Source organism: Eumetopias jubatus, unplaced genomic scaffold (assembly GCF_037043125.1).
Source record: "Eumetopias jubatus isolate StellerSeaLion01/CBP00866 unplaced genomic scaffold, mEumJub1_p1.0 scaffold_12, whole genome shotgun sequence".
Classification (NCBI taxonomy): Eukaryota; Metazoa; Chordata; class Mammalia; order Carnivora; family Otariidae; genus Eumetopias; species Eumetopias jubatus.
Genome location: NW_028274818.1, coordinates 10028048 through 10316405, shown reverse-complemented (window position 1 = coordinate 10316405; position 288358 = coordinate 10028048). Strand labels below are relative to the sequence as shown.

Here is a 288358-nt window from a genome sequence, read left to right as displayed (position 1 = left end):
CAAACTCCCTACATCTGAAATGCAGGGTGTCCGCCTCCCTCATTGTTGGGCTGCCATTTCAGAGTCTTTGAATATCGTTGAAAATGGGAAATGTCATACTGGTTCCTGTTGTAATCTCCCAACAATAATTACTCTCCCACATCTAGTGCTTTCTCTTTTCCAGGAATTATTCTACATAATTTATTTATGTTACCTACCTCATCCTCACGACAATCCAGTTGACCAGGTCTGAATCTTATCCCCCATTTTACAGAGGAGGAAACCAAGGTCCCCCAAGGTCAAATGCTTTTTCAAAAGTTTAAGAGCCAGAATTCAAATCCAGACAAGATGGGCTGGCTGCAGAGCCCGCACAAACTCTAAGCCGTCGGTTTTTACCCTGCTGTGCTTTCCCGGCAGGTGGACTTTTTCCCCATTAGACTGATAGTTCCTCCAGTGTGGTGACCAAATTCCATTCATCTTGTATATACATGTGTGGGTATAAACACACACACACACACATACCCTAAGCACTATGCATGGCACATAATAAGTACTTAATAAATTTTTAATTTCTTCCATCAATTAACCCCACTCATTTTGCTCTTGTAATGTCTCATCTTATAGGCGAGAAGTTATGTATTATTTTGGTACCATTGTATAGGCAAGAGGTTACCTCATTTCTGCAAAGAGCTTCCAGAACTCATCAAAAAATAAAAAGCATGTTCCCTTGGAAAAAGATGTCAGAAGTTGTATCTGAGAAGAAGGTCTTCTGAACCCAACACTTCAAACCCTCAGGAGGAAGTTCGGGGAAAAAATTGGGGAAATCTATTTGAGACCACCTCCCCAGTGATCACCCACAAACTGCCTGCTGAAAGCCCAAGTCTAGGGAGATTCTCTCCTGCGAGGTTTTGACAAGAACTTGTTTCAATCCTAATGCCACTAGAACCACCTGGGAAACATTAAAAATACACGTGCCCAGGCCCCGTCCCTGACACTGATCCTGTCGGTCCAGGGAGGGCTCCAGCTCATCAGCATCTTTTCAAAGCTCCCAGGTGGTTCTAACACAGAGCCAGACCTGAGCCCCAATAAACTGTACTCAAAGCAGGAAGGATTTGTCAGTAGAGAGACTGAAAGAACATTCCCAATCCACAGCCCAAAGGACTGAGCCTCACCTGGGAATGGGGTGTCATGTTCTTATTAAGGCTCTCAGGGCGCCTTCACAAACAGAAGCTGTATCGGTGGGTGGCTGATGTCTGAGCCCTGAGAAGGTGGAGAGGTAAGTCCATGGCAGAGAGAAGGCAGCCTCAGATGAAGACCCCCCAGAAAATCACAGTTCACCAGCTGTGAGGTGATCCTGGCAGTCACGGGCCACCACATGGAAAGGGCTTCTGCTCCCAGCCCCTGTCTAGAGCACCTGGGAACAGCCCACAGCGGGAAGCGCAGGGCACACTCACAAGACAGCAACAATGTCTGCATCATCCATCACTGGACACCCAGTGCCTCCCTGGCACATTATAGGCTCTCAATGAACATTCGTCATTCGAGTAAAGACATTGGAAAGCCTATAGGCAAAGATGGTCAATTGGAAAGCCAATAGGAGAATAACTCAGATGCTGAGGCCGTGGATACTCCGAAAGCACTTGTACTTGTTTCAAACAGCAAGCATTTCATGAGAGCAACCGGGAGCTAACTGAGCTATGCATTTTATTCATGCGGACAAGGACTGTATATAATGGTTTTATGCGCAACCCAACCTAAGCTTCAGAGTAACCCTAAAAAGCAGAAGCTGGTGTTAATTTGAATTTGACAGATGAGGAGCCTGCAGTTTATAGAGCAATTCGGCCAAGGTCCAACAGCAAGTAAGTGATATGGCTGCTTGATACAGAGTCTGTGCACCCCCACTCCACTGCCCCCTGGATTCGCTGGATAAGAGACACACAGCCACAGAGAGAATTGGGAGAAAGAGAGCACAGACTAGAGCACGGACCAGATCTCTGCCCCCCAGGTACGGGGAGTTGCAGGCAACAACATGACCTTGTCGGGTTTGAGGGAGAGACTTGTAAATCCTAGCAGTCCTCCTAGATTTGGGAGACCAAGATGGGGTCATCGAGGTCATCCAGTTGATTCTCCTTCTCTAGGGAACCCCCAGCCATTCTGGGGATGTGGGAACCAAGCTCTAAACAAGGCTCTAGGGAGAAGGGTCTCAGCCACCTCTCCATCAGAGGAATCCACACCGCTGAGACCTTTTGACATTGGGTCCGTGGAGCACACCCTGTGAACTCCACTTGGAATAGGCCCAATCTGGCTCCACCCAAATCTTATGCAAATTTCAAGAAGGAACTCATTTCCCACTTTCTTCATAAACTTTCACTGACCACCCAGGTGTCTCTTCCTTGAGTGAACATTCCATCTCTTCTTCCTGGGCATTTGTGATACTTGATATTACTCATTAACCTCTGTCCGTGTCAGTCTTCCTCCGGTACTGTGCTGTAATTCCCCGAGGGCAGGAACCATGGCCCGCATGTGCTTGCGTTGCTCAAGGTTACCTAGGACAGTAGTACTTCCTGCAGAACAGATACTTAAATAAATATGTGTTGGTTAAAGCATAAACTTCAATAGTACACTGCGCTGGAAGGAACTCAGATTGGAGCTTTAAACCCAAGTACATTTGCAAGCTGCCTACATAGAAACAAGGTCATCTTTAAAGACATTTCTAAATCACGGCTAATTGCAGTGATACTATTTATATACATAAATCAATGTGTATAAAACACCCAATAAGTACCTGAAACATAGTGTTCCCTCAATAAATGTTAGTTCCCTTTCCGAAAGCACCCTACCTGAAACTGATGATACCTAATGTACCAGCAGATGAGGCCCAGGCAAAGTTGGCCAATTACTTCACACTGCAAAGCCCAGAGATCCTGGTCCAGGAGGCTCGACTCTTAGATGAAGTATGAAAGACAAGGTGATCTTTGGCTCTAAAGCGACCTGAAATGAGATTTGGGAGATGGTGAGATGCTAACCAACTGGAAATCAGAATTATCTCAAGAATCACTTCCAACCCAAAGGTTTGACCTCAGAAGGGTGCTGGAGACAGCTATCACTTCGTCACTGCTGGAAGGTGAGTGTTCAACGCTGAGGCATCACTGGCCCATACAGCCCTGGCTTAACATCCCGGGGCTAGGGGTCTGGCCTGTTCTAAACCAAATGGGAGCAGAAAGGGGCTCACTCTGTCGGGCCTGGACCAGCCGGCTCAAGTAACCCTTACATGTTGGCGAATTTCTTAACTGGCCATGAGGAGAGCTACCCTGCAGGACACCCAGTTGAGTCCATGGCTGTTTATAACACAATGAATGCGTGCAACTTGGGATAAAAATGAAGCTCTGCATCTATGGGAAAGAGGGTATGTGCGTGTGTATGTCCTTTGAAGTATCGTTAATGACTGAACAAGAACTCACAGCATATTCTTTCCAGAGCAGCTTCAGGACACTTTATAATCTGAGGAAAAAGGCAGAACCTCTGCTTCTCATATGGGGCAGTTGAGTTTTGTGCCCACCTGCTTTCTCCGACGGACCGGAATTAGCCTCCAGACTCTCCTGCCCACCTGTCAGAGGACTGTCCACAGGACTCACTGGCATCTCCTCGTGGGATGACACTTGCCTTGCAGGTGCTTGCACACATTGAACTGAGGGGATAACTCTACCTAAAGTCCTCACACGCTATGCCCACTGCTCCAACCGTGACAGCTACAGTTCCATTGTTAGAGGTCAAGAAACCCCAAAACCGGAGAATAAACTAACAATTTATCAAGCGTGGGTAGGGACCAAGGCTAGACAGCCACAAGCAAAAATGAAGAGCTGAAAGTGTCAAAAAGGGCATTTGCCCACGTCCATTCGAGGTCCCTCCTCTGGGTGTAACACTTCCTCCAGTGACACATGGGGCTCTCCGGCCCCTTTATTTGCAAGTCTTCCCAGTTTCCGACGGCTGTGAGCTCCTTTGGAGCAGGTCTTGCAAGCTTCCTGCCCATTTTATCCACCTTTTACAGATTACCTTTTCACCAAGGCTTGAGTGAAATGACATTTCTAAGGTCAAAGAGCTAGTTGGTGGCGGAGCTGGAACGCAGGGCTAGGGGGCCCCAAACAATCCTCTCAGGGCTGTTGTTCCGACCCTTCCTAAAGCGCAGCCAACCTGAGACTCCACGGAGAGGGCTACAAGAGTGTGGGCAGGTCAAGATGATTGTGAACTTGCGTCAGATCCAGGGAGTCCGAATCCCCCCACAGTGGAGTTAGACTGCCCGAGGAGACCACTCTGCCCTCCCCCAGCAGGTGGATGGCCCGTCACCATGACAACACTCAGATTGCGCCTCCCCCTTCTCACTGCCATCCACCGCCTCCTGTGATCGTCACTTGGCTTACCTTCTAACACAGGTCACGAACGTGATCCCCGTCCCAACTGGTGAACACGAAGGCCGGCAAAGGTGGCACCTAAGGCGGCCAGCCCTCTCCTCGTTGGGGAAGAGCCAACCAGACAATGAAAAGGGTCTCCACGTGACAATGCGCATTTACACAACGGTCATTAGGGAGGAACGTCGGTGCCAGATCCCAGACCTATCGGTTCTCATTCCCTTCTGAGGCCGGGCCTGCTGCGTGGTTTCATTTAATTGTGTATTTTTATCGTTTGATATCTGTAGCAAGATGCCTGTAGGCAGTTAATGCCCTTTTCCATCAGTTCAAGCAAGAAAATGTACCTGCTATGGCAGCATTTGCTTCACTGGGCTGCTGACTTATTTTAAGAACTAAATCTTTCTTGTTACTATATTTTTCACTCTGGGGTGTACGCGCTCCAACACCGACATTCGTAACGAGCGTCCAGGGGAGAGCTCGCCTCTGCCGTGAGAACGTAGCGCCACCTAGTGCCCGCGCGCTCCACTGCAGCCAAAGTCAATCACCGCGATAACCTTGACCGTTTCGTGCTCTTCGGGAGAATTTTTACACGCGTTCTTCCCTCCTCACGTAACAGAGCTTGCTTGGCAGTGTTCTACTTATCTTCTCTTTAAGATAAATAAGTTAAGACACAAGGCTCTGGCGAGAAAGCTGAGTAAGTTTTCCACTTGCCAACTCGGTGTCATACTTTCCAAGTTTGGTGGCTGTCATTTATAAATGATGAGCTCATGAAAGAGGAGAACTCATCCAAGTCCCAGGTGCCCAGAGCACAACCGTGGAGAAAGACAGCCCTCCCGTGGGACCTGATGCAATCGTCTCGGCGTTATTTAAGCCTTTCATACCAGCATCCCCAAGCTCTAGGTGCAGGATTATCCTCACAGCATCTCTCAGGGGTCTAAACACCAGTGTTATTACTACCTGCAGGTTACTACAGGGACTCATATGTCAAGAAGTAGAAAGTCCATCCTCCTTGGGGACTAAAAGTAGAGATGGAGCTGCTCACTGTCCCCTAAACTCACCGTCCCTCTGCCTCCTCGTCAGCACAAGAACCAAGAACTGTCAAATAAATAAATAATCTTAGAAAAAATTAAATGAAAAAAAAAAAAGAACCAAGAACTGTCCTCCTAATACCACCCAATACCTCTGGCCTTCAAAATCCCAACTCTTTTCAGATACCTACAGCAGGGTTTTTTATCCTTGGTACCACTAGGTTAGACAACTCTGGGGGAGATGGGGGGAGGGGAGAACCTGTCCTGCACACTGGAAATGTTTATAGCATCTCTGACCAGTACCCACTAAATGCCAGTAGCATCCCTCTCCCCACCCATTATGACAATCAACATACCTCTAGATGTTGCCAAGTGCTCCCTGGGGATGCAAAATCACCCTGCTTGAAAGCCACTATTCTAGAAGGCAAGTACACCGGAATATAACAATCATACTAATAAAAACAACTGCTATGACTGCTAGCACTTAAAAGGCACAAATTGTATGCTAAGAGCCTCATGACAATATTCTATTTAATCTTTGCAGTCAAGAAACCAATCTGTGTTGACTCTCTAAGGAAATATTTACATTGCAGATAAAGAAACTGAAGCTCAGAGAGGTTAAGTAAAGTGGCCAAGGTCACACAGATTAGGTAGCGGAAGAGTTACCATTTAAAACCAGGCTTTTGTGACTCCGAAACCTGAGCCTGTCACCATCTCCAGATCCTGGGACCATAGTTCACAGATGTTTCCAGAACAGTCTCCATTCTCAACAGTCCTTCTAGAGTATGCTAACACTGTTCGAATACTAGGTCCAGATTCACGTTTGAAGACATAAACATTTTAGCTATTCTCTCTAGGAACACCAATCCTGAGTGTTGGTGCTGAGGAGATGTTTCTACAGGCTAATGGAGAGAGCCCTGGGTCTGAGTTCAGACCCTGGGGCCAATAACTGACTGTAAGGTCTTTATTTGGGGTCAATTATTTAAGCTCTCAAAGTCCCCAATTATTCATCTACAAGACAAAAAGGATTGGTTTGATCAGGTTCTCGGCTGTGGCTACACACTGAAATCACGTGGGGAGCATTGAAAAAGGAATGCCTAGGCTTCACCCCAAGCCAATTAAACCAGAATTTCTGGGGCTTGGGTAATGACATTTTTTTAAGCCCCAAGATAACTAATGTGCAGCCAGAATTGAGACCCATGGGGCTGGATGAACTCTAAGACTCTCAAGTTCTGTCTTTCTGCCTTTGGGCCCAACTCCCCTTAGGCTGGATGCTTTCTTTTCTTCCTTCCCACCAGGATCATAGGACACATAAGAGCTCTTTGAGGGAGTTTCCTGGTCTCATAAGACTGCCCCGAAAGCCTTGGACAATTTCCTGAGAGGCTCTCAGTGTCTCAACTGCCATCCGGTCCCTGAATTAACCATCTCCAGTATCATTCTGCCCACCAAAACTATGGACCCCCACCCCACGGTCCTGTGGTAGCTGGGGATTGGAAACTCCTCCAAAGGACTGCAGTGGGGCAGGGAAAATAACAGAAAACAGCTGCATCATCTGAAAGATTATCCTCTTCCGGCCTCGTTGAGTGCTTGCCCTGTCTGACTCGAATAAGGTTAATTCTAATCCGTGGTCTTTCAAGAGGTGAGAGAATCTCCCCTTTCTGGACATGACTCACCAACTCCTATGTCAGCTCCCAAAGGAGAGTGACAACGTCTCACTCAGCCGGTGCCCAAGAGGAGCTCTGGCTACAGAACAGGGGCTTTGGGCCCTCTGAGGCCCATGCTCTTCATCCCTTCCTCCACCTCCTGCCACCCAGCCTTCTGTGAGTGACCCTCTCACGACAGGGGGGCTTCACACACTACTTCTAGGTACAACTGGTAATAAAAGCAATGTGTATCCATGAAGTACTCCCCAGATGCCAAGTTCATCTAGTTTCATCTATTTTTCCCAAGTACCCACATGAGAGGCTATTAGTGTTCACATTATTTTTATCGTCATCATCATCACCATCATCATCATCATCATCCCGTTTTACATGTGAGGAAGCCGAGCTGTCTGTATTCACTGCTCCGGTTCCCCGGCAGTGGTCTCTGTGACTGCACCAATTATCCGAATGACGGTGGCTTTCCCCCCAGGCCCATGAGCTCTGCAAGGGCAGAGACCACCTCTGGGTTGGCTCACCACTGCCTCCCAAACTGGCAGGAGACGCACCACCACTCCCACGCAGGAGGCTGGCCCCTGCGCACCCTTCCCCTTGCCCGAGGGGAGGGAGGGCTGCAAAGACAGCCGAGCCGCAGCTTCCTGGGGAGTGGGCAGACTCTCAGGAGTGTGGGCCATAAGGGACACAGAGGAGAGTCTTTAGGGAAGGGAAAGTGGTCAGTGGGAACAAAAGCTGCCAAGACACCAAGGTTTATCCACGCAGGACGTGGGGGGGGAGGGGAGGGTGTAGAAGACAGAGGACAAGTGGGGTGGGTGGGAGGTGAGGAACGAGGGAACCAGTGCAGACAACTCACTGGAGTGGAGGAGGGTTTTATGTCCTTTTCTTTCATCTGATGCTTTCTGTGGGAGAGACTGGAGCGTGTTAAAAGCTGATGGGAAGGGTCCAGTGGAGAGTGAGAGGCTGGATGTTCCAGGGACCAAGGGCAGAGAGCGGGCACGGCGGGGTTGCCGAAGAGGACAGAAGGGAGAGGAGGATGGCTTTTTCCGGAGCCAGGGACAGCTCCTCCGTCGCAACCGGAGGGAAGGCAAGAAAGCGGACGGGGCCGCGCACATCCAGGTGAGCAGTACCTGGAGGGGAGGCGGGGCCGCCCCGCTGACCGCCTTACAGCCGCATCCACCCTGGGCAGCACGACCCTTCAGCCCCTCGGCACCCGCGAAGAACCCGAGCCTTGAGAGCACAGTGACTCCGGTGCCGCCAGCAGGGGGCAGAGCTGGGCCGGGAACCAGGTCCCTCTGCCGCTCCTGCCCGAGCTCACCCCAGGGGCAGCCTGTCACCCTCTGCAGTTCAGCGGAAGGTGGCCGGGCCCCGGTGTCTCCGCGTGTCCCCGGATTCGAACTGAGGTCTACCAGACCCCAAAGCCCAAGATCTTTCCCCTGCCCGCCGGCCCCCTGCGTTTGATCTGGAAGGGAAGAGACGCAAGGCTGCGGGGGAGGCGGCGGGGGGGGGGGGCCCCACTAAATGGGACTTTGTCTGAACTAGTAAATTCGTCCTGCAAACCAGCTATCTTGGTGGTGGGGTTAGGATGCATTTTCTTCATCCTTCTCTTCGGTCCTCACCTCACCAGACTCCTCCCTCCCAGAACAACCTAAACACGACCGGTAGCCCCCGTCGTATTGCCAAGTGGCCGAGCCCCTGACCCAATGCCATCTCTGCACGGCTGGTGCACATCATCTCCAGACTCAAAATTGCAGTCCTTCCATGGAGTCCACCCAAAAGCCCAGCAATCTGATTAAAAACCTACCCAAGAGAAGGCTACTTGGTGTGGGATAGGATCAATATCCAGGAGATGAATTTGTTACAATGATTTTAATAAGTGAGTGCAATTCCATGGGGCCCCCGGAAGTCTGGCAGGCATTCACTATTGAGCTGCCCACCCACTTTGTGAGCTGTCTACCCTAAGACTTTTCCATGTGGGTTGGTGAGAAGGGCTGTGTGCCCTGAGTTATTGTGGAGGATGCTACAGCCCCTCCCACCAGGGATGCAGGCAAATGGGAGGAGAGGGTCAGCTGGGACCAGAGCCCCCGACCGCAGCATCCCAGGTTTACTAAAGCCCTCCTGTCTGTGCCCTGGGTTCCTGCTGGCCTCCCCATTCAACAAGGGGAAAGGGGCTTGGCGGGGAGTGGGGTGGAAGAGCTCAGACGCCTGGGCCAGGTGACCAGCTTCGTGTACATCTGTGTTGGGTTTATGAAGCAACATGAACAGCATCCTGCTTCCTGCCCCCTCTCCTTCTTTAGCTTTGTTCTTCCCTCCCTCTGGGTTTCTGCTGGCCCTGGGGGTCCTATCCCCCACCTTCCACCTCTAGCTGGGCTGTGGGTGGGTATAAGGAGGGACCAGACCAGAGGGAGGACCCTCCACCTTCTTCCCTCCTTCCCTGTCCTGACCCACCACCACCGCTACCACCACCAGCATCCCTGGGGTCTGCACTAAAGAGCCTACCTTTATCTTGAACAAATTCAGAAAGCCGCTTTGCCCTCTGTTTTGGGTGGTGGGCTGGTTGGCTAGGTTACATACGAGTTTGCGCTCAGTTTGTTTTGTCTTTTGTTTTGTTTTTTAACTTTCTTTGACCAACCTTCACAGTAGGAAACAAAAACCATGGGGAGTCTCAAACCCCACAACGGCAGTGTGCCTTCTGCAACCATTGTACTACACAATGCGGCAAGTCCCTTCCCCTCCTGGGCCAATGCTTCCCTGTCTTCAAAATGAACCGGGGCTAGATGAGCTTGGAAGTCCCTCCTGGCCCTGGCACCCTCATACCCTCTGACCTTGAGTTTGACTTTGGGGACAGAAGATGGCCTCCTCCCACGAGGAGAGGGCGTGGGACAGTGATTCCAAGGAGAGGGCGAGAGAGGGTGGGAGCCCCTGCCCCAAGCCAATGGGAGGAGCTATCCCTCCTGCTTACTCCAGCCCTATGGGCGGCCCTAGACTCCTCTGGAGAGAATGAGGACATGGCTGAGCAAAGGAAACTGTTACCTTAAAGCAAAAAGAACATAGAACAGCCAAGGGACGCTGCTGAGACTTCTATGTTCCATCTCGTCCTCTCCCTCCACCCAAACTGGACCCTAGGATGCCTTCCCTCCCTATCATGTTTGTTTCTGGCACTTCACAATTTCCTAGCACTTTCAAGTTCGCTGTTGGGTTGAATCCCCCAAACTGCTCTGGGATAGAGCCAAAATGATCACCTCCATTTCACAGGTGGTGAATGCGTACATGGGCTATAAAGCCCCATCAGGAGGGATGGGGAGAAGGAGGAGGGGGCATAAGCTTCAGTGGAAAGCCCTCCCAGACTTTTTCTTCTAAGACCATGCTACACAAAAGCAGACTGAAGTCTTTATAGGATGTCCGCCCTCCTTAGCTTTCCTTCACCTTGTCCTTTCATCTTTATCCTACAGATCACAAGTTAGAACCGCGATAAGGAGAGGCTCTATTTTTCTATCCCATCTCTCCTGCTGGGACGTGCTCGGGCTTCATCATTTGGTCTGGGGAAGAGGTGGGGGGAAAGCAAGTGAAAATCGCTGGTGCGGTCTGCTAACCAGAGGCAGACAGGGTCAAAGGAATGAAGGAGGCCTTGCTTCTGCCTTAACTGAAAGCCCGGCTGCATTTGTTACTGAGAAATTGTGTCCCCTCAAAATTCTTGGGTGCAAGCCCTAACCCCCAGTACCTCGGAGTGTGACCGATGTGAAGACAGAGTCTTCCCAGAGGTGATCAAGTTAAAGCGAGGTGGGCCTTAATCCAATAGGACTGGTGTCCTTATAAAGAGGGGGAATTTGAAATGACACGCACAGAGGGAAGAGAATGCTAAGAAACGCAGGGAGAAGCCCATCTACAAGTGCCATGGAGAGAGGCTGCGATGGGTCCTTCCCTCAGAGCCCTCCAAAGGAAACAACCCTGCCCATGTCTTGAAGTGGACCCGTAGCCTCCAGAACCATGAGACAATGCAAAGGGTGTAAACAAAATTCCAGCTTGGATGGAGAGGCAGTGGAAGTGGAATTGAGATGAGAAACCTTCTCCCCAAGCACCTCCCCGATTTCTCCTGGCTTACAGAATGAACATAGATGTCAGTCATTCCGCATTTACTGAGCACCTACTGTGTGCTACGCACAAAACTCTTAGGGCTCAAAGAGCTGACACTCTTAACAGGGAGAAACAAAAACAAGAACAATAAAGCACATTAATAGGAAAGAAGGTTCGCATAGTATGAGGTAAAAGGGACCAGATAAGGACTATGGTGCAGTTTCAAATAGAGGGTCAGGAAAGGTTTTGTTGAGCAAGTGAACGTGAGCAGACAGTGGTAGGAGGTAAGGGAAAGAGGCCCGCAGACCACTGGGCAGCATGACCTTCATTCCGTCCTTCCTGCGGGAACGGGTCATGCTGTGACCATAACTTCATTCCCTCGATAAACAGTTCTTTAGCAAAAAAGAATGAGGCATAGTTTCATGATCCCAGTCATTAAAGAGCAGGGACAGAGCTTTACTTATCCACCCTATCTCCAAAGTCTAGAGCAATGCGAGTATTCAAAAAATACTGTTAAATCAATTAACTCATCCATAATCGATAGCTTATTTAATGTATGAGAAGCAGGGACACTCCCCCATAACTTCCCAGTAAGTACTAAACTTGATACAATGTGTCATATAAACAATGGCTCGGAGGCTTTTTTCACCTGTCAAAGAACCACTCAGAATACGATCAGAACATGATTTCAGTTTTGCATTTTCCCTTGCAGCCCCATCTGTACGCATAACTTATGCAGGTATGATTTAGTGCTTTGTAATCATAAACATAGGAGTTTGACATAAGGGGGCCTTTTTTAATGCTTGTCATATTGTAGGCATTTTTCTCTAACATTTCATAGTCTTTCCAATTATCACTGATAATGGATGCATGAGGTCAGTTTTCAAACTGCCAGCTAAAGCAATATTGCTTCCAATGTCCCTGAACTAAAGCAAACCAGGTAACGGGACGGCTCCATAGCTCAGTGGTTAGAGCACTGGTCTTGTAAACCAGGGGTCGCGAGTTCGATCCTCGCTGGGGCCTCTTGTTCTGGTTTTGTTTTTGTTTTTTAATCTTTCCCTTCACGGAATAGAAATTCCAAAATGAAAAAGCGATTTCTGGAAACGTTACTTCTGGCAGGAGTAAAAATTACTCCTCCTGAAATGCAAATGATGGGCGTCCTTCTAGTGAGTTAGAGATGACCCGGAAGAGAAAATCCTGGACCGACGCAAAGAGCAGGAAAAAGAAGAAAAGCCGTCCTCGGCGACCCCAGGGCTACGGGACGTGTGACGCGGTCCTCGACAAAGGAGACGCAGGGCGCGTTTTCAACGCACCGCAAGTCGAGCCCCAGCCCGGCATTAGGAGAAGCTCGGGGGCGTCGGCGGCGGGTTCCCCGGGCGGCGGGCGGGGCGGGCCTGGGGCGCTGCCGGGGGGCGGGGCCGGCGCTGCGCCTGCAGTGACGCGGCGCGGCCGGCGGGCGGCGCTGCCGCGCCGGCTCCCACTCGCCTCCCGAGGCCGGCGAGCGCGCGTCCCGCCGCCCGCCCTGCCTGGCCCCCGAGCGCTGCCAGCGTGGCCCGGGCGGAAGCCGCGTGGTGGCCGCCACGTGGCAGCCGCGCCCCCGCGCCCAGCCCCGCTCGTGGGGCCTGCCCCTGCAGAGGGAGGAGGAGCGGCTCCCGAAAGTAAACAGCCCCGGGCTGCTGGAAGGCCAGAGTGTGCAGCCGCTCTCCTTTCTCCGTGGTTCCCTGAATTCCAGAACGCCCCGGGACTGCCGCCACCGGAGTCTTTTCAGAATAGGCGGATTTTCCCCACCCTGGATTTCTTTTCCCATATTTCAGGGCCAGGGGCTGATAACGGACTATCTGCCAAGTAGCCGCTAGCCTCCGCGGCCACTGAGGGTCTGAAATGGGCTAATCAGGGTTGGGCTGTTTGCAAGTTACAATACACATCGGATCTAGAGAATATAGTACCAAACAAAAAGAGAACGTAAACTCTCCCCCATTAGTAATTTTTAATTGACCACGTGCTGAAATAGTAGCTATATTGGATTAAATAAAATATGTAATTACATTAATCTTACCTATTTTTTTAATGTGGCTACTGGAAAACTTAACATTACATCCATGGCTCCCCTTTGCAACACTCCTATTTCTGTTGGATAGTGTAGCTTTAGAGAACCTGAGTCCTGTGACCTTGAGTTCAAGTTAATTCTTAACTTAATTCTTCCTTTCTCTCTCTCTTTTTTTCTTTCTTTTAATTCTGATCTGAGTATAGTTCACAGTGTTGCATTCAGGTGTACAACACAGTGATTCAACTTTATGCAGTGCTCAGCACAAGTGTATCTACCGCTTGTCACCATACGACCCTATTACCATATCATTGACTATACTCCCTAAGCTGTGTCTTTTAGTCCCACGTGATTTATTCAGTAACCGGAAACCTGTACCTCCCACTCATCTTCACTCATTTTGCCCCTGCCCCCTCCACCCCTTTCTGGCAACCATCACTTTGTTCTCTGTATTTATAGGTCTGATTCTGCTTTTTGTTTATTCATTTGTTTTTTAGATTCCACATCTGAGTGGAATCATATGGTGTTTGTCTTAAGAGAATGCATTTCTTGAGTTAGCTTTGGGAACGTTCTCTCTTGGCTTGCAGGATGCTAGCTCTGGAAACGCACTGTCCTACTTTTGTTGGTTACTAGCCCTTCTGTGGTCAGGATAGCTGCCGCTAGGGATGCTGGGGAGGCGAAATGCTCAGAGTGCCCCGAGGAAATAGGCCCCACTGGTGCAAAAAACAAGATCCATAGTGATCACAGAAGGGTCAGCACTTCACAGACCCTGAATGCCTTTTTGCAAAACCATTTCAGATCCTCAAATACCATAATACCCAGACTGCTTGCTTCGAGTTACTTGGTCATCAAGTAACAGAGTTAGTAGGGAAAAGGTGCCTTTGAAGCATCCCACTTCTCTCCCTCTAGCATGACCTGTTCTTGCAGCCCCTCCCCTAGCCCTCTCCCCAGCAGGCTTCTAAAAAGAGCAAGCGCAAGCACGTGTGCCTTTTTCTGAACTTCTCAACACCTTAGCCTCTGAGGAAGCCAAAAACATCTAGGCTATGACCTAAATGATTGTCCTCTCAGTACTGGCCCCTTCGTGACGGCTCACAGGCCTTGCCAGCCGATTTCCAGAAAAGAAAGCCACTTTGCCAGAGGGGAATACGCCGCCTCCCCTACCCCCCAGCTTCCTGGCATTTCAGGGAGACCTGTTCAGTTCCCTTCCCTAGACCCGCCACCCTCCTACTCAAAACCCGTGTGCAGAAGCCTAGAACCTGAAGGACACGGTCCTTTGACGCATGAATTCTGAGCACCTTCCCCCCAGGGCTCAAAACATTTCCAGACCTGACCCTATTTGTGCCACATGTCTTAGAAGAAAGATTGTACAGGGGGCGCCTGGGTGGCTCAGTCGGTTAAGCGGCTGCTTTCAGCTCAGGTCATGATCCCAGGGTCCTGGGTCCGAGCGCCACGTTGGGGTCTTTGCTCAGCCTGCTTCTCCCTCTCCCTCTGCTTGCCACTCCACCACTTGTGCTCTCCCTATCAAATAAATAAATAAAATCCTTAAAAAAAAGAAAAGAAAGATTGTACAGAAAAAAAATGAGACAAGTGAGTTCAAATACTTGTTCAAGAGGTCAGTCCAATCTCCCCAAACTGACCTGGATGTCCAGCCATCTTTTGACAATGGATCCAGGGTAGAATTCCTCCCGCCTTTATGTTGGTGTCTTCATCTGAGAAGACACTACAAGTGTAAAATATCGGGGCTAGTTAGATCCTGAAGTTCATGCCTATCCTAGAGAGTGTTCATACGAGTTACAAAGGTAGGCAAAAGTAAAGAAAAACAAAAGCCATGAGATAGGACAAAGGAAACAGCTAAAAAAATTACCTAAAAATGATCTGCAGACAATGATGACCAGTGTTTTTTGCAGCACTCTTAAAGGCAGAACAAGAGAAAAAGAATCAAAAAGAGGCCTGATGTATTTAGATTAGGTTAGGTTAGCCTGCAAATAAAGATTGCTAAAGAAAAAAATGTTATCGGCTTCTTTGGAAAACTAAAAAAAAAATCTGTGCAGGGTATGGCCAACCGCATGGAAAGCAGGGATTACATGACCTCTGAAGGTCCTCAACAACCCTGGCATTTCATGTTTTTGTTCTTAAACCAAATTGCCTGCACCATTCTGGATGATTTGCAGGATTTGGAGAACTTCCTAAAGACGGGGACTGTTTCCTCTCTTAGCTCTTTTATTCCTCAAATACCTGGTTAAAAGCCACTGACCCTCACCGAGGGCCCTGAAGGGGGGCAGGTACACGGGACACCAACGGGGGCGTCGGTTCAAGTCCAGCTGTCCCCTCTCTGCTGCGGTCTAGGGCGCGAAGACTCACTTGCCTTCTCTTCAACAGAGGTTACTTGGCAACACATATAAGCAGCAAGGTTGTGAGGTTGCCGGTTATTTATATAATCTTGGCACATAAGAAGTACTCAAAATGTAGTTACGTCCATTATGCTATTGGCCACGGCAAGTTAGTGGGCACTAGAGTTACAGACCAGGACCTGCCTCTAGTCAGTCTGTGAGCTATAGCCTGGGGTAAAGGAGAGGACCATTTTTAGAGGGGCTTGCCTGGAAACATGTCCCTACGGGCCCCCTCCTGGACCTGGGATGAGGCAGGAGAGTGAAGTAGGGTTCTTGGGCAAACAGATGAAGCACACCAGATTTCTGAATGCCAGACAAACATCCAAGAGATCAAAGGGTACAGGACCGATTGAGCAAGTACTGATTTATTACTTTAGGTTGTAGGCATTTATGAAACAAGAGAGATGCGCAGTGGGTTTCCAAGGCTTACCACTGCACAAGGTTAGCCGGGCGCCCCGGCCACGTGGGCTCTGGTGTCTCCACGGAAGCAGAGAAGGAGCATCGGTCCATTCAGAGAGCAAGATTCCTGCAGAGAGGACGACCGCGCTGGCCCTAAGTCAGGTTGCCTCTGCCTGCCCCCACCTCCAGCTCTGGCTCCCATACAGCTGGAGCCCACGTTCGGCAGCGGCACGAGCAGCTTTCCGGCGGCGAGGTGGTTCTCCCCTGGCGCGTCCCCTGGTCAGCCACCTTGACAGAAGAGGCCGAGGGAGACTTCGGCCAGCTCACCTCGGGGGTGCTGACTGCCGGACCCTGCCCCTGGGGGGTTTTGGGCTCTGCTTCCTCTTGCCCTGGGGGCCTGGGGACAACACTCTGGCTCTCTTCTTCATACCAGGCCTTCGAAATGCCTTCCTGCTGCTTGTGGGAAAAGCTGGCTTCTTGGAGGGGCCTTTCTGAGATGAGGCCCTGTCAGGGCTGGAGGCTAAAGTTGCACTGGATAATTTTCTAGCCGCTTTTTCCGACTGCTCCTTTAGCAAGTCCAAGACTGTCTCTGGGAAACAAGTATTTATTTAGTGAGAAACAGAAATCCTGGAAAGTAACCCTAAGGGAAACACCACCCAGGATACCTACGACTACAGGAGGGTTAATATAAATTCTTTTCGGGGCGCCTGTCTGGCTCAGGGGTAGGGTATGGGACTCTTGATCTTGGGGTTATAAGCTCAAGCCTCGTGACTGGCCTTGATCTAAATATAATTACTTTTTTAAGAGGGTCACTCCAGTGACCCATGGCTCTGGAACAGTTAGTTTCCCTCCTCTATCAGCCCTTCCTGAATCCCCACCCTGCCTCTGCTCACTCTAGAGGCCCCTCGGTCCCCTGGGCATCCTTCTCTACCAGAGCCTCGGTGCTATATTTTTTTCTTCATTTGCCTGCACTACATCTGACTCTGAGCTCCTACAGGTCAGGTTCACTCCTATAGCCCCAGGGATTAGCACAGTGACCCCTGCAAACTCAGGGCTAAATGAACAGTGCTCAGTGAAGAACTGATGGATGGGCAGAGGACAACGGGTCTCTGCAGAAGTACATGTGCACACTCCGGTATACGGAGATGTACAGACCGAGCCACAGTTACAGTCCTCATCCAGAGCATAAGACTTCGGCAGGAAACAGAGCTCCCACCATGGGAGGACTGGAGCATGTCTGCAGAGGGCACCGTGCCAGCGCCTCGATGCCAGGGCCTGAGCCTGAACCCGAGACAGAGACAGACTCACGGGCGAGCGGCCTGAACTGGACCCGCTTGCTCTTGGTTTTCACCGACACTGGCTTGTACTTGCACTTGCCGGGGGGTGCTCGCCTAAAAATAGAGAGAAAAAGTGAGGACGCAAGATTCTGAGGATGGGACCAGGAAGTCAAGGTCACCCATTTGCAAGAATTGGATTCAGCTCTCCTTTATCCATGGGGACGAGAGAGATGGGAGTAGGAAATAGGAGGAGAAAGAACAGGGACACTACAGGCTCTTGGGACAGACTGTAGTGAGGGGGTCAGGGGCACGGGCGTGATGACAGAATTGGGTTCAAACTCTGGGGACCACGGGCAAGTAAACCTTGCTAAGCATCAATTTCCACATCGATAAAATAGAAAAAGTAATTGTACCCATGCTTGCAGGAATAAATAAGAGCTGTGAGGGGCGCCTGGCTGGCTCAGTCGGTTGAGTGGCCAACTCTTGATTTCAGCTCAGGTCATGATCTCAGGGTCCTAGGATCAAGCCCCACATCAGGCTCACTGCTCAGCGGGGAGTCTGCTCCAGGATTCTCTCGCTCCCTCTCCCTCTGCCCCTCCCCCCACACACAAGCATGCGCACTCTCTCTCTCTCAAATAAATGAATCTTTAAAAAAAATTAAGATAAAAATAAGGGCTGTGTACTTCGCATACCATAAGCGACTGATAAGTCACTTTTAAAATCATTTTTTAAGGAGATTTAACCTCGTTTTTCAGAGCAGACGTGGAACTTTCCAGCCAGTCCCCACTGCCTCCTTCTCTGTCTTCCTTGCTCCAGCTCTGTCTCTCCTTCCTATCGCCCTCATTCCAGGTGGAAAAAAAAGTAATTTTCTTTATTTAACAGACACCTTGTGCTTAGGCTCTGCACAAATGCTTCATAAATATAACTCACTGAAACCTCATCATAACCCCACGATCCCCATTTTACAGAGGGGAAACTGAGGCACACAAAGATTAAGACACAGATGCAAGGTCACACAGCTAGTCGGTAGCAAAGTCAAGTTTCAAACCCAGGCTCCAGGGTCTATAACTCTCAAGGAAGGGCAAGAAGAAAAGATGGAAGGAAGGAAAAAAAGAGAAAAAAGTCACACGGAAATAAATCATTTGCTGCTCAGAAAGTTGTCATAGGTGCAAGACAGGCTGACTAAGTAAGCAGAGCAGAATCTGGATCCACTGCTGGAGAAGCTTTGAAAGTCTGTCCAACTCCACATGGCGACGGCCGAAGTGAATGAGAGATGCTAAAATGACTCTGATCCTCGGTGTCCCTACCCGGGGCCCCGTCTTGCTAGCTGTCCCTTGGGCAAGGACGTTCACTTGGCCAAGCTCAGCTAGCTTCCTTGTAGAGTGACAGGTGTGAGCCTGTCTCCCTGGGATTCCGTCAGCACTAAATGAGAGCCCACCTGCTCAGCACCCAGCACAGTGCCTGGCCCACAGCAACAACTCAGTGAATGTCAACCTGAGAGACAGGTGAGCCAAGAGGGATGTATTCCATGTGGACAGGGTTTACAGTTGTTTTATGGCTGCTGTTATGATAGTGGGGAGCTTGATTATCCCCTAGCCAAACGAGGACACTGTCAAAGGAAAGACAAAGTGATTCACACAGGAAACCTCTGAGTGGAAAGAGCAGAACTCCAACCCAGCCATTATCTGCCACGTGAGGCACTCGAACTGGGTGCTGGGTTTGCTCCCCCCAAGCACGGGAAATATGCAGACCCAGCAGTGAAGCAGCCCACCACCTAATTCGGCCCTTAGCAATCCTGCAGGTGCCATTTGGAAAGCACTCCAGGCACAGCCTCAGGGACTGAGCTTCTTCCAGGAACTCCCGAGAACACAGAAACCGAGAGCCTGCTGCCAAATGGAGCCGCGCAGGGCCTGGTTCCTGAGCCCCAATCTACACACAGCTGCCGAATGTCGTCTGAGCACCATCCCACATAGGAGCAATGTAGCCTCACAGAGAAGTTTTCCTCTGCGGGTCTGTCTTCAAACTGATTTGTGGGGCAGACTAGCTTGCTTTGGGGCAGAATCCTATGATAAATCCATGCACTGCCCCAGGCCCTCAGGCTAGATACGTGGCATCACCTCCCAGGACGGTACAAACCACACGCTTGACACCCTCAGATGGGAGCTGTCCTGTGTCCTTTGGGCAGTTGGTTAGCCTCTGAAAGAGGTCAGCAAAAGAGCAGAAGTAAACAGTACAGAATCCACCCAGTGAATAAATATTGCCACTGAATTCCAGAAAGGGTCAGGTGGAGACACTAAGAAATCAGTTTAAGGGGCACCTGGGTGGCTCAGCTGGTTAAGCGACTGCCTTCCGCTTGGGTCGTGATCCTGGAGTCCTGGGATCGAGTCCCGCATTGGGCTCCCTACTCGGTGGGGAGTCTGCCTCTGACCTTCCCTCATCTTGTGCTCTCTCTCACTCTCTCTCTCTCAAACAACTAAAATTAAAAAATATATATATTTTTAAAAAAAAGAAATCGGTTTAAGATATTTACCTAGACCCTCTTACACTGTTGGTGGGAATGCAAGCTGGTGCAGGCACTCTGGAAAACAGTATGGAGGATCCTCAAGACGTTACCATATGATCCAGCAATTGCACTACTGGGTATTTACCCCAAAGATACAAATGTAGGGATCCGAAAGGGCACCTACACCCCGATGTTTATAGCAGCAATGTCCACAATAGCCGAACTATGGGTAGAGCCCAGATGTCCATCGACAGATGAATGGATAAAGAAGATGTGGTGTATATATACAGGAATATTACTCAGACATCAAAAAAAAAAAAAAATGAGATCTTGCCATTTGCAACGACGTGGATGGAACTAGAGGGTATTATGCTAAGCGAAATAAGTCAATCAGAGAAAGACAATTATCATATGATTTCACTCATGTGGAATCTAAGAAACAAAACAGGAGCATTGGGGAAGAGAGGGGAAAATAAAACAGGACGAAATCAGAGAGGAAGACAAACCTTAAGAGACTCTTAACTCTGGGAAACAAACCGAGGGATACTAGAGGTGAAGTGGGTGGGGGGATGGGGTAACTGAGTGATGGGCATTAAGGAGGGCACGTGATGTAATGAGCACTGGGTGTTATGTAAGACTGCTGAATCACTGAACTCCACCTCTGAAATTTATAATATATTATGTGTTAATTAATTGAATTTAAATTAAAAATGTTTTAAAAATTAAAAAATAAATAAATTGTCCCAGATTTGGCCAGTAGGAGCCCTTCAAAGGTAGCTCCTGCAGGAAAAAATCATCATCATCATCATAATAATATAAATAAATAAATAAGATATTTGCCTAGGACCTTGAGACCTCAACCAAACCCAGGGGAGATGGCAACAGTACTTACTCAGGTGGTCAGACTATATACCCATTGTCAGATGATCCCAGGCAGAAGTTTCCAGAAGCATAAAAAAATAAAACAGGAGCCACAAGTCTAGACTAGTCATCCAAGAAAGGCTCAAGAGCCTCATTTCCCACCACAGAGAGACCGGTTCCCAAATGTTTCGTAATTCCTAGACACATTGCCCTACATTTATTTGCCCCATCTGCTTTTTATCTAAAGCAAAGATTTGCTTCATTGATAATTTCTGGTAATTTCTGGGGAGTCAGGGCTGTTTTTATGATCTGCCATGAAGATAAGGGCTGATATGGATGCACCTAAGAAGAAAATGAGACCAAAACTCACCTTGATGGGTCAACAAATTTGTAAATTGATCCACGTGGTGCATAGGCGCTGGGGTAGGTGGTGGCCAGGAAATAGAGCTCCCCTGAGGAAACAGGGACAGGTGATCAATAGCACGGCTGAGACAGAGCTGGATGCACAGAAAACCCTCGACATGGGGTTAGAACCCTGAAATGCAGCGAGCCCCAGGAAGGGAACCCCAGGAAAGGAACCCTGGAACCCTGGCTGACAGCTTGGCCTTCACTGGACTGTGAGCTCATTAAGAAGAAAGCCCTTCCCTGACCCCCAAAGAATAGCTCAGAGTGCACCCCAACAGACGTGCGTTTCTATTTACATTCAATGAACCAAACCAGCTTCATCTCTCTGCTCTCAGAAACTTCGCCTTAACGATTTACCATGTCCTTCCCCACCTCTTTACTACTAATAAGAATTCTCTGAGAAACCCTGAAATAGCCATCTACCGGTTAAGGACAATTTCTCCATCACTTTTTTTTTTAAGATTTTATTTAATTATTTGAGAGAGAGAGAGAGAGAGCGAGCACGTGCTCGCACTCGAGCGGCGGGGAGAAGCAGAGGGAGAGGGAGAAGCAGACTCCCCCGCTGAGCGGGGAACCCGACGTGGGGCTCGATCCCAGGACGCTGGGATCGTGACCGGAGCTGAAGGCAGACGTTTAACAACGCCCTATCCGGCACTTTCTGTTGCCCCTTCTTGAGTCCACTGGCACCAATCCCCGCTGCCCCCACCTCACTTCTCCCTCCATTTGCACCTTCCTTCCTTGGTCCTTGGGTCCCTTGCTTTCCCTGGCCCTCCCACTCTTCAGGCTCTCCTCCTGGCCTTCTCCACACCTCCCAGAAACCACCTCTACCCACGGTCTCCTCCACCTCCTCCCACTTCCCCGTTTGAATGCTCTCTGCTCACGGTCACTACCTCATTCCACCTCTTCTCACGGTTACCTGTGAGAGACAGGACAGGAAGGGTTGACAAGCCCAACTTCGGACCTGGATCAGCTGACCTGGAATCCTGACAACACCAGTTGCAAGCTGTGTTGTCTCGGGCAACCTCTCAACCTGTGTAACCCTAACGTTATTTATTAATCATCTGTCAAATGGGACTCATAATACCTCACACGATTATTAGGGATTAAATTAGAAAGTGATGGGGCACCTGGGTGGCTCAGTCAGTTAAGTGTCCAACTCTTGGTTTCGGCTCAGGTCAGGATCTCGGGGTCCTGAGATCGAGCCCCGCGTCGGGCTCCACACTCAACGGCGAGTCTAATTAAGGATTCTCTCCCTCCCTCTCCCTCTGCTCCTCCCCCACATCTCTCAAATAAATAAATGTTTTGTTTCATTTTAAGATTTTATTTATTTATTTGATAGAGAGAGAGCAGGAGAGCACAAGCAGGGGGAGCGACCAACAGAGAGGGAGGAGAAGCAGGCTCCCCGCCGAGCAGGGAGCCCAACGTGGGGCTCAATCCCAGAACCCTGGGATCATGACCAACTGAGCCACCCAGTTGCCCCTAAATAAATGTTCAAAAAAATTAGAAAGTGATGATCAGCCATTACTCTTACCTTCTTATCTCTTTACACCTTCTAACATTTGTGCCACTGCACTGAACTGAGCTCGCTTGTTGTATGCTCTCTCTCAACCTCATGGAAGTAAATGTCTACTAAACTGCTAATCTAAAAAAGCCTAGAACTTCAGACAGCTCTGAGTTTTTTCCACAACCTTCTTCCTTGAATTCATGGAGGACAGTAACCAATGTTTGTCTCGTGCCGAATGTGAGGCCTCCGGTCTTCATGGAGCCCCCACGCACAGCCGCCTAATAAACTCTGGATTTTGTGTACTCAACAACTGTATTGTCATCTTGCCCTGTAAGGGGTCCGAGACATTAGGACGCACCCCACCCTAGAGCCAGTCTGCCTCCTCTGACTGGAAAGGCCAGGCACTGTCCGTTAGATAAAACGAGGGGTCCACCAAGTTTCTGCACGTACACGGGGTGCCATCATGCAGGAGCCCCTCTAGACCATGAAAATAATTCCCGCTCTAATTGAAAACCCCACATGTGGCATAGTCCCTACACAACACCAGTTTATGTATATTATACATCTTAAATATGCCATAGACTTCCCACTGTATTTTTAGGGGAAAACGATGCTAGAAGCAAATTTCATCTGTCATGCCCAACTGACAATTTTAAAAATATATTTTAGGACCAAAAAAGACTACCCAAAAAACTGTAATATGCCATGTAAAACAAAATGCATGCGATGTAAATTTTGTGCAAACATTAGTACTTTAACCAGCCCTCTAGAGAATGTGCCTGATTCAGAAATCCAACCCATCAGGACCCACCCAGCAATGGTAGCCCCACGCCCGCCCCTCCCCCCAAAGTCACTTATTTATGCCAGCTCTCAGCTAGAAAACCCTGGAAGTATACCACAGCAGTACTGGAGGTTCAACCAAAAATGATATGTCTACAGCTGATGACTGATAATAAAATAATGAAATACTCAGATTTAAAAATATGTCCATAAGTGGGAAAGGCTAAGATGTGAGCAGAAAATCCGAATCACTCCGTGCAAACACACAAGAGCAAACAACTCGGGAAGAAAATAACTTGCCTTGGGACGCCCGGGTGGCTCAGTCAGTTGAGCTTCTGCTTCAGCTCAGGTCATGATCCTGGGGTCCTGGGATGGAGCTTCTCCCTCTCCCACTCTCTCCCACTCCCCCTGCTTGTGCTCTCTGTCGCTGTCTCTCTCTCTCTCCCAAATAAATAAACAAAATCTTTAAAAAAGAAAGAAGGAAGGAAGGAAGAAAATAACTTGCCTTGAAACAGCTTTCCTGGCCTTAGGGCGATTTGGGGCAAAGTTTGGCTTGGGAACACCCTGGCAAGTCCACTCGATAAAATTTAGCCAAGGACACTTAGTTTTTGTTGGCCAGATGTACTGACTGGTATTTAAAAGCTGCCTGTTTTCTCCTCCGAGTAGCCTCACAGGCACGGCAAACCAAACCACCCAAGTCAGGGTTTCGGAGGCCTTCTGAGGAGCAAGCTGCAGAAGACAGAGCAGCCCAGGATCCCAGGGCAGACCCGCCTCTGGGGCTCCAGCCTTCGGGGAGAGCGAGCCCCAGCCCTGAGGACTCCAGCCTCCCTGGGGCACCAGCCTAGAGGGGCTCCGCCAGGGCAGAGACCCCACCAGGCCTGTGGCTTCCACATCATCCTCCTTCCATGGAGCATCATCCTGCCAGCCTGTGGTTTCTCTCCTTTTTTATACATTTGGCCTTCCAGTTTGGAACACACTTAGACTTTCTCTATTAAGAATGCTTGAATTCTCTAAAACAGCCTGTGAGCCTCTAAAATATTCATCTCAAACTATAAGCTAGGAAAAGGTCTAGGAGCTGACTCGATTTCTGTATGACTTGCTCAAGTGAAGGTCTGGCACGGCCACCCCATGACTCACAGCAGAAAGAAACCCAGTTTGAGGAAACTTTCAAGGCTCTGGTTCACACTCACAGAGAAGCCCAGGTCTGGAAGGGCCCTGAGAGTCCATTTTATTCCCTTCTGAGACTCCAAGCATGGCTAGATGCAGTGCCAAATACCAAAGAGATCACAGGCCCTGTCCTCCTCACAAAGTAAAATTCTATCTTTCAAAATGTAACATAACTTACGTAAAGCTGAAATTAAAACTCCATTTTCTGATTACAGAATTTGAGGCAATTTAGGGGCGCCTGGGTGGCTCAGATGGTTGAGCGTCTGCCTTCGGCTCAGGTCATGATCCCAGGGTCCTGGGATCGACTCCCGCATCGGGCTCTCTGCTCCTTGGAAGCCTGCTTCTCCCTCTGCCTCTCTCTCTCTCTCTCTCTTTCTCATGAATAAATAAATAAAATATTTAAAAAAAAGAATTTGAGGCAATTTAGTAGAGTGGAGTCTCTGTCTCTCTACGTGCACACATGCTTTGCTTTGCTGATGCCCTTAATAAATACCTCATCTGTCTAGCGAATAGCCTCCTACCGAGCTGTCTACCCTTTTACTAAGATCTGTCAGGAAGGAAATTCTCCCTGGATCACTCACAGCACTTACCTCACAGACTCCTCGTAGGCTCGGGAAGGAGAACAGGCCAGTCAGGGGCTGATCACCAGGGGTTCTCCCTCCCAGGCAGCACCAGGAGGATAAACACCAGCGTCCACCCACCACGTCTGCCCCACTACTGGCCCTGTCCACCTCCCTGTGATGGCAGATGAGAATCAAATCAGGGAGGAGGACATGAAATCTCCTTCGTGGTCAAAAGACCGAAAGACCAAAGTGTAAACCCTGATTTGCCCCCCACACAGTGAGGTGTGGGCCTCAACCAAGAAGAGGTAGGTTGGCATATTCGATCTGTTGCCTCACTGGCAATATAAGCATAATTATTACATCATGCGGGTGTTGTAATTATTAAATAACATAAAAAAATGTAAAGCGCTTAGAACAGTATCCAGTACATTATAAAAGTTGACTATGGGGCGCCTGGGTGGCTTAGTCAGTTAGGCGTCCGACTCTTGATTTTAGCTCAGGTCATGATCTCAGGGTCGTGGGACTGGACCCCGAGTTGAACTCCATGCTGAGTGCGGAGCCTGCTTAAGATTGTCTCTCTCTCTCCCCTCTCCCTCTACCCCTCCCCCCACTGCACATTTTCCCTCTCTCTCTCTAAAAAAAAAAAGAAAAGTTGACTAAATGGTAGCGAAAACAGAAGTGTAGTTTCTCTTTAAATAATAATAATAACAGTAGTAATAATGATTATAACAAATGTTTAGTTCATGATGCCTGCGATGATTTAAGTTCCAATAAGGAGAAACAGAATAACCCTGTATATTTGTCACCTGCTTCATCTTCAGCAAAAGAGATGATAAATTTGCTGTAGGTGCTGATCAGCCCTGGGAAGGCACAGAACGCAGTGTTGCCCAGGCAAATGTCCTGTTTCTTCCATTTCTTGGTTTTTCTATCTTCCTGCAAAGCCATAAGTCGACTAGATAAAAAATAAAACCTTTATTACAGGAATCCATATTTTCACCCTGCAGGATATTTTTCATCCTCCCTTAGGAGATCAGCACCTAGCCTCTCCCAGGAATCAAAAAGCTGCTTCAGAGATACCTCAGTCACCTGCTGGCCCTAGATGGAGAAGCTCATCTTCTATTATAGGAGGAGTCTGGTGCACTATGAAGGTTGCACCACTACAGAAGACTATTCTAGTTTCTATTAGTTTGTGACCTTTGGCTCAGTGCTTAACTGGCTACACCTCAGTTCCCTCATCTGTAAAATGAATTTACCATGGACAAAAGTTGCAAAGGTTAAGTAAGATAATATACATGAATAGCTCCCCGGTGTGCCTGGCACATATAGTAAGGGCTATACGTAGCTATTTTTGTTATAATTATGTCTATGTAGTAGCAGGTCGATGCTTCATAACCCTTTGTCATCTGTCTGACCTAAAAGCAGGTTTTTAAAACAAAAAGAAAAGGAAGATGGGTCAACTAGTGTGTCATATGAAATCTTTTTTTTCACGTGAAACATTTTATAGAAACAGAGATGCCCAATCCCAGTGATTTTGGTGCATGTGTTTTGACTAAGAATCACTGAATATCAACCAAGTGATATGTAAGGAGATGGAACTGTGGGTGGGAATTGTGGGAAAAACAAAGAACAATTAAATCCCAAAGATCTAACGAGTGATGATAAAGGAACTGACCAATTACTAGCTCTACCCTGTCTCTGAAACCAAGAATTGCAGTATGAAAATATTACTACCCTTTTTAACAAAAATGGGGTAATGGGAGCCAGATTTACCCACATACCTTAAACAGTCAAAAACCTAGACAAAATAGAATGATAATTTTTATTTTTTATTTTTTTAAAGGTTTTATGCAACTAATTTTTTTTTTAAGATTTTATTTATTTATTCATGAGAGACACAGAGAGAGAGAGAGCGAGAGAGAGGCAGAGGGAGAAGCAGGCTCCCAAGGAGCAGGGAGCCCGATGCGGGACTCGATCCCAGGACTCTGGGATCATGACCTGAGCCGAAGGCAGACGCTTAACCATCTGAGCCACCCAGGCGCCCAGAATGATAATTTTTAAAAGACACTGGAAATCAGACAATGAAGGACTACATTCCTTAAGAGATGGGAAACAAACAAGGTAAGCCCTAAAATTGTCCCAGCTTACTGCCTTGAGAAAGCTTCCAGCACGAGGAAGGAAAACACAGGCAGAGCCAGCAGACTCCTTAAGGTGAAAAGACAGAGATGAGAGTCAGGAAGACCTATGCAGAACAGTCTACAGGACAGATACTGGAGAGAAGAGGGGGTGCAGAGAATAGGCCCCAGAGATCAGCAACGTGTCTCCTTTGAATATCCATTAACAGCACATACATGTGAGGAAAACTTCCTAAATCAGAGGAAAGAATTAGAAAGAAAAGTACTTAGCACTTACTCAGGGTAAGGCGGAGTGTAAGTATAATTCACAGAGCATTAGGAAGAGTTTCTAGCAAAGTCCTACCTCAATACTGAGGAATCGATAGTCTAGAATAAGCACCACATTGGTCCTACATGACAAATATTAACAGCAAGACCTGAAAGAATCAAACTATTTCCAAGTAACTTATTTAGAGAGATACAACAATATTCAGCACCCACAGTGTTAAATTTACAATGTCTGGCATCCAGTAAAAAATTACAAGGCAGTAAAGAAGAAGGAAAATACAAACGAATATAGAGAGAAACAATAATAAAGAGAAAAATCAATCAAAACTGACAAAGAAATGAAGGATGTTCACTTCAGCAAAGAACATTAAAACAGTGACTTTTTACTGATTCCATATGTTCAAAAAGCTAAGTAGACACATGGGAAAGATACGAAAGACCCCAATAAGGTTTCTAGAGATGAAAAATACAGTGCTTGAGATTTAGAAACAAACACTAAATGGAATAAATGGCACATTAGACATTGCAGAAGAAAAGATTCATGAATTGAAGACATAGCAATAGGAACTACCCAAAATTTAAAACACAGAGAAATAAAACTTAAACACGAATAAATCATCAGTGAGCTGCAGGAAACTTTAAGCAGCCTAATACACACATAATTCAAGTATCCAAACGAGAAGAAAAAAGAAGGTGGGGAAACAAAAACTATTTGAAAAAAATTACAGCCAAAATTTTTCCAGATTTGATGTAAGCTATAAACTCACAAATCCAACTAATGCAACCAAATCCAAGCACAAGAAATATGAATAAAACTACACCAATATATATCATAATGAAATTGTACAAAACCAATGATAAAATCTCAAAAGCTGCCAGAGAAAACATGACATGTTAAATATGGAGGAACAAATATAAGGATGACAGATTTCTCATTGGAATTAAGGCCAAGCAGAAGATAATGGGCAACACTTTAAAGAATTAAAGAAAGAATATGTCAACATAGACTTCTACATTTAGCAAAAATATTTTTCAAAAAGGAAGGGGGAAAAAAGACAGCAAAAGCAGAAAGAATTCATCACCAATGGACCCATTTTTCAAAAAATGTTAAAGGAACTTCTTCAAGCATTAAAAAAATGACATCCCCAGGGCGCCTGGGTGGCTCAGTTGGTTAAGCAACTGCCTTCAGCTCAGGTCATGATCCCGGAGTCCCAGGATCGAGTCCCATATCGGGCTCCCTGCTCAGCGGGGAGTCTGCTTCTCCCTCTGACCCTCTTCCCTCTTGTGCTCTCTGTCTCTTATTCTCTCTCTCTCAAATAAATAAATAAAATCTTAAAAAAAAAAAAAATGACATCCCCAGAAGGAAATATGTACAAATTCATGAGGAGTATTGAAAATGGTAACTATATTTGTTTCTTACCACCACTGTAATACATCACCACAACCTGGTGGCTTAAAGCAACCCACACTTATTCTCTTACAGTTTTAGAGGCCAACATCCTGAAATGGATTCCACTGGGCCAAAATCAAGGTGTTGGCAGGGCTGTGCTCCCTTCAGAGGCTCTACAGGAAAATCAATTAGCTTGCCTTTTCCAGCTTCCAATGGCTGTCCTCAAATCTTGACTCATGGGCTCATCACACTGCTTCTGTTGTTACACTGACTTCTGTCTCTTCTGTCTTCAAATTTCCCTTTACCTCCTTCTTCCAATAATACATTTAGGACCCACCTAGATAATCCAGGGTAATCTTCCAAATCAAATACAGTCTCTTTGTGACCACAATCAAACTAAATTATAAATCAATAGCACAAAGACCTCAGGAAAACTTCAGATATTTGGAAATTAACATACTTCAAACTAACTTGTGAGAAGATAAGTCAAAGGGAAATTAGGAAATATTTTTAACTGAATGAAAATGAAAATGCAATATATCAAAATTGATGGGATGACATTAAAGCAGGACTTGAGGGGAAATTTAGAGCACTAAACATATGTATTAGAAAAAATGATAGTCTCAAGGCACCTGGATGGCTCAGTTGGTTGGGCATCCAATTCTTGCTTTCAGCTCAGGTCATGATCTTCTAAGTTGTGGGATCAAGGTCAGACTCCACAGGGAGTCTGCTTAAAAGATTCTCTTCCGCTGCCCCTCCCCCAACTCCCACTTGCTCACTCTCTCTAAAATAAATAAATAAATCTTTAAAAAAAAAAAGTAAAGAAAAAGTGACAGTCTCAACTCAGTGACCTCAGTTTCTATCCTGAAGTGGCATAATGTTATTTGAATGTGGACTCATTAGTTGTAAATGTATATTGCAAACTCTAGGCAACCACTGAAAAAGAAAAAAAAGTATGATTGATGTGCTAAGAAAGGGGAGAAAATGGAACTCTATAGAATGCTCAGTTAAATCCACAAAAGGCAGAAAAAGAGTCAAAGACAAAAACAGAACGAAGAGGGGCGCCTGGGTGGCTCAGTTGGTTAAGCGACTGCCTTCGGCTCAGGTCATGATCCTGGAGTCCCAGGATCGAGTCCCATATCGGGCTCCCTGCTCAGCGGGGAGTCTGCTTCTCCCTCTGACCCTCTTCCCTCTCGTGCTTTCTATCTCTCATTCTCTCTCTGAAATAAATAAATAAAATCTTAAAAAAAAAAACAGAACGAAGAACAAGAGCAACAAAGAGAAAGCAGTAATAAATATGGTAGATATTAATCCAACTGTGTCCATAACCACTTTGAATGTTAATGGTCTAAATGCACCAATTAGAAGCCAGAAGAAATAATGGGGGTGCCAGAGTGGCTCAGTTGGTTAAGCCTCGACTGGTCTCAGGTCATGATCTCAGAGTCCTGAGATCGAGCCCCACGTCGGCCTAAACACAGCATCGAGTCTGCTTGTCCCTCTCCTTCTTCTCCTTCCCCTGCTCTCTCACTCTCTCTCTCTCTAATAAATGAATAAATAAAATCCTTAACAAAAAAAGAAGACAGAAGAAATCGCCAGACAAGACACAACTATACGTTGTCTACAAGACAACTTTAAACCTGGATGGCTTCACCTGGAAGAAACTTATAAAGAAATAATACCTATTTTACACAAATTCTTTCGGACAATTGAAGAAAAGGAGATACTCTCCAACTCATTCTATTAAAGCCTGCATTATCCTAGGGGCACCTGGGTGGCTCAGATGGTTAAGCATCTGCCTTCCACTCAGGTCATGATCCCAGGATCCTAGGATCGAGCCCCGCATCAGGCTCCCTGCTTGGCGGGGAGCCTGCTTCTCCCTCTCCCTCTACTGTTCCCCCTACTTGTGCTCTCTTGCTCTGTCAAATAAATAAATAAAATCTTAAAAAAATAAAATAAAGCCTGCATTATCCTGATGCCAAAATCTGGCAAAGATATTCCAAGAAAGAAATCCCTTTCATGAACACAGATGCAAAATTTTCCAACAACATGTTAGCAGATCCAATCCAACAATATATTAAAGGGAAAATACATCATGACCAAGTGGTATTTATTCCAGAAATGCAAGATTGCTTCAATGATAAAAAAAATCAATATAATTGACTATATTAAAAACTAAAAATGAGAAAACCACATGTTTCTCTCACTAGATGCACAGATGCATTTGACAAAACATAACATCCATACTCAATACAAACTCTCAGTGAACCAGGAATGGAAGGAAAACTTCTTCACCTGATAGAGGGCATATACAAATATCTACAACTGACATCATACTCATTGGTGAAAATGGAAGCCTTCTATCCAACATTGTACTGACGTTTAACATGAAGCAATAAGTCAAGAGAATAACAATAAAAGCTTTGCAATTCAAGAAAAAGTAAATGTATCTATATTCACAGACAAAATGGTCTTCTACATAGAAAATCCAACAGAATCTACACACACACACACACACACACACACACACACACTTAAATATATATAACAAATATATAATAAATATGTAGTAAAAAACTGTAAATAGCCAAAACAGGAGAATACATGAATAATTGGTGTTATATTCAAACACTTGAATATTACAAAGCAGTAAAAGAGAAAAACTGACACATGTGACAACAGTGATGAATTTCACTAATGTTATTGAATGAAAGAAGCCATATATGTACAAAAAAAGAATACATATGTATGATTCCATTTATATTAAGTTCCAGAAGCAAAATCAATGTGATGGGAGTGGTTACCTCTGGCTGATGTGCAGGCGTGTGAGTGTGAGAGAGAAAGGGGTGGTATTGACAGGCTAATAGGCAAGAAGAAACCTTCCAGAGTGATGGAAATGTTCTGCATCTTAACATAGTTACAAGTGTATATATTGTAAAACTTTATCCAACTGTGCTCTTAGAGACTGTATCTCACCACATGTAATTTATAACTCAATAAAAATGCTGAAATTAAAAAAAAGGAGACATAATCCTTTCTTACCCACTCATGAAGTCCCCAAAGATGTAGAGGCCATTGAGATTTGGGGATTCACACCCACGGTAGACATATCCTCCAGTGACTGACTTCCCCACTGCATGGCCATAAGCATAGATTGGCAGAATGTCACCTGTCCAGGAACAAAGAGTGTCATAGCTAAAAACTGAGACCTTCAGGCGCCTGGGTGGCTCAGTTGGTTAAGCATCTGACTCTTGATTTAGGTTCAGGTTATGATCTCGGGGTTGTGAGATCAAGCCCCCTATCAGACTACACTGAGCACGGAGCCTATTTGGGATTCCTTCTCCCTCTCCTGCTGCCCTCCACACACACCGCCCCCCTCGACACTGCTCATGCATGCACACACACTTTCTCTCTCTCTTTAAAAAAAAAAAAAAAAATTGAGAGCTTCAAGAAGGAAGATGGGGACTTTAAAATGTAGTTGCCTAACTGAGCGGAGAACGCTTTCTCTCTTGATCCAAATTTGGTAGGGCAAGCAGCCAAAAGAATCAGGTTTATTTTTCTCAACAGACCAACTACAGTATTTGTGAGCTTCCTATTTGCCTGGTCTCTGCAAGTAGAAAGGAAGCCAAAAATTCCCCCACCTGTGAGGCAGTGACCTGGGAATCCATACACCTAAGTTTATCCCCTAGGCTGACATGGCAGATACTCAGGCTTAAGGATTTAAAAAACTTGTGAGGGTCTCTAAGACTCCTTTGTAACTTAGAGAACCCAAAAAGATTAAGCACCGGTGATAAGATATGCCTAAAAAGCACATCTTTTTTTTTTTAAGATTTTATTTATTTATTTGACAGAGAGAGACACAGCGAGAGAGGGAACACAAGCAGGGGGAGTGGGAGAGGGAGAAGCAGGCTTCCTGCCGAGCACGGAGCCCGATGCGGGGCTCGATCCCATGGCCAGAGCCAAAGGCAGACGCTTAATGACTGAGCCACCCAGGCGACCCAGAAAAGCACATCTTGATTATTGACATTTAGGGTTTGTATATGGAATGTACCACCCGACTGCATATGGAATGTCATTTCAGCGGGCTGTGCCAAATGGGAATAAATTAAAAACATAGAGCCACCAATTTTCCTCTACTAGTGGTTCTCAAAATAGCATGCCTTTAAAAATCATGTGGGTAATTTATCTAAAGGATAGATTCCTCAGTCAACCCCAGTCCCTGAATCCACCCAAGATTCAAATGCATCAGGTCAACAAGCACTGCCCAGCGTGTTTCTGGTGCCAGTGGCCAGAGGGCTAACCTGAGAACACAATCCCACAGCACATAGAGGAAGACCCCGGAGCCACCTGCAGGGCAGAACACTCTCAGGTCGTATCCCCCACCTCCACCTCCAACCCCCTCAATTCACTCAAGAAATCACCCAGAGAACTTCTGACTTACCCAAGGAGGCATTGTGACAAAGCTTTCTGTCATAACATTCAAACCCTTCCTTGGCCCTCCAGCCATAGTTCCCGCCTTTCACAATGATGTCGACTTCTTCAAACCTATTTTGTCCCACGTCCCCACAGAATATCCGGCCTCGGCCCCGGCGTGTGACAGGGTCCCCTCGGTCCACGGCACAGCGCCACATGTTTCTGACCCCATAGGCGTAGACCGCAGGATGGGCCCCTGGCTCAGCCACAAACGGATTGTCCGGGGGCACTCGGTACCGCTTGCCGTCTGAGCCTGCCCCGTTCACATCGATCCTTAACACTTTCCCCAGCAGGGAACTTCTGAAAGAAAGAGGGCCAGGAAACAGGCGCAGGATAAGTACCCAGAAATGGGACTGCCAGTTCATTGGCTAGTTTTATATGTTTTTAATGTTTTCGCAGCCTCTTCATACTGTTTTCCAGAGCGGCTGCACTATTTTGCATTCCCACCAACAGTGTACAAAGTTCTCTGCATCTTCAGCAACACTTGCTGTCTTTTGTGTTTGGTTCTTTTGGGGGTTGGGGGGAGGTAGAGAGCCATCCTAATAGATAGGAGGTGATATCTCATTGCGGTTTTGATTTGCATTTCCTGACGATGAGAGACACTGAGCATCTTTTCATACACCTGTTGGACATTTGTGTACAAGATGAGTAAGTTCTAGAGATCTGCTGTACATTTGTCCCTATCATTAACGATACCGTATTTACACTTAAAATTTTTTTTACACTTACAATTTTTTTAAGAGGGTAGATTTGGTGTTAAGTATTCAAATTTTAAAACTAAATAAAATAAAAACTAACTAAAACTAAATAGAAGATAAAATAAAATGGCACCAGACCAGAGATTGCCCAGGAGGACCTACTGATGGTCAATGTCAAACAACTACTAAGAATCACATGGGAAGACATGATTTTTTACAGATATATACATATGTACACAAGATATATACATAAAGTCATGTCTATATGATATAGATAGACAGATAGGTATATAGATCTATGCAAAATGTTAAGACTTGCCAAGTTTTGGCTCAAGGAGAACTAGTAGGCAAAAGTTTGATGCGGTCCTGGCCCATAAGACCCTGAGCAAGCCAGTTGCAGCTTCAATTTTTAAAAAAATGTTTTTGATGAGATGGTTTCTCCCAGGTTTGGTTTAACCCTATGAATTTTTTTTTTTGAATATGAAACACTTCATGAATGTGTGCAATACCCTTGCAGAGAGACCATGCTAATCTCTGTAGCGTTCTGGTTTTAGTAATATGTGCTGCTGAAGCGGGCACTAATACTATTTATTTTAAAATTTTAAAAGGAGTTGGCTTCTTCTTCCTCATAGAGCACTGTGGTCACAGAAAAAGATCAGAGCTTTTAGCGAGGCTCTGCCAGTGACTGTGGCCTCTGGGCCTCAGTTTCCTCATTTGTAAAGCAGGAGAGATAAACATTACCTCGATGTGTGGTTGTGGTTGCAAGGCTTAAGTGAGTTACCTTGCGTGTAGCAGGTGAAGCAATTCACAACAGTAGGCATTTGACAAATGTTAGCTCTTGACTATTTTTTTTTAAGATTTATTTATTTATGGGCCCCTGGGTGGCTCAGTCGGTTAAGCGTCTGCCTTCAGCTCAGGTCATAATCCCAGGGTCCTGGGATCGAGTCCCACACTGGGCTCCTTGCTCAGCAGGGGGAGTCTGCTCCTCCCTCTACCCTTTCCCCCCTGCTCGTGATCTCTCTCACACACTCTCTGTCTCTCAAATAAATAAATAAAATCTTTAAAAAAAAAAAGACTTCTTTGAGAGAGAGAGAGTGGAGGAAGGGGCAGAGGAAGAGAGACAAGCAGGCTCCCCACCTGAGCCAAAATCAAGAGTCGGCCACTTAACCTACTGAGCCACCCAAGCGCCCGTTCGCTCTTGATTATTATAACTTCAATATTTTAATACCAGGGATAATGGCATTCAAGTGCTTGCTGGTACAAAGGGCAGAAGGATCATATGACTTTTATCTAGGTCAGCCCAGCCCTCACTGAGCTCTTGCACCAGCTTGCTCCGAGTTTGAATTTTGGTTCTGCCACTTACTTGCTGTGTGGCCCTAGACAAGTTACTTTACTTCTCTGCCTCTATCTTCCCATCAGTGAAAGGACCATCATAATACCTACACTTCACAGGAGTCGTCCATTCCGTAAGTATTTCTGAAGTGACTCCTACGCCAGGCACTATTCAAGGTGTTGGGGATACATCAATTAACAAACGGATAAAAATTCCTGCCCTCATGCGATGTTAGAATTACATTCTTGGGGTACCTGGGTGGCCCAGTCAGTGAAGTGTCCAACTCTTGGTTTCAGCTCAGATAGTGAGATCGAGCCCCACATCAGGCTCTACGCTCAGCACTAAGTCTGCTGGAGTTTCTCTCTCCCTCTGCCCCTCCTGCTTGTGCTCTCTCTCTCTCCCTCCCTCTCAAATAAGTAAATAAATAAATAGAATTACATTCTTAAAGATACACAAGGTATTCAGAACGATACCTGACACACAGTAAGCATTCAATACATATCACTTATTAACTAACCTTCTCACATGTCTCCAGGGTCTAGCACAGTGCCTGAAGCACTGTGTTCAAAAATATCGCTGAGTTGAATTGAAATGGGTAAAATCTTGGTGTGGGCAATAATGTCCCCCTAATATATATTGAACACTGAATTCGTGTCTCCGTAGCACTCTGAGAGTTACACTGAGCATCCGCAGTATTACTTACCAAAATACACTGTGCCTAAAATTTATAGGACAGAAAACCAAATGTTCCTCCCACTTGCCTCAACAGAGGGGGCTACATCTTGCAGTAAGTGATTTGGGTTTGACCCTCCAAAGACTCCATCTCAGCAAAAACATACCAAGGACTCACCCTAAAGGGACAGGGGCCCAGATCCACCCTGCTTACTTGTTCTGAGCATTTCCAAACTGGCCAAAGGGATCCCCAGCCTGCCCTCCGTCCCCAGTGAATATGTACATGCAGCCATCCACACCAAAAAGAAGTTGTCCACCATTATGATTTGAGGCTGGTTCTTCTATCTCCAAGATGACTCTGGAAGGAAAAGAAACCATGCATTAGGCTTTGATATAAGCTAAAACTGCATCCTCTTCAGACACCCAGACATGACTGGTCCAAGCCAGCCAAGACCTGCTTCGGAGTTCCCAAGAATCACAAAGCTTGGAGTGCTAAGACACCCCTTATTTCCCAGTATGGCTCCTTCATGAACCATTTTTCTTTCTTACCATGATTTCATGAGCCATAGACACAGCCAGGGTAACAATCACTCTTTTCTTGACCTTACTCTCTGCTCTACCAGAATTCTTAATCCCTTCCTTTGGGCAAGCCAGCAGGGATAAATCTATCAGTTAGTTCTCCATGATCTGTTCAATCCCCCAACCTGGCTATTTGGGAAAAGAGAGACAAGGCAGAAAGAACAAGAAGGAAAAAAGACAGAATGGTGGAGTGGAAAGACCATGAGCTTGGAGTGACAGAATTAAGTCCTTCATCAGACCATGCATCCACAGCTCTATGGCCTTGTGTCACAGCCTCCTGTGAGGATCATTCCCTTGTTCGAGGCCAAGGGCCTGGAATCCAATGGCCACATAATCAGAGGGCACTACTATATTTAATATATTGATATTATCTATAATCATTTCTCAAACCCTTGTGGCTGCTGGCCATTGCTTGCATTCTATGAAAACAACCAAGCATGGCTCTGATTAGGTAACTATAAGGTGATGGCTATACCTCATGAAGAACACCGACTCAAAAGTCTTAACTTGTCTGTCCTCATTATTCAACGATGACTCCTTGGTCAGTATTATAAGCTAGTGGCTCTAAAACCAGAAACGTTTCCCTTTATCATCTCAGAGGATGGACTGACATTATTTTGGAGCACAGTACAGAGTTGAGCATGTCTCACCTTTCTGATCTGGGGTCAGCTTTGTTGGGATCAGCCCGAGAAACCTTCATCTCACTAATCCGGATCTTTTCTACCTTCTTCTTGCCCAGACATGAATAATAAATATAGAACTTGCGGTTGCGGTGGAATCTGGGATGAAAAGCCAACCCCAAGAAGCCTCTCTCATCCCCTACCCAGGGAGTAGTCAACACGATATTCTTGAGGTCCAAAAAGGGTTGTTCCAGGCGACTCCCATCAGGCAGATAGACCCATACCACCCCCACCTGCTCGGCCACAAAGAAGCGATGGGTGCCGTCCCCAGCGTGGACCATGGAGACAGGGTTCTTCAACCCATTGGCCACCTCGGTCAGGCAGAGCTGCAGACAGCCCTGGTGGTCCTCGGCCACCACACCCAGGTTGCGGTTGAGATGGTCATTCCTCAGGACATTAGGGAAGCAATAGTCCTTGTCGGGAAGGTTGAGGAGGTGGCAGAAATGGGCGCCACCCTTTTCATGTGACCCCTGGAGGCGACGGTCATTGGTCAGTAGGGAGATGGCAGAGTGGCAGTTAGAATGGAATGCAGAGCAGTAGTCAGAGCAGAGGCCAGGAAGATTCCGGAGGGGCGTCTGAGGGTTCTCAGCATCGTAGAGATGAGCTGCATAGGGCGAGCACTCCTAGGAAAGAAAGGGAAGCTTGATTGGTAGTCAGACTGGCCACAGTGGGGCTGGTTCCAATTTTTGAGCACGCAGAAGGAAAAATGGTCTAGGAAAGAATCACAATCTGGAGTTTCTATGACCAACTACTGGTAAAGCTCTTTTCTGGGACCCCAATTTTCTAGCCAGTTAACGCTCTTGGAAGGCAAAAAGGGTGAGAAATCTTTCATGTTCACTATACCTTCTTTAGCATTTTAACTTAGTTCTTAACACTTAAACGATGAATTTTTTTTAAAGAGTACTAATTTCGGGGCACCTGGGGGGCTCAGCCGGTTAAACATCTGCCTTGGGCTCAGGTCATGATCCCAGGGTCCTGGGATCCAGCCCCACATCCAGCTCCTTGCTCAGCGGGGAGCCTGCTTCTCCCTCTCCCCCTGCCCCCACCCCACCCCCGCTCATGTGCTCGCTCTCTCTCATATAAATAAATAAAATCTTTAAAGAAAAAAAGAGTACTAATTTTTCCACCTTTCCCTTTATTATAAATGCTGTTATCTGTAAGATTGTATTTCTTTATCCAAATCTGAAGCAAAGTGGCAAGTTTCACATTTGTTTAATCTGGGTAATGGATACATGGTGTTAATTACTGAATTTTCTGTGCTTTTTGTATGTTTGAAATAGTTTACGATTAAAAATAAAACTACCAAACTGGACATGCGATGTATCACTCCCAGAGATTAGGCATCTAGTCATTTCTTCACTTACTTATTAAAAATATTAAAGTGCTAGGCGCCTGGGTGGGTCAGTTGGTTAAGCAACTGCCTTCAGCTCAGGTCATGATTCTGGAGTCCTGGGATCGAGTCCCACATCAGGCTCCCCACTCAGCGGGGGGTCTGCTTCTCCCTCTGACCCTCCCCCCCTCTCATGCTCTCTCTCTCCCATTCTCTCTCTCAGATAAATAAATAAAATCTTTAAAAAAAAATATTTAGGTGCTTCATATATACAAAGCACCATGCTGGGAGTTACACAAATTTGAACTGTGGCTATGGGGCCACACTGCTCTTTACACAAACACACAAGACCTGCGTGCCAAGTACCTGCTACTCGGGGCTCCCTAAAATATAGCATTTTTTTAGGAGGAAAACAGAATATTGTGGGCAGACAACCAGCTCCCAAAAGTAATGAAAGGTAACTGGGAGTTAAGTAAGAAAGGCCAGTTTAAAGGGCGCACTTCGGGGCCTTGCACAGAGCCCACTGGCCCAAGAACCCCTTCTGATCACTGACTGCTCTCCCAGCAGCCACCGGGGCCAGACCATCCAAGTTCACCTGTGTTCCCCGCCACCTAACGAAGGGACAGCAGCATTTCTCAGATGTGCTTGACTTCCCCGTTCACTCTTATTTTTTTAAATTTTATTTTATTATGTTAATCACCATACATGACATCATTAGTTTTTGATGTAGTGTTCCACAATTCATTGTTTTCGTGTAACACCCAGTGCTCCGTGCAGAACATGTCCTCCTTAATACCCATCACCAGGCTAACCCATCCCCCCACCCCCTCCCCTCTAGAACCCTCTCAGTTTGTTTCTCAGAGTCTATAGTCTCTCATAGTTCGTCTCCCCCTCCAATTCCCCCCTTCATTTTTCCCTTCCTACTATCTTCTTTTTTTTTTTTAACATGTAATGTATTATTTGTTTCAGAGGTACAGGTCTGTGATTCAACAGTCTTACACAATTCACAGCGCTCACCATAGCACATACCTTCCCCAATGTCTATCACCCAGCCACCCCATCCCTCCCACCCCCCACCACTCCAGCAACCCTCAGTTTGTTTCCTGAGATTAAGAATTCCTCATATCAGTGAGGTCATATGATACATGTCTTTCTCTGATTGACTTATTTCACTCAGCATAATACCCTCCAGTTCCATCCACGTCGTTGCAAATGGCAAGATCTCATTCCTTTTGATGGCTGCATAATATTCCATTGTGTATATATATATACACCACATGTTCTTAATCCATTCATCTGTTGATGGACATCTTGGCTCTTTCCACAGTTTGGCTATTGTGGACATTGCTGCTATAAACATTGGGGTGCATGTACCCCTTCAGATCACTACATTTGTATCTTTGGGGTAAATACCCAGTAGTGCAATTGCTGGATCGTATGGTAGCTCTATTTTCAACTGTTTGAGGAACCTCCATACTGTTTTCCAGAGTGGCTTCACCAGTTTGCATTCCCACCAACAGTGTAGGAGGGTTCCCCTTTCTCCACATCCCCGCCAACGTCTGTCGTTTCCTGACTTGTTAATTTTAGCCATTCTGACTGGTGTGAGGTGGTATCTCATTGAGTTCCCCATTCACTCTTACTTCAACCCTGATGGCAGGTTGCAGAGCAAGCTCCTGGCTACTGGAAAGAGGAGAAGAAACAGTCCTTCCAAAAGATTCAGTGTCTCTCCTTGGGTGGTACGTTTCAGTTCAGGAAACCTGTCAGAGCTGCTGACAAGAAGCAAAAGGAACTGCTCTGAGTCTGACCCCACTGGCCTGTCCACTCTGGAAGAGTGGAAAGAAGAGGGGAGACAGAAATCGGGACGAGATACCAGGGACCAGAGGGGGCCATGGAAATATAACCATCATGGCACAATCTTAGGCAGAAACTTAAGAGTCTGCACAGTTGCTTCAACTCAATTATCTTAGGATATCATTTCTCTATCTAAGGAAAATAAGGCCCAAGAAGAGTCTCCCCTGTGGTGTCAGACTCTGTTCTCTGCACCAAGGACAGGGAGCAAGATGCACCAGGGCTCTGTTCTAATGGGACATACGCTTGGCCTGGGTCAGAAAACCACAAAGTAAATGGGTCAGTGCTGCTGGGACTCAGTCTTGGCGAGATATGATCAAAAGGGCAGAAGACTTGGAGCCTAAGCTTCTAGATTTGTGCCCCAGCACTGTCTGACCTTAGACAAGTTCTTTAAATCTCCTGACTCCTTGGGGTACCTGGGTGGCTCAGTCGTTAAGCGTCTGCCTTCAGCTCCATCATGATCCCAGGGTCCTGGGATCGAGCCCCACATCGGGCTCCCTGCTCTGCGGGAAGCCTGCTTCTCCCTCTCCCACTCCCCCTGTTTGTGTTCCCTCTCTCTCTGTCAAATAAATAAATAAAATATTTAAAATAAATAAATAAATAAATAAAACTCCTGACTCCTCATCAGTAAAATCAGGATCCTAATAACTTCCTGCACAATCACTGCTGGGAATACACTACGTGTGTGTGGAAAGAAAGAGGAGGGGCTTGAGACTTTTAATAAATAGACTCATGTAGCTTATAGCTTATTCTGATTCCTCAAATCCCTAAAACAGGAGAGCTGCCTAATTTGGCTTTCAGAAACTTCTCCCAATAGGGAAAGTGGGAGGGAGGGGAGAGGGAAGGTGGAGACATTTTTACCAGGGGGCATCTCGGAAATTCGTAGTCTTAGTGTTGCTCAGAAGAGCCCAGCTCTGCCCTACGTGGTTATCCCAGAGTTAATTCTCCTGTTAGCAGCTGAGGGGTGGTGCCTGAGGTAGGCGAGTACAGCCCCGGGGAGATGGCACCCAGGTGGCTGGCTGCTGTGTGGGGATCTGCGGTGTGCCCTGCAGACGGGGAGATGGGGCGTCCAGTGCGCTTGGGAACGGCGGCAGCCCAAGGGCCCGGGAGCTGCGCTGACATGCCCAGGAGGGTCTCAGATCATAGGTCTGCCTGGACCTCCTGCCTCCTCACCCCCACAACCTCATTAGAGAACCCCTCCGCTTGGCAGCCTCTCTCAGTGGCTCTCCTCCAATGCGACTCTCCCCTGCACCCTGAACACCTCTTCCCGGAGTCGGTGATGGGGGATGCCTGCCAGGGATGTGGATTTTGGCCCTTGGAGAGCCAGGAGAAGCAGAACCTCTGTGAGTCATTGCCACCCAGCAGCTTGAAGCCCTTTCAGCCCAGCTCCAGAATGCTGGGGAGAGCCCCACCCCCACCCCCGCCACCACCATCATCACACCAGAGACTCCCCCGGCACCAAGGACCAGAAGAGGATGGGCCCCAGCAGGTGCCGCCACTCCCCCCAAGCCCTCGGTAACCACCACAGCTGCGCACAGCAGGGGGACCCCGACAACGCTGCTCTGAGAGCTCCGTGGAGGACACCCATCTCTGCCTTCTGCCTGAGAAAGAACAAGGACCAGCAGACCCCAGGGGGAGACCTTTGGGTCTCCCAGTGGAAACCAAACTCAGCACCCCCTCGCCTCCGTGTGCCCGTCCAGAGACCAGAGCTCTAAGGTGAGACAGCTGCCAGGGGAGCTTCTAAAGGGCCGGGTGCCCAAGGAACCCCCCACCTCCCGCCCCAGGACCCACGCCACCAAGCCCAGCACCCCGCACTTTGCTAAGCCGGGTCCCTCACTGCCCTGCAGGGTTACGCTCAAGCCTACCTGGCAGAGGATGTCCTTAATGTAGCCCCCACACAGCTCATGGCCCCCGAGGTCAAAGTAATCCATGATGTCCCTGTACCGAGCAGCGAGGCGGCGGTCCCTGTGCTGGTCACAGCAGCCGAAGGACTCATAGGCTGAGCAAAACTCGAGGTGCAGCGGGGGCTGGAAGGGGGGCCCGTAATCCAGGCACTGGGGGTGTCCCTGCAGCAAGCCCACCTGGCCCAACCAGAATGTGAGGCAGAGGTGGAAAATGCCAGAAGAGGTAGGGAGTCTGGGGGCCCAGCAACTGAGACCACCCCGGGGAATGGATGTCCTCAGCATTTTGGGCTCGGAAAGACTCAGGCTGCTGTGTTTGCTCAGGTTGGCTCCCCTGCTGTGCACTAGGTTCCCTCCCCGCCCCCACCCCACACTCTCTACCCCCAGGGTGTTTTCTTCCTTCCCTCTGTCCCCGCCCCCACCAAGTTCCCTGAGGTGGTTTCTGAGCAGTGTCCCTTCTGCGGTCTGGGTAGTTAAGTGTCTCATATGAAAACAATGAGAGATGCTCCTGTCCCCTCCAATCCCATTTAAACGTGAAGCTGGTGCAAGTTCTGACCCCTACTGCTGAGTTATTGGGGTGCATGGCTGCTTAGGAAAAGGTACAATGGTGTCAATGGCAGGCCTGCTGTGATTCATTAAAACTGTCAAGAATTCCTGGGGCCTGGGGGGCAGGAAATTCACACTTTGTTTACCGTTTCTTCACAAGCCTGAGCTGCCCAGAGTCCGCCACAGAGAACTCTCGGGGAGAGAAGACCACATATTACATAGTCCCAGACACTGGAGTGTGCAAGGGCAAGATGCTGGCGTTCTTGTGGTGCTGAATGGCACCAATGGGACTCCGGGGCGGGGGAGGGGGGGGAGGAGGCAGGGGAAGGCAGGGGAAGGCAGGGGGCGCTGCATGGTCCCTGTGATCTGGAAGGTCTATCCTTGCAGTGGTAGGAAGAGAAGACAGGCCATGAATCTTGCCTCCACAGCAGGAGGAAGAAGAAAGGAGAGAGTGTGGCCTGGTGGAAACAAGGAGTCAGCAAAGGGCTATTGGAACAGTGTCATCAGGAAGCACAGAACATCTGGGGTCTTTGTTTTTGCCAAATCTGTACTTGCTTTCGGGGCACACCTCCTCACTTTGTATATGTTTCAACATTAGCATTTAAGAATGCGTTTCACTTTATACAGGTTCCTTGCACATAACAGGCCTTTGATAAATATTTCTTTAAAAAGGAGTGCCTGGGTGGCTCAGTCGCTTAAGCGTCGACTCCTGATTTTGGCCCAGGTCATGATCTCAGGGTTGTGAGATCTAGCCAGGCTTGGTGCTGGGCGTGGAGTCTGCGTGAGATTCTCCCTCCCCCTCTGCCCCCCACCCCCGGCCCCGCTCTCCAGTGTGTTCTCTTTCTCCCTCAAAAAATAAATTTTAAAAATGTATATATATATTTCTTGGGTAAGTGGATGAAGGACATGGAGTCCCAAACTCACGCAACCCCAAACCCAGACAGAGGCATGAACCTGGGCATAAGCCTGCAGAGGCATCAGGTACCTGAGTTCACTTTCCTTCTGGTACATTCCATGGTTCTACTCCACCCTGAAATTTCCTTACGGGCAAAAAGTGCCCTTTGAAATGCAGATGAAATCAAAGATTCTTCTCAGCCTGTAGGGGCTTCTATGGAGGGCTCCCGCTCACCACCCCAAATAGCCTTTCCAGGGTGTCATCAAGAGGGCACAAGGAGCCTCAGTCTAGTTAAGTGTGTGCTCACAATGCTGTGGATTATGAAGGCCCCACATGGCACTTAAATTACAAGCAAACAACATTCTTATAACTAAGGGAAAAGTCAGGAGGAGGGAGTAGTTAAGAATAATCGACAACACATCCCTACTTTCCTGTTTGTACTGTTCAATATCATCCCTAGTTGAATATTGCTTTTTTTTTTTTTTTTTTTTGAGAGAGAGACACACAACGAGAGAGGGAACACAAGCAGGGGAGCGGGAGAGGGAGAAGCAGGCTTCCCGCGGAGCAGGGAGCCCGATGGGGGACTCGATCCCAGAACCCTGGGACCACGACCTGAGCCGAAGGCAGATGCTTAACGACTGAGCCCCCCAGGCGCACCGAATATTGCTTTTGTAAAACAGTACAGCACCATGATTCACTGGTGACTGTGCTGTTTCCATGGGGTTGTTTGCTGAAAGTTAGATAATGTCATCGCTCTGGAAGCCTTGGGCGGGTGGAGTGAGAAACACGCGGACCAGCTGCAGCCCCCAGATTCACGCACCATGGCCTTCTCAGAAATGGGAGGTAACAGTCTGACCCCATAAGGCGTAAGAATGAGTGCATTCTCTCAATCCATGTGGGACCTGAAACTGCTTTTAGATCTTTGACATTTATGTCTCAGTTTTCCCTTTGCCACGAAAAATACTGAGTTCAAAAGGAATGCCTCCTTCTTGGAAAATAATTCTTAATGACTGTATTTAAAGAATTATAGCACAGGGGCGCCTGGGTGGCTCAGTCGGTTGAGCGCCCGACTCATGGTTTCAGCTCAGGTCATGATCTCCTGGGTCGTGGGATTGAGCCCCAAGTCCCCCGAGTCCTGTTCCCTGCTCCGCGGGGAATCTGCTTGTCTTCCTTTCTCCCTCTGCCCCTACCCCCACTCGTGTGCTCCCTCTCTCTCTCTCTCAAATAAATAAATTAAATTTAAAAAAAAACTGATCCTTTAAAAAAATTATAGCACAGTGCTAAAAAAAAAAAAGAAAGAAAGAAAAACAATAAGAACCTTGGACATAATAATTCCTATCCACCCAGGACATGTAAATTCAAATCAGACCTAACTGTTTTGGGCAGAGGGATTTCAAAATTAGCGGGAACAGATCAGCCAGCAGGTCCCATCAGACATAGTTACAGCGTAAATTTCTGATTATTAAAAGATGCAATATTTCAGGGGTGCCTGGGTGGCTCAGTTGTTAAGCGTCTGCCTTACGCTCAGGTCATGATCCCAGGGTCCTGGGATCTAGCCCGCATAGGGTTCCTGCTCAGCGGGAAGTCCGCTTCTCCCTCTCCCACTCCCCCTGCTTGTGTTCCCTCTCTTGCAGCGTCTGTCAAAATCTTTAAAAAAAAAAAAGATGCAATATTTCAGATGGGACTACATATTTTTGATGTAATTACACAATACACATGATTATATAATAATTATGCAGTCATTAATTTTATCATTATGCTATTGTCGTGCACAAAGCATTATGCTGAAAGAGGAATGTTTAACAGAAAACCGATGCACAAAGGAGTTTTTTTTTTTCCCCAAGGAGTTTATGTTCTGAGAAGAAAGGTTAAAATAAGAGTCCAAATAATACTAGGCAGATGATATTAAGGTAACAGTGAGGAACACACTTGCCACTAGGAATCCCCAGGAGGGAGAGAGGTCATCAGGCTAGGGTGGCTAAGAAAATCCTCATGAGGGTTGACCAGGGTGTTCAGACAAGGTAGAGGTGGAGAAGACCAGGAAACAAGTTTGACTGTTAGGTGAGCTTAGGAGGTAAGTCTGAATACGAACTGGGACCAACTGGGTATATGAAATCACCTGAGCTCCAACCTTTGAAGCAAACAGAGCATTTTTAAAAATATTGTATTAGTTTGCTAGGGCTGCTGTAACAAAGTATCACAAACTGCGCTGCTTAAACAGCAGGTGTCTCACACTTCTGAAGGCTAGAAGACAGAGGTCAAGTTGTCAGCAGGGTTGGTTCCTCTCAGGGCCAGGAAGAATCTGTTTGCGGGCAAACTTGTACATTCCTCAGCCAGAGGATACATCACCCCAACTTCTGTCTTTGTGTTCACATGGACTTCTCCGTGTGTCTGTCTGTGTCCAAATGTTCCCTTTTATGAGGACACCAGTCATTTTGGATTAGGCCCACCCTAATGACCTTACTTTAACTTACCTCTGTAAAGACCCTATTTCCAAACAAGGTCACTATTGTGAAAGACTGGGGCTTAGGACTTCACCATATCTTTTTGGGGATACACAATTCAACCCATAGCAGACACACACACACACACACTCTCTCTCTCTCTCTCTCTCTCTATTTCATACAGCAAGGGCCCTTTTCTTTTTTAGTAAGGTCTACACCCAACGTGCGGCTCAAACTCACAACCCCGAGATCAAGAGTTGCATGCTCTTCCAACTGAGCCAGCCAGGCACCCCTGGCAAGTGCCTTTCAAAAATAATGTTGAAGAGGTTCAGGTCTGGTGTTTATTCTAGCATCATGTCATGGAATAGAACAGAAAAAATAGAAAAAGAAATGTTCTAGCTCAGTCCCTTCCTGTATAGTTTATGATTTTCTCTCACAGTTTATCTGCCTTCTCACCATATGAAAATGAACAGGTGTGTTTGAGATTAGGGACTGTATTAATAACTTCATTTGTATTACAGTTTATAAAGTATTTTCTCATCTCATTTGATCTTCACAAAAATTCTCCAAGGTAAGCTATATTCCCAACATACAGACAAGTGAATTAAGTCTCAGAGTGGCTCCCTGAAATGCTTAGGGTCATGCTTTGGGTGAATGGGAAAAATGGCAATAAAATTTAGGTGTTCTGGGGTACCTAGGTGGCTCAGTCGGTTAAGCGTCCGACTCTTGACTTCAGCTAAGGTGTGGGATCGAGCCCCACAGCAGGCTCCACACTGAGCACAGGATCTGCTTCTCCCTCTCCCTCTGCTCCTCCCCTTGCTTGCATGCTCTCACTCTCTCTCTCTAAAATAAATAAAATCCTTAAAAAAATAAAAATTAAAAAATTAAATTTAGGTGTTCTGGATTATAGCCCAGATCCTGTTCATTCCATCACGATGTATCAAAACCTGAAAGTACAGCAATCACTTTTACTTGTTTATCTTCATTGATAAAAGGTGACAGATGCAGCCAGCCAACTGAAGAGTGTGTTGACTGAACGAAGATCCAGGATTATGTAAATTCTTGGTATCGGCCTAATGGGAGGTTTAAGCAGACAACTGGCAACTACCATTGCGGGGCTGACAGGACAGATATTCAAGATCTGCCTCTAATTCACTGAGTTCAAGACTACATCTGTATCTGCATAGAGGAGGTTCTTGGTAGGACTGAAGAGGAGTGGACTTTTATTTGGTGCCTGATTGTTTCTTTTGGGAGCATGGATCCTGGATGGAGGAAGAGTTTCAAACAAATTAATTTTTTAAACTTTTTTTTTCCGGGCGCCTTGGTGGCTCAGTCGGTTGAGCGACTGCCTTCGGCTCGGGTCGTGATCCTGGAGTCCCGGGATCGAGTCCCACATCGGGCTCCCTGCTCGGCGGGGAGTCTGCTTCTCCCTCTGACCCTCCACCCCTCTTGTGCTCTCTCTCTCTCTCTCTCTCTCTAATAAATAAATAAAATGTTTAAAAAATAAATAAATAAAAATAAACTTTTTTTCTTCTTAAGTCAACTCCACACCCAACATGGGGCTCAAACTCACAATCCTGAGATAGGGAGTCACATGCTCTACCGACTGAGCCAGCCAGGCACCCCAAATAGATTAATTTTTTTTTAAAAATTAACTTAGATTTTAGTCATAGGATTTGTAGCCTACATCCATCAAAGGTCTGCTTATTTCCTTTTGAAATATTTAGAATATATTCAATCCAGCAGAAAAAGCCTTTGTGCTATAAACATAGATAAATAGCTAGATCCAAAAAGGCCACACTTACTCTTTCATTAAAAAATGGTTGTGTTCAGGGCGCCTGGGTGGCTCGGTCGGTTAAGCGACTGCCTTCAGCTCAGGTCATGATCCTGGAGTCCTGGGATCGAATCCCACATCGGGCTCCCTGGTCAGTGGGGAGTCTGCTTCTCCCTCTTCCGCTCCCCCCTCTTGTGCTCTCTCTCTCTCTCTCATTCTCTCTCTCAAAATAAATAAAATCTTTAAGAAAAAAAAAAGAATGGTTGTGTTCATTTTTTTCTTTCCCTTTTTTTGGTTCATAATAATATTACCATTTATTGAGAAAAACAATACACCAAGACTCATGCTAAACATTTCTCAGATCACCCCATTTTACATAATAAACCTGAGGCTCAGTTCGGTGAGGTGCTCTGTTGAATCCAGAACTTTCTGACTCCATAAAGCTTAATTTTTTGGTTTTCTTTCTTTTTGCTAAGTGTCACTGATAAAATTCACACACCACATAATAAACTTGTTTACGGTGTACAATTACATGCTTTTTAGTATATTCAACAGAGTGAATTGTGCAACCATCACCCCAAATTGGGGATATTTTCATCACCCCCAAAGAAATCCTGTACCCTTTGACTATCACTCCCACCTCATCTTCCCATCCACTGCCCCTTCCCCTGCCCTAGGCAATCTCTAATCTTCCATTTCTGTAGACTTGCTTATTCTGGACATTTCGTATAAATGGAATCATATATTATATGGTCCTTTTCATTGTTTAAAATAACCTGTGCACAAAATGGGATAAATCACAATCCTTGGTGCATAATACACTATCAACATTAGTCCATGAAGAGCCTGACACTTAAAAAACTAGAGCATCGGGCGCCTGGGTGGCTCAGTTGGTTAAGCGACTGCCTTCGGCTCAGGTCATGATCCCAGGGTCCTGGAATCGAGTTCTGCGTCGGGCTCCCCCTGCTCTGCAGGGAGCCTGCTTCTCCCTCTGCCTCTGCCTGCCACTCCCCCTGCTTGTGCTCTGTCAAATAAATAAAATCTTTAAAAAAAAAAAAGTAAAAAACTATACCATTAATAGTAATTCACATCCCTTACTGTGCTTTTCCTCCATCCTATTGCTCTGCTTCTCCCATCCAGAGGTAACCACTTGTGTTTGCCCTTCTCTTGTGTTTTTATATGTAGTTTCATCACAATCTATATGCATTTACAAATATTTTAGTCATTAGTTTGAACTTTATAATAAAGTTTGAACTCCATGTAGTCATAGAGTAGTAAGTTGGGACTCATTTCTTTTACCCAGTATGTTACTGAGACCCACCTATGTTGGTGTATAAAGCTATGGCTTACTCATTTTTCTTTACATGACTCTACCACAATTTATCCAGTCTCATGCCAATGGGCATTTGTGGGGTTTTTTCTAGTTTTTCCGCTATTATGAACTGTGCTATATTGTCTCTTGGCTTACATGTACAAACATTTCTCAAGTAAACACTCGAGGATAGTCTTAGTAAATGGTAAAGCAACTGTTTCCTAAAATGACTGCAATATTTTACACCCCATCAGCTATGTGCAAGAGACCCTGTGGATCCACATCCTCTTCAACCTCAGTATCTTAATTTTTGCTAATTGAACGGGTCTGAACTGGTATTCCACTACACTCTTGTTTTGCATTTCCCTGACTTATGTGTTTATGGTCCATGTTTACCCTCTTCTGTGAAATACTTGTTCATGTGCTTGGCCCATTTTTTTCTATTGGGTTCTTTGTCCTGCTTACTGATTGGAATTTATTTTAATCTTTTGTCAGCTCATGTGTTGCAAATACATATACATATAAACATTTCAGTCATTAGTTAGAACTAATGACTAATGTATATGTTGAATGTATATGGTTATATGTTTTTCTCAGTAAGACTTTTTTTTTTTTTAAGACAACCCAGAGATCAAGAGTCGCATGCTCTACCAACTGAACCAGCCAGGTGCCCCACAAATACTTCTTTTAATAGACTGTATTTAATTTTCTTAAAGGTATCATTTGGTAGGTAAAGGCCCTAATTTAACTTCGTTAGTTTACACATTATTTAATCTAGATAAAATATGAGACAACTGTTTTCAAAATAGTGGGCAACAGACAACACAAGACTGGGATTACCGAAGTGAAACTCAAAGTAAGTTCTACAACAGTCTAACCTCTCTATCTCAGGACAACTTCTCACGAGCAGTGCATTGGGCCACAGTCCAAGCAAAGCACGGCAGTCCCACTAAGCTGATGAGCCAGAGATCAGAGACTGGGGCAGTTGAGCAAGGAGGAACTGTGTGGACTGAGTGATCTCAAGTGTGTGTGAAGCCCTCAAGTCCATGGTTGATGGCTGGATGGTACATAGCTTGAAAGATACGTGTATTTTAGTGGGAAGCGTAACTCAACTATTACACAATTTCTGTATTTCAGAGGTTTCTAGGAGAAAACAAGACTTTTTTAAAAAAGATTTTATTTATTTGAGAGAGTGAGAGCAGGAGAGGGGGAAGGGTCAGAGGGAGAAGCAGACTCCCTGCTGAGCAGGAAGCCCGATGCCATACAGATCCCGGGACTCCAGGATCATGACCTGAGCTGAAGGCAGTCGCTTAACCAACTGAGCCACCCAGGCGCCCCAAGAAAACAAGACTTTAAATTATCTTTATTTAGTGCCTGTTATTTAGTGTCTAAAACCATCATGATGGATGGTCACTTACTTAAGATATGTTAAGTATTATTATCCTAGGCATTCACTATATTTTTCATTTTTCATAGCAATCTGATGAGATAAATCCTCCTGTCTCTCATCTACAGGTAAAGGAACTATGAAAGCTCAGTAACCTGCCCAAGAAGTCACAGAACTACCTAATGATAAACCCAGAATTCAAGCCGAACAGTCTCCCGAGGCTGCACACTTGGCATAGGCACCCCAAGATATGACTCCCTATGGTACGGGCACACCAGCTCCGTAACTTTCACTAATTTCCATTCAGTTCTACTCAGTATTTAATGAGCTAGAAATTGTTAGGGGCTGACAACAGATTATTAAGCCCAAATAATATACCATCAAGAAAGACAGATGTGCAAAGACAATGTAACAATGCAGTGATTTGATAAGAGGCTGTGTAGGGAGGGACCAGTAAGGACACAGACAGGGAACCTACCAAGTAGCCTGGCAGAGAGGACAGGTTTTGCTGGAGCTGATAGGCCCTGGGTTATGAATCCCCTCTGTTCTTCGCCTTGCTACCTAGCTCAGTGCTCTGCAGGTTAGAAAGACTGACTAAACTGGGAGGCAGTATAGACAGGACAGAGTGTGATCTTTGGAACCACACTGGTCAGGTCAAGGTCCTGGTGCCAACACCTACCAGCTCTGACCTTGTGCAAGTCACTTAATCTGTGAGGCCCCATTTTTTTTTCTAGGTAAAACAGGGCTAAGTCTTAGGATTCTGGTGACAGTAAGATAAAATGTAAAGCCCAAAGTGCTTGATAAATTTTAGCCATAATAATTCATGAAACTGACTTTAGTGGACCTAAAAAAATTTCAGTTGATTCGCACTGCTCTTACTGCCTAATGTGATATGAATATTTGATATAAAAGCTCTAGGAAACTAAGCTTTGGGTGGAAACCAAGAACCGTATCTACTCATTTCTCTTTCATTCCCACCTCCATCTGCCAGAGATCATGAGAACTCATCAGTCCTGTTGAACAGCTTTGACTAAAGGTTTCAATTCAAGGAGCAGATGCCGTGACAATCCCAGCCTATGCCTTGAGCTTTTGTCTGTCATCCGGGGATTTCATTCCTATAGTGTTGCTCTTCTGCAGAATTCCTACACAACCCACTCACCAACTCCCGGAAGTAGAGCGGCTCTACTCATGTGGTAGCTTGAACTTGGTTCACATTGGTCTGTGGGGCACCTACTTGTTTCCTGTGTATATTATAAGGATGAGTAGTTATTTGTTGATAGTCATCTCACTAAGTATAAAATACTGAATCAAATTATTGACAAAGCATAATTTGTCCCCCCATTTTCTTGCAGATGTTTTTTTTTTTTTTTTAAGATTTTATTTATTTGAGAAAGAGAGAGCAGAGAGAGAGCAGGAGCAAGGGGGAGGGGCAGAGGGAGAGGGAGAAGCAGAGACTCTCCCCTGTGCAGGGAGCCTGATGCAGGGGTTGGATCCCTGGACCCCGAGATCATGACCCAAGCTGAGCCAAAGGCAGATGCTTAACCAACTGAGCCACCCAGGTGCCCCTCTTGCAGATGGTTTTAAATTAGTAGGAGCATAAGCCATGGGGAAAATGTGTGGTTTGCCATCTAAACACAGGACGTGCTCTAAAGTTAGTGGGTCTTCCTGGAACTCAAAAACAAGTTATCTGAACCATAAGGGTGTAAGAGCCGAGCCAGTCTGGAAGAAGCACTCGCTCTACTAGTTACCACAACATATTATAAAGCTCCAAATCCTGTTCCAGGAAAGCTGTTCCTGGCTTCTGCACCGCGCTTTCCCACTGGGCTGACTGGGTGACGCTGGGACACTATTTCACTGGCAGATTCTCTTCCACTGTCCAGCTGCCGACTGCCACATTCCAGGTTCCAAGAGAAAGGTGAGGGACAAAGGAGTTCCAGAGCATGTCTTAGATGATTGCTGTGCCCAGCAAAACAACAACAAACTAGAGCCCTCTGAAGTTAGGCCACCCCTCTACCCTCTCTGACCCAAATTAGTCTTCTAGAGTCAAAGGTAGCTCTATGTCAGACCAGTTAGCCCCAGACTGACATGTCTTAATATCAAAAAAGAAAGAGGATTCCTTTCCTAAATCCTTCTCTGTTTCCAAAATTCCTCAACAGACCTCATGACCAATATATTTTTTTTTAAAGATTTATTTATTTGAGAGAAAGAGAATGTGCACGCACGTGCTTCCAAGCACTTGGGAGCAGGAGAAGGGGCAGAGGGAGAGAAGCAGACGCCCCCGCTGAGTGCAGAGCCTGATAAGGGGCTTGATCTCATGACCCTGAGATCATGACCTGAGCCAAAATCAAAAGCTGGACACTCAAGCAACAGAGCTACCCAGGCGCCCCCCGCCAGTATATTCTTTATGATGGTAAACCTAACATGGATCATTGAGAATCTTAAAGAAGAATATAAATTCACTTAACAATACTACAAGTTATGCTTTATTATACAATAGTCAGAAGCAAATTATTTGCAAATGGCAATAACTGCTATACAACTGTATTCTCTGATTAAACAAATGTATTTCTTATGTGGAGGTTATTCCATAATAAATACTATATTTCGCAGTACAAAAAAGGAAAAATATGTATTTACAAAGAACAAAGGCAGTGAGGCTGTTTATTTAGCTATAATTATAATAAAAGAGAATATAAAAAAATATAAAAATAACTTTTTTGCAGCCTTACCTCCTAGAAACACCAAATGAATAATACATTCAATAATTACGCACCGAGCTAGTATTCTGCAGCTACTCATCTGAAATAACTGATATTCAATATCAGAGTCCTGGATTTACAATACTGTGTTTTTTCACTGACTTCTTTATCCGCTTAATTTTTTTCCTTAAGACTTCATCATCTTGTTTGGAGATAAATCGAAAATATCTGCAACCTAAAAAAACAAAATAAACAAAGAGTTTTAATACTTATCAATTCTTCAAGTATATTTCTACATTTCTAAAATTTTGCTTCAGCTCTGGCATACTAATGATTATGAAAATGGGGGGGATCTGTATGATGTATACCAGTATGAACACATTCTAAGGGCTGTTACCAATGAAATGTACACTTCCTACCTACGAAAACATTTCTGATCCGTCATAATCAGAGCAAGTACTTCAACTGGTTTCTCACCCTGCCTTCCAAGCCCTTGTTAAGGTGATACATGTATTATACACATATTCATATCTTAAACACGCCTTCTCCAAAAGCAAATTACAGCTTCCCTTTCAATGTTAGCTTGTGAAACAGCCCAAGAGGAATCTGTAACAATAAGAAAGTTCTCTGTAAGAAAACTCTCAGGTGAGGATTAGAATAAACAACTCACAGGTCAGAAGAGATCAGAACTTAGCTAGTCATTCCAGCACTTAGTGAGCAGCCGGACGGTGACTGTGCAGCTCTGAGAAAGGAGCCTCGTGCTCATGAGAAGTTCCTTCTACCTGCTTTTCATAGTCTTACAATGCTAGGCAGATCACTAGTTAAGTAATTCAGACATGAATCAAATTTCTTTAAAAAAAAAATGTAAGCGGGATATTACAAGAGATTTTTTTTTTTATATTTGATAAATGAGGAAGACCATAAATCACCTAAGAAAAACTAACTTCATTATAGTCTCAGCATGTACCTATCCATCCATCTGCTCTAGGAAACTGCTAGGATATATATTGTATCTACGGTAACCATTTTATTATCCCTGAAAACAGTCTGGCAGAATTACTAATATTTTATTAGCTGGGAAGCAGTGGTGTCTGTGGTGTTCATAAAATAACCTGTACTTCTAAACACACCTACCACTTTAGCAAAACCAAAATACTTTGTACACAGACCTCTGCTTCTATCTAGAATACAGAAAGATGGAGAATTTAGCTCCCACCCCAACACAGAGAAAAAGCCAAATAAACTACTAGCTCCTACCTCCTCATGAGCCACCGGACGTGGAGTCACGAGGGGAAAGGGCCTGGCTTGCCTTAGCAGAGCAGGGGAAGAAGGGCAGCCACCATACCCTACTCTAAGCATGAGGCGAAGGCAGACCATGACCAGAACTGAATCCTGTGATATAATGAGGGTCACCCGAGCACAGACCAAACCCAGTTCAACTCCTGAACAGATTGACTGAACCCCAACACTAAGGCCCGAAAGAAGAGATGGAACCCTTTTCAGGCATGATTATACCTAATATTCATAGAGTACTTCTCTGAATGTATAAAGCACTTCAATGTGATGCTCATTTGATGCTTACAACCATCCTGTAAGCAACGCGGACAGGTGTTAACAAAGCCAATCACAAAGAAGTCTCCCAAAGGTTAACTGTTGGACCTAAGTGACAGGGAAAGGTGACAAAATTGGAAAATCAGCCCAGGTTTTCAGACTTTGCTCAAACACAGACACCTTTCGGTAACTGTACCGGCTGCCTCTATGCTCATAAGCAGTAGAAAATCACAGTCTGAAGCACACTTCTGTTCCTTGACGTGTGTCTAGAAATCTTACAATTGCTTTCATATTTATTTGTCCCCTTCCTCTGAGAAACTGGCATTTTATTGACCTTAGTAACCATCTGAAACACTCACTGAGAATACTAATTCCAAAATAGTATCAACCGTATCTAAAACCAAGCTGAAGAAGCTCTTTAGGACACTCTGAATTCTCTAGCAACAGACTGCTTACCTTTGCTTCATCTCTTAACAGACCCAGCGGCGGTGGCACAAAGCAGAGTTTTCACAGCCAAGATAGTCCACAGAGAAAAACCCCTTTGTAATTTCAAAATCATCCAAAAGCTATGTCTAGATAAGAAGAAAACAAAACCTTGTACCTTTTCCTAACAATATTCCAGCTACCAAAGCTTTCTCACAAGCCAATGCTTTATCCTCTTTCCAGTCGCTTTTTGCCCAAAAGGAGCTGAAGTGAAAGCTTGGCCACCAGTTTTTCCTGGAGTTCCACTCTTCTTGAACCCAGGCAAGGTGATTCCTAGAAAAGAAAAATGTCAAAAGGGAAGGTCAGTGATGGAGGTGGACCTATACTGCCAGAATTTGAACTTAAGAAGAGTCTGTGGAGTCCCTTTTCAGGCAGCCAGGAAGATGGCAGATATTCAGACTGAGGCTGTCTACCAAAGCAGCCAACCATCTCTCAAAATGAAAAGAGGGTCCTGCTTGGAGGAACAGGCAAGGAGAAGCTCCTGCAATACTATAAAAACATCAGTCTGGGCTTCAAGATGCCCAAGGAGGCCACTGAGGGCACCTATACTGATAAGAAATGCCCCTTTACTGGTAACGTCTCCATCCACGGGCAGATTCTGTCTAGTGTGGTGACCAACCAAGATGAAGTTGCAGAGGACCACTGTCATCTGCTGAGACTACCTCCACTACACCCAAAAGTACAATTGCTTCAAGAAACGCCACAGGAACATGTCTGTGCACCTGTCCCCCCTGCTTCAGGGATGTCCAGATCGGTGACATGGTCACAGTGGGCAAGTACCAGTCCTCGAGCAAGACTGTGCTTCAACAGGGGCGCCTGGGTGGCTCAGTTGGTTAAGACTGTGCTTCAACATGCTCCAAGTCACAAAGGCCACTGGCACCAAGAAGCAATCCCAGAAATTCTGAGACATCTGTCCACACCCCCCACCCCAAATAGTTATTTTCCCAGTCGGGAAAAAAAAAAAAAAGTCTGTGGAAAGATGACAAGGAAGATGTTCTAATTTCTGAGTGTGGCCATCCATGGTATAGCACATGCATGAAAGCAAATCCTTTTTAGTTCTTTGATTTCTGCTTTCCATTTCATTAAATAGCCAGTTCGGTACACACAGCGGTTAACAGCACACACCCTGAACTCAAAATCCTGGATATGAAAATCAGATCTTCCATTTACTATCTATGTGATCCTGGGCAAGTTCCTTAACCTCTCTGAGCCTCAATCTCTGTTAAGCTATTAACAGTCCCCATCTCACAGCATTGTTATTAGATTAAACAGGCCCAGGAGTATAGTGGTCTCATATAAAGCTCTTTGCATGTTGTCTGGTACTTAGTAAATGTTCAATAAATGTTAGCTATGATGATTATCACTTAAAAATTACTTTAAAACCTTACTTTATATGCTACAAAGAATTACTACTCAAATTAAGATGCCATTATTATACAAATACGTGAACACACAGATTTGACAGTTGAACCCAGATAATGCTAAGTGTTTGTCAATAATTTAATTGAGCAAATACTTATTAGCACCCATGTGTCCCCGTGGCAGAACTTCTAGAGGTTTAAAAAACTGAGTAGTACATTTCTCTGCCTTCATGAATCTTGCAGTTAGTTGGGGTTTACATACTGCTGTAGATGTGGAAAGTGGTTTATAGTTATCACACCAAAACCATTTTATAATCAGCCCTCTTCCATCTCCAAGGTCAGGTCAGATCTGAAGCCTGACACAAGTTCCCATCGATGATGAAGCTTCTAACCAATTAAGATGGATAGGATAAATAAATGAAACAACTTTGTCACAAAGTTAATCCCTTCCTCTCACAAAGTAAAAATGACCAGGACCACTCCTGCTGTCACTCGAAATGTGGCACTAATGATATCATGATCACAGGTATAGTTTCAGATATAGCTCACAATGGACTTAACAAATATTTGCTACGATGATCCTGAGGCCCTCAAAGCCCCACTGAAAATTACTGAAAAACAGCTGGAAGAAAAGCTGCTTCCTATGTGATCTTACAAGATGATGACACACAGATTACCAAGAGCTCTACAAAGAGTCTAGCGAAGAGTGGGAATGACCACTTTTTGCCATTATTTCCAACTTGAAAACGTACAACTTCCCTAATACTGCAGTGGTAAGGCACAGTACTTATTTTGACAGCATAAAAATCTTAATAGAATTTTTGTATGTTTTACTTGGGACTGTATTTTCTTGCTTCTGATGTACTCAGAACAGCTGAGGACACAGTTCAAGAAATCAAAAAAAAAAAAAAAAACCATAAGCAAAGAACTTTGTTTAAACATTGAGAGATTATCAGCTAAAGTACTGGGAAATTTTACTGATGCTGATCCAGTAATAAACACTGTGTCTTTTACTTACCCCATTAAAGTCTGTCTCAGATATTTTGCCAAATATTTCCAAGCAGTTATATTTTTAGTGCATCCAGCAAAATCTAAGACTCCAAATAATACCTCCAACCCCAGTTTATGGTGGTCTTCTTTTTCTGCAATGGGCACAACAATTAGAGCTTACACAAAGTACTGAAGTGCACAGGGCTAAAAATATATATATTATTGATAAAATACTACTGAGTCATAAGCCTTCTAGTTTGGTTAACAGTTTAAAATAACTCATTATGCTTATACTCTCCTGTGATAAATCTGAAAAATTCAGTAATTTAGTCCTGGCTAATGAAGTCAGAGTGGTGGGTCTGATTTCTATTTTTTTTTTTAAAGATTTTATTTATTTATTTGACAGAGAGAGACACAGTGAGAGAGGGAACGCAAGCAGGGGGAATGGCAGAGGGAGAAGCAGGCTTCCCAGTGAGAAGGGAGCCCAATGCGGGGCTCGATCCTAAAACCCCGGATCACGACCTGAGCCGAAGTGTCTCAGTCATTACCCGTCTGCCTTCGGTGGGTCTGATTTCTAAATGGGCTACATTCTACTGAGGGAGGACATTACTTAAAGAACCTGCTCTCTCTTCTAACATGAGAAGACTGACGTAGCCCTAGTACCTACTGGACTTAAGCTGACTTCCTTCTATGAAGAACTATGTTCTTTTCTATACCGAGCTGAAATGCAGTAGAGATTAAAACGAGGTGAATTATACAAATTGAAACCATTTTGCTTGTGCTACTACCCAATATTCTATAGCAGAGGTCAGCAAACTTTTCCTATAAAGGGACACATAGTAAATAGTTAAGCTTTGTGAGCCATATGGTCTTTGTCACAACTACACAACTCTGCTGTTGTAGTGCAAAAGCCATAGACAACACAAAAATGCTCCAAGAGAACTTGATTTATAAAAACAGGTGAGGAGTGGATTTGGCCCATGGGCCATAGTTTGCTAGTCTATAGCTTGTCTGCACAAAGAGATACAAAACAAAAACTATTTACCTGATTTCCTCAGTAACCTATGGAATTCTAACATCAGTTTATGAGATGGTACAATCTGATACAAAATCTGGAAGAAAAAATAATCTTGTAATTTTTATACATTTCAAAGGCATTTCTCAAATTTAATTTTCCTTTTTTTTTAAGATTTTATTTATTTATTTCACGGAGAGACACAGTGAGAGAGGGAATACAAGCAGGGGGAGTGGGAGAGGGAGAAGCAGGCCTCCCGTTGGGCAGGGAACTCAACTTGGGGCTCGATCCCAGGACCCTGGGATCATGACCTGAGCCGAAGGCAGACACTTAACAACTGAGCCACCCAGGCGCCCCTAATTTTACTTTCAAATAAAGTTCTTACTGTCTAATAATCCCTCAGTAAATGAATCAAGGATTTAAAAGATACTTTGCTTTCATCCAGTTTCAATTTGGGTATAGAAAGGTGTCCTGTGTAAAGCTTCCTTTAAAAAAATCCCTGTTAGGGGTGCTGTGGCTCAGTTGGTTAAGTGTCTGCCTTCGCCTGGGGTCATGATCTCAGGGTCCTGGGATGGAGCCACAAGTTGGGCTCCATGCTCAGTGGGGAGTCTGCTTCTCCCTCTCCCTCTCTGATCTCTCTTGCTCTCTCTCTCAAATAAATAAATAAAATCTTTAAAAACAAAAATCCCTGTTAATAACAAGAAAGTCAGGGGGGAGGGTAGGGGAAATAGATAAGAACTTTTTATTTACTCCTTAAATATTTTTATATTGTTTACCACACTTAAAAATTTCTTTTCAGAAACCAGGAAAAAAAAAAAGCATCAAAATCACACACAAAAAAGACAATAAATATTTACTGATCACAAATATTTATATAAATCAAAAAGCCCAAAAGGGCAGGGGTGGCTATTTTGGAAGATTGTGTTCAGGGACACAGTACAGTAAGAGTATTCAAGAAAATATTTTTACCATTTTACACAATAGGGAGAAATTAAAGGTTTTTAATTCCTTCTTATTCATTTAAGAATAAGAAAGACTATTTTTATGAATATGTAAAACAGGATTTAAAGTAAAATTATATTTTTCATTTCAATATACTTCACGTTAGAAATCAATTTATTCTGTCTGCTTGCTGGGGTCCTTTTGACCTAACACTGAAATTATTTCCTACAAAATGAAAAGTAAATTTTATTAATTACTCTTAATAGTTTAATAGTTTTTTTTAAAGATTTTATTTATTTGAGAGAGAGAATAAGAGAGAGAGAGAGAGAGAGCGCGTGCACATGAGAGGGGGAGGGGCAGAGGGAGAAGCAGACTCCCTGCTGAGCAGGGAGCCCGATGCAGGACTTGATCCTGGGACTCCAGGATCATGACCTGAGCTGAAGGCAGTCGCTTAACCAACTGAGCCACCCAGGCACCCAATAGTTTAATAGTTTTTTAAGTGGAGATCAATCACAATCAATATACCAACATCAGAGTATTTTTACAACTTGGTTCCTATGAAATCACATTTGTCTTATGATTTAGGGAATTCTGCAAATGGCTCAATTCACTTAGGTTTTTAAAAACTTTTTATTGAAATACATGTAATAAAAATGTATACAAATGATGAGTGTGCCATTCAACATATTCTTACAAAGTTATATGCACTCATATATTCAGCACCCAGATCAAAAGTTAGAACATTATCAGAATGGTAGTAGTCTTTAGTTTTGGAGAATTCTTAGCCATTAACTCTTCAAATGCTAGTTTTGTTTGTTTACCTGCTTTTGCCCTATTCTCTCTCCTCTCGCTGGAATTCCAATCACAACTATGTCAGACCTTAGCCAAGTCCTCTGTATACCCTTTCATCCTTTCTGCTTTCTGTGCTTTAGCCTATTTTCTATACAGTTCATTAACCTCCTTCTGCTATGTTCAATCAGCTATCAAGCCCATCTACTGAGTTCTTAATTTCAAACACTGAATTTTTCAAAAGGAAAACAGAATTTCCCTAAATCCATTTTGTCTTGAACATAATTAAGTGTTCAACATAGTTTTCTGTTACTTTTTTTTTAAGATTGTGTTTTTAAGTAATCTACACCAACATGGGGCTTGAACCCACAACCCTGAAGTCAACAGTTGCATGCTCTACCGACTGTGTCAGCCAGGGGCCCCTGTTACATTTTTTTAAAGTATTTTCAAAAATACCATTAGTGATTGACAATCTAAGTGAAGTCACCTTGATCTTTTGATATAACTCTCCTTAATATTTTGTTGTACAAATGGATAAAAAGAAATCTTGGACAATAAAATACCAACTTTAAAAATACTCTGCATTGAAATAAAGCCTGTTGAAAACTTTAAAATGTACAGTTTCCACATATGGAGTTTTGGTAGTGTCAATTTTGATAAACACCTAAGTATAGATTAGAGTTAATGGACTTTTTTAAGATTTTACTTTTAAGAAATCTCTACACCCAATGTGGGGCTCGAACTCACAACTCCAAGATCAAGAGTCGCACACTCCACCAACTGAGCCAGCCGGGTGCCCCAGCAAATGTACTTTTTAAAAGAAGATTAATAGATAAGAATTTTTCTTGGGGTCCTATCAGCTAAGCGTCTGACTCCTGATTTCGGTTCAGTCATGATCTCAGGGTCGTGAGATCGAGCCCCACATCAGGCTCCACACAGGGAGAGAGCCTCTCTCTCCCCACCCCACCCGTCTAAATAAATATCTAAAAAAAATTTTTTAAAGCATTCAAGTGTATACTTAAAATAAGTGTTTTACTCTATGTAAATTAAATTTCAATAAAGCTGATTTTCAAAAAATATCAAAGCAGAACTTTCCCACAAGGGTGGGATTTCCAAAATACTGATCCTCTGCCCTCAGCCTAACTTGGGCAGGGTGGTGGGGGAATGGCAGTGGAGTGTCACCCAGAGCCTGCAGCCTTGTATGTCCACCTCAGGGCACACACAGTCATTTGCTATGAATGCTAGAATTTGAAAGCTGGAATGGATGATCTAAGGATGTTTAAAAATTAACTTTTTTTTTTTTAGTAATCTCTACACACAACACGGGGCTTGAACTCATGACCCTGAGGTCAAGAGTTTCATGCTCCACCAACTTAGCCGGCCAGACGCCCCTAAGAATGTTTTAAAGTAGATCCCCAACCTGATTCAAGCATTGAAGTAAACATTTTATACCTTAAGCACACTTATCAGTTTCTCTCTCGGTGCCTTCTCTCTCTTTAGAAAGTTGTATAAGTAGATATGAGCATTTGGATTCGATGGGAACTTTTCATCATAGGCATAATTGGTGAGTACCTCTCGGGCTCCATCTTGATCCCCATAGAATTCCAACATCTATATAAAATAAGTCATAATGTCTTAGCTAAATTCTGTAGAATAGCTGTATGAAAGATAATGCACAACTTAACTCTGTTGATGGGTACAAAAACTTATTAAAATGACAAATAGCACTTACTGTAAAAGGAACAACAGTAATGCCAGTTTTTGCTTTCACCAGCATATGTCACAACTCTATGGAACACAGACCACTTACAACAAAGGCCTACGTGGGTTCCCATTTCTTCCTTATCACATGTTTGTTACTGAAAAATGCAGCAATTTCAACCAAGGAGCTATTCCTATAAGAAACGAAGTCCTCAAGGAGGGCACACTAACAAAGGAAGGAGACCATATGAGGCAACTAACCTCAGTGCCCGACACAACTTCAGCCACAAAAGGGGTACACGGGAACCAGAACTCCTTTCCTTTCATTCCCCCCCATACATGGGAATTCCCAGATTCACTGGCATGTGGTTTCAGAGATTATCTTTTGACAACGTAATGATCATGTTAGCATCCAGGAAACTTTCAAAAAGCCAATTATTTTGAAGATTTATTCCTGGTGCCCATGCCAAGGCTCCCTGTCCTTTCACACTGATCTGAGATGAGCTGGCACGGCACCCTAATGAACTGCCTAAAAGCCACTAGTCTTCATCCCATGTACTGTGACCCACTTTCAGATTTTTGTCCCCTGGTCTTCTCTATCCCCACCAAATTGTAAGATATCTCTCTTCTTTTCTTTTAAGATCAGTAAGAATAATATAGAATTAACATTTACAAACTATATGGATATTTATTTTACAAATATCTGACCATAACATGTTATCCAGTGGTGAAGAAAAAAAAAATAGTAACATTTACAGTGTATTAGTAAAATAAAAATTATTCAGACCAAAAAGAGACATATTCTCTCTTTTCAATTTTTAAAAAAAACTGTATTTATTTTAAGATTTTATCTTATGTAATCTCTATAACCAACGCGGAGCTCAAACTCACAACCCGGAGATCAAGAGTTGCATGTTCCACTGACTGAGCGAACCAGGCATCCCTCTTTTTTTAAAATAATTTTCTCCATTTAGTTACCTTCTGATCAATAAAGATAAGGCTTATAACAAAATGAAACTAATAAAACTTTATGAGAAGGCTACTTGCCTCTACATAACTCTTCACAAAAGGGTCCCAAACTCCAGGAGTTTGAATCAATGCACAAAGGTTTACAGATGTCTTCCAGCTGTGGTTGAGCATATTCTGGGATGCTGTGTTGTAAGCATAATCATCTTCATCTGTCCAAAGATAAAAGATTCTTAAAAAGTCATTCAGTATTGAGGACTTTGCTGACAGTAATAGCAATCAACAAACTATCCACAAGAAAAGTTCAGGCCTTAATGGCTTTGACAGTAAATTCTAACAAAGAATTTTAAAGAATAATTTATATTTAAATTATGTTATTATTAAATATTAAAAATTTAAAGAATAATACTAATTCTTCACAAACTCTCCATGCCCCCCACCCCCCCACAAGACAGAATGGGAGGAAGTGCACACATGGGGAACTTTAAGAATGAATCTCGGTGGTAGCTACATGGATATTTGTTTTAAATTATTGATTTTATCACAATTTGTTTATATACTTTTTCTGCATGTTGTATTTCACAATCTTAAAGTTCTAAAAAGAAAGTCAGTCCTTCAAAAAAGACAGCTAATAGAAACAAAATACTTCTTATTTTTGGCCACTTTTGGGGCAAAAAAAACCAGCTCTCCCCTCACCCCAAAAGGCACTGGTATTCTCTTCCCAGAGGACCAACTAAATAAATATCAATATGGACTTGGAAATGAGGTGATAAAGGGAAAGTAAAGAAACTATAAACAAACTATACAGAAAGAAATTTTAAAAGAAAAAAAAAGCAGACCTGAGTCAGAATAAATTGAGTGTGAATTTGCCATGGAAGGGGGTTTCCAGTCAGCAGGTACATCAAACCAACCAGGACAGGCCACAGCAACTGAGACAAATCCCAAGCCAACACTGAGCATACATGCATGTGTTATGTTCTCATGAGTTTGGTTATACAGAACTAGTCCTAACCTTTTTTTTCTTATTAAACAGACATTCAAGGTTAAAGATCATCTAAAGAGCTCCACATATTACCCCATCTTTATCTCTTCCTGCTACAGAACAAAGTGTCAGCTGCAGAAAGGTATTGAATCACCTACCCAGTGTAAATGCCAGGTTCCAACTGCTTTAACCATCAATGTTTGCTTGAGTTCTACCCAATCAGGTGCAAGAAAAAGGTAAATATTGACTTTAAAACTCATTTAATCAATATCAACAAGACTTTTTAATTTATTTTTATTTATTTTTTTAAAGATTTTATTTATTTATTTGTCAGAGAGAGAGAGCACAAGCAGGGGGAGTGGCAGGCAGAGGGAGAAGTAGACTCCCTGCTGAGCAAGGAGCCTGATGCAGGACTCAATCCCAGCACTCTGGGATCATGACCTGAGCTGAAGGCAGATGTTTAACCGACTGAGCCACTCAGGCGTTTTTTAAAAGAAATATTATACCAGGCACTATGGCAAGACTAACAAAAGACATAAGAGAGGTATGTGACCTCAGAAGACCAATTAGTCTAGAAGAAGAGATACAACATAAAATGGACATGAAAAAACTTAGGACAATTGAAAAACAAGTGATAAAGAGCTGAACGATATAGGCTGAACACGCAGCTAACATATAAGTGTTGTGGCATGGGAATGACCGGTCTAACGAGTCCTGCAGGGCAGACAGCATTGCAAATGGGGGGCAAGCTTATCATGATGAAGACAGTATTTCCGAAGTGTCCTGAGAGACATCCTACTCAGAAAGAGGGAAAGGAATTTTAGGATTAGTGAACCTCCATGCCCGTGAGACAAAGGAAATACTACTTCCCACATCAGGATAATAAGGAATCACTGCTTATACTTATGAGCCAATATATGCAGGGACTGAGATTTGGATGGGGGATGAGAAAATTAAAAGGGTTAATCCTAGAGAAGCTATGGAGAAAAACTATACAAGGGAAGGAAGATGCAGAGAATCAAACAAAAACCTGTGGGGAGGAGAGGATACTACCACCACTGGAAGTAAGAGAGGGAACTGGGAAGTACGGACACACAGCCAATTCCTGGTGTGGTCAATAAAGAAGACTATCTGTTCTGATCTTTGTACAGAAATAAAACAATTTTACCTTGCCCTATTCTCTAAACATTTTATTCTGATGAGTAATATTATAAAACAGGGGCGCCTGGCTGGCTCAGTCAGAAGGGCATGCAACTCTTGATCTCAGGGTCGTGGGTTCAAGCCCCACATTGAGTGCAGAGATTACTTAAAAATAAATAAATAAACATCTTAAAAAAATTAGAAAACAAACTAAACTCCATTCTAAACACACAGGAAGAAATACTTATCATAGGCAATAATGTCTACTGAAAAAAATTTGTAACCTTAGAAATATTTTAAAAAGCAATAAATCTAAGATGGTAATGGACTTAATTTATAAATCATCTAATTTATGTCTGAAAAGTTTGATAAAAACCAATACTACAAAGGATGATCAAAAAGTTTACATCAATAGAAATGTCTGCTCTTTGAAGTATCTAGGAAGAACCGGGCTTGGAAGTAAGGGAATGAGATTACTCCTTAAGATTCAGAGTGTCCCTTGCCCACTATTACCACTGTTGTTCAACATAGTACTAGAAGTCCTAGCCTCAGCAATCAGACAACAAAAGGAAATAAAAGGTATCTGAATCAGCAAAGAAGGTAAACTCTCACTCTTGGCAGATGACATGACAGTCTATGTGGAAAACCCAAAAGACTCCACCCCAAAATTGCTAGAACTCATACAGGAATTCAGCAAAGTGGCAGGACATAAAATCAATGCACAGAAATCAGTTGCATTTCTATAAACTAATGAGACAGACGAAAGCAAAATTAAGGAGTTGACCCCATTTACAATTGCACCAAAAACTGTACGATACCTAGGAATAAATGCCTAACCAAAGAGGCAAAGGATCTGTACTCTGAAAACTATAGAACATTTATGAAAGAAGTTGAGGAAGACACAAAGAAATGGAAAAACATTCCATGCTCATGGATTGCAAGAACAAACATTGTGAAGATGTCAATGCTACCCAGAGCAACCTATATTCAATGCAATCCCTATCAAAATACCATCAACTTTGTTCACAGAGCTGGAACAAACAATCCTAAAATTTGTATGGAACTAGAAATGACCCCAAATAGCCAAAGGAATGTTGAAAAAGAAAACCAAAGCTGGTGGCATCACAATTTTGGACTTCAAGCTCTATTACAAAGTTGTATCACCAAGACAGTACGGTACTGGCACAAAAACAGACACACAGATCAACGGAACAGAATAGAGAACCCAGAAATGGACCCTCAACTCTATGGTCAACTAATCTTTGAAAAAGCAGGAAAGAATATCCAATGGAAAAAAGACAGTCTCTTCAACAAATGGTGTTGGGAAAATTGGACAGCCACATGCAGAAGAATGAAACTGGACCATTTCCTTATGCCATACACAAAAATAGACTCAAAATGGATGAAAGACCTAAATGTAACACAGGAATCCATCAAAATCTTAGAGGAGAACACAGGCAGCAACCTCTGTGACCTCAGCCGCAGCAACTTCTTGCCAGACATGTCTCCAAATGCAAGGGAAGCAAGGGCAAAAATGAACTATTGGGACTTCATCAAGATAAAAAGCTTTTGCACAGCAAAGGAAACAGTCGATAAAACCAAAAGACAACTGACAAAATGGGAGAAGATATTTGCAAATGACATATCAGATAAAGGGCTAGTATCCAAAATCTATAAAGAACTTACCAAAGTCAACACCCAAAGAACAAATAAGCCAATCAAGAAATGGGCAGAAGACAGGAACAGGCATTTCTCCAAAGAAGACATACAAATGGCCAACAGATACATGAAAAAAATGCTCGACATCACTTGGCATCAGGGAAATACAAATCAAAACCACAAAGAGATACCACCTCACACCAGTCAGAATGACTAAAATTAACAAGTCAGGAAACAACAGATGTTGGTGAGGATGCGGAGAAAGGGGAACCTCCTACACTGGTGGGAATGCAAGCTGGTGCAGCCACTCTGGAAAACAGTATGGAGTTTCCACAAGAAGTTGAAAACAGAGCTACCCTATGACCCAGCAATTGCACTACTGGGTATTTACCCCAGAGATACAAATGTAGGGATCCAAAGGGGCACCTGCACCCCAATGCTTATAGCAGCAATGTCCACAATAACCAAACTATGGAAAGAGCCCAGATGTCCATCGACAGATGAATGGATAAAGATGTGGTCTATATATACAATGGAATATTACTCAGCTACCAAAAAATGAAATCTTACCATTTGCAATGACGTGGATAGAACTAGAGAGTATTATACTAAGCGAAATAAGTCAGTCAGAGAAAGACAATTATCATACGATCTCACTCATGGGGAATTTAAGAAACAAAACAGAGGATAATAGGGGAAGGAAGGGAAAAATAAAACAAGATGAAATCAGAGAGGGAGACAAACCAAAAGAGACTCTTAATCATAGGAAACAAACTGAGGGTTGCTGGAGGGGAGAGAGGTGAGGGGATGGGGTAACTGGATGATATACTCTATGTTAATTAATTGAATTTAAGTTAAAAAAAAGATCTTGACTGTCCCTGTGATTCAGTCTCATTGACACAAGTACAGTCTTCCTCACTCACCAAGCGTAGACAATTCCATTTTCTTTTTAGACCAAGTATAATACTGCAAAAGCCCTTTATAGGCCTGTATAAGGTTGATTAACACTTCCTGGGAAGACGATTTTTCACCATATCTCCATGTCTCTGCATGACTGAGATTTCTGTTAGCATCTTCAAGCATTCCATGATGCAGAAGGTATAATGCATGTTGCAAGGAGATCTGCAACAATAAGAAAAAGCCCAAATAGGTCATTAGATATCCATCAATCCAAAAACTCAGTTAATATATATGATGGGCTAAGACCTTAGTAGGACACAGATGATATAACAACATTGTCTCTGTCATCAAAAATGTCAATTTAGCAAAGAGGAAAGATACAAAAATAATTAACATTATGTAAATGAGCTAAATTATATAAACTCAGTGAAACAAATGGGCTTTCAAGACAGATAGTCCTGGTTCGGATGCTACCTAAAGCTACAGAAAGCCGAGTATGTTACTTGCCCTTTGTGAGTCTTACGGGCTACATGGAACATTAACCCTTCGGAAGGCTGTTATGAGGATTAAATGAGATAATATTTGCATACCACCTAGTGCCTACTTTGGCCCATAGCAGGTGATTAATGTATTATTTTATACATGTCATATAAGCTCAGAGAAAACATCTTAAGGAGTACTAAAGAATGGCATTGGTTCAGATGGAAAAGCGAATGCCTGATACAGAAGCCGTAAGAAAAAATACACAAAGAATGAGCATCCCAAGTAGGGAGGACTAAGGAGGGGAATAATGGGAAGTACAGTTAATCATGTGAGTAGAGTCAGAGTTCAAGGCCTTCATCACAAACTATCACAACAATTTTTCAACTGGTCTCTCCAATCCTGCCCCCACTACAATCCACCTTCCATGTGGCTGCCAAAGATATCTCATTTGTATAAAACCCCTCAATGGTTCCCACTGCCTACAGAATAAAATCTAAGTTCCTTGGGGATGGCACAGAGGGCCCGGCCGACTTCCCCTGGCTTCTACCCAATTAACTTTTAGACGAAAAGCACTGGATACAGGGCTATCAAACTCTCATCAAGCCTGCCATTCCTGTCCACCCTCTTGCCTAAAACGCCCAGTGAACACCCACTCGCTTTTGCAGACTCATCTGAAGCATCACTTCTTTCCCTGACTCCCCTACTCATTCACTCCCAACACTCTCCAATTCCAGAGAGCTGACCATTCCCCTCCTTTGCCTTCTCACTGCATCTGGCGTTTCTACTCGGGTACCCGTAATAATGTATGTTCCTGTCTCCATCTGTGGCAAGGTCTAGTCTAGGACATTAGCTGGAAAATAGCAGTAAGTGGTTTTTTTTTAATTATCAACAAGAAATGTTTTACTGCCTATCTTAATTATCACCCTCAGACTCTGGAGTGTGAAATAAGATTTCTTTCAGGTTTCTTCACTTCAACTGAATAGATTCAATGGGCTTAAAAGAACCCAACCAATAATTTAGTTAAAATTCGACCTTCCCTCCCCAATCAAATGGCTACCCAGTTTCTTCTTGAAAGAGAAGGGAGCACACACCGAGACAGGACACTCCTTTTTCCAACTGTTCAGTTGGAAAGTTCTTCCTTACGCAGAACCATAAGCTGCTTCCATTTAAATTTCACTCATAGTAGACCTGGGTTACCAGAGAATAAGATCCTAAGGGAGCACCTGGCACATAAATAGAAACTCAGAAAATTTTTTCTAATAAGAATCCTAAACTGGGGAAAATCTTTTTTTTTTCAAACTAGGAAAGCAGTGAGAATGTAAAAGGGTGCAAAGTTAAATGTAGAGTTATCTTTGTACATTTTATATTTACTTATATATACATTTTTATCATTTTATATGTATAAAACATGACCCAACAACTCTACTCCTAAGTATATACTAAAAGGAATTCAAAACAGGGACTCAAACAGATACTTGTAGACCAATGTTCACTGTGGCATTATTCAAAACAGCCAAAAGGTGGAAACAACCCAACAACAGATGCATAAACAAAATGTGATAGGTACATACAATAGAATGCTAATGAGTCAGAAAAGGCCATAAAAAGTTCTAATACATGCCACGATATAAATATATCTTGAAAACATTATGATAAGTGAAATAAGCTAAACACAATGGATCTAATACCATGTGATTCCACTTACATAAAATATCTAGAATAGGTAAATTCATAGAACGAGAATAGATTAGGTTACCAGGGGCTGGGAAGACGGAATGGGGAGTAATTGCTTAATGGGTAAAGAGCTTACATTTGGGATGATGAAAAAGTTTTGGAAATGCTGGTGATGGCTGCACAACACGGTGAATGTTATTAATGCCATTGAATTGTACACTTACACTGGTTAAAATAACGTATTTTATGTTGCATATATTTTACCACGATAAAAAAATTAGAAAAGAGGAAAAATCAAAACAAAACAGGGGCGCCTGGGTGGCTCAGTCATTAAGCATCTGCCTTCGGCTCAGGTCATGATCCTGGGGTCCTGGGATCGAGCCCCGCGTCAGGCTCCCTGCTCGGCGGGAAGCCTGCTTCTCCCTCTCCCACTCCCCCTGCTTGTGTTCCCTCTCTCGCTGTCTCTCTGTCAAATAAATAAATAAAATCTTTAAAAACAAAACAAAAAAAGAACCACAGAGTAAATATTATAGTTTTGCAGGCCATATGGTCTCTGTCACAACTACTCAACTCTGTCATCTGTCACGCTGAAAGCAGCAGCTGTGACAATGAAATGAATGGGTGTGGCTGTGTTATTTAGAGATATTGAAAATTTGAGATATTGAAATATTTATTTAGAGATATTGAAATATTATTTAGAGATATTGAAAAAAATTAAAAAGCAAAGCATTTTAAAACTTATTGAAAAACTCCTCTTTCAGGCAAATATATACCACAGAGAGGGAGATACCTAACATTCTGGAAACATCTCAATGTTTTTGGATGAGACTTTAATAAAAAAACAGCTGGAGAGGGGCGCACCTGGGTGGCTCAGTCGTTAAGCGTCTGCCTTCAGCTCAGGTCATGATCCCAGGGTCCTGGGATCAAGCCCCGCATCAGGCTCCCTGCTCAGTGGGAAGCCTGCTTCTCCCTCTCCCACTCCCCCTGCTTGTGTTCCCTCTCTCGCTGTCTCTCTCTCTCTCTCTCTAATAAATAAATAAAAAATATTAACACATTTTTATGAATGGATTAGAGAGTTAATATTGCTAAAATGTCCATACTACCCAAAGCCATCTATAAAGTCAATGTAATCCTGTCAACATTCCAGTTGTTGGAATTTTGGTATTTTGGTATTTTTCATCCTGTCAGCAAAGGTATTGAAAGTCTCCACGTTGCATTTTTCACAAAAACAGAAAAAAACAATCCTAAAGTTTGTATGGAACCACAAAAGACCCTGAATAGCCAAAGCAATCCTAAGAACAAAGCTGGAGGCATCACACTTCCTGATTCAAACTATATTATAAAGCTATAGTAATTAAAGCAGTATGGTGCTGGCATAACAACAGACACATAGATCAATGGAACAGAATCAAAAACCCAGAAATAAAACCACTCATCTATGGTCAACTAACATTTGACTAGGAAGCCAAGAATATTCAAGAGAGAAAAGACAGTCTCTTCAATAAAAGGTGATGGGCAAATTGGATATTCTCAAAATAATGAAATTGGTCCTCTATCTTATATTACTCACAAAAACTAACTCAAAATGAATCAAAGACTTAAATGTTAAGACATGAAACCATAAAACTCCAAGAAGAAAACACAGGAAAAAAGGTCCCTGACACTGGTCTTGGCAATGATTTTTTTTATATGACAACAAAAGCACAAGCAACAAAAGCAAAAATCAACAAATGGGACCATATTAACTTAAAAGGCTTCTATACAACAAGAGAAACAATCAACAAAATGAAAAGGTAGTCTATGGAATGGGAGAAAATATTTGCAAGTCAGATATCTGATATGGTATTAATATCCAAAATAAATAAAGACCTCTTACAATTCCAAAGCAAAAAAACCCAGGAGTATCTGGCTGGTTCAGTCAGTGGAGCATGCAACTCTTGATCTCAGGGTTGTGAGTTTGAGCCCCATGACGGGTGTAGAGATTACTTAAATAAATAAAACCAAAAAAATATGTATTTTTTAAAACTACATTTTTAAACATTTTTAAAAAAAAATGGGCAGAGGACATGAATAGACATTTCTCCAAAGACACACAATTGGCCAACAAGTACATAAAAAGGTGTTCCACATCACCAGCCATTAGGGAAATGCAAATCAAAAACGGAATGAGCTACCATCTCGCATTTATCAGAATGGCTATTATCAAAACAAGAGATAGCAAATGGTGGCTAAGATGTGGAGAAAATGGAACCGTGTACCCTGTTGTTGAGAATGTAAATACAGCCACTATGGAAAACAGGATAGAGGTTTCTCAAAAAAACTAAAAGAACTACATATGATCCAGCAATTCCACTCCTGGGTCTACATCCAAAGGAAATGAAGTCACTATCTTGGAGATTTCTATACTCCCACGTTCACTGCAGCATTATTCACAATATCCAAGACTTGGAAACAGCTATGTGTCCATCTAATGGATGAATACATAAAATGTCATATATGTCTACATACACACATATGCACAATGGAAATATTATTCAATAATAAAAAAAGAAGGAAATCCTGCCATTTTGGTTAAAACGGATGGACTCTGAGGGCATTATGTTAAGTGAAATAAGTCAGAGAGAGACAAATACTGTATGATCTCACCATTTACCTGTGGAATCTAAAACCATCAAACTCAGAGAGAGTAGAATGGTGGCTGAGGGGTGGAGGAAATGGAGATGTAGGTCAAAGGGCACAAACTTTCAGTGAGAAGATGAGTAAGTTCCAGGGATCCAATGTACAAGATGGTAACCATAATGAGTAACACTGGATTGGATACTTGAAAGTTGCTATGAGAGTAGAGCTTTAATGTTCTCACCATAGCAACAACAACAAAGCGGTACTATGTGAGGTGAAGGATGTGTTAACTAACCTTATGTGGTAAACATTTCACAATATATACATGGATCAAATCATCACACTGTACGCCTTAAACTCACACAATGTTATATGTTGATTATTATCTTAATAAAGCTGGGGAAAAAACCCATTTTCACATATTTAAATTCCCAATTTGTTTTAGCTTTTTCCTTTTTCCCCAAAAGCACCAATTCCTAGAGAATGACTTAAGCAAATGACTGAAACGACTTAAGCAAAAATGTTAGAATTTGGCCCATCACCATAAAGAAGCACAAGGGCCATCACTCGAGGACTGGTTTTGGCAGCCAGAGATATACAAAGAGAAGGTATTTTGTCTCAGAGAACAAGGTAGGTAGCAGGAAATGGAGAAGCAAATGATTTTCACAACACAACTTCCTTTCAGCCTCTTTTATCTATCCAGGTGTCCCACCCTTTCCATATCTTTTACCTACCTTATTACTGAGACAAACAATTTCTTTAAAAAATGAACACTGCAAATGTAAATTCACAAAACCTGCATTCTCACCTTTAAGTAATTCAGGACACCAATATTTTTCATCCTGTCAGCAAAGGTATTGAAAGTCTCCACGTTGCTTTTGGGATGATAAAACAGAATTTCACTTCCGAGCTTCCAAATAATCTGTCAAAACAGAAATTACTAATAAAAATGTAAAACCCTGGGGCGCCTGGGTGGCTCAGTCGTTAAGCGTTTGCCTTCGGCTCAGGTCATGATCTCAGGGTCCTGGAATCAGGCCCCACAACGGGCTCCCTGCTCGGCGGGAAGTCTGCTTCTCCCTCTCCCACTCCCCCTGCTTGTGTTCCCTCTCTCGCTGTGTCTCTATCTGTCAAATAAATAAATAAAATCTTTAAAAAAAAAAATTTAAAACCCTTGCCTTAAGAAATTTCTAAGAATGCTATTTTTTTCTTACAACCTGTAATTCATTTTCCTAGATACCACTACTGTCAACATTTTGTGTTTCTCATTTCACCCAGTAAAACTAAATATTACATCATATGCGATAAAGTTTTTTCCATCCATTAAATTAAAATACCAGATGGCTGTACTAGTGCCATGTTAAAAGTTTGTAGTCTAAAGAAGGTAGGAAGTTAGGATCCGTATTGAAGATAGAATTTTTAATTAGTATATGGGCAAATATATTAAAGTCAGAAAACTTGGTTTCTATTAACACTGGCTTCTTCACTGTTCTTGTCTCATCTTTATTATCCACAAAATGACAGCAATGGACTAGATGTTTCCTGAGATCCATCAAGCTCGGTAACTCTTGACTATATTTAATCTATATTTAGAACTCCAACTTAAAATTTGTTTTCAACTACAGTCAAATTTTAATATATTTTCTCCCCAGAGCACCAAAACTGTGGTGACAGAACTTGGCCCCTTTCTTTTTCACGGGACTGAACCTATTCCCCTCACCCCAATTTAAAGTATTACGTTTTTTTAAAGATTTTATTTATTTATTTGACAGAGAGAGAGAGAGCGTGAGAGAGCACAAGCAGGGGGAGGGGAAGAGGCAGAAGGACAAGCAGGCTCCCCGCTGAGCAGAGAGCCCGATGCGGAGCTCATCTCAAGACCCTGGGATCATGACCTGAGCCGAAGGCAGATGCTTAACCGACTGAGCCACCAAGGTGTCCCAAGAATCTATATTTTCAAAAAGCCCTAGCTAATTCAAAAAGGCAGACAGGGGTGCCTGGGTGGCTCAGTTGGTTAAGTGGCTGACTGGCTCAGGTCGTGGTCTCAGGGTCCTGGGATGGAGCCCCCTGTCGGACTCTGCACTCAGCGGGGAGTCTGCTTCTCCCTCTCCCTCTGCCCTGACCCCCATTTGTGCTCTCTCCCTCTTTCTCTCTAATAAATAAATAAAATCTTTAAAAAAGAGGCAGACAAGTGTCTGAAAACCAATGATTCAAATCCTTCATTTTATAACACAAATTTTGAACAGAAAGAACATATAACTTCTCCAGTGTTTTATAGATGCACATAGCTTTGTCCGTAAACTTAATTTTCAACCAATAGTTAAATATTCTTCACTCAGATTTTTTTTTTGGGCTCTACTAAATACCAAATGGTACAATGCTTATTCATGTAAAGTTATTTATGGATAAACTGTATTTTACTGAACAAATATAAAAGTATATGTCAGGCCCTGTTCTAGATCCCTCCCCTCATGAAATTTACATTATATTATAGAGAGACAGACAATAACCAAGAAACAGAATAATTAAATTGCAAGTATCGTGGGAAAAGAATGGACCAGGCGAAGGAGATCAGGAGTGATAGCTGGAAAGTGAAGGGGGGTGGTATGGAGTTGCAATTTTAAACAGTCACCACAGGCCTCAATGAAAATGAGACTTAGTGGATAACCATAGTGATATCTGAAGAAAGATCTTTCCAAGTAAGGCAAAGGCAATTAGGCAAAAGTACATATGGCCCATTCAAGCAAGAACAAAGAGCTAGTGAGGTTGGAGGAAAAAACCAAAACAAGTATCTGAGTAATAGGAAATGAGGTTAGAGAGGTCAAAGGGGGAAAGGGAGTGAGCAGACCATACAGAACTTGCAGGCAATCATAAGGACGCTGGCTGTCACTCTGAGTGAAATGGAAAGTCATTACAGCTTTCAGCACAGAAGTGACATGATATGACTTGTGTTTTAAAAGGATCATGTTGCAACCTTAGTCACTGGGGAAATACAAATCAAAACCACAATGAGATACCATTCCATAACCACTAGGACAGCTATAATCAGAAAGACAGACAATAACAAAAGTTGGCAAGGATGTGGAAGAATTGGAACCCTCACAGATTGCTGGTGGGAATGTAATATGGTGCAGCCACTTTGGAAAACAATCTGGTAGTTCCTTAAGAGGTTAAATACAGTTACCATACGAGCCAGCGCTCCACTTCTAGGTACATACCCAAGAGAAATTTCAACAAACATCCCTAACAAAAACACGTATGTAAATGTTCATAGCAGCATTATTCATAAGAACCAAAAAGTGCAAACAACCCAATGTGTAACAACTTATGTAGTGATGCATAAAATGTGATGAAATATTACTTTGCAATAAAAAGGAATGAAGTACTGGGACATCTGGGTGGCTCAGTCAGTTGAGCGTCTGACCCCTGGTTTCTGCTCAGGTCATGATCTCAGAGTCATGAAGTTGAGCCGCACATTGGGCTCTGTGCTCAGTACAGAGTCTGCTTGTCTCTCTTCTTCCCCCCTTTGCCCCTCCCCACTGCATGCACACATGCTCTCTCCCTCTCTCAGAAATAAATTAAAAAAAAAAAAAAAGGAATGAAGTACTAATACATACTACAATAAGGCTAAACTTGAAAACATTATGTGCGGAGGAAAGAAGTCATGCACAAAGGCCATATATGATAAAATTCACTTACATGGAATATCCAGAATAGAAAGTAGATTAGTGGTTGCCAGGGGCTGGGGATTGGGGTGAGGAGGGGCGGAACAGCAAGTGACTTCAAGTGGGCACAAGGCTGTTTTGGGGGCGGGGGAGCAAAAATGTTTGAAATTTAGACTGTGGTAATGGTTGCACATCTCTGTGCATATGTGAAAAAATATTGAATTGTACAATTTAAATATGTGAACTGTATGGTGTGTTAATTATAAAACTATTTTTTTTTAAAGGATCACCCTGGTTTGCTATGTTGAAAAGAGACTAGGGGTGCAGGAGGGCAAACAGTCATCTAAGTGAGGGGACAGTGGCTTGGATCAATGTGGAGCAAGCAATTCAGGTGGTGAGACGTATTCAGACTGAATTTTTTTTTTTTAATTTATTTGAGAGAGAGAGCAAGAGAGAGAGAGTGCATGAGTTGGGGAGGGGCAGAGGGAAAGGGACAAGCCAAGCGAGGAGCCCAACGTGTGGCTCAATCCCAGGTCCCCAGGATCATGATGTGAGCCGAAGTCAGATGCTTAACCAACTGAACCAGCCAGGCGCCCCCAGACTGAATTTCGAATGTAGAGCCAAAAGGACTTCTTCATGGTTTGATACAGGTTATGAAAGAAAGAGAACTTCAGAGTCTGGCCCCAGGGTTTAGATAATAAAATAACCATCACCTCGATTATAAAGATACTAGCTGGGCTTGCAAAAAGCATGGAAGATATTAGAGAAACCCTTTCTGGAGAAATAAAAGAACTAAAATCTAACCAAGCCGAAATCAAAAAGGCTATTAATGAGGTGCAATCAAAAATGGAGGCTCTACCTGCTAGGATAAATGAGGCAGAAGAGAGAATTAGTGATATAGAAGACCAAATGATGGAAAATAAAGAAGCTGAGAAAAAGAGAGATAAACAACTACTGGATCATGAGAGCAGAATTGGAGAGATAAGTGATACCATAAGATGAAACAATATTAGGGGGCGCCTGGGTGGCTCAGTTGGTTAGGCGACTGCCTTCGGCTCAGGTCATGATCCTGGAGTCCCGGGACCGAGTCCCACATCGGGCTCCCTGCTCAGCGGGGAGTCTGCTTCTCCCTCTGACCCTCTTCCCTCTCGTGCTCTCTGGCTCCCATTCTCTCTCTCTCAAATAAATAAATAAAATCTTAAAAAAAAAAAAAGATGAAACAATATTAGAATAATTGGGATCCCAGAAGAAGAGAGAGAGGGGCAGAAGGTATATTGGAGCAAATTATAGCAGAGAACTTCCCTAATGTGGGGAAGGAAACAGGCATCAAAATCCAGGAGGCACAGAGAACCCCTCTCAAAATCAATAAAAATAGGTCAACACCCCGACATTTAACACTAAAACTTACGAGTCTCAGAGACAAAGAGAACATCCTGAAAGCAGCTCGGGAGAAGAGATCTGTAACCTACAATGGTAGAAACATTAGATTGGCAACAGACTATCCACAGAGACCTGGCAGGCCAGAAAGGACTGGCATGATATATTCAGAGCACTAAAAGAGAAAAATATGCAGCCAAGAATAGTATATCCAGCTACGCTGTCACTGAAAATAGAAGGAGAAAGAAAAACCTTCCAGGACAGGGCACCTGGGTAGCTCAGATGGTTAAACATCTGCCTTCGGCTCAGGTCATGGTCCCAGGGTCCTGGGATCAAGTCCCGCACCGGGTTCCCTGCTCCTTGGGAGCCTGCTTCTCCCTCTGCTTCTCTATCTCTCTCTCTCCCTCTGTCTCTCATGAATAAATAAATAAAATCTTAAAAAAAAAAAAAACCTTCCAGGACAAACAAAAACTAAAGGAATTTACTAACACAAAACCAACCCTACAAGAAATATTGAAAGGGGTCCTCTAAGCAAAGAGAGAGCCTAAAAGTAACATAGACCAGAAAGGAACGCAGACAATATACAATAACAGTCACCTTACAGGCAATACAATGGCACTAAATTCATATCTTTCAATAGCTATCCTGAATGCAAATGGGCTAAATGCCCCAATCAAAATACACAGGCTATCAGATTGGATAAAAAAAAACAAGACCCATTGATATGTTGTCTGCAAGAGACTCTTTTTAGACCCAAAGACACCACCAGATTGAAAGTGAGGGGGTGGAAAACCATTTACCATGCTAATGGACATCAAAAGAAAGCTGGGGTGGCAATCCTTATACCAGACAAATTAGATTTTTTTTTAAAGATTTTATTTATTTGAGAGAGAGAGAATGAGATAGAGAGAGAGCATGAGAGGGGAGACGGTCAGAGGGAGAAGCAGACTCCCTGCTGAGCAGGGAGCCCGATGTGGGACTCAATCCCGGGACTCCAGGATCATGACCTGAGCCGAAGGCAGTCGCTTAACCAACTGAGCCACCCAGGTGCCCCAGACAAATTAGATTTTAAACCAAAGACTGTAATAAGAGATGAGGAAAGACACTACATCCTACTTAAAGGGTCTATCCAACAAGAAGATTTAACAATTATAAGTATTTATGCCCATAACATGGGAGCAGCCAATTATATAAGCCAATTAATAACAAAAGCAAAGAAACACATCGACAACAATACAATAATAGGAGGGGACTTTAACACTCCCCCTCACTGAAATGGACAGATCATCTAAGCAAAAGATCAATAAGGAAATAAAGACTTTAAATGACACACTGGACCAAATGGACTTCACAGATATATTCAGAACACTCCATCCCAAAGCAAAAGATACACATTCTACTCTAGTGCCCATGGAACATTCTCCAGAATAGATCACATCCTAGGTCACAAATCAGGTCTCAACCGGTACCAAAAGACTGGGATCATTCCCTGCATATTTTCGGACCACAATGCTTTGAAACTAGAACTCAATCACAAGAGGAAAGTCGGAAAGAACTCAAATACATGGAGGCTAAAGAGCATCCTACCAAAGAATGAATGGGTCAACCAGGAAATTAAAGAATTAAAAAAAACTCATGCAAACCAATGAAAATGAAAACATAACTGTTCAAAATCTTTGGGACACAGCAAAGGCAGTCCTAAGAGGAAAGTATGTAGCAATACAAGCCTTTCGCAAGAAACAAAGAAAGGTCTCAAATACACAATGTAACCCTACACCTAAAGAAGCTGGAGAAAGAACAGCAAATAAAGCCTAAACCCAGCAGGAGAAGAGAAATAATAAAGATCAGAGCAGAAATCAATGAAATAGAAACCAAAAGAACAGTAGAAGAGATCAACGAAACTAGGAGCTGGTTCTTTAAAAGAATTAATAAGATTGATAAACTCCTGGCCAGACTTACTAAAAAGAAAAGAGAAATGACCCAAATCAACAAAATCATGAATGAAAGAGGAGATATCACAACCAACACCAAAGAAATACAAACAATTATAAGAACATATGATGAGCAACTCTATGGCAGCAAATTAGATAATCTGGAAGAAATGGATGCATTCCTAGAGATGTATAAACTACCAAAACTGAACCAGGAAGAAATAGAAAACCTGAACAGACCTATAACCACTAAGGAAATTGAAGCAGTCATCAAAAACCTCCCAACAAACAAGAGCCCAGGGCCACATGGCTTCCCAGGGGACTTCTACCAAACATTTAAAGAAGAATTAATACCTATTCTTCTGAAACTGTTCCAAAAAATAGAAATGGAAAGAAAACTTCCAAACTCCTTTTATGAGGCCACCATTACCTTGATCCCAAAACCAGACAAAGACCCTATCAGAAAGAATTACAGACCAATATCCCTGATGAACATCACCAAATACTAGCCAATAGGATCCAACAGTACATTAAAAGGATTATTCACCTCAACCAAGTGGGATTTATCCCTGGGCTGCAAGGTTGGTTCAACATCCACAAATCGATCAATGTGATACAATACATTAATAAAAGAAAGAACAAGAACCACATGATCCTCTCAATAGATGCAGAAAAAGCACAGTATCCTTTCTTGATCAAAACTCTTCAGAGTATAGGGATAGAGAGTACATACTTCAATATCATAAAACCCATCTATGAAAAACCCACAGTGAATATCATTCTCAATGGGGAAAAACTGAGAGCTTTTCCCCTAAGGTCAGGAACACGGCAGGGATGTCCACTATCACCACTGCTATTCAACATAGTATTAGAAGTCCTAGCCTCAGCAATTAGACAACAAAAAGAAATCAAAGGCATCTGAGTCAGCAAAGAAGAAGTCAAACTCTCATTCTTTGCAGATGATATGATACTTTATGTGGAAAACCCAAAAGACTCCACCCCAAAACTGCTAGAACTCATACAGGAATTCAGTCAAGTGGCAGGATATAAAATCAAGGCACAGAAATCAGTGGCATTCCTATACACCAACAACAAGACTGAAGAGAGACAAATCAAGGAGTCGATCCCATTTACAATCTCATCTAAAACCATAAGATACCTAGGAATAAATCTAACCAAAGAGGAAAAGAATCTGTACTCAGAAAACTACAAAATACTCATGAAAGAAATCGAGGAAGACACAAAGAAATGGAAAAACGTTCCATGCTCATGGATTGGAAGAACAAATATTGTGAAGATGTCACTGCTACCTAGAGCAATCTACACATTCAATGCAATCCCTATCAAAATACCGTCCACTTTTTTCAAAGAAATGGAACAAATAATCCTAAAATTTGTATGGAACCAGAAAAGACCCCGAATAGCCAGAGGAATGCTGAAAAAGAAAACCAAAGCTGGTGGCATCACAATTCCAGATTTCCAGCTCTATTACAAAGCTGTCATCATCAAGACAGTATGGTACTGGCACAAAAACAGACACATAGATCAATGGAACAGAATAGAAAGCCTAGAAATGGACCCTCAACTCTATGGTCAACTAATCTTTGACAAAGCAGGAAAGAATGTCCAGTGGAAAAAAAGACAGTCTCTTCAACAAATGGTGTTGGGAAAATTGGACAGCCACATGCAGAAGAATGAAACTGGACCATTTCCTTACACCACACACAAAAATAGACTCAAAATGGTTGAAAGACCTAAATGTGAGACAGGAGCTCATCAAAATCCTAAAGGAGAACACAGGCAGCAACCTCTGTGACCTCGGAGGCAAGGGAAGCAAGGGCAAAAATGAACTATTGGGACTTCAAGATAAAAAGCTTTTGCACAGCAAAGGAAACAGTCAACAAAACCAAAAGACAACCAACAAAATGGGAGAAGATATTTGCAAATGACATATCAGATAAAGGGCTAGTATCCAAAATCTATAAAGAACTTACCAAACTCAACACCCAAAGAACAATTAATCCAATCAAGAAACGGGCAGAAGACATGAACAGACATTTTTCCAAAGACATCCAAATGGCCAACAGACACATGAAAAAGTGCTCAACATCACTTGGCATCAGGGAAATACAAATCAAAACCACAATGAGATACCACCTGACACCAGTCAGAATGGCTAAAATTAACAAGTCAGGAAATGACAGATGTTGGTGGGGATGCAGAGAAAGGGAAACCTCCTACACTGTTGGTGGGAATGCAAGCTGGTGCAACCACTCTGGGAAACAGTATGGAGGTTCCTCAAGAAGCTTAAAATAGAGCTACCATACGATCCAGCAATTGCACTACTGGGTATTTACCCCAAAGATACAAATGTAGGGATCCAAAGGGGTACGTGCACCCCGATGTTTATAGCAGCCATGTCCACAATAGCCAAACTGTGGAAAGAGCCCAGATGTCCATCGACAGATGAATGGATAAAGAAGAGGTGGTATATATACACAATGGAATATTATGCAGCCATCAAAAGGAATGAGATCTTACCATTTGCAACAACATGGATGGAACTGGAAGGTATTATGCTCAGCAAAATAAGTCAATCAAAGAAAGACATGTATCATATGACCTCACCGATATGAGAAATTCTTAATCTCAGGAAACAAACGGAGGGTTGCTGGAGTGGTGGGGGGTGGGAGGGATGGGGTGGCTGGGTGATAGACATTGGGGAGGGTATGTGCTATGGTGAGCGCTGTGATTTGTGCAAGACTGTTGAATCACAGATCTGTACCTCTGAAACAAATAATGCAATATATGTTAAAAAAAAGAAGATAGTAGCAAGGGTAAAATGAAGGGGGGGAAATCGGAGGGGGAGACGAATCATGAGAGACGATGGACTCTGAGAAACAAAGTGAGGGTTCTAGAGGGAGAGGGGTGGGGAGATGGGTTAGTGTGGTGATGGGTATTAAAGAGGGCACGTATTGAATGGAGCACTGGGTGTTATTATTATTATTTTTTAAAGATTTTATTTATTCATTTGATAGAGACAGCGAGAGAGCACAAGTAGGCTGAGTGGCAGGCAGAGGGAGAAGGAGAAGCAGGCTCTGCACTGAGCAGGAAGCCAGATGCGGGGCTCGATCCCAGGACCCCAGGATCATGACCCGAGCCAAAGGCAGCTGCCCAAACAACTGAGCCACCCAGGTGCCCAGCACTGGGTATTATACGCAAACAATGAATCATGGAACACTACATCAAAAACTACTGATGTCATGTATAGTGATTAACATAACATAATAAAATTTAAAAAAATAAAATAAAAATAAAAATAAAAAAAATAACCGTCACCTGAGTTGAGGACAATTAGGTTTGATGGTAAAGATCAGAAGATTCATTTTATTTTTTTTTAAAGATTTTATTTATTTATTTGACAGAGAGAGAAAGATCACAAGTAGGCAGAGAGGCAAGCAGACAGAGAGGGAGAAGCAGGTTCCCCACTGAGCAGAGAGCCCGATGCAGGGCTCAATCCCAGGGCCCTGGGATCATGACCCAAGCAGAAGGCAGCCGCTTAACCGACTGAGCCACCCAGGAGCCCCAGAAGATCCATTTTAGATATGTTAGTGTGAGAGGGCTGTTAGATACCCGAGCGGTGATGTGGAATAGACAGCTGGAAACAGGAACACAGACGAGAAGTGACGTCAGGGTCACAGATATACAAATGGGAATCATCCATTTAAGGCTAAATTTAAGGCCATGAAACTGAATGGGCTCATCAGGAGTGAGTTCAAATAAAGACGAGGACTAAGGCCTGAGTTCTGGGGAACTGCCAAGTCAAAAGGCCAGGGAGAAGAGGAGCCTTCACAGAAGGAGGCTGTGGAAGGCCAGTGAGGCGAGAGAAAACCAAGAGACTGTAGTGTCCTGGAAGCCAGATGAAGACAGTTTATCACACAGGAGGCAGTGATCTACTGTCTCAAATCCTGCTGACAGAGCAAGTTATACGAGCACTGAGAACTGCGCACCATTGATCTTGACAAAGTAATTTGGAAGAAATGGTCATGCTGGTGGTCGGGGGACCCTAACTGGAGAGGGTTTAGAGAGAACGAGTATACACATTCTTTCAAGGACTTCTGCTGAAAGCGGAAGTGGAAAACCGGGACACACCTGTGGAGGAAGTGGGGGTCAAGAGACGATTTTAAGATGGAAGAAATAACATGTTTGTAGGATAGGAAACATCCTATAGGGAGGGGAAAATAATGAAATGGAGAAAGAAGGAAGAATTACTGGAAGGAAGGAAGGAAGGAATAGTGGGGAATCCAAGAGTTCAAACTATTTTGAGTTTCCTTTAAAATCCTTATAAGTAAAAAGAAGTCCGAGAAACAACATCCCAATACAAACTCTCCACCCAAAACTACTTTTAGTAGCTTTTAGAAAATCAATTTGAGATTCTGCAAAAGCTCTTCAGGGTGGAGCTCCAAGGCAGAAACACTCCTCTATCTGTGACGGCCTCCAGCTGACTCGCCCGACACTTACCTCGGGGGCCGCCTGCCTCTTGTGGCTATCCGAATCTTCCAAGATCTGGAAGTAACTGTGCATGAATTCGGCAGCTTGCTGCCACTGGTGCTTCAGCAGCGCTTCTTGGATAAAGCTCAAACAAGCATTTGTTGTCTGAGCAAAATCCTTCTCCTTTTTCCCTCCAGTTGCTATAGATTATAAAGAGAAGAGTCTTTACCCATAGTGATTGCAATTCAAGTTTAAAAAACTGATTTTTGATAAGCACGTTTTTTTTTTACAGAGTTCTTTCCCTTGTTATTTCCAGTAGTCTTTTTTCTCCCCCAAAGATTTATTTATTTCATAGAGAGAAAGAGAGAGAGAGAGAGAGAGCGTGCAGGAGAGAGTGCGCACAGGAGCAGGGCGCGAGGGGCAGGGGGAGAGGGAGAGGCAGGCTCCCCGCTGAGCAGGGAGCCCAAGGATGCAGGGATCAATCCCTGGACCCCAAGATCATGACCTGGGCCAAAGGCATTTGCCTAACCCACTGAGCCACTTAACCCACTGAGCCACCCAGGCACCCTGATAAGCAGAAGTTTTAACGAGTGGAACAGTAGTTATTACTTACTCAGCCCATCCCAATATCAAAGCTAGCTTCACTTGAAACAAACGCGTCCATGTCCAGCTCTGTGCTCAGTGGGGAGTCAGCTTGGGATTCTCTCTCCCTCTCCTTCCCCCTACCACAGCTTACACACGCTCTCTCTCTCAAATAAATAATCTTTTAAAAAAAAAGTGTGGAAGGACCTAATAATTCTTTATAATAGATCACTATGCAATTTCTTCATGAGTGATTCAAGAATTCAAAAACCTGATACACTGCTATAATTAAACTCTATCCAGTGTCATCTACTTACTTATATAACTAAGGTTTCTCAAAATTACATCGCAATGAAAACAAAACAGAACTGAAGCTAAATCTTTTCTCATTCTGCAAACACATAACATGCCTTCACAGATGTATGAAATAAGTGGAAAAAGTGATAACCTTATTTATTTTATTAAATAAATAAAAATTTACTTTTAATTAAATTTTAACACAACTTTTAATACTTACGTTATTTTCATCAGCTGTGTACAACTGTTAATCAAGATGTCTCACTCGAGACAGAATTTTAATAAAGCCCTTCAGAATATTAACAAAAAAATAATTGAATGTAGATACAGTTTTATTGCAAAGATAAAAGTATGAAAGGAAAATAACAGTATAAAGTCTCCATCAATTAAGATCTTATTCATAAATATTTTTAAAATGGATAATGAACGGCATATCACATTCCTATGCTATTTAGATTCCACTGGATATATTTGTAAAAGTAATAAACTAATTTCATTTAAAAATGCCAACCTATGTTGGAATTTTATCTTTTGCAACTATTAAATTTCCAATACAATTTTTAGATGGCATCTTAAAACCATATAAGGCAATACCTAATTAAAAAAAAAAAAGGAAAAGCAAGCAAAACAAGTTTGAAGACTACTGCTCTACACTAGTCTTCTCAAAGTAAAACTAAAAAATACAGATCACCTGGGGATTCTGATTCTTGCTATTCAGTATGGTCCTGGAAACAAAAGCCTTTAGGATCACTGGAGATCTTATCAGGAATGCAAAATACTATGCCCCCCCAAGCTCTCTGAATAAGAAGCTGCATTTAGCAAGATTTACATACAAGTTGCCCAGGACCAGCAGCAACACCAGGGAGGTAGTCTAGAAAACTGACAAAACACCTCTTTTCTAACACCTCATTTATTCACATAAAGGAGGACTGACCTCAGGCCAAGCTCCCACCTATCTCAAGTTTTCACCACTCAGACTGGAAATTGGACTTTACTGTCCTTAAATCCTTGTAAAATTCCCCCCTTCTGTCTTCCAACTTAGCCTAGTTACCTCAGGAATATCTCTCACTTCATTCTTTTATGAGCAAAAGATCATCTTATTTGTTGCTGATACACTTTCAAAAGTAATTGCCTAGGAAAAGAAATTTTGACATGGAATGAGGTAAAATAAAGAACCAGTGCCATCAACCCATCTCTAAAGCCCTTGAAAGAATGTGGAAACTTGTCAGTCAACAAATATATTTTTTTAAGATTTTACTTATTTATTTGACAGAGAGAGTGAGCAAGCACAAGCAGGGGGAGCAGCAGAGGGAAAAGCGGGCATGTGGGACTCGATCCCAGGACCCCGGGATCATGACCTGAGCCGAAGGCAGACACTTAACTGACTGAGCCACCCAGGCGCCCTCAACAAATATTTTTTGAGCACTATTTTGAGCCAAGTACTTTTCTAGGTACTCAACATACAGTTTTAATCCAGATTGGCCCCTGCCTTCAAAGTTTTTATTCTAGGGGGTATACCCTTCAGAACGCTGAAAGGTATCTACTAGGAAAAGAAAAATTGCTAGGCAATTCTGTTTTCCTATTACGGTTATTTATTACTACAATGTCAATATTACCTGAAATTATTTTCTCATTGCAGACATGAAGTATTGTGGGTTTAACAGGCTACCCATAACTTATGAAACATTTGTAAGCATGTAAATTCTGGTCTTATACCTATCTGCTTTCAGACTGACACAAGCTCTGTATAGAACACTGATGACAGAAACATCCCCAAGCATGTCTTAGCTAGCAGGAACTTTAGTTACTAGTTCCCTACAATGGGCGGAAATAGCACTTCCTCTTAAGTGCCATCCATTCAAACCATGTTTAAACCATGTGCATTTGTTAGCAAAAATAAAATGAGAGGAAAGAAACTTATTTTTGCAACACTTGTTATGCATGAGGCTCTGTGCTAGGAACTTCACATATATTATCTCATTTTTAAAAATATATTTCAGGTATTGGAAGTATAAGCTCTGAGATCCGACAGACCTGGGTTTAACTCCTGATACCAACCCTTAGAGTTTAATTTCTTTGAAATTCATTTCCCTCATCTCTAAAACGCCCAGCACATGGATTTGAGGATTAATTTCCTGAGATGATTAAATGAGATAATATTTAAACTAAAAGATAAAGAAATAGGAGCAAGTTCTAGGAGCTAAAGAATCTCAGTCAAGGGGAAAGATGGCTAGGTTAAGAGAGATGGATTTGAAGGCAATAAGCGTCAGTTCTAATATATTCCCAGAACTACACCATCCAACATGCCCATTTACAGATAACCACTTCTTTTATATATTCTTACAGGAAATATATCCCACAGAAATTCTTGTTTATATTTACTTGCTTATATTTATATGTATATGGGGAAAATACTCTTTTTTTTAACTCTATTACAGATCAATTCTGTTAGTAATAATTTCAATGCGGGGCGCCTGGGTGGCTCAGTCGGTTAAGCGTCTGCCTTCTGCTCAGGTCATGATCCCAGCGTCCTGGGATTGAGCCCCGCATCGGGCTCCCTGCTAGGCGGGGAGCCTGCTTCTCCCTCTCCCTCTGCCTGCCTGTCTGCCTACTTGTGCTCTCTCTCTCTCCCTCTGTCAGATAAATAAATAAAACCTTTAAAAAAAAAAAGGGAATAATTTCAATGCAATTCAATATAAATAACTTTTGTTTTTTAAGATTTTATTTATTTTTTTGTCAGAGAGAGAGCAAGAGAGAGCACAAACAGGGGGAGTGGCAAGCAGGGGGAGAAGCAGGCTTCCCGCAGAGCAAGGAGCCCTATGAGGGACTCAATCCCAGGACCCTGGGATCATGACCTGAGCCGAAGGCAGACGCTTAACTGACTGCGCCCCCCAGGCGCCCTCAACAGAAACTTCTTAAAAACACTTCCTACATATGTACTCCTCAATGGCCATATTTTCTTCACCTATGTATCCCCAATATTTAGCCAATGCTAGGCATATAAGTATTGCTAGAGGAAAAAAGAAGTGTATCTACCACAATACAGACTGTTATTAGTTCAAACGAAAAGTAGCAAAAAAGATCTATTTTTACGATTTTTTTGCTTACAGCCTCAAAAACCCTCATACAGTCCCATTCTGAAAACTGAATAAATCAGCCTGGTTATTCACTCTGTACCCATATTGAACCTTATCATCTCCTTGCATTAAAGTTAAAATGGCTGTACATTATTTTACTTACCCACAGTCCCTATATGCTTTTGGAGCCAAGGAAAAGACATTCCTGTACCAGAGAATACACATGATTCCTCCTGGTCATCCTCTGTCTTGGGCCTTATCAATTCTTCACTGAAATCACTCATACCTGTTCCAAACTGAGAGTATCAGTTACTTTCTGTACATCTTATCTCACAGTCTTCTTAGTTATACAGAAAAACTGCCATCTTTTTATCTAGTAAATAACGTCCGATCAATAAAAATCAATTCTATCAGGTAGCTCCTTTAAAGTAAGAAATAAAATTATGTCAGCAGAAGCCAAAATAAATGATCCATTCAAAAAAATTTTTTAATCTTTACTCCTATGTTACAAGAACATACAAAGATAGATAAGATAATGCTCTTAATTAAAAAAAAAAACACAACTCAAGTCTAGAGGAAGAAACAGCAAAATGACACATAATAATAAAGCAATACAAGCACAATAATAGGAGCAGTGGTAAATATATATTGGTCCCTTTCTATACACCAAGCATATAAATTATCTCATTTAATCCTTATAAAAATCCTGAGGAAAGTACTATTATTTTCTTCCATTTTCATGTTGAAAAAACTGAGGGACTTAATTAAATTATATAACCTGACCCAACGTCGTAAGAAAGGTGAAGACAATATGCTAGAAACTAGAACATCAAACTACTTGGCATGAACAGAGTCTTGGGTCTGCGTGGAGTAGGGGGTCAGAAGACAGAACTGATGACGGGAAAAGAATCTAGAAAGAGAGCCATATACCCAGCTAAGTGTGGACTTAATCCTCAAGATGCTCAGGGCCCTTGTACCTCTTCCCTCATATCCAGTCAATTATTAGGTCCTGCTGATACTACCTGCTGGAATTTCTCCAATTTTCCCTCTTCTCCGCAGTCCTACACCACTACTACCCTAGTTCAGGACATCTTCAAACTGTGTCTCCATCACTGAATCAGCTTTCCAACTAGTTAACCCGCCTCAAATTCTGCTATTCCACGTTATAGCCAGAATACACCTTTTAAAATCAAATGCTGTGGTTTAGGAGCATGGGTTTGAAGTTAACACCTAAATCTGCATCCGACGCACATTTTAAAGAGCCCTTACAGAAGAAGCTCTCCCTTCCCAAATTCTCAAAAACTAAGTCGGTGCTATGCAGTTGCCACGGTAACCACCATAGCTTCACACCCCTTCCGCCTCTTTCCCAGAAATAAAGGTTTCAGAACATCAGGACAAAATATCAGCAGAACATGGGTGAATCCTAGCACAGCCCTTCAGGTTCTACTTTGGAACGCTGGCAATGACTGATGAACAGGAGAAGCGGCACTTACCTGCCCAACGCCCAATCTTTCGGCAACTCTAAATGCAGCCTCCCGACTGGGGAACAGCACGAGCGAAGCGCCACCTGAAGCGGAGTTGGAGACGCCTTCGTGCGAGCATGCGCAAAGTCCGCCTGCGCGTTCAGGCGGCACGCAAACGCGGCTCCGCCCCTAACTCCTCCTTCCGCAGCGGAGGCGTCGCCATCCTCCGCTCGACCCCGGAAGTGGTGACGGGTCGGTGCCCTCCCTGTGGGTTAATCCTAGTTTTACGCCTTAGTCTGTCCCATTGGAAAATGAGAGACTTCAAATGCAACTGGTGGCTGGGACGAGGGGCTGGATGAGGTGAGCAGTCCAAAAAGCAGAATGTCACTTTACCCTAGTAATTCACCGTACCAAAACCTTAAAATTTTTGCTTGGACACATCTGGGGTCACTTTTCATGAGGAACATTGATGAACTTACATGAAAGAAGGGTGAAAAGTAAGATGATTGTGAAATGAGGAGAGTGCCTGGATGGCTCAATCGTTAAGCACCTGCCTTCGGCACCCCCTGCTTGTGTTGCCTCTCGCTGTGTCTCTCTCTGTGAAATAAATAAATAAATAAAATCTAAAAAAAAAAAAATGAGGGAAAGTTGAGGAGTTCTGGAGAAGATGACTCTGAAGAAGCAGAGGCTCATGGGAAGACAATGTGTATCTCCACATTTTGGAGGTTTGGTCTGAAGGGTCAGACCATTTTTCCATTGCATCAGAGAACAAAACTAGGACTAAGGAGTAAAAGTTAAAATGAGGTGGCTTTATAGTCATTACAAAGATTTTGTTCATACCTAAGGCTGCACAAATAATGGCAGAGGCTCCCACAGGAATCTTTGGGTTTTCCCTACACTGAAAGTGAACCATTTGAACAGAATCAGAGTATTATAGAATTGATTAAAGGATGTAGTAAGAATTTCTACAGGAATTCCTTAAAATGCCAGAAGTACTTGATTCTGCGTTTTCCTCATGAACACCATGCAGTAGCTATGAGCTTGTAAGAAAGGTCTGGGAGTGCTTGGCTGGCTCAGCTAGTAGAGCATTCAACTCTTGATCTCAGGGTGGTGAGTTTGAGCCCCACCTTGGGCATACAGATTACTTAAAAAAAAAAAAGGAAAGAAAAAAAGAAAAGTTCCTATGGCTGTTCTTGTGTTGTACCCCATTTGCCTCACTCAAGCCTGTGCTCTACAGCAAGGCTGATTTAAATGATGATGTGGTCCAGCAAGGCACACAAACGAAGTAACATGGCTGTATTCTATTCTAGAGACTTGATCTGTCTACATTTCTTCCTTTGCCATGAGGTTGTTGACCTTGAAAGTAGAAGAGCTTATTATTTTTCCAGCAAATTGTGTTTATTCAGGAATTGCAATTTGGAACAAAAGAGCTATAGCAAAAGCCATAGACAAGTCCAGAGAACAAAGGAGAGTACCACTCTTCTATATAGGAAAGGGGAGAGTTGGGAGGAGCTGTTATAAACAAGAAGTCCATTGGAGTAAACTGGGGCTTTGAAGTGTAGTGGCTTTTCATTGGCTGAGTTGTGACAGTTTTTCATTGGCTGGGCCTTTACTGGGCAAGGAGAAAATCCTCCTTTTTCCTACTGGGATAGTGAAGTAGGTTTCTTCCTGTTGGGAATGCAAGATCATCTCTTCCTTTTGGGTCTGCAGAGGGTTGCAATGGGGCCTGAGAGCTCCCCTTTCTGGCCTCCCAGCTCCATCTACAAAAGGTTTCCTTTCTTGAATTTCACAAGGTATAATTTCACTCAAACCAACCCAGAACTGATTTTGTAAAACTACAAATCTATTCTCTCACAAAAGTGGAGAAGAAATCTTTTACTTACTTTAACATTCTCAGACAACTTGAGGTACTGTAGGTAAAAAAAAGTTAAGAATGAATATTTTTTAAAAAGATATATTTATTTATTTGAGAGAGAGAGAGCAGGAGTGCCTGTGTGAGAGAGGGGAGGGGCAGATAACTTTTCCTTTAAAAGTTTCACTTACACACTGACGTTCCCTTTTTTTTTTTAAAGGACATCTATATTTATTTATCAAAGTTTAACAGTTATACACACAGGTATAGTTAGAACACCCTAAATTTTTTTTTCTTTTTCTCTCTTTTTTTTTTTTTTTTGGCTTCTCCATAACAAATAAGAGCCCTTTACCACAATCTGGAGGTTTGTTTATCAGCATTGTATGCATGGCCATAATATTGGGTCCAGTGAAGCCCTCCACATATTTCAGAATCTCAGGGAGAGTGCAGTATCTGAAGAGTTCCTTGTCTTCTTGAAAATCTTGGACCTTTGAAACTGTCTTTTCAGTTGGCATATATTCTGATTTTGCAATGGACACATCTCTCATTATCATTATTTGCTCTGGTTTCACCTCCCCTTGGCAGAGCCTTTCAAACTTGCTCCTAAAGCGTTTAATATCAGCATCAGATACCAAATTTTTAATGACAAGAAACCCATTTTCTTCATAAAATTGTTTCTGTTCTAGGCTTAGAACGTTATTATCCCGAGTATACTGGAATTGTGGAGGATGGAAACTGTTAGGAGAAACAGCCCCTGAAGTGGGGTGAGTCACACCGGCCCTGGCCAAACACTGGCCAAGGTGTCCCAGCACGATGCTCAGGCGGGCGCCAGCACGGGACTGGTTCATGGCTCCGGCGAGGAGACAGTTGACCAGGCCTCAGTCCTGTCTCTGGGCAGCAGGCGGGGCAATGAGCATAAGGAGCCCTGGCCGAGCGTGCAGAACTCCTGTGCGGAGTTACACCGAGCCTCCCGGGTCCCCGCACTGGGCCACCATACAGTGAAGACTTCCTGCCCACACACCCAGCTCTTCAGTGATCACAGAGATCCTCCCCTAAACTGACATTCCTTATCTGTTCATTCATTATGACTATGTCTTCCTTTAAGTCCTTGAAAATAATAATGAATGTTACTTAATTTTTTTTTTCCTAATCCCCAAATCTGGGTAATCTCACAGAAATTTTTTTATAGACTACTTCTCTCTTCTGGTTCACATTTTCCTGTCTCTTTGTACGTTTGATAATAAATAATTGTATGTTAGCTAATTGTAGGTAATACATTATAGGGAGTCTGGATTATGTTGTCTTCCTTTAAAGGGTATTACATCTGTGCACTATGCAAATTAATTACTGGTGGGTCCTTTTGTTAGGTTAGCCTTGGGACTATTATTAGCAGCATGTGTCCATTTTGGTTTTATACTCGGCCCTAGCATGTGCCTCTTACTTTTTTGCATGGTTCTTTCTCTTAGGGCTTGATTCTGGATTCTCAATTAAGTGCCCAAAGTATTAGTGAAGTTGCTGCTCTTGGGCTGGGCTGGAAATCCAATGTCTCTTAGCACTGCATGATTTTTAGTATCACTCTTCAGCCTTCCTCCTGCAGCAGGCAAACTTGCCTGGCACATTTGTGTCCCTCCACCCCAACACATGCACATGCATGCACACACGCACACACACACACACACACACACACACAGACACTACAGCTCAGGTATTCTAACCTGCAAAATTCCAGCCACTTCAGTAACTTTGACCTCTGATAACACTATCTTCATCTCAGAAAGGCCACTACTTTACTTGAGTTTCACCTTCCTAATTATGGAGTTTACCATGTGTGTTTTGTTCTCAAGTATGACAATCATGTGCTGCTTATTTATTGATGCCTGAAAATAGTTGCTCTAAGTAGTTTGTCTAGTTTTATACTCTTCTGTGGCAGAAAGGCAAGTCTAATGCAGTTACTCTATCCTGATTCAAAGTAAAAATACTGCATTCCTTATATCCTTGTCCATCATAGTGATAGACACCCACTTAAGCCAAATAACATAGAAACCTTGTAAAATCTCTCAGATTGGACAACAATTTCATCGTTGATGGAGTCCAAAATCAATTTAAAAAGTACATTTCAAAATAGTCTCTGAAAAACTGGCCAAAAGTTGCAAGGCAATCAGACTGAACTGACCATATATTTTACTCAGAGCTTTATGAGTATGAGATCTACAATCAGCAAAAAAATAAAAGTTAATGATAGACTTATAAAATGTCCTACTACAATCCAATAGACAGCCTCTTATGATACTTTCATATGTTAGATGATAGTTGTGAAATTATTACACATATTGGGGCGCCTGGGGGGCTCAGTGAAGCATCTGCCTTTGGCTCAGGTCATGATCCTGGGGTTCTGGGATTGAGCCCCATGTCAGGCTCCCTGCTCAGTGGGGTGTCTGCTTCTCCCTCTTCCTCTGCCCCTCCTCCCACATGAGCACATGCTTGTGCGCACGTTCTCTCTCTCTCTCCCCCCCCAAATAAATAAAATCTTCTTAAAAAAAGAAATTATTATACATATTAATGAACACATTCAACTCATGGAGTAAGACATTATTCCCAACTATGTTGAAAAAATGTCATTATCTGTATCCCAAAAATTAGATCCACCTCAAAATTCTCTAGAAAAGACATTTCTTAAATCTCACCAAAATAACTCTACCAGGTTTTTTCACCTCTGACATGACACAGTGTCAAGCTTTCTAGTCCTAAATGCACACCTTTTACAAGGAATAGATACTGATCCTAGAAACTACCATCTCCTTGATCTCCTTTCATGAACCCATTCTAGTCGTAGAAAAAGAAAAACTGGGGTGCCTGGGTGGCTCAGTCGGTTAAGCGTCTGCCTTCGGCTCAGGTCATGATCCCAGGGTCCTGGAATTGAGTCCCATATCAGGCTCCTTGCTCTGTGGGGAGCCTGCTTCTCCCTCTGCCTGCCGCTCCCCCTACTTGTACACTCTCTCTCTCTGGCAAATAAATAAATAAAATCTTAAAAAAAAAAAAAGAAAGAAAGAAAGAAAAGGACGCCTGGGTGGCTCAGTCATTGAGCGTCTGCCTTGGGCTCAGGTCGTGATCCCAGGGTCCTGGGATTGAGCCCCACATCGGGCTCCCGGCTAGGCGGGAGGCCTGCTTCTCCCTCTCCCACTCCCCCCTGCTTGTGTTCCCTCTCTCACTGTGTCTCTCTCTGTCAAATAAATAAATAAAATCTTTTTTAAAAAGAAAAATTATTTGTGCATATTTTCTGCTGACTTTTAACTTTTAATCTATGGCAGGGGTCAGCAACTTTTTCTGTAAAAAGATAATACATATTTTAGACTTTTCAGGTGATATGGTTTCCATCACCACTATTCAGCTGAGCTATTGCAGCACAAAAGCAGCCATAGATGAATGTAAACAAATTAGCATATCTGTGTTCTAGTAAAACCTTGTTCACAAAAACGGGTGGCAGACTGGGTTTGGCCTGTGGGTCACAGTTTGCTGACCGTTGCTCTAGAGTACTAATTAAAGTTTAGTCTCACAACAGAGATTTGCTTGTGATATATATACACATGCATACACTTATAAAAATACATAAGCATACTAGTGATAATTTTTGCATCCAAAAAGAGATCTACTAAAAAATAATTACTGATATCATCATACATCTCAGTCCTTATGACTGTCACTGACTATATAGTTAGTGCTTCACCTGAGTACTCAAACATACAGTCAGTAGATGTTAATGCTGAGAAGTAATTTTACTGTTCTATTGTAGAGAAATCTGATTATAATTGGGTAAATGACATCAGCCATCACAAAGATGATATCCATTTATTACAATTATTATCCTAATACACCTATGTATGGCATCTGAACCTATATTCTCCTATGTTTTAATTAAGAAACATGTTCTTGGGGTGCCTGGGTGGCTCAATTGGTTAAGTATCTGACTCTTGGTTTTGGCTCAGGTCATGATCTCAGGTCCTGGGATTCAGCCCGGCATCAGGCTTCACACTCAGTGGGGAGTCTGCTTCCCCACTTTCTCTCTCTCCCTCTGCCCCTCCCCCCAGCTAATGCACACACTCTCTCTCTCAAATAAATAAATACAGTCTTAAAAAAAGAAACATGTTCTTTCATTAAGAAAAAAACCTACATCCATTCCAAATAATTCAAAATGTGCCCATTTGATCAACACAAAGAAAAGCAATACAATTTATTCAGATCTAAATTTAAATGTGAGAAGGTGGAAATAGAGCAATATACAACCCTTCTTGGAAGAAGAAAAATACAAATTCAGAAATGTGAGATGTCCATTAAGGTGGTATTAGTTTTAATGACAAACAAACTATAAAGCAAAGTCATTTGGATTATAGGAACTTTTTTTTTTTTAGGTTGATGTTATAATCTTTCTTTTAGCTGATGAGAGAAACTACAAAATACAGAATATAGAATATTTTTAAACATGGAGGCATTTTTTCTAAGATTTTATTTTATTTTATTTTATTTTTTTAAGATTTTATTTATTTATTTGACAGAGACAGACACAGCGAGAGAGGGAACACAAGCAGGGGGAGTGGGAGAGGGAGAAGCAGGCTTCCCGCCAAGCAGGGAGCCCTATGCGGGGCTCGATCCCAGGACCCCGGGATCATGACCTGAGCCGAAGGCAGACGCCCAACGACTGAGCCACCCAGGCACCCCTCTAAGATTTTATTTTTAACTCATCTCTATACCCAGTGTGGAGCTCAAACTCACAACCTCAAGATCAAGAATCACATACTCCACCAATTGAGCCAGCCAGGTGCCCCAAACAGGTGCTTTTTAACTGATCAGATTTTAACAAAAGTCTCAAGCAGTGCATCTCAACTAGGAGAGTGGTTGCCTTACCAAGGGGAGTTTGGGAGTGCATGGGGGCAATTTTTATTCTGTTGCTATGACTAAAAATGCTACTGAAATTTCATGGCTAGGACCAAGGTTGTTGTATATCCTGCAATTGGTTGGACTGTCCCACCTAAAATGCCAATAGAGTCTAGCAAGAAACATTGCCTAAACTAGTAACATGCTCTGGTCCCTTATTTACCCATAATTGTGTTTTTCTACAATTTAACATGAAGGGATAAGGGCTCTTGTGCAGTCTCGTTGTTGTATTACCCATATAAATGTCATTCTTGGTTTCTTTATGTTTGTCAAGAACGGTTAACATGTTTAAGATAATTATAAGAAATAAATAATAAAGAGGCACTGGGGTGACTCAAGTTGGACTCATGATTTTGGCTCAGATCATGATCTCCTGGGATGTGAGATCCAGCTCCGTACTCATTGGGGAGTCTGCTTAAGATTCTCTCTTGGGGCACCTGGGTGGCTTAGTTGGTTAATTGTCTGCCTTTGGCTCAGGTCATGATCCCAGGGTCCTAGGATCGAGCCCCGCATCGGGCTCCCCATCTGCTTCTCCCTCTGCCCCTCACCCTGATCGTGTTCTCTCTCTCTCTCTTTCTCTCACTCTCTGTCTCTCAAATAAATAAAATCTTTAAAGGAAAAAGATTCTCTCTCTCTCCCTCTCCCCCCACTCACGCTCTCTCTCTCTCTCTCTAAAATAAATAAATCTTTTTAAAAAAATAAATGATAAAAGCATGACTAGTGTAGGAGCTTAATGATGACCATAGTTTATGCTTTTCATTAAAGATTTTAGATTCATCTAAAGAAGCAATGAAATTCTTAGATATTCCAACAAAAATCTCAACCTATAACCACAAACAAAATATTGGGGGATTTGAGATAACTACCATCATTCTTTCTCTTTCTGCAGAAGCTCCAAAAGAGCTTGGCCAAAAATATTTTATATCCTGTAACAGAATTTTAAGCTTTGTTTTTCTTTTTTTTTCTTTTTTTTTTTTAAAGATTTTATTTATTTATTTGAGAGAGAGAGAATGAGAGATAGAGAGCACGAGAGGGAAGAGGGTCAGAGGGAGAAGCAGACTCCCTGCTGAGCAGGGAGCCCAATGTGGGACTCGATCCCGGGACTCCAGGATCATGACCTGAGCCGAAGGCAGTCACTTAACCAACTGAGCCACCCAGGCACCCTAAGCTTTGTTTTTCTTTAAGTGTATGCAAAATAGGGTTGCCTGGGTGGCTCAGTTGGTTAAGCGTCTGCTTTTGGCTCAGGTCATGATCCCAGGGTCCTGGGATTGAGCCCGGCATCGGGCTCCCTGCTCAGTGGGGAGCCTGCTTCTCCCTCTCCCTCTGCCTGCCACTCTGCTTACTTGTACTCTCTCTCTCTGTCAAATAAATAAATAATAAATAAATAAATAAATAAATAAATAAATAAATAAATAAATAAATAAATAAAATGTAAAAAATAAGTATGCAAAATAATGTACAATTATATGGTATGGATCTAATGTTAATTTTGAATCCCTGCTTTCTAGACCTGTGCTGTCTTTAAATGTACCTTGTCTGAATTGAGATGTGCTATAAGTATAAAATACACACCAGATTTCAAAGATTTAATATGAAATAAAAAAATGTAAAATGTCTCAATAATTTTTACATTGATTACAAATTAAAATAAGAATTTGGATATACTGGTTTAAATAAAATGTATTATTAGAATTGATTTCATCTGTTTTGCTTTACCTTTCTAATGTGACTTATAGAAATTTTTTTTTTTTGAAGATTTTATTTATTTATTTGAGAGAGAGAATACATGAGGGGGGGAAAGGTCAGAGGGAGAAGCAGACTCCCCGCCGAGCAGGGAGCCCGATGCGGGACTCGATCCCGGAACTCCAGGATCATGACCCGAGCCGAAGGCAGTCGCCCAACCAACTGAGCCACCCACGCGCCCCGACTTGTAGAAATTTTAAATTATACTTGTAGCTGGCATCGTATTGCTCCTGGACAGCATATTCTAGAGAACTCATGAGAAATAAGGGAAATATCAGATTATGTTTAGATTCTCTATTTAGTCACTCCGATTTAATGTTGTTCGTTCATCCTCTTATGTATCCCATACCATTTCATATCCCATGTAGACTTAAATGGAATGAGCTTTCGTACTTGCAGGGAACTCTTACCCCTCCTATATGTAATTGCCCGGTATTCACACTTGAACAGTCTTCATAATGGTATTTATGTTCCTGTTGCTAATTTTATACGGCATGTATAATTTAAAATGCTGACAATTCAGGAGGTTTGCTTTGTTTGGTGTGTGATCTGTATGTAACAGGTCGACTGTGATTGTATGTTATCCCAAAGAATGTATTTTCTCCCGCTCAGTTTTTAAGGTCTCCTCCAGGAGGCGCTTTTGACCTGCCAAGCACAGCTTGGGAGGCTGTTACCTGCCTTGCCGATTTTTACTAAGAAGGGAAGTTTCTGGGAAAGGTAGTATCAAAAAAGGTCTCTTGTGACAGTCATTGATTTATGGAGACTCTTGTACCATTAATTATCTCTGTTGGCTGAGAGCCAGATATGTTACTGTTTAATTATTTAAGCAACGTGAAGGGGCCACCTTTTAATATATTATCTCATTTGCTTCTTAAAGAAACACTATGGTTTTAACATCAGCCCCAATTTTATAGGTGAAGAATCTAAGACTCAGAAAAATTGGTGATTTGCCCAGGGCCACACAACTGTACCTCTTTTACCTAGGTTACTGCTTTTGATTACTTCCCTTGCATCTGCTGCTGTCTTGGCAAGGAAGTAATTCATATCTGAAAACTGTAAATGGATAAAGCCAAACAGTCTACATGGTAGATACTGGGTTGTACAGGCCCCACCCTGGAATCTGTTCTACATTTGTTTCAAGACATCAAATATTTGACTTCTGGGAAAATGGTGCCAGGGTAAATTAGGCAGAACCGGAAACAGGAACTTCTATATAAGTGTGTATACTAGCGGGCATTTCAGATGTTTGAGTTTCTCTCTTTGTACAATAGAAATTGGGATAATATTTGTCAGGACTAGACAAATAGTACATGCTGATAGATATAGTTGCCTTGTATATGACTCATTACCAGTACAACATACCCTTTGACATGACTTTGACATGGCTTTTTGATTGTGGGGAAGAATTAAACCCTACTGGCCATGCCCAACACAGAACTCCATCTTCCTTGGCTTTCAGAACAGGATATTTGCTTAAATTCCACGTTAGTTATATGATCACTTTACTTAAAGTCTGGCAACTTTCTATCTCTTAACTCTAATAGTCTAAATTCTTGCACTTGATTTTCAAGGGCATGTTTAATCTGACCTACTCTAGCTGCCTGAATTTATCTCCCACTACTCTTTACTAGGATTAGATCCCCTTACTGTCCTTTAAACATTCTGCTCTCTTTTCTCTTATGTGACTTTCTTCACGTGCCCTTTCCTTTCTTTTTAGAATATAAATCCTACCTACTCACCAAGACTTAACTCAAATTCCACCACTATCATTTACGATCCTCCTTCTTTAATTCTTTGGTGCTTAGAATTTGCACCTGTCTTGAATATGAAAATGTGTTTTCATTTTAGTGCTTATTGTGTGGCTGGGTTCTGTGTCTGCCTCCCATCCCCCACCCCATACTTACAAAGGAAAGTGACTGGCTTTAACAAGAGAGATTTGTTTGGGGCGCCTGGGTGGCTCAGTCGTTAAGCATCTGCCTTCGGCTCAGGTCATGATCCCAGGGTCCTGGGGTTGAGCTCCACATCGGGCTCCCTGCTCCATGGGAAGCCTGCTTCTCCCTCTGCCACTCCCCCTGCTTGTGTTCCCTCTTTCGCTGTGTCTCTCTCTGTTAAATAAATAAACAAAATCTTTAAAAAAAAAAAAAAGAGAGAGATTTGTTTATCTTTTAGGAGTTTCCACTCTGAAGGATATAATAGGATCCAGAGTCCTCTCGCATGCTTGAATCCTCGTACACCCTTGAGGGTAGAAGCCAAGATTGGACCTCCATGGGCACAGGTATAACAAGTGGACCTATCTCCTAGATGCTGGACACAACAGATGACACTGGACACAAAAGAAGTCAGAAATCTGGAAAGAGAGACGATCTCAGGGTGCCCAGCAGGAAATGATACTATGCAAGCTGACCTGACAGAGTAAAACAAAAATGTGTTTGCTGCTCTTCTGACTCACTATATTGTAACCAATCATAGTGTTTTCATGTTTAACTAAGACCTTTACTAGGATTTACCTGGTTTATGACTCTTCAGTTACCTTTAAGGATAACCATATTTTATCTCTTTCTTTCAATTATTATAAATTACTTTTCCCCATATAATTTTTTTTACTTTATTGAGATATAGATGCTATTTCAAAATAAATAAATTCTATTTATTTAAATTATATAATTTTCTGAGTTCTGACATATGCATATACAGCTGAGACCATCACCACAAGGGAGGGAACATAACCATCATCCTCAAGTTTCTTGGTGTTCCTTGCCTCCCTGTCCTGTTACCAAGCAACAATTGTCATTATAGGTTAGTTTGAATTTTCTAGAATTTTATAGAAATAGAATTATAAGTGTGTATTTTTTTGGTCTGATTTATTTCACTCAGAATCTCCTTGCCATTGCTAGTATCAATAGCTCCTAATATTTTTTTTAAAGATTTTATTTATTTATTTTGACAGACAGCGAGAGAGGGAACACAAGCAGGGGGAGGGGGAGTGGGAGAGGGAGAAGCAGTCTTCCCGCTGCCAAGCGGGGAGCCTAATGTGGGGCTCGATCCCAGGACCCTGGGATCACGACCTGAGCTGAAGGCAGATGCTTAACGACTGAGTCACCCAGGCGCCCCAAGAGTTCCTAATATTTTTTAGATAATTTTATTTATTTAGAGAGAGAGAGCATGTGTGCAAGTAGTGGAGGAGGGTTAAAGGGAGAGGGAGAATCCCAAGCAGACTCCTCACTGAACCTGGAGCCTGACACCAGGCTGGATTCCAGGACCCTGAGACCATGACCTGAGCCGAAATCAAGAGTAGGCTGCTTAACCGACTGAGCCACCCAGGCACCACGACAGCTCCTTATTGATGAACAATATTTCAAAATTTCATACCTATGTATCTGTCAATGGACACCTGGGTTTTTGGTTGGTTGGTTTTTACTATTACAAATGAAGCTAATATGAACATTTGTGAACAAGTATTAGTGAGGAAATAACTTTTATTCCTCTTGAGTAAATACCCGAGTGGAAAAATTGAGTTCATATGGTAGATGTGGTTTAATTTTGAAAGAAACTGCCTGATTGCCAATTATAACTAGCAGTGTCATGAAAACCCCAATTGTAGTGGATATGCAATGATATTCATTGTGGTTTTAATTTGCATTTTCCTAATGATTAATGGTGTTGAATATTTTTTCATATACATGTTTGCCATGTGTGTACCTTCTAAGGTGAAGTGTCTATTTAAATCTTTTGCTCACTTTTTTGAAATTGGGTTGTCTTATTTGTAAGTTATAAGAGTTATTTATATATTCTAGGCTTAATTCTTTTGGATATATGTTTTGCAAAATTTTCTCCTAGTCTGCAGCTTACCTTTCCATTTTCATAACAGTGAATATAGAATTGAGAGCAAAAGCTTTTGTTTTGATGAAGTCCAATTTATTGATTTATTTTCTTTGAGAGTTTATGTTTTTCATGTGTATTTAGAAATTTGCCAAACCCAAGGTCAAGAACATAGGAAACATGGAAACATAGGAGAACTATGTTTTCTTCTAGAAGTTTTATAGCTTTAGTTCTTACATTTAGGTCTATGATGTATTACCAGTCAATTTTTGTATGTTATCTGGTAAGGGTTGAGGTTAATGGACTTTGTCCCTAGTTGTATCATTTATTGTCATAAAGTTGTTCAAAATAGTCCCTTGATATTTATTTATTTATTTATTTATTTATTATTTTAAAGAGAGACAGGGCGCCTGGATGCCTCAGTCGTTGAGCATCTGCCTTTGGTCAAGTCATGATCCTAGGGTCCTGGGATCAAGCCCCACATCAGGCTCCCTGCTCTGCGGGAAGCCTGCTTCTCCCTCTCCCACTCCCCCTGCTCACGTTCCTGCTCTCTGCTGTCTGTCTCTCTGTCAAATTAAAAAAAAAAAATCTTTAAAAAAAGAGAGAGAGAGAGAGGGAGGGAGGCAGAGCCAGAGGGAGAAGCAGGCTCTCCACAGAGCAGGGAGCCTGATGTGGGGCTCTATCCCAGGACCCTGGGATCATGACCTGAGCCGAAGGCAGATGCTTAGCCAACTGAGCCACCCAGGTGCACCCCTCCCTTGATATTCTTTTAATGTCTGTATTATCTACAGTGATGTCTTCTCTCTCATTTCTGGTATTGATAATTAGTGTCATCTCTCTTTTTGTTTTTCTTCCTACTCAGTCTGACTAGAGGTTTATAACTTTTCTTGAGATTCAGAGAATAAACTTTTGGTTTCATTGCTTTTCTCTACTTTCTTTTTGTTTTCTATTTTTTTGATTCCTGACCTTATCTTTATTATTTCCTTTCCTTTGCTTGGGTTTTAGTCTGCTCTTCTTTTTCTAGTTTCTTAATGTAGAAGCTGAAGTTGTTCTGGTTTCCTAATATAGACATTTAAGCTATAAGGTTCCCTCTAAAGAACTTTCATGGTGGAGCGCCTGAGTGGCTCACTTGGTTGAGCGTCTGCCTTTGACTTGGGCTGTGATCCCAGGGTCCTGGGATCAAGCCTCATGTTGGGCTTCATGCTCAGCAGGGAGCCTGTTTCTCCCTCTCCTCCCTGCTCATGCTCTCTCTCACTATCTCTGTCTTTCTCAAATAAATAAATAAAAATCTAAAAAAAATAACTTTCAGGGTGTCCCACAAATTTTGACATGCTGTGTTTTCACTTTCACTCACTATGAAATACTTCCTAATTTCCCATTTGATTTCTTCTTTGACTCATGGGTTATTTAAAAGTTTGTTACTTAGGGGCACCTAGGTGGCTCAGTTAGTTAAGTGTCTGAGTCTCGATTTTGGCTCATGTCATGATCTCAGGGTGGTGGGATCAAGCCTCGCATTGGGCTTTGCACTCAGTACAGAGTCTGCTTTCCCTCTCCCTCCCCCTGCTTGCACACTCTCTTTCTCTCAAATAAATAAGTAAAATATTTAAAAAAATAAATAAAAGTTTGTTACTTAATTCCCAAAATTTGAAGATGTTCCAGATTTTTTTTTTATTATTGATTTCTAATTTAATTCCATGTGGTCAGAAAACATACTTCACCCATTTTGAAATTTTTTAAATGTTTGTTTTATGGTTCATGATCATGGTAAATAGTCAAAAAGAGTGTATATTCTGCTGTTGTTGGGTGGAATGTTCTATAGACATCAATTAAGTCAAGTCGACTGATGGTGTTTAAGTCTTCTATAACCTTATTGACTTTCTGTCTACTTGTTCTATCAATCATTGAGAAACGGATATTGAAGTCTCCAACTATAATTGTGAATTTGTGCAGTACTCCCATCTGTTTTTGCTTCCTGTATTTTGAAGCTTTCCTAGTAGGTATATAAACATTTAAAATTGTTATATTCTCTTGATGAATTGATTTCTTTAATATGAAATGTTTTTCTTTACCCTTGGTAAATATTCTTTACTGTGAAATCTACTTTCTCTGGAAACAAAACAAATGAGCAAAGGGGAAGTAGAGAAGTGCCTATTAAAAGAGAGAGGGGGGAGATAGAGAAATCAAGAAACAGAGTCTTAATTATAGAGAACAAACTGATGGTTTTGGAGGGGATGGGTTAAAAGGTGATGGAGATTTAGGAGTGCACTTGTGATGAGCACCAGGTGATGTATGGAATTGTTGAATCACTATATTGTACACTTGAAATCAATATGTATCAATGTATGTTAACCAAATGGAACTAAAATAAAAACTTAAAAAAAAGAAATCTACATTGTCTGATATTAATGACTATTCCAGCTTCCTTTTGATTAGTGTTAGCTTGGTTTATCTTTTTTATTTAAAGTGTGTTTTCATGTAGGAAGCATATAGTTGAGTTTTGCTTTTTTATTTTTTTTTTTAAGATTTATTTATTTTTGAGAGAGAGTGGGGAGGGGCAGAGGGCAAGGGAGAGAGAGAATTTCAAGCAGACTCCCCTCTGAGCACAGAGCCCAGTGGGGGGCTCAATCTTATGCCCCTGAGATCATGACCTGAGTCAAAACCAAGAGTTGGATGCTTGACCGACTGAGCCACCCAGATGCCCCGAGTTTTGTTTTTTTTAAAATTGAATCTGAAAATCTATGCCCTTTAAAGAAATTTTTGGACTATTTAGATTTAATGTGATTAATGATAGGATTAGGTTTAAATTTGTGATCTTATCACTTTTCTTCCTGTTTGTATCTTCTGTCCTATGTTCTCGTTTTCCTCGTTTTCTGTCTTGCTTTGGATTAATGAAGCACGTGTTACCTCCTCTGTTGACTTACTAGCTCTAACTCTGTCATTTTGTTGTTGTTTGTTTTGCTATAGTGCCTTTAGCTTATACACACCTTTAGCTTATTAAAGTATACCTTCATGTGATATTTTATCACTTCCGTTATAGCTTTAGGTCTTTACAACAGTATACTTCCATTCTCCTCTTCTGCTTTTATGCAATTGTGGTCAGACATTTTACTTGTACATATGTTATGAACCTCACAATATGTTATTAATTTTGCTTTAAATAGATAATTATCTTTTAAAGAGATTTTTTAAATAAGAAAAAAAGTATTTTACATTATTTTATTTTATGTACTTTAGATAGATATATGTTTCATATTTGCCCACATATATACATTTCTTATATTCTGTTAGATTCAGATTTCCATCCAGTAATTTCTTTTTTTTTTTTAAGATTTTATTTATTTATTCGACAGAGAGAGACAGCACAAGCAGGCAGAGTGGCAGGCAGAGGGAGAGGGAGAAGCAGGCTCTCCGCCGAGCAGGGAGCTGGACGTGGGGCTCGATCCCAGGACCCTGGGACCATGACCCGAGCCGAAGGCAGCCGCTTAACCGACTAAGCCACCCAGATGCCCCTATCCAGTAATTTCTCTCTGCCTAAAGAGCTTCAACATTTCTTGCAGTATAGATATGGTAGTAATGAATTCCTTTAGCTTTTGTGTGTCTGAAAATATATTCTAACATCTTTTTGCTTTGTTTTGCATATCTAGAAATTTGCTTTTTGTGATGGGAATCTCTTTTTTTTTTTGTATAGTGCTACTGACATATAATTCACATAAGTAAACAATTCATCCATTTGAAGTATATAATTCAGCCTTTTTCATATGTTTACAGAGTTCTGCACTGCCACAATCAATTTTAGAACATTTTTATCATCCCAAGAGAGAAACCCTATACTCTTTATCTGTTTCCTTTCAATACTCCTATCTCTTTAAGCCCTAGACAACCAATAATCTACTTTCTGTCTCTATAGATTTAAATATTCTGGTCATTTCATATAAACGGAGCCATATAATATATGATCTTTTGTAGCTGACTTTTTCACTCAGCACAATGTTTTCAAGGGACATTTCTGTTTTAGCCTATGTCAATATTTCATTCCTTTTTTATTGCTGTTGTATTGATATATCACATTTTATTTATTAACTTGATGGACATTTGGGTTGTTTAGAGTTTGGGATATTATGGGTAATGATGCTATGAATGTTTGTACATCATGTTTTGTGTGGAAATTTTTTTTAAGATTTTATTTATATGAGAGAGAGAGAGAAAGTAAGAGAGAGAGAGAGAGAGTGCACGCATGAGCCAGGAGGGGGGCAGAGAAACAGACTCCCTGCTGAGCAGGGAGCCCAATGTGGGACTCATCCCAGGACTCTGGGATCATGACTTGAGCCAAAGGGAGATACTTAACAGACTGAGCCACCCAGGTACCCGGATATATGTTTTTATTCCTATTGGTTATTCACCTAGGAGTGGAATTAATTGGTTATATGTTAACTCTATGTTTAACCTCTTGAGGAATTGCCAGGTTGTTTTCCAAGGTGGCTGTACGTTTTTACACTCCTGGCCATTGTATATTTTCTCTGGAGTTATGTCTACTCAAATACTTTGCCTTGGATTTAAAAAAAGACTAGGTAAAACTTGTCTTTTTATTATTGAATTTTAAGAGTTCTTTATATATTCTAGGTGCAAATCCCTTATGAGACATGAATGGCAGATATTTTCTTCCCTTCTGTGTGGTTATCTTTTCACTCTTTTGATCATATCCTTTGAAGCACAGAAGCTCTGAGTTTGATAGAGTCCAATTTATCTATTTTTCCTTTGGTTGCTGTGTTTTTGATGTCATATCTAAGAAATCATTGCCTACTCCAAGATTTCTCCCTATGTTTTCTTCTAAGATTTTATAGTTTTAGCTCTTACATTTAGGTCTATGATCCATTTTGAGTTAATTTCTGTTTGTGGTATAACGTAGGGTTCAATTTCATTCTTTTGCATATGGATATCCAGGTGTCCCAGCATCATGTGTTGAAAAGACTTCACCTCATCTTTGAAAAATATTTTCACTTGGTATACGACTCCAGAGCATCCTTTTTCCACCAGCACTTTAAATATGTCAAACACCTGTTTTGTTTTGTTTTCTTTTTGCTTCCATTTTCCCATGAGAAGCCTTCTGTCATTTTATCTTTGCTCCACTGTACATAGTGTGTCTGTTTTCTCTAAATGAATTCCATTTTTTTATCATTATCATTGGTTTTAAGCAATTTAATATGCCTTGGTGTTGTTTTCTTCATGTTTCTTGTGCTTGAGGTTTGTGGAGCTTTTTGATCTGTGAGTTTTCAGCAAATCTGGAATGCTTTTATTATTTCTTCAAACATATTTTCTGTTCCCCACCTCTTTCAGAGACCCCATTTACACATATTTTGGACCAAAGTGTGCACATTGATGCCCTATTCATTTCTTTCAATCTCTTTCCTCTGCATTTCTTTTTGGAGAGTTTATATTGCCATGTCTTCAAGTTCAGTAATGTTTTCTTCTGCAGTATCTAACCTGTTATTAATCCCATCCGTTGTATTTTTCATCTCAACCATTTTTTTGCTCACCTAAGTTCAATTTGGATCATTTTTATATCCTCTACTTTGCACGCTTATGCTTTTCTATAGCATCTCTAATATATGGAATAGAACTGTGTTAACGTTCTTGTGTAATAATTTTGTCATCTGTGTCATTTGTGAAAGTTTCTTTTGACTGATTTTTCCTTACATTATGGGTTTATTTTCCTGCTTCTTTGCATGCCTCATGATTTTTTTACTGGACTCCAGACATTGTGAATTTACCTTGTTGGGTGCTGGATTTAAATATTCTTCAGCTTTATTCTTGAATGCAGTTAATTTACTTGGAACCATTGAGATTTTCTTTTTAAAGCTTTATTTATTTATTTGAGAGAGAGAGAGAGAGAGAGAAAGCAAATGAGCAGAGGTAGTGGGAAAAGGAGAGAAGCAGATTCCTTGCTGAGTGCAGAGCCTCATGAGGGGCTGGATTTCACGACCCTGAAATAATGACCTTAGGCGAAACCAAGATTCAGACGCTTAACCAACTGAGCCACCCAGGTTCCCCAAACATTTTAATATTTTCAAGGCTTATTTGAAAGCTTTGGTAGAGTAGCTTTCAATCTTAAGCTTACATTTTCCGCCTTTGCTGAGCAATCTACCCGATGTCCTGTTTATTATAGATTTTCCACTCTGGCTGGTGGGAGCACAAACTATTCTTTACTCCAACAATTGTTCTTCCCACCCTCTCTGGTGGTTCTTTCACCAGCCCCAGGTGGTTCTTTATACACAGGTGCTTACCATTGTTCAGTTGAAGACCTGACAGAACCCTCTGCAGATCTCTGGAGCTCTGTCCATGCACTTGTCTTTCCCATGCAGTTCTCTTCTGTCCTGTACTCTTCCCTGCAAATTCTAGCTGCCTTGACCTCCCCAAACCTTCAAATCTGTCTCCTCAATTCAAGGAGATTACCTGTTTGAGTGTCCCTTCTCTGGTTGTGGCCTGGAAACTTCATCCAGAGAGTAAGCTGAGGCAATCATAGCACTCCCCTCATTTGTTCCATTTTTCTTAGGGATCACTGTTTTTTACTGCTTGTTGTCCAATGTCTAAAAAATTATTGTTTGATATATTTTGCCCAATTTTTTCATATGTTTAACATGGGAGGGTAGATCTGGCCCCTGTTACTCCATCTCGCCTGGAAGCCATAGTCCTCAATAAATACTTTACACCATTCTCTGAACTCTGAGTGGTTTCATCATTAGCAGTAGACTGCATTCTTTCTGGTAACTTTAGTATTAGACCTTCTAGAAGTTCCTGGGCAGGCACCATGGGAGGTTTACAATTATATATGTTATTATTCTGTCTCCTCTTTGTTTCAAATGTATATGTCTTGTCTTCTCAGGCAGACTGCAAATCCTTTAAGGTCAGAAACCCTCCAAGTCTTACTTTTTATGTCTCCCCCCCACAACGAGACACATTTATTTTTTAACTCTTACTTAACCTTTACCCAGTGAAAATTCCATTTGAGGTGTTAACAAATAATATACTTGGGATTTGAATTTATGTTAAGCATCAGGGCCACATACTCAAATGCTATTAAAAATGAATGCTGATTCATCCACTATAATTATATATATATATATGTATATATATATATATATACTGTCAGAAAGAACCACCCTCATTGTGGTCAGCTGAGAATTTTTTTCTGTCCATTGAACTTGTTAACATCTCAAGGCAATAATAATAATAATAATAATAAATGCAGATAAATGAAAACCCTGGAAAATCAACAGTTCTTCACCAACTGAGAGCTCTCATCCTTCATATAAAAGTGTATCTGAATATGAGTCAAAGTAAATATTAGTAAAGAATTATTGAATTAGATTAGATCATTTGGGAATTTGGCTTTTCCACCAAAGAATTGCCATTAATTCTACTCTAAATAGAAATAAGAAAAATTAGAATTACCTTTATTTGCCTTATCTATTCTGGTAATACCTAGGGAAAAAATACACTGCAATTTCATTCACTCCCTCCATAACAAATATGCCCTCAATCAGCAATAAATGTATTCCAGATTCTGTTCCAGGTGTTGAGGGTGCTGCTGAGGGGAAGACATAAAATGCCTTGTTCTTATGGCATATTTCCTCTTGGTACTATTTACATATGGAGGCTCCATGTAGGTTAATGGCATAAAATATTTATCATCCCACAAATCATTTGTTGAGTAACTCATACATTCCAGACACTTTCCTAGGTATTTATATTATTGCAATGAACAAAATAAATTCCTTGCTCCCCTGGAACTTATATTTGGGGTGGGGAGGCAGTCAAATAGATAAATGTAAGACTGGTGGAAGTGCCTTAAAGAAAAACAAAGCTGGATGGTGAACTAGATATTCATGGAAGGAGCTCTATTTTATGTAGAGTGATAAAGGCCTCTCTAACAAGAAATGGTGTTGCTACAGATACTTGATGAAGCGAGGGAACTAGTTAGGTGGACTGTTTGGGGGAACTGTTCCAGGTTGATGAATTGCAAGTGCAAATGCTCTGATGCAAGAGTTGGGCTTGGTGAGTTTGAATAGAACTAAGAGTAAGAGGAGGGTCTTAGGAAGTGGGGGTAAAAGGGATGAGCAAGGTGAGTCAGATCAAATAAGACAGTGTAGTCCTTCATAAAGACAGTGTAGTCCATGCATTTTAATTGGAAATGGAAAGCTGTAGGAAGGTTTTTTTGTTTTGTTTTGTTTTTTAACAGACAGAGACAGCGAGAAAGGGAACACAAGCAGGGGGAGTGGGAGAGGGAGAAGCAGGCTTCCCCCTGAGTAGGGCTCAATCCCAGGCAGAGGCTTAATACTAAGCCACCCAGGCACCCCTGTAGGGAGGTTTTGAGCAGAGGAGAGACATGACCAAATTTATGTCATGAAATGATCACTGTGGTCGCTGTTGACACAGTAGACCTCAGGGAGGCAAAGACAGAACAGTAAGAAGCTATTGTAACCTTCTAGGTGAGAGATGATGATGGCTTGGACAGGAGATGGTGAGAGTGGTCAGATTCTGGATGTATTTCCAATGCTTGCACTGAGTGAAAAAAGACAAAAAAAAGAAGACATACTGTGTGATTCCACTTATATCAAATTCTATAAATTATAAATTAATCTATAGCAACAGAAGGTTGTTTGGAGACAGGCAGGAAAGGGGAGGGAAGGATTACAAAGGAGCACGAGGGCTCTTTTATCAGTGATGGATATAGTTAATTATCTTGATTATAGTGATGGTCTCATGGGTCAAAACTTATCAAACTGTACACTTTAAATGCGTGCAGTTTATTATATGCCAGTTATTACATGCAGTTTCTTATATGTAATATGCCAATTACCTTCCAATAAAGCTATTTAAAATAAAGAGAGCCTAGGATCGTCTGATGGATTGGATTTGGGTGTGAGAGAAAGAGTTCCCAGGAATTAAGTTTTTGACTTGAGCATCTGGAAGATGGGAATTAAAATGGCATTTATTGAGATATGGAAAGATCCACAAGTGCAAAGTGCTCCAACCAGCGCCAGAACATTGCAGCCACTCTTCTCTGGGCTGATCTGTGGGCTGTGGCCAGCCTGCCTCCCTGCCTTCCTTCCTTCCTTTCACACATATAGATAATTCAGTTATACTGTGATTTAAACAAGATTTTGCTTCCCCTAGTCAGAAAGAAAGTACAAAAATTGCATGTTGCTTGATGGAGGCTTTACAGAATTGTGATTACAAGGGAGGATATTCCCTGGGTTTGAATCTGAGCTCCATCTCTCACTAGATGTGAATGCCCCAATTTGCTCATCTCAAAAATGGAAGATAGTAATAGAATCCTCTACTGTTGTGAAGATTCAATGAATCGATGCATATAAAGACCTCAGAATAACACCTGGGCCTAAAGAAAGAACTCAGTAAGAGTTAGCTGCCATTTATTAGCTTTTCCCTATCTGATATTTATTCTTTAGCTGTTTTTATATCAGTTGATTTCCACTAAATTGTGGATTTCTTTAGACAAGGGCCAGATATCTTTGTCTCATGACTTACATCTTTCCCCATGCCACCCTAGTGTCTGGCATGCATAAATGATAGCATAAAATGGAAGCTCAACACATTTGTCTTAAGTTAAATTACTTCTTCCCTTAGGAATAAAGGCCCAAGAATCTGAAGATCTCAGCACTCGTATACATTGCCAACCCCTACCCCGCAAGGCTCAAAAAAAGACCAAGTTGGCCACCGGCTCTAATTTCCATCACCAACCCACCGTTCCACTCATGCCCCTTCCCAATCAAAGGTGATCATGGATGGGGGCCCCAAGGAACCCCTGGGAACCTGAACGAGAGGGAGTCTCAAGCCAGAGACTAACAGTGGCAACTCGTGGATGGGATTTGGTAGTTTGGAAAAGGAGACACCAAACCAAGAATGGGGGTGAGGGTGGCGGTGGGCTGGTTCGGGCTGGACCAGAAATGAGAAGGTGCCAGGAAAGGACCCCGTATTGGGGCTGGCGGGTGGGGGCCCCACGGTCGCAGAGAATAGGCGGCGCGGAGGGCCGACTGCGAAGGGACCTGGCGAGGGAGGTGAGACGGCGAGCGCGGGCCGCTGGGGAGGCGAGCGGAGGACGGCGTGGGGGAGCGGGTCGGAGCGCACGCCCTCGGGCGCCCGCAGCCCCTCTCCCAGGCCGCGCTGACGTGTCGGCCAGGAACGCCGCGGCCTCCGTCACCGCCCCTCCCCGCCGCGCGCCCCGCCCACCGCGCTCCGCCCTCGGCCCCGCCCGCCGGCGCCCGCCCGGCCTCGCCTCCGCCTCCGCGCCGCCGGCTCCCCTGCGGTGACCACAACATGGCTGCGGCGCCGGGGCTGCTCTTCTGGCTGCTCCTGCTCGGGCCGCCCTGGCGAGTGCCGGGCCAACCCCACGCGGACACGAGCCGGCGCTTCGCGGAGCACAAACTGTGCGCGGACGAGGAGTGCAGCAGTGAGTGGCGGGAGGGCGGCGGCGGCGGGGCCGCGCGGGGGCGGGAGCTGGGCAGCCCCGCGAGGCGGCCGGGGGCGCAGGCCGGGCGAGCGCCGGCGCCCCGCGCTGTCCCCTCGGCTCTCGGCGCCTGCCGGCCCTGGCCCGGGGGCTGCGCCTCCCACTTGTTGCCAGCGTTTCCTTTCCCTCCGCTGATCTGGTGGGGTTGGGGGTGGCAGTGCCCCCGGTTTTCCCCGGGGCGGCTCGCAGCGTCCGCTCCCCGCCCGGCCCCGAGGGGAGACTGAGCAGTTGGGGTGCTCGCGGCACGCCCTGGGCTCCCCGTGCTGCAGTGAGCGCTCTCCTGCCCCCGCCGTGGGGACCTGGGTGGGTGCAGTCGGGGGCGCTGATGCGCCGAGGGCTCGGCGGGTACATTCCCGGCCTCAGGTTCGTGGTGGGGCTTGGGAAGGGCACTGGCGCTGCCCCTTCGCCCTACTGCCTCTCTCGGATTTGGGGTTCGTACCGCCTTTTGACAGAGATTGGAGTTTGGGTTTGGGACGAGCCCGGAGTCCAAGCATGCAGGGTATTCCAAGGTCTCGCCTCTGCTCTGCCTCAGTCCTGTCATGTCTGTGCCTGGAAGTCTCCTTGCAAACAGCCAGGCAGGGAGGGCACCTTAAGGAAGGCCAAAATCTTTAGCTTTCGAAAGAGGCCAAGAATCTGCATCTGCCACTTGGGACCGGCAGCCTCCTCTTTGCGCAGGAAGCGGAATTGTGCCCCAGTCCTAGATTGGGGGTGGGGGATGGACTGTGGGCGGTGAGGCGGACAGAGATCCCCAGAGTCAGATCAAGAGGATTCTTAAAGTAATCCGAATAAATATTTTTTTTCCATAAACCTGACCAGCCTTAGCCTTAGTCACTTGTATTGTTGGAATCTCTTCCCATGTGTTTGTGGGACCGGGATCATTCTTAGGGCCTCCCAGAGGGTCTTGAATAACCTTGTAACTTAGTGATAACCGCATTCGGAAACGGTTGTTCATAAATTGTAAACAGTACATATAAAAAAATGTTCATGCTGAAAAGGCCGTATGCCTACAGTTTAGCTATTTATATTCAAATTGGTGCTATTCAAAAACAAACTTCATAGTTGGAAGAGTTTGTATTACCCCAACACCCTGAACAGGAAGCCAGGAGGCATCTTTGTGTTAAGCCATTCCTAGAGGTAACCTAGGGCTGAAGCAAATCAACACTATGAAAGTGGAGCAACTTCCACACTTTTTGCCTTCAGGTTTCTCTGAGCAAACCTAGATGATCAGCAAGCAGTTTTGGCTAAGACAAAATATTTGCCCTTCTTTGCTTTCAAGCACTCCCCTACTTGGGTTCCTCAAAGCCAGTTACCTGGAGATTCACATCGCTGATGCTTCCCCAGTACGGAGACATGGTGTTGGAAGGGCCCTTACTTGTCACATAAGTTGAGAATGGCATGTGTCCAAACAGATATAACCAAAACACAACAGGCGGCAGCCCAGCAGGGTCGGGGACTGTGTGTTGAGTAAAGTAGTAAGGTGTGTGAGTGAGAGAGCTGTCCTGTACTTTTCAGAAAGTTGTTTCACAGTGTGTGGTAATGTTGTCATCTAATTTATTGTTAAAATTTTTCAGTGATCTCTTCTAAGGGGGAAACAAAAGAAACATTGCCTTTTCCAGTTGCGATAGAATCCTCAATCTTAAATTGTCCATCACCTTCAACCTGGCCTTTTCCCCCAGTTATATCTGAATTAGGATGCTGACATGTATTAAAGTAATCGGATTTTACCTTCAAAATCCAAATAACCGCCCTCAAATCTATCTGTTCGTCCCTCAAATATGTATTTAAAGATACATTTTAGTGTCTTTATGGCTCACTGGCTTTAAGAAAAAGTGTTCTTTCCATGTCACCCTTCTTTTCTCTGCTATTTAATTGTATCTGTTGTCCATTTCATCTTATATCAGAAACTGTGTAGTTGGCCAACAAAAAGAAAAATGCTGCTTCTACTAGTTTCTAGATCAAGTGTGATTTAAGTCCTGCATTTTAAGATTGAAGGTAACTACTGAACAATTCTCATAGTTTTGCTTGTCCCTGCAACATGTGATGCCCACTTGTGATTTTGTGTATAGACATTAATAAATAAGGGTATCTTCCCTCCATGGTACAGTGAACATTACTTTCATGATAATTTCACATTACCCCGTCATGTGATTGGACCGGTAATAGGATGTGATGTCCTTTCCCGTCAATTTATCCAGATACTGTACAGGGAGATCAGCGTGGCTTCAGATGAAGTCCACAGTGTTTACTGCTGCATGGTAGCAGTTACAGCCACTTAACGATGGTGCCTTTTAGTATTAGTTCAAGTTAATTGACCCCTTGGGGGTTCCTGGGTGCTCTCCCCAGCTCCCTGTTACCTCTTCACGCGGCCACGCTTAAGCCAGCCAGCATCTGTTCTTGAATTTATTCAGTTGTGCCATGAAGCTTTTTATGATTACGAAACAGCAGAGATTGAGGACAAGAAGGTTAGAGAGGAGACCAAGAATTTCTCTTGACACCAGCTCTGTGTGGCGGTGGACTCATTGCTTTTTGTTTATCCATAGAGAAAAACAGGGAAAGTGGCCGTCTCTCCTGTCTGCTTGTAGGGGATGATATGTAATGATAAAGCTCTAGAGTTTAGATACTTGGAGCCTATGAAATGAAAGCGACTGATTCCAGAGAGTACTGGAGAAACTTGATTGTTTACAGAATGGAGGATACCCTCCTGTTGCCTGATAAATGAGTATGGACTGTGAAAATTGAATCCTGATACCTGTTTCTCCCCCCCCCCCCCCCCCCCGTCTTTATCTACAGTGTTAATGTACCGGGGTGAGGCTCTCGAAGATTTTACAGGCCCAGATTGTCGTTTTGTGAGTTTTAAAAAAGGTGACCCTGTGTATGTCTACTATAAGCTGGCAGGGAGACCACCTGAAGTTTGGGCCGGAAGTGTAAGTACAAATTTGACATACTTTATCTTCTTACTTTTTACTGGTTGTTTCTCACTATGGTTGGAGATAACTGTTTCCTGGGGTCTTTGATGGAGTTAACTTGTCCTCTCTGCTAGACTGGGAAAACAGAAGGTGGTCTGTATGTCCCCAGCAGGCATCAGGTCTGGCCCTGGGTAGGGGCTCTGCTCTGTTCCTTAAACAAAACTGAACTGCTTCTGGTTGTTGCTTCTCAGCAGTAAGTTCGAGGCCTTATCAGCGGTGGATGCTCCATCCATAGGAAAGGTTGTAGTGGCAAAACCTGAAAATTCTGAACTTCATTGCTTCACAACAGAAGGATTCGTGAGCATTAGACTTAATCCTGTAAACTTTGCGCGGGACAGTGTTTCACGTGTTCATGTTTAAAGTTGATTGTATGTATTTTTTTCTAAGTTATTAATATTTGTGAAAGATTGGCAGCCCTGGGAGCAGTTACCTAATCGTATGTACTGTTACTTGTCTGTTAAAAAAGCAAAATGTCCTTTTGTGTGTGTGTTTTTTGTTCCCTTATTTTGTTTGCAACTTCGGGGTCATCCTTTCCCTGCTCTTCGGACACCTGCTCCTGGAGCTTCCCCCAGCTGCTCTGTTCCCAGCCGGTTTTAGGGTGCCCTGATGACCGACGTGGAAACCGGTGACTCCATCATGCTCTGATTTTTAAAAAAACTTTTTGTTCAAGTATAATTAACTTTGTTCTGTTAGTTTCAGGTGTACAATATAGGAACTCCACAGTTCTATGTGCTACTCAGTGCTCATCACCATAAGAGTACTCTTAACCCCCAGTACCTATTTCACCCCTTCCTCCACCCACCTCCCCTGTGGCACCCACGAGTTTGTTCTCTATATTCAAGTGTCTGTTTTTTTTCTTGTTTTGTTTCTTAAACGTCACATGTGAGTGAAATCATATGGCATGTATTATTCTCTGACCAACTTATTTTTCTTAGCATTATACCTTTTAGGTCCATCCATGTTGTTGCAAATGGCAAGATTTCATTCTCTTTTATGACCAAGTAATATTCCAGTGTGTGTGTGTCTGTGTGTCTGTGTGTGCCACATCTTTGTCTACTCATCAGTTGGTGGACACTTGGGTTGCTTCCACATTTTGGCTATTGTAAGATTTTATTTATTTATTATTTATTTATTTAAAGATTTTATTTATTTATTCATGAAAGAGAGAGAGAGAGAGAGAGGCAGAGAGAGAAGCAGGCTCCCAAGGAGCAGGGAGCCTGACGCGGGACTCGATCCCAGGACCCTGGGATCATGACCTGAGCCGAAGGCAGATGCTTAACCATCTGAGCCACCCAGGCGCCCAGATTTTATTTATTTAGATAGATATCAAGAGAGTGCACTTGCAGTGGGAGGGACAGAGGGGGAGGGAGAGGGACAAGCACACTTTACGCTGAGTGCGGAGCCCTATGTGGAGCTTGATCCCGTGACCCTGAGATCATGACCTCAGCCAAAATCAAGATTGGATGCTCAACTGATTGAGCCACCCAGGCGCCCCATTGGCTGTTGTAAATAATGCTCATGCTTTTGATGTTTTTAATGAGGAGATTCCCTAGGAGTGACCAGACTTGAGAGGCTTATGAGTTCTTGTCCTTTCCTTTCTAAAAAGTGTGATGTGTGGACTATTTATTTACTGAAAGTTGTAAGAGTTCTTGATGTCCTTAGGGTTGTTCAGACTTCCAGAAATACCCAGTCTGCACTGTGAAAACTTTTACTATCAATAAAATACCAAACAACAGAAAATAAGGCTTGAGAAACCTACACAGGGAAAAATAGATTCATTTTGTTGGTGTTCCAGATTCCTAGGGAGGAATCTTGAAAGAAAAGACCAACTAACCAGTCAGGTTATTACAGCCCTTGTAATTTGGGCAGAATCCTGATTGAATCACTAGATACAAAGAAGGATCTGTTCTGTTTCCTTCAAGTTGACCACATTAGATTTCTTGATAATCTTCACTCTTGGAAAGTTTTTTCACAGTACCTAGGCTGCATGTTTTACGTACAGTGAGGTGGTTAAGTTGGAGCATTTGGTACATGAGCTCGACTTGCATTTTCTTATGGCCATGGTCACCTCTCCTGTTGGCCTTCTTAGGGAGTTACTGCTCCAGCACCCTAGCTCTAGCACCCTAGCCGGAGGGCTCTGTGCTGTTTGATGATTGTTCAGGTGGCACTTTGTTTGCACTGCTCACGTGGCATCCCTTTTACTGTTCCGTCTTGCAGCTGGCCTGTGTACTGTCTTTGCTCCTTGTAAAGTCATAAGCTCCGTAACGGAAGGGCCCATGGCTTACCCATCTTCCTTTTGAATATTTCCTTTCAGGGTAGTGGCAGTTATTTACATGTGTCCTGATAGTAGCTTATACAGAATTTATTCTCTTGAACAAATGTTCTATTTCTTCCCCACCCCCCCAATCAAATTAATAGTTCCTTGGCAGGGATGATATATGGAAGCAAAATTAGATCTAAAGCTTACTTCCAGTCCTGAGGGTCCATGATTCTGAACCCCTTTTTGTCAGATCCTGAGGCACAGAATACCACCCCCCAGTATAAAAATACGGAGGTTTTTTTTTTCTTAAGATTTTATTATTTTTAATAATCCCTATACCCAACATGGGGCTTGAACCCGCAATCCTCAGATCAAGAGTCACATGCTCTACCGACTAAGCCAGCCAGGTACCCCCAAAATATGGAGTTTTATATGACCTGTAGTGTCAACGGACCGAGACTACACAAAGACAAATTTATTTCCTTTTTCCATATATTTCTGATTTTTCTCCCTTTTCCAGATTTTCTCTTAATAAAATTTTCCTGAAAAGGAAAAAAAGTATATTTTCCCTCAGTCTCTCCTCTTATTTCATGAAACTTATATTTTAGGAAATAAAAAACCCTCTCCCCTTAGTTTTCAAAATGATTCTTGTTTCTGTTTTTTAGTTTTTGTTCTGCAGCCTTTAGTTTCTTAGAGTTCTAGATTTTAACTGCCAGTGTTGCAGTTTTTAATTGCTCTGTCTTATCTAATCTTCAAGACCATATTCTAGTACTCCGACTGGCTTTCACGTATTTGCCAGGTATAACAACAGCATTCCTAATGAGGATATTTTAGGAGTTGGTGATAAGATAGCCTTTTTCTCCTTTGGTGCATTGGATCTGCCTATCAGCCTCCTTTGGAGAGATGTGCTTTCCATTTCAGACGTAGCCAGTAGAAGACAGTGTATGCGTCTCAAGAAGACACACTTTATGTATTTTAGCTGTTAATGCTGTAGGTAAATGGGGTTATTGTCTCTAGAGGTTTCCTTTGCATGAAACTAAAGCTTGATGTATACATTAGTATGAATTTTATTTTCTCCCCCAAATACTGGAAAATCTAGTTTTTGAAAAAGCTACTGCAGCCCATTCTATCAATAAATATTTGCTTTTTGTCATAGTGACCACACATTTTAGCAATTTTATATCCTTTTTACTTAATTTTCATGGCTCTTTATTGGTTTAAGAAAGACTTCTAATTGTACCAGTTGATGAGCAAAGCTGTGAAATGTGCAGGTAGATTATTGCTAGAGGTTATTTGCAATTGTGTTTCTAACCAGCTTTGATTTGCAGGTTTTTTTTTTTTTTTAAGATTTTTATTTTTAAGTAATCTCTGTACCCAGCATGGGGCTCAAACTCACAATCCGGAGATCGAGTCGCATGCTCTTCTGACTGAGCCAGCCAGGTGCCCCGGATTTGCATAGTTTTAATCACAAAATATATAATAACTTTCTCTTATGTAGGTCTTTTATCTACTTCAGAAATATAACTTTATGTGCTCTGTTTAGAATTAAGTTGCATGTTGAAAGGAATCCTCAGTGGTTTTAGAAAAGTTGGCTTTACGATATTCTGTACTTAATTTTCATTGGAATAATCTGTGTAATCATGATAGCAACTATCTGTCTCTTGTGGTTATGGCCTACCTACCTACCTATTTCCTGTCACTACTAGGAAGTCTGTCATTTGTATTTCTTATACAGAATTTTGATTGGTGTTTGTTTCTTTTGCCTATTCTTTCATATAGGTTGGGCGTATTTTTGGATATTTTCCGAGGGATTTAATCCAAGTAGTCCATAAATATACTAAAGAGGAGCTACAAGTTCCAACAGATGTAAGTTATAGACTTTTTTTTGGTTCTTAATTATAAATTGCCTTTCAAATTCATCAGTGACAGTTAATGATTTTTGAAAGTCTTTGTGTTTTGGTCAGAAAAAACCAAGTTCACATTTGTGTATCAAGTTTTAATTTAGAATCAGATTACCTTTAAAAATAGAAAAAAAGAAGAAAGAAAAGTTTGAAAAGAATTTGTAGGAGATTATATATCATTATTCGGTAGTTGTCTAATATGTGTACTCATATAGGGTTTTTCTTTGCTGCTTTAGATGAGAAAAAAATTAAGAATTCAGTATCTTCTTAGTGATTAAGTTTCAGAGGTAAATCTTTTTATTTTTTTAAGATTTTTAAAAAATGTTTATTTATTTTAGAGAGCAAGCGAGCGCGAGCAGGGGGAGGGGCAGAGGGAGGAGAGAAACTTAAGCAGACTCCGCGCTAAGCGCAGAGCCCGACACAGAGCTCTATTTCATGACCCTGAGATCATGACCTGAGCCGAAATCAAGAGTCGGAGGCTTAACCGACTGAGCCACCCAGGCGCCCCAAGAGGTAAATCTTTTTAGAAGCAAAAGGAGAAGGTATCTCAATCAGAAAACCACTCGTTGAATAGCTCTTAGACATTTTAAGTGTAGAGAAATCAGGTGAAATTAACCCTGCATTATGTACTAGGCCACAAATGCCAGTTTACCATGGTTTTTTTATCACTGAGTCTTTAGTGATTTCAGGGGTTATAGTTACGCTATAGGTTTGAAACAGGGAATTTGAGAGATTTGGAGGAGTCTAGTCTCAGATCTGCACAGTACTGACTGCACACCCTATAAAGCATTCATCTGAATGCACTGACAGCTCTGTGACAATGAGAATTTTGTGTTCTGGGATCCTGATTATTTTCTGGAGTTTTAAAATTTATAGTAATTGATGCTCACTTTCATTCAAGCATCCTTGAGCAGCTCTTTGCAGTGCTGTGGAACATGCAAGCTGCTGTCCCAGAGCCATTCTTAGATGAGGTTGGCAGAATATATGGGGTCTTAGAGCCAGTGCTGTTCTTAACATTTCTCGATAATCGCAAGGGTCATAAAATCAGCCCATTACCTGTCTGGCCTCATTCCTAGTGAAGAGACTCCCCAGGATATAGGTGTGAGATGGCAGTTCATTGGTCACAGTGACCTCACTAGTTGGGGAGTCTGCCTTCTTACTGTACCTCCCACTGCATGCTTCCCTCAGTATTAAGAAAATAGCTTGGAAACACATGTGGTGAAAAGAAGAAATCATCCATCCCTACTGCACTGGTCAGGGCTCCTCAGACTTCTGTGAAAGTTTAGTTAGGAGAAGAGAATTATCTTTGTCGGCTTTTTAACTTTCCCTCTGTGTATGATTCCTTTTATATCAATTTGTTTATTTTTGGAGGAAAGGAAGAATATAGATTTATGGATAGTTCTGAAAGCAGATCTTAATGACATCTAAAACCCTGATTTAGAGTAGAGTATATTCCTTACTGAATCTTGTTTTCAAGTTGTATTTGAGGTAAGAATTAAGTGGGGAGCCCCCTTGACACCCTTCTTCGTGCCTTTAAATGTTTAGTTCCCATGCCTCTGTGTTTTAATAAGACACTTCCTAAGCTGATTTATCTTTTCCAATCTAAAGAAAATACGAGCCAAAAAAAATCTGTGTAGACTTAGATCTTGACAGCAAGGTGATTCTGCCTGTCTCTAGTGGGGTAAACAGAAGTACAGCCTGGAGGGCACAGTGATAGGGAAGGTGGTGGTCTTCCAGCTTCTTCTGCACATATTATTATGAGATGAATTCCCAGAACATCAGGCATAGATATTGGGAGTTGGGGGACCCAGTAAATGACACCCTGTGTTTTCTCCACTTGTGCTCAGAACAAATTGAGAGACCCAGGGGTCAGGCACATGGAGACCAAATTGTCACTATTATTTATTGATAAAGCTTTTCAGTGAACATGGCTCAGGTTGCAGAAATAGTGGGCTTTCTAACTTTGTAGTCTAGAATAAGACCAACTGCCCAGCCACAGCTAGCTAATGGGGGGCCACCCCTGGAGGACTCTCCCTGTAAAACTGACAGCATGGTGGGGGAGAGGATGTGTGTTCCCTCCAGCAGGTCCCCCAAACAGAAAACAGGGATGATACAGAGCAAAGGCACCAGCCACATGAATCATGTTTCCCCTGGGGAAGAGACAGCAAAGGGCAGCCAGGAGTAGTACTCAGGTAGGAGTCCTTCTCCATGGAAGCAGGGAACCAGGGAAAAGTGGATTCCAGCTTCTATATCCCTTCACTACCCAAGAAGAGTTGTTGCCCAAGGTAGACACGGAACCCCCTCCAGAGCCAATTTGGGATTATCTCTGTCACTAGCATGGGTAAGAGTTTGCTCTTATACTTAGTGACATGCTTTTTTTTTTTTTTTTCCTCTTGCAGGAGACAGATTTTGTTTGTTTTGATGGGGGAAGAGATGATTTTGATAATTATAATGTAGAAGAACTTTTAGGATTTTTGGAATTGTACAATTCTGCAACTGGAGATTCTGAGAAAGCTATAGAAAAACCTCAGCGTGAGGACACCCTTCCTGAAGTATTTGAGGAAAGCAACCTTGAACCTGAACCAGTAGAAGTTAACTCAGAGGAGAGTGAAAGTGTCTTCTCAGAAAATACTAAGGAACTCAAGGAAAGATCTGGGGCTCAGAATAACCACCCCCATGTAAACAGTCAAGCAGGTCATGCTCAGGGAGACCCATCTTCATTTGGACCTTTTGAGGAAATGCTACAGGATAAACTAAAAGTGCCAGAAAGTGAAAACAACAAAACCAGCAATGGTTCTCAGGTCTTGAGTGAACAGGAGAAGATTGATGCTTACAAACTTTTGAAAAAAGAAATGACTCTGGACTTAAAAACCAAATTTGGCTCAACTGCTGATGCACTTGTATCTGATGACGAGACAACCAGACTTGTTACTTCATTAGAAGATGATTTTGATGAGGAATTGGATACCGAGTATTACACAGTTGGCAAGGAGGAGGAGGAGAATGAAGAAAACTTTGATGAGCTGCCGTTACTGACCTTCACTCATGGCGGAGAAGATGTAAAAACTCCAGTGAAGTCTGGAGTTGAGAAATACTCAGCAGATAGAGAGCAGAGTTCAAATGAAGAGGATAAAGTTGAGGCAACGCAGCCCCCTGGCATCAAAAACTATGATAAAAATATACTAACATCCTGGGAGGATACTATGTTCTCCTTCACAGAAGGTGACAGACAAACAGGTGTGGGTTTAGGGAGTTCTGATTCAGAGGAAGGAAAAGAAGGTGTTGATGCATTTGTCCCAGATAGCAAGTGGGGAAAACCACGATCAGCCACGGATTACATTGACCCTAAAAAGGCAGAAGATCATCTTTTGACTGTAGATGTCCCTAAAACAAATAATGAAAAAGACCCAGAAATTCACATTACAGGAAAAGGGATGAAAGTCGCAGAATCCAAGAGGGGCCTGGCACAGGCTGAGATGCGGTTGGAGGAGGAGAAGCAGGAAGGCATGACTGCACACGGTTCTCCTCAAAGCAGTGACCCTGGCTCTTTGCCATCTGCTGGAAAGGGTAAAGAAATGTTGGAGTCAGCCTTCGATAACAAAGAAAATGACCTAAAAGGAGCAACTGTTCATATTTCAAAAGGAATGCTCCCTGAAGAAAAGCCTGGAGAGCAGATTTTGGGAGGCGGCTTAGAACGTGAACCGGTACCTAAAGCTTCAGGGAGTCAAGTGAACAAGGAAAAGATTGGTCAGAAATCTGTGGATATTGCACCATTGCTGGGAGGTAATCAGCGTAATGCATCCAAAGACAATGTGGAAGAAGTACACGTTTTAGTAAGTGGGTCAAAACCACACACACTCTCAGTGGAGCATCCAAGTGAGGAATTTAAAGAGGAACAGCTTCTTAAGACTCAGAATCAACCTAGACCCTCCCCTCTGGATGAAATTGGTTTGCCAAGAGAACCGGAAGAAGAGGGCCCCATTTTGGGAAGAAATCTTTCTTGGCCACAAGGAAGAGAAGAGGCTGCTAGCCACAGTAAGCAGATGGATGAGAAGATAAGGCTCTCCAAGGAGGAGGTCAAAGAGGACTCCTCAGGTGAAGAGTTTGCTCCTCACAAGCCTCTGGCGGGCTCGCGGGACATGGGGGCAACAGGCCAGACAGATGGCCCGGAAGGCCCAGGTTTCCAAGCTGAGAAAACAGAGGCAGATGATGATTACAGCCCGGAAGAACTCCTGGAGGATGAAAATGCACTAAGTGCAAAACAGTCTAAAGAACAAAGCCCTGAGATCCAGGGCGGGCAGCTAGATGTTAATCCACAGGCCCCCGCAAGAGCTGGTTTAGGCCCCATTAATCCTGATGCAGAAACAGAAGGAAGCAAAGAAGAAACCAGTAATATTTTGGAAATTGAGAAAAAAAGAGAAACTTTGGGCGAAGGGGTAGACACAGGGGCCAGGGAAGTGGGTAGCGGGGTGGTGGAAACAGAAAGCCCTCTTGTAGCTCAGAAAGCACAGAGAGCACCTGAAGTAAGGGACTCTCCTGACAAAAAAAATCAGACTCTAGGGTTGGCTGAAATGTTTCAGAATCAAGATACTGATAATTTTCAAGAAGATAGCCTTGAGGAATCCGTACAGAAGCCTGGGGTAGACGAACTCTTGGAAGAGGACCAGGGGGACTTTGAGAGGTTCACGGACACAGAGAGCCAGGGGTCTGCCACTGAGGAGCACAAAGATGCCCAGCCACACTGGACGCCACATATAGTGGGGGAGCGGGCCCGCAGCCATGAAGTGAAGGACTTGCCTATAATCGGCAGCTTCTTTAAAGAACAGCAGTCTCTGCAAAGGTTCCAGAAGTACTTTGATGTCCATGAACTGGAAGCCATGTTCCACGAGATGTCGTTAAAGCTGAAGTCCGCACAGCAGGAGAGCCTACCCTATAATGTGGAAAAAGTCCTGGATAAGGTCTTCCGTGCCTCCGAGTCACACATTCTGAGCGAAGCAGAGAAAATGCTTGATTCCCGTGTAACCGAAAACAGAGATATGGGAATGAGGGAAGATAACATATTTGAAGAGGCGGCAGTACTAGATGATATTCAAGACCTGATCTATTTCGTCAGGTACAAACACTCCACCGTGGAGGAGACTGTGGAGGAGACTGCACCGCTGACCACGGCACAGCTCCCCCCGGAAGGCTGGGGCAGCTCCACGGAAGGTAAAGTGCCCGCCTGTGGCCTCGTGGGGGTGCGCCGGAGAAGTGGGGGGGGGTGCAGGGGGCGCTGCTGAAGTGCCTCCTGCCTTACTTGTAAAGCTCTGTCTAGTTTACAGTGTGCCTGAAGGTAAGGGACAACAGCACTGTGACATCCATGTGTCCCTTTCTGCCTTCTTTCAGGCAGGAGCGTTGGTAAGGATTTCTCACTCTGTTTTCCCCTTTGGACAGGTGAGACTGGTAGCGTTTTCAAAAGGAAACTTTTTCTTTTCAAGTGAGCTCTACGCCCAACGTGAGGCTTGAACTCATGACGCTAAGGTCAGAGTTGCATGTTGTTCTGTCTCAGCCAGCCAGGCACCCTGAGTGAAGTATAGCTGACACACAGTGTTACATTAGTTTCAGGTGTGCAGCATAGTGGTTTGGTCCGCTCTGCTCACTGCAAGCGGAGCTCCCATCTGTCACCATACAAGACTTCCAGCACCACTGACTATATTCCCTATGTTCTGCCTTGCATCCCTGTAAGTTATTCCATAACTGGAAGCCTCTGAAAGGGCTCTTTGGAACGTGGTTTCTTAAGCACAAAGTGACTGCTCTCTGACCAAGGATTAGTTGGCGTAATGTTTATTTATTTTAAAAAAAGATTTATTTTAGAGAGAGAGCGCAGGGGGAGGGGCAGAGGGAGAGCATCTCAGGCAGACTCCAGGTTGAGCTTGGAGCCTGACGAGCTCATGGGATTGAGCCCCACGACCCTGAGATCATGACCTGAGCTGAAACCAAGAGTTGGATGCTTAACCGACTGAGTCACCCAGGCACCTGTGGCATAATGTTAAAATTGATGCCTTGCCTGAGTTTCTTCATCCCCCCCCCCACCTGCCCCTGTTTTCATCTTTTGTGGGTGTCATGTTCTTTCTTGCCTCTTTGGAGCACTTAGGTCAGTTAAATTCTACTGGGCCCTAGGATTCTTGTATTCAGATTAATCAGTGACTGAACCAGGATGCAGAGCTTTCTAAACACAGCGCTTGACACATAGAAGCCTTCCTGTAAATAGTGATTGAATTGACCCTGAGCCAAGATCCTAATATAACCTGATTCCTAGTTCCATGCCCTATTCTGTGTCCCCATGCTTTTCAGACTAAGGTATTTGAGCTGAGGCTTAGGGTAGAGTACCAGGGGGACATAAAGTCACAGAATAAATGTGTCTTCCCAGAGGGCCAATTTTTCCTGAGAATTTGGGAGGGGAACATTTTTGTGTGTAATCAAAGCAGATCTGTTTTGCATTAGAATGCAAAACTCTTAGAAATTTTCAGGGTAAACCCTGAGACTTTAAGGACATTCATCTTTGCTGCCCCGAGCCTCTTGGGGAAAGAAATGGGTTCCCTCTTTTTGTTGATTAGACATTCTCTGAAAATATTTGAGAGGTACTTCAGCAGACTGCCTTTGTACATAATGCCCTCCACTGTGCTAGTTCTGTGAAATAAGCATGCATATGTATGAAAGTTCACGTTCTTTCTGTGTGGAGTAGATGCTTAGTATTTCTGCACTTGACTGGAATTCTCTTCTGTACCTTTATCTGTGTGAGCATGTGTTGGTTTGTCAAGGAAAGTTAGGTTATTGAAGACCCTACCATAAATGTGTTTGTTTATAAAATACTTGGAATGAGGGTTTCTTTATAAATTTTAGCCATCTGTGAAGTGAGGTAAGAGCAGCTGAAACTCTTACTTCCCTGCTCATTTGTGCTCCCTGGGATACTCGCATGTGGAGGGCAGTACTGAAGCGCCCGGGGGTGGACGGCCTTGGAGAGCTGCCGGTGGGAAGGGTGGAGTGGGGAGTGTCAGCCGGCTTTGCCAGCCCAATGCACGCTTCTTCCCTGTAGGGATGCAACCGCACCTTGAAGACTATTTCCCACAAGATAAGGCAGAGGACCTTAAGGTAGAGATTCTCACAGAGCCCAGCCAGTTGGATCAACCTGTGAGTGGTGACAAAGGTGGCTCAGAAGTGCCACAGCAGCCAAATACTGAGAAGGACGAAGATCCAGGTAAAGCTCGCAGATTTTTCTCTACAAAGTGTAGGTATGTCTCATAAAGAAGAGCTTCTAGGACATTTTTTCCCCCCTTTAAATTATTTATTTATTTAAGTGATTTCTGCACCCGTGGTGCTCAAACTCATGACCCCAAGATCAAGAGTCAAATGCTCTACCAGCTGAGCCAGCCAGGCGCTCCTGGACATTTGTTCTTAAAGGTGGGAAATCAGAAGGGAGAATAATACAGGCATGAGTGAGTTTAAAAAAAAAAGAAACCCCAGAAGGGAAAGAAAAGCAGGAGTTGAGGTGGATGGAGATCAGCAGTAGGAAAAAGGCCAGAGACTGTAACCAAAAACTAGTGTTTGGCTGTCATTACTTATGTGAATAATTTTAATCTAAAATATTATTCTTAAAAAACCGTATGTTCTAAAACAGTAGTTTTCAACCAGACCAGAGGCATCAGAAACTCTGGGGGAGGAGACCAACAAGCTGTGTTTAACAAGCCCTCCAGGAAATTCGGATCCGTTCAAAGTTTGAGAACCACTGCGTTAAAATTCACAAATTCCATGTTTTCTCTCCACTCCTGAGACCCCTCCATCCCGCCCTGCCCCCAGTAGAATACAGTGTGGCTTAGCTCTTTTACCTTTTTAAAAACAGTGAGGGGGAAATTTATGCCTAGGTATCTTTATACTGTAGGGAAGAGTACAGAACTTTGCAGTGGGTGGTGGTCCGGTGTGGCTGGTGAAGAGGACTTCCATCACAGAGCACAGCAAACACTCAGTGGAGAGCAACTCATTTCACTTGAATTGAGGAAAATGTTTAAAACAAAAATACAACCCCGATAACGATATCAGTAGGTTTCTAATGAAGAAGAACTAACTGTTATTTCACGAATCCACTGTGGTGGCGTGATTTCATTACCGTGTTTGTGTTCTTAGAGGTTGTGGCCTCTAACCATGGCTATAGCATTACCCTGTGGTACTGTGAGAACTGGTAGAACTGGGTGGACCCTCCATCTCTCTTCAGAGTATGGGAGAAGCCACAGCATGGGGAGGAATTCTGCAAATTTGAGAAGAAATGACATATCAGAGGTCTCCCGTGTTCCAGAGGATATTGTATTCGTGTGTCCTCTCTCGTTCTAAACTCCTTTAAGTCAAAAAGATTCTGCTTGTTGAAAATGAATCATACACCACGAAGTCTTGTTATTCTCTGGCTCAAAAACTTTCAGGGCTAGGAAAAGTTCTGCTTGCAGAATTAAAAACAGATTTTTTTGCCCTGTCCTTTAAGGTCTGTCACAAAATGACTTCAACTGCCTTTGCAGGCTCATCTTCCCAAATATCCCTTCATGCATCTCAGACACAGAGATGCTCACCTGACCGGGAACACTTCCCCAAAGGTCAGATTCATAGATCAATAGTGAATGGAATCTTCTGGTTGGAAGAGACACGAGAGGCCCCTACTCCACCCATCACTAATTGCTTGTTGAACTCCTAGAGGTTTATAAGATGTGTCCCAGACTCAAGTAATTCAAACTGAAATCCCCTCTCCACCACCTCCTCAGGTGAAACCCTTTCAGGCAATGCTGGAATCCTACTTCTTATGCAGAGCTCCAGGCCAGCCCTCTCCCTGTAAGCAGTTCCTGTTAGTGTCTCTGGGCATTTACCATATTCTCTTTTGTGTAGCTGTCATTCCTCTGTTTGGTAAGCAATCACTGAGTGCCTGCCTGGTGCCAGACACCATGCTAAACACTGGTGTATCCCACCTGCAGGTCTGCAAACTGACACTTTTCTATTCATCGTTTGCCTGAAATTTCTAACACAGTGCTTCACCAGCACTAAATGAACGTTTGTTAAATGCAACTGTGTCTATGTGGAAAAAACATAAAATTCTGCTTTTCTCAATTCCCATGACTGAATATTGTTCAGGTAGCAGTTGCTTTGCCAGGGACATGATGGAGGGGTTTGGTGAGGGGTAGATGGTGTTGGAGATATGTTCATTTCATAATGGAAGGGTATGATGGCTCTAATGGGCATTCTGAATTTTGTTCTCTTTATAATTCTTTTTTTAAAGATTTTATTTGAGAGAGAGAGAGAGAGTACGAGCAGGGGGGAGGAGTACAGGGAGAGGGAGAAGCAGACTTCCTGCTGAGCAGGGACCTGGATGCAGGGCTCGATCTCGGGACCCTGGGATCATGACCTGAGCCGAAGGCAGACTCTTAACCGACTGAGCCACCCAGGTGCCCCTTCTTTTTATAATTCTTTGTAAGTTATATAAGTCTTTATATAAGACATATAAAAACTATGCCTTTTTTTTTTTTTTTAGTAAATATTTTTTAAATAATCTCTACACCCAACGTGGGGCTCGAACTCACGACCCCGAGATTAAGAGTCACATGCTCTACCAACTGAACCAGTGATGTGCCCTTAAACCATATAAGTCTTTAAGAGAAGCCACTGATTAATATTCAGTGGGCACTCAATAAGTATTTTGAATGGAGAGGAACAAGTCTTACTCTAAAGCATAAAATAAAATATTAATTTTCATCCTCAATTTTAGGGATAATTACAACAGAAAGCAGTCCTGTTGACACTGTTGATGCAAAAAAGCAACTAGAAACAAATGCTGAAGAGCCAGCAAGTGTCACACCTTTGGAAAATGCAATTCTTTTAATATCTTCATTCATATTTTATTTAACTAAGACGGTAAGTTCTACATACATAGTTTCTTCAGATAGAATGTTGATTAATTACAGTTTTTGAGTTGATCTTGAGCATGAAGTAAAGAGCTTAAAATGTCTTTATGGAAATTTCTGCTGCTCCTTTGATGTTAGCCTCAGAAACAAAACACAAGTGTATAATCTGATGGGTTCTTAGCACAGTTCAGTCCTTGGAGAGGATCTGCGATGTGTCAGTGCTGGGTATATACCTGTAAAACATGGCTCTTCCCCTCAAGGACCTTTTAGTCTAGCAGGTAGATAAAGACTTTCACTGGAGACATGATATGGGCAGAAAGTATTTACCTGATGGCAGAATGATGTGTTGGATAAATTGATTCATCGTGGTGGGAGGATGGGCAGAGAAGGTCAGAAGTTAGCTGAGACGTGTTTCGGGAGGAGTTGAAGGACGAATGGGAGTTTGATGTGCAGGGTGTTGCTGAATAGAAGGATTGGGAGGAGGGAGACGGGTGTGGCATGCACTTAGGCCAAAGAAATAACATGGTCAGAGAGATGGAAGTTATTACAAAAGAAAAGGCCTTTTGAGGAAGCCGAGGAAGCCTTGTTGATGTTGAGCAGTCAGAGGGGGTGGTCTTTGGAGGAAGACAGGCCAACCTTAAAGGAAGTTGTGTATCATGACAGGTAGTGTTACATTGTTTGGGATGGGGATCCTTGGAAGGTTTTAAGTAGGAAAGGGATGTGGTTAGATTTCTTCGAAAGAGCTACTTGTGACAGAGTATCTATTCAGATTTATCTTTCTTAAGGGAGTCATGATCCAAATGAGACATTTAATCTATCTGGAAGCGTATCTAAGCTTTTTAGGACTTAGCTCCCCCTTGTGGTATTTGTTGAAATTGGACATTTTTCTTGGTAAATTCTGGGAATGAGCAAGCTTTCAGAAGTTGGAGGCCAGGTTTTCCTTGGACCTATGGAGAAAGTATCCTCCCCCATACAAAAATATTTTTCCACTAGGTTCTGTTATTTCAAGACTGGTGTAGGAAAGAGTTGTTTTTTTCTTTTCTGTTCCATAAAACTGCATGAGTTTTGAGCCAGGATGATCTGATTTCAAATCCCAGATTCATCATTTAGAAGCTTGGGCAAATTACTAAACTTCGTGTAGCTGTCAGACATCTTCTAAATGCAGATAATACCTACTCCAATTGTTGGAAGAATTAAATGAATTGATAATAAAATGTCTAATGCAGTACCTGGCATTTTGTAAGATCTCACCCTCTGTGTACTTCTCATTTGGATGGTCAGAGGGCAGTATAAAGACATTGAATACCTGAGAAATTCAGGAGAAAGGCCACCAGGATGGGAAAGGTTTTTCAGTTTTCCCTGTGGTTGTGGTGGTTTGCAGCCACCCAGATAAAGGTGTGTATGACCTGTGCAGTTAGAATAATGACATTTTCAGTGATTGGGGCAGTCTCAGAATTCAGATTTGATCATTAGAATGAATCCTTGTCACTTCAGAAGTTTAACAGGCTCTGAATGTGGGAGGAATTCTTTATTCATTTCCTTTGTGAAATATGCACAGAGCCCTGACCCAGGCCTGGGTTGGGAGGACGCAGATGTGGTATAGGACAGGGTCTCTGCTTGGAGGATGGTGGGAGAAGACACAGACAGGAGTGGTGAGGGACAAGGGCACAGTGTTACAAAGTAACATTGACTTGAAAGGTGTTGTCAAGAAAGCATTTTGATGGCCCAGTGTGTATAGAGTATTGTGTTAGTAGTACAAGATTCTAAGAGGTACAAAGCATGATTTTGATTTTGAAAAGATTTGAGAAAATGACATATCAAATATATATGAAAATTGGGGAAAATGGAAAATATTTGAAATAGTTTTTGTGAAGTATCAAATAGAATAGATAATTATTTGGTAGGGCTGGGGAGGAATGGGGTGCTGACTTGTTCAGGGACGCTGAACCAGAAGTCAGATTCATGGATCCACAGATAATGGAACCTTGGAGCGGGAAGGAACCTTCGAGGGCAGCTTTTCCAGCTTCATAAATTGCAGTAATTTCCTCTCCTGAAACCTAGCAGGTAGTTAGGGGATCTGGGTGTCGGCAGTTCCTAGCGTGAGTATCCTAACCTTACAAGCCCACTCATTGATAGCTGTCTTGGCGTGTTCATTCTCTTATTGACTCCAGATTTTCTTCCACATGACTCCTCCTAGAATTGGATTATTTTTCTACATAGTAACCCTTAACATATTTGAAGTTATGCTTTTTTTAAGTGTTTTTTATCATGGAAAATTTCAAACATAACAAAAGCATAGACAATTGTAAAATGAACTCATGGGCTCATTACCCGGCTTAACAGTAATTCCTTAATATCACCCAATGTTGGGCACATTTGAAATCCCCTCCCCTGCTTTTTAAAAATTGTTCTTGTTAAAATCAGGATCTTGTTGAGGTCCAGATGTTGTAGTAGTTCGCTATATATCTTAAATCAACTTTAATCAGATATAAATTATATACAATAAAGGGTACCCATTTTAAGAATACAGCTCAGTGAGGTTGTTTTTTTTTTTTTTCAAGGTTTCATTTATTTGTCAGAGAGAGAAAGAGCACAAGCAGGGGGAGCGGCAGGCAGAGGGAGAAGCAGGTTACCTGCTGAGCAAGGAGCCCGATGCGGGACTTGATCGCAGGACCCTGGGATCATGACCTCAGCCAAAGGCAGACACATAACTGACTGAACCATCCAGGTGCCCCTCATTGAGTTTTAACAAATGTATTCACTCGTGTAAAAACAATCATAACCAAGACACAGAACATTTCCTTCATTCAAACAAGTTCCTCATATACCTTCCCAGTGTAGCTCCCTCACCACCTGCTTTTGGCAACACTTTTTTTTTCACTATAGAGTAGGTTTTCCTGTTGTAAAATTATAATTATAAAATGGACTCATACCTAGGAGTGAAACTGCCTAGCCATATGGTCAGTTTATCTTAAAAGAAGCTGCCAAACAGTTCTCAAAGTAACTGTCCCAGTTTATCCTTCCACTAGCAACTTAGGAGGCTTCCAGTTGGTCACATATTTGCTAACACTTGGTATTATCAGTTGTAAATTATAGTCATTCCAGTAGGCATATCTTTGTGGTTTTAATTATATTTCTTGTTAATTTATGATGTTGAGCAATTTTTCATGTGGCCATATGTTTTGTGTGTTCATCTGTGAAATAGCTTTTCAAATCTTTTGCCCTTTTTAAATTTATTTATGTATTTTTTTTTTGCCCTTTTTTTAAAGTTTATTTATCTAAGTAATCTCTACACCCATCGTGGGCCTCGAACTCATTACCCCAAGATCAGGAGTTTTGTACTCTTCTGACTGAGCCAGTCGGGTGCCCCTCTTTTGCCCCTTTTTAAATTTTTAAGATTATATTTATTTGAGAGACAGTGAGCATGAGGAGGGGGGCAGAGGGTGAGGGAGAAGCAGACTCCCTGCTGAGTAGGGACCCTGACTTAGGGCTCAGTCCCAGGACCGAGATCATAACTGAGCCAAAGGCAGACGCTTAACCGACTGAGCCAGCCAGGCGCCCCTTGCCCTTTCTTAAATTGGGTTCTTTTCCTTCTAAATATTAAGGTCTAAGAGTTCTTCGTATATTTTGGGTACAACTCCTTTGTCAGATATATATTAAGAATAATATCTTCCAGTTTATGTCCTGACCTTTCAATTTCTTGATATGCTTTTGAAGAGCAAATTTGTAATTTTGATAGAATAACATTTTATTAATTTTTACTTTTATGGTTAGTGCATTTTGTTTCCTGCCTAAGGAATCATAGGCTATTCCAAAGATGCAACTATTTTCTCATGTTTTCTTCCAGAAGTTTTATAGTCATGCTTAGGTCTCTGTTCCATGTTAAGTTTTGTGAATGGTGCCACATTTCATTTTTTTTCCTTCTGTGGCTATCCATTTGCTTCTGTAGCATTTCTTTTCCCTTGAGATTACCTTGGCACCTTTAGTTGAAATCAGCTGATCATATTTGTGGATCTTTCTGGACTCTGTTCTGTTCCATTGATTTATATTTCTATTCTCAGATAATAACACACTTTTCTGATTAGTATTGCTTTATAGTAGGTCTTGGAATCCGGTAGTTCTTTGGCAAAATTGTTTTGGCTATTTCAGTTTCTTTGCATTTCCATATAAATTTTAGAACCAACAGCAATTTCTATAAAAAACTTGGTGAGATTTTGTTACTATGTTGAATCTAGAAGAACTGATATCAACAAATACTGAGGCTTCTAATCCAAGAACTAAGTTCATCTCCACATTTAGATCTAAAGATCTATAAGAGACCTACAAGACACTGCTGAAAAACTTCCTTAGTCTGTGTGTGCAGGTTTCATGCATATTGTTTACTATACCTGTGTATTTCATGACTTTTGATGTTGTAAATTGTGTCTTTCTTACATCTCATTTACAGTTGTTTTGTGTTTATAGAAATACAGTTGGTGTTTGTATATTGACCTTGTATCTTAATACCTTATTAAATTTATTAGTTCTAGGGATGGGGTGGCTGGGTGATAGACATCGGGGAGGGTATGTGCTATGGTGAGTGCTGTGAATTGTGCAAGACTGTTGAATCACAGATCTGTACTTCTGAAACAAATAATGCAATATATGTTAAGAAAAAAAGAAGATAGCAGGAGGGGAAGAATGAAGGGGAGTAAGTCAGAGGGGGAGACGAACCATGAGAGACTATGGACTCTGAAAAAAAAAACTGAGGGTTCTAGAGGGGAGGGGGTTGGGGGGATGGGTTAGCCTGCTGATGGGTATTAAAGAGGGCACATTCTGCGTGGAGCACTGGGTGTTATGCACAAACAATCATGGAACACTACATCAAAAAACTAATGATGTATGGTGATTAACATAACAATAAAAAATTTTAAAAAAAGAAAATGATAATAACAATTCAGGACTTAGATAGGCCAAGTACAGTAGGTTTTAAATGTATCTAAATCGAACAGATAAGGAATCATGAATAAACAAAGTTTGCAGTGATAAAAAAATTTATTAGTTCTAGGATTTTTTTTTTGCAGATTTCATAGGCTTCTCTGTGTAGATAGATGGTCATGTCATCTGTGAATAAACACAAACAAGAGGAGAAATCTACAGAGTAAATGATATACTTGCCCTCCCACTGAAATAACTAGAGAATCAGGTAGAGCATAACGGGCAGCCCATGACTGTGACCCCTGAGAGAAGGAGAACAAATGAGGTGAGCCTGGAGTTCACCCAGCTTTTTAGAAAGGTCAGGTTAATTAAAACATGATTACTTTTAGTAAAATTCACTCTTACTGTGTACAGTTTGATGAGTTTTCACATTATTTCTTTAGATTTTTTTGTATCCCTCTTCTTTTGCCTTTCCTTCTTGGAATCTAATTACATGTATATTAAGACCACTATAGAGTTCCACAGGTCATTGAGGCCCTGTTCTTTTTTCATTGTTTTTCGGTCTCTTATGTCTTTGCTTCTGTTTAGATATTTCCGTTACTGTCTTCACATCCATTGATCTTTTGTAGTATCTAATCTGGTTAAGCCCATCAAGTGAAATGTTCATTTCTGGTATTTTATTTTTCAGCTCTAAAAGTTGCACTTAATTCTATTTTATATTTTCCACCTTTTGTCATATGGTCGTGGCTTTGTTTTAATCCTTAATATACTTCAAAATAATTCTTTAAAGTTCTTTTAAGCAAATTAATTCTGTCATGATTGTTGCAATTTCTCGTTCTATTTTTAGAGATTTATCTCCTCCTCATGGGACATATTTTCCTTTTTTACACGTCTGGTGATTTGTTGTTGCTGGATGCTAGGTGCTGTGAATGTTACATTGTTGAGTGCCTGGTTTTTAGTGGCTTCCTTTTATTTTATTTTTTTTAAGATTTTATTTATTTGAGAGAGAGAGAATGAGAGATAGCACGAGAGGGAAGAGGGTCAGAGGGAGAAGCAGACTCCCTGCTGAGCAGGGAGCCCGATGTGGGACTCGATCCCGGGACTCCAGGACCATGACCTGAGCCGAAGGCAGTCGCTTAACCGACCGAGCCACCCAGGCGCCCTAGTGGCTTCCTTTTAAACAGTGCTGGGAGTTTGCTCTGCCTAGACTGTTGTTACTTGTGGACCAGCTTGATCCTTTCCAGTCTTATTTTTAAGATTTGTTAGGGATGTGTACATGGTAGTCTTTACTCTAGAGCTAGTGTAGCCCTGCTCCTAGAGTGTGATTCTTCAGGAATCTGCTGAATGCCTTGAGCGTTCAGAAGGGTCAGGTTGCTCTCACTGGCTGGAACACTATTTGCCTCCAGGCCCAGGTTAACTCTGGAAATTGTTCAGCTTCCAGCTTCCTGGCAGATGTTCTTTTTGCCCATCCTCAGATCTCACCTTATAAATCTCACCTTATACAGATGCTGCTTCAGATTCAGCAAAGATTGAAGGAAACCCCCTTGCAGATTTCTGGAACTCTTTTTTTTTTGTAGTTCTCATCTTTCCGATGCTTTTCCCTGCCCGGTTCAGGTGCCTCCGTCTCCCTGGACTCTGGTCTCCACCTCCTCAGCGAGATTGGTGGACTCAATGTGGTATCTCCCTCTCTGTACTGGGGTCGAGAATGTGCCTACTGGTAGAAAGCTGGGTGAACTCCAGGCTCATCTCATTTGTTTTCCTTCTCTCAGGGGTCACAGTCATGTGCTGCCTGTTGTTCTCTACCTGATTCTCAAGTTATTTCAGTGGGAGGGCAAGTATATCATTTACTCTGTAGATTTCTCCTCTTGTTTGTTGTTGTTGTAATGTATTCATTGCAGAAACAGGTTTGTTTGGCTTCTAGGGGTTATCATGGACTGCATTTTGCTAACCACATCCCCCAGTATAACTGATCACGTTTCCCTGGCTCTTTATGTTTGCTGGGAATTGGTAGTCAGATTCAGGTTCAATATTGATTGGCAAGGATACTTAACAGGAGATGGGTACTTTCAGCAGGAGGCATCTAATGACTAGATGTCCCTCTATTTTTTTTTAAAGATTTTGTTTATTTATTTTAGAGAGGGAGAGAGAAAGAGAGAGAGCATGCACACAAGCACGGGGAGGGGCGGAGGGAGAGGGAGAGAGAGAATCTCAGACAGATTCCACGCTGAATACAGAAAACAACTCAGAGTTCGATCTCATGACCCTGAGATCAGGACCTGAGCTGAAATCAAGAGTTGGAAGCTTAACTGACTGAGCCACTCAGGCACCCCTTTCCCTCTGTTTTTGATGTCACTAGTCATTGGTGATATTGACTAAATCTGTTAATATATTATAGGCTGCAAAATGCTGATATGCTGATTATATTGTTCCTGCTTCATTTAAAGGCTGGGATATTTCCACAAAAAAGTTTATAATCAAGTTTTCTTTACACTGAGATTTGGTTTGTATAGTTCAGGCAGTATAAATATTTGATTCTATTTAAATAGTTTCCAAAATAATGAGTTGTCTTCCTGGCTTTATCAAAAGATGCCAAAGGGATTTTTTGGTGTGTTTCCTCTAACTCTTTCTAATCATTATGACGTCATGAATTTAAAAATATTTGGGGTGTTTTAATCAGCTGTAGTTCTTTTTTTTTTTTTTAAGATTTTATTTATTTATTTATTTGACAGAGCACAAGCAGGGGGAGTGGCAGGGAGAGGGAGAAGCAGACTCCCTGCTGAGCAGGGAGCGCAATGTGGGACTGGATCCTAGGACCCTGAGATCATGACCTGACCCGAAGGCAAATGCTCAACTGACTGAGCCAGCCGGCACCCCTGTAGTTCTTATTCTTATCAGTGCTCAATTTCTCTCAGTTTTGGCTAGTGGGAGCCTCTTCAGCTTGGCTTCTGGGCCTTTTTGACACCATCCAGTGGTCACTGATACCTTTCTTGCTTTCTAGTGTGGCAAGATGTTCTAAGCTCATCTTCTACATTTTTCTTGCCCAGATCATCAAAGAGTCATTTCTCTAGGGAGTCCTTGATCCCTTTTAATGGGAAATGGTATTTAAAGACTACAATCTGGGTACTAAGATTGCTTATTGCTTTTGAGTTGGCCATCATTTCTAGGCCCTTTCAGAGGACAAAGCTAGGATATACATGGAGTTTTTTTGTGTGTGTGAACATTCATCTTGGTGCCATATGGATATTCCCCAAGAAATTCAGGATGCTAGAGGGATTTTACTTAACCTCATCTACCTTACACATGTATTTTATTTCTCTGGTGTTGGAAATCCCAGTTTTCAATTGATGTCAACATACTTATTTATTTTATTTTACAATATTGAAACAGTTTTAAAAATACCAATATCAACACTGCCACCCACAGTTGTTACTGAAAATGTTTTCAGGATGTTTTGCAATTATTTCTGTTTTTAAATTCTTCCCCTCAAGTACATGCTTAAAATCATTCCTTTCTGTTGTCCTGCCATCAGTTTGATTCACAGTTAGGTCAACTGTTTCATTTTTGCTTGCACTTTTTAGGGATTGCTTTTCAATGTTTTTTGTTTTGTTTTGTTTTGTTTTATAAGTATCTAACATATTTACAAGATTTAATGCCAATTAATAAAAGAAGGTCTCGGGCGCCTCGGTGGCTCAGTCAGTTAAGCGTCTGCCTTTGACTCAGGTCATGATCCCAGGGTCCTGGGATCGAGCCCCACATCGGGCTTCCTGCTCTGTGGGGAGCCTGCTTCTCCCTCTTCCTCTGCCCCTCTCCTCCACTCATGCTCTCTCTCAAAGAAATAAATAGAAATCTTTAAAAAAAAATAAATAAATAAATAAAACAAGGTCTCTTCCGAGAAGTCTGGGTTTCATCTCAGTTCCGTCAAACCTGTTGTTACCCTCCTCGAAGGGTAATTTTAAAAAATTTATTTAATATCTTACTAAAGATAAGCAAATGATTTCTGCATTCAGCCAAGATTCTGGCTTTATTTACCTTCCTTACTGAAACAACTGAAAAGAAAAAAAAAACCCAGACAAAATAAATGCAACCGTTTTCCAGACACTGGATATCAGGTAACAAAGGACAGCAATGCCTGAAAGACAGGGAACCAGTGCTGTGAGCCCTGCAATTATGCCTACTTACTGCATTGAAAGAGTTCCCTGCTTGTAGCATAGAAGTGAGGAACCCTGAATTGAGGAGATGGAGCTGAGAGTCGGGAAAGTAAGGCAGCTAGAGTTCATAGGGCTGAGTACCAAGAGGAGAGCGCTACACAGAGAGAGCTCTGGGATCTGTGAAAGGTCCCCTTAGAGTATTCATCAGCATATGAGTTTGACAAAATTATTCAATGCCAGAGAAACTGTCCAAGTGATTAAAGGGAGTAGTTCCTGACACAAGGCCAAGAATATACCTTATAATTCTAGGAGAATTGGATTAAGTACTCAGAAGGGTCTCATCTCAGACTAAATCTGCTCATGTCTTGCCTAACAAGCCATAAAAAAGCAAGAGCCAAAAGAAACTATTTCTTAGTAATTTACCTGAACAAACAGAATAGTGCTCAAAAATGTTTGTTATATTAGTCAAGGTTCTCTAGAGAAACAAAACAAATATGGGACCCACATACACAGATAGGTAGGTAGAAGAGGTTTATTATAAGGAATTGACATATATACATTTGGAAGCTGAGAAATTCCACAGTCTGCTGTCTGTAAGCTGGAGACCCAGGAAAGCCATTGGTGTAATTCAGGCTGAGTCCAAAGGGGAGCTGATGGTCTGAAGGCCTGAGAACCAGGAGTACCAAGGGTGGAAGAAAACTGATGTCCCAGCTCAGGGAATCAGGCAGGAAGGGGTGAATTCCTTTCACACTTTTCTCTGTTCAGGCCCTCAGTGTATTGGATGATGCCTACTGGTAAGGGCAATCTACTTTACTGAGTGCACTGATTCTCAAATGCTAATCTCACCTGGGAACACGCTCACAGACACACCCAAAAAGGAGGTTTAATTTGGGTACTCTATAGTCAAGTTGACACATAAAATTAGCCATTTTGATGGTTACCAGGAATGCAAAGAAGCAAGAAATATAAACATGATGAGGCGAAAAATCAACCTATCAAAACCAACCAAGAGCTACCAGAGATGTTAGAATTAGGCAAGGGTATTAAAATAGTTATTATTACTATATTTTGGATGTTAAAAGCTAAGTGGAGACATGAAAGATATTAAAAAAAAAAAAGATCCAAATCAAACTTCTAGATTTGAAAACTACAGTGCCAGAGATAATAAATATACTGGGTGGGATTAATGCTAGACTAGACATTGTAGATGAAAAGATTAGTGCACCTGAAGGCATAGCAATAGAAGCTATCCAAAATGAAATACATAGGGGAAAAGACTCAAGAAAAATGATCAGATCACCTGTGAGCTGTGGGACACTTTCCAGCAGCCTAATAAATGTAACTGGAATCACTGGAGGACAAGATAGAAGAGGTGTTCAGAAAAATATTTAAAGACATAATGGCTGAAAATTTCTAAAATTTATGAAAACTGTAGATCCACATGCTCAAGAAGTTCAATGAAACCCAAACATATGAAGCATGAAGAAAACTACACCAAGGTATATCATAATCAAATTGCTCAAAATACATGATAAAGAGCAATCTTAAAAGCAGAGGGAAAAAAAGACATTTTACATAGAGAGGGATTAAGATAAGGTTGACATCAAGATTTCTTGTCAGCAGGCATGGGAGAATATAGTAGAATGATACCTTTTAATGTACTTGAAAAATAATATTGTTGACCTACAATATACCCAGCAAAATAACTTTATAAAACAAATATTAAATGAAGATTTTTTCCAGCGTATAAGAGCTGAATGAATTCACCAGCACATCTGCACTGTAAGAAATGTTAAAGGAAGACCTTTAGGCATAAGGAAAATGACAGATGGGAATAGTCGAGTTATAGAAAGGGGGTGAAGAATGCCAGAAATGGTAACCATATAAGTAAATGTATAAAACCATCATCTAGTTATTATTTAAATATCTTTAAAATTTAACTGTCTGTAGCATGCAGTTTCAAAAATTTGTAAAGGTAAAATATATGCCAATAATATGGAGGTTAGGAGAGGGAGAGATGGTAATAGCTCTTGTAAAGTTCTTATGCACATGAAGTAGTACATTATCACTTGAAGGTAGACTGTGATAAGTTAAAGATGTATAAACCCTAAACCAACCACTAAAATAACAAAATAATGAGCTAATAAGCCAACAGAGGAGATAAATTAGAATCATTAAGAAGACTCACTTGAGGGATGCCTGGGTGGCTCAGGTGGTTAAGCATCTGCCTTAGGCTCAGGTCATGATCTCGGTGTCCTGGGATAGAGTCCCGCATCAGGCTCCCTGCTCGGTGGGGTGCCTGCTTCTCCCTCTCCTTCTGCCTGCCACTCCCCCTGCTTGGGCTGGCTCTCTCTATCTCTCTGACAAATAAATAAATAAAATCTTAAAAAAAAAAAAAAAAGAATTGATCCAAAAAAGGGCAGATAAAAGTAAAAAGGGAACAGAGAACAGATGGGAAAAACAGAAAAAAAGAAGATGCTTAGGCTTAAATTTACCCATATCAGTAATCACATTAAATAGAACTTATCTAAATACCCCAATTTAAAAGGCAGAGATTGTTGGATTGGGTAAAGAAGCAAGACCCAAATAGATGCCTTCAAGAACCACACTTTAAATAAAAAGACATATGAAGGTTAAAACTAAAAAAAGAGATTGAAAAAGATATCTCACATTAAAAAAAAAAAAAGCTGGAGTGGCTATATTAATACCAAAGATTCCAGAGGAGAGTATATTACCAGGGATAAAGAAAGTTATTTTCTAGAATAAAGTAGTCAGTCAAGCAAACATAATCCTAAATGTGTTTCTAATAATAGACCTTCAAAATATATGAAACAAAAATTGATAGAACTAAATGGAAAAACAGATGTAAGTATATAATTATAATTGGAGATTTCAGTATCCTTCTCTCAGTGATTGATAGACTAGACAGAACATGAATAAGGTTCTAGAAGATAAGAGCAACACTGTCAACTAGCTTGACCTGATTGACATTTATAGAACACCCCAGAAGAGCAGAATATATATGCTTTTTGAGTGCACATGGAGCATCTACCTAGATGAGTCATTCTGGACCATAAAGCAAATATCAAAAATACAAAAAGATTCAAATCATACAAAGTATGTTCTCTGGCCACAGTAAAATTAAATTAGAAATCAATAACAAAGATCTCTTGAAAGTCCCCAAATATTTAGAAACCAACTGACATACTTCTGAATAACTTAAGGGTCAAAGAAATCAGAAGGGAAATCAGTATTTTGAGCAGAATGAAAATGATAACAGCATTATCAAGTTTGTGTAGTAACAGTAAAGCACTACTTGGAAATTTATAGCACTATCTATGTCAGAAAAGAAGAAAGGTCTCAGATTAGTGACCTCAGTGTCTGAAAAGAAATAAAGAGCATAAATTAATGAAATAGGAAACAAAGGAAAACCAATGAAAACAAAAGCTGGTTCTTTGAGATTAATAAAATTGATTAACCTCTAGCCACAGGGATCAGGGAAAAAAGGAGACACAGCCAATGTTTGTGATTAGACAGGAACATTACTACAGGTTCTTCAGAAATTAAAACAATGAAAAGGGAATGTTATGAATAATTTACATCACTTAATTTGACAGTTTGGATGAGATGAAGAAATTCCATCTAAGATACAAATTGCAAAAGCCTACTTAACAGATGAGAAATTCCATCTAAGATACAAATTGCAAAAGCCTACTTAACAGATGACCTAAATACCCTATGACTATTTAAAGAAATTGAATTAATTGTTAAGAACCTTTCTACAAAGAAAACTCCAGGCCCAGATGACTTCACTGGTGAATTCAATTAGACCTGTCAGGAAGAAGTGATAATTCCATACAAACTCTTCTAGAGAATTGAAGATGGGAAAATACTTCCCAGTTCAAACCAGACAGAGCTATAAGAAGAAAAGAAAACCACAGACCAGTACCTGTCATGAACACAGGCACAAAAACTCTAAATAAAATTTTAGCAAATCAAGCCCAACAAGATACAAAAAGGATAATACATAATGACCAACTATGGTTTATGCCGAGAATGCATGGTTCGTTTAACATTAGAAAATCAATGTAAGTCACATATTAACAAATTTCAAAAACAAAATCCAAATATGCAGCTCGACAGACAAAGCTTTTGGAAAAAATCAAATTGTTGATTACTGATATTAAAAAAAGAAGTGGTAGCAAACTAGGAATAGAAGGGGGCTTAAAATAGCCTCTATGAAAAACTTACTAACATCGTACTTAGTGGTGAATAATTGAATGTTTCCCCCTAAGATCAGAAACAAAATAAGGATGTCCACTCTTACCACATCTATTCAACATTATAGTGGGGCACAGTGCACTAAGGCAAGAAAAAGAAACAAAAAGCATACAGATTGGGAAGGAAGGAGTAAAACTGTCTTTATCTGCAGATATTGAACATCTATTAATAAAATCTGGTGGAATCTACAGTTTAGTAAGGTTTCCAGATAAAGATTAACATCTAAAAGCAACTGTATTTCTGTATGCTAGCTATGAACAATTGGAAATTGAAATTAAAATCTGTGTGCAATAGCATCAAAAAATATGAAGTACTTAAGGATAAATCTGGCAATACTGTGAGACTTATAATTGAAAACTATAAAATATTGCTGATAGAAATTGAAGACCTAAATATGGAGACATATACCTTGTTTGAGAGTCAGAAGACTAAGTATTGTTATCATATTGTCACTATGACAAACAGTATGTCAAATACTAAGCTCCCCACTTTGATCCCCAGAGTCAACATGATCCTGATCAAAATCTCAGCCTGGGTGGCTCAGTCATTAAGCATCTGCCTTTGGCTCAGGTCATGATCCCAGGGTCCTGGGATCGAGCCCTACATTGGGCTCCCTGCTCCACGGAGAGTCTCCTTCTCCCTCTGCCTGCCGCTCCCACTTCTTGTGTGCTCTATCAAATAATAAAATCTTTAAAAAAAAAAAAACCTCAGGATTTGTTGGTAGAAAACAACAAGCTGATTGTACAAGTCATATAGAAAATTTCAAGGACCTTGAACAACACAAACATGACCTGATTTCAAGACTTACAATAAAGTTATGGTAATTAGAAGAGCATGGTATCAGTATAAGATAGACAAAAAAAATCACTGGAATAGAACAGATGGTCCAGAAATAGATTCATACCTGGCAATGGACTTCTGACAAAGGTGGAAACACAAGTGGAGAACGAGACGTCTGTTCAACAAAGAGGACTGGAACTATTGGATATATCCCTGTGCAAAAAATTGACTCATGCCTCAGTCATAAACATAAATGAACTCAAAATGCTTCATTGAAATGAATGCAAAGCCTAAAACCAGAAGAAGTTAAGCAAAGATTTCTTAGATTTAACACCAAAAGCAAGATTCATAAAAGAAAAATTTCATAATTTAGATTTCATCAAAATAAAAACTTCCACTTTTCAAAATACACTGTTAAGTGAACAAAAGGCCAAACCACAGATTGGGGGAGAATCATTGCAAAGCATATATGTGAACAAGGACTTATATCCAGAATATATAAAGAACTCTCAAAACTCATTCATAAGAAATAACCCAGTAAAGTTAACACTTCACCAGATTAAGATGTGTGCATAGGAAGTAAGCACATGAAAAAATGTTCAACATCATTACTTCTCAGGGAAATGCAAATTAAAGCCACCATGAATTATCATACATACTTAATAGAATGACTAAAATTAAAAAAGAATGATTTAAATTAAAATACCAAGTGGTGGAGAAGCCGGAAATAATACACTGCTGGTGGGGATGTACAATGGTACATCACCTTGGAAAACCGGTTGTTAGTTTCTTAGAAAGGAGTATGTCAAATGCTCCAACCATCCCTTTGCTAAGCGTGTACCCTTGAGAAAATAAAATCTGCATCTACATCCATCTACTTGTATATCAGTGTTCACAGCCCCTCTATTGGTAAAAGCCAAAAACTGGAAAAAAACTCAAATGCCCATCAACAGCTGAATACATAAGCAAATTGTGCTAGATCCATACAATGAAATGCTACTCAGCAATAAAAAGGAATAATAACCTATTGATGTATGCAGCAACATGGGTGAATCTCTATGCTGAGTGAGATAAGCCAGAGAAGTAGAATACATGGTGATTATGTATTCCGTATATAAAACTGTAGGAAATGCAAACTGTTAGGATAGAAATTCTGCTTGGGGAGGCCCAGTCAGCAAGTGGCAGGAGGTGGGATAAGACTTGGATGAGGAGACTTGTGGAGGTGAAGGATATGTTCAGTTTGAATGTGATGAAGTTCTCACATATGTATTCGTATGTCAAAACTTACAGATTGTGCACTTTGAATATGTGTAGTTTACTGCATGTGAGTTTTACGTCAGAGCCATAAAAAATACGTATTTTGTCTCATTACCTTTTTTTTTTATAGTGTTTGGAAGAAAATGTTTCATTACCTTCTTATGTAAAAAGTAGTATTCTATACTTTTCTCCAACCTTCTAAAAAAAAACATTGTAGAAACCATACACTAGCAGTATATAAAATTTATTTTTTTCCATTTTCACAGTATACTTTAGTGTATTGAGCAACTCTTCTATTGATGGACATTTTGGTTGTTTGCAGTCTTTTGTTATTATAAATAATGCTGGAATAACATAGTTTTGTTCATTTATCTTTTCAACATTTGTTTTTTTTATTTTTTTTTAAAGATTTTATTTATTTATTTGACACACAGAGAGAGATAGTGAGAGAGAGAGAGAGAGAGCACAAGCAGGGGGAGCGGCAGGCAGAGGGAGAAGCAGGCTTCCTGCCTGAGCAGGGAGCCCGATGCGGGGCTCGATCCCAGGACCCTGGGATCATGACCTGAGCCGAAGGCAGCGGTTTAACCAACTGAGCCACCCAGGCGCCCCTTTTTCAACATTTGTTGTTGTGTCCACAGTATCTTTGAGATCTTTAGAAGTGGGATTGTTGCATCAAAAAGTAAATACACAAGTAATTTGGGGAGATATTGCTGAATTCCCATTCATAGAGGTTGTGTCATTTTGTATAACAGTGAGCCATGTGTGAGAGTACTTGTTTCCCCTACATTTCTCACCAATTGAGTATGTTGTCAGATGTTTAGATCTTGCCAGTATAAGTGAGAAATGGTATCTCAGTGTAGGTTTAATTTGTATTTCTTTTATTATGAGCTGAGGCAGAGCATGTTCCCATGTTTGTGAGCTGTTCCTGTTTCTTTTCCTGAGAACTGTTGATTCTTTTATTTCAGCTCATTTTTTCTATAGGCTGTTTTCTTCTCTGTTTACTTATACAGTTCTTTATACTTTAGGAATATTAACCCTTTGTCCCTAATGTTACAAATATTTTTTTCTCTGGTTGTCATTGTCAAACTTTTTTGACATTTTGCATTTTTTTGCGAGCAGGGGCTAGACAAGTTTTTTATTTTTAAGTAGTTTGCAAATACTTTCTCTTGGATTTTGAGGCATAATTAGGAAAGTTTTGCTCATTCATAATACATCGAGAAATTCACCCGTGTCTCTTCTAGTACTTTTCATTTTTTTACATTCAGGTTTCTGATCATTTGGAATTTATCCTTATGAAAAAGATCCAATTTTAACATTTTCCATATGGCTTAGTTACACTAACATCACTTACTAAAAAGTGTCCTTTTCCCCAGCTGACTTTTATTGTATCCCAAATTTTCAATGCAGTTGGGTCTATTTTTGGATTTTCTGTTCTGTTTCATAATCTATCTGTATTCTTGGGTCAAGTTTCTTACTGTTTTAATTGCACAGCCTGCTTTCACCTCCCATCCCACCCCCCCTCCATTGCTCTTCTCTTTGAGGATTTTCCTGATTGTTCTTGCTTGATTGTTCCGAATTGCCTTTATATTAAACTGGAAGACATACCTTTAAAGATTTACAGACATCATTTTTCCTCCGGGTTAAATGTCCCCAGTTTTTTCAACTTTTACAACGTACCTATGCATAATCCTCGTCCTTTTCCACAAGTCACGTAACTATAAAATACAGGATCCTTGGGTATGGTGTGGTACTGACATGGCTCCTTAGAAGCGTTATTCCCGGGCATCAGCAGGAATGTGAGACAGTGTGAGCATGTGGAGTAGGAAGAGGAAAAGCTGAGCGGGGGACTAGGAGATACCGGGGAAGGCAGGCGTGTGTGTGTGTGCGTGTGTGTGTGTGAGTGTGTGAGATACCGGGGAAGGCAGGCGTGTGTGTGTGTGTGTGTGTGTGTGTGTGTGAGATACCGGGGAAGGCAGGCGTGTGTGTGTGTGCGTGTGTGTGTGTGAGTGTGTGAGATACCGGGGAAGGCAGGCGTGTGTGTGTGTGTGTGTGTGTGTGTGTGAGATACCGGGGAAGGCAGGCGTGTGTGTGTGTGCGTGTGTGTGTGTGAGTGTGTGAGATACCGGGGAAGGCAGGCGTGTGTGTGTGTGTGTGTGTGTGTGTGTGTGAGATACCGGGGAAGGCAGGCGTGTGTGTGTGTGCGTGCGTGTGTGTGTGTGTGTGAGATACCGGGGAAGGCACGCGCGCGCGCGTGTGTGTGTGTGTGTGTGTGAGATACCGGGGAAGGCAGGCGTGTGTGTGTGTGCGTGCGTGTGTGTGTGTGTGAGATACCGGGGAAGGCAGGCGTGTGTGTGTGTGTGTGTGAGATACCGGGGAAGGCAGGCGTGTGTGTGTGTGTGTGTGTGTGTGTGTGTGTGTGTGTGATACCGGGGAAGGCAGGCGTGTGTGTGTGTGCGTGCGTGTGTGTGTGTGTGTGAGATACCGGGGAAGGCACGCGCGCGTGTGTGTGTGTGTGTGTGTGTGAGATACCGGGGAAGGCAGGCGTGTGTGTGTGTGCGTGCGTGTGTGTGTGTGTGAGATACCGGGGAAGGCAGGCGTGTGTGTGTGTGTGTGTGTGTGTCTTTTTTTCTTTACTCGGGGGCGGGAGAGGCTGCTCTCCCGTCTGGGCAGTGGGACCGGTGGCTGCACGCAGAGGGACACAAGGCTGGCCCTGAGGGGCGTGAGCGGGGCGTATCTCTCCAGCCCGTGCTCCGCTTCCTCGTAGCCCCCGGGACCCTTTACGTGCGCGGTCTCCCCCAGCTTCTGCGGCAGGTGAAGCTTCCGTCAGCGCGCGTCCCTTAGTTTCTTCTGCGCAGGTCGCCTCGATCGACCGTTGGCTTTGGTCCGCCATGGTCCCGCCCCCTGCGTGCCCGGCCTCCGTAAGCACGTTTACGTCCTCCGAGGGGCATTGTCTGATGACGTGTTTTCCAGGAGGCGTAGGGCGGAAAGTACCAGCGGCGGAAGGCGAAGTTCACTCCCCGGGTCCGCCTCCTCAGCCGGCCCCTTTTCGAAGAGGAAACGGTGGAAGAGTGGGCTCCAGTGCTGTTTCGCGGGGGGACGTCGCCTCCGCTCAGCTGTCCCCACACAATGGACTCAGTTCCTGCCACTGTACCTTCTGTCACCGCTTCCCCCGGGGACTCGGAACTTCTGGGACCCCTGTCGGTCCTCTACGCAGCCCTTATAGCCAAGTTACTGGAGGTGACGGTCCCCATTCCCAGGGAGGGACCCCAGCTCTGGCAGGCGGGTAGACGAGTTGTGAGCGGAGTTGGCGCGCCGACGGGTCGAGGGAGAACTGGAGTGGGTCAGGCCGGAGACAGGCAAGACGTTGCAGTGCTGTTTAGGGAGGCCAGGGGGAGTGATTTTAAGAAGGTTTCGTCACTTGTTAATTTGTTACTGATTTCTTAGATTGTACCAGGCGCTATGTTATTTTCTGGTAGACAGTCACAATCTCTTCAGGTCCTTTTCCAGTGACCCCCGGCACTGTTGTGGGGTGGGGCCGGTATGATAGTTATTTGTGTGCTTGTAGGGGGCAGTGAAAGTGTAGAAGCAAGCAGGTGTTTAATGCAACTGTATTCGAGGAAGCATTTAAAGTAAAGGCACTGCGTTATGTAGAAGACAGTTAAATTCAGAGCAGTCTGGACCGGTTATCAGGAGCCGTCTGAGCTTACTCAGCATTTATTTTTACATAAGGGTAGAATAAAGATTTAAAATCTTAAGAGGAAAAGCACATTACTTGGGCTATTTGCTATCATCATTTTGGTTTTATTTGTAGCCATAGAAGTTGATTATCTCTCTTAGGGTGTTCAACTTTGTGTTTTATGTGCCTTTTTAAATTATAAAGAGGAAAGTCTGATCCGAAGAGATTCTAGACATGTCCTAGACAACATGATGTTGTAAGTCCTATTGCAAACTGGAAATATGTGTTCAGCTTAAAGACGTTTAGATTCATAATATTCAAAAACACTTCAAGCCAAACAAAAAATATGAGGCTGCCAGTATCCCATCTTTATTGAAGCAGTGGAAGCTACTGAAGGGGGGTAGTTATCTAATGGAGGTCGGTTTAGAATTTCTGTGGATGATTCCTTGTGACTGTTCTGTTCTAAATTCTTCATGGCTTCTTGTTATTTCCAATATTTCTGTTTCAGTTAGTTGCTACATTGCCTGATGATGTTCAACCTGGGCCTGATTTTTATGGCTTGCCATGGAAGCCTGTACTTATCACTGCCTTCTTGGGAATTGGTTCATTTGCCGTCTTCTTCTGGAGAACTGTCCTTGTTGTGAGTAAATTAAACTTATACTTTGACTCATCAAGACAGCAGATATTTTATAATCACTAGCCCTTTTGTTTCTTTTTCAGTTACTAACATCTACACGGATGCTTATAATCTCAGCTAACCTTGTGAAATAATTCAGTGTAATCTTTGTTGGTAAAGACTTAAGTGAACAAGACAACATGTATAATCTTAATGGGAAACTTTGATTTATAAATCTTAAAATCTAAGGATTAAATGTATATGTACCTACTTGGGCACATGTATATGTTCCTACTAGAACTGGGAACTCTTACAGCCATCTTGAAAAGCAGTTAAATAATATGTATCAGAAGACTTAACATTCATACCCTTTTATTATAGTATAAAACCATGTCTAATTAATGTATCCTAAAGAAATAACCAGTCATGCATTAAAAATCTTGTATAAGGGTGTTCAGTGAAACACTAGTTGTTAGAGTGAAAACTAAATGATCCATAGTAGGGGAATTGTTAAATTATTGTACATCCATGTAATGGGATAGTAGGTCACTCTAAATTTGTTATTTCAAAGATACTGGGGCCCAGAAAATGCTCATAATTTAATAGTAAGTGGAAAAAAACAGAAATCAGGACTGTAAAATATAAACTGTGTGTTTTATACACACACACACACACACACACACACGCATAGAAAAAATGCTACAAGACAACAAAATAGTAAATTTCATGCCAGTTTATCTAGGATGGTAGGTAATTTTGTAGTATTTTTCTATATGTATCTGTTTCAGAGATTTTTCTAATTTGGTCGCGTGCTGTTGGGCTCATAAAATATATTTTTATTTGGAAATACAGATTATGTAGTATCCAAAGACACACTATGAAATTTTTATTTCTTAAGAGTCTCTTCCCGGGCAGAACTTGTCTTTTGTCTTATCTATATATGCATGCTCATATATACTCATTCTTGTGGCTGTGTTAATGTCATTTTGTTTCATAATTATCTAACATAACAAGAAAAAATCATTCTGTATGAATGAGCTTTGCAGATGAGAAGCTTTCAGGTTCATTTGAAGCTTAACAGTTAAAGTAGCCAAAGCATTGGATGCATGTCTTTCTAAGAGTATTTCTTTTTCTGATTTCTTAATTTTATCAGACATATCATTGTTCATAAGCTTTCTCTCCTTGCACAAGTGATGATAAAATCACTTAAAAAGAAAGGTCATTTGCTTGGATTCCCGGGAACAGTCCTCTAACATCATGGGACTTTTCCTCAGATGAAAGGAGAAAGGGCACATAGAAAGGATGAGTGGAAAGGGAAAAGGTGAAAACGTGTTTTATTTCCCACTCTTGTTTCTCCCCTCTTAAAAATCCTAACATCTGTTTACGTTTTCACAGGGTGATGCAGGCTTTATGTCCTAACTGCTGCTTCTCAGCCTCAGCATTTGACTTTGGAACCTTTGGTCCCTGCTCTCATTTGCTTGCTTCTTGCTTCTTCCTCCCTCCTCCTGCCTACTGATTTGGGTGAGAGGAGAGGAGAAGCTTTACTGTTTCATTAGCAAGGCTATTACATGGGAAAGACAGTCATTTCTTTCCAGTTGGAACTCTGAATGCATTTTTCTATAGCAACATTATTATACCTGATATTAGATACTGTAATAGTAATGAGATAGCTTGGATGATTTATGGACTGAGCTGAGTATCTCATTACCATTTATAGCTTTTGAAAAGTGGAAATAAATTCTGGGTTATAAAGACATTCGGTCGCACAATTTTTAAAAAAAATTGAGTACTGCTTAGATTTTTTTTTTTTAAGATTTTATTTGTGAGAGAGAGCGTGCACAAACTGGGGAGGAGGGGAGAGAGAAGCAGGCTCTCTGCAGAGCAGGGAGCCCGACTGGGGGCTCAATCCCAGGGCCCTGGGATCATGACCCGAGCCGAGGGCAGAACTCAACCGACTGAGCCACTCAGGTGCCCCCTGCTTAGATTTTGTAACCCTATAATTCAGTGCTGTCTTTAGAGAGGATTTAGAGGTTAGTTGTCATTTCTGTTGTTGCTTGTGCATTTTCCTCTAGCGGTCTTCTTTCCCTGTCAGTTTGATGACCACTTTTTTTAGGGGTTTGGGAAAATCAGATGATCTATCATAATTATTAGATCTCTAAATTCAGCTGGTTGCCAACTTGTAATAGGATTTCAAAGATGTTTTCTGGTGAGGGAGAGAGACATATCTTAGTACAAAGATTGTGCCTTTAATTTTGTTTCCTGAGAGTTTCTTTGAATGATGATTGTTTCTAGACCTCATTCTGGCTATTTGGGGTTGTCAAATAAATGATTTGGGGTAAAAGAAGCATTAGTATATTTAATATGAAAATACCCATTTCCATTATTCATTGTTTTTTTTAAAGATTTTAGTTGAGAGAGGGAGAGTATGAGAGAGAGATCATGAGCAGGGGGTAGGGGTAGAGGGAGAAGCAGACTCCCCTTGAGCAAGGAGCCCAATGTGGTACTCAATCCCAGAACCCTGGGATCATGACCTGAGCTGAAGGCAGATGCTTAACTGACTGAGCCACCCAGGTGACCCACATTTGAAATGCTTTTTAACCTTTTCTTATTTTTTTTTTTAAGATTTTATTTATTCATTTGAGACACAAGAGATAGAGCATGAGCGGGGGAGAGGCAGAGGTAGAGGGAGAAGCAGGCTCCCCACTGAGCTAGGAGCCTGATGTGGGGCTTGATCCCAGGACTCTGGGATCATGACCTGAGCTGAAGGCAGACGCTTAACCATCTGAGCCACCCAGGCGCCCCTAACCTTTTCTTATTTTTTAATCCTATGGATTATTACGGTGAACCAAACTTATAAATTTTCATTTTGTTATGATTTGACTATTGTATATAATATTTCCATAATACTATATCATTTCTGTTAATAAAATGTTTTGACATCAAATTTAATTTTATTTTTCTTCTAGGTAAAGAATAGAGTATATCAAGGTAAATATTTAGGCTTATTCTCTTGTTTGTACTCTTCCCTCAGTATTGGTGTTAGATATGAGTTTATGTAAGCTAGAAACTAGATACAGTGACTTCTGATGTCTGATTGACTTACTCACTCCTGAACATTTGACTAATCCTGGGTTACTAGCTTGGATGACAGAGAAGATGGTGATATTACCAACCGAGATAGGAGATGAGGTGGAACAAATTGTGGGAGTAGGAAGATGATTAGTTTGATTTGGGGCAGATTGGCTTTGTTGATTTCATGCAAATTTATTGCATGTGAACAGTGTTCCTGTGCTAATGGTTTAATTGATACAGTATATATTTAAGTAGATAATTTGAGGAATAGAGATGTAAATCAATGTGCTTGTCTTTTTTGTCTTTTTCTTTTTGCAAATGACATGTATTTGAAATGATCACATTTTCTAAGAAGACAGGTACTCCATGAAGGGAAGGGTATCAAGCTAAAATACTGTATTATATTTCCTATTTTTGAAATAAATTTAACTTGGAATCTCACTGAAAGAAGGGCCCTTATTATATTTTTCTTATTTTAGTAGTATTTTTACACCCTTATTTGCCATTAACTGCAGGTTGCTTTCTTAAAAGCATAAGTGTTATGTTAAGAAGTTCTTTTTTCTCATAGTGCTAGATAACATACTGCTGATACATTGGGTAATTTAATTTTATTTAGTCATCATAATAATCTTATGGATTTCCCCTCCCCTTTAGTCACTGAACAGCAAATTTCTGAGAAGTTGAAGAATATCATGAAAGAAAATGCAGAACTTGTACAAAAATTGTCAAGTTATGAACAGAAGGTATAATTATTCTTTCATTATTTCAGTATTTCCCCCTCATGATTCCCACTTGAATTATTTCCTCCTGTGTTAATTTCCCACAAACCACCAGAATCTGAAGTAATCATCATGTGTAAAGCACAGCTTTCTGCTCGAAGGGGTTTCCTACTCAGAGAGAAGTTTTGATACCTCTGTGATTTATATTTCTGAATTCTGCGTGCTTTATTTTATATAGATTAAGGAGTCAAAGAAACATGTTCAAGAAACCAAGAAACAAAATATGATTCTGTCTGATGAAGCAATTAAATTTAAGGTAAAAATCCCTTCTCTTTTTGAGATTACATTCTAAAAACAAAAGAAAATGTGTAGTTACTAATTTTGATGTCTTTTTTAATAGGATAAAATCAAGAAACTTGAAGAAACTAATGAAAGTCTGGATGATACAGCTAAAAATCTGCGTGTTATGTTGGAATCTGAGAAAGAACAGAATGTCAAGAATCAGGACTTGGTGAGAGTTTTGCTGCAAAGTGTTAACTGCAATTTAGCTTTCAGACTGTTCTGTAGGTAGGGTGGATTGAACTCTGCATTTTCCCATGCTGTAACCAAAGGAAGATTGGGGGACAGGGAAGTTGAACCTACATCCATCCGTCTTCATGGAATCTTAAATGCTAATACCACAGGCTGTTTTTTTCATGGTCCTAGGAAGTATTTTTGTCCTCAGCCCTGGATAATTTCCATATTGCTTGGCTCTGCCCTCTGAAACATGTAGAGCAATGAAGAAACCATAGCCCCATTGAGTAGTTCTAGTACTTTCTTTTGTTTTGCATGATTCCTTTTAAAAACAAGCCTTTTAGGACTGTTTCAGAGCTACAGGAAAGTTGCAGAGGGTTCCCATATATCACACACCCAGTTGAGCTTGTGACCTGGCTGACCAGGTATTTGCCAGGTTTCTCCACTCCATATTTACCCATTCCCACTCTTGGTGTACTGTTCACTTTGGAAGGAAGTACCTACGCCCAGCCTGTGGTTAAAAGAGTGAAGAGTATGCTCCACCTCCTTGAGGAAGTAGTACCTTCACAGATTATTTGGAATTCTTCTGTGAGATTTGTTTATTTGTCCTCAAGTTGAACCATTTTTAGTTCAGGCAAGAGAATTTTTAAAGTGACCTTGGGGATTTTTTTTCTTTACCAGTAGGAAAAACCGTTGGTTTCAACTGGACTACTTGAAAAATTTTTTCTTTTTTCTTCTTTTTTTCCTGCTTTTTTTCACCTTTTTGTCTGGTCATCAGCCACATTATCTCATAGCCAGGAAGGTTGTGCATGACACGTAATAGAGCTCCTGTTATTTTCTTCTTTCTCTTTTTAATTTTATTTATTTGTGAGGGAGAGAGACGGAGAGAGATAGCGTGCAGGCAGAGGGAGAAGCAGGCTCCCAGCTGAGCAGGGAGCTTGATGCAGGACTCGATCCCAGGACCCCGGGATCATGACCTGAGCTGAAGGCACAGGCGCCCCTATTTTCTTCTTTATCTCTCTACATTCTTGACTTTTCTCAGCTAAAACTGAATCACCTGCTTTTACCTGATATGTAGGGGATGGCTCTGGGATAGCATTTCATCTTTTTAGCACATATCCTACTGTTTCTACTAAAATCCTAATACATTTTTTGTGTTCTTCTTCCACATGGCAGATATTGGAAAACAAGAAATCTATAGAGAAATTAAAGGATGTTATTTCAGTGAATGCCTCAGAATTTTCAGAGGTAAAGCTGCCTATAATTTCTACAAGATGTCAATAGGGTATCTTAGTTTTGTAGAGGAGCAGACATTTGATTATGTGCTAGAATATGCAATAAATGAAAACTGTATGACGTCTAATTGGGAAAGTATAACACCCCTCCTTTGGAATTAATTCACTAATAGGAGTGTTTTGCATTAGGTTCAAATTGCCCTTAATGAAGCTAAACTTAGTGAAGAGAAGGTGAAGTCTGAATGCCATCGGGTTCAAGAAGAAAATGCTAGGCTTAAGAAGAAGAAAGAACAGGTAAAGAAAAGTTGATGTCCTAGATTATGTGAACTAGGGGACTCTGAGTATCATTACCTCTTGAGTATCTTTTCTCAGATCTGTTTTTAAGGAAATGAAATATGTATGTAGAATTCTATTCTTAGATATGGAAAGTTTAAGCTCCCAAAATTGAGTGCATGTATATATTCTCCATCTGTTCTGGATTTTCTGTTCTCTACAATGTCTTATAGCATCAGAGTGTTTTTAGTCTTTGTCTTGCCAAATACCAACCAATTATTAACTTGAATAGCCTCAGTGGGATGATGGATTTGCTTCTTAACCAAGGAATTAGGTATTTATGACCCTTTTTTGAGCAATTACTGCTTCACTAACCAAAGGAAGGTTACATGATCTGGAGTGTGGACATGGGAGACAGTGAGATGTGCTCTTCCATTCCTAATGCAAGTGAATTACTTGAATGGGCTGCAATTTTTTGAATGATACAATAACTGGATTGACTTCTTGATGGCTCTCATGTTCTTACTGCGGTTCTGAGGGTAGGAGCCACTCTCCCCCCTCTCCCTTCACCAAGGCCTCAGTCCATAGTGACAGGCCAGAAAGTAGCATGGCTCTCTGCTTCCCTGTTTCATGCACATGGTCCTGATGTGTCCAGTGCAAAGAGCCCTAGCCTTTGGAAATTCATGTGTTTTACCTTTTCAGTTGCAGCAGGAAATCAAAGATTGGAGTAAATCACATGCTGAGCTCAGTGAGCAAATCAAAGCATTTGAGAAATCTCAGAAAAATTTGGAAGTAGCTCTTACTCACAAAGATGATAATATTAATGTAAGTTCATTCTCTTGACTACATGCTTAATTGTCATGAAATCTATTTGAGAAGCTCTTTCTAATGCCCCTTTACTTCTCTTCTAGGCTTTGACTAATTGCATTACCCAGTTGAATCGGTTAGATTGTGAATCTGAATCTGAGGGTCAGAATAAAGGAGGAAGTGAGTTAGATGAATTAGCAAATGGAGAAGTGGGAGGTAAGTTTGGTTTCAGGGAGGTTGGACCTCCTTTTTTTTGTTCCTGTCTTTACACGATGCTCCTTTTTGGCTAACTAACTTCCTCTTTTTTTTTTTTTTTAAGATTTATTTATTTTAGAGAGAGAGAACGAGCAGGGGGAGGGGTAAAAGGAGAGGGAGAGAATCTTAAGCAGACTCCCCACTGAGCAAGGAGCCCAACATAGGGCTTGATCTTAAGACCCCAAGATCATGACCTGAACTGAAACCAAGAGTTGGGCGCTTAACTGACTGAGCCACCCAGGTGCCCCTGACTAACTTCCTCTTAAGTGTTAGTTGTAGATGCCTTATCAATGGACTTAGAGACACCTCTGTGTGCATTGGGCAGAGGTGGGTTGCAGGGCTGTGATAATAGCAGTGGCTGTGCAGTGAACAGGGTCCATCCCAGTGAGGACTGTTTGTGCACAGGAGCGAGGGCAGCATAGCTGTGACTTAAACCTCTCAGTGTGAACACCATTCAGTAGGAGAAATTTATTTCTCAGTGCCGTGGGGGTGACCTTTGAATTTAGTGCTCATCATCTCTGTAGCTCTGCAGTTTTAAGGCCCACAGCCGATTTCAGGAGTACTAAAGTCGGGGAGCCATAAACTAAGGCCGCGAGAGTGGACCTAAAGGGTAGCAGTGTTTACTGATGAGGGATATGTTTCTGGACACCGTTTTTCAAATCAGATATTGCTTGCACAGTGGGCATTTTCAGCCACACCTGGTAGCAGATTCAAGGGGAGAACGGAAGAGGAAGTCTTTCTAAATAAGATACATGACCAGGTGGACATAGATCTGAGCAAGAAAGAAGAACCTTCGTTCACACATCCCTTCTTGTTTGAGAATGGCACGGATAACACTTTTCTTGTACAAACTGGGAATTCACTTTTTGAATCTAAGTTTGCAGTTCTCTTAAAAGTCATGAGGCCTAATTAGTTCTCTTGGTTGATTAGTTTTTACTTTGAATATTTGAACATAGTAAATGTTTAGTTTTGGGGAGATCAAGAAAATACAGTTAAAAAGCAAAGGAGGAAAAGGCAATTAAAGCTTTTTGTATTTTAGGTGACCGGAGTGAGAAAATGAAAAACCAAATTAAGCAGATGATGGACATTTCCCGGGTATGAGCTTTTTTGTGGAGTACCGTGAGTGCCTGTGAATTCTCACTGTGCCTCCCTTGTAAGGATAGTTCTCTCTCTTGGAATTTTTAGACACAAACTGCAATATCAGTAGTTGAAGAGGATCTAAAACTTCTACAATTTAAGCTTAGAGCCTCGATGTCTACTAAATGTAACCTGGAAGGTAGGCTGCTTCCTGAGAAGGAAGTGCTGAGTTTCTCACCCCTTCCAGCGCCACCCTCTCCGCCAGTTTGCCAACCCAGTTCACGTACCCAGCTCAACCGTTTTATCCCTTCCAGACCAGATAAAGAAATTAGAAGATGACCGCCATTCACTGCAGTCGGCCAAAGCCGTGCTGGAGGACGAATGCCAAACCCTGAGGCAGAAAGTGGAGATTCTGAATGAGCTGTATCAGCAGAAGGAGATGGCTCTGCAAAAGTAAGATGTTCGTGCCTGGTCGTTAGCCGTCTTGTCCTGAAAGTGAATGTGTGGACTACTGGACAGAATGTTGTCTTTTTAAAAGATTATTTGTAGGTTTTTTTCTATTTGTAATGAGTAGGAATTTGTCTGTCTTCCTTTCTCGTTTCACATAATTTGTGTTTTCCTTTCCACTGGAATCGGTTGGCAGGAATTGTTGCCTGCAGTTTGCTTGGCAGGGAGTGGTTTACTGGTGCGGGAGGTTCCTCTGTGGCGCGCTTGGTGAAGGACCCAGTCCCTTTCGTGGCTCCACCACGTCCTTGACTTTCTTTCTTTGTGGCATTTTAAGTACGTGTGATCTGTCCTGTGTCTGTTCTAGTACTTCTTAATACAGCCTTTCAGAATCCTGAGTGATTTGCAGGACATGGTGTTTAGTAGAGTAAATACTCCAAAAGGAATATTTCGTTATTTGAAGGTATCCTAAGTTTTGGACTTTAGTCAAATGCTCAGATTAAACGTTACATACTGTAATTGTGGCGAGGATGTTTGGAGTTTTAAATATAGGCATACCTGTTCAGTGTGCATATTTAGGTATTAATCTCCTGAAACCTCCATCTCAAATCTGAAGTTAGGTGTGTGTTTTGAAAGAAACACTTTTGTAGTTCATTGTAAGTTTTTTTCTCCATAAAAATACCCGAATTCTCTAAAAGTAGGTTGTCCATGGCGGTGGCTATTCGTGTTTGCTTCCGTGCTTTACTCTGGTAGATACGGCAGCCTCTGAGGAGGCTTATCCTGCTGAGCAAAGTTCATGTTTTTTAAATGCTCAGGCTGCTATTGCCTGATGCCATGAAACATCGAAAGCATACCACTAATGCTTTCTTGGATTCTTTGCTCACCATGCAGTCAGTTTCGATTTTCCAGATTTTGCTCAGGCCCGCTCTAACTCCCTGGCCTGTTCTAGAGAAATATTTCTAATTTCATTACCTTTTTTTTTTTTTTTTTTAAGAGCACTTCTTTGCCACCATCAGTTATCTTAATTTTCTGACAGTTGTTTTTCTTCATGCTGGTCATCATGGCACTGTTTTACTCTGTCCAGTGTGTCTGGTTTGTACCCTGCTCTCCATGCCCAAAGCCTGGGTTGGTTTGGCCCCCATCCTCTTTCCTGCCAGTTTGTGACTGGTCCTCTCGCCACCTGCCCTTTCTCATACCTTCTGGGCTCTCATTCATTCTCTGTCAGCCTCAAGTGGACTTCCTTAAAATGCAAGTCTCTGCATGGCCTCGTGTGCTTAAAATCTATCAGGAGTGCTCCATTCTCTTCTGGATCAATTCCAGACTCTTGCATAGGCACGCAGGACACTTCCCCTCAGGTGTCTGGAGCTGCTTCTCCAGGTGCATTTCCTGCAGTAGCTTCTGATGCTTTCTGACCCGAGCCACACTGAACAGACTTCCTCAACCACTCTGAGCCTCATTGTTACTATGTATGCTGCTTTCTCTGCAATAAAATGTCTTTTTACAGTTTTTCCTCCTGGCAGTCTCTGCCCATTGAAAGGTTTATGTTCCTTAAAATCTTTTCTGGAGCGTGTTGTAGCATAAATAGGTACGTAGCTATAGAGACTGGGTGAATGCACATTTTTTCTAGACTGTAACTCCTCTCTCTCTCTCTACCTGTGACTGGGGTGCCGAGCTGGCTCACTTGGTAAAGCATGTGACTCTTGATCTCAGGGTTTTGAGTTTGGGCCCCACGTTGGGTGTACGTATTACTTAAAAATAAAAAAATTTAAAAAGTGAAATAAAATAAATCTACCTGTTACTATTTGCTTTCTGTTTGATGGCCTGTTCTGTGTTCCTGTATTTCTTTCTTCTTTCTGTGTTTTGGATTGTTTGAGTGTTTTTAATAATTCTGCTTTTCTGCTCTTTAAGCTTGGTAGCTAAAGGTTGCTCTCTCTCTTTTCCTGTAATTACCCTAAAGACCACAGCATGTGTCCCGAACCTGTTACAGGGTGACATACGTGGATGGATGTACCTCTTTCTGGGCTTTAGCTCCTGTCTGACTTAGATGCTATTTGAATGACATCTCAATTCTCTACACCTAAACTCCAGAGACATTTCGCTGTCGTACTACAGCGCTTTCCGGCCAGCATTCGTTCTGCTGACACACACACAGTTCCTGTAGCTTTTCGTTCTCTCCCACATCTGTAGTCTTTCATTGGGGGTCCCTTTCATTCTCCTTGAAGGACATCCTTCAGTGACAGATAAGATCAGTTTATCTTTGCATGAAAACGTCTTTCTAAGGATCGTTCTGCTGGCTGTAAAATGCTTGCAGTTACTTAATTTCATGACTTTGAAAATCACCAGTTACTTTCTGGTTTTATAGTTCTTTGAGGAGTCCAGCATCCGTCATCTTTTCCCTCCTCAGTATCTCACCGCTGCCCTTGCAGCCTTCAGTCATTCTTTCTGGTTCTTCAGCAGTGTTATTGGGAGGTGTTCAGGTGTGAGGGTGTGTGTTTGCCTTTTTTGTTTCTCTACCCTCTCCCCATCTCGTTTGCATTTATGCTGCTTGGGGTCATTGGCACCTCTTGATTTTGGGGGCCTTTCTTTGTGTATTGATTCTGGTTTATTCTCTCTCCTTGCAAGGTTCTGTTTAAATTTTTTTATACTTCCTCTGTGTTTCCTACACTCTTATCTGAGATGCTGCATTCTGGATGGCGTTTTTTCTGACTGGTCTCCCCATGTCTAAGATCTTACTCTACTTTGTCACATCAGCTGCTAAAATCATTCAGTGAGGGTATTTATTTATTTGAGAGAGAGCACATGCAAGTGTGCACGTGCACAGGGGGTAGGGGGTGTAGAAAATCTCTAGCAGAGTCCTCTCTGAGTGAGGAGCCTGATGCGGGGCTCGATCCCATGACCCTAAGATCATGACCTGAGCCTAAATCAAGAGTCAGACGCTTAACTGACTGAGCCACCCAGGAGCCCCTATTTTTTGAGTTTTTAATTTCAGTTACTATATTTCAATTTTATAGGTTCTGCTAAAATTTATAATTTTGACTTCCACTTCTTTGAATATATAAGCATTATTATTTTAAAGTCTGTGTAATGATTTAGCTATGGGTCCATCCCACTTGTTTTTTAGATTTTGATTGCAATGTCTTGAGTGCCTGGGCAGTTTTGACTGAGTGGCAAAAGTTGTCTATAATAATCCTAGAGGAAACTAGAGGTCTAGGATGACGTTACTTTCCTACAGAAAAGATTTGAGTTTATTTCTAGCATGAGGTTGTTACTTTAATCCAGTCGGCAATTCAGGTCATTTAAAAATGGCCTTGTCCCTTCAAAGGACACTCTGTTGCCTGTTTGCACAGCTCTTTCTAGTCCAAACTCAAAGCCTCGGACTTTTACTGGAGGTCCCCCTTCATTGGCAACCTTGAACTCCATTTTTCTTTGAACCCAGATATGTTGAAAGCTCTGTTTAGTCTCCTTATGTCTCCATTGTCTTCAGTGTGTGGAATGAACCTGGGGGAAAGGTGGCTTCAGATGGCCAGGCTTTCTTGTGATTGTGAGATTCCTTTTTCTTCTGGAGCTTGGCCTCATATATTAACTTGTCAGCTAATATATTAGCTCTCTGATGCCTTCAAGCACACTTTTTTAAAGATTTTATTTATTCATTTGACAGACACAGCGAGAGAGGGAACGCAAGCAGGAGGAGTGGGAGAGGGAGAAGCGGGCTTCCCACAGAGCTAGGAGCCCGATGTGGGGCTCGATCCCAGGACCCGGGGATCGTGACCTGAGCTGAAGGCAGACGCTTAACAACTGAGCCACCCAGGCGCCCCCAAGCACATTCTTTATATTTTTGTCCGATGTTCTAATTGTTCTCAGTATTCTCAGACCAACTCATTCATTACTGGAAAAAAGATTCTGATTGATCTTTTCTTCAAGACTCCCATTTCTTACCTCCCTTCCTAAGCCAGAGTCAGGGATTTTTCTGTTGTTATGTGCATCTTTTACATATTAAACTGTGAGCTCTGTTAGTGCAGGGATAGTACTTTGCCCGTACTTTTGTAATAGCATCTTAGGAGGTAACCAGTATAGTATAGCCATTAATAAAATAACTTTGCTGAGTATTGAATGGGCAGTTATAAAAGAATACATAAACCTTTTTCTCTTTCCTGTTATTAAACTTTTTAACCATATAGTTCTTCTCATTTTGCTTCTGATTCATAGAAATTTAAATTTCAAGTTAAGTATCTTCTGAATTAGACTTCTAGGCAAAGATGTGCAAGGATAACAAAATAGCATTTTTAAATCCTTAAATGTTGCTACCATTGCAATCTATTTTATATATATATATGTGTGTGTGTGTATATATATATATTTTTAAGATTTTATTTGTCAGAGAGAGAAAGAGAGAACAAGCAGGGGGAGAAGCAGACTCCTTGCTGAGTAGGGAGCCCAGCAATCTATTTTATAGTAGATGGGCATCTTGAGCTTAAAGGTTAATTGGGTTAAAACCAGTTTCCAGTAGGTAAGACCCTGATTTTAGAACAGTTGTGATTCTTTTTTTTTGTTTTATTCACTAGATATTACTAATTCCAAGGTTTTTCTCTTTCTCGAATCATCATTCCATTGAAATAGGTAGTAGGAGTTCCATATCTGAAGTGTGGGCATGTTCTGTGGTTAATTGCATGGGTTAGAAACTAGAAGACACGTTTTAAAAGGCATTCTTTCTTTCTCTGGCTGTCTTATCACCGTACCCATTTTGGATTGAGAGACGGTTCTTCCATGGTAAAAACAGGGGAAGTAATTACAGATTTTTCTGTGGTAGGAATAAGGGAAGTGTAATTACTCCTTGCTTTGGCCTAAGAAGCTTAATTGTGTGAGGTTGATCAGCCATGGCCTTCCACAGTCAAGTAACCTTTCAACGTGTTAAGCACAAGGAACTTGCCCGTGGGTATTGAGTGTGTTTGACATTTGCTAAACTATTTACGAGAAAAAATTATAAGTCAAAATGCAGGTGATTTGCCGACAGGCCAGAGATTGATTTTTATCCTGGAATGGCAAGTTTGAATTCTTTCCTGACTTTGTATAGTGTGTGCGTTTTAGAGGGAAGGGGAGGTGATTGTTTGAGGCATTTAGACAGACTGCTGGAAGACAGAAACACGTCTGACTAACAACTGATTTGGTCTTAGGAAACTGAGTCAGGAAGAGTATGAGCGGCAGGAGCGAGAGCAGCGACTGTCAGCTGCGGACGAGAAGGCGCTTCTGGCTGCGGAGGAGGTGAAAACGTACAAGTGAGTTCAGCTGCAAGAGCGGGGTCTGTGCTGGGGGGACTGCTGTTGATGTCTTAAAAACTGTGACGTGTAGAACAAAACCGCACGGAACGTAAATAAATGGTCAGAGGATGTGAATAGTTAATTCCTGTGAGAAAAAAAACGCATTTTAACAAAGGGAACAATGTCGCATTAACAACCATTGCCGTATACCCCGTACTGGCAGGACTGTCAGGGAACTTGGTTCGTGCCGGGCGCTTCTGTGTGTTGGAGGAATTCTTGCTGGAAGCCCGCTTGCTCTAGTGATGATTCCGGAACCATTCCAGCGGTTGTGCCACTTGATAGACCCAGTAGTCACAGCTCTGGGCAATTTCCTATGGCTGTCCTTAAAGGAAGAAGCAGCTTTGTGGAGGAAGATAGTCATAGCAGGATTGCTCGAGAACGTTGAAGAACAGTCAAGAAAATTAGTGTGTCAACTCAGACTCTCCAGCCATTAAATAATGAAATTAGGTAGTCTTAGTTTTGATCGTATTATACTCTTACTGTAACCACGTGAGGATGTTTCTCTGCGTAGTGCGGGTGTTGCAGGAAGCGGGGGCATGGTGAAACGGTTTCAAATTTTCATTAGTTGCACTTTAATTGATAAAAGCAAGTGTGATTCTTAGGCGCAGAATTGAAGAGATGGAGGATGAATTGCAGAAGACAGAGCGCTCATTTAAAAACCAGGTAATTCTGCCTTGCGGCTGCAGGCTTCTTGGGTGTCTGACAGGCTGGTGGGGGCTGCGTCGGTGAGTCCTCACACGGGGTCATCGTGCGTTGTCTTTTTCAGATTGCTACTCATGAGAAGAAAGCTCATGATAACTGGGTAAGATTGTTTTTTTCTTTCCTTTATTGCGTGTGTCGTCGGCCACCACTAATTGGGATGTTTGTCTCCCGTAGCTCAAAGCTCGGGCTGCGGAAAGAGCTATCGCCGAGGAGAAGAGGGAGGCCGCCAACTTGAGACACAAGTATGTGGTCTGGAATTCCAGTTTCCCAGCGCGCTCGGGTTTCCAGAGGCAGTGCTGCTTGGTATCTCCTAAGGCACGGAGGTTGTATTTCATAGTTAAGTCCGTTCTTTCTCTGTATTCAAGGTTACTGGAATTAACCCAGAAGATGGCCATGCTGCAAGAAGAGCCTGTGATTGTGAAGCCGAGGCCAGGCAGGCCCAACACCCAGAACCCTCCGTGGCGAGGTGGGCCGCACTTTTGGGGGCAGCCCCCGAGGCTGTTGGTGTGGACTGTGTGTGCGCTACCTTCTGGTGCTGTGTATCTTCGTTCTGATGCCCTAGAAGTCATCCCAGAACTTACTAAGAAAAGAAAGGTTGCCTCAGAGTGGTAACAGTTCCCTGTCGTCTTTAGGTCCTCTGAGCCAGAATGGCTCTTTCGGCCCGTCTCCTGTGAGTGGGGGGGAGAGCTCCCCTCCTCCAACGGCTGACCCGCCTGCGAGACCTCTCTCCGCTACGCTTAATCGAAGAGATATGCCTAGAGGTGAATTTGGTGAGCATTCACATTTTACCTTGTAGTAAACTATTTCTAGAAGTTCCCCCCCCCCCGCCAACATTTTATTTGAGAATTCTTTGTTGTTGTTTTAAATTTAAATTCAATTAATTAACATACAATGTGTTACTGGTTTCAGAGGTAGAGTTCAGTGATTCATCAGTCTTATATAACACCCACTGCTCATTCCATCATGTGCCCTCCTTAATGCCCATCACCCACTTATCCCATTCCCTGACCCCCTCCTCTCCAGCCACCCTCAGTTTGTTTCCTATCATTAAGAGTCTTTTATGGTTTGTCTTGAGAATTCTAATGCAAGCAACGTTTTAGAATTTGGGTCTGTCCAATATAGGGAAGAAAAACTCTTAATTTGTCTTGGTGTGTAGTCTGCCACAAGATCTGCGTTAGAATAGAAAGCATTTATTGTTATTAACACTAACATATAAGTATTATAAAATAAATACATAAAATGTGTAAGTAAGAATATATAATTGTTACTGTTTGTTTTTTACTTTTTTACTGTGAAGTATAAGTCTTTATCTTTACGTTTCTATGGAGTTCCTCTTTTGGATATTACAAAAGTAGCTTCAAGACTGTATAATTAATGCAGCATACATCCATTTCTCGTGAATACACAGCTGTGAGTCTGTTTCTAATCAAAGACACGTCTGTAATACTTGGTAAGATATGAAAGACCACACAGACTGAAAATATCAGCCTGTACAACTGTATCAGGCCTGTAACTCGAAGCACCAGCTGGTGCTGTTAACGTGCAGGTTTTATTGCTGTTCTTTCAATCCAGCAGTTCTTGTTTTCTTTTTTTTTTAAAGATTTTATTTCTTTGACAGAGATACAGTGAGAGAGGGAACACAAGCAGGGGGAGTGGGAGAGGGAGAAGTAGGCTTCCCGCTGAGCAGGGAGCCCAGTGTGGAGGCTCAATCCCAGGACCCTGGGATCATGACCTGAGCCGAAGGCCGACGCTTAACCGACTGAGCCACCCAGGCGCCTCTCTTGTTTTAATTCTTTAACTCTGCGCCTAAGTTGGGATTTCCCCTCATGTATTAGGAGACCCATTTTAATGTTGCTTTCTAGGTAGAGTTGAACCCTAACCTGTCCACAGTTGGTTTGTTTCTTCTGAAAAATCCATACAAGGGCTCTGTTCTTTCTTTCTCAAGGGTCAATGGACGGACCTCTGCCTCGTCCTCGTTGGTCATCTGAGACATCCGGGAAACCCTCTGCCTCTGGTAAGGGATCTGAGTGTGTTCAGAGTCTAAAATCATGGAAGAAGTGGGCAGAGGATCTCTTATTCTTCGTCAAAGAGTATATAAGTCAGGATAAGTCTAAATCCGTTCTCTGGCCTTCAGCAGATCCGGGATCTGGTGCAGCTCCCATGATGAACAGCAGCTCGAGAAGCTCTTCCCCTACTAAGGTGATGGATGAAGGCAAGGTAAAGTCTGCAGTAGCTCTGAGTTGTAATTTGGTATTTCAGGAAACCTTAAACTTTCACTGTGACACCCTCTCTTTGCGTCATCTGTCTCCTGTTTGTGTGTCTGTTACATAGCTGTACTATCTCATTTTTTTAAAAAGCAAACTGTTCCCCAAGACCCGGAAGGCCCTTCAGTCCCCAGCAGTACATCTGTGGCTGAGCACTCAGTAGTAGTAAGTACTTGGAGGTTGAGGACTGAGCTGAGCTGTTACTTGGTGTATTTCTGGAAAGGGTATGAAGAGCATGACACTCACCTGCTTTGCTTTGAATTGCACGGCAGTATTGATCTTACTGTTGTCTTTGACTTGGAAGTGTTGCTGGGTTGCTGAAATCTGACTGGTTGGGTTTTTTTCTTTTTCTTGTTTGGATCAGGCTGTTAACCTGGTGGGAACATCTGTTGTGACTAAAGAGTGCGGAAAGTCATCCCTGCAGCTTTATACTGTGCGTGCTTCAGCGTTGAGTGTTCTGAGGCAGAGTACATTGATTATACATAGCATCGCTCCCCGTTTATGTCTGCAAGTGTTGCTATTGAAGAATTACCTCCAGTTGTATACTAGGCAGACCCTAGTTGGAATAACCGGAACTTGCAGATTGGTAATGGAAGAACGCTTGCTGGAAGTGAAGTCAGTCATTCCTGTTGTGCCGTCGCCAGCAGTAGCCTTCGGGGCCGTGCACATAAGCGTATTCTCTCCGAGAGCTACACCGGGCCTCTGAGCACGGCTCCCAGTGCTGCTCTGTGCTGAAATCAAAGTGTGTGTGTTCTTTTTTTTTTTAAAGATTTATTTATTTATTTGAGAGAGAGAATGAGATAGAGAGAGAACATGAGAAGGGGGAGGGTCAGAAGGAGAAGCAGACTCCCCGCCGAGCAGGGAGCCCGATGTGGGACTTGATCCCGGGACTCCAGGATCATGACCTGAGCCGAAGGCAGTCGCTTAACCAACTGAGCCACCCAGGCGCCCCAAAGTGTGTGTGTTCTGATTATTTTGAATTTCGAGCCCTGTTTCCCATGGGAAAAGTGTCTCGTAATATAAAGCACAGCATTATTGGTGCCTGAACGTAAATATTGGAGCCGTGCCTGCCTCCCTGTATATATAATACTGCTTCTTTTGGAAAATGCTTCCAAATTTCAGCGCTGGACTCTAGGAACACGCATTTCTTGAGGTCTTTTTATCCAAGGGCAGCTTGGACCTGAGACCCCTCTGGAGTGGACTCCGAGAGCCAGAGGCCCCTGTGTTGGGAGAGGGGGACAGGGGCTCAAGGACAGGCTTGGAGGCAGACCTGATCCTGAGCTGCAGTGTGGCTTCTTACCTGCTGGGTGACCTTCAGCAGATTATCTGATACTCTGTGCCCTTAGGTAAAACAGGATGTTCCTGCTTGGAGATTGAAAGATCTGAGGATGAGAGAGAATACGTGAAAGGAAATCGAAGGCACTCTGAATAGTGGCTCTTGTGACGTGTGGAGAGTGGATTTTTCTTTGCCCTTTTGTTCTGTCCATGCTCACTGGGAAGGAAGGATGTGGGGGGGCTGAAGGGGTCGCCCTAGGAACAGATCATGGTGTTTGCGGGAGTCCCCTCTGTTAGCGTCCTTCAGCCATCCTCTTGCTTTCTCTTCCCTTTGCATATTCCAGCAGTAACACAACTCCAGGGAACCTCTTCACTTCAGTGCCATCCCTTTAACCTGCCTAAGCTCCCGGCGGGACCAGGTGGGAGGGGGCAAGTTTTGTTGCACTGCTTCTGTTCTTTGGACAGGTGCCCGACATCTGCTTCGTTGGGTTTCAGCTTTTCCTGGTGTTGGTGCTTTTGTGTGTCTGTCATACCAGAGTCTCTCAAAACTGTAATTGCTTCTGCTCTGCAGGTGACTATGGCTGCAAAAGGGCCCCCTCCTTTCCCAGGGGTGCCCCTCATGAGCCCCCCCGCGGGAGGCCCTCTGCCACCGCCCATTCGATACGGACCACCTCCTCAACTGTGCGGGCCTTTCGGGCCTCGGCCCCTTCCTCCACCGTTCGGTATGATGATTGAGTAGTCGTAATTGACTTGTAGAGTGTAATTCTTTTCTGTCTGTGCCTTGTTGAAATTTTAATAGTGGTTTTTACAGGCCTATGTAATGAAAGTGCAAGATAAACAAGTGCATCTTAACTTTTCCTCAAGTTTTTACGACACACGGGGTGCTGCATAATCCCCCTATACTGAGATGAGCAGTAGGTCTCTTGTAGACAAGAGATAACTAATAGCCAGAAATACTACTTCTGCAGATGGCTAGAACTAATTCTCCCAACTTAAGAGCTTACCGAGTCCTCTAGAACATTAGATACATAGATTTTGAAACATAAAACTTGTAATCACCATGATGAAAGTATAAGCAATGGATCAGAGAGTATAAAAGAGGGAACGATTCAGCTTTGACTTCCTGCCTTGGCAATAAATGAGAAGTGTTAGCCCTAGAGAAGGTTGAGTTTAATGCCTAATAAATATTGCTGAATTTAATTAGGGGGAGCTAGAAGGCCTTCCCCAATAGGGCAAGCGCCTGGACTTGGATGGCAAGTTTAGGTCCATGCAGAGCTACTACACGAATCATTGACACAGCAGTTGACACTGGAATTTCCCTTTATCAAAATGTTTTTGTTGCATAAAGCCCTTATTTCATAATCTGTCGTCTTGCTACGACCTAGGGCACTTTCAGGTACTAAACTGAGCCCTTGTGAGAGAAAGATGGCAGAACTGTGTCATAGAAAAAACAAGCCAGCTAGAGCCATGTTTAGCCTGCGTGGCTTCCTGGCTGGCCATCGGCATAACAACTTACCTCAGTTTGCCTCGTCCCTGAAGTCGGGGATGCCACCATCTGACCTCTGAAGTTGTGAGAAATTATAAAGACTGACATATCCAGAGTCCTCCACGTTTACATGTGTTCGTATGTATTTACAGGACTTTTTATTTTTCCAGGTCCTGCTTTACGTCCGCCACTAGGCTTAAGAGAATATGCACCAGGCATTCCACCTGGAAAACGGGACCTGCCTCTTGATCCTCGAGAATTTTTACCGGGACACACACCTTTTAGACCTTTAGGCTCTCTTGGCCCAAGAGAGTACTTTATTCCTGGTACTCGACTACCACCTCCCACCCATGGCCCCCAGGATTATCCGCCTCCACCTGCTGCAGGAGACTTACTGCCTTCTGGCTCTAGAGACGAGCCCCCACCTGCCTCTCAGAGCAGTAGCCAGGACTGTTCACAGGCTTTAAAACAGAGCCCGTAACTCTAACCTCTGACATTTAGTCTGAGAAAGTGGACTGTGTACTATTCGTTAGAGTTAAAAGGATTTCATTGGCTTCAGAATCCAAGTTTATTTTAAAAGGTTTTTAGAACTAAGCTGCCCTGGCAGTGTGCATTTTTGAGCCAAACAATTGAAAAATGTCATTTCCCCCCGAAATAAAAACCTCATAAGCTAGAGCCTCCTTACAACTTTGAAATGTGCAATAAAGAATACCTGTGTTTTAGTTAATGTAGCGTATGTAACTGCTAAATGATTTAGAATGTCATGAGAAATATGAACATTTCCTGTGGAAATGCTAGAAGAACATGTATTTCCATTTATTATCCTATTTTTAGTGTACACCAGTTGAACACAGCAATGGTGTTTATTAGCTTGGTTTTTTAAAATACTGGTCGCAAAGACTGTTACGCTAAAAATGTTTACTAAAAGATCACTAAACTTTCTCTCCCTTCTTGCTGAAGTTCTTTGTAGTAATAGTTCATAAAAATTTGGTTATTAGTATTTCCCAAGTGTCTGTTGCTTCATTGGATTGTTTTCTCATGAGACTTGTACCATTCCGGAACCACGTAAACTCGGGCTCGCAGAACTGCCCGCAGTGACTTGGCCGCACGCTCCCTGTTGCTCAGTGCTCGGGAGGTTCAACCTAAAGTCCCTTGGAAACACCACAATAACCGTATGTCTTCCTTGTCCTTCAGAGAAGTTGGGGGCCCATCTGCAGCATTCATGTGCTTTCCAGTGACTTTTGCTGCTTACTTGATGATGGTCTCCTGAGGATGAGCTTACAGTAGCGGCAAGAGTTGTTTGACCTGATGTTCTGTTGCTTTTACCATCCTTGCATTAAGGGTGCGTAACAGAAAACTGAAAATGGTATGCTGTGACCATAAAAAGGAGATTTTTCAAAAAGTACAGTCTATTTCTCCCACACGTTGCCTCTGGTTTTCAAAGAAAATGGCAAAAAAGCTCAGAAGAACAATACATGAGAAAGAATGATTTCGGACTCTGTAAGGCTTTGGGCTGCCTGCAGTTCTTTTTGTTGATTACTACTCCAAAATTAGTATTTGAATGTTGGCACTTTTATTTAAAAATCAGTAAATCTGATAATCTGGGATTACATCATATTTAAAGTATTCCTAATAATACCTAATAGGTATTATTACATCATGTTTTTAAAATTAAATCCAAATTATAAAAGGCTGGTAGTATTCACTGCTGAGACTATCCCCTTCTCCAGAGTTCTATGTCCTGATACTACTGAAACCCAGACTGTGATCTGTCACCGTTATAATACTTAATGTACTAATACCCTGTAAAATAAAAAGCAGCAAAAGCTTCACTGTGAAACAGATTTTTTTTTTTTACACTAAACTACCAGAAGATAGCACTTTGGAAAGATAAGGACCACTGAAAGATGATAACTCTAAAATTCATAAGGAACACAAATTGTTCTTCAGGAAGAGAATTCATGTATGTCTTCCCATGTAATATCAAGAATAGAGAAGACTGAAGAGGAACACCTCCACAGTTAATAGCAGAGGTTCTTTTTAACCATGTAAAATAAGACTGAATCCACAAATACAACTCTTGAGAAAGGTCAGTCTCTTCAGGACACAAAATAATGATGAGGTTAAGATAACTGCTAATTTTATATAGTAATGAAGTAGAGATAACCTGCTACCAAAGCCAATCAAGTTGGAAAGGTAAATCATCATAAAACCAGAGCTAGTTTTTTTTACCTCTAAGTATTTTTGGTGTTTGTCCTGTGTCTCCTGTGCCCGGCAGGCCCTGGGAGTCTCATGCTCACCTGAGCCGCGCCGCTGCCTCACCGCCTCCCGTGGCCCTGCGGCCGCCACAGAGCCGGCTGGCTCCCTGTCCCAGCTGCTTCACGGGGCCTTTGCAGCTCATCGCGTGTCTGGGCTTCGATGCTAAAATGCTCATTTATGAAGCAGCAGCGTTTCAGCCTGGAGACGTTTCTACTACAGTTTTTTTTTTTTCATTGGAAAGTAAAAATTTGTGGGAAGTACGGTATTGTTTCTACTGCTTCCAGATGATCACCTGTCACCCCCTTCAAGTCTGAATTAAAGCTACGCTAATCACACAGCACTCCTTTAATACTGCTGAAAGCACGAGTTCACACAAACCATACTTATGTGAACGACAGCAGGTGCTGCTTCATACAGATTATCACTGACAGACGTGGCTTATGGTCTATGAGAAAAGAGAAAGACCAACGGATCACTTTCGCTACATTTTAATAGTAGGTACTTTAAGGGATTATTTTTTAGGTCTCGTCAGCAACAACAAACAGAAGGTACTGAGTACTCCACAGGGTACAGAGCGCTGCCAAGCACCTTAGAACATTTACAGGACTTGGAGAAAATGTGGTTCTCGCCCCTTGAGGAGCTGACAGTCGGGGGCTGATAACTCAGTCTAAGGGCTGAGTGAACAACAAGGTAATTTATTAAGGCAAATTCTTCATCCCCTTGAGCTATTGTGGACTGAATCATTTTTGGAATTAATCTAATTAAGACCGGAGACAAGACTTTAAATTTGGTTGAGAATTCTTTCAGGCTCCAAGTTTTTAACATCCATCTTAACGGAACCGACAGACAACAAGAAGACCAGCTTTCTCGAAGTGCAAGGGCTAGAACACTTCACTGTGGCTACTTATTTTAAATAGCACACATTGAACCTTGGGCCTAGGGTTATTACACTAGTTTAAAAACAGGCCAAGTACTGGCGCTGCGTCCCTCTCGTGCTAGCATTTGTCATTCAACATAGTGAATGTTAAAACGTGTGGGTCTGCATCTAACAGAGAGCCCGCCCCCAATGTTAATGTCCTGTGTATCAAATATCCACCTCGTGTGTCCTCTGAAAGTTTTATTTATGCCCCATTAAGTCAAAAGTAATGTAAATAGTCAAATTATAATAAGCTAATGACCTGCATATTTCCATATAGATGAAAGTCAATATATCTACATAGGAAATAAATGGCAATCCTATCTACCTATATAAAAACAACTAGAGTAGCTCCAGATTTTGCATACTCACCACTCTAAGAAGAGGTATGCAGGCTTTAATGTTTCACAATCAGTTGTCAGAAAAACAGCAGTTACTCCTGCAGTATCTCATTAGCATCTGACTCAAATTAGATTACATGACTTAGAAGACGTTACAAAGCCATCTAGAAATCTGTAATTATTCTGACATGGTTCCATCATTAACCCTAGAATCACTATCAGAAAGAATAACAATGTGATGTAGAAGAGCAGCTAATCAACGGACTACAAATGTGCTCTTTCAGAAAAACAATCTGGTCATCTGGAAAAACCACAGCTACAACCTGGGAACCCTCCCATCTGGGATAATGATCTGGCCAAGGCACACGATTTCTAAACAGGAAAACTATGAGATCAGGGTGAATTTAGGCCACCTCGGAGGAGCAGCCTATAATTTTCCAGACTGACCTCCCTGGGCAGCATAAGCGGTCCAATTCCTCCTCTCAGAACAGTTTCATACTCTCCTACCCCCATCAACCCAGAGTTTGGCATTAACTCAAAAAACCAAAAAAGCATATTGGAGCAAAAGTGAACGGATGTGTAAACTCTAGCACATTCTTATTGCTGTATTAATTTTGAAGACGAGCACATCCTACCCACAGCAGTGTTGTTCCAGGAAGCAGGGCAGGAATAGTGGTAAGTTAGAAAAGAGACTATGAATTGCACAAATACTATAAAAGTAAAAACATGTTTCAAAACTACAATAAGCCCGTATCCAAAGGAGTCGTCTAGGTCAGTGGCGTGCTGGGCTGTGAATCCCGCGGGCTCGCTCTGGCCTGCCGGCGCCCGCGAGGCCTGCCACCTGCCTGGCAGAGGGGGGATGCGCTACACGGAGCCGGGAGGGTTGCTACTGGGTGGGAGAATTCACAGACGTTCCAGGTGACTCATGTCAGGATCATTCCTTGTGCAAAGTCTGATGTAGATGAAGATAAAGTGGTTTCTTGGTCAATAACTGCAATTTCTTTCTTTTAAAGTCAGTGGGTTTCTTGTATCTGTAACCACAGTAGAAAAGTCATGGTTTAACATACTTGGATAACTGACCTGCTGTACAGTCACACACTAAGGAGAACCAGTCAGCATTACACCGGTACGAAGCATGTGCGCGCATCACTTACAGTTCTATTACAATCGGCCCGGCTTTAATTTCATCCATCTCCATGAAAGCAAAGCACTTGGTGCTGGTGAACCTTTTTTTAGGCTTGTAGTGTTTGAATTCAAAGAAGATAGCGGCACCTATGGAATGAAAACAAACCACATCAGCCACAGATGGCGTATTTCCATCGTGCCCATCAGTTTCCTCCATCACCGGAAGCACCGAGCACGCGGCAGCCGGCATAATCTGACAAAGTAACCTTTGTCAAACGGTCTCTCCGATGACAGCACTGTAGCTGCCTCCTAAACTCTTAATGTGAACGCAGTGACATTTCTCCATACCCTCCACTCCTACACGGCACAGCCGAACTTCCTGAGCTGGGCTGACTTGAGAATGTACGTAGTTCACACACGGGGAGAACGCCTTAAATGCCACACAATGAACACAGAGGATGCTAGGGAAGCATGGACCTGATCCACGGACACTCAGCAAGTAGCCGAGGCCTGTGAGAGTTCGTCAGAACATCCAAGCTCACGGCTCTGCTCCTCCCCCTGAAACAAAGGCTCAAAAATTCAACCGTTTTGGGTGTTTTGGAGTTTAAACAATATAAATCATGTTCTGGTTCAGTGTTTAACTATTACCTGTTTTCTAAGACCTTTTTAGTATTCAAAGCACTGTTCTGTTTCTCCTGGAATTACCCGTTTTGGAAGACAAAGGTCTAAAGAAGAGCAAGCCTATTCCTAGTCCACTCCTCCCCCAAAAAGCGGCAATGAAAAATTCAGATGTTTTTATCTCCCCAAAGCCCAACAGATAAGCATTCCCCACAGAAAGAAGCTTACAATAAGTTGCCTCATCAGTGTAGCCAAGAACAATTTCTTTTTTAAAAGATTTTATTTATTTGAGAGAGAGAGCACACGCGTGCGTGCGAGTAGTGGGAGGGGCAGAGGGAGAGAGAATCTCAGGCAGATTTTGAGCTGAGCACAGAGCCCGACGCGGGGCTCGATCTCACGACCCTGAGATCATGACCTGAGCTGAAATCAAGAGTCGGACACAATCAACTGGTTGATTGTGCCAGCCAGGTGCCCCAAGAACCATTACTTTCTAAAGGCGGCACAGAAACTAGGAAGGAAGTTGGGGTCTCACTCTTAACCGGCTACTTACTAGTTCTGCCTGAACCCAAGTGGGGCTGGATCTTGCTTGGCTTTTAAGGACAACACACATCCAATACTTTTTAAACCGAGGACAAAACTCACAAGTGACAAGAGGTTTAACAATGTTCAGAACTGGGCGCCTGGGTGGCTCAGTCGTTAAGCGTCTGCCTTCGGCTCAGGTCGTGATCCCAGGGTCTTGGGATCGAGCCCCACATTAGGCTCCCTGCTCCGCGGGGAACCTGCTGCTCCCTCTCCCACTCCCCCTGCTTGTGTTCCCTCTCTCGCTGTGTCTCTCTCTGTCAAATGAATAAATAAAATCTTAAAAAAAAAAAAAAACAACAACAATGTTCAGAAGTGTGTGTGCCATCCTGGCGCCTGGATCCAAATGGAGCACCTCCTGTCACAGGAGGAAAGAAACAGCAATTGCTCGAGAGAGTGGGACGTGGGTGAGGGACAGATGGGCACACCTGACCATCTACTCCCTGCCCCCACAGAAGGGTTACAATTATTAGTCCCCAAGTTATGACCCTCCGTATCTGCCAAAGGGTAGCTTCTCTTCTCCCCTCCCACAGAAATAACAGAAGCAATTTATTAAAAACCCTCACAGATTTCTAAGATAGCCGAACCCACTTCTTCATCTCTGCAGCTGTGGAGCCCATCTCCTTGTCATCATGACTGTGTCTCAGGTCTGAATAAATGTGAAATAAAGTCACATTTGCAAACAATCCTAAAGTTCAAGTGTAATACCATCATTTGAAGGAACTTAGAAAATGTTTCATTATTCATCTGCATCATCAGTAGATAATCTATTTCCTGCATCCCGGGTATGGTACGCACAGCTTTGTCCTTCATGGTGTTTTTAAGGAAGAATGGAACGTACAAGGCGGCAGTGTACGGAGGTGAGCGGAACCCCTGTGAATACGAAGACGGCGCCTGCGTCAGCGTTCTATCTACTGCACACAGTCAAGTCAAAGCTCGAGAAAACAGATTCTGAATCTAGTTCTACTTTCAATATCTCGCGAATCCTCCAGAACACAGTGCGCTACAACAAAAAAATCAGCCCATATCACAAACCTTTCCCAAAGCAGAGGACTTAAAAACAAAAAACAAAAAACAAAAAAACCCCAAACTTTTGTTCATATTTTTATGCAGACGGCCTAACACTTCATATTGAAATTTCTTTAGCATTATTTCTTAAGGCCATTGTCTCTGTATTCTAATAGCGATTCTCAAGCTTTGGTGTGTATGAGAACCATGTGCAAGCCCCCTGAGAGACTGCTGAGCCTGGCCGGCGTGTTTCTGAGTCAGGAGGTCTGCCAGGAGGCACCCCCCCCCACACCAGCATCTAACGTGCCTCCAGGCGCTACTGCGGCTCACACCCGCGGCCACGGCACCAACGGAAGCCCCGCGAGACAAGTCTTCCAGTGGTGGGGCCAAAGCGACGGAGCACCAGATCGGAGAAGATGTCAGATATTTTAGAGAATACGGCGATTGTTCGAAAGGTACAAGCTTCTTGCAAAGAGTGAAAATGCCAAAAACTGCAACTGAACCTCGGGTGATAGAGGGATCCCCAAGTCTTGTTCTGGAGCGTCGACACTCCCTCGGAACACATGGAAAAGCATTTAGTACCAGGAACTGGCCAACTTGGAAATGTAACTTCACCTTTTTAAAAATGTGTTTTTGTCCTTTCCCAACCTCCTGCCAACCAAGTACGAGTTATGGTATCTTTCTGCCCAATAAAATCAGCTGGAAGAACAACAACTTGTTCTTTCAACTATTAGAGACTTAACCATCAGGGAGCCTTGGGGAGCCTCTGCCCCCTCCATTCTTCAGTAAGAGGAAAACTTCATTCTGTTGTCCAAGATGATGAAATTTTATAATCAAAGAACATTTTATTATAGAACTGTTATTACACAACTATATCATACAAGTCCTAATTTCCACATTTAAAAAATCGCTATTTCATTCAAGTCACTGAACACCGTGTGGTGCGTGCTTCTGCCCACCGCGCTAGGTTGCGGGCAAACGAACACAAGACGAGAACTCCAGCCACAAGAAGCCAATGTTTACCATCACAAACCAACCTTTGGTTAATTTTTCAACATGCTTCTGGAGCTCAATGTCCACGTTAAAATGAACATATGTATCTTCTTTTCTTGAAGCCACAGGAGTATCTTGCACAGGAGTTAAATCTATGCCATTCAGATCTAGAGAGAAAAAAGAGCGTTTCAAACATATAGACTCAGGAACTGCAAACGAACCACAGAGGGTTAGGTTTCCTAAAGAGGCCTGGCGGAAGCTGAGAGGAGAGTCTCAGATACCAGACACTCCCCCCTCCCCCGTGTGAGCAGGTACCACAGGGAGCTGCTGGTTTCCGGAAGTGTGTGGGGGGAGCTGAGGACAGAGACAGCAGGAGGCCATCTGGATGCTAAAGAAAGTTTGAAGACAAAGTTTGATCCTTCTTGTTAAGAGGGGAAAAGAACTTTTGTCTTCCTTATGCCACTATACTGTTGTATGCAATAAAAATTTGGAAAATGAATGATATTACACAGGGGGACCCCTACCCCTATTTCCTACCTCAGTCAAGTGCATGGGCGTGGAAAGGCCTTTCATCAAACATTAGCAGAATTCTCCTGTTGTACTTCAGTCAGAGCCAATACAGTGGACATGAAAGCTGCCAATGAAACCTTTCTCTAAATGAGTCATTCTTTAGACATACTACCTAAATTCTGACTGTACCTGCTATAAAGTAACCTGATTTACAACAACCAGGTGGTACTATGTATGATGTGTGGTTTTAATTTCCTGGAGCCAGGAATCTTCCAGTTTAATCAAATTCAACATGGACTCATTTAATGTCTAGTGTTTATGTATTACTCAACAGACTCCTATCTTAGAGAACTTAAAACAACTTAGTAACTTGATTATTCAGTTCAGTGTGTGCAAAGGTAACACAGCACCTAGCACATCATCCTTCACTTTTTACAGTGTACTGTCCCATGTGAGATATGCAGTTTTAAATGGCCTATCACATGATGTAGGGTATCAAGACTTTCCAATAGACCGTGGACTTGGGAACCGATAACAACAGAGGTCAAGTATTTCAGCACTGGCGCTGTGGATCATGTGGTCTCCATGTTAAAATTCTTCTCTGTGTCTGTATATCTATGATTGGTAAAAGTTCAATTTCAGTCCCTGTTTCTTTGGTTTGCCTCAAAGTGCAGATTAACTGTAGATGAAAATTGATGGGGCAGGGATTTCTCAATAATAGTATGACAACCTCATCCTCAATCACCCAATAATTATTTTTAAAAGACTGTTGAGTGCTTTACAAATAAAGTGCCATATAAAGGCTTGACACCAACAAAAGAATTCCGTGAGTGCGGATTCTGTCCTAAACCAAAGACTCAAAAAGCTGTTTTCAAGGAATAAATGGTATGCCACACTGGACAGGAGAAAACAAACAAATCCTGAAGACGACCATGCTTAATAAGAAATACAATGCTTCTTTCATGGCCCCAGCCTTGGGCTCAGGGTGTGGATGTTTATGGATGTGTCCTACTTCCCTGTCTCAGGACGGTTCACTGGAGGCCCGATGTTCACACACCCCTGCAGGGCTCCCCTGTGTCTAAGACACCACAGCAGGAAGCAGAGCACCCGAAGGGGAAGCGTGGGGGAACAGGAGAGCGTGGGGCTTGGCAAAAAAAACCACACTCCCTGAGAAGGTGGAAGGAAGTATATGCTGTTGAAGACAGTGTGTATGTCCGTCTAGTCAGCACCCTGGATGGGATTTTAAGAATATGGAAGTTTACCAAAAAACCCTCAAAAGCAAATGTGCATGTCAGTTATAAATAATGAAGTATTTTTAGAAACTTTCTCAGAAATACTCAGTGAAGGAACGATGACGGCTGCCCAGGGGTTTACCCTCACTGTAGGACGAATGCAAATGAACTGTCACAGGTGCAAGGACCCACCCCCACACCTGCCTGTGTTCCAAGTGCGAATCAACATTACACAGTTTGCCAGAGGGGAAAACGTAGAGTTACTTACCCTTTACGCTAACTGTGATATAGGGATCGATGCACTGCCCCGCATCCTTCAGACCGATTTTCTCAATTCTGATGGTGAGTGACGTCATTCCTGGCTCTGACGGCAGCCTGGGTAGTAAAGTGCCTGACGAGGGAAGGGCAAAAAGTGAGCTCTGGCGCAACTGCAGAGCAAATACTGGAACAGCACAGAGAAGATAAAGCCTTGCTCTAACGGACTTAGCAACTTGCCAGACGTTGCTGTAGTTTCCAAAACTTCCAAACACTCAGTGTGATTCTTTTGGACAGATATTTAATAAGACACAAGATACATCTGTACTTCCTTAATTCATATTCAACACTAAAGCGTAAGTCAGTCAAATCTGTTGAAGATTCAGTTCACTCAAATTACCGCATACTTAATATACTCATGTCATATATATATATTTCACATTTACTCATACTACGTAAGATAAATTTCATATCTCTGTATGAAGTGGTAGAAAAAGACAAGGAGCTTTTTAAACTTTTCTTATATTATCCCAAAGTTTGAGAAGCTTAATACCAGAATCAATAAATCTTTTAATTCTTTTTAAGATTTTATTTGTCAGAGCGCGTGCGCACAAGCAGGAGGAGTGGCAGGCAGAGGGAGAAGCAGGCTCCCTGCTGAGCAAGGAGCCTGACACGGGCCTCGATTCCAGGACCCTGGGATCATGACCTGAGCTGAAGGCAGATGCCCAACCGACTGAGCCACCCAGGTGTCCTAATCAACAAATCTTTTAGTTATTAATGGAAAAAATAACTTACAATTCAATATTTATGTATTTAATTAAATAATTTTATAATCTAATTTCCCAGCCCCTTCTGTATTCTATTCTGTCTGATCTTTTCTCTCGGAAATTAATCCTGTTGAGAATGGCATACGCAAGAGCACCTGTGTATCTGAAATCCTCATACATAACAGCTAAATTTTTTTAAAACTGAAAAACCACCCAGAGCCACACCAAAAAAATGACATCAAGAAACCAACTGTAGGGCGCCTGGGTGGCTCAGTTGGTTGGGCGACTGCCTTCGGCTCAGGTCATGATCCTGGAGTCCCCGGATCGAGTCCCGCATCGGGCTCCCTGCTCAGTGGGGAGTCTGCTTCTCCCTCTGACCCTCCCCCCCTCATGCTCTATCTCATTCCCTCTCTCAAATAAATAAAATCTTTAAAAAAAATTAAAAAAATCAACTGTACAGTTTATTTCACATCATCTACTGAGAACAGATGTGAACCAAAGTTGATTTAATCTAATATGCATATAGTATCTCAAACTAAAGTATCTAACATTTATAAAGAACTTTGATTGACATTTTTCATGTTTCTGTCCAACAGTGTGTTATCCTACTTTTAATGATGAAGTATTTGAAATATGTGTATCAACTTACTACCTTCAAAATAGAACATGTGATTAGCTGCACAGGCTTGAGGGGATTTTGGGGAGTGATGGAAATGTCCTCAAATTAGATCTATCAAACTGGTAAGACATACAACAGTATAGATCAAAAGTCATTGAACTGTACACTTACAATGAATGAATTTTATGACAGGAAAATTACTATAGAAATTCAAGAGTCTTGGGGCCCCTGGGTGGCTCAGCTGGTTAAGCGTCTGCCTTCGGCTCAGGTCACGATCTCAGGGTCCTGGGACTGAGTGAGCCCCACGTCAGGCTCCCTGCTCAGCGGGGGGCCTGCTTCTCCCTCTCCTCCCCATTTGTGTCCTCTTTCACTATCTCTGTCTCTCTCAAATAAATACATAAAATCTTTAAAGAGAAAAAAAATTCAAGACTCTTAACTGGTGATACTTGTTAAAGAAAACTTTTGGCTTATGAAAAGTTAGAAGTTAGAAAACCAAAATGGAACACTCAAAGCAGTATTCAATACCATTTCAAAAGTAAAATTATAACATTACTTTTTCACATGAAATAGGTCTTTGACATTTTGCCATATTTCAACACATTTTCTTATTGCAGCCACTGTCTCTTTTAAAATATTTTATTGTGAAATCTAACAAATATTTAGAAAGGCAAATAAAACAAGGCAACAGCCTAATGAAAACTGGAAAACAAGCATCCATGTAACCATCACTTAGGTCAAAAGATAAACATTACCCCAGGGGTTCCCTTCTATCACCACCCAAAGTGCTTCCTAATCCCTCTCCACTATCCTGGCTTCCAAAATAATTGCTAAAAAGCACTGTATTAATAATGTGTTGCCTGCTTTTGAACTTGAGATTTATCTGACTTTTTGCCAGTAGCTGTAATTAGTTCATTTGTAGGACTATATAGTACTGGTGTATAGTACACGGGTTTTATCAACATATAGCACAGTTTATGCATCCATTCTTCTGTTGACAGGCATTATGAGTTGCTCCAAGTTTTTGGAAACTGAACAATGCTGCTGTAACATTCTTGTACACATATTCTAGTACATGTGAGCACACATTTGCAAAAGAGAGGGATCACCAAGTCACACGGGGCATTGCCCTCCTGTGTACCACATGAAGATAATCTGTGTTCAAAGTGTTCACGCAGATGCCCCCTTCCAGCACTGCTCCCACTGCACCCCACCCCCCGGCCCCCCATGATGCTTGGGGCAGTCAGACTTTTTTAAGCTAATTTAGGTGTAAAGAAAAGTTGATCCAGTTTTCATGTGTGTTTCTCCATGACCGACTAAGGTTGAGCCCCTTTTCATTTTAGAATGAGCTTTTGGATTTCCTCTTTTCTGAAGCATCTGTTCAATTATTTTGCGCATCTTTTATCAGAATGTTCATCTTCTTCTTATTTGTAGGAATTCTCTAATATTTTGACATAAGCTTTTGTTGGATATGTGTTTGTAACTAGCTTCTCAGTGGCTTACCTTTAAAAAGAAACTTTATATTGAAGGATAACATATTAAAAAGCAAATAAATCATGTACAGAATCTAAATACAGCTTGATGAATTTTCACAAAGTGAACATGCCTGTGTAACCACCACCAGATTCAGGAAAGACATTGCTGGCATACTAGGAGCCCTCCTGTGTCCCCAGCAGACCCAAGGCATTTTCTCCCCCGAGAGATAACAACTGTTCAGGACTTCTAACACCACAGATTAGTTTTACGTGTTAAGCCCTTCTCTGTTAATGGTGTTTTCTGATTATGATAAATTCTAAATGTTAATATATTCATATTTCTTAATCTCTAAATTCCTTTATAGTCACCACTTTTTGTCCTATTCAAGCATCGTTCCCCACTCCAAGATCATGAAAGTGTTTTCTTATAAGAGCCTTATCGTTTTTCCATTTGCATACCAGACAAAAATTAATTCAAAGTGATTGTACAATTAAATGCAAATGAAAAAACGAGAGAGAGAGAGAGAGAGAGCACAAGCAGGAGGGGCAGAGGGAGAGGAGAGAGAGAATCCCATTGGGCGGGGAGCCCGACATGGGGCTCGATCTCATGTCCCTGAGACTGGGGCCTGAGCCGAAACCAAGTCAGATGCTTAATGGACTGTGCCACCTAGGACCCCCAGCACTACTTCTTTAAAAGACCATCATTTCTCCCATTGCTCTGCAGTGCACCCTGATCACAAATCCAGCATGGGCTGTTCTGGGCTTTCCATTCTGTCTCATAGGACTGTTTCCCATCCTTGTACCACTACTATAATGTCTTAATCGCTGTAATTTTCTAAAAAGCCTTGACATTTGGTAAAACAAATTCTCCCCTCTTAACATTATTTTCCAAGAGTCAGCTACTTTTGGCCACTTGCATTTCCATGTAAATTATAAAAACAGCTGTCAAGTTCTTTAAAGCAAATCTACTGGAATTGCAGTGAAGTTCAGGTCTTTAGAAATAGTCACATCTTTACAAACTGCTTCTTCCAATCCTTGAACTGAAACAGACCTTTCCATTTATTAAAGATTTCTTAATTTCTCTTGATAGTTTTATTATTTTCTTCACAAAGGTCTTACACTTGTTGGATTTATTACTAGGTATTTGATATTCTATACTATAATAAATGTTATAATATTTATTTTCTAAGCAACTGTTGCTTGTTTATAGATTAAAAAAAATCTGTACTTAAGAATTGATTCTTTCAAGGAACCATGCATACTAAACTCTCTTATTAATCCTAATTACTCATCTGTTGATTCTTTTATACGTACTATATATATATTCATAACATCTGCAGATAAAGGGAGGGGATTTTCTTCTCCTAATGTTTTTTATTTTTCTTGTCCTAGTGTACTGGCTAGCACTTCCAGACACTGTTAATAAAAAGGTAATAGTAGGCACTCTTACTCTTGCCTTGTTCTTGATCTGAAAAGGAAAGCTTCAATTTTTACAAGTATGATTTTGGCTCTAAGTGTCCTTTAGAGAACACCTGCAGATGTGTTATGTTCTCAGTCTGCTAGAAATTTTTTTAAAGATTTATTTATTATTTTACGAGGGGGGAGGGGCAGAGGGAGAGAATCTCCAGCAAACTCCCCACTGAGCACGGAGCCTGACTTGGGGCTCCATCTCACAACCCTCAGATCAGGACCAGAGCTGAAATCAAGAGTCAGGTGCTTAGCTGCCTGAGCCACCCAGTCTGCTAGAATTTTTTTTAAACTCAAAAACAGATTTAGAATTTAATTATTTAAAATTTAATTTATATGAGAGCGAGCGAGCAAGCATGAGTGGTGGGGAAGGGCAGAGGGAGACTTCACGCTGAGCAGGGAGCCTGATGTGGGGTTTGATCCCAGCACCCTGAGATCATGACCTGAGCTGAAGGCAGATGCTTAACCAAATGATGTTTCTAGGTGCCCCTAGAATTTAATTTAAAACATTTTCTGCATCTATTGAGAAGACTGAGATTTTTCTCAATCTCTTAAGGTGAATCACCTTGATGTACTTGTAACAATATATTCCAAAAATCACTCACTAGTTCATGGAGATTTTCCTATCTGTGATCTGTAGTATTCTATGTATCACAGTTTACTCAGCCAATCTATGTAGGCCAGTCAGGCTGTTTCTAATATTTTACTATTACAAATTATACCACAATAAATAACCAGATATATGCCAGTTTTTGATTTTTTAAAAAATTTTATTGGAGATGGATCTTCAGAATAAATTCCTAGAAGTAAGATGGATTGCTGGGCCTAAGAAAAAATGTCTAATTTTGTTGTTGTTAAATACTGATGAATTCCCCTCCGGAGGGACTGTACCTGTTTGTACTCTTGCCAGCAATGAATGAGCATGTTCCCCGCAGCCTCAGCAACAGTTTTAATTTGTATGTCTATTATGTTACATATCTTTTCACATGTTTAAGGGCCATTTGTACATATTTGTGTGAGTAAACTGTCCATGTCCTTTGCCCCATTTTCTAATGTGCTTGTGGCCTTTGTTGTCACAGCTTAAAGATTTCTTACATATGAAGGATGTCAGCTCCTTATGTGTCTTTTTCACTTTGATTATGGCTTTTTTTTTTTTTTTTTGACAGTCAAAAGGGGGCCTCTGGGGCATCTGGGTGGCTCAGTTGGTTAAACATCTGACTCCTGATTTCGGCTCAGGTCATGATCTCAGGGTCATGAGATTAAGCCCCGCGTTGGGCTCTGCACTGAGCGTGGAGCCTGCTTAAGATCTACTCCCTGCCCCACCCGCAAGTGCTCTCTCTCTCAAAAAAAGGGGGGGGCTGCTTATCTAACTTTCAAAGCCAATGGTAGATTCTCCTTTTATGAAAGATGTTTTTCCCAAGTGAATATTAAAACTATTTCCACTTTAAAAGATAAATTACATTATTTTTAGTTTTAAAAATAAACGTGTACACATATTTAAGCCTATATACAGATAAATCAACATACTCGTATAATAATTTTGAAATGGCTAAGCCTATATTTGAGCTTGATCATGTCATTCAATAAGAATATGTTTTTTAAAATCTTGAAAAATTGTGTCTTGGGCTACTTTTAAATTCATATTGCTTTGCTTATGATTTTAGTAGCTTCACTTTTCAACGCTGTCTAAATTTTCTGGACATAAATAACAGGTTGTAAATTTATATCTTTTATTTAAGTGAAATCTACCAAGCCTACCTTTATTTTTTATTTTTAAAGATTTTATTAATTTGAGGGCGCCTGGGTGGCTCAGATGGTTGAGCGTCTGCCTTCGGCTCAGGTCATGATCTCAGGGTCCTGGGATCGAGTCCCGCATCGGGCTCCCTGTTCCTTGGGAGCCTGCTTCTCCCTCTGCCTCTCTCTCGCTCTCTCTCTTTCTCTCTCTCTCATGAATAAATAAATAAAATCTTAAAAAAAAAAAACAAAAAAATAAAATAAATGGTTCATTCTCAGTTAAAAAAAAAAGATTTTATTAATTTGAGAGAGAGACAGAGACAGAGATGAGTGGGGGAAAGGCAGAATGGGAGGGAGAAGGGAAGAAGACCCCACTGAGTGGGGCTCTATCCCAGGACCCTGAGACCATGACCTGAGCTGAAGTCAAACACTTAACTGACTAAGGCACCCAGGTGCCCCCCCAAGCCTACCTTTAGACAAATTAAATCTCTTTTTGACTTAAGCAAATTATTTAACAATTATGTTTGCCTTATGAGTTTTTAAATTTTTAAAAGAAGCAGTTATTAAGAAAGCTAAGATTTTTTGTCTTTTTTTTTCTTCAAGAAAGGTTGGATGAAAGTCATTTTTAATTTTAAATGGGAAAAAAACTACTTTGAGTCATACCATATCACATACGATACCATTCCTCATCAGTCTTATAGTGGTAGTGTTTACACAACTGTATGCATTTGTCAAAACTTATAAACTACACACTAAAAAGCATTAATTTTATACATGTAAATGATACTTCAGTAAATGTGACTTTAAAAAAGTCACAGCGAACCTACAACTCAATAAATTATATAAGAACAAAGGTGGAAAAAAAGTCACAATTCTTCGAACCTTTAGCCACCAAAATGCAGACACTGCCTAGGCATCACTGAAATCTTGAATTCAGTGGTTCAGGATTCTTCAGGAAAAAGAAAAGAAATAAGAAAAAGAAATGTTTTCCTGCTTTACAATTAAATGTCAAATGTCATCTTCCTATTTCAATGATTTCAGTAAGTATAACTTTACAAATGTTTTTAAAAAAGATTTTATTTATTTGAGAGAGAGAATGAGCTGGGGGGGGGGTGGGAGAAGGAGAGGGAGAGGCAGACTCCCCACTGAGCAGGGAGCCAAAGGAGCTCAATCCCTGAGCTGAAGTCAGACACTTAACCGACTGAGCCACCCAGGTGCCTCTACAAATTACTTAATAACACTCATATCACGAACTAAATACAGTTAATTAAACTGTATGTGCTCTTTCTTACTTTTAGGAAAAAGAAATTCAGCGAACGTAAGGGTTCAGTAACCTTTCTGTATCTCTGAAATGATATATCACGATGCTGTGTCAGGATACAAAAATCTACTTAGTTTGGGCTTAATCCTACATAGCAAATGGATTTAGTTTATGGTACAAGTTCTTCTTCAACTCAGCAACCTAAACCCCATAAAGACCTTAATCTGTATCATGGTTTACATCATCTACTTTAAGGATCTTATCTGCTATCAAAGTACAGAAAAGTGAGCAAACCACCAAATCAGACTGAAATTTATAGTACTGGAAGCTACATCAATTACAATATGTGGTTTGAAAAGGGAATGACAATTAGTCAGTAAGACAACAAAGTAATTTCTCTCACCAGCTTGGCCAATTTGAAATTTCCTATGTATATGACAAGATAAGAAAAATATACAACTCTTCATAAAGTGAAGCCGATTGGAAATAACGCCCTTGTACCAAAGAAGCATTTGCACTAACAGCTACCATCTCTAGTGCCTGTAATTTCACCAGTGACCCCCGAGTGTAGATCCTGCTACCCCCACTGAAGGGATAGGCGTCACAACACGTTCAGCATGTGACCCCAACAGTGCTCACAGCTTTAGCCATAGTACCGTGTTTCATCTTCATGGTAAACTGACGGGTTCGACACTGTTATTATCCCATTTTATAAACAAAGAAATTGAGCTTCAGATTGGTTTAGGAAACAAGAGCAAAGTCCTTCAACTAGTCACTGTCAGAGCCTAGACTCCAGCCCAAATGTTTTGTCCATGCTGTTCCTGCTCCAGAATGCCTCCTCCCCAGGGAGTATTAATATTACTATACCTTTTTTTTTAAAGATTTTATTTATTTATTTGACAGAGCGAATAGAGAGCACAAGTAGGCAGAGAGGCAGGCAGAGGAAGAGGGAGAAGCAGGCTCCCCGCCGAGCAGGGAGCCCGATGTGGGGCTCGATCCCAGGACCCTGGGATTATGACCCGAGCCGAAGGCAGCCGCTTAACCGACTGAGCCACCCAGGTGCCCCGATATTACTATGCTTTTATTACCAAGAAAGCTATCTGGATGACACACAAATTGTATTTAGCTCTACTGTAAAGCTTCTAGGGTCTATTTCAAAATGCATGATAATCTTACAGCATATTGCTATCACACCTAAAGTGAACTAGTTTACCAGAAATGAAAACTGTGCACTGTATAAGAACAGAACAGAGCAAACCAGTGGTTGGGAGAGGCAAGAGACTTATCCAGGGTGCCTGCCTAGGTCATTTACAGAGAGGGAAGATCCTTATTGAGATCTTCTGCAAATAAAAACGGTTTGCCATACATTATTTCCTTTCCTAAAACAGGATGGGGGAGAAAAGAGCATCTGTTCAGTACCCATTCCCCTTGGACCCAGTCTTAATGACTACATTTGATTAGTTAAAGAAGTGCTTACAATAGTCTACAGAAAAGAGTTACCATAGCAGGCCTGAGACTGTTATTGTCAGGAAGGCTTGCTGGCAAGGCCACCCCTGGGCTAGAGCCTGGGAACTTGGATTTTGCGCACGTTCCCACCATCCCTCAATAAGGATGGTCACTATCTGTAAACTGTGCAAACAATATGGTTTATGCTGAATATGTGCTTTCCTTCCGGGAGTCTGGAACTCTGGCCAGTGCTAAGCAGAGGGTGCTGACGGGACCAGCCCCTAAGAACAGCGCTGGGCACAGAGTCTCTAACAGCTTCCCATGGACACATTTTACATGTAGCACAACCTATGTGACTCCACTGGGAGGGGACTCTCAGAAGCTTGCACCTCATGGGGTAACTGGGTGATGGGCATTAAGGGGGGCACTTGTAATGAGCACTGGGTATTATATGCAACTGATGAACCACTAAATTCTACCCCTGAAACTAACAATACACTCTATGTTAATGAACTTGAATTTAAACAAAATCTAAAAAAAAAAAAAACCTGCATCTGGTTTCCTCCAGACTTTGTTCACTTGTGCACCTTTTCCCTTTGCTGACTTTGTTCTTGTCTTTGCTCATTGCAATAAATCATAGCTGTGAATACAACTATATCCTGAGTCTGTGAGTCTTCCTAGCAAATCACTGAACTTCAGGGTGGCCTTGTACACCCAACACAGATAGTAAGATACCTTCAGACCATGGCTATGAAAATTTGCTTAAGATTGGCAAGTACCAAAATAAGTTTTAAACACCCTAACCTTGGATTAAGCTATGCCTGTTTTGAGATCAGCGATACTCACCGGGAACTCTAGCAGGAAAGGAATCAGGAGACCCTGCTCCAGCACCACCCTCTTCTTCATCTTCTTCAAATTCCAAATTCTCTTCTTCACCAGGTGCTAAAATTCTTCTACATGCAAAATGGCAAACAAAATAGTGAGCTATAAAACTACCCTAGAGAGGCATTATAGCCACCCATTTCCCAGGTAAGATGTGGATACAAAAACTGTTGACACAAACACAAAAATGTTGACCTACTGATATTAAAGATATCAATACTGATATAAAAAAATGCAGATATATCTGAAAACTAGGTAAAAAATAAGACAATAAAATAAGAAGACAAATATTGGTGCTTAATTATTTTACCTTAAGGGGACAGGCTGAACGTCAAATGGGAATTCCTTATTATACGTAAGAATATTCTTTAGGACTAGAATAAGAACAGAAAGAAAGACACAAATTCTTCTATGAATCAAAATAAAAAATTTTATTAGAAGTGACTGATTTTTAATCACTTTTACTATGCATATTAATACTTAAAAAAACTCCCACGACGCATTTGTCCATTGAAGGTCTTAGCAAAATGAAAATATCCATAGTAGACTTCAGGTACCAGTACTTTGTAAGATTTCCAAGGAAAGTAAGTTCCAGAATCTCAGAGCCCTCACAGAAAATAAACTCCAAAACAGTTGTATGTACAAGGTCCTAGGTGAGACACAGGGCAGCAGAGAAAGAAAAGATCTCCTTCCTGGAGTACTTCAATTACAAGACTGGTGCAAAGATAACCAATTAGAGGTACGTGAGATTATTCTGGTCTATGTCCTGATTATATTTCTCCTCAACTCCTTAAAACTGGCAAAATTAGATAAAACTGGTTACAATTTCCATATGCCATTTACGATAGTTTATTACATACATAGGTACATACATCTACATACATGCATAGACAAATACACAAAGAGGGATTTACCCTCAAGAGAAGGCTTCAGATAACATGGCACCCACCACCCACCACCTTCTGCATTAGTGTACGGTCCATAATTACATTCTGGCATGTAAACTTTAAGAGAGATGTTCTAGGGACGCCTGGGGGGCTCAGTTGGTTAAGCGGTTGCCTTCGGCTCAGGTCATGATCCCAGGGTCCTGGGATAGGGTCCTGGGACAGAGTCCCGCATCGGGCTCCTTGCTCAGTGGGGAGCCTGCTTCCCCCTCTGCCACTTCCCCTGCTTGTGCTCTCTCTCTCTCTCTCTCTGACAAATAGAATCTTTAAAAAAAAAAAAAAAACTTCAATTAAAAAAAAAAGAAAGACGTTCTATAACTCTGCCTACATTTAGAGAGCTTCTATGAATACCTTATAGAGTTACTAGAAGTATGTAATTTAGTGCTTCGTATCTGGTGTCATGGGTCTTCAGTAACTATCTGCAATCACATGAAGGTAAAGTAATGGCATTAACTGAGCAATCCAAAAAGTTCCCATGATTTTGTACTCAACTTACTCAGCCTCATTTCAGAGTGCTGTAGTTTAGAGATAAAAGAGCTGCGGCGTATATGCTGTCATCCCAAAGCAGGAAATCCCAGAGTGCAGGCTGCGCTTTTATGACTGATTCCAACAGGAGTCAGAGGTGTTTTTCAGACTTCTGTTATAGGCACTCGGTCTGCTGAGTGGTTCAGTGCGAGAGGTCTGAGTCTGGGTCTAGCTCCTCGTTCGTCCTTATGCTCTTTGCCCTCCAGCTCTTACCCTCATCTTTCCTTTCTCTTTCTTCCTCTCAACAAATGGGCACCGATTGCCCGCCGTGTTCCAGTCCCTGTTTTAGGTGCTAAAGATATGGCAGTGATCAAGACAGGGGGTTCTTGCTCTCATCTATGGATCTTAGGCTCTAGTCAGGAAAAGCAAACAGTAAGTAAAGCAACAAATTAACAAGGTACTGTTAGACTGTGGTTAGCATCGCAAACGACAGGGTCAGGAGTGTAAGTGGAGCAGGGGGACAACTTCGGCTAAGGTGGACAGAAAAGTAACTTGCTGGAAGATAAGTGAGCCATACCCTGGAATGAGAGGATGCGTCCAGAAGCAGCACGGGGGTGAGGGCTTTCCAAGTGTTAAACAACAGGCTAGAGGGGCGCCCGGCTGGCTCAGTCGGTGGAGCTTGCGACTCTTTATCTCGGGGGTTGTGAGTTCGAACCCCACATTGAGTGGGGAGATTACTTAAAAATAACATCTTTATAACAACAACAACAAAGGCCCTGAGGCAGGTACTGGTTTGGCTTGTAATTTCCTGGAAGGTATTATCATGAGCACGGAGCCCATCATGGTTTGGGGACCACGTGGCTCACCCCACAGCTGACATCTGATGGTGCACCTTTGCCAGGAAAAAGTCAGCACTCCCAGCCCACTCTCACAGAGCATGGCCTGCCACCCTCCTGAAGGCCACACTCTGAAAATGACAGACACACTGTCAACAAAGTGTGTTCTGCTTCTGTGGCTGACTTGTTCCATTTTTCTGGTGGGTAAAATGAGTAAGTTCTTCCCATCTGAAAGGTGGATTAACATCAGAAAATGAAATAAATAGTACTTTCAAAATCTTACTTGTATTAGTTTCAGACAGGATTATCAAGAGACTTTTTTTTAACCTTAAAACCTACATTAGCAGAATAAACCAAGTCCCACATATTAATTTTCCTTTCCTTACAGTATAAAAAGAGGCAGAAACAGCTTGACTTAATCTGAAATCTATTCAAATACCAATTTGTAGAAAATGTTTAATTCTGATAAAGTAAGTCCTAAGAACTGCCTAGCTTTGAGAGATGCAAAATTACAGAGCATATCCTGAGATATAACGTACACATTTACATCCCTTTAAAAGGCAATAGCAAATTAAAATCACCTAAAAAGCTAACTAAGTATGATGAAGGGAGAGGGTCCCAATGAGAAGCACTATATAAATTCAAAATATAACAAAATAAATTCTAATACTATCTTTCCTTTCCATTCCCACCCCTAATCTTAAAAAAACAAAAACAAGCAAACAGAAAGCAAGAAATAGAAGACTAATGCAGATTTTAGTCCAATCTGCCACTAATACATGGGTCAATAATCTCTCAAGAGCTTGAACTGGAAACCCATGATATTTAGGATTGATGTTAATATTGCACCATTATAGGTATCACAACAGAATACAGTGGCAGGAACACAGGCTCTGGGGTCACTTAGAACCCTGGTTAAAACCCAGTTCTGGCATTTACAAGCTGTAAGGTCATGCAGTTAGCAAACTGCAACTGAATGGACTTATTTGAGTATTCGGGTTAATGGTAATTGTAACCGTTAATATCAATGAAAGATCCTACAAGGCAATAGGAGAAATCTGTAACACTCTAAAATTTTATTTGGAAACACACCGAAAAACAAAAACTAATGGAAAACTGTGACTAAACAGAAAGCCAAAATCCTAATTATTCTTATCATTAAAAAAAAATCAAACATTATAATCTTTAAAACCATTACACAAGAGAGATTCTCACTGAAGCTAATCTTTTCTAAAAGCCATCAATATGCTTTTCTTAAAATAATCTTACATATATTAAGTCACAAAGGACCATATGTGGTATGATTCCATTTATACAAAATGTCCAGAATAGGCAAATTCACAAGACAGAAAGTGGATTAATGACTGCCTAGGGCTGGGAATTGAGGAGTGGGTTAAGCATTAATTAAGCAGGTGTGGGCTAAACAAGACAGGGTTTCTTTCTGGGGTGATAAAAATGTGGTGGACCGTGGTGATATTCAGCACTTGTGCCTTTGCCTACTTTGCAAAGAGAACATTGATATGAACAATGAGAAAGCATTCCTCTAAAAGAACATTCATGTGAACCAATAAGAAAATCTTATTTGGCACATCCTAACCACCAAAACATTTGAAGCAAATGTTTACTTCAAAAAAGCTTTCAAGAAGGGACAGGAAAATGGGGACAACAAGGAAATCTTTTGTAGAGCATTGCAAACAGCTAGACTGTAGTTTTCAAGGACATGTAGTATAAACGCGCATCAATAGCTGTAACTTTATATTCTCCAGTAAACTCTACTGTAAATGCTTACCAAAGTAATTAGAGTCTTATTAAAGTGATTAAAACAAAGGCTGAAACATATGAATGAGGTAGAACCTGGAATCAAATCATTTTTCATATTCTATAACGGTGAACAGAATAATTACTATAAATATTACAGAAATTATAAAAGCACAAAAAAAATCACATAGGACTAGGTAGGAACAGAAATGAGTAAGCACCTATGCTAAATAGTCTTAATATCTATAATGAATTAAGTAGTTTTCTAAAGGAATATCACTAAAAATATAAAATAAAACTTACTTGGTTCTAGCTTCTTCAGGTCCTCCAGTTTAAATTCTTCTTGAGACTGTGTGGACTGAATTTAAAATATGCATATTACATCTTTTTATTACAAAGATTTCACTATACCCTATGTCTTTTAAGCGGCAAGAACTAAATATTCAAAAAGTGGACAAAATAAAGGAATCCATTTCATGCTTTCAAAGTAGAAAATGAAAAGTCCCGGGATGCCTGGGTAGATCAGTTGGTTAAGGTCTGCCTTCGGCTCAGGTCATAATCCCAGGGTGCTGGGATCAAGTCCCGCATCGGGCTCCTTGCTCAGCGGGGCAGCCTGCTTCTCCCTTTGCCTGCCATTCCCCCTCTTGTGCTCTCTCTCTGACAAATAAATAAAATCTTAAAAAAAAAAAAAAAAAAAAGAAAAAGTCCCAAACTGTTTTTTTTTTTTTTTAGATTCTAGGTGATTTTTAAAGTACATAAATAAAACCACAGAAATATTAGAAAAAATACAAAAGACATTATGATCTGAGATAGTAAGGACCTTCCTAAAGCAAGACAAAAACCACAAAAGCCATAAGAAAAAAGACTGATAATTCTGACCTCATCAAAATTTAGAACTTCTGTTTAACAAAGGATATCACCAAAGTTAAGATAAGCAACACAATGCCAGTTTTTGCTTAAAATATGTTATGGACAAAATAGTCACAACATTTAAAATAGAAAACTAAGGGGCGCCTGGGTGGCTCAGTTGGTTAAGCGACTGCCTTTGGCTCAGGTCATGATCCTGGAGTCCCGGGATCGAGTCCCACATCGGGCTCCCTGCTCAGCAGGGAGTCTGCTTCTACCTCTGACCCTCTTCCCTCTTGTGCTCTCTCTCATTCTCTTTCTCTCAAATAAAAAAAATAAAATAAAATAGAAAACTAAGACACAGAATTTATAACTATTCAAATCGTAAGAGAAAGATAAAATAAGCTATATGCTAAACACAGCATATTGTTGGTTTGTTTTCATATGAAGTAGTTTTATGTGATGGAAGAGGAAAAGTCTTCAAGATATCTGATCAGTCTTGCTCTGGACTACATCTCCCCACACTGTGAGATCACCACAGGCAGCTTGGGCTTATTGTTGGGGCCTGTGGGAACATTCTCAATCTTTCGCATCACTAGAAGTCCATCAATGATTTTTCCAAACACTACGTGCTTCCCATCCAGCCAATCACATTTAGAGCAGGTGATGAAGAACTGGCAGCCATTTGTACTGGGACCACTGTTTGCCATGGAAAGCAGGCCTGGAGCTGAGTGTCTCAGTTTAAAATTTTCATCTGCAGGGGCGCCTGGGTGGCTCAGTTGGTTAAGCGACTGCCTTCGGCTCAGGTCATGATCCTGGAGTCCCGGGATTGAGTCCCACATTGGGCTCCCTGCTCAGCGGGGAGTCTGCTTCTCCCTCTGACCCTCTTCCCTCTCGTGCTCTCTATCTCTCATTCTCTCTCAAATAAATAAATAAAATCTTTAAAAAATAAAAAAAATAAAAAAATAAAATTTTCATCTGCAAATGGCCCCCGGTAAATACTGGCAACTCCAGTACCATCTCCATTAACAAAATCCCCACCCTGAATCATGAAATCCTTTATGACCCTGTGGAAGATGCTCCCTTTGTATCCTATCGGAACCCCATCTTTTCTGAATTCTCCAGTGCAGAACTGCTTAAAATTCTCGGCCGTCTTAGGCACAACGTCCACAAAGAGCTCTATCTTCATGGGGCCAACTTCCTGGCCGCCAATGCTGACATCAAAGAACACCATGGGATTGACAGGGCTTGAATTTGCCACCGCCATGGCTCCGACCTGGAAGCAGAAGCCCAAACTGGTTTTTGTTGGTTTTTATATTTTGGAACATTTGGGCTAAAAATAACAAAAAACTGAAGTTATATCTTTTCTCTCTACAGTTTATTAAATATAAACTAAATCTTTTAATAGGAGTTTAACCCATGTATTCCTATTGCTAGAAATCTCTTCTGAGACAATACTGCTTCTAGCATTAATGCTTAAAGTTTATCAGAATAGTTCATAAGGCTTTTTTCTTATATCAGAAAGCAGGAAAAAAACCTGTGTTTACCTGTAAAGCTGCACTTCGTAATTCCAAACATGTTGCAATTTTGCCTATGGTTTTCTGTAGGAAAAAGAAAAAGCTATAAATACCAAATATATTGCAACTGTTAGTTGTCAAAACCATGGAGTTAATTTTTATTAGTAAGGGATCTATAATTTATTTAAAGTTAAATTTTACTTCTTTGTAGCATCTTGCAGATTTTAGAGAAGAGAAACAGGAGGCAAAGTACTGGGATAAGGGAGAGAATGTGAGTCCATATTCTCTCCTGACCTAACTGTACCACGACCAATTTTAAATCAAGTTTGCTCTGATGACAGCTCTTTTAGATTTATTTAAAGGGCAATGAAAAGGACTTCCAACATCTTCCCTCCCAAGCTTTGTCTTCTCTTAATCTCCATTAAGACTGAAATTCGCTAAAAGATTTAAAATAAAAAATATCTGAAAGCTAGTAAAATGGTATCCTTTAATTTTGACATAGGTCCAATCTTGACTTGTCTAATTAAATATGTAGGTAATACTCAGCAAAATCAATACTTGTGATGAATGGTGGCAAGTTTTATAGTCAGATCTGTCTTAGATGAGCTATAACATGGATAAAAATGATAGGGTATAGTCCTTGCTTTTAACAAGCTCAAGTTCTATTATGTGAGATGAGACTCTACAAAATCACTGTCATATAAAGAAGAGACGCTTGATTCCTCTTACAAGCTTTAGCAAAGTGAGCCATTACACATGAAGAAACAGTGCAAGAATCTGTGTTAGAAATCAAGCCCCAGTGACTGGGAGGATTTGTAAAACTGAAGAGTTTAGAAAACTGTCACGGTTCAGTTGTCTAAAGTCTCAAACTGAAAGCAGGGGGATATTAGGTTTGAAACGTGAAGAGTGTGTGTGCGTGCATGCACTGGGGGAAGCCATGGCCTTTCTGAAGGGGACCTTCCAGGACGATCGGAGGAATCTGTTATTACTGTAGCAATAAATTACACAGAGGTTTTTGAATAGAAGAATGACCTTTAGGAAGACTGTTAAGACAACGGTCTCCACAGGCTGGGGGAGAAAAGGGCAAAGACTACAGGTAAGAGCAGCCAGGTTATTCTGGGTAAATGTGAATCAGAACAAGAACATGGACAACTAGAGTGGAAATAAAGAGGAGGGGACCCACAGAAGAAATACCTGTAAGAAGAGGCTGCTGAATCAGGCCTGTCAACATTTTTAAGTCCTTCCAAAAAAGGGCATTTCTTATGTTTTTATTAGGAATAAATCCAGACCATAAAAGTGAAGTATTTACGTACAATACTTGCAATGCCTTGACCACAAAACATTCTTGGGAAAAAATGACATATTTTTTCTACACATACTGATCACTTGCAGAAGTTTAGTAAATTGGATTTTCACTTTCTTTATAAGATAAACGAGGAGCAAAGAGGTGTAACAGGTACTGTCCTGGCCCCTGGTACTCAGGCTAGTGGGCACTATGCAATTATCTTATCGACAGTCAACAGCTGGTATAGCCAACTCCAACCACTCCTGAGTAAGACAGGACCCTTGGCCAAGGAACAAGTAACACTCTCTAACTATCTCCACAATCTTTAAAAATTCCTTTAAATCCCAATATCACAGTTTAGAAAATACCCTATTTTATTCTGAAATTTTAATTTAAAGATTAAGTTTAAATTTAGTAACTTCGAAAGGACTCATCCGTTTATTTACTCTCTCAAATAGCTACTGCATAGGAACCAGCAATAGTCTTTTCTACATAAAATCTAATAATCCCCATTGTTGTTTAAATATACCACTCAACTATGACAAAACTAGGTGATTTAAATATATATAAATAAAATTTATATGTTTTATTTGTATATATGTTTAAAAACATAAATATATAATAATAAAGTAATGGCTAACAGCTATGGAGTACTCAAGCCCCCTGAGTTATAAGCATTAATTCATGTAATCCTCATTATAACCCTGAGTTAGAGACAATCATTTTACTGAAGAGACATTAAGCAACTTGCCCTAGACATCCATGTCTTCTATACATATAATAGTGATACGTACAATAAAGTGATATACTTATTTTAATACCATTTGGCCATATTTTTTAGGGTCTTTTAAAAATGCTTTTTAAAAAGGATTCTGTATTAAGTGAGATGTATCAATGAGTAAGTCTTTAGAAATATTAGTTAACTCCCTTTCTTTCATTTACTATAAAATCCGTTTGATTTGAGACTGTTAACAATTAAGGTAAAATGCAGTTTAACAATTACGATTCCACTAATAACCTATTTTAAATTTAAACATTTCTGCAAGTTAAGCAGAAGCAACAGCTTTTTACACAGAATCTACTAAACTATGGCAAAATACCAATAGGCATTATTCATAACTACTTTAAGGGACCACACCCAACATCAGTATTAAAAGGGAGCGAAACACTATCATTTTCAGCTGCAATGACTTTTAAAACATGCAACATTTATTGATGTCAAAATCAAGCGCCTGCTACTGTAACCGTGTCACCTTTCTTAGAAACAAATGGTTAGGAAAAATGATTAAGCAGCACCAGGTCACTTGGGTCCACATATTAAATACTGACTATTAACTAAGGTACATTAAGACTAAGCACTGAAGGTAAACGAAGTTTAGTTTTAAAAAATTTAAATTATTAGCACCTCATTCAAATTAACTGCTCATGCTTAATATGGTACAGAAATGGAAAACGTTCTCGTTTTTAGAAGACTGGCTATTTTGTCATTGGTAGGGAAATTAGTAAAAAGAGGAGCTAAGGAGAAGATGGAATAAAAACAAAGAGCCAAGTTAATTTGGCTAAAACACATTCAATTTACATAAGGAAAAAATCGAAAAAATACATATAAAGTAGTACCATCTCAATCCAGACTTAATTTTTTGATTTAAATAGCCAGTCATCTACCCTCTAGCCAGGGGGAGGCTGGGGCAGGAGAAAGAGAGGAAGGTGGAGGGGACAGTGGAAAAGGGGGAACCTATAAAATATAAAACAAACGCATAGTGCTGGAACTCTCATTACTACCAAACTCGATTCAAAACAGGGAAAAACTTTCTAAGCATCATGAGACAGGATGTTCTCTTCTGTCCAGAAACTTACATGAGAAAATCTACGACACCAAAGTAGGGAATTTAATGGAATGAAAGCTTTTGGCAGCTATTCTTTGGCTACTAAACTCAGTTGTTATAATGACAAAACTATTGAGGATTGAAATGAGAGCTAAGTCAACTAATCATGAGGGAGGATCAAATAAGAACCCTAAACTTTCTCATTTTCCAACAGAAATCTTTGAGAATATTATGAATAGCAAATCCATGTGAAGACTTTTTTAAATCACCAATTAATAAAGTTTAGAGAGATCACTAATTCTAGAGTTTAGATTTAAAATAAATACTGTGAAGATGTGTATGTTTTCTCAAAAATTAGTATTTCTCTGATCTTAAATACTTAAATATGGATAAATAGCAATACCCTAAGACCCAACAAAGCACTTATTCATCAACTATTTTTCAAAGCTTATTGTGAGCAAGACAGTAAAAAGTTTCATAAAGAAATATTGGTTGGTTTTTAAGAAAATTTTTAGAAGTCCTACAAACTATGAATGGTTAGCATAATTCTAAGATTTGTCACCGCTACAAAAACACAGAACAGCAAAAGCGTAAAAAATATAATTCAAAATAGAAAACATAAAGAACAATTTTGCTTAGAATAATAGAAGGCATATTCTGCGTTTTTCCTCTTTTGAGGAAAATGCAACTGAGTTTCTTCTCCTTTGGCTTATGTGCCAGATCTGGCATTCAATTAATTTTGCAGACCTAACAGTTGGTTTCGAAATCTCCCGTAACATGTTCTTTGGAACACTAGACCCAATGAAGTGTTCTATAAAGGGGGGGGCTCCAAAAGCAAACAAATTTAAGAAACACTCCATTACCCAAAGTCTTTTAAAAAATTCAACACACACATTAGCATATTAAAAGCCCTGACAAGTCAAAAACTCCCTGTTCAAATAACACCTATTAATTTTTCAGAGCCAGTGTTCCCCCAAATCACATCTGGGAAGTCTTTGTTTCCTAATCATTAACTCGGAGCCTCTTTTTCCTTGTGTGACATTCAAAAATAAGGTCTGTATGTCAGTATGCGTTTTTTGGCCCATTGTGAATGTTTCACTTGTATTTTTAAAGAAAATTAAATTTGTAAATGCTTACAACTTGCCTTAGGTTCCTAATGTAGTACAGAATGATTTGGGGGTCCGTCTCTGAGCCCAAGGAATAGGCAGGCAGGTACACAAGTGGCAGCCACAGGTGCCCCTTAGGCAGGTATTATAAATAACAAATCCCTCCGAAATCAGGCCTCCAGGGAAGGAGGAGGTACAGAAAACTTCAAAGGTATGAGTCATTAGAAGATGTACAGATATCTTTTAAGATCATTTAGGGTTATCTAATCCCTCATCTCATACATAAGGAAATAAGGGCCCGGGACAGAGCCCAGATTCAAGACCAAGTCCAGATCTCAAGTTTTTTCTCTAGGTCATGCTGCCTCCCAGGCCTTATGGGAGTGTAACACCTGTGGGTTTGTGTAAACTGAAAAAAAGGCAGCTAAGGAACAGCTATAAATTAAAAGATAAAGAGCATTATCGAACATCAGCTTCAGCCTTAGAAAGTTAAAGAAAATTAAGAAAAAGTTTATTTTTTCTTGATGGTTTAATCATTGTATGACAAAGCTCATTTCTTGATGGCATTTAAAAAAACTGTGCTTTGTTTTAGGTCAACTCACCTACTATTTGAGGTCATGTTGCTCATAGGTCCTATACCTAAGCAAGAGGTGCTGGTGACAAAGCATATAAGTAAGGCAAGGCAAATAGGTGATTAAAGTATGGGGGGGGAGTCATGAAACTTTTAAAAAATTCCCTAAGCTTTCATCTGTTTCCATATTCATAACACACTCTGATAGCTATTAATTTGCATACTCAAATATTTGAGATTCTGTTTCAAAATTAATTTTGTGATGTCAGCTGATCACTTCCTAGAGTTTACAAATCTTATAGAGGTGATAAAGCATATAGTCTTTGTTCCTCTCCTCAAGCAAACCAATCATTTCTTCTGTGGTAATTATTTTCCTGGACTCAAATCCTAAATTTCCTAAATCTACTGCATACATTAACAATTGTAAAGGAAAAAAGAAAAATGCACCTCTAAATTGTAGTGACGTTTTCTTTTCTAAATACAAAAAAAGTACAGTGGATGATGTAGATACTAAGTATTTTTAAAATGCAAATATCCTGACTTGTGTAAGAAATATAGCTAATCCTAATCTTTAGGGTTTTCATCTGTTCAAACGCCTCTAAGAGTCAAATGAATATAGGCAAAAGGACTAAAATAAATTTTAGGCTTACTTAAAACACGTGCAGAAAACCACTCCCACCCCTTGTACAGAAAAACGATTAATAAAAACAAATTAAGTCACTATAGTTTTCACAGTGTCTTTTCTTAAGAGATGAGGGAAAAAGTGACACAGTAATTTTTTTCATTATCTACAAGATTAAAATTTGACTTAACACTAGATACTCTGAGCCAGGAAAAAATGGGACTTGTTTCTTCCTGTTTCTTCTCACTCTTTGAAAGCAAAGCTTCTTACAGAATCCATCCCACTTTTTATAATCTCTAAAAGTCCAGGGCACCGACTCAACACATTAAAATCTTAATTCAAGAGCACCACTGAGACATTTTGCAACCTTATGCATTTATTTTGCTGATGGATTCTTATGCCAAATTCTTGACTTGAACAATTTTTTAAAAATTATTATTTTAGGGGCGCCTGGGTGGCTCAGTTGCTTAAGCATCTGCCTTTGGCTCGGGTCATGATTCCAGGGTCCTGGGATAAAGCCCCACATCAGGCTCCTTGCTCAGCGGGAAGCCTGCTTCTCCTTCTCCCTCTGCCTGACGCTCCCCTTGCTTGTGCTCTCTCTGTCAAATAAATAAATAAAATCTTAAAAATAAATAAATAAAATTATTTTACTATTAATTTTTTTCAGTGATGGCTTTTTTTTTGGCTTTGTGTTTGTTTTGAGAGGAGGAAGAAGGGGTTAAGAAAATTCAGAGTTAAATAAGTACTGAAGTTGGACATAATTACTCACAGTCAAACTTCAGCCTCTGGAATCTACCCCTCTCCCAACCAGAGTGTAGACAGTCTCCACTAAAATTAAAGTCTAAATGGCTGAGCCGAGAAATTCATCAAGTGAGAAAGTCACTAAGTAGTAAATCATGTGTTATCTCTCAGTGATCACTTTATGTTCCCCAATGCATAATCAGTGTCATTCTTTGTACTCAAGTATAACAGTTTCTGTTGTTTTTGCTTAATGGCTTAAAAGACAGAATTCTTTTCATTTGGAATGTAGACATTATTTTATAGTACCTTTTGTTCTTCTGTGAATTCAGAATTATTGTGTTGAGCTTGGGCCTCTTTTTGTAGATGTCTTGCTAATCTGTAAGAAGAAAAAAACATATTCTTTAGAATTGAAGGAAAGCAAACTATCCCAAGTGCAACAAGGTGAAATAATTTAAATCTTTTTTATTTTTTTTTAAGATTTTATTTATTTATTTGACAGAGAGAGAGAGACAGTGAGAGAGGGAACACAAACAGGGGGAGTGGGAGAGGGAGAAGCAGGCTTCCCGCCGAGCAGGGAGCCTGATGCGGGGCTCGATCCCAGGACCCTGGGACCAGGACCAGAGCCGAAGGCAGACACTTAATGACTGAGCCACCCAGGCACCCCTAATTTAAATCTTTTAAAAAACAGACAATGAAGTACAATAATATTTTGCTGTGTTTTCAAAGTATAAATCTACATTATCTTTAGAATCAAACTCTATACAATAACAATGAAAATAAGATACAATACTTTTTTACCATTGCACTGGGACAAATTTCAGCTCTAGGCAATAAAAACAGAATCTTAAGAGCTGGAAAGAATCTCAAATGGCAACTAATCCAACTTTCTTTAGTATGCATGAATTTCTTTAACAAGCCAATAAGCAGTTGTCCAGATTTTGCTTAAACACTTCCAGGGAGCACCAGTAATAGTACCAGCCAGAGACACTTTATCAGTCTATCATTAATTTGCTGATAAGATTAGTCCAAATAACAGCCATGACAAAATGATAAGTCTATTAAATTATGCTTTTCAAAACATTTTTTCATGAAAAATAAAGAAAATCCTCCACCAATCAGACATGAAAATCACTGTTTGCCCAATTATCATTCTTAAAAATAGCAGCTAGGCCTTGGATGAGTTTTCAAGGATGGATCTGTGTTACTAGCCCAAACTCAACAGTAAGGATCCAAAGTCGTTTTTTTTTTTAAGATTTTATTTATTTTGACAGAGAAAGAGAGTGCGCGCATGCACAAGCAGGGGGAGAGGCAGAGGCAGAAGCAGGTTCCCCACTGAGCAAGGAGCTGGATGGGGGACTTGATCCCAGGAGCCCGGGATCATGACCTGAGCTGAATGCAGGCACTTAACCGACTGAGCCAAGCAGGCATCCCCAAAGTTCTGAGACAACAAAAACTAAAAGATTGACTCTTACAATGAAACATTAAAAGGACAAATAACTCAATTTTAAAATGGGAAAATATGAACATCTTTTTTAAAGACTTATTTATTTTAAAGAGCATGAGCAAGCATGAACAGGGGGAAGGGCATAGGGAGAGAGCAGGGGGGAAGCAGACTCCCCTCTGAGCATGGAGCCTGACTCAGGGCTCAATCTCAGAACCCTGAGATCATGACCTGAGCCGAAACCAAGAGTCGGACGCTTAACTGACTGAGCCACACAGGTGCCCCTTGAACATTTTTCCAAAGAAGATACAGAAATGGTCAATAAGCGCATGAATATCGTATCATTAGTCATTAGGGAAATACAAATCAAAACCACAATGAGATACCACCTCATACCCACTAGGATGGGTACAATTTCTAAAAAGAGAGAGAAAAAAAAATAATGGTGTTGGCAAGGATATGGAAAATTTGGAACCTTCATACAGTGCTGGTAGGAATGTAAAACGATGCAGTTGCCGTGGAAAACAGTTTGGCAGTTCCTCAAAAGTTAAACATAGAGTTACCATACATATAACCCAGCAATTTCAAAATTCTAGGTATAGTCCAAGAACTGAAAACATGCTCACACAAAAAAACCTGTATACGAATGTTCACAGCAGCAGCATTATGCGTAATCGCCCAAAATGGAAACACCCATAATGTCTATCAACTGCAGAATGGATAAACAAAATGTGGTGCATCCATTCAATGAAAGGATTTGGCCGCAAAGAAGAATGAAGACTGAGGGCGCCTGGGTGGCTCAGATGGTTAAGCGTCTGCCTTCGGCTCAGGTCATGATCCCAGGGTCCTGGGATCGAGTCCTGCGTCGGGCTCCGGGCTCCCTGCTCCTTGGGAGCCTGCTTCTCCCTCTGCTTCTCTCTCTCCCTCTCCCTCTCTCCTCTTCTGTCTCTCATGAATAAATAAATAAAATCTTTAAAAAAAAGAAAGAATGAAGACTGATACATGCTACAACATGGATGACCCTCAAAAACATTATGCTAAATGAAAGAATCCAGATGAAAAAAGATCACATATGATTCTATTTATACAAAATGTCCAGAATGGATAAATCCATAGAGACAGCAGATTTGTGGTTGCCAGGGGCTGGGGTAAGGAAGGAATTGAGAGTGACTGATATCAGGTATGGGGCTTGAGGGTGATGCAAATGTTCTGAAATGAGATGGTAGTGATGGCTGCATAACACTGAATATACTAGAATGACCAAAGTGTACAACTTTACAATGCGAAACCTTATGTTATGTGATATTTATCTCAATTTTCAGAAATTTGTGGGGGAAAAAGACCCCAAAGAATCGAGAGATTCTTTGGTGAAATATTTTGTAACTGGGAAAAGAATTTAAAACCGTAATTCTCAAGCATACTATACTATTCTGGGTGGGGAATGGAAGCAAGAATGCAAAGGGTAGCAAGTGTTAGATTTCCTACCAAGCCCACTGCAAAAGACAGTTCAGAGTTTTCAAAACAAGTCTTAGATAAGAGTTCTATTCTATGCAATCATGTCTTAAAGATCAGGTGTAAAGTTCATTATATTTGATGGCCTCCATCCAATCTATGAAAGGTATGCATCCTCCTTATAAAATAAGAAAACTCCTACATAAAATCATTGACATTTGCAAGGAATCACTCCACTATGTTATTTAAACTGTTTCCATCCATTTATTTATTTTACCTCAAAAGTAGAAACCCCATAATATTATCCTGTGATGTCATTTAGAGACCCACTCTTTGTGGATTCTATACAGGAGATAGCACAAATAGAAACAGACATAGGGGCGCCTGGGTGGCTCAGTCGTTAAGCGTCTGCCTTCAGCTCAGGTCATGATCCCGGGGCTGGGACCCCACATCAGGCTCCCTGCTCAGCGGGAAGCCTGCTTCTCCCTCTCCCACTCCCCCTGCTTGTGTTCCCTCTCTCGTTGTCTCTCTCTGTCAAATAAGTAAATAAAATCTTAAAAAAAAAAAAAAGAAAAAAGAAACAGACATGCCATCATCCTTGTCCTTGCTCTACAGTTGGTTTCTAACTCTTGCTGGCCTACCACTTACTTGAAGTTCTCTTTTAGGAATTATAGTCTATATTTAATGATATCAACTACATATCCGCAATCTCAGGGAAGTTATAATGTGGCACAGTTTCTCTATTTGAAGAGTTGTACACATAATATATTAACAGTGACTGTTAACTTAAGCAGGGTCACTATCAGAGGAAAGGGGGTAGCTCTAAACTGCTCAAATGCTAATAGTCAGCAGACAAGGATGTTAAATTCAAACAGAATCCTGCTTTTAAAAATTAGGCCACAGACTGGGAGGAAACATTTGCAAATCATATATGTGATAAAGGACCTGTATCCAGGATATATAAAGAACCCTTATAAACTCAACAGGTAAAAGACAAACAACTCAATTAAAAAATGGGCAAAAGATTTGAATAGACATTTCCCAAACCAGATTTACAGAGGGAAAATAAGCATCATAAAAGATTCTCAGCATCATTAGTCATAAGAGAATGGCAAATTAAAACTACAGTGAAGTACACTATATACCTCCTAGAAGTGTTGAACATATAGTTTAACATTTCTATCAGCACTGCTGATAGAAATGTAAAACTGTAGAGCCCGTCTGGACAGTATGGCAGTTTTCTTCAAAAAGTACACATAAATTGACCACATTAACTAGAAATTCTACTCTTCGATATCTACCCCCCAAAAAAATATATGTGCACACAAAGACTTACATGTGAATGTTCACAACAGCATTACTGATAACAGTCAAAAAGTAGAAACAACTCAAATGCCCGTTAACTAGTGAAAGGATACACAAATGTGGTATATCCGTACAATGTAACGCTATTCAGCAGTAAAAAAGGAACAAAGTACAGATATATGTTCAACATGGATGAACCTCAAACACATTATGCTAAATCCAAGAAGCCACATACAAAAGATCACATTTTATATGATTCCATTTACATGAAATGTCCAGAAAAGACAAAATCTTTAGAGACAGAATATAGATTAGCGGTTGCCTGGGGCTGGAGCAGGAATATGGAGTGATTGCAAATGGGCACAAAGGAGGTTTGTGGGGTGATGGAAATGTTATAAAATTTGATTGTAGCGATGGTTGTACAACTTGGTAAATTTACTAAAAAGTCACGGGGCTGTACATGTAAGATGGGTGAATTCCATGGTATGTAAGTTATATGATTTTAAAAACTTTTTTAAAGACCTGAGTAAAAAAAATATTAAATTTCTAAATCCATAAATGACTGCACCATTTTAAGACAAAGTGAGACATGATTTTGTCCATCGAGGGAAAATCCATATGCTCTGGATATCAGATGAGCAGCTAAAAGAGTTGACATTCTATCAGGAAAGGTGAGAAACCTCTCAAATATTCTCTAGAGAATAATCTCATCTTACAAGGATGCCTACGGGTCAAACAGCACTATTCTCAAGAGGGAGTTTAAAATATACTTTAAACACATAAACAAGTGACTGAAAGAAACTCCACAACAATCCACGACAGAAATTAGTGTTTCTCAAACTATCTGTAGTGAAGGACTAGCTTCTTTCTCCAATCTGTTCCAAGCTAACGCTTCTATAAAATATAATAAAAACTCTCATGAAGATGTCAAATCTTAAATCTCAATTCCTTTATCTCATTGCAGACCAGTACCCATCTGTGGACCTACTGTGAGTAGCAATGATGAAAGCATAATAAAGATGATTAAGAGCAAGTATTATTCAGTCTTCAAAATCACTCATTCATTTAACAAGTATTTATTGAGCACCCGTGTGCTAGATTAATCCCTAAGCATTGATGCTATGAAATATCTGATTCTGAGCAACAGAGTCCATACCATTCTACCAGAAGTTTGGGGTCATGTATCCCCAGGTTGCTGAAAGAGGTGGCCTGCTTCATGGAATTGTTTTTAATTAACCATGTATATTTTGGCTAGCAATCCTAGTTTTGACATATTCGTTTAAACCTTCCAACACCACTTTAATATCAACTCAATGCTCCCACAGCATACTTCTGAATCCATATCCATTCAAAAGAATACAACATATAATATCTAAACAAACAATTATTTAATAACAGCCTAGCATCACTAGGACACTAAGTATATAGTAAAGAATAAGACAACACCTCCAACTCTGCCCTCTCGGAGTTTACATTCAAGTGGGGAGAGAAACAATAAACCAAATGAATATGTAAAATATATTTTATTTTATTTATTATTATTTTTTAAAGATTTTATTTATTTATCTGACAGAAACACAGTGAGAGAGGGAACACAAGCAGGGGGAGTGGGAGAGGGAGAAGCAGGCTTCCCGCCGAGCAGGCAGCCGGATGTGGGGCTCGATCCCAGGACCCTGGGACCATGACCTGAGCGAAAGGAAGGCGCTTAACGACTAAGCCACCCAGGTGCCCCAATATATTGTTATTTTAGATGGTGATAAATACTATGGAAAAAATTAAATAGGATTTGGGGGGGCATTTAGGATGTGCAAGACTGAGGTAGAGGGAGTTGGGGTGGATAACAGGTTTCACAATTTTAAATAAGGTAGCCAGAAAGGACCTCACTGAGAAGATAATATCTGAACAAAGACCTGAAGGAGGTGACCAAGTGATCCAAGCAGATAATGAGAACAATGTTCCAGAAAAAGTACAAAAGCCCTAAGGCAAAAGCATGCTCCTGGAAACAGCAAGCAGTGTGGTAGCACATACTCTTTTCGTACTTCTGTAATAGCAAAACCCAATTACTTTAAAAATCCTCCATTAGGGCGCCTGGGTGGCTCAGTCGTTAAGCGTCTACCTTCAGCTCAGGTCACTGGGATCGGGCCCTGCATCAGGCTCCCTGCTCCTCGGGAAGTCTGCTTCTCCCTCTCCCACTCCCCCTGCTTGTGTTCCCTCTCTTGCTGTGTCTCTCTCTGTCAAATAAATAAAATCTTAAAAAAAAAAATAAAATCCTCCATCAGACCCTCAGGGCTCTGAGGATGGGAATCAAATCTTATATATCTTTACAGCCCCTGTTCTTGTCGTTGTTGAAAGACAAGATTAAGCTATTAGTATTCTTACACTGCGATGGTAGAAACATGTTTCTTTCCTCCCCAATATCCCCTCTCCCATAAATTCGCTGTGTGTTGCAAGACGATAAAGTCCCTGCTGCCTACCCAATTAGAAATGCCAATTATCCTAGACTCTTCTCTTTCACTCTCAACATCCAGTCACTAAATGCTGTCCGTTCTTTTTTACAGTATTTAGTGGCCCCCAAATGGTCTCCTTTTCTGTAGCCTTTCCTCCCAAAGAGATAACTGCAATAAAAAAAGACAATTTGTCTTCATTTTTGAATATATTAATTTTAAATTCAACCTCATTTTATGTGTAGCCTACGTGTTTACAAAATTTAAGCCAATCATTACTCCTCCGATTTGACACTGGCAGTTTTTATAATTTGAGAACTTCTCTGAATTATGAAGTTCAAAGGTTAGTACTGTGGTCCAACAATAGATTTGTATGTGGCTATTACTCTCATTGAGATGTTTCTAGAAATTCCAGCGAAACAGCTTGCATACTCAATTTTCCTTTGTAATTTCAATTGGACATGGTATTCTTCACTTTCCATTGTGAAGTCTGCTGCTGAGTGTCAACAGCTGCTAAGTCCCACCGCATCACAAGTGAAGGCAGCTTTACAATTCAGGGTATGCGATTCTAGTTAACCCAAAGAATGAGTACACACAGGTGCTAACTGGCTACGGTCTGGTTAAGATATGTTCCCTGGTAACGAAGGAAACCTTCTCATTTGTCCAATTTACTTACACAAGGCACATTAAATACAGTGTCTTAAGCCCTACGTAGTATGAGCAGTCAGGATTTGGAGTTAAAAAAAAAAAATCCCAGATTTCAGTGGTAGTTTCAGGACTCCTGTTAATGTTTAACCTGAGCTTCCGTTTCCTCATTTTGTAAAATGAGAGTAATGTTCTCACTAAGTAGTTGCAGGAGCAAGGGAAATCAAGTGAAGATGCAAGACAGAGGCTAGTACTTGTTAAACTTGGCAACATGGCCCAGAGCATGGTTGTTTCCAGGGCTCTTTGAAACTACAAGTCAGTACCATGGGGGTAGAAAACATCTGCACATTTAAATTATCTTAATGGTCAGATAGAAACAAGAACTATTGTAGGGAAAAGAAAAAGAATTTAAAGCTTCCAAGTCTCAACCGTATATTCTTTCCAGGAGACATTGAGGGAGTAAAAAAAAAAAAAAAAGATTTTACTGACATGGTTTCATAGTCAGTAACACCTCAAACAATAACTTGCTTTTAACCAAGAAAGTAATTAATGGCAACAGTTTGCAAACAACAGCATTTTAGCAGGCAGTTATTTTTTCAGTAAAAGGTGCAAGAAACTAAGCAAGGTTTTATATACACGTAAATCTTGTCTTTTAATTTTAGAAACACCCCTGAAGTTTTTTGGGGGAAGCCAGAAAGGCTATTAAGAAATCGGACTTCGGGTCAAAGATCAAAGAAACTGGTACTCACAAAGTACCCTGCGGCTATACATTAAACATAGGGCAAGGAGGAGGGACCCAAAGAGGGAGTGGTGGCTCCCGTGCGTGGTCTATTAATTTAGTTTGCTCTCTTCTGTTCACATCCTGCGCGGACTCCACCCAAAGCAACCGAGCGAGGGGGTGGGTGGGACTCACACAGCCAAGCAAATAACAGTCCCAGAAACCGAAACGGAATCGAGGTGAATTGTGAAAACACGGCACACCAGAAAGAGGGGTGGAGAAGGGGCGCCAGAGGGGACCCTTCCCTTGGCTGGTGAGGCGCCCCTGTCCTCGCTGCTTCCTGGGGGCGCCCCCTCCCTGCAAGCGCCACCAGTTCCCTCCTGTCCTACACATGGGAGGAGGCAGGCACCATACAGAGCAAGGCCACTCATCCCTGGAACGTGGGCGGAGAAGACACAAGTATCCCTCAGAGATTCTAGAAGAGAAACTGAGCGGCAGCAACCTGAGAGAGGCGGGGGAAAGGAGGCAAGGAACTACAGAGGTAGCCTGCTAGGGCGGGCGCCGCAGGAAAGAGGGGCTACCTGTTGAATGGAACTGGCCCTGTGGCGGCGGAGGGGGAGAGGGGCGCGGAAGCCCGGCGAGCGGACCGCCGTCTCCAGGGCAGCCCGTCCGGGGCCGGTGCGATCCCAGCCCCAGTGCCTGCGGGGGCCCCACCCTGGGAAGCCTTGGCTGCAGACAGAGATAAGAGACACCGACAGAAGAAAGGGGGAGGCGGCCCACTGGAGCCCGGCTGGCCCGCTCCCGCGGTTAGTCACTCACATCTGATACTCGTCTATCGCCTCCACCAGCTGGCCCCAAGAGTCGAAGTCGGCGCCTCTCCTAAAACTGGCGCCCCAGCGCTGCAGCAGACTCCGGGTCACCTCCGACATGGCCGGTGCCCACCCCGTCCCCTCCCGCCCCTACCCCAGCGAGGCCGGGCTCTAGGGCGCCATCCTCCCCGGGCCTGGCCCCGACATTAACAGGGCCAGGAGGAACCGCTACGGCCACCACCGCCACCCGCCGAGGAGCCGCCCAAGCCCATTTGCCGCCACAGCCAAACTTTGCGGCTCTGAAGCGGCCGCCCCGCCGAGGCTCCGCCCCGAAGCCCCGCCCCGCGTTAGGTTGAAGCCGCCCCGCTCCCGCGAGGGCCGCCATCGCTATTGCGGCTTTCTTCCTGGGCTTGGGAGGCCCGGCCGCGTCCTCTCTTCCTCTCAGGAATAGAGACCGCAGCTCACGATTAAAGACTGGGTTAGAGTAGCTAGGACAGGGCTGAGGAACGGAGCGTTTCGAGGGGGCCGCGACACGCGGCGCCTCCGCCCCTAAGCGGCGCGTACTGCCGCCTCGGTAGCTGTCATGGCGGCCCGGGCCACGTGACCCCGGCTTGGCGCAGGCCTGGTTGCCCATTGCTCTGGTTCGGCAGCCCTGGCTCTCCGCCTCCCTCCCTTTCCCGTTTGTGGACTCGGACGTTCCCTTTCTTCCCTTAGGAGGACTGCTACACAGATTTCCGAGAAATCCGGTAAGTTTGTCATGAGAATGGGCGTTTCCCAGTAACACCCCTACCCCTGGCGTTATCCCGGAGTCCCAAGCGATAGGGTCACCGCCCCCCCTTTTACACGCGTTTTACAGTCTCCATAGACTCCCGGATAGTGTCCAAAAAAGTGTCCTTCTAATGCCTTGAAACAAACGAAAGAAAGAAAATGCGCGTTGGCCCCGCGAATCGATCGTATTTACAGCTAGACTCGCTGAATCCCCTTGCCCGCGTCTCCACTGGCAATCGGGGATCTTTTAAAAGCTAAATGGGGGTTTGTCCTGCCGTCGTCTGCCCGCCTCTCCCGGGTGGAAAGGATCGGCTTTCCACGAAAATGCCTGTTCAGATGAGGGGCTACTAGGCTTGGCGCCTGCGCAAGGCCGCCGCGCGCCGCCTCCCGGGGGTCGGAGCTCGGGAGGAAGAGGTTGGGTGGTAAACAGGAAGTCGGCTCTCCAGGCTCGGGGGTGGCTCCCAGGTAGGTTCCTGGGGGGCCCCTTTCACTAATCGGAGGCAGGGGAGGTGGCAGCTTCGATCAGACCGTTGTGCTGGTGGCTCTAAGGGCACCCTTGCAGCTGCGGGTGGGTGTGTCGCTGTTCTTTCCACCCTCCGAATTCCTGGAAACAGGAGTGGCAGGTCTCAGAAAGGGGCAAGATGGGGCCGGGGCGGAGAGTACAGTACTTACCTCTTCGTTCCTGAAGTCAGGATACACAGAACTGTGGACATTTTCATCCAGGAAGTGGAAATCCGCCTGAAAAGGGTATTGGTAGAAAATTTGCTGTCCCCAGAATCGAGTGTATGGTGTGCCATTATCTCTAGAAGGTTTGATTTATATGCACGTAGAAGCTGTATTAATTTACTTGTTATAAAGTTGGTTTACATGGATGGTTAGAAGATTATACATATTCTTAAAAGAACTTATTAAGTGTTTTGAGCCATAAGTGAACTTGCTCAATTTTCCATTGTGTATACAATGCATTGAGTAGCTGGTGCTCTCCCAAATCGGTTTTGTCGGAAATAGGTGAATATTTTAAGGGAGGTGCTCCAGGAGGTGTTTCTTACACGGTGCAGCCTACGGTTGTTGTTTCTTTCCCCAGTAAGAAAATTCGATCAACAACATTGTATAATGCCTTTAAGTTAATTAAGCCTTATCAGGTTTTCTTGACTGTGATTTCCCGGAATCTAGTTGCCACATTTAAGTGTTCCGCTGGGCCTTCCTGTATTCGCATTCTCTACCCAAGGACTATTAGGCAAGTGACATGCTTTTTTTTTTTAAACCAAAAAGGAGTGGAACTTAATTTTTGAGATTGATTGTATTATTTGAGAGAGACTGTGTGCAGGGGGAGAGAGAGAATCCTAAACAGGTTCCATGTTCTGTGCAGAGCCCAACTCGGGGCTGGATCTTAGGATCCTGAGATCATGACCTGAGTGGAAACCAAGAGTAGTACACTTGAACCAGCTGAGCCACCCAGGCACCCTTGGGACTATTTTTTAAGTTGGCATTTCACTTAGATAGTTTTTCAAGTATTTTGGGTTTATAGGATAGAAATTATTGATCAAGTATCATTTTTTTATTCGTGAAAATTCTGATTTTTTATTACTGTTTTGTGGGAAGTATATTTATTAGAGAAACACATGCTGTAACCAGTTAATTGGCATCAGCAATACTGTGTTGGAAATATAGTTAATTTAAAACCTATTTATTTCAAGTAACCTTAGCAGTCTAAATAAGGGTCATTATTTGTACGTGTGTATGTCTCAGATATACACACACACATATAAATATACTTTAAAAATGTATACATGTAGGGGCGCCTGGGTGGCTCAGTTGGTTAAGCGACTGCCTTCGGCTCGGGTCATGATCCAGGAGTCCCTGGATCGAGTCCCGCATCGGGCTCCCTGCTCGGCAGAGAGTCTGCTTCTCCCTTTGACCCTCCCCCCTCTCATGTGCTCTCTCTCTCTCATTCTCTCTGTCTCAAAAAAAAAAAAAAAAAAAAAAAAAATCTTAAAAAAAAAAAACCAAGTATGCCAAAAAAATGAATTAAAAAAAAAATCTGAACACTTCCAGCAATACTAAATATTTAAAAAAAAATAAAAATGTATACATGTATCCTTAGTAAACTTAATTTTTATACTATTTACATTATTAAATTTTTTATTTTTTATACAATTTCTTTTGTTGTTTATAGGAAACAGCTGGAGAAAATGACACACTGGTTTCATAGGAACCCATTAAAAGCCACAGCTCCTGTCGCTTTTAACTACTATGGTGTAGCCGCTGGCCCTGCTGCTTCAAAAATTTGCAGGTTAGTTTTAGTCAAACTCAGAAAGTACTGATTGAGCCACTTTTGGATACAAGGTACTATTTTAGGTTTCATGGGCAATACAGAAGTATGTAACACCTTGCCCTACCCTTTGACTCCTTATAAACTTACAAATGACCTGTGAAGAGTGAAATAATAGATTATAAAGTTTGGCAGTCATCTAGGCTGCAGTCCTTAATTTTAGATCAGTGAGTCCCAGAGAGGCTAAAACAATCACAATAAGAGTTAAACTGTATATTACAACAGTACAGGAGACTTCACAAAGCTGTATATGAATATTGTTAAGTTAGCCAGATAGTAAATTCATGGAGTTGTGAGCAGGGAGAGATCCCAATAATCTGGAATAGGCTTTAGAGTGTTCATATAGGAGAAAGGACTTGAGTTGGAGTTTAAATAAATTGTATGGCTCAGTTCAGGAGTTGGCAAACTGTCCTGCAGATTTGGCCCACTTCCTATTTTTATAAAGTTTTATTAGAACACAGCCATGTCACCTCACCCCATTTATTTATATATTGTCTCTGGCTGCCTTTGGCTGCTTTCCTCTACAACAGCAGAGTGGAGTAGTATCAGCAGAGACTTTATGAACCACAAAACCTAAAATATTTTTCAGGCTCTTTATGGAAAAGGTTTGCTGATTATTGATTTAGATTGTAAGAAGTGATAGAAGAAAACCATTTCTGTTAGGAACACCTTTATTCTAGGGGTAGTGAGTAGAGCAGTTTGGAACAAGAGATGTATGCAAGAGATATTTCAAAAGAGGAGTCAACTGGTCAGCGTGTCTAATTTGCTCTGGGAAGTTGAAAAGGATTCAGTCTATATGAATAGTTGATTTAGATGATCAAGACCTTGATGGTACCAGTAATGGAAAATTGAGAGTGTTGCTGCTTTTTGTGGAAAGAAGTAATTGGAGCAAAAGATAGGAAAATTGGCTTATTTATCTAGATCAGAGGTCATCAGACTTTTTTCTGTGGAGAGCTGAGTAGTAAACATTTTAAGCTTTGTGGGGCTATATACAGCTGCTGTTGCATATTCTTCTTTGTTCATTTTACAAAAACAAGCTGAGAGCTGTACAGAAATTACAGATTTGTTTGCTAACCCCTGATCTTACACTCGTAGAGATTGGTCCCGGCTTAATTGTTATATCCGTAGCGTTGGGCAAGTCTCTTAACTTCTTTGGGTCTTATTATTCATTTATAAAATGAACAGCCTAAAATAGATATTTCTAAGGCACATTTTTTCTGAAATTCTGTAATTTTAAGGTGAATATAACTTTATACAGTTGGGTCGCAGATGATTGAGTGCCTACCCAGAAACAGCTAGCAAACTATTTGAGCCTAGAGTAGGCCTTAAGAATTCAGCCTTGTTTCTGGTCCGGGAATTACTCTTGCCTAGCTTCTAGTTAAATAACTCAACAATGACAAATTCATAAGGTAGCCCATCCCATTCTGGTCATCTGTATGTAATTGTTGGTATGTACTTTCTTGGAAATGAGCTTTCACGGAACTTGTACCAGTGAGTAAACATTTCCATTCAGACCATTTAAAATTAAATCTGCACTTTCTTCTAAACATCACTGCTGCATTATAGGCCTTGTAAATCTTAAAACATTTGAAATGTTAGTATTCTTTTATTCAGCAAAGTATGTGCTTTGTCCTCGGCATCTACAAAGTTCTGGATATACAGTCCCTAGTCTCTCGGTGCTGACAATTGAATTGTAGTCTTTCATTAGTCATTTATATGCAAGTGTCTTCAATCATTGTCCCTGCAATATGATTTCTGAACTCATTAAGCAAGTCACCTTCTGAAATTAGATGTGAAACTGGAACCCGGCCAAGGTAGAGCTGATGATGTAGATCTCAGATTGTATGTAAAGTTGTTAAGACCTCAAAAGAGAGAAAGGTGGAAAGCCAGAGACTGAACATTTTTAGGAACTTTTAGAGATCAGAGGTGATCCTGGAAGATTTAGTGTTCGTGGAATACAGGGAGAAGAGACTTTCAAGAAGGAAATGGTGGATCTGCAACATTTATTGCTGCAGAGAAGTAGAGGAGAATGGAGACCAGGGAGCAGTTTTAAAATGAGTAGTGGCCACATGTTCTCACACACTCTTGATGTGTACGTTGAATTATAGGATGCAATTTAAAAATAGGGCTTCCTACTTAATAAGATATATTGATATAATGTCACGTTTTGAAATTTTAAGGAGATACTAAAACTGCATAAGCATGTTAAATTTCCATTTTTCAGAAAACTTTTATTGTGAACAGGTCTGTTTAATTTACTCATTCTTAATTTCTTTCTCCCATTTTACATGCTTGTGTTTATGTGATTTTTTTAAAATTGAAACTTGTATATTTTTATTACACAATTGTATCCATGATTTGCCTCTTAGGTTGGGCTGAGTTTATTTTAGTACAACTTGTAAAACAGTTGTTATTAGAAATTTCACTTACCCCCAGTGTTAGTCCTAATTAAGTTTATTCCTGTATACTCTTAGTAATACCTTAGAGGAAGTGTATGGGTGTGCATTATTTTAAAGCTTTTTACAGTTGAAACTTTAAGCCACTTTTACATAGATTCATCATAATGCAGCTTACTTAGTTTTATTGTTTCTGTCTCATAAGTGACTTGAGATCAACCAGAGCACGACTGCTTGAACTCTTCACTGATTTGAGCTGTAATCCAGAAATGATGAAGAATGCATCAGATTCCTATTTCTCACTTTTACAAGGTTAGTTATTTATGGGAACTTCAGAGTTTTTTAAAAAACAACTTTGCAGAAATTCACATTTAATTCTTAGACTTTACAAATTTGAATAGTTTAGCCTTCTAGTCTGTATTCTTTGATATACTTGAGTTTCAGAAACGTGAGAATGTCAGGATGGTATTGGTCCCTCTAACATTTTGAAAATTAAATGTGTACGTATTTCATACTATGTTACCTTAGAAGAAGGTGTGAGGTATAGAGGCGGGGAGAGGGGCTAGGAGTTTTCTTCAGGTGTCTGGATAAGTCATTATCTGAAAAAATTTTTAAACATAATACTTGAGATTTCTTCTAAAACTGAAATGCTGTACCTTTTTACAGGTTTCATAAATTCATTGGATGAATCTACCCAAGAAAGCAAGTTACGATATATTCAAAATTTCAAGTGGACTGATACATTACAAGGACAGGTTCCAAGGTAGGCAAGCTAACAGTACTAAACGGAAGCCATTTTTGTAACAATTTAGCCAGTGGTTAACCCATAGCCTCTGTTTTTGAAGAAATAAAATATAGATGTGGTCAGCATTTTCTCTTATCAGGTAATTAGTTAAAAACATTTGACCTAAACTCTTAATACATTCTGTTAAGTAAAAATATAATAATTTATTTCTCCTGGACCAAATCTATTTTTGAGATGATCAATACAAATGTTAACCAGACTTGAACACCCTTGGCTTTATTAATTATACGCAAAGAACAGTTGGAAATTTAGAATCCAAATCTATCTTTTTGTCTTTGCCTGCCTTCAAGGAGAGCAAAAGTTTGCTTTTCACCTAGTTTTCTTTTATGATGGATAGTTCAGATGTCTTTGGTCAGTCTCTTTCTTTCTCTTTGTCCCCAGTTCCACCCCAGCTCCATACTCTTTTGAGCATAGTTTTATTTTCTTCCTAATTTCTTGTCACTGTTTCTGCTGTTTCAAAAAATTTCGCCTCCGAACTTTTCTTACCACTCACTTGAAACTAATCAGAAGAGGTCTAGTTACAACAGGAAACATCATAATGGTGCTGAACTTTTATTGAACTTTTTTTTTTTTAAAACACCATTGTATTACTTAAATGACCATGTATCCGGATCTCCATTTGCTGTAGAAAGTTGTATAAAGTCAGAAGGGAAGGAAGTGGAGCTTGCTGAGAGACCCAGGGCAGGCATTGCAGTGGAAGGAGTGTGGACTTTGGATTCCTACATATTCAGATGAAATGTCAGGTCTCTCTGTGAACACCTGCTTCAACTCTGGGTTGGGTTGGGGTTACAGATACAGGGCTTTTGTGAGGAACAAAATAGGCAGATTTATGGTAAGTGACTCAAATAATGCCAGGTGTATAGTAGATATTTAGTAAATTGTTAGTTTCTTTCCTTCCTTGGCAATATTGTATGTAGAATTCATAAATTTGGTAGGAAGTTGGGGACTATGGATTCTTTCCAAATTTTAATATTCTGGGATACTAAGGTTTTCCAAGTCCTCATTTTATGTTTTTTTTCTATTCTTTTTTCTTTTTCTTTTTTATGTGACCCCTTTATCTAAAATTAAGGAATGTTTTTCTTCAAAAAGATGTTTTTTAGAGTCAAACCTCTATCGTTATGACATCACAAAACTTTGGCAAATTCTAAAGTGTTTTGTATTACATACATTTGGCACTTTTCCCACCATGCCAAATTTTGATTCCTTGTGACAGCTATTTTCAGCGAGTTTTATGAGACAGTGAAAAATCAGATGATGAAGGCCTTAAGGAATGATACCCGATATTCTCTACATCTGAGATTTTTAAGTTGCTTTATCTTTGATTGCTGTTTATTCAGTAGAAAGTGTGCTGTGAATATATCTGTTCTGAAAAATGTTTTTTAAACTATATACATTCTGACTACTAAGATGTGGTACAATAGAAATGGAGTGTTTGGGAACAAGGCAGACTGAAATAAATGAAGGCTGAAAAGGGAGACAGTTTTTCATGAGACTTTATATAAATTAGCAAAACTATCTTATTTAAAGGTAAACTTATAAATTAGATATGCCTACCAGATTACCAGATGTAATTCATTTGAAAGTTCTCAATTCTGAAAAGAATAAACTTTTTTTTTTTAAGATTTTATTTATTTTTCAGAGAGAGAGAGAGAGTGCTAGAGTGTATGCAGAAGCAGGGGGAGAAGGAGGCTGAGCAGGGAGCCCGATGCGAGCCTTGATCCCAGGACCCTGGGATCATGACCTGAGCCAAAGGCAGATGCTTAACTGACTTAGCCACCCAGGCATCCCAAGAATAAACTTTTAAACTATGCATTACAGCTTTTATCATTGGGGTAAAACTGTTTTTAAGAAGTTTGTTTAGTGCTTGCTTTGGCAGCACATACACTAAAATTGGAGTAGTATAGAGATTAGCATGGCCCCTTTGGCAGGCTGACACACAAATTTGTGAAGCATTCCATTAAAAAAATACATAACTCACATTTTTGTGTATTATAACATATTAAACAGGATAGTATGTAAGTTATTTTTGAATTGTGAATGTTTTATAACACCCCTCCTTTTTTTTAACCAAAGAAGTTTCCCTGTTTCCATTCCTTTTATGAGGCAGCAGTTAAATAAAAAATACAGAGTGGAGGGGCACCTGGGTGGCTTAGTCAGTTAAGCATCCAGCTCTTGATTTTGGCTCAGGTTGTGATCTCAGGGTCATGAGATCAAGCCCTGCATTGGGTTCCGTGCTCAGCAGGGAGTCTGCTTGAGATTCTCTCTCCCTCTTCCCTGCCCCTCCCCCCACAAATGCTTGTGCGCATGCATGTACCCTTTCTCTCAAATAAATAAATCTTTAAAAAACACAAAGTGGGACCATGATTCTAGTTTCTTCCCTTTGGGTAATTTTTCTGTATCTTAGTAGTATGTGTATAAAATAAGGATATTCTGTTTTCTTCATCACTTAAGATAAATGAGTAATGTATAAAAAAAATCCAAGTTCTTATCAAAGCAGAAATGATTAAAAATTAGTATTACCTTATTTGCTAAATAAGCTGTTGTCATCCTCTTGGTGTCATATTTAGTAATAGAATCTGAAGGAAACAAATAAGATGTTTGTAAGACCTTTTCTCTTTGTGGTACACATAATGATTGGCTTGGCATTCAAAGTCTACCTGCTTCACCTCAGCTTGGCTTTTTGACCTCCATTTCTTTTTACAAACCGTGTGCTCCATCACACTAGTCGGGTCACTACTCTCAGAAAAAAATGTTTATGCTTTTCTTGTGCTTTAACAGCATCATTCCCTTACCTGAAGGGGTAACCTTCTGCCTCCCCTCTAGCCATCTTTCAAGGTACAATTCAGAGACTTTCTCTACCATTAAACCTTCTTTAATCATTCTTGCCTGAAACAATCTCTCTTCTGAATTCCATTCTTTTTAAATTGGTATAAGAAACACCCACTCCAGAATCAACTGGGTACTTACTAAAAACATAGATTCTGGGCCCCTCCCAGACTTCGTGATTCTCTGGAGTTGAGTCTCCATAATTTGTATTTTTAAAGCTAGTCTTTGTACAGTAACCTTTGAAAACCTACTATTCTCCTGTTTACTATTATGGACCTTTATTTTTAGTCATTAAACACAAGGACTGTTTTCTTCATTTTTCCAGTTAGCATATAGTTCTTTTATAATTTTGAGTTGGATGTACAGTGGGCTTCATATAGCAATGTCTCAGTAATTGACAGTACTTAGTGACACTCATGTTTATAATTCTAGTGCCCAGCAGGATGCTGTTTTTGAATTAATTTCCATGGGATTTAATGTAGCTCTATGGTATACCAAATATGCTTCAAGACTGGCTGGAAAAGAAAAGTAAGTCTAAAGGGGAGTGTTGTATACATATGTGTTATTTTCAAATATATGGAGATTCATTATTAAAAAGTCTGGGCTATTGATAAAAAATACCACTTCTGTAAAGGGAAAGGTTGCCTCATAGTATTGGTATTTTAAATATCGATTATGGAGCCCAGTGTTAAAAGGGAAAAAAAATTAATCTTGTCATGAGGAAGGTCTTTCTAAATAAAACCCCAAACCAAGAGAAGGAAAAAACAGAATATTTGACTGCATAAAAGTACCATAAACAAAGTTAAAAAACAAATGACAGATGGTCAAAAAAATTGCAATGCATGTGACAAATTGTTTTTATAATGGAAAGGAAAGGAAAAGACCAACAAATCATTTGAAAATAAGTGAAGGACATAAACAGGCAGTTAACAGAAAAAGAAATACAAAGATGTGAAAGATGTTTTGAAGGATTCAAGAACTGTTAAATGAAATAAGATGCAATTTTTATAATAGTAAAAATGGATGTTAGCAATATGAAACTGGCAGCTACCAACTGTGGTGCATCTGACCATGCATATAATATGCAGCCATTTAAACATAAAGTTGAGGGGCGCCCAGCTGGCTCAGTCAGTGGAGCATGTGACTCTTGATCTTGGGTTGTGAGTTCGAGCCCCACATCAGGGGTAGAAATTACTCAAAAATAAAATATTAAAAAAATAAGTAAAATAAAGTTGAATTATATGTGCTGATGTAAAATTATCTCTAAAGTAATTAGGTGATTAAAACAAGAGTGTATATATGTGTTAAGTGTGTGCATGCATTAAGTGTAGAATATTTTGTGCTTGTTGGATGCACAGAAGATTATCTGGAAGGAACAGCAAGAAGCCTCTGACCCAACCTATAGACAGGGTCTCCCTTTTTTTCATTTATAGTGTCTTCTGTGGATAATTTTCATGTGCATTTGTTACTTTTTTAAGAGTCAGATTTTTTTTTTGAAGGGAGAAAACTACTGGTGAGAAATACAAATGACTAATTTGGTTTTATGATAATGCATTAGTTGTTGGTTTTAGTACAAGAAACAGGATTCATCCTCTGATGTAACCACTATCTTTAAGCATAACAGAAGATGAAGCAAAAGAAGTCCATCGAAGCCTAAAAATTGCAGCGGGGATTTTTAAACATTTAAAGGTAAAATAATAATAACGATAAAATATATTCCTAATTCTTTAATTCTTGAATAATTTTTCTTTGGGGAATGATTCGGGAAAGAATTATTTCACTTTGTAAAAAGAACCTAGTATGGGTTGTTTTTCTTATGTTGAATACTTTATTGATGATTGCATCCAATTACGGAAGTTCAGATGTCTTCATTTTAGAAAATCATCAGTGAATTTTACAATTAGAAAATTCAAGTTGTAATTCACTGGTTATTTTTGTATCCCTTTGGTAAAGATAGAAAACAAAGCACGAAAATTGACGGTTCTTACCATTTCTCATTGCGGTCTGTGGCAGTTGCCAGGATAAATCATGATTCTGCAAAACTGAACTTCTGAGGGTATTCTCTGTATCTCCATGAAAAGGCTAGAGGGGCAGTCAGTACGCAGTAATTATATTAAATCTCCAGTGATGGAAATTAGGAGAAAGACTGATGTATTTAGCAATCAGGATTACCCCCACCTCATCTTTATTAAGCTGCTATTTACTAAACACCTTCCAGAGGCCAATAATAGGTTTTCTCATGATAAAATAAGATGCTTTTACAGTGATTAAAAACCTATGATCCTGAGTTACCTATAGAATTATAGACCTCTTTCTACTCTACAGTTATTAATATAAATGAATAATTCTAGCTGTCATGCAAAAGAGAACTTTGGTTACTGTTTCAGTTAAACATTTTCTTTTTTTAAAGATTTTATTTATTTGACAGAGAGAGACACAGCAAGAGAGGGAACACAAGCAGCGGGGAGTGGGAGAGGGAGAAGCAGGCTTCCTGCCCAGCAGGGAGCTCGATGTGGGGCTCGATCATGACCTGAGCCGAAGGCAGACGCTTAACGACTGAGCCACCCAGGCGCCCCCAGTTAAACATTTTCTAAGATGAAAATATAACTTGCATATCTAAGCTATCTATTTTGACCCAAGTTTTGCAGACACATATGAGAAGCTTTAAAAAGTTTTAGTATACAGGAGCTTTTGTTCTCTAAAAGCTTAATATTGCTCCTTTTTACACAAGTTTTGGTGCCCTGAATTATTTTTAAGATTTTTGTAAGACATTTTTTTTAAAAGATTTTATTATCTTTAATTTTAATTTTATTTATTTATTTATTTTGGGTGGGGGAGGAGAGGGGAAGGGCAGAGGGAGAGAGAAACCCAAGCAGACTCCATGCTGGGCCACGGAGCCTGACGGGGGGCTCGATCTCAGGACTCTGAGATCAGAACCAGAGCTGAAATCAAGAGTCATACACTTAACTGATTGCACCACCCAGGAACCCCAAGATTTTATATCCAAGGTGGGGCTTGAGCTCATAACCCTGAGATCAAGAGGAACATGCTCTACTGGCTGAGCCAGCCAGGCGCCCCCTGAATTTCTGATAAATCCCCAAATTGAATGTCTCTTCCATTTTGTTCATCTCTAACAACTGGGTTGAATAAAATGTGGCTTCTTTGTTGTTTTTCTTTCTCAGGAAAGTCATATCCCAAAGCTTATTACACCTGCAGAAAAAGGGAGGGACTTAGAGGCACGACTACTAGAAGCTTATGTTGTCCAGTGTCAGGCTGAAGCTCAAGAAGGTATCCTAAATATTGTAAGATTTTTTTTTAAGAAATTTTTCTTGGCATCTAATTTTTTTTTTTTAATCAGAATTAGCTGGATTTGAGTCTCACATTTGAGAGATTTATAGTGAGGAACAACTTCACCTTCAGCATTTGCCTTCATGGATAGTTTAGCAGGAAAAGGCCTTGCAGTTTAAAAAGGATTTTGATGTCATGCCCTTTCTGACAACATCAGATTAATTCTGTAATTCATCTTTTCCCTCTACCTTGCTCTTTCCTTTTCTTCTTGCACTCTTTGGCTTGCCTTTAAATCTTCACCTTTCAGGGCAGGAAATAAAGGAAGACTCCAGTAAACCCAATAAAGAAACTTTGTAGGCTTTTTGTTTTTCTTTATTTTAAATTCCAGTGCCCTGGAAGTGTTTGTTGTCCTCTGACATGCTGTTTTGTAGTAGTAATTTTTTGTGATTAGCTAGTAATTGGCTAGTGACTTAAACAATATCAGAATCAGCAAGCTCAGTGTTTTTGGTTTATGTTTGCATTTTCTGTAAGTTAACTTTTCATGTTAAAATTCTTAACAAACTATTAAAATTCCAAATAGATTGTTGGGCTGTCTTTTGCTGTTATAGTTAATTTAATGCAAGTAAACTTAATTACACATTCACTTTATTGTGCTTTGGTTACAGTAACAATTGCTCGAGCAATTGAACTGAAACATGCTCCTGGACTAATTGCTGCACTGGCCTATGAAACTGCCAACTTCTATCAAAAAGCTGGTGAGTTTGTAATTCTTTTGTTATATTTGTAGTCTTTAGATTTTCAGATTAAACTCTTGGTTTAACCGGGAACAAGCAAAACAAGTAGATTCTCAGATGATTTCATTTGCAAAACTGGAATAATACCTGTGTTATTATCTTGTTTCAAAGAATGAGAACTGTTAACGCGCTACATAACTTTAAACGGAAAGGACAGAGCAATCCTTCTTAACCAGTTATATGTAATAATTATACAGGTATTTTAGTTTTGAAGTTTTTTTGATCTTAATAATAACCTTACAGTTGCTGTCATTAAAGAAACAACTCCAGAGACTTAGCTAACCTGTAATTTAACTGTGAGCAGGTGTGAAGTTGGGACTAGAGCTCAGGTCTTCTCATGAGCCTGTTACTCTTTTCATTCACTTATTTAGGAAACAAGCATTTGTTTCTATTTGTGGGATGATTACTATTTTAGTTGCTAGCTATACAAAGATCAGTAGAACAGATTCACAGTCTGGTGAAAGAAACAAACACATAGCCACGTTATTATAGCACAAAATAAGATGTTATTACAGCAGTGTAATAAAAACCAAAAGGATCTGGGGATGCTAGAGGAGACTGTCTAGGGGAAGGTGGCATTTGAGCCTGACTTTGAAACATAAACAGAAGTTCTAAGTTTGCTAGGAAGCTTTACCATATGGGAAGAGTAGAATATTCTGTAGTACATACAGAGAGAAGAAATAATTTAGCACATTCTGGGACCTTTAAACAGATGCCTTAGCTGAAACACAGGGTGAGTGATAGGAGAAAAGGTTAGGAAAGTATGCATGTGTGAGATCCTGAATTGGTTTGAAAGCCTATCTAAGAAGTTTGGTTTTTATTCTGTAGATAATTGAAGCAAATCTGACTGATTGGATTTAAATTTAAGAAAGGTCTCTTAATTGTAAGATGAGAAATGGGCTTGCTAGGTGAAGGACTACTAGGCTGACTCCACAGGTGATTATAGTCTGTGGAGGAAGTGATGGAAGCATTGACAAAGACGCTGAAGTGGGGAGTGGAAGGGAAATGAATTAGAGAGAAGTTGGCAGGATGTGAATGAGTGTGTTAGGCAAGATTCAGTGCTGCAGTGATGGACCAGTAAGGAGAGTGTCCGTGTTCCTGACTTGGGTGACCACACTACGCATTGCTATGTTTTTTAATTTTAAGAAAACAGTATAATAGTATGTAATTTGTATTTATCTTGAAGTTCTGTTTTTATCATTATCTTAAACTTGTTACATTAACCATCAAAAGATGTGCCATGGTATTTAAACAGTTTTATTATGTAGTTAAAATATTATGGGAAAATCTCTTTAAAGCAAAGTTTTTTTGGAAAATGTGTAAATGCTTGAGTTTTAGACTTGAATGGCATTCTGCCTTTAGCATCTGAACACATGATCTAAAAGTCTTCTAGTGAATCAGGGTGAAATTATATTTTGCTTTTTAAAATGTAACTTTAGATCATACTTTATCCAGTTTGGAGCCTGCGTATTCTGCTAAATGGAGAAAATATCTTCACTTGAAAATGTGTTTCTACACAGCTTATGTAAGTATTTATAACCTGAAAAACAATGTAAATTACTGTCTTTCCAGCCCCTTCTGAGCTAGGTCTGTCATCTTGTCAGACTCTTAAGTAGCATTTTACAAATAACGGACAGCTCTCAGTAACTGTTCACGGACAGTGCAGCCATTGTGAGCTGAAGTGGGAGGAAGGACATGATGTAGAATTGTAGAACTGGGTTATAGCAGTGGAATTTTTATTTGAGCGAAACCCACTTTTAATCTGGAACCTTCTGCCTACTTTTTTTTTTAAAGATTTATTTATTATTTATTTTGAGAGAGTGAGAATGAGAGAGAGTACATGAGAGGGGGGAGGGTGAGAGGGAGAAGCAGACTCCCTGCTGAGCAGGGAGCCCGATGCGGGACTCGATCCCGGGACTCCAGGATCATGACCTGAGCCGAAGGCAGTCGCTTAACCAACTGAGCCACCCAGGCGCCCCTGGAACCTTCTGCCTACTTAATGAGAATTCTCTCCTTTCATCTTGTACATTGAAGAAGGTATTTACTGATTCTGATCTTAAGGCATTACACCCAGTATGTCCCCTGGATCTGTGCAGAACCGTTAGTAAGCACTCTTTGAGAAGTTACTTATCAGTCTCTTACACCCACCAACAAACTTGTTTGTTGGTTACAATGTCATGTGAGAGATAATCAAACACTGTTTTTGGATCCAGGTTGATCATTTTATTCCTTATACCTTAAAAATCTGTTTTCAAGCATTTGTAGTCCTGCATTTGATATAGACATTTAAAGAATGAGCATGTCCTACTACAGGCTGATAACATGTCTCTTGACAACTGTTTAGTCATTAACCTTAGAATCCTCTTTCCCTATCCCTCTGCATTAGCACCGCAATTTCCTTCCTTTATCTGCTGTGCCCAAATTGTAAAAACAGATTTCATTATTCAGAAATACTTTTTGCTGTCAGCCCATAGTTAGAAGGTTAGTGTGGCTCAAAACCTTGACATAATCCCACTTTTTATACCAGCAGAGATTGGGGGGAAGCTTATTGAAGGAAAGAAGTGTAAGGGATTGCATTGATACTTCTAACAGTGGACAGAGGCACTCATTCATCTGATGCGTATGTAAAATGATAGCAGAAAGCATCATTTGCGGAGAGAATGAATAAAAATTTGTTTCTTTATCAGGCTTACTGTTATCATGGTCAGACTTTGTTGGCTAGTGATAAATGTGGTGAAGCAATCAGGTCTCTCCAAGAAGCAGAAAAATGTAAGTATTCCTGCCAGAATATTAACTCCTTTTTAAAAAACAAATGTTTTATCATAAAAAGAAATAAGCAGTTAAAAGAGATTTTGGCTGAGTTCATGAAAGAGAATGGGACCAAGTGAGGGAATTGGACAGAGAGAAAGTTTTAAAAGCCAAAAAACCTGTAGAAAATACCCCCTTTCCCCTCACACTATTACTGATATTACTGTCCTACTAGGTAAGGAGCAGAAAAGTTCCTATCATCTCTGATTCAAAGCCTTTTTAGTATAGTCAATAATTATAATCAAATGATTTTTATATCCCTTTCACATGCAGTTTATGCAAAGGCAGAGGCATTGTGCAAAGAATATGGAGAAACCAAAGGACCCGGACCAACGGTCAAACCTTCAGGACACTTATTCTTTAGGAAACTTGGAAATCTTGTGAAGAATACCCTAGAGAAATGTCAGAGAGAAAATGGATTTATGTGGGTACATCTTGGTATTTAGTAATATTAGTATAGCATATGTATTTGTAATTATAATGTTTAAATATTTATATTGTGTCAGTAATCTCACAGTTTCTGTTAGTCTCTACCCCCAAAGATTTTATGTCAGATTGCATTTTAAGTTTAACTCTAATTTTGTCTTTAAATTGGTAATAAAGTTCCCTTGTGTTGGACCTGACTTTATTCTGCTTCTGGTGATGATCTATAAAAGCAGATTTTAAAATTAAATATAAGTTATTAACATATAGCTCACTTATAGTGTCTTAATTTTCTCTTAACTTTGCCTCCCTGCTATTTCTTCCCCATATGTTACCTGTAGCTCCTCTGCTCCCTTTGCATATTCATCTCACTCTGTTTGCACCTGCCTGTAAAGCTGGGAAGTGGATTTTCTGTCAGTCCTGCCTAGTCCTATCAAACAGGTTTCCATTGTTAAGTCAGCATGATTCAAACTGTAGATCACCACCTGTGTGGGCTGGGAGACTCACTTTTGTCCCCGCTTTTCTCTCTTGACGTTCTTCCCCTTATATTCTGCATCTGGTCACACTGAGCCCTTTTACTTGCTTACACATGCCTAGTATGACTTCCATCACTTCTTTTGGAAAGCATTTCTGAAGCACCCCCGCCCCCCAACATTGGGGTTAATTGCCCCTCTTTCGTGTTCTCATGGGATACAACATCTGTTATAGCTTCAGTTACGATGCATTGTTGTTGACAAGTTTTCCTGTTTCGTCTACTCATACAAGCTGCATGAGGCAGGAAAATCTTGTCTGTCTTATTCATCATTAAATTGTCTTTCTCTCTCACAGGGCCTTGAACATAGTAGACGCTCAAGTAGTTGATGAATGAAATGAATTGCTTTTTAAATTGCTTTTTGCAGTTACTTTCAAAAAATTCCAACAGAAGCTCCACAACTGGAACTCAAAGCAAATTATGGTCTTGTAGAGCCTGTACCTTTTGAATTTCCTCCTACAAGTGTGCACTGGACACCAGACACACTGGCCGCATTTGATCTCACCAAAAGACCCAAGGATGACAGTGTACGAGATTGGCTTTTTTCCATTTGTTCACAAAAGTTCAAAAAGAGAATTCAGAATTAGCATTTTGATATTTTTCTCTAAGTAGTTACATATGTTTGTCTAAACGTTAAATTAGCTAACTGCAGTGTTTGGTGTAAGGTGTGTTGTTGAACTCTCTCAGAGATAAGATCTCTAGGCCTTAATTATCTTCTCATTTCCTACATAATTGAGGTTGTTTTCGAACACGTGATCTTGCCTTTCTGTAGTTTATCAGAGACGCTTTTAAGAGGAATGTGGGAGAAGAGGTCTAAAACAGATGCAGATGGCTTGTCCATGTCTGTATTGTTATAGCAATACTTTGTATTTGATTTAGCATATTGCAGGGTATTTGAAGATTTGATCTAATTTCAACATTCCGTGAAATCATCCAGGGGTAAAATAAGACTGCTTTTATTCATTTATATCTAAGTACGTCTAGGTGTACTAAATCAAATAGTAGATTAAGTGGAAAATTTGAGGCTTGACTGCCAAAAGAGGAGGGGTCTGAAAAAAAGGGAATGGGAATTAATTTCCAGCCATAGCTCCTTCCTTGAAGTGTTTTTATGTAATTTCATCTCTTAAAAGTCTAAGGTGGAAAAGATCTAGTGTTTGTTTTCCAAATATTAGTTTATAGTTAACAGTTAACACTGTGTTTCTCTTTCTCCGTAGACCAAACCCAAACCCGAAGAAGTGGTGAAACCTGTGAAAGAACCAGATATCAAACCTCAGAAGGACACGGGGTGCTACATCTCCTAAAGTACATCGATAAAATGTGCACTTTGAATTTCTCTACTAGTAGATAAGATAAACCATGGAACTTCAGTTCGTATTTCTTGAAATGTTTCCTCTGAAGCCTGTAGAATGATTTAGTACATTCAGAGGGAATCTGCCTTCAGTTTATTTGTTCTTGATTTTTACTATGGTAGAGAAGTTTCATGCTTTGTTTCCAGACTCCATTTTAATCAGGACAACATGTAGAAGATTTTATTGTGCCTCTGAAGGGCATGTTTGGTTGTTGGTTTTTGTTCTGAACTCTGGGTAGTAATAAGTTTCTGGTTACTATATTATAGTGGTTTCAGGTATGTTTTTCTATCTTCACAAACAAAAAGGTTTATTTTCCTTTCTCTTATTTGATGCCAGAAGAATGACAGGAGTTGGATTTTAACTGAGAGGCTTTCCCCCTCACTGTTACGTTCTCACACAGACTTGTTATGTTCTGGGTCTATTACCTTTTCTGGTAGAAAAGTCATTTATAGTTTAAGATCAGAAAATCTTCATACCAAATCCCTTACATATGTAAGAAGCTATAATTTGTTCAGAAATCAGTGTTTATAGGTATTTTGAGACCATTTAAGAACTTTTAAGAACTTACCCAGCGGTGCCTGGCTGGCTCAGTGAGGGGAGCGACTCTTGATCTTGGGGTTCTGACTTCAAGCCCCATGTTGGACATAGAGATAACTTAAGTAAATAAATAAATCCTTAAAAAAAAAAAAAAGCACATACTCCTGTTCTGGTAGCCTCGCACTTTATTTCAATCTCAATAAACCTACAGTGATTTTTACAAGTACCTTTTTCCTGATGGGTTGTTTTACTTAGAGGACAGAACTTGGTGACAGCTCTTAATGAACACAGAATGAAAATGTTTTTGCAGAAGTGAGATATTGCGTGATGTAAAGAAGAAACTTTAAACTTAAACGAGATAGGTTGTCCTGAATTACACTAGTAACTCTACATTTTGGTGACAGAAGTTACGGTAAAATGCCTTTGTTACCTGACTTCAGTGTGCATTGTTACTGTATGGTTTTCTAATACACACGTCCTATCCAAATTGTATTGCTTTAGGCCAAAGGCCATAACAAAAACTTAAAGAGCAAACATACAGTATGATCTTAAAAATAGCTCATAATATTTGAAACAGTTAGTTTAGCGTATACACAAACCTGGGAAATAAATAGTGGATGCATAATACTTTAACAAAAGTCACACATCTGTAGGCTTATCTTTTGATTATTCTTCTGGGAAAAATTAGCTAATTTTTCATCATAAATGACAGATTGGTTCACTTAATAGAAATAATAGTAGTGTATATTGGGAGCTTACTATGTGCCAGGCCCTCTGCTGAACACTTACATAGATAAACCATTGAATCCACACAGCAACCCTGTGACAAATAAGTGAAGTCTGCATAAGGTGTTGAAATAGTAATAAACATTTCATTATGAAGAATGAATAGGGGCACGTGGAACATATGACTCTTGACCTTGGGGTTGTAAGTTCGAGCCCCACGTTGGGTGTAGAGATTACTAAAAAAATTGAAAAGAAATAGATTATGCCTATCTGAATCAATGTTGTGTCCAAATAAATGATTACTTAGATCATAGTTTTTACTCTTGAAACTACATAGAATAAGGGTTTTTTTTTTAAATATGTGGAAATGCTAATTACCCCTTGCTATATAACATTTAATATTTGAAGCTGCAGATTCTAATAAGTGGAATAATAACCGGATAGACATTTAATTTTATTTTGCTGTGTGTAGAAAAAATATTTCAATTAAATTTCACTGTATTTTGTGTGCTACTACAAAATCATTGGTTTGCTGTATGCCATTTACTGACAAAACTTTAAACAGTACTTGATGCCAGCTTGTTGCTCTTGGCCTACAGGACCTGTTTGTCGTTGGGTACTAGTGCTTATTAACCTAGTTAACTCAATTTTCACATTAACATTTTTGTGAATCATACTACCATATATGGAATGAAAACACGTCATACGGTCAGTGCTTCTGTAAAATGCAAGAAATACTGGTATTACTTTAAATCAGTAATTGGCAACTTCGACATGAGTAATAAATAGCGTGTTGACTCAGCATAAGTGACGCATTGTGACTAGAATCCCCCATTCTTTATTATATTCTTTAAAATGGTGTTGGAAATTTTTGGAAGTTAACAAATGTAAAGCAGTTGCATGAAGGCTGTAGAGGGACGTAACTTTGTGTTAACTGTGCATTGCATACATTTCATACTTAGTTTAAACTGGATAATGACAGCTAACATACTCGGCAAAAGTATTGTTTGTATAATGAATTATCTTTTTATTTATGAAAATAAAAGTAATTTTACCTAACAGTTTCATTGGGATTTTGTTTTTTGACAAATATTTTTACATTTATTAAACCAGTAACCATTAATACGACACAAAAACCCTGACTCTTCACAGTAACGTTTTCAGATGACAGACACATGTGCATCAGTGGCTTCACGCCACAGGAGTTCATTAAATATCCAACACTCCTCCACCTACTTGGTTTCCTATTTATGTTTATCGGTACTTGTCACCTCTGAATCTCAAAGTAGGAGTTCACTTCGCCTGTATTTACCTTACTCTTCACATTGGATGTGGTGTGTTCTGTGGGAAGCTGGGCTAGAGAGCCAGTCCTTGTGGTTGAGCAGCAGTGCTCTGTACAATACTCTGTGCTTTGGAAACTTGAGTTGGCATTTTCAGTGCCATATAAATGTCACTGAGACATAAAACCCCATTCAGAAATCTTTCCTTACTTTCCAGAGTGTGCTTTAGAAAATAACACATTATTTATCTCTTAATATGTGTATAAAAATAGATTTTGGGGGTGCCTGGGTGGCTCAGTTAAGTTAGTCTGCCATCTGCTCAGGTTGTGATCCCAGGGTCCTGGGGTCAGAATCGAGTCCTGTGTCAGGCTCCCTGTTCAGTGGGGAGTCTACTTCTCCCTCTCTCTCTGCCACACTCCCTGCTCAGGGAGGAATCTACTTCTCCCTACTCCCTCCATTGTGCTCTCTCTCTAAAATCTTAAAAAAAAAACTTGCAATGTCATTTGGGTTACCATAATTTTGTGTCTGAAGACTTGATATTTTAGCAATTTGCTTAGAATTTACATTTTATTTTTAAAGATTTTATTTATTTATTAGAGCACAAGTAGGGGAGAGGGGCAGAGGGAGAAGGAGAAGCAGACTCCCCATTGAGGACAGAGCCCCATGGGGAGCACAATCCCAGGACCTTGAGATCATGACCCGAGCCAAAGGCGGACGCTTAATCGACCGAGCCACCCAGGCACCCCTACATCTTTAATTTTAAACATGTTTTAGTGGTAAACTAAAGGGACTAAATTAAGGGGAGCCTCCTCTGAATTATAAAACAAAACCACTTATCCAAAAGGCCAGAGCTATGCAATTCAATATATCTAAAGCCTTTGATATGCTTGAGGTAGGTGTGAGTTCATATTGTCATTCAGGTGCTCCCTAGAGAAAATGTTCACCGGTGGCCTGAGTTTCATTCTCTAAAAAAAAAATTTAAGTTTTGCTTATTTATGTAATCCCTACACCCACGCAACATGGGGCTCAAGTTACCCCGGCCAGGCACCTCTTGGGTTTTACTCTCTAAAGCTTCTCAAGTAGTTTCCCTCAGGCTACTGATCTCAGCCAACTCAGCCTCTCAGTTGGGCAGAGCGTGAGGTGGCTGGAGCTCCCAGGCTGGTCACCTCCAGAATTTCAGAGAATTTCTTACATCATCTGTCATGACATAGAAAAAGTTAAGAAATGCCCTCAGTAATGTCACTCTATCCACAGTGGTTGGGTGCATGTACACGGTTCAATCCTGAAAATAAAGATACAAAAATCCTGCCAGGGAATGTTCTGTCAGCAGTTCTCACCAGGAGCCGTGGTTGGCTGGTCCACGTGTTCATCTTTCCTCAGTCCCCACAACTCCTCGCTCAGCCCTGCCCACTCCCCCTCTAGGGTAAGTCGCCGACTGGAGCCAGCCATTTTCCTCACGAGAAATGGCAGGTGGACACTGGTAGCCAATCCTGCTCGGCCAGGTGGGGCTTGGGCTGTCCAGGCCTGCATTTGGCAGAGGCTCGACCTTTAGACCCCCACCCTGGGGAAGAGGGGAAGGCGGAAGCTGGGAGTACCTGCCTGACCCAGTTAGCTCCTGCGGAACCAACTACCCGTGCTGCTGCTTTGCCCCATTTGAACCTGGTTCATTTGAAGGGGAGGGGGTGGGGGGATGGGTTAGCCTGCTGATGGGTATTAAAGAGGGCACATTCTGCGTGGAGCACTGGGTGTTATGCACAAACAATGAATCATGGAACACTACATCAAAAACTAATGATGCGGGCGCCTGGGTGGCTCAGTTTGTTAAGCGACTGCCTTCGGCTCAGGTCATGATCCTGGAGTCCCGGGATCGAGTCCCGCATCAGGCTCCCTGCTTGGCAGTGAGTCTGCTTCTCCCTCAGACCCTCCCCCGTCTCATGCTCTCTCTATCTCATTCTCTCTCAAATAAATGAATAAATAAAATCTTAAAAAAAAACTATGGTGATTAACATAACAATAAAAATTAAAAATATATATATACAAAAAAAAAGAAAACATGCCTTAATTAATGAAAACTGAAAGAACTCTGGGAAATTTTCAGTATGATATCTTCCTGAAGTTAAATGCCGAGATGTGGAACTAGTGTGTTATTTTGTTGGGACGGATTACAGTGCTGTCTTCCAGTGAAGGAGATAGTGAAATGATTAATGTGTAAACGTAATGAGAAAAATATTAAAAGGCAGCCATTTTGGCATCAGAAATAAAGCCAATTACAAGTCTATTCTCTCCTTTTTTTCCCCAATCTATTGCATAATCCCTACCCCCACCACCCGTTCAAATGATCTAAACATATGGTTCATTGATTAAACAAATACTGAGTTCCAGCCACGTCTCTGTAGGGACGGGAGATGGAGCAGGAAGCACACAGGTAAAACCCCTCCCACGCTGGCCAGAGGACGGGCTGGGGGGAAGGGGAGAGGGAGAAAAGTGAAATACAGGGTATGTTCAATAATGGTAAGGGCTAAGGAGACACAATAGTGAGCAAGACTGTTGAGGGGTGGTGACCGTGGTGAGGGTGAAGGGAACGGGAAGGGGCCTCCAGAGACAGAGGAGCTCGGAGCAGACCATTTCCATTAAAACCTTGAAAGAGGCGAAATCTGAGGGAGGAAAGACTAGTCGGAGAACTGCAGGTTCAAGGTCCCAGCCTGGAGTCCGTGTTCAGGGAAGGACAGTGTAAAGGCCAGTGTGTGGAAGTGGGATGAGTGAAGGGGAGAGCAGCACAAAATGAGATCAGACAAGGATTGGGGGGGGCAGATCTACAGCCCTGCAGGCTATTGTAAGGACTCGGGCTTTTCCCCTAGGTGCCCTGCGAACCCCCTGGACGGTTCTAAGCAGAGGAGTGACGGGAACTGATTTAAAGATCCAACAACCTTGGCTGCCTTCTAAGTATAGAGTGTAGGGGGCCAGTTAGGAGCCACTGCAAGAATCCAGGTGACAGATGATGGCTCAGACCAGCGTGGAGTGGTGGTATGAGGATTCCAGAAATATCCAAGAGGATTTCCTGATGGAACTACCGGGAAGTGTGATTAAATGAGAAGAATCAAGAACGACTCCAAAGTTTCTGATCTGAACAACTAGAAGAATAGAATTGCCATTTATTGAAATGGAAAGACTCCCAGAGGAGGAGATAGGAGTGTGTGTCTAGGGGAGGGGTGTGCAGGAAGGAGAGTGCACTGGAAATGTGAGCAAAGGTTTAGGTATGTCAGGGCTGAGAGGTCTATTAGACATCCAAGGAGCGGTGTTGAGTAGAAAGGAGGATCTATGAATCTGAGTCTGACCTGAGATCCAGGTCAGACTTTCTGACCTGGAGATAACACTGTTGGTTATAAATTTGTGTGTAGATAGTACTTAAAGCCACAGGGCCATGGGGTGCCTGGATGGCTCAGTCGGTTAAGCAGCTGCCTTCGGCTCAGGTCATGATCCCAGGGTCCTGGAATCAAGGCCCGCATCGGGCTCCTTGCTCGTGGGGAGCCTGCTTCTCCTTCCCCCTCTCCCTCTGCCTGCCTCTCTGCCTACTTGTTCTATCTCTCTGTCAAATAAATAAATAAAAAATCTTAAAAAAAAAACCACATAGGGCCAAATAAGATCATCAATGAATAGATAAAAACAGAAGAGATCCAATCACTGAGCCCCAAGGTACTGCAATACTGAAAGGTTAGGGAGATTATATGGTCTGTTAATTATATACTTAGGCATAATCTTTGATAAACTGGATTTGGGGTTTTTAAGAAACAAAAAGTAGAGGTGCTCCTAAGAAATAAATGGAGATAAAAAGCATGTTGTAGGGAGTATTTGGTCTTCTGAAAGATCACTTGCAAAACATCCATGTCTACATACATGGTGTGAAGTTGGTGGTGCTCCCAAGGGTTTTGTAAATAAAAATTAGATTCCAGGGGCACCTGGGTGGCTCAGTCAGTTAAGTATCTGCCTTTGGCTCAGGTCATGATCTCAGGGTCCTGGGATCAAGCCCCCCCCGCCCCCAGCCTCCCTGCTCAGTGGGAAGTCTGCTTCTCCCTCTCCCTTTGCCCCTCCCTACGCTCTCTGATTTCTCTCAATAAAATCTTTAAGAAAAGTAAGCAGATTCCACATTCTTCAGTAATTTTGCATAGCACATCCCAAAAAGTCCATTAGGTGGCAGAAAAACATTCACTAAATCGACTATAAGCTAGGTCTCTCACTGTCTTTTTTTTCTCTCCTTCCTCCCTCCCTTTGAGCCCCCTTGAATTAAAAGATATAAATGCCTATTTAACTCCTAACACTATTATCATGAAGAACCCAAATCAGTATTTTCTTCAGAGAGCCAACAGGTATCATTAATCTGTAATACAGGTAACAGTTAAGCCAGGTATATGGGGGATGGTTTACTTCACTTGGTTTGGAAATGTATGAACTGGGAGATGGTCTTCAGAGGAGTAATGTACAGTAAATGATAGTGGGACTGTTAGGCCTTATTAAACTTTTTATATTTAAGCTTTTTAGCTTGGAGCAAGGTTGGGGGGAAGGCTCAGAAAGCAAAATGCAAAAAGCCCTCTTGAAAAAAAATACACAAGATGTCTTGGCACTAGCTCAATGTACACCAAATTATTAAATCTTTTCCTACTTCTTTGGGCACTGGTCCCCAAACTTGCCTGCACAGTGGGATCACCTGGGCAGCTTCAAACATAACTGATGCCCATGTCCCACCCATAGAGATTTTGATTTAAGTGGTCTGGGGTGTGGTCTACCCTTAGAATTTCTTAAAAGACCCTTAGATGCTTCTAACCTGGTAAGTTTAACGGCCACTGGGTTTATGTAATGCCGTTGTGTAATGTAACTGACCTTCCCACAACTCAAACATGTTCCACCCTGTAAGACACACACTAGAGCACGTCCACGTCAGCATATTTGAGGGCTCTGTATGGCCTCAGCTGAGTTTCATTGATTTATCATCTCCCGAACGACCAAATTTTGTACTACTTTCAAAGCCAAACATAACGAATAAAAGCAATGAAAGGAAAAGCAGAGGGATAAAGGTAGGTGAGTTGTCTCTAAAAACGTTTTCATTTCCTTTTGATTACTGTTGTAGGATGTGTTTTATTTCTCATGGCCCTGATAATTTGGTCTTAAACACCAAATTAAAATGGTTACTTTTTGCTGCTCTTTGGCATCAGAAACTAAATGGTAACAACTTTTCCTATTTCTTGCTGAGGCCCTGTTGCAATACGGTCACTAAGTCAGGCAGGGAAAACCCTGTGTATTGCTCAAATCTCCTTAGAAGCCCCTGTGCTGGGCCGGTATCACATCACCTTACTGCAGGAAGACAAATTTAACCCTTGATGGGCCTTGTGCAACTCTCACCTTTGCCAATGACATAAACTCAGCACTGTACCAGTAAGATCTGGTGATTTATTCACATATACTGAAGGCATGAAAAATTCTTTTCTATGCTCAAGGTCTTCCAGTTGGACTAAAAATTAAATTTACAGGAGACAGATTAACAGGAGGAAAAAAAAACAACAAAGTTCTAGTACATGCACACAGAGACCCAATAATGAAATTGAGACCCAGAGAAATGACCAAGGCTGGCAGATTTTGTACTTTTTAGACAGAGAGACAATAAATCTGTGAAGCATTGACAGGACAAACAAAACTTTCAGAGCTTCAATTAGTATGGACTTCTAAACAGACTTTGGGCTGGGATAGTAAATTAGTAAAAAGTAACAAGGGTTGTTTGTACAGTCTTCTTGGCTCTAAATTTCCTACTCTGGTACCCAGGGAGGGTACTTTTCACATAGATTTCCTGCTTTCAGGGGGACAGAGGAGAGTTTGAGTGTCCTTCTCCCACAGGCTGGCTCTTAAGTAACTTTTATTTAAATAATCAATATGCCAAAGTGGCCTATCTTGGGGCAGCCTGCCCGTGGCCCTTACAACACATAAATATATGAATATTCATATATACATAAACATATGTATTTCTGGTCTCAATTGTTGCTGATCTAAAGCCAGTCACTAGTCTGTTATTCCTTTGTGAGTAACCTGCCTTCTCTATTGTAAACTTTAAGATTTTCTGTAATTTCCATGGTCTAGGTTTGATTTCATTATTATTTACCCCTTAGGATTCTCTGTTTCCTATATTTGAGAATTTATGTTATTCTTCAAATATTGAAAATTCATAGCCATTACCTCTTCAAACATTATGTTCCCCATTTTTTCTATTCACTTCTTCTGAACACCCAATCAACAGGAATTGAACTTTTTCACCCATTCTTCACCTCAAAACTTTTCTTTCATGTTAATGGAATATATACCTCTTTATGCCGTGTTATGAGAGATTTCTTCATTGTTCAACCTACATCCAACCTATCTATATTGACTATATATTTCATTTCTAGAATTTCTGTTCAGTTCTTTTTCAAATCAACCTGTTCCTCTTAGATATTATGTTTTGTTTCCTTTATCCCTTTGAATACATGAAACATTCATTTTCAAGTTTTGTGTTGCTCTATTCCTCCTAACTCTTGGGTGAAGACTCTCCCAATTTTTTCATCTGTTTACTCCTCCTCAAGACGATTGGTTTCTTCCTGTGATTTGTAAGTTTTTGCAAGTGCCTCCTCAGTAAGGGTTGTTTTTAGTGGAGATCTGGCGTACCCTGTCTTGCTGACAGTTCCCTCCAGGGGGGCTTTGTGCTTGCTTCCGACAGATTCTGTGAATTAGGCTGCCTTTAGGTCCTGCAGCTTCACTTTGGGTCCTCATACCACAGGAGGACTATGAATTCGGCCACATACCCTGGCATTTGGTACTGGCCTGGGGTTCCAATATTTTTCAGGTGATTATTTCTACCCATGTTGCTAGGAGATGACAAATTACTTTGCCACTTTTGTAAAGCAGTAGGCAGGTCTCCTAGTCCAGATTTTATAGATAAGATTGTACTTTATCATCTTGGCTTTATGCGGGTGTTTCACTTCGCCTCCTCACACTCACAGGATCTGTGATGGGCTCTCCTCTCTGCACCTGTGTTAAAATTTTAGGCACCCCCCCCGACCCCAACACCTATATCTAGTTCTGAAACCCTCAGGAACCATGTCAGCTTTAGCTCACTCTTAGGATTTTAAGGTTTCCTTCTTTTGCTGATACCTAGCCTTCCTTTTTTACGGTCTCTGTGTCTCTCTTACTGCCTTAGTACAGCTTGATTTAACATTTTTATTTGTTTAATTTTGTGTATTTGGAACAGGAAAGACGTCTTTCATATCAACTCAGTCTGCCATATTTGCTGATATAATCTTAAAACATATTAAGTACTAATTAAGACAATAGTGTGCTTACCACATTAGAATAGTATCTAACGTATACACTATTATGTGATAAGTACTTAATAATAGCTAGCTTTTACTAAACCCTTGCTATTTCCTAAGAATTGTTCTAATTCCACGGTGTGTCTTTACTCATTGAATTCTCATTTTATAAGGTTGGTACTATAGTCAAACATACACTCAAATTGTATTATTCTTATTTTATAGATAAGGAAACCAAGGCACAGAGATACTAAGTAATAGGATTTTTTAAAAAGATTTTATTTATTTGAGAGAGAGAGAGTGAGCAAGAGAGAGAGCACAAGCCAGTGGGGAGAGGGAGAAACAGACTCCCCACTGAGCAGGGATCCTGACATAGGGCTACATCCCAGGACCATGGGATCATGACCCAAGTCGAAGGCAGATGTTTAACCAACTGAGCCACCCAGGCATCCTCCTTTGCTCATATTTCAATTGAGTTGTTTTTTACTTTTTGAATTATAATAGTTCTTTACATATTCTGAAAATAAGTCCTTTACCAGGTATACTTGGCAATTTTTTTCTTCTTTGTGAAAAACCTGTACTCTTAATCACTACATATATTGCCTCTCACTATTTATTGAAATAATTGGGAAATTTCCACAGGTTAATGGCCTCTTCCTACCAGTATTTGTTGGTTTTATAATTAATAAGGGGTAAGGGAACCCTGTTGAAATTTTTGTTTGGAGACTCAAGGTTCACATTTTCACTACTAATTAAATTTTTTCCATTTTGATACAGAACTGAACAGTCCTTGTTGAATTTGAAGAATTGATGGGATCACAGCTATGATTACACCTGAAGTCTCTAGCTTTACCATCCATTGAAAATAACTAGACACCTCTCAGCTACATAAACACTGCCCAGGGCAACGTGCCCTAAGGTGCCCTGTTTTTAATTCACTAGTTGTTTTATTTTCTTATGGAAAAAGACAATTTCCAGGAGTCAGAATTAGAGAAGAGTAGATCTCCCAAAAGAATTATCCATTTCACTGATGGAGACATCATGGAAGAATACAGCACAGAGGAGGAGGAAGACGAAGAGGAAGAAAAAAAGGAACAGGAAACGAATTCAATACATGATCCTGTAAGCTTAGAGTGTCAATATAAGTGAACATGGGGGCTGACTAAATGAGAGATTAAGCCAGACAAGGTTTGTAGAAAATACAGTTTTAAGCTAACTCCTTATTCCCCTTGGTTTTCTTTCTAGATCCAGTTATAGTCAACTCATAATTTTGATAACTTTGTATTCCTTCTCTATGAGAAAGAAAATGGAATATACTATAAAACATTTGAAACCTCTACATGAAACACTTTGTATCACCATTCTTGTTAATAATTACTCTGACTTGATTTCTCTCTCTCTGTTTTTTTTCGGTCTACACTTTCATGGGGGCCCTATCTATGGTTTTGGACAGGGCAAATAGCAAGCACCTCATTTTCTAGTAAGTATTGCCAAGGTTATTTATTCATTTATTTTGTCCTAAATACTCAAGGATAGACTTAACAGACCCTCAGAGTTAGGGCTTCCAATAGTTTAATCTACACCATGGCATCCTGGAGAAGGGACCACTTGGTCAGTTCTCAATCTATGCTTCAACATTTCCAAAGGCATAGAACCTCATATCTTTTTTTTATTTTTATTTTTTTAAAGATTTTATTTATTTGAGAGAGAGAGAGAGAATGAGAGAGAGAGAAAGCACATGAGATGGGGGGAGGGTCCAAGGGAGAAGCAGACTCCCTGCCGAGCAGGGAGCCCGATGAGGGACTCGATCCAGGGACTCCAGGTCCATGACCTGAGCCGAAGGCAGTCGCTTAACCAACTGAGCCACCCAGGCGCCCAGAACCTCACATCTTTAGGCAGACCCTCCCATCTCTTTCCAACTCTTTTTAGTAAATTCTACCTTATATTTTGTCTTCTTTTAAAGTTATTTCCATTGATCTTAGGTGTCTTTCTTAAGACCATATAAAACAGGCCTAGATTCCTCTTTCATAGGACAGAGTTGCAAATATTTGAAGCCTCTCCCCATTCCCAGTTGACTCTTTATCGGAATAAACTTCCAAGTTTTTTTTTTTTGAACTATTGTAATATGACACAGTTCCAAGTTCCCTCATCAAGATCACTCTGTTATGAATAAGAACTTTATTGACCCTCCCCAGAGACACAGTGAATGGCCTAAGTGGCTATTTATAACAGATGAAATACTAAATTTTATTTTGCTCAACATTCACCAATTTTCTTTAAAACACAATTGTGACAATTAATTACTTGTTTCCTTCTAACCTTCATATGCTTGTATGGACAACGAGGAGGAAACAACTTTAAAAATCTGAGAAAATATGAAGTATGGTTATATCTCTGAGGAACTGATCTTCATTCATTAAATGAACATTTATTGAGTGCCAATCGTGTTTGGCACTGTGCGGGTCCCTGGAACCCAAAGACAAATGACAGTCTTTGCTTTCAAGGGACTCAATATTCAATGGATATTATAGGCCAGTAAACATGCCTATAATTATAATTTGTTGCCACAATCACCAGGGTAGAAGGAGCATAGGGACTACCGACGGGGAGACTCAGTAATGCTGACATATGGAGGCAATACCATCAGAGTGCTATGAAAGTATGGCTAAGCTCAGTACGGGGATCATGAAAGTCACTGGGGGCAGGGGAGGGGAGAAAAGTCTTTAATTACAGTAAAAAGTAATGATGAGGTGATTTAGTCAGATGGTATGAGCCTTAAAGGACTTTCACATCAGGGTAAAGGGTTAGGGATTTGGAAGTTACTTTGGGAACCTAGGTGAAGACACTAATCTTGCCTCAACCATAATACATTGGCAGAAAAAATGCTGTCTTCCAGAAAGCTTATGGAAAAAGCTTTAGTTGGGGGAAGTTGGGGAAAGACTGAAGAGGTGAAATGTTTTGGAGAGAGAAAGCCTTAGGAGACTAGGTCTGGTGAAAAAAAGCAAAACCCAATACAGCGAGATGAAAATGTGGAGGAGAACAGGGGCTGCAGTGATTTCCATGTTGGGTTTTGACTTAAGATGGCAAGGATGGGACACAGGGGAATCAAGCTGGCTTCCAGGTTCCAAGCAGGACCGTAGTGTTCAGGCGCATCTGCGTGGGGCTTCCAGGTGGTAGTGGAAGCACAAATATGCTGGCAGGCAGCACCCTGGGCTCCACACAGAAACTCTGGATAGAACTGACACCCAGATGAAACTGTAATGAGTGTTTTCAACTTACAATTCTAGTAGGTCATAAACAGGAAAACTTCCCAGGATTTATTCTAATATTTTAGAAACTTCTTTTACACACACGTACCAGGCACGGTGGCAAACAGATTAAAGAGCTACAGTATTTTTGAAAAGATAAAACACATTAAAAAATGGAGAGCCCCATTTTGATGTGCGATATGAGCAACATCCCAAGAAGAGGAATCAGTCATGGGGATCAGAAAATTGTGTCATAGGGGGTGGGTGTCAGAAATTTATAATCTTAAAGAAAAACATTTCTAGGAGACATCTTCAGGAAAACACTATTAATGTTAAACCTTTATCCCTAACTTTCACACCCAAAGCATCTATTCTGATTGATCAGGACCAACGCTGACCCTGGGTAGTTAAGTATTTTGAAAATCTCTCCTGGCATACCCATCTGGAAAGGATAGTTTATAGATGTAATCCCATGTGAAGATAGAAGATTTAACCATTCTTTTTGAGTCCTAGAAATTCTTGAGAGTCTAGAGCAATTGAAATCTTTTGTCAGCCTTAAAGTTAAGTGTAGTAATGGATCACCTGCAGGCAAGTGTAAACTCTTACCCCTTCAATTGACTCTAAGTTTGTTATTAATTCAGCTTACCAAAGCTCTTATTCTTTCTTTTAGCATGTGAATTCCTTGGTGGAAGATTTGCTACCTTCTTTGGTCTTAATCAACCCAAATATCAGTATGTGTTAAATGAGTAGTATAGAACACAAGATAAGGTATGTGACATCCTTATGGGGGAAGATTGGCTGCTTCCACTTCATATAAATTATTCTTCCTCCTGGTAATCATGTACAATTTCACTCCATGATACTTTATAGTTGCCTTTCTTGTGTGCAGTCTGAATGTCATGAGATGGGTTGCAGAAGTTGGCTGACCATGAAGCCTGAGATTACTTAAATAAAGAAGCTTCTTACAGGGGTGTCTCTGCAAAAGGGGGAGTTCAGAGGTATCTGGTTTGCAGTTAAACTTTTCTGTATTTCTCTCCATACCAGGAAAGTGACAAGGAAAGTGACGAGAATGGATCAAAGGCCCAGCCAGCCAAGGTTCCTAATGAAAAGTGTCACCTGGAGGCTGGGGGCCAAGAGTATGGAACCAGGCAAGACATTGCCCAGGGTGTTCTTCAGTGGAGCACCTCATCTGGGGAGGGCCTGGCAGCAGATTTCAGCTCATAATGGGCCCCAGGACTGTAGTTCCTCTGAATGTCTGTTTCTCTGCCACTGATGACCCATGGCAACAGCACAGAGGTTGTGCTTCTAAGCCAGATCTGATCTTAGTCTCCTTGTGATTTATTCTCCAGCATCCAGTGATTGCAAGCAGTAATGAGAATTATGGTTGCTTTCTCAATTTTATGAGTCCCCCCAAGTCAACTCCACCCCCCCACCGTAGTGCAAGTCTTGCTAGTCAGTTGTGATCTCTTATTATTGATGTTTGCAAATAAATGCAAAGGCCTGAAGGAATTTGGATCTGGCAATTTTGGACTGAAACTCTTCATCGTGGGGCTAGGGTGCAGAAAAGAAGCTGTTCTCAGAAGAAACTTTGGGCATTATGAAGTCTAAACAAGTCCCCTTTCAGGGTTTGATGTAAGGTGTGTGCTTTCCAGTAGCCACCCTGGCTTAGCTGGGGCTTGCTTTACGATAAGCAAACATTGCTAGTAACTTTGTTACAATATATCAAAGTCTGAGAATTGGGTGCATTTCCCCCCACACAATTAAAAACAATAATCTAAGCTCTATAAAAAGTATTTGAAAAATGGATGATTTTGTTTATTTGTCAGCAAAATTTCAAAACCTGGAAAGATCAAACATAGAGATCATAGCTGGATATCACAGGTTGTGCTGACGAGAGGTCGCTGTGATAGAAAAACACAGGAGTGGCAGTAATAAGACCCGAGGTCAAGTCTCAGTTTTACCATATACTAGCTGAGTGTCCAGATTTCTGAGCCCTTGTCCCCTTCTCTGTAAAATAGGGGTGGCGTATATTTGTTCCTCAAGGTTTACTGTTAAACAAAACGGGATAATGGGAAAACACTTTTAAAACCGTGAATATTCAATGTTAATGCTTAATTAGTGGCTGTTATAGACTGTTACCTTGAAAATCCCCAAAGAGCCTTCTGGAATTCACGCCCTGGTACTGTCCCATCTACGTTGACGCTGGGCTTGGCCACATGACTTGTTTCGGCCAACGAGACAGTAGCACGTGTGACGCATCTGCAAATGGGAGCCTGTCCTCTTAGAAACTCTACATAGTAAAGAAGTTTGGGCTAGACTTCTCCATAATGAAAGGCCACGTGGAAATAGATTCCCAAGGATGAAAGACTGTCTCACATATTCCAGTCCCAGCCAAGCTCCTCACCAAATGGAGCCACATAAATGACCTTCTGTTATCCTGTGTGGAGCAGATGAACCCGGCGGCTGAGTCCAGTCAATCCGCAGAATCACGAGAAATAATGAATCATTATTAAGTGTTGGAGTGGCTTATTTTGCAGTCATGTGTAACTGAAATAATAGCTGTAAGAGAACGGGAAGTTGGAATTGATTTGATATGAAATCAAGAAGGCGGCCTTGGGAATAAGGTGTCATCGGTTGGATACATGAGAATAAGGAAGGTTTTGCTGCATAATTGGACAATTCTAAAAGCTCAGTGGCTTGAAACAACAAAAGGTTATTTCTTTCTCATGAGAAGTCCATTGTCAGTTCAGGTGGCTTCCCAGAGCGTTGGCTCAGGGGTGCATGCGTCTTTGATCTTATGGTTGGTTCCTCCATACTGTGATGTGCTCAGGGCTGCTGAAGCAGAGTTGGAGTGGACAGTTAAGCACCAGCAATCAACGTCTCCACTAAGAATAAATCACGTCACTTCTGATTATGTTTCTTCCACCAAAGCAAGTCACGTGGCCACAATTAACTTTAAGGGGTGTGAGCCTCCTAAGACAGCTGAGAAAGGGAAACACTTTTTCCTAGTGGCAGGATGGGGTAAATGATGGGCTCAAGCGTCAATATGATATTGATTTAATCTCAGCTCTGATGCCCCTTTGTACCCCGATGGCCCTGTGCAAGTGACTCAACTTCACAATGTTCCTATGTGTAAAACAGATTTGATACAGGCAGCAAATTCTATTTGAATTAGCTTATGCAACAAAAAAAGAATTTTTTGGAGGGATACTGAAGTATCTCATGGACCCCAAGGGCACATAAATTTTAGTAGGTCTAGAACAAATTCAGCAAACATATACATAAGCAATATTCTCTCCATTTCTCAACTTTCTTACATGAGGAAGAAAGATCACTGCATAGCTCTTTTATTTTGTAAACTTTATTTTTACTGGGATATAATTGACCTATAATATTGTATTAGTTTCAGGTGTACAACCTAATGATTAATATTGGTATATATTATGAAATGATCACCAGATTTAGTCTAGTTAATATCCACCACAAAGTTACACATTTTTTTTCTTGTGATGAGAGTTTTTAAGATCTACTCTCTTAGCAACTTTCAAATATATAATGTTTTACTAACTATATTCATCATGCTCTATCATTACCTCATCTTGATACTTACACTTATTTTATAACTGGAAGTTTGTACCTTTGGACCACCTTCGCTCATTTCACCCGCCCATCATCCCCCACCTCTGGCAACCACCAATCTGTTCAGTGTATCTATGAGTCTGGATTTTGTTATTTGTTTTTGTTGGTTGGTTGGTTGGTTTTTAGATTTCACATATAAGTGTGATTATGTATTATTTATCTTTCTTTGTCTGACTTATTTCATTTAGCATAATACTGCCCCCAAGTTCCATCCATGTTGTTGCAAATAACAAGATTTCCTTCTTTTTCAAGGCTACATAATATTCCATTGTGTGTGTGTGTGTGTGTGTGTGTGTGTGTGTGTGTGTGTGTGTGTGTACCACATTTTCTTTATCCATTCATGTATTCATGGTTCCTTAGGTTGCTTCTGTGTTTTGGCTATTGCAAATAGTGCTGCAATAAACGTGGCGCATATGTCTTTTTGAGTTAGTGTTTTCATTTTCTTTGGATAAGTGCCCATAAATGGAATTGCTGAATCACGTGGTGCTTCTACTTTTAATTTCTTGCGAAATCTCCATACTGTTTTCCATAATAGCTGCACCAATATATTTTGCCACCAAGAATGCACAAATGTTTCCTTTTCTCCACATCCTCACCAATACTTGCTTTATCTTGTCTTTTTGATATGAGCCACTCTAATGGGAATGAGGTAATATCTCATTGTGGTTTTAACTTGCATTTCCCTGATGATTAGTGATGTTGAGCAACTTTTCATATATCTGTTGGCCATTTGTATATCTTCTTGGGAAAAATATCTATTCAGATGCTCTTCCCATGTTTTTAATCAGATTTTTTTTTGCTATTGAGTTATATGAGTTCTTTATATATCTTGGGCATTAACCCCTTATAAAGGTATATGATTTGCAGATATTTTCTCCCATTTGTCTTTTCATTTTGTTGACAGTTTTCTTTGCTGAGTAGAAGCTTTTTAGTTTGATGTGGTCCCACTTGTTTACTTTTGCTTTTGGTACCAAATCAATAGCATTTAGTCTGCCTCTCAGTCCCAATTCCAAACATACAGGACATAGAATCTGATTAGCCCTTTTTGCTCAGGTGACCATCCATCTTCTGATCAATTGTGACCAGGGAAGTGGAGTCATGTAGCAGCAACATGAATATAGGACCTACTTCTGGGTGAGCAAGATTCTCAGAAGAGGATTAAAGTGAACTAGGCAGACACACCCCAGGAGCATTCTAAGGATAAAATGTGAAAATTGAGGAAAAACATATGGCTCTAATTAGGTACCTAAACCATAATATTAATTATAATTATTAATACTGATAAGAATTGTGAGTTGAAGGAGTCTGAATGGTTTATCCCCACTAAGGAGTCAGTCTTAGTTCTTCATCTGACAGGCCCTGTTAGTCCAATTTCAAGATAAAGCAAATCTGAGCTTCTGATATGGCAGAGAAAGTGGCTAAGCCTACCAGTTAAGCATTGGTCATTTGTACCTCGGGTGTCAGATCATACTAAAACCCTCTTTGCTTTATTTGTTAAGTTGCTTCAAACAGACCCTACGATGGACTCTTTTTTACTCTCTACTTTTCCTAAAAATTAGCTATACCCTGGAAGATATCCACTTAGTGCTGATTCTAGACAATTAGGCAAACCAAAGTGTAATATTTGCAGGAGTGAATTTTATCTAGTAAATAATATACTCTCAATCTATTTTTCTTTTCCTCTGAAAGAATGCAGGTTGCCTTCCCTTACGGTCAGTGACCATATGCAAATCAATCAAATCTTGAGCTAAATATACTAAGGAAAGCAAATGGGAACCAATGCCCAGATCTTACTGGGCTGTGGCTGCAAGATAAGTTCACATTTCCCTTAATATTAATTCATTCTTTTAATATTAATTGGGCATCTTCCCTGTACCAGTTACTGTTTTAGGTGCTATCAATCAAAGAGACAAAAATCTCTGCACTCCCCTTGGCCTTAAATTCCAGATACCTAAATTATCAGGACATCCAGGCTTTGTGTGGCCAGCCTCTCAAATGGTTCCAATAATCTTCACCTCCTGGTACTCACATCCCATGTAGCCTTTCCCACATTGAACCAGGGATGTCTATGTGACCAATAGAATATGTCAGAAGTAATGGTGTGACACTTCTGAGATAACTGTAAGAGAGACTATGGCTTCTGTTTTGGTCTCTTTCTTAAATCACTTACTCTGGGGAGAGCCAGCTGCTACACTGTGAGTACATTCATGCAGCCTGTGGACGGGTCCATTTGGTAAAGAACCGAAGTCTCGGGCAAACAGCCAGTGAGGAACAGAGGAGTTCTGACAGGCCCAGTTTCTCCCAAGAGCCAACCACAGCATCCCCACTTCTCTCAATTAGGTCCTGGTGGCTACCAGGTCACACACTGGCTGGTATACCCCCTTGCTCAGATAGCTGCCAGGACCCACATGCACAGCTCCCCCTCCTGAACCAGGACTCCAGCAGCACAGGCCTTTGGGCAGCCAGGGTTCCCAGGTGTTTCTGACAGAAGGTAACCCCAACCCCAGCCCTGGCAAGACGTTCAAGTCCCCCCCAGATCTGCCTTCAGAGGCAATAGGCACCATTGTAGGTTAAGCCTTGGAGTTATTCAGATGCCTTGGGACCCCCAAGAGCCTGAGCCACTGATTCTCCTGCTTAGGACAACCACTGAACTATTCCAGATCTCCAGCAACCACTACCTAGCAGGCACACACAGAGCACACACCCCTTCAGCAGACCTTGGGCGGCCAGGCTCCCTCCAAGCCTCTGATGCAACGGCTGGTCTAACTACCTGGATATTCTCCTGGGATGCCCCCACAACAGGATATAGTCCTGAGGCCACAAAGGTGTGAAAAGTCAGTTCCCTTTTAAAAGTGCTGTTAATGGGGACCCAAGGTTATCAATAAACAAGGGCTCCCAGGTGTCTTATTCAAGGACAACTCAGTCCCTCCAAACAGGGCTTTAGAATTCTCTCCATATCCAGCTTCAGAGGGAACAGGAGCCTTTGTGTAGTGCAAGCCTGGACATTGGCAGATGCATGCTTTTTCCCAAGAGCTAACAACTGTGACTGCTCTCCTGAACTGGGTCCTGGTCCAGTACTAGGGCACAGGATGGCCCTTATTACCCCTTGCTCCAGAGCTGTGCGGGAACATCAAGCACAAATCTCTCTCTTGTACCAGGCCGCAAGGGGCAGGGTCCTCTCCAGCAACCAGTGCTCCCAGCTGTTTCTTATCAGAGGATACCCCAACCAGTCGGCTTGGCCCCACCCTGGCAAGGCAGTCCAGTGTTCTCCAGCTCTGCTGTCAGTGGAAATAAACACATTTGTGTAAGATAAGGCTTGGAATTAGGCAGATGCTACCTACTCCAAATAGCCTGCTCCTTGACCTGGCCTCTCCCTACATTTGCTTTGTTCCAGATCCCTGGCTACCCTGACCTGTGCATCTGCAGTCTGCACTTTATCTGCTGACCTTGGACTGAATGGGACTCTCCAAGCCCAAGTAGCTCTGAGAGCACCACCCCCAACCACCTGAATGGCTTCAGGGTGGAGGGAGCCCAAGACGGGAAAATATTTTCCTTCCTCCCTCCCTCTTTTCCTTTCCCTCCCTCCCTTCTTACTTAAGATTTTATTTACTATGAGAGACAGCGAGCGAGAGAGCGAGAGAGCGCGTGCGCAAGTGCATGCGGTGGGGGGAGAGAGGAGGGGCAGAGGGGGAGGGAGAATCTCAAGCGGAATCCATGCTGAGTTTGGAGCCCAAGGCGGGGCTCTGTCCCAGGGCCCTGAGATTACCACCTGAGCCGAAATCAAGAGTCCAACCCTCAACCGACTGAACCACCCAGGGGCCCTGATGGAAAAATATTTCTGAGGTGGCAGATTTAATATGGCGACAGTCAGCCCTCATTGGGATTGGCTGCCCGATGCGTTCCCAGGGTTCTCCAGCAATCAAGGCTCCCAGGTGCCTCTAATTGGAGGGTATCCCAACCATCCCTTGTGCCTCACCTGGCAGGGCAGTCCTGATTCCCCCAGCTCTTCCCTCCAGGGGGAATATGCACATTTGCGTGGGTGATCCCTTGGAATCAGGCTGATGACTTGCACCCCCAGCTTCCCTGTCCGGTGACCCTGCTTGCCCAGACACTTGCTCTGTTCCAGGTCGCCAGCTATCCGGACCTGCTCGTTTCGTGCGTGCGCACCAAGCACCTCAGCCCATAGCGGGAAACCATGGCCGTCCAGGCCTGTAGAGCTTCAGTTGGTCCCAAAAGACCAGCATAGCCTTCAGGGCAGAGGGAGCCCCCCCTCTCACCCCCATACAAAAATCTTTCTGAAGCAGTTGCTTTAAACTGGTGACAGTGCCCATTTGGACTGGCTGCCTAATGGGGTCCTGGACTTATCAGTAATCCAGGCTCCCAGGTGTTTCTTAGCGAAGGTAGGCAGCGGCTGCCGGGCCCAGACCCGGCAAGGCAGTCGGCACTCCTCCAGCTTTCTCTCCAGGGGTAATGTGCACACTTGTGTAGGTTAGAACTTGGAATCAGGCCGATGCCTTCTATCCCGACAGCCGGCTGCCGCCACCCGCCTCTCCAAGAACTTGCCTCCTTCGGGTCTCCTGCTCCCCTGCAGTGCGCAGTGGGCGCAAGCGCAGTACCTGCCCCACCAGTCCGCGGAGGGCAGCTATCCTGGACCACCTGCACAGCCTCCTCCCAACCTGAAAACCTTTCTGAGAGGCCACCTTAAAACCCGCAACAGTCAGTCTACCTTTGGACTGGCTTGCCTGATGGGGTCCAGGTCATCTCCAGCAAGTGTCTCACTCTCTCTCCCTTTTTAAAAAAGATTTTTATTCATTTGGGAGAGAATGAGCGAGTGAGAGAACATGAGCGGGATAAGGGGTAGGGGGAGAGGGAGAAGCAGACTCCCCACTGAGCGGGGAGCCTGACATGGGGCTTTATCCAGGACTCCAGGATCATCATGGCCTGAGCCGAAAGCAGACGCTTAAGAGACTGAGCCACCCAGGAGGCCCTCTTCCAGGTTTCTCTTATCGGAGCCCATCCTTGTGTAGTCCAGGCCCCTTCCTGGCAAGGCAGTCTAGTGTCCTCCAGCTCTGGCTGCGGGGAGAATATGGGCATTTGTGTAGGTTAGGGCCTGGATTGGGAAGAAGCCTTGGACCCCAGCAGCCCAATTCCCATGACCAGGCTTCTGGCGGTTCCCGGTAACAGGTCTCTGGGTCCCCTGAGCTGCGTGCCACATGCATGTGCTAAAGGCATCCGTCACTTGGCACTGTTTGGTGATTTGGATTTCAGAGACAGATCTTCTCCTACAAAGATTCTGGCCCTTGTTGATGAGAACAGAAGTGGTGAAACAGCAAAAAGTAAAAGCCAACCCTCTAGGGGACCTTGGGTGGCTCAGTCGGTTAAGCAACTGACTCTTGATTTCCACTCGGGTCATGATCTGGGAGTTGGGGGGGGTGTCATTGGATCAAGCCAGCATTGGGCTCCATGTTCAGTGGGGAGTTTGCTTGAGGTTATCTCTCTCCCCCTCTCCTGGCGCCCCCCCAAAATAATAAATCTTAAAAAACCAAAACAAAACAAAACCCACCAACCCTGTGAACATGCTCATTTTATCATTTTGGGATGGCTACATTATCCTAGGTTCATTCATTCATTTAGTCAACAAATATTTATATTTACATATTTAAATATCTTTAAATTTTATTTAAATAGATTTTGGGGGGGAGCAGTTTCAGGTTCACAGAAAAATTGAGCAGAAGGTACAGAGATTCCTTGCATACGTCCTGTGTCTACACCTGGCAGCCTCCCCGATTATCACCACCCCTCATCAGAGTGGTACTTTTGTTACAACTGATGTACCTACATCAACATATCATTATTTAAAGTCCACAGTTTATGTTAAGATTCACTTTTGTCTTACATTCTGTGGGTTTGGATAAATTTATAAGGACTTGTACACACCATTACAGTATCATACAGAATAACTTTATTGCCCTAAAAATCCTCTGCGCTCCTCCTATTCATCCCTTTTGCCTCATTAACCCCTGACAACCACTGATATTTTTACTATTTCCATAGTTTTATCTTTTCCTAAAAGCCATGCAGTTAGAATCATATAGTAAGAAGGCTTTCAGATTAACTTCTTTCACTTACTAATATGCACTTAAGTTTCCTCCATGCATTTCCATGGCTTGATAAATCATTTCTTTTTAGTGCCAAATAATATTCCATTGTCTAGGTTATTTATTATTTATTCATTCACTTCCTGAGGGCATTGTGATTGCTTTCAAGTTTTGGACTCTATTCAGCACTCCAAAGGCCATGACTCTTGTAAAGGATAATCTTTATATAACAACACCGTCATTCCATTGGCAAATTGAGACCATAATAAATGCTCATTAAATTAAAATATAATAACTACAAATTTTGCTTCTGAGCAAGTCTGCTCATTCAATATCTGAATTCCTTTGGCTAAAACTCAAGATAGATTTTCTTACACCAAATTCTTCTTTAATAAATAGTTGCTCCCAGTTACAGATATTCACATTTTATATAGTTTCTCCTAAATATTTGTCTATTTTATATTTGGATTAAAGTTTTTTTTAGTATGTTTTTATCTACCCCATTAGATCAGAAGACTCCAAGGGTGTGATTTTGATGTTCTCCATTTTTAAACATCTTTAAAGAGCTTTAAAGCATTAAATTTACCCATATGTAGAGCTTTTATTTAATGAATATATCATTATTGGTTGATTCTGAAATTAGTGTTTGCTAGTGTCCTCGAACCTCAGAAGAAAAGCAGATGTGGACTTAAGAAAAATTCCTTTATATGTGCCATAGAAATAGTTAGAACCCTGTTGAGTATGGGCAAACTACATCTTAGCTTCTGGTAGATTTGTGAAGTAGGAGTGTCTTCAGAGGTGTTTACCTGAGGTTACTAGGATTAAATCCTCTGACTACACACAATGCACACCATAGTTTTTTTAAATTTTTTTTTTATTCTGCAATCACACAAACTTTCCCCTTATTATTTGTTTTCTCAAGCACAGCCCTGCATATCCTTGCTTGAGAGGAGATGGCACAATATGGGATTTCACAGGCATTTTAATTGAAGCTACGGTTAGACTTCTAATTCTAATGTCTGGATCCTGATGGTTATGCTTTTATTGTGATTTCCTCATGGCTGGATATTTTCACCAGTAAGACTGTGTTTGGTAAACAAGAGGAGGTTTCAGTCCTCCTGAGCAGCTGAGAAATGTAGGAAAATGACCTTGTAAGTCATTGATAAACTTGTATTCCTGAAACAGAAATGTCTGATTTTAAAAGTGTTTGAAAACACTATGAATCATCTTCCGGAGAAGTCGCATGACACAATTATTTGTTAATCAGGTTAAGTGGAGTTGTATGATGCTTGCATAATAACAGTCCACATATCTAACTGTGGCTGGCTTTGTTCTTATACTCTGTGTTTTGTCAATCTAAATGCACCCTGCACGGAAGAAAACTGACCCTAAACAGCTTCCTTCAACTTCAAAATATGCTTCTTTACATATTTTACAAATGGAAATATCTTTTCTCTCTAAAAACCATAAGCTCATTGAAAAATTAAAACAATACGGAAATATATAAAGTGGAGAATAAAATAAAATTCTTGGTTAAAACCCACATATATATGGTTTATTAAAATGGGATTATAATGTTACATCATTTCCACTTAACAATATATTATGAATCTCTTTCTTTATCCCATGAATTTTTTGACTAGGCAATGGATGTACATGGTAGAATATTTAGAAGGTACAGAAAGTTATAAGTAAAACACCTGGTTCTCCTCTCTGAAGACAACCACTGTTACTAATTTTTTGGGTAATGACAATTCATACATAACTTTATGTATTCTTTTTGTTCTTTCACAAATTTTAACATACTCTAAACACTGCACATTTGCTTTGTCACTTACTTACTTTCACCTAGTTCCTAATGCAGCCAACTTTGCAGAGAAGCTCAACTTGGGACTTAAAACTGGGTGATTCATTAAAGCTTTGATATTCAGTTGGTCTAGAAATTTTTAACATCTGATGAGTGAATCTACTTGTTAATGGCTGAGAGAGACCAGAAAAACTTTGAGATTTGTCTGAGATTTCATTCAAAGTTCTAGTTGACGGGATGGATTTAAAGGGTCAGCAGTGCAAAGGGACAGCTCTTTCCAGGTTTTTACTCTCATAACAATGCATAGGCGAGTATCCTTTTAGGCAACAATTTCACACAAGTGTGTCTTTAGGTAATCCCCTAGGAGTAGGTGACTGGATTGATGGGCATTTTTGGAACCGATTTTGCCCAAATTCTTTATGCTAAAGTTGTACCATTATCTTAGTGCCAAGATTCAGGATGCCCATTTTTCTATATCCTTGCTACCTAGTGCATTGTTGAAATTGTTGTCTTGAAAAAAGTACACTTGTGTCAGCTCAATACATTTTCATAACTAAACACACCCATATAACCAAAACTCAGATCAAGAAACAATATTGCCATTACCCCATGTCCTTCCTTACCACTTACCTAAATAAATTATTACTTTGATGTTTGGCAACTGATGACTTTCTAGTACCATTATTCCTTCTATATTTATCCATAAGCTTTCTGTTGTAAGGGGTAAATGGTATTTTTATTTATTTTTTAATTAAAAAATTTTTTAAAGATTTTATTTTTTGAGAGAGAGAGAAAGAGCAAGCACAAGTGGGTGGAGAAGCAGAGGGAGAGGGAGAAGCGGACTCCCCGCTGAGCAGGGAGCCCAATGCGGGCTCTATCCCAGGATCCTGGGATCATGACTTGAGCCGAAAGGGGATGCTTAAACCGACTGAGTCACCCAGGAGGAGCCCTGTAAATGGTATTTTTAATATACATTTTTTGTTGTCTATTGACAGTATAAAAATGTAAAATTTTTTTGAGTAACTTAAATTTTTGACCATAAATCCAGCAATATTTCTAAAATCACATATTATTTCCAGTAGTTTGAATATTTCTTTGGATTTTCTATGGATATAGCCATATTATCTGAGAATGAGAATAATAATTCTTCTCCTTCCCTTCAAATATTTATGTCTTCCATTTCTTTTTATTGCTTTGTTGAACTCGCTAGAATCTTAAGTGCAATGTTGAATTGAAATGGGTTAGTGGACATCCTTATACTGTAAGGCAGCCACTAGTAATGAGTTTTAGTTAGTTGATTTCTATTTTATTTTACCTTATATATATCAGAAGTTTATTAAGATGAAATTTTTTTTAAAGATTTTATTTATTTATTTATTTGAGAGAGTGAGGATGAGAGAGAGAGAGAGAGCACATGAAAGGGGGGAGGGTCAGAGGGAGAAGCAGACTCCCCGCTGAGCAGGGAGCCCGATGCGGGACTCGATTCCGGGACTCCAGGATCATGACCTGAGCCGAAGGCAGTTGCTCAACCAACTGAGCCACCCAGGCGCCCCAAGATGAAATTTTTGAACACACGATTAGTGAGCTATGATTAACCCATTTGTATTTTACTGTTTAATCAGTAGGAACTGTTTAATTTTTGTCTTACATTTTTATATGATTTCAATATAGTAAAAGTTGCTCTCTGTTTTTGTTTTGTTTTGCTTGATATATCATGGACGATTATTTTAATCTTAATGTTTTGGGCCACTTTGTTTTATTTATTTTATTTTTTGGGGTGATATAGTAATATATTATCTTTTTTCAAATTTTTATTTAAATTCTAGTTAGTTAACATACAGTGCAATATTGCTTTCTGGGGTAGAATTCAGTGATTCATCACTTACATACAACACCCAGTGCTCACCACAGCAAGTGCCCTCCTTAATACCCAACCCCCATCTAGCCCATCCCTTACCCACGTTTCTCCATCAACCCTCAGTTTGTTCTCTGTTGTTAAGAGTCTCTTATGGTTTCTTTCTCTCTCTCTCTCTCTATCTCTCTCTCTCTTTATTCCCCCTTCCCCCATGTTCATCTGTTTTGTTTCTTAAATTCCACATAGGAGTGAAATCATATGGTATTTGTCTTTCTCTGACTGACTTATTTCACTTAGCATAATATTCTCTAGCTCCATCCATGTCATTGCAAGTGGCAAGATTTTATCCTTTTTGGTGGCTGAGTACTATTCCAGTGTGTGTGTGTGTGTGTGTGTGTGTGTGTGTGTGTGTGTATCAATACCACATCTTTATCCATTCATCAGTCAATGGGCATTCAAGCTTTTTCCATAGTTTGACTATTGTTGATAATGTTGTTATAAACATCGGGGTGCATGTACCCCTTCAAATCAGTATTTTGGTATCCTTTGGGTAAATACCTAGTAGTGCAATTGCTGGATTATAGGGTAGTTCAGTCTTTAACTTTTTGAGGAAACTCCATACTGTATTCCAGAATGGTTGTACCAGTTTGTATTTCCACCGACAGTGCAAGAGTGTTCCCCTTTCTCTGCATCCTCGCCAGTACTGGTTGTTTCCTGTGATGTTAATTTTAGCTATTCTGACAGGTGTGAGGTGGTAGCTCATCGTGGTTTTGATTTGTATTTCTCTGATGATGAATGATGTTGAGCATCTTTTCATGTGTCTGTTAGTCATCTAGCTGTCTTCTTTGGAAAAATGTCTATTCATGTCTTCTGCCCATTTCTTAACTGGATTATGTGTTTGTTGGGTGTCGAGTTTGATAAGTTCTTTATGGATTTCAGATACTAACCCTTTATCAGATATGTCATTTGCAAATATCTCCTCCCATTCTGTAGGCTGCCTTTTAGTTTTGTTGATCGTTTCCTTCACTGGGCAGAAGCTTTTTATCTTGATGAAGTCCCAATAGTTCATTTTTGCTCTTGTTTCCCTTGCCTCTGGTGATGTGTCTAGTAAGAAGGTGCTACATGGGCCACTTTGTTTTAAATATGTTTCCTTTAAACAACCCGGAGTTGGATTTTGCATTTTAACCCAATATGAGAGGGTTTTTTTTTTTTAAATGTAGAGGTTTCAGGGCGCCTGAGCGGCTCAGTCATTAAGCATCTGCCTTCGGCTCAGGTCATGATCTCAGGGTTCTGGGATGGAGCCCCTCATTGGGCTCCCTGCTCAGCGGGGAGCCTGCTTCTTCCTCTGCCCCTGCCCTTGCTTGTGTTCCCTCTCTCACTGTGTCTCTCTGTCAAATAAATAAACAAAATCTTAAAAAAAATGTAGAGGTTTAATTCATTTACCTTAATTTATATAATTTTGGTTTCTTTTGTCATCTTGTTATGTTTCCTTTTTCCTGTGTTATAAAATTAAAAAAAATTTTCCTCATTTTGCTTTATATGCTATGTTTTTTGGGGGGGTCAAGAAGTTGTCGATCTTTTGGGTGGCTCAGTTGTTAAGTGTCTGCCTTTGGCTCAGGTCATGATCCCAGGGTCCTGGGATTGAACCCCGCATCAGGCTCCCTGCTCAACGGAGAGCCTGCTTCTCCCTCTCCCAATCCCCCTGCTTGTGTTCCCTCTCTCACTGTCTCTCTCTCTCAATCTGTCAAATAAATAAATAAATAAATAAATAAATAAATAAATAAATAAATAAATAAAATCTTAAAAAAAAAAGAAGTTGTTGATCTTCATTAGCGGCCACATTGAAATATTTCTGAAATATTTTTAACTTGCATTTTTCTGGAGTTAAGAGTGAAGTAGGACTTCGAAGCCCTTCCTTCACTTTGTAACCTTTATACTGTCACTTAACTCACTGTCAGTTACCTCTCTCAGGGAAAGCCAGGACTTGGGAAGAGCGGAAAGACCAAAAGCAAGAGTGGAAACACCGCTTGGACAGTTGGACAGTGAGTGCCATTTTGAGCGATTTTGGCCATTTTGAGCCATTTTGCTTTGCCTGTAGTTGTCACAACAGCAGAACTTCTGTTCTCCTGCTGTATTGAGAGGAATGTTTGAAATATGTGCCTTTACTTCATGAAGTCCTAACACCAAGCATGACGTGGGGTTGTGCTATTATCACAGACTCTATGTTCATCTTGTCTTTTGTGGGGGTATTTTTGCTTTGAGAGGAAGGGAAAAAAGCAGCAATGGCCTAAAAATCAAGTTTAATCCACCAACATGACCCGGAGACTTGCATTAGGCAGCAGGGACCTTACAGTTAGCAAAGAAACTATGAACGAGACATTTTTATGTTGCTGTGGACACCTAAATATGGTTACAGAGAGAAAAGTCCTGCTAAGAAAAATGAATCTTTTCTCTCAAATCATCCTCCCGTGAATGTGGCTAGACTTCAAAGATCCCACAGATTTTGTGAGCTCTCTCAGAAAATGTTAAGGGGATTTGGTAGTTTGGGTCCTAATACATCAACTTTTAATCATTTGATACCAGACTAATGAATTTTTTTATCATGTTTACACTGACCATTTATTAGATGTTGCTTTTCTTTTTGTTAGTTTTTATTAATTATTAAAGGTACATATTATTAATAGTGTTCAAGTAGACATTTAGTATTCGAGAGAAACCAGCATGCACAGACATTTGGAATGGTTTAAGGAGACCCACTGGGTGCTAGGTCACAAACTTCCAGAGACCTGTGCTAATACAGGGTTCCTCAATTTTGACTAGTTATTATAAAAATAGAATCACAAGTTCATTTGCCTTAGGTTGTAAGCATCTTGAGAGCAGAGGCCCTATCCTATTCAGCTTTGTGCCCCAGGGCCAAAGACGGTGTCTGGAATATTGTAAACCCACAATCACAAATATTGAAAAAAAAAATTCCATGCTCAAAACTTGAACACACTCTAGGATTTTCTGATTGTTTTTTAATGCCAGCTTTTCTAAAATTACAAAAAGCTAGAAATAAGGCCACTGATATTTAACTGACATTAATTACATTCAGTGGGTTTAAGCTCAAATTTATTTTTAGCTTATTTTTGAAAGGGCCCAGGAACTAATTATCTCTAATATTTATCTCTAGATTTAAGTCATACCTTTGTAGTTAGCAAACTGTGCTGCAGAAAGAAATTCTATCGGCTCGTGAAATCTGTTTCTCTTAATTACTTCTTTGTCAGCTACCCCTTGAGCTATTAAATATTATGTTACTCCGTCAAAACTATCAAGCTGTCTTTGTGAAGCTCATGGGATTATGACTGTATACATTTATAGGCAGAGGATTTACCTCTGCAGGAGAAAGAAAATGACAAGGTACAAGATTAGGTTAACTTCACAGTGGAAAAATGTAAACAGTTGTCAGCAGTGAAAAGAAATATCCTAGTCACTTTATAAAAATACCTAGATCATGGCCTTATTTCAAAGCAATTGTGTAGTCTTCCTCCCTCTCAGGGAGGAGTCAATATTCACTAATTATACATGGCTGAGAGAGCATTTTAAAGGTTGTGTCCCAAATTTAACTTCACTCCGTGGGGTTCACCCTATTTTTATCTGTTTAGTAATCGTAATCCTGCTTCTCCTAAAACCCTTATGGTTGGAATTTTTTTTTCATTTACCAAGTAAATGTTTATCGAGTACTTGCTATGTGCTGCTTAATTTTCTAGGTGATGGGAATAAAAAGAGGAAAAGACATGGTCTCTGCCCTTTACTGGATAGCAGGAAACAGCCTGAAGAGACACCCAGAGATTCAGTACGAGGGTAATGTGGAGGCAGGGGCACCTGTTCTCAGTGGGGAGTTTGCCCACCTCTTCGCCTTATATAGAGTCAGTCACTGCTGTTTGGGCAGAACCAATCCCTTATCACAATTCAAATCGGAAAATTTAGCAAAATATTCTGAAATTCCTGTCTGTATAAACATCACACAGCCCCACTCTTCTAGTTTTTAAGTTTCTTTAACCTGTAGCACAGAAACAGCCCAGCTCAAGTCATAAGCTTAAAGAGCATGCTTCCAAGGTCATGTCCTCCGTGGGGCTTGCTCTCAACCCAACGTGGACAAGATTGAGCACGTGAGGAGGTGAAGTCATCACTTCCCCGATTTGCAGCGTCTTCAGTGTGTGCGGGTCGTCGAGTGAGGGGTGTGCGCCTTATAGAGGAAGTGTGGCTCCAGCCTGACTCCCAATCCTCTGGCTCCGTCCTCTACACATCTGTTTGCACAGGGCCCTGCAGTCCCCCTACACCTTACCTCCCAGCCTGAGGGGGGTGGGGAGGGGAAGCCTGATATCAGATACAGCTCTGCCCTTCTGACCCCGCAGGACCTCCAGAATTACCAGGTGTTGAGTCAGGCAGGTCCTGGGCAGGGAGACAAGGCTCCAGTCTTATTACATCAGTCTCCATTCCTGACTTATTTTGTTCTCTTTCCCCATCTCGCTCTCTCTCTCTTGCTCTCTCCCTCTCTCTCACACACAATGGGACTAAGAATAGCTGATAAAAAAATAATTGGCTTTCCTTGGAAATTATGTAACGTATTTATTTGTTTATATAAAGTCCACATAATCATCTTGTTTCTAGCAAGGGTTTTATTGGAAGTATCCACATGGGTATTTGCTTTGCCACAGCGTATTCCTATAGTCCTGCAATGGCGTCTGGTTATTCACTCGGGCTTCTCTAGAGACCTGCCTTTGCATTGAACTGAATGCGATGGAAAAGACAGTTCATAATCCAGGGATTGAGTTTATAATGTTCTGTCAGACACTCAGGAAATTCTAGGTCTGCTCCGTCTTGTCCCAGTTTTTGTCCATAGGTTTTGCTGTTCCTCATCTGCCCTAGATTTGTCTTGAGAGATCACATTCGACGGCATTAATAGGGCTCATTTCATAATCTTAATATTGCAAATACAGCTACAAAAGGGACTTCGTTACCTTCTAAAGCTGCCTCTGTGACTCACAATTCTGCCACCAGGTGGGAGTGGTGTGCCCGTTTTAGCAGTGAAAACAAGTTTCCAGAAAGATTCCTACAATGCCTTTTTCTACCCACCTGCTGCTCCCTGTTTTTCTCTTTCCAACTCTCTTTCTGATTTGGAACAAATTCTGCAGTTTCACATTTCACACACACCCCCATTCTGGGAAAAGAAGGGAGAAAACATTTATACACATTACTTGACTATGACCATTCATATTCAGCACACCTATAGAAATATTTATACTCTGGTTTATATTATCTATACATTTGTTTTCAACTTGGTAAAGGTTTGTATGTTTAATTGAACTTGGGGCTGTCTTTACCTGAAAAGATACCAGACAGTTGTATTTAATGAGGTTTTGCTTTTTGTTTGTTTGTTTGTTTTTTGGTGGTGGTGGTAGGGGGTGAGGAGTGAAGAGAATAAAACTTTGTTAGGGGTGCCTGGGTGGCTCAGTCAGTTAAGCGTCTGCCTTTGGCTCAGGTCAGGATCCTAGGGTCCTGGGATCGAGCCCCCCGCCCCCCAGACTCCTTGCTCAGTGGGGAGCCTGCTTCTCCCTCTCCCTCTGTTGCTCCCCCTGCTTGTGCTCTCTCTCTCTCTCTGACAAATAGATAAGTAAAATATATATATATATATATATTTTTTTTCTACAGAATAAAACTTTGCTAGAAAGCTAAGATCTAAAATAACTGGAAGGGAATTTTGAAGGTCACCCAAACAAGAGGGCACATAAGGCAACCAGAGATGGGCCAGGGGCTATAAACAAGGGCCAAGGAGTAAGTATAGAAGTAAGGACAGATAGGTGGGGAACAAAATGGGGGGTGGAGAGTTTGGGGTGACAGCCCAGTGAGTTGGCCCACTTAAAGAGATGAGCAGGAAGTATAACTCTTCTGTAGGCTTTCTATCTCAGGTGCAGCAGAGTCCCAGCTTCCTGAAAAGCCGTGACTCATTAAGAAAGGATGCAGTAGCCAGGCTCCCATGACTCTTCTTTCAGCTCATTCCCTCCCCGTTGTACTGAGTAATAGTGTGGATTAGGTTCCTGTGGGAATTCAGTCCTTCTTGTGCCATGTGTCTAGTTCACCTTCTCAAGTTTTCAAGGCTGGGATTCAGAGGAGCAGTAAAGGGTGTGTCAGGGAGTGGATGGAACATTGGCTAGATCCACATGGAGACAGAGGGTAGAGAGGTAGAATGCCACCGGGTTAGGAAGGTTCCAGGTGGGTTTTGTCTTCAGGGAGGGATTTGTCTGTTTAAGGAGGGAGCCAGGTGATGTTTCCCGCGCAGATGCTCTTTCTTGGGTCCCGATGCTGAGAACAGTAGACCTGGAGTCACTTCTTGTGTGTTGGACTGGCTCCTAGAATCTCCAGGTAATAATTGATTATGGAGGTGATGGCGGGGCTTATGGGTGTGAACAAACAGTAGGGGAATCCACAGTTACTATAAAGGAGTGATCTGGATGAAGTGCAGTAACTGGCTAGGAGCAAACTGGTCCATATGACAATGATGTCTGGATGTACCATCAACATGTTTCCCAGCCTTTAGACTTTTTATTTATCTAAAGTATTCCTTATCTACCACCTCATATAGAATTAATTTTTGATCAGTTTTTTTTATAAATTCCCCTATGTTGAAACAAACCAAATTCCCCAAACTCCAAACTGTCAGGTTGCTAGAATAAATTACACAAGTTTATAAGAAAGTAGGTATGGTATGTTCCAGTTTCTGCTAAAAAATTGTTTGGGTATTTACGTGCATCAAGAAGAATGAGAGACTACGCACCAAGTTGCTCACAGCAGTTGTCTCCTTCCCTTGATTCAGGTCTCTGAATCCCCCATTTTGTTCCCCACTTATCAGTCCTTACTTCTATACTTACTCCTTGGCCCTTGTTTATAGCCCCTGGCCCATCTCTGGTTGCCTTATGCGCCCTCTTGTTTGGGTGACCTTCAAAATTTCCTTCCAGTTATTTTAGATCTTAGCTTTCTAGCAAAGTTTTATTCTGTAAAAAAAAAAAAAAAAAAAAGATTTTACTTATCTATTTGTCAGAGAGAGAGAGAGAGAGCACAAGCAGGGATCTCTGCTGAAATGTTCTCCCTTGAGAGTCCTTCCTTGATTATTCTGTTTGAAAAGCAGCACCTCACCCCCACCCCAGATCACTTTCTATTCCCTTCCTTTGCTTTATTTTTCCTCCTGGTCTTCTCCCTCCTTGGCATGATGTTTATCTATCTGTTTAGTATCTGTAACCCCCTAGGCAATATAGCTCTGGGAAGGCAGGAAATTTGGCTTTCTTGTTTCCTGCTGTATCTCTAATGCCTTGGACAATGTCTGGAGCTCAGGAAATGTTTGTTGTACTGACGAATAAATAAATGGGGGGACGAAGTTGCATAAATGAACACTGCTAGCACAGTGCTTCTTGGGGGTTCAGAGTAGGTTCATGCTTCAATTGGTTTTGTCTGCTAATTAAACAGAATGCCTAACCCAACTAAGGGAAGGATTTTCCGAGAATATAAGGACTTATTCGTACTTCGAATTAGATCCGGCAGGGATACTAAACTCTGAGCCACCCACTTAAACACCAATCAGCTGGGAAAACGGGGGGGCCTGTAATGCCCTGGTGTCATTGCTTGAATCTGAAGCTGCCTTGTGGCCAACGCTGCAGGGCAGCTGGTGTCCCCACCGCCTGCAGCCCCAGAGTTACCGATTTTCTAAGGATTTCCTTCAAGCCTTGGGAAACAGGGACAGTGCAGCTGTGATTCAAACCACAGGATCTACCTGGGGGTGTCTCCTGGTTCTTAATCCCTCCTAACTGTGGTGCCTTAGGCCAGACAACCACATCTATCTGTGTCATCACCTCAAACATGAAGGGATAATAAGGCTTCCTGGCATCTGAAAGACATTATATAGAGTCATTAGTTCATGTTTCAAACGGTTTCACATTTATAAGCATCATTATTTTGAAATAAACTCCTTCGAAGATTTTGGGAAAGTCACATGTCAAAAATACTAAGCTTATAACATGTCTTCTTACTCATTTACTCTCCTCGGGCATGGGCCTGCCCAGTGGGAGATACTTTGTCAGAAGTGTTTGTTAAGTTTCCACTGGATACAGTTCCCTGTTGGGTGGTGTTGGAGGAGAAAGAGAGGGTGGAGGCTATTTCATGCCCTATATGAAAGAATCCACTTGGGATGAGGGGGTCTCCTTGGAGTGGATTGAGGCCTTCTCAGCAATGTGTCCTTCTGACTGTGTATATTTGTTTAGGGCTTCCGAATACAGTATGATAGATTATTCATCCTGAAAAGACAGATCCCAGAGTCCATATCTAGCCCTGGATCTTCAAATGCCTTGGGTAACCTCTTCAGCAATAGGGCCTAAAACATCTAGAGAATATTCCGCAGCCTGTCCCAGGGCTCACATATTACTGCTGCCAGGCCCAGATGCCTTTGGAATGGAAAAGGTAATTGTGGACTTTGATCCACATCCTCCTGCCTAATAAAAATTCTATTTGTAGTCAGTTCAAAAACACTTTTGTTTTTTAACTTTCATAGAACATCAGGGAAATTAACATTTTTAACGGGCATTTTCCTGGTGCTAGAGTACCATAACTATCAGGAGGCACTTGGTTTCAGAAAACTACGGGGTCCCTCCTCTAAGTGCAAGTTTGGAGAGTTTAAAGAAGTTTAAAAGTATTTTCTTGAGGGTTTCTCAGGCTTCGTTTGGATAAGCTTTCAGGCATATTACATGAGGTCGAGGGGCTTCTGTTGATGTGCTGTCTCTGCTTTGTGCAAAGACCAAGATCTAACTTCCATTTCTGGCCTTCTGGTTGGGTAGGAATGCAGCAGAAAAAGCAAATAATTGTAATAGCTTCTAACACAAGGCGTGGTGCTAAGATGTGGACACACTATTCATTTCATTGTCCCGACTCCTCTGTAGGGTAGGGACTGGCATCCCCGTGTCACAGAGGAGGACACAGAGACTTGGTGTGTTGAGGCAACTCACCTGACCTCACACAGTAATAAGAGGAAGGACTGGGATTTGAACCGGAGTCTGTTTGACTTTGGAGTGTGGGCGGAGATGCCTCTCACTGCTGCCATATTTTTTGGAATTGAATGTGAAAGAGGAGTTGAGAACTTTATTCAGTGAAGGTCTGAGCCAGGGCAGCTGAAAGCTACTTAGGATATATCAAATATTGTGTGGAGTTTTGCTATAACTTATTTAAATATAAAAACATTACTTTTTTAGATGAATAAAGTAATCAAAAAAGTATACAAAAGAAAGAAATTATGAAAAAATAAGGAATACTAATGACCAATCCCATGGCACAATAGAATTTGTTTTGTCAAAATTACATTTAAATACTTCTTATTTATGAGTGAGAAGTGTTATCTTTTATTTACGATGTCTCTAAACCAGGAGAAGTTGTGTGCCTAGAAACCAGTATTGCTGTGGCCTGTGTTTTTCTGTCTTTTTGTCTTTTTTTAACTGAGGTATAATGGACATAGAATATTATATTATTTTCAGGGGTACACCGTAATGATTTGATTTTTGCATATGCTGCAAAATGGTCACAATAAGCCTCGTTAACATCCATCACCACTCATAGTTACAAAGTTTCTTCCCCTTGTGGTGAGAATGTTAAAGGTTTACTCTCTTAGCAACTTTCAAATATACAATAGTATTAACTGTAGTTACCATGTTGTACATTACATCCCCAGACTTATTTGTCTTATGACTGGAAGTTTGTACCTTTGACCCCCTTCACCCTTGGCATTTTTTTTTTTTTTTTTTAATGGCATGTGGCTGGTTCTTATGCAGCCCTACCTCCCCATTGGCCATTCTGGGCGCCTGGGTGGCTCAGTCGGTTAAACGTCTGCTTTCAGCTCAGGTCATGATCCCAGAGTCCTGGGATCGAGTCCTACATCGGGTTCCCTGCTCTGCAGGGAGCCTGCTTCTCCCTCTGCCTCTGCCTTTCTTTCTCTCTGTCTCTCATGAATAAATAAATAAAATCTTTTTTTTTTAAAAGTAACTAAACTATACTACTTCTTACAGAAACAAACAATTCAAAACTTCCAGAGAGTTATATTTGCAAATGTACACAAATGTGAAAATGGAGGCATGTCCCAATCTCCAGAAGTTTCCAAGAGAGCCTCTTAAATAGATCAAGCATTTTAGATATACTTAGATTCTGCTACTGCTTGAGTAGCTGTAGTCACAGACTTACTAGAGAATCTGCCAAGTGAATGGTAGAATGTTGAGACAATTAACCAACTCAGTAAAAAAATTTCCTCAGACTTACAGCGTCACACCCTAACATCTTTCTGACTCTTTACCTTTTAGCAAAGTTATAATGTTGCTATAGACTCAAATCATCTCAAGACTATGAACACAAGTTTTGCTAGTTAAATGAAAATCGTTGATATTTATTAGAGAAAGAAGCAAATCTTGGGCAGCTGTTACAATTTCAAATTTTTAGAATATTTGGCAGTTTTTATTTATCTTTTTTTATAGAGAAGTTCAGAAAAGGTGTTTAGGATGATCTAAACACAGATATGTGGAAGTGTGACTTCTGAAAAATACTCATTTATAAATGAATATGTATCTAATAAGCTTATATAAATGTAATATATCCTATTATAGCCATAAGGTAGAAATGACTAGGGCTTAGACTGCTAAATGTCTGCTGAATTTTCTTGTATGAGGTTAACCATACCAAAGTCACCAAAACAAAAAAGCAGCTCTACTATTCTGATGTGATTTCTAACCTATTTCTTAAGTCATAACTTTACAAATTGTGTGTATATGCTGGTTGGTTAGATAAGTAATCAGTCTAGCTCTATGAAATTTTTGCCTAGGCTAACATTAACAGAAGTGAAAAGGAAAAGCAGAGCTTTTACTAGAAAGGTTAAAGAAAGAGCAAAAGGGGGCTCTGTTGGAATAGTAGTGTGAAAATAAATGTACTTAGCTATAGTCACAGCTAGGATACAGGTCTTGCCCCTAAACGGGCTTACAGGTGAGGGTCCTGACTGGTAAGGTATTTATACTACAGTCCAGCCTTGTGCAAATGGCCTTGTCATGCATCACAAGGGATTGATAATTGCATTCTCTCTCATCTTCACATCTTGTCATTATTTTGAGATTGTGGATGCCACTATCTCAACGAAGTTGAGACTCAGTGACAAAAATCTTGTAGTCTTGGCCTGGACTCACAGATTCCTAATGGAAACGTTCTAGCAAATAGGAAAAACATAGTTTCATGGAGCAATGGACTTAATAAATGGAGTGTTTAGGAAGAATCTTACTTTTTTTTCACCTAGAAATCCTTAAGGGCAGTTGAGATATTATATGGAATTTAATTGGTAAACTGTATCTCTCCTATTACTAAGGATAGGATATTAGTAGAATTCCTAGAGAAATCACATTAGGATTTCATGTTTCTACAGTGAGACTCTCTAGATTCCCATTTAATAGCAAAGAGTCTTCCATTTTTGTTCATTTTTCCTGAGAGACTATTGAGGTGTTGTGATGAGAAGGTGGAGGTATTTCTGAGGTGGAGGCTTCCTCATGGCTATTATCATGAAACTTCAGTTAACTCTGAAATAGTTCTGATTGTGTGGAGTTGCTGCTTTCAGTGGATTTTACCTAAGAAGGAAGGTTTGTCCAGTTCCAAACAACCAGCACTTTGGATGTCTAAGTAAAAGATCAAAGTGAGAGCATCATGGTAAAGCTATAGATTTTTAAAACATGTAAAATTGGATATTTTATTTATTTATTTATTTATTTATTTATTTATTTAAGATCTTATTTATTTATTTGTGTGAGAGAGAGAGCAAGCACAAGTAGGGGGAATAGCAGGCAGAGGGAGAAGCAGTGTCCTCACTGAGCAGGGAGCAGGACCCTGAGATCATGACCTGAGCTGAAGGCAGATGCTTAACCAACTGAGCCACACAGGTGCCCCTAAAATTGGATTTTTAATATGAAATAACTGAACATTTCACTCTCCTCTTGATCTTGGCGTTGTGAGTTTGAACCCCACATTGGTTGTAGAGATCGCTTAAATAAATAAAACTTAAAAGAATTAAATGAGCTCATTTGCATTGAAGTATATTTCTCAGTTTACCTGAAAGTATTTAATAGGAAGTTCAAAGATGAATGTTCCTTAGAAGTTTTATAAAATTTTTTTAGCCACCTTTTTTTTTGTATTCTTTTATTTATTTTTCTTTAAATTTTATTTTATTATGTTAGTCACCATACATTACATCATTAGTTTTTGATGTAGTGATCCACGCTTCATTGTTTTCGTATAACACCCAGTGCTCCATGAAGCACGCTCCCTCCTTAATACCCATCACCAGGCTGACCCATCCCCCCACCCCCCTCCCCTCTAGAACCCTCAGTTTGTCTCTCAGAGTCCATCGTCTCTCATGGTTCATCTCCCCCTCCGATTTCCCCCCCTTCATTTTTCCCTTCCTTCTCCTAATGTCCTCCATACTATTCCTTATGTTCCACAAATAAGTGAAACCATACGATAATTGACTTTCTCTGCTTGACTTATTTCACTTAGCATAATCTCCTCCAGTCCCATCCATGTTGAGGTAAAAGTTGGGTATTCATCCTTTCTGATGGCTGAGTAATATCCCATTGTATGTACGGACCACGTCTTCTTTATCCATTCCTCTGTTGAAGGGCATCTCGGCTCTTTCCACAGTTTGGCTATTGTGGACATTGCTGCTATGAACATTGGGGTGCATATGGCCCTTCTTTTCACTACATCTGTGTCTTTGGGGTACACCCAATAGTGCAATTGCTGGGTCATAGGGTAGCTCTATTTTTAATTTTTTGAGGCACCTCCACACTGTTTTCCGAAGTGTCAGCCACCCTTTTTTTTTTTTTTGGCCACCCTGGATGGAGTAGAACAACCAGTTCTTTTTCTTAATCAGGCATTTGCCTGTGTGAAGCAGACTCAAAACCATGTACAGCGAAGAATGTTGGCCTCCGAGCAAGCTCTCGTTGGGCTTGTATCTTAGGTAGGAGAGATGACCTACTTTAGAGACAGTTACCCTATTCAGACTCTCAGTTCTGCAAAAGGGTGTGAGTCCCATTCTATCACTGTGATCAAACGACCATCTTAAAAGTTGCTCAACTCCAGACATTTTCAGAGACTACATTCTCAATATTTAGCAAAATTATTGTTGAGAGAAATAATGTTTTGCAAAGGTTGCTCAAAAGATATTAGGCCATTTATTCTAAAACATAACAGAGTAATAAACTTCACTAGTGAAAGATGAGGAACCAGATCAGAATGAATGTGTTCCTGCAGAATTGAGATTCCATTGCAGTTAGGCTAAAGATGCCCCCAAGGATATTATTACAATGCAGTGTCCTCATTGATAAAACACCCCCATAAAAACTGCCTCATCTTCATACTGAGTATCGTTCTTGTTCTCCTTAACAATTGGTCTGTCTTTGTTTTGTAAGCCCTGTGATTTGCCTATCTACATTTTCCTTTTTGGTTTGATTAATAAAAGTTAAACTCAAATTTATGGCCCAACTGTGACACATAGATAAATCATTATAATGTTTTTCCCTAAATTTTTTTTTAAATTCTCAAACTTAAAAAGAGCTAAAGGAATAGTATATAATGAATACTTGTATACCTTTCACCTAGATTCACTGGTTGTTAATATTTTGTCCCTTTCATTTTCTCTCTCACACACACACTCACAGACACATACTTTTGGCTATATCTTTTGAAAACATTATAGATATTGTGATACATTATATACTTCTGCATAAATGTACTAAAAATAAGAATATATTTATCGAAATTTATATATCCCATTTACAGTGTATAAACTTCTTTATCGCCTAACAATTTTGTGAACACATTTCCGTGTACATGGAGGCTCAGCTGCAGACATTTCCACTATATAATTTATTATTGCACATTTTAGGTTTTTCCAGAGTTTCACTATTATAAATAAAGAAAAAATTTCTTACTTTTTCAAAAGATTTTTCCAACTTCAAAATTGTACTCTTCCATTCCCTTTTCAGGCAACTGGATCTTCATCAATTATTCCCATTATTGATGCTTATGAGTACACAGTCTCCCTGGTGGAGTGCCTGGGACATAGAACCTTCTCAGTAGGTAGTAGCCTATGTTTTAGTAAGTAGTAAGAAAATTCCATGTCTGTATTAAATTTCAATTCAACAACTATATTTTAAACAATCATAAGGTGGAGCAATCTGCTAAGTATATGCATGCAATAACAAATGAACAAAATAAAAGTGCAAGAAAGAAAGAAAACATTTCAGAAGCTATAATGCCAATGTTTAAATAATTGCATTGTGGGGGAAATAATCATAAAATCCGAAGCTCCCAGTGCTTCTGGTCCAGCAATTTTTCAAAAATTTTTTAAAGATTTATTTATTTATTTATTTGAGAGAGAGAGAGAGAGAGAGAGAGCATGAGCAGGGGTGGGGGAGGGGCAGAGGGAGAGGGAGAAGCAGAGAGCCTGACACAGGGCCCCGGGATCATGACCTGAACGGAATGCACACTTAACCCACTGAACCACCTAGGTGCCCCAATTTTTCAATTTTTATCTTCTTAATTTAGAAGTACAAATAAATGCTATTTATCTTGCCAAGGAAAAATGTACTGGGACTATCCACCAAAGAGATCTTTCACTAGAATAGTCCTTGGATAGAACTAGCAATTGTAACTTCAGTTTTTTGTTAATTTTTTTTAAATTGAAGCATAATTGACATATAACATCATGTTAGTTTCAGGTATACAAAATAACGATTTGATATTTGTATATATTGTGAAATGATCACCACCATAATAATCCATCACCTCACATAGTGGTTGGGTGACTGCCTTCGGCTCAGGTCATGATTCTGGAGTCCCTGGATCGAGTCCCGCATTGGGCTCCCTGCTCCGCAGGGAGTCTGCTTCTCCCTCTGACCCTCCCCCCTCTCATGTGCTCGCTCTCTCATTCTCTCTCGCTCAAATAAATAAAATCTTAAAAAAAAAGAATTCTTTTTCTTGTGATGAAAACTTTTAAAATCTACTCTCTTAGCAACTTTCAAATATACAGCACCGTATTGTTAACTACAGTCACCTTGCTGTACATGACGTCCCTAGGACTTATTTACTTTATACCTGGATATTTGCACCTTTGACCTCTTTCACCCATTTTGCCCACCACCCCCCTGACAACCACCGATTTACTCTCTGTATCTATGAGCTCCTTTTTTGTTTTTCCTTTTCGTTTGTTTTTAGATTCCACATATGAGTGACATAATGTGGTATTTGTCTTTCTCTGTCTGACTTATATCACTTAACATAATGCCCTCAAGATCTATTGTATTTAACTCTTAATAACATTTTAAAGCACCTGTGTATATTGAGTTCTGCAGTTGCAGGCTCTATACCACTGTCACCTGTAGTGTGCTGTGAGTCTCTTCAGGGACTCCTAAACAATTTTTCTCCCTGCTGACTTTCCCACTGACTGCTTTATTACTTGGATAATAATATGTAATGTTTAAATTTACAAAGGTGTCAAGGCATCATATTAATTAAATATTTTTAAGATGATGGTAATATGAGGAGGAAAAAAGTTTTCAGAATTAAGGACGTAAAATAATTTCATGTTTTAAATAGAGTTTGCCTACAAATGTATTTTATGGAACAGAATCGATATTCTATTTAAAAATCAATACAAAATATATCTATTTCTTCCCCTTTTTGTACAAGGATCAGGGTTTTGTCCCTAAGAGATATCTGTCAAGAGCAAGAGCTTGGGTTCTATGTGTTGAATTATTGTGTGTAAGTGAGTCGTATACAGTCCCTGGTGAATGAAAAGTTGAAACAGAAGAAGCTATTAGAAAATCAGAAGAAAGTCACCAGAGTGAGTGACTAGAGGAACAGTAGGTGAAGTCATTATAAAATAAATTTGAGAACTCAGGAGCTTAAAACTTGGAGGAAAGAGAAAATACAGGGTCACAGAGGAACAACACAAGACACAAAGAAAAATCCCCAGATTGGAATGCCGGGAAGTTAACCTAGCTAAGCCCACCCAGTGGAATCACCTCCTCTCAGCTCTGGGACTTGAAGGGTCCTGACAGAATCAGATTATTCAGACAAACTCTTTTCTCTCTCTAAACTCACAGTAGCAAGTTACTCTTGATTCTTGAGTAATTCTCTAAGTGTTGCTCAACTATTGGTTAAGGTAGCACTTGTATCTCCTTCTGGATCATAAGTGGATTATGATATATCCGGGAAAGGCTTGAGGAGATGATGTAATCACAGAGATAACTTTGAGGTTGTATGAGGCTAATATGCTCTGTAAAATGTACCGGCGGTCATGCAAAGTCACAAGTGTGACTCCAGTGAGGCAAAACAGACAACGTGCAGCTCAGAGCAATGGTTGGAATTCATGGGGCCTGTCACCAGAAGAATGCTGGCCAAGTCTTGGTAGCTAAGTTGAATGGCATTTCCACAAAGGTATGCGTTTTGGTCTATTTTCTCAGTGAGTCCTGCAAAAAAATGGTAGTGGAAGATAGATGGAGACATAGGAGAGGTGGAAAGAACCAACAGCTACTCTGATGAGCATTTTCCCCACATGTGCTTTCCCATATGTGTGTGCACTGTGTGAAGAGCCAAGTCTCACTGTCCCAAATGAGCAGCAGCACACCCATCCCACATCCATGACCCTGAGGCCAAGTTTGCCTGACTGCATCTCCCAAGTCCTTCTGCTCTCTCCACATTACATGCCTGCATATAGTTTGCTCTCTCTCTGTTTTGTATTAATTCAGTTTTGCTCTGTGAATCTGTATTTTTGTGCTACTCAGGACCATGGGTCTGTCAGCCTTGTCCACTTCTATCTTCGGTGCTTGGCACACAGTGGGTGGGATGGTTAGTTTTATGCATCAATTTGGCTAGGCTTTGGTGTCCATGGTCAAAGACCAGTCTAGATGTTGCTGTGAAGGTATTTTTTAAGATGTGATTAGAATTTAAATCAGTAGAATTTGAGTAAGGAGATCGCTCTTCATTATGTCTGTGGCCTCATCCAACCAGTTGAAGGTCTTAAGAGGAAAGACTGAGGTCCCCCAAGAAGGAATGAATTCTGCCTCTAGACTGCCTTAAACTCAAGACTACAACATTACCTCTTTCTTGGGTCTGCATTCTGCCTGCAAATTTCAGACTTACTAGCCTCCATAATCACATGAGCTAATTCTTTACAATAGATTTCTCTCTCTGTCTCTGCTTCTCTGTTTCTTTATATAGAGATAGGTATCTATCTATATCTATTTGTTTACCTGTCTACTTATACCCTCTTGGTTCTGTTTCTCTGAACAGAGAACCCTGGCTAATACATACAGTGGACATTCAATAAATATCTGTGAGAGGAATAAATAGGAGGGAGAGTGGGGATGTGGCACAGTCCGGCTTGTTCCAAATAAACAAATTGTCCAAGAGTGTGGGGGTAGGATAGTCAACATTAAGACACCATTTCATGATATTAATTACCTGAGGAACTCATGGATGTATACACTGTCTTTCACAGATGTTAAAAAACTAAGCAGTGGATTAAAAGATACATAATGGAGGGCACCTGAGTGGCTTAGTCGGTTAAGTGTCTGCCTTCGGCTTGGGTCATGATCCCAGGTTCCTGGGATCGAGTCTTGCTTCAGGCTCTCTGCTCAGTGGGGAGTCTGCTCCTCCCTCTACCCTTCCCCCCTGCTTGTAATCGCTCTCTCTCTCTCTCGGATAAATAAATAAAATCTTTAAAAAAAAAGATATGTAATGGATACAGGAGCTCTTTGTTTTGGTGACTCAGAAGTGTGAAAGGGACTGATTTCTTCTAGAGCAGGTAGGCTCACTTCAGCTCTGTTGGAGAATTACTAAGCCATTTAAGAGAGGAGCATTTATTGCAAATAGGTGAGCTATGATGTTTTCAGATTGTAGTTTAAAAAGTTTAATCCAATATAAGAATAGTGTAAAATAGAGAAAAAATGCATTTACCTAATTTTAAAAACATTTTATATAAAACACTTGGTTTAATGAAGTTGTTAAGGTCTTATGTATGTTATAAATATATGCTACACATCATTTCCTAAAATTTTTCGTATGTTTAACCAAAATTCATTTCAGCATTATCAAACACTGTGCCCACAGTCTTGTGTTGGGGGTTTACTCAAACACCATTCTTTGAAAGGAGTCAAATTTGATATTGAATAATCGGTGTAGATAGAAATAAAAACTACTGTTTGAACTTCATTGATTATAAAGGAAGAATTATGATTTAGGAAATTAAATAAGCCTCTACCTTAAGGAGAATATTGTGTAGCTTAAAAAGAAATTGAAAAAATGTGAGTTGTTCTACTCTGAGCTCATTTTCCCATTCATTAAAACTCAAGGATTTTCTATCCACTTAGTGAAGGCTGACATTTCGTTCTACTTTATTAATATTATAATTGATTTATTCCTGTTTGTATTCTATATTTTAGTCTATTCTTCATTGCCTAATGTAGAGGTCAGTAAACTTTTTTTTGTAAAGAGGCAGATAAATATTTTAGGCTTTGTGGGCCATACCACAGAAAACAGCCGTGGAGAGTACATAAACAGATGGACATAGCTGTGTTCCAATAAAATTTTATTTATAAAAAGAGACAGTGGATTGGGCTGGATTTGGTCTGTGGGACATAGTTTTCTGTCCCTTGGTCTAATCTTTTGTGTCATTTGTTTTATCTTCTGTAGTTAGACTTTGTCTTATTCAACCAGTTTCAGAGTTTAACCCATTTACATTTATTTTCAAAAGTAATTAGTTGGACTTTATTTCCATCATTTTGTTCTATGGCTTCCATTTTTTAAGGTATCAATGTTTTTCCTTACTACGTGGACAATGCTGTCTTTGCTTGTCCCTTCTCTGGCCTTTAGAAAGTTGTATACGTTGTTTTTGGTTTTATTGGTGAAAGTTCTCAGAAGTATTCTATAACCTATTCCTGTGTCCAGGACATCAGGGCTGTTCAAACATGTGCCAGCTCTTGGACTTCCTGGGAAACTCTTCTATCTAATGGTGTTAGGATTGCACTTTTCAACTTGAAAGTCAGGTGTGGCCACATGACTGACTTTGGCCAGTAATAGGTGAGTGGTGGTGACACATGCCACTTTTAGGTGGTGATTGAACAGTGAGTGCACAATTCACCATGTTCCCTCTTTCATGTCTCAACAATTTTGGAAGCAGAGATGAGCAGAGATGAAGCTTCTTCCACCAGCCTGGGTCCCCTGTGGTATGTGGAGAACTCCTGCTGACCTCGCCACAGTACACATCAAAGTAAACATTTGTGATTCTGAGTTGATGAGGCTTGGCGGCTGTTTGAATGGTGGCAAAATCTGTCATCCTGAGTGATTAACTGATACCTCGAAATGTGACGCTGCCATGCAAAAAATCTAGGAAAGTGTTAAGGGTCCAAGCTGGAGCTGAGACTTTTGGTTAAATGGCCACCTGTGATGATCAAGTAACTTCTAATTGTAAAGAAGATTCTGCAAACTGTGGCCCACAGGCTGAAATTGGGCCCACTCTCTGTTTTCATACAGCTGGCAAGCCAAGAATGGTTTTTACATTTTCATATGATTGAAAAAAAGTCAAAAGAAAAATACCATTTCGCAATATGTGCAAATTATATGCAAATTAAGATTTTAGTGCCCATAAATAAAGTTTTCCTGGAACCCAGCCATACTCATCCTTGTCATTACTATCTATGGCTGCTTTCGAGCCAGAGCGGCCAGGCTGAGCAGTTGCTGCAGGACTGGTGGCCTGCAGAAGTAAAATAGTGACTATCTCAACCTTCACAGAAAGTTTGCTGTCTCCTGCTTTAGACCCTAGAGGAAGAGGTTGGAAAACAACGCTAGGAATTGTGATACTGTAATTTACAAGAAATATATATTTAGTTTTCAACCCTGCACAGAGCTCCTCAAATCCTTGGCATTTTCTGAGGAGAGCGATAAAGGTATCTTTTGTTATGTTAATGAGGGGGAACAGCCGGCATTTAAGGATGAGGCTGGTTGCCAGGGGAGCCAACCGGTGAATAGAAGGTTGGGACTCTCATTTCCATCCCCTAATTTCCAGAGAGGGTCTGGAAGTTGAATCAGTCACCAATTGGCCAATGACTTAATCAGTCATGCCTTTGTAACAAAGCCTACATAAAAATCCAAAGGAAGGTGTTCCTTGAGTTTCCAGGTTGTGAACCAGAACCCTCCCACCTGCCGCCTGTCCGTCCACAGGGACAGAAGCTCCTTTGTTCAGGAACTTGCCCTATGTATCTCTTCATCTGGCTCTTGGAAGTTCTGTGAGCCACTCTAGCAAATTAATCAAACCCAAGGAGTGGGTCTTGAAACCTCTGATTTATAGGCAGTCAGAAGCACAGACAGCTTGGATTTGTGATCGGCATCTGAAGTGGGGGTGGTCTTGTGGGACTGAGCCCATGGGAATCTGATGGTGTCTCTAAATAGATAGGGTCAGAATTGCGTTGAATTGTAGGACACCCCACTGGTGTCAGTGAATTGCTTGGTGTTGTCAGGGGAATCCACACTTTGAAATTGAGGGGTGCAGAAACAGGGGTGTGTGTTGATTGCTCTTGGTTGGTTCAGTACAGTAAGACAGAAATAAGCACAGACAAGAACTGGCCAGTCAGCAAGAAAGAATAAGAGGAATAGAAAGAATTAAAAAATCAGGGGCTTACAGGATTGGAAGAGGCAACTGCTGCTTAATTCAATAAACAAACTATAAAACTGGGGAAGACCTTTGAGTGACAAAGGCTGATGAAAACTCAGTTTGGGGAAGGCGTCAAATTAAGGGTACAGCCATCCCGCTCCTTGTTAAAACCTCTGAGTGGATTAAAGTGTCAAGGTGCAGCCTTGGCAGTGGTGCTCAGTAAATCCTTTCACTTGAGCAGAAGAACTGGCAATCCACTCAAGATGGGGTGGGGAAGAAAGAGAAACAGGCGACTTGGCGATATGTGTGCACGTGGGTGGGGGGCAGAGGTGAGAAGCGTAGGTGGGGGAAGGCAAAGAAATACAGCCCGCTGGCTGTGGGTGCTTGCACCTGGCAGGAACTGAAGAGATAAGCTCAGGTTTTGACAGTCGCTGTCAAAAGAACCATCTGCCTAAACGAAAACAGGCTGTGATAGCTTGAGGCTAAAAATGACCCTTGGAAGGAAGGCAGAGTCCCTAAAGCCCATTTCGGGTGTGGCCCAGGAGAAGAACGGAACAAGCAGAACTGACAAGGGGTGGAGCTAGGGCACAGAGCACAGCAAACTTCCAGAAAGTTGCATTAGGGCTAAAGCGGAAACATTCCACCAGCAGTGGTATCTTGGAATCACCCCAGTAAGGTCACGAGTAAAGGGCAGATGTTGAGACTGGGAACTTAACACAAGCTTAGTTTCTCTTCATTTCCATCCCAACTTGTCTTTTTTTTTTTTTTGAAAGATTTTATTTATTTATTTGACAGAGAGAGACAGCAAGAGAGGGAACACAAGCAGGGAGAGTGGGAGAGGGAGAAGCAGGCTTCCCGCTGAGCAGGGAGCCCGATGCGGGGCTCGATCCCAGGACCCGGTGCTCATGACCTGAGCTGAAGGCAGATGCTTAACGACTGAGCCAGTCACCTAGGTGCCCCGCCGTCCCAACTTGTCTTAATAAAATTTGAGATTTTAGATCCAGGTTTCCAGCTATTTTTTTAAGTTTATTTGTTTTTTTAGATTTTACTTATTTATTTGGGAGAAAGTGCAGGGGCGTGTGCAAGGGGGGGAGGGGCAGCAGGGAGGGAGGGGGCAAGCAGACCTTGTGCTGAGCAGAGCCTGGCTCCGGGCTCCAATCTCATGACCCTGATATCACGACCCAAGCCAAAACCAAGAGTTGGATGCCTAACAGACTGAACCACCCAGGCGTCCCTTAAATTTATTTATTTATTTATTTAAGTAATCTCGATACCCCACATGGGGCTTGAACTCAGGACCCTGAGATCAAAGTCTCATGCTCTTCAGCCTGAGTCAGCCAGGTGCCCCAACATTGTTATTTTTTTTTAAAACCATGGTCATTATGCAACCTGTTTTTCCAGAAAACAACACTGACATTCGTGTTTGGTATTGTACTCGGAACTGAAATAATTATGAGACATTTCTATGTTTGGACGGTTTCAGAGAATGAGTCCAGTCTCATATCATGATTTCTCTATATTTGAGCTCTTAATTTTCTTCAATTCTTTTAGTAATTTCTGCAAGAAAAGTGAGGGAACAGTGACTGGGCAACTGTATTGTTTCAGGGGCAACATGTAACTCTTAAGAGTTCTTGGGTTTTTAATCTCCACACCCAGCAGTGACTCAGTATACAGCCTTAGAAGCTGTCTGACCTCTGAAGGATTTTGTACAAAGTATTATCTGATGTCAAAAATTATAATATACATGCAATTACTGTTTCTTTGAAATAGACACCATCAAAGATCCGGGATAAGCATAGAGCAAGAAACACAGTTCCAAAGTGCTTTGCATTTGCATGGAACCCCTTCAGCGTGTTTGGGTTCAGTGGAACTTGATCACTCAGGTATGAGTATTTACTGTGAGCCTCGACTGATGTGAGCTCTGAGGTAGGTGTTATATGTGTGAGGCTGATAGCATAGGGGATTTTGTTGCCACTCATGGGCGCACTGGCAGGGCCAGCCTCAGACAGGATTGTCTGTGACCAAGAGGAATCCCTCTGTAGGTCTTTCAGAGGAAGGTTAAAACAGAGAACGCCTCTGTGGCTCACTTAAAGAGGGTTGCTGAGCTGGTTCTCCTAGGGTCCTGTGGATCTGGTATCTACCATTCTGTATCTGTCTATGCAACTGCTCCAGGGTGAATGAGCAGAAGCTGTCATTTTCCTAAAAACCCATACTTTGATATTCTTGGCAGAATTCACTTCCCATGAGCATATAAAAGGATTTCAGAATTAATCACATGGTTATAGCTGTTACAGGGCAATGGTTCTCAAACTGTGGCCACCAGATAGCAAGAGCAACATTGCCTTGGGATTTGTTAGATATGCCAATTCTTGGGCCCCATGCTAGACCTACCAAATTATAATCTCTGGGGACAGAGTGCAGAAATTAGTGTTTTCACAAGCTCTTTAGAGGAATTTGATGCACACTGAAATTTGAGAACCATTGTTAAAGGGGATCGTTGCTCAGTAAGAGGCCAGACCAGAACTACTAAAAAATGAAAACAAACAAAAGAAAAAAAAACCTTTTTCTATGCTTGAAATTACTCTTTTTTTTTTTTTTAAGAATTTACTTATTTATTTGAGAGCGAGAAAGAGCAGGCAAGCACATGAGTTGGGGGGGAGGGGCCGAGGGGGAGGAAGAAAGAGATCTCAAGCAGATTGCACACTGAGCACAGAGCCCAGTGCAGAGCTGAATCTCAGGACTCTGAGATCACAACTCTGCGGTCACGACCTGAGCCGAAACCAAGAGTTGGACTCCTAACCAACTGCATCATCCAGGTGCCCCTTGAAATTACTCTTATGTAGTTATGTTTGTATGATGAATCTCAAAAGAATGGGCAGGGGTCTGATGTGGGGACAACTGAAATATGTATCAGATGTAAATTTGAATTCCAGCATGGAATTTCTGGATTAATAAAGTGGAAAAAGTTTTAATAAAAATGGAAAACTTGGGGAGGCAGAAAAACAAAACAAAACAAAACAAACAAACAAAACAGACAAAAAATGGAAAATTTCACTTCACTTACAACCTATAGAAAGAAACTTTATATGCTAGCTAAGGAGTTGAGCTCGGTTCCATAGACAATAGAGAGTGAAATCAGTTTTAAGCAGGGGAATGATGTGACTAGATCTACCTTTTAGAAATTTAACTCTGGTGGCCCTTTAAAAGATAGTATGATGAGGGGTGGAAGCTGGACACAGGTTGATGGAGGGTTGGGATATGGAAAATTCTGGTTCTGGTCTAGATGAGCCAAGGGAGTAGGGATAGGTGTGGAGGGCAGAAGTCCTTCCATTTCGGTCCCCAAAACACCTCTTCAGGCTCATTTCTGTCACAACACTCTCACATACCCTGTGCTAGGTTCATTCCCTGAATATTCTAGCATTTTAGGCTGTTCTGCTCACTCATACATTGCATAATTGATGTCCCTCTCTTTTTCCAGAAATAAACTCTTAGTCATCTTTAGAGATCCAAGTCCATTTTCCTTGTCTCTGTGATTCCTTCCTCGCTTCCCCTTCTCTGAGTTCTTTGCTCTGTCTTCTGTATTCCAACAGCACTTGTTCATATATTTGCTAAAGACAGATGTGTCCATGGTCAAGTGTTACTCGTCTGTTCAGGTGGCTACATTTTCCTACTAAATTTTGAGGTCTTTGAGAATAGAGCAATAAATAAATCAAGATAAGGAGGATGGGAATTGCTATTGTATACAGTCAGGAAAGATCTCACTTAAAAAAAAAAAAGAACCAGGGGCGCCTGGGTGGCTCAGTCAGTTAAGCGGTCGACCCTTGAGTTTGGCTCAGGTCATGATCTCAGGGTCCTGGGATGGATCCCTGTGTCAGGCTCTGCCCTTAGCGGGGAGTTTGCCTGGGATTCTCTTTCTCACTTTGCCCCTCTCTCCACTTGCCGTCTCCCTCTCTCTCTTTCTCAAATAAATAATCTTTAAAAAAAGAACCAAACCTTGTAAATCTGCAAACCAAAAAGATAACCAATATAATATAAGGCTCAGAATTTTACCTAATAGGATGTAATGTACATGAAAAAAAAAGAGAGACATCTCACTTGAAAAGATAACACTTGAGCCAAGTCCTGAAGGAGGTGAAGGAGAGAGCTCTGTGGGTATCCAGGAAAATAAACAGCAAATGCAATGACCCTGGAGTGAGAGTAGGCTTGGCCTGTTCAAGGAATGAATGCGGAAGAGAGTGGGTGGGGGGTGGCGTGGAGGTCAGAGAAGTTGGTCCTGAAAAGACTGGTAGGATTGTTTGGATTTAGCCATTACTCTGAGTGACAGGGAAGCCACTGGCAATTTTGGACATAATATGTCATAATCCGGTTTATGTTTTAAAAGTGTCATTTGGCTGCTCTGATGAAAATAAACCACAGAGAGTAGGGGTGAAGTAAGGAATATGGTGAGGAGACTATTATAATGATACAAAGAAGAGACGGTGGCAGGGATTAAGGTGGGGGCAGTGGAGGCAGTAAGAAGTGGTGAGATTCTGGATTGACTCTGAAGGTGGCAAGATTTGCTGTTGGACTAGCGAAGGGGTATGAGAAAGAGGAATCAAGAGACTTGGAAAAGGAAGCCCTTTTACACTCTCGGTGGGAATAGAAATCAGTACGGCCACTATGGGAAACAGTATGAAGGTTCCTCAAAAAATTAAAAATAGAGATCCCATATTCCAGCAACCCCACTTGTGGGCATATATCCAAAGGAAATGAAAACAGGATTTTGAAGAGATATCTGCACTCCCAAGTTCATTGTGGTGTTAGTCACAAAGCCAAAATAAGGAAGCAGCCCAACTGCCCATTGATGGATGAAGGGATAAAGAAAATATGGTGTGTGTGTATACATATATATGTAATGGAATATTATTCAGCCTTATTAAAGAAGGAGATCCTGCCATTTGTGCCATAATGGGGGAAACCGGAGGACGTTATGCTCAATGAAATAAACCAGACAAAGAAAGACAAATACTGCATTATCTCACTTGTATGTGGAATTATGAAAAGTTGAATTCTTAGAAACAGAATAGAAGAGAGGTCACCAGGGCCTGGTGGTTGGGGAGAAATGGGGAGATGTTAGTCAAAGGAATAAATGTTCAGTTATAAGATGAGTAACTTCTGGAGACCTAAGGTACAGTGTGGTGACTATAGTTAATAATACTGTATGACTAAATTACTAAATATTGTATTGAATATCGTATTATTGAAATTTGCTAAGTGGGTAGATCTTAAGTGTTCTCACCTAAAAAATAAACGAATCTATGTGGGATGATGGGTATGTTAATTACCTTGATTAAGGTAATCATTTCATCACATATCTATATATTTACTACTTTTTCTCTCAGTCTCTTCTTCACATTCTCCTGAATCTTTTCATAGAATTTTGTATGTTTACTGTAGAATTCATTCCATGTTTCGATACTTTTAATAGAACACAAAATTATGTACATTTCCTGACTTCTATTATTCCTTCTTTTTTCCTCCATGGCCTTCTCCAGCCCCTAAAATACCCTCAATAATCCCTGACATAACCTGTGTACCAGTACTCTGTTACCTCAATATCCATGATCCTATAGAATGTGATCCTAGAGGAGAAGGTTCCTGATGAAGACATTTGTTTGTTGTTAGCTATTCGAGATCGTGGGGAGAGTTACTTTCTCCTAGCCTGTGCTTTCCATGCAAAACCAAGAATTTGCCAATTGCAAACAGCTGACAAACCGTGTGTTTACTATAAAGGGAGGGCCTAGGAGAACTTGGCGTTAGGGAGAACATCTGTCATGTTATGGAAATTAACTATACACTTCCAAAGCAAGTTTCATACAAGCCAGTTCACTTGAAATCTCTGTTGAAGAAATCCCCAGTTTTGCCAAAATACTTCTGCGTGAGAAATTTTGGAGTTACCAGATAATTTATTGTACTGGTCTCGTCTGAACTGAGGGATAAACACTGCACATGCCCATCTCTTAATTAGTGTGTGTCACCGTTAGCTCTAATGTACTAATGATCATAGGATTATCCTATAATGATGACTAAAGTGAGAACAAAGAGAAGAGTGGCACAGGCTCTTTTAAGCCAACATGGCACAGAGTATGGAGGCTGGTCACGGGTGAGAGCGCGAGTCCTCAGGGGCTTGATGATCCATGCTCTCTGGGTCAGGATGGCTCTCCGGGCCCCAGCCCGCTTCCCTGGCCCCCACAGGTAGTACTGGTAAGGCGTCATTGTCCAAAGAAAATTTCCATAGCCAGCTTTGGGTCCCACAGGAAGAGTGAGAGCAGTTTGGGTTTCCCTCCTATTTCAGAGGCAATTTCATCCATGTAATCCACGTACTGTACTCTGCGTGTGTCACGAGGTTATTCAGGAATCTGAAATCAGAAGGGGGAATAATAAAAAATTAAAAAAATTAAAAAAATTAAAAAGTTAAAAAAACCGCAAGTCAGCTGACAACCCCCATCCCTCCAAGCACAATTTCCTCTCAACATCGGTGGACCTTGTAGGAGGGGATAATCCATGGGAAAAAGAATGAATGGCTATTGATAATTTCTCAGTGGTTTCTAACAAAATATTCACACAGTGTATTTTTCACCTCAAATCCTTCCAAGGGTCTTGGATAGTCATAGGCGGTGGGGTTCAGAAGATTTTTGTCCTATTAATGATATTCTTTGCTGAAATCTTCTGTACTTTGGCCATGCATTTGATTCTCATTCAGGATATAATCTCATTTTGGTAAATTGGTAGGAAATATGAATTGTACTGGCAAGTTATTCAGGTATGTGTGACACTAATTTGATTTTCAGTATTATTGAAATGCAATCTTGGCTGACCTTCTTAAACCAACTCCTGGATAACTGACTATTCTTAGGACTGGATAACTGACTATTCTTAGGACGAACCCTTTGATCGTAGAGAACAAGCTGTGGCATTCACATGGTAGATTCTCAACAGGTATTTGTTGCATAGAAATACATTTCCAACCCCAATGGTTGAGGATAATTTTCTATTAAGAAGATCTGGTACAACCTACAAGCCTCTGACTTCATAGCAAAATTTTAATTGGATTCTGTAATGATTTGCCAACTCATTTCTCACATTGATTTATCTTTCCGACTCCTTAGAAGAGTGAACAACCCTTCATTTCATCTTTGCATTTCATACACTTTGCACCTCTAAGGCTACGCTATGACATAAATTTATAATTGTATGCTTATCTCGCATTACATGAATTTTAAACATAATTCTAAAGTTTCCATGTTGGATTATTCTGTATCCATTCTTCCCACAAATATTCCATACACTTAGATTATGCTTGATTAAGAGGAAATGAAGAGGTTAATATTTGAGATCTCATTCAGGCAAATAGACTCAGATTCTATGATGAGAAAAATATAAAGCATACTTGATAGGCAAACAATTCCACCTAAACACTTTCAATTGACTTTTACTAAGAAGCAAGTTTCTTACTCCTTTTCAATTTTTTTTCCTCTTCTTTCTTATGTCATCCACCATACCACTCACTGAAGGTAATTTGTTCAATCCTAGCAAAGAAAGATGAGGTTCCAAAAGAAATGAATACCCTGAGAATCAGTTTGGTAGAGAACATCATGAGTGAGGTACCGCAAGAGTGGGGGAGATGGACCCAGGAGTCACTCGGGAATGCCCTCCATTCATTGTTTAATCAGGCGCTCATGCCTTACAGAGGCAAAGGCATGTCCTTTAATGAGTTTGCATCTTGACTAACAGACCTCAAAGCTCACAAAAAAGGACGGACTGAAGGGAGTCGCACCCAACTGACAAGACACAAAGTAGTGTGTGTGTCATCCCATTACCAGAGTATTCACTCTGGCTGTCTTTTAAATAGTGAGTTACACTTGTTCATTTATGTTATGAATTCCTTTGCCAACAACTTGTCACTTGATGATAGCTTAAAGTAATGGTTTTTAAATCTTCATTTTCATACAGGAATCCTACAGGTTAAATAACGATCAAACCCTAAAGTAACAAATCTCAAGTGGCACAATTTCAGATACTGTAAAGGTTAACTTCAGATATGTTTTGCAGCAGAGGAGCTTTGCAATGCTTCTGAAATCACACTATCTGGATTGCCGTCTTTTCTAAATATACATAAGGTCAGCACATACCCTTAAATACACGAACGACCCATCGTCTATGGAGCTCCAACGTGGGAATGGTGGCTCCCACAGGCTGCAGGATGCCAATGAAAGCCAGGGTTGGTTTCTCTAGTTGAGGAGGGAAGACAAATTTAAACATGGAGCGCTGGCTGTCCGGTACTCTTGAATTATTTTCCAAAAAGGGGAAAGAGAAAGTATATCCTGTGGCAAAAATAACAACATCGAGGTCCTCTTCTTGTGCCGTCTTCAAAGATGGCGGATGTCTCCATGGACTCTCTAACATTTGGTTTTATCAGAACTCTACCAGATATTATGTGATTGGGTAGATCATCACTGAAAGTAGCTTGATGGCTCAGGAATCTGAAGAATAAAAATTGAAATCCAGGAAAATTAATATGTCTTTTTGGAAAGGAATTGAACTCAGAAAATACTTCAAATAGTTTTTAGTTGAGCTAAGAAAAAAACTTACATTTTTGTTTTGTAAATATTTCCTTTACTCAATACTTTTTCTGAATTTTTACTGAATAAACATTCTGTATTATTAGAATGCCAATAACATTTATCTAATGCTTATTATAAGCAAAGAGAAGATTTTGAAATGTGGTATATAAGTTTATATCAGTGATAATATTGATATCTAACTTATTTAAAACATTTTTGGGGGGAGAGATTTTTAAAAGCAATTGGTGGAGGTGTTCATACTAGAAGAGCAAAATCAGATCATATTCGGATTTCCATTTATTTTGAGAACCTACATACCATTTTTATAAATTTTACCAACATTATTTAATACTGCTAGTGGTCTCCCTGCTTCTACCACTGACTCCCTACAATTTCTCCTCCACTCAGGAGCAAAAGTGATCCTTTTAAAGTGTATAATTATATCCTGATGGGTTTCTATTTCACTAAAAATGAAATCCAAAGCTCTGCCCATGCTATAGCCCTAAAAATCCCTCTGGGGGTGCCTGGGTGGCTTGGTTGAGTGTCTGACTCTTGATTTCCCCTCAGGTCATGGTCTCAGGGTGGTGAGATCTGGCCCTACCTTGGGCTCTGCCTTCAGTGGGGAGTCTGCTTGGAATTGTCTCTCTCCCTCTGCTCCGCCCCCCCACCCCGGGCTCGTGCTCTGTCTCTCAAATAAATAAATAAATCTTAAACAAACAAACAAACAAACAAAATCCCACTGTGACCTGGCCCCTGCCTATGTCTCTGAACTTATTTCCTACCACTTCACCTCTCCCAGTAGTCTTGCTACACTAGGTTCCTTGCTCTTCCTTGAATAAATCATGTTCATTCCGGCCTTTGAAGTTGGTGCTGCTTCTGCCTAGAATGTGATTCTCATTTTAGATATTCTTTCAGGACTCGCCTCCTCACTTCTTTAGGGCCCCATTCAAATGCTCTCTCATCATATAAGCATTCCAGGGGCGCCTGGGTGGCTCAGTCGTTAAGCGTCTGCCTGCGGCTCAGGTCATGGTCCCAGGGTCCTGGGATCAAGCCCCGCATCGGGCTCCCTGCTCCGCGGGGAGCCTCTTCTCCCTCTCCCACTCCCCCTGCTTGGGTTCCCTCTCTCGCTGTGTCTCTCTCTGTCAAATAAATAAATAAAATATTTTTTTAAAAAAAGCATTCCAGAGCCACCCCATCTAAAAAAGATTCCTCTCCCCAACTCTGCTTACTGTTTCTTCATAGCACGTATTACTCCATGTCATTGCATTATGTTTTGACTAGTTGGTTTCTCCCCTACTAGAAAGAGGCCCAGCAAGAGCTAGGACTTTACCTGGTCTTGTCCTTCTTCCACTCCCAGTACCCAGAAACCTACTTGATCATAGCAGGAACTCAGAAATGTTTATTAAATTTATGTAGGCTGTACACATAGTTAATTTTATGTGCTTCCACATTTATACCTCACAACAGATAGATAGATAGGGATTATATTTTGCCAACATAAAAAAAAAATATTTAACTACACCGGGGTTAAAAGGCAGAGGCAAAATTACTTTTTAAAAATCCGAGAACAAGGGCGCCTGGGTGGCTCAGTCGGTTGGGTGTCTGCCTTTGGCTCAAGTCATGATCCCAGGGTCCTGGGATGAGCCCCGCATCGGGCTCCCTGCTCAGCCGGGAGTCTGCTTCTCCTCTCCTTCTGCCCCTCCCCACCACTTGTGCTCTCTCCCTCACATGCTCTCTATCTCTCTCTCGAATAAATAAATAAATAAAATCTTAAAAAAAGTCCTAGGACATACCTGTGTTGAGGGAGCAAACCATAAACATCATGGTTAAATCGAGCGTTTAATTTATTCTCTGCCCGTCTGTTGACTAAGAATGTAGGATAAAATCTGTTGAGGACAGCATTAAAACGAGTGACGAGCACAGCGTCCACGGGCATTCCATTATCCCAGACCCGGTTCCAAATCCACGCACACTGCCTTGTGCTGAGCAACACCCAGGAGAAAATGCAAATAAATGAAAAATAGATGCTTCACAATTTAAGACTTTCTTTTCCTAGTTTTTCAGATATCTCTCATTTGGCTCATGAGAAACGGCTAAGAACTATCTTGCCTTGTTCTCGAAGACAGACAGACAAACAGATACAGGCACACACACTCATACAAACGGACGCATCCGACTTGTTTGCTACAGTCCCAGAGATCTCCCCGTGCCTTCCTCTGGATCTCACTCTCTCTCCTTCCTGTGCCGTCTCCAAACCAGTGTTTGACGCCTGCCATCTCTTACATTGCAATTCTGGACGAGCACAATGATGCAAGAAGACTAGCGATCAACAAATTCCCATACGCCCTCCACCTGCTAATTATTAGATATTACAGAATTTAGAATACTTAGTTAATAAGTATCCCTTGAAATATAAGTATGGAAGGAATCAGAGTTGGAAGATGTATCACATGTCATGTCAGTGAAAAATAAAGGGATTTAAAGTGGGTTTCTGATAGAGTTCATATTTGTAACTGGTGGCTGAGCTGGGGAAGTCTACACGCTCTGGTAAAAATAAACCATATGGCAGTCACTAAAGTTTGAAATGTTTATTTTTATTCCATTCTCATTTTTTAAATGTATTTCCAAGATGTTTACCAAGAAAACAAGTGTGAGGAGGTAATTAGCAATCAGGATTGAAGCAGTGTATGGGGATGCCTGTCATATTTCACACCATGCTAACATCTGAGAGGGCAGTGGGCAAGGTGCATCTCGGGAAAGAGAATTGTAGGAACCAAACCTGTGAAGCTACGTGACTGAGCTCGACTGCCAGATCGGCTCCAGGATTCCCAATGCCGACCACGATGATTTTCTTCCCCCGAAATTTCTCTGGACTCTTGTATTCCCAGCTGTGAATATATTGACCTTTGAATCTCTTGATTCCTGTGGGCAAGAAAGTATTGCTCAAGCCTTGGTTCATTATTTCATATTATTTTTTAAAGCTTATTATTGAACTCAAAGTCCATCCTCTTTGAACTTATCCTCGGCTGTTCTGTAAATGCTGGGCTGTGGACTGTGTCTGCCCATCATCAGACAGAAGAAATCCTCATACGGTTTTGTTCTAGACCCTAAGTTGCATGCTTACACTCAGACATCTCATTTCTGCCCCCTTTTTACTTACCCCTAACCCTGCCAAACCTTCAAAGAAGAGTTTGGCTCCTATTTAAGTAGTACATCTTTATTCTTCATCCTTGTCATTAATAACTACTGCTTGGACGCACTTTCCGGTCTTGCATTCCCAACCCAAGCTTCATCCTTGTCTAGATATTTTCATCTCTTCCTGGGCCCAGTACACCCCTCCCACCAGCACTTTTCACCCTGCTTTCCTACTGGGGACAAATGCTCCAACGTCACCCACCAGGATCTGAGGCTAAGAGAATGTAGGAACTTTGTATGTTTGCCTAATAATTTGCTCTGACTTAAAATAGAAACATCATATGGCAAAGCCATAAAAGCTCGTTGATTTTGCAGCATTTCACCTTTTAAACAACACTGAGGTCTGCACATATGGGCTTCATTTTTTCCTCTGGTGATGCTGGACAGCCCTAGTCAGTCCTGACTGAGGGTCAGTCCTTGCCCTGTTCCTTTCTTCCTACAGAATCTGATCCCAAACTCCAGCTTTCTTTTGGAAACAGTTCTTCGATCCTCCCCTAGTAAACTCCCGGCATGGATCCATTGTTCCCAAACTACATCTTTGCAAGTTCGATAGTCCATCAAATTTCTCACTGTGGCTGTTTCAGTATTTTCCCCTCCCTTTGGTCCCACTGCATTTTCTCTCATTTCCTGAAGACAACATTCTTCTCATTTTTATGAAACAACAAAATCTTAAGTGAGTGTCTCAACACCTAAAAGTTACTTTGTGTTCATCCATCCGTCCTCTGTCTCCTTTCCCCAGGAGGAAATATTTCTCTTCTATTCCAAAATGAACACTTTGCCCTGTGGGTCAAAATGCAAGCGGGTTGTGGGGTCAAACATAGGCACAAATCTCAGCTTTTTCTCTACTAGTGACACCTGCAATGTGTAAAATGGAAATGGTTTCACTTAGCTTATAGGAATGGTATAAGGATCCTTTAACACGTTCTTATATAGTACTCGAGAAATAGGTTTAATGCTCTTCCTTAAGTATCTTTAATCTCAGCCCACCCTCTCCCATTTTTAACGAACATCTCTTCAACCTTGTTACCTTGTGGCCTCCTCAATCTTTCTCCCTCATACAGGTAGAATCAGCTCTTCCTGCAGGCTTGCCTGTCTCCAGAAATGGCAACTCAATTGCTGGGACCAACAACATGAGAGTTATCCTCGACACCTCTCGATTACATCTCACATCTGGTCTATCCGCAAATTCCATCATCTCTATGTTCACACTATACTCAGGATCCGAACACTTCATTATACCTCCACTGCCACCCCCTGGTCCAACCTACCATCATTTCTCACCTGAAATTGTGCAAGAGCTTCTTCCCTGGTCTCCCCACTTCTGCCCTTACTACCTCGTTCCCCGACTATTCTGAATGCTGCCGCTGAAGAGATTAGAACATCCCTCTCCTCTGCTCGAAACCTCCTAACAGCTCTTACCTCACTCAAAGTCAAAGCCAGAGTGAAAACAATGGCTCACTGTTCACTCTCTGACATCACCGCCTTCCTACCCCTTCCACTCCCACCCCATGGGACCTGTGAGGCACACTCCCACCTTGAAGCCTTTGCACCTGCTCTTCCTTCTGCACAGTGCGCTTTCTCCCTGTATCTACCTCACTTCCTCAATTCCTTT

General features: G+C 41.5%; 7 protein-coding genes, 3 non-coding genes and 3 pseudogenes across 17 annotated transcripts; 6 read left to right on the top strand and 7 right to left on the bottom strand.

Moving 5' to 3' along the window:
* Positions 1-12092: 12092 nt before the first annotated feature.
* TRNAT-UGU (transfer RNA threonine (anticodon UGU)) lies at positions 12093-12165 on the top strand. The gene has a single exon. It is a non-coding gene; the product is annotated as a tRNA-Thr (tRNA).
* A 3848-nt stretch (positions 12166-16013) lies between these two features.
* HHIPL2 (HHIP like 2) lies at positions 16014-42620 on the bottom strand. The gene is given in 9 exon segments (XM_028104770.2): positions 16014-16564; positions 17284-17366; positions 20987-21068; positions 25842-25987; positions 31864-31990; positions 33263-33594; positions 36212-36355; positions 37227-37879; positions 42300-42620. Coding segments are annotated over 9 exon segments (2319 nt in total). The 3' UTR covers positions 16014-16133.
* On the bottom strand, positions 34467-34571 carry LOC148162770 (U6 spliceosomal RNA). Its single transcript, XR_015766590.1, has one exon. It is a non-coding gene; the product is annotated as a U6 spliceosomal RNA (small nuclear RNA).
* Positions 42621-53386: 10766 nt separating the features above from the next.
* TAF1A (TATA-box binding protein associated factor, RNA polymerase I subunit A) lies at positions 53387-89644 on the bottom strand. Its single transcript, XM_028104727.2, has 11 exons — positions 89555-89644; positions 88225-88357; positions 84136-84305; positions 73456-73569; positions 67895-68093; positions 63272-63402; positions 61976-62134; positions 58823-58889; positions 57806-57929; positions 55545-55699; positions 53387-53627 (listed from the first exon to the last, which is right to left on the bottom strand). Exons 2-11 carry the CDS (start codon positions 88343-88345, stop codon positions 53515-53517), a joined length of 1353 nt encoding a protein of 450 aa, XP_027960528.1. The 5' UTR covers positions 88346-88357; positions 89555-89644; the 3' UTR covers positions 53387-53514.
* Positions 55810-56331, top strand: LOC114210457 (small ribosomal subunit protein uS17-like; annotated as a pseudogene).
* Positions 89645-91621: 1977 nt separating the features above from the next.
* LOC114210443 (phytanoyl-CoA dioxygenase, peroxisomal pseudogene) lies at positions 91622-92224 on the bottom strand (annotated as a pseudogene).
* A 19966-nt stretch (positions 92225-112190) lies between these two features.
* Positions 112191-169272, top strand: MIA3 (MIA SH3 domain ER export factor 3). Of its 5 annotated transcripts, XM_028104691.2 has the most exons (29): positions 112191-112335; positions 115183-115316; positions 119398-119484; positions 121919-124727; positions 126595-126756; positions 129298-129443; positions 149001-149132; positions 152075-152096; positions 152835-152923; positions 153138-153215; positions 153300-153410; positions 154589-154660; positions 154837-154941; positions 155623-155745; positions 155832-155943; positions 157022-157077; positions 157168-157258; positions 157374-157512; positions 162675-162776; positions 163421-163481; positions 163585-163620; positions 163695-163762; positions 163886-163986; positions 164153-164290; positions 165466-165534; positions 165658-165737; positions 165878-165949; positions 167631-167781; positions 168716-169272. In XM_028104691.2, exons 1-29 carry the CDS (start codon positions 112203-112205, stop codon positions 169024-169026), a joined length of 5790 nt encoding a protein of 1929 aa, XP_027960492.1. In that variant the 5' UTR covers positions 112191-112202; the 3' UTR covers positions 169027-169272. The 5 variants fall into 5 exon arrangements, with proteins under 5 accessions (XP_027960492.1, XP_027960489.1, XP_027960488.1 ...); XM_028104688.2 differs by lacking the exon at positions 165878-165949; XM_028104687.2 differs by lacking the exon at positions 165878-165949 and having other exon boundaries at positions 165655-165737.
* Positions 169273-170095: 823 nt separating this feature from the next.
* Positions 170096-209671, bottom strand: AIDA (axin interactor, dorsalization associated). Its single transcript, XM_028104696.2, has 10 exons — positions 209368-209671; positions 200850-200919; positions 194426-194479; positions 192336-192390; positions 188340-188403; positions 187994-188100; positions 178395-178517; positions 176429-176551; positions 173216-173333; positions 170096-173092 (listed from the first exon to the last, which is right to left on the bottom strand). Exons 1-10 carry the CDS (start codon positions 209475-209477, stop codon positions 172996-172998), a joined length of 921 nt encoding a protein of 306 aa, XP_027960497.1. The 5' UTR covers positions 209478-209671; the 3' UTR covers positions 170096-172995.
* On the bottom strand, positions 193344-194179 carry LOC114210417 (peptidyl-prolyl cis-trans isomerase H-like). The gene is made up of 2 exons (XM_088016663.1): positions 193862-194179; positions 193344-193637 (listed from the first exon to the last, which is right to left on the bottom strand). The coding sequence occupies exons 1-2, from the start codon at positions 194143-194145 to the stop codon at positions 193388-193390; spliced, it is 534 nt and encodes a 177-aa protein (XP_087872789.1). The 5' UTR covers positions 194146-194179; the 3' UTR covers positions 193344-193387.
* On the top strand, positions 209666-230000 carry BROX (BRO1 domain and CAAX motif containing). 4 transcript variants are annotated; one of them, XM_028104693.2, is made up of 13 exons: positions 209666-210103; positions 212302-212418; positions 215059-215165; positions 215520-215616; positions 218917-219012; positions 220101-220173; positions 221667-221772; positions 222438-222527; positions 224006-224091; positions 225254-225335; positions 225648-225798; positions 226697-226856; positions 227544-230000. In XM_028104693.2, the coding sequence occupies exons 2-13, from the start codon at positions 212318-212320 to the stop codon at positions 227628-227630; spliced, it is 1236 nt and encodes a 411-aa protein (XP_027960494.1). In that variant the 5' UTR covers positions 209666-210103; positions 212302-212317; the 3' UTR covers positions 227631-230000. The 4 variants fall into 4 exon arrangements, with proteins under 4 accessions (XP_027960494.1, XP_027960495.1, XP_027960496.1 ...); XM_028104694.2 differs by lacking the exon at positions 209666-210103 and adding an exon at positions 210552-210590; XM_028104695.2 differs by lacking the exon at positions 209666-210103 and adding an exon at positions 210600-210693.
* LOC114210526 (U6 spliceosomal RNA) lies at positions 217519-217622 on the top strand. Its single transcript, XR_003609540.1, has one exon. It is a non-coding gene; the product is annotated as a U6 spliceosomal RNA (small nuclear RNA).
* An 8506-nt stretch (positions 230001-238506) lies between the features above and the next one.
* FAM177B (family with sequence similarity 177 member B) lies at positions 238507-242021 on the top strand. The gene is given in 4 exon segments (XM_028104677.2): positions 238507-238670; positions 238962-239029; positions 241468-241565; positions 241842-242021. Coding segments are annotated over 4 exon segments (510 nt in total).
* A 38975-nt stretch (positions 242022-280996) lies between these two features.
* Positions 280997-288358, bottom strand: part of LOC114210444 (flavin-containing monooxygenase 5-like) — a 118018-nt pseudogene continuing 110656 nt past the window's right edge.

Bases quoted from the DNA above. Each gene is read 5' to 3' on its own strand.
- TAF1A (XM_028104727.2), bottom strand. From the start codon at position 88,345: ATGAGTGATTTCAGTGAAGAATTGATAAGGCCCAAGACAGAGGATGAC. The intron at 73,570-84,135 runs GTAAGTGTCGGG...CTGTTTTGACAG, and splicing joins AGAGGCAGGCGGCCCCCGAG to ATTATTTGGAAGCTCGGAAG. The intron at 55,700-57,805 runs GTAAGTAAAAGA...TTTCTTTTCTAG, and splicing joins CTGAGACAGACTTTAATGGG to GAATCACCTTGCCTGGGTTC.
- MIA3 (XM_028104691.2), top strand. From the start codon at position 112,203: ATGGCTGCGGCGCCGGGGCTGCTCTTCTGGCTGCTCCTGCTCGGGCCG. The intron at 163,987-164,152 runs GTGGGCCGCACT...TGTCGTCTTTAG, and splicing joins CCAGAACCCTCCGTGGCGAG to GTCCTCTGAGCCAGAATGGC. The intron at 164,291-165,465 runs GTGAGCATTCAC...TTCTTTCTCAAG, and splicing joins TATGCCTAGAGGTGAATTTG to GGTCAATGGACGGACCTCTG.
- LOC114210417 (XM_088016663.1), bottom strand. From the start codon at position 194,145: ATGGCGGTGGCAAATTCAAGCCCTGTCAATCCCATGGTGTTCTTTGAT. The intron at 193,638-193,861 runs TGCAGATGAAAA...CCCAGGCGCCCC, and splicing joins AGTATTTACCGGGGGCCATT to TGCAGATGAAAATTTTAAAC.
- AIDA (XM_028104696.2), bottom strand. From the start codon at position 209,477: ATGTCGGAGGTGACCCGGAGTCTGCTGCAGCGCTGGGGCGCCAGTTTT. The intron at 188,404-192,335 runs GTAAGTTTTATT...TTCTTATTCTAG, and splicing joins CCTGAAGAAGCTAGAACCAA to TCCTAAAGAATATTCTTACG. The intron at 178,518-187,993 runs GTGAGTATCGCT...TTCCCTCGTCAG, and splicing joins CTTTCCTGCTAGAGTTCCCG to GCACTTTACTACCCAGGCTG.
- BROX (XM_028104693.2), top strand. From the start codon at position 212,318: ATGACACACTGGTTTCATAGGAACCCATTAAAAGCCACAGCTCCTGTC. The intron at 219,013-220,100 runs GTAAGTCTAAAG...ACTATCTTTAAG, and splicing joins AGACTGGCTGGAAAAGAAAA to CATAACAGAAGATGAAGCAA. The intron at 225,336-225,647 runs GTAAGTATTCCT...TTTCACATGCAG, and splicing joins TCTCCAAGAAGCAGAAAAAT to TTTATGCAAAGGCAGAGGCA.